Source organism: Numenius arquata, chromosome 4 (genome assembly GCF_964106895.1).
Source record: "Numenius arquata chromosome 4, bNumArq3.hap1.1, whole genome shotgun sequence".
NCBI classification, from domain to species: domain Eukaryota; kingdom Metazoa; phylum Chordata; class Aves; order Charadriiformes; family Scolopacidae; genus Numenius; species Numenius arquata.
The window spans coordinates 11,942,782-12,221,878 of NC_133579.1; the positions used below are offsets into that span (position 1 = coordinate 11,942,782).

The 279,097-nt window shown below is 37.8% G+C and overlaps 1 protein-coding gene across 8 annotated transcripts; it reads left to right on the top strand.

Moving 5' to 3' along the window:
• The first annotated feature begins 45,353 nt into the window (after positions 1–45,353).
• Positions 45,354–212,929, top strand: ST18 (ST18 C2H2C-type zinc finger transcription factor). 8 transcript variants are annotated; one of them, XM_074146153.1, is made up of 23 exons: positions 45,354–45,392; positions 45,697–45,832; positions 138,998–139,104; positions 145,734–145,788; positions 147,623–147,653; positions 163,551–163,741; positions 168,584–169,378; positions 172,114–172,248; positions 173,846–173,936; positions 175,439–175,543; positions 176,962–177,167; positions 180,318–180,529; positions 189,163–189,408; positions 195,267–195,382; positions 198,238–198,300; positions 199,110–199,178; positions 204,531–204,593; positions 204,689–204,769; positions 205,812–206,033; positions 208,121–208,209; positions 209,402–209,505; positions 211,823–211,966; positions 212,789–212,929. In XM_074146153.1, the coding sequence occupies exons 1-23, from the start codon at positions 45,354–45,356 to the stop codon at positions 212,927–212,929; spliced, it is 3,441 nt and encodes a 1,146-aa protein (XP_074002254.1). The 8 variants fall into 8 exon arrangements, with proteins under 8 accessions (XP_074002254.1, XP_074002255.1, XP_074002259.1 ...); XM_074146154.1 differs by lacking the exon at positions 45,354–45,392 and adding an exon at positions 45,501–45,539; XM_074146158.1 differs by lacking the exons at positions 45,354–45,392; positions 45,697–45,832; positions 138,998–139,104; positions 145,734–145,788; positions 147,623–147,653 and adding an exon at positions 167,793–167,811 and having other exon boundaries at positions 163,558–163,744; positions 168,591–168,946; positions 169,037–169,378.
• Positions 212,930–279,097: the final 66,168 nt, after the last annotated feature.

Genomic DNA, 279,097 nt, shown 5'->3' on the forward strand with positions numbered 1-279,097 from the left:
AGTGGAATGTTTTAGTTCATGACACTTGTTCTTTACAGTATCGTCCAAATAATGATAGTTACTGTTTTTGTTAGTTTTTAATAAATATAGCCTCTTTTCCTTATCCACATTCACACTTCACAATATCTTGCCATTTGGAACAGTGTATGGCATGTTCTTAACCTGAAGACCTAATGGGTGGCCTGAAACAGAGGGAATAGAGGCAATAAATTGGCCTCAGTTCCTGTAAAAAAAAAAAAAAAAAGACTATACAGATTTCATACAGTTTAACTTTTCTGCTGGCTCATAACTCAGTGCTGTCTTGTTTTTTGAAATAAAGCACCAGCTTTTCCTTGAATATGTCAGTCAGGGAAGATTTAAATGAAGAGTATGCAGGGATGTATTCAAATGTAGTCAGAAGCTTAATGATCATTTTCAGTTTTTTTCCATTGCTGTTAATCAGGAGGTAGTGATGCGGGCCAATGATACAACTAGGCAAGCTCACGTGTTTTGTAAGCAAGCTTTTTAGTCATGCTCTAAACCTTAAAATAATCCTGAATACTCTCCATTTTTAGCAATGAGGAGAAAAAATACCCTCAAGCTCTTCAATACTGTCTGTCCTTTCCCATTCTTCATTCCTCAGAGGTTTGGAAAGAGAAACCTACCACCTGCCTGCCAGGCAACATGTCAAGGAATCCTTATCCTTTTTTCCAACTGCTTGCCAGAAACTGGGTTAAAAAAAAAAGTAGCCTGAAGATGCAAATGAGCCATTCTTGGAAGCCTGCCCCTTGCCAGCAAGGTGCTGAGTGACCAAAGGCTCTTTCCTACCCTGAACCCTGAACATTGCCATTACAGGGCTCAGTGCCTGTACAGTAAATAAGTTTTGCCAATGTATCTCCTTTCTCACAAGCTTATACTCTGCAATACTTTTTATCCATAAATAGATGACAGTTGTGTATATGACCCAGTCAGCTTTAAAAGAAACAGACACTCTATGTACTAGTTTGCTTGATGTGAGTAACATTTAGGTTAAGAACAGTGAGTCCTTTCGTAGTACTACCAGCAGTCCACAAGATGTCATACTATGACAAAAATGGCAATTTCTGTGTACCTGGAAAGTACTGCAGTACTAACCTTCCAGAAACAACACAGTCTGTTCAGGCAGCTTCAGCTTAAGGTGTTCAGACAAGCAGAAGGCCACCCTTGAGCAAAAATGTTCTGAGATCTATTGTAATGTCTTGCCGAGCACTGAGTTGCCAACTTGATTTCACCTCTAAATTATTAAAAGAACATGTGAACAAATGCACCCTCAAGCTCTAACACACAAATTGCAGACACAGTGGAAGGGAAAGGAATTGCACCAGGTTGCCATGTCTGTTTTCTATTTTGAATATACTCTATGATCTCCAAGAGTGGATCACAAATGTACTAAAACCAAGAAAGTTGCTACAAGTCTTAAACCTCTCACTTTATGCAGTGTATTGACTATTAATGTTGGTTGACAGGATCTTTTGAAAAAGAAAATAAATGTAGAAATGTTAGAATGCATAATTCTTGACATTTTTAAAAATTATCCTTCTTATTTACTATTGTGGAATGTGATAGGGAGCAATATGGCTTTGGATGGGCAGTTTGTCCAGTGCAAAGCAAGGTATGTCTTTCTTCTTGTCCCGACTTCTCTTTCTTTCCCTCCTCACTCTGACCAAAATTAGCCTATATTTGAAATATGCTACTCAAAAGCTGTTGATAAGTTTATCTCACACCAGTGAAAATAGGAAGAGATAACAGTTTGTTATTTATGTATCTGTACAGTACAGTGCAGAATGAACCTCATTGGAAAAGGATAATGAATAAATAAACTGTTGAAATAATTTATATTATGCTTTTTATATATTTCTAACTAAATACTCATGAAAAGGAAGTAGAAAAGTAACTGATAGTTTGAGGGATAGTTATATCTTTCTAATGAAAATAATTAAGTTGAAAATTGAGGACCAAATAGTTCGGTTTATCTTTACTTTTTTTATGTCAAGGGGAGAATTTACTGTTTATTAAATAAATGTTGACAATTTTACATACACCAAATGACAGTAATGGAGGGATACAATAGATCTGCCAGTCTGAGTTGTAGTAAGGGATGTACTATTTGTAGGGAGAAGTGGAACATATGTAACGTTCAATTGGACAAACTGTTTATTTGGTGTATTTTGAGGCACACAAAGCCTGTTTTTTGAGTAATGGGAAGAGAAGCTAGTTTGGTCTCCTCCTGAGTGTTGCAATGCTCATGTTTCCCCTGATGTCTATGCTGAGATCAGTTGACTTAGTAAGAAACATTATCCTTCCCTAAAGCCTTGTCTTACTACTTTTTTAAGACACTATGGCCAAAACTTCAGTCTGTTATGAGGAAGGACATGTCTCTGTCCTTCAGAGAATATTAGATTCTTGATAGTAACGTGGTTTAGGAGCTAGCTAATGAGGAGGAGAAAGCTGGCAGTACTGAAAAATGAGTATTGATTGCAAGAAAAGGTATTATTAAATGGAAACCTTGGGGAGCTTAACTCTGCTATTTTCACTTACTGAGTATACCAGTGAAATTTGCTGAGGATGCAGAGCTAGGAGGTGTGATCAATATAAAGGACATCTGAGATCTCAAAGATAACTAATATCTAGATGATCTTGAAGACTCAAGGAATAGAACTGGAGTAAAAGTGATTAGTATAAAATTTAATATTTAAGCTGAAAAGTTACGAAGAACAGATGTAAAGTAGGAGCTTTTTGGCTTTCAACAGCTGGAGAGAAGGACATGAAGCTGTGATTCAGTTATCTTGTGAGCATGAGTCATGTCATAGTGCCATGAGACGGTAGATTCAATTTCTGTTTACTTCAGCAGAGGTAGGCATGTGTAGCGTCATTGTAAAAAGGACAGATACGAGTTTCTCTGAAATGCTCTGCAAGATTATGGCCACTGATACTCAAGAAAGTTGAACTTGGTTTGGAGTAGTTGTGGGGAAGGTTATTAGGATGAAGGAGGGAAGAGATCTGAATGTTCTTGTTTGACCAGATCCTTATCAAATTTCATTTTTTCTTAACACTGTCTAAAAATACATTAGTGAAATGAGAGGTATATGAGATAAAGTACAACAGGCACAGCAAGAAGTGTGTGCAAACTCATCAGAAATGTCTTTAGCCTGAAAACTAGATGATACTATACAGTTATCACAGCAGTGAGGTTCCAAAGCGATCTTCTAATAAGAATAATAAGGACAGAGATATACTGTTTTGTAAGAATAGGACTTAGAGAGCAATATGGTTATAGGCAGTAACTGGGAAGTCAATCTGACAATCTCAAAGGGACCTTGCTCACCAAGCCCAGTGGTTTTAACAAAGGTAGATGTATTGTTCAACATTCTTTTGGATTATGCAGACATGCTCAAGCTTCTCCAAATTAATGTTCTTAAGAAGTTAGTTTATGTTTTTCAGTATTTCAGGCTGCTTGAGAAGTGTCCTGTGCAGGACACTAAACAAAACATTAATTGCAACATGCTTTCCTTCTACCCAGATAGCTGAAGTAGATACAGGGAAGAGACTGACCTAAATGGATGAATGGCATTCTTCCAAGTCACAAGGAAATAGAGTATGTGACTAATAATTTGTAGTTTACTGTACAATGACCAGGATTACAAGAACAATGACTACAGTGCATTTAACTGGCATATGTAAATTCCTAAAGTTTTACTTTTCTGCCTTTCAGACTTCCAGGTTCCATATATATCCAAGCACTTGTCAGCCTGCAAGAAAGAAATTCTTTGGCAACCTATGCACTTCATCAGACAAAACACCTCTAAAATAGTAGAGAGATGATAGGGTGACCTGGTCACTTTAAAAATATTTTAAAACTTACTGGCAGAGGTCTGAAATTCAAGTTTTCTACCTGCTTGGCTGAAAGTAATTTTAGCTTGCTTGATGTTTTTTCTTATGACTAATAACATCCTTGTGTTGGGATAGAAGGTCAGGATTCAGATCCCTGTCCCAAATGATGAAATGGCTTAGTTTAAACTTGGGTTTCTTGTCTCTCAGGTGAGAATCCAAAAGCTGAAATATCATTTAAGATCCTCCATTAATTCCTTCTGTTAGGGCTATTCCACAGAGCAGTAGTAGGAGTATTATACAGACGTTTCAGTAAAAGTTTAATTATTAAAACATGGAAGAGTCAGTAGCAGCGCCCGAAAGCTGTCCTGTCTGATGAAGAGGGCTTTCCTGTGGATTAATTTGCCATCATCTAACAGAAGCTGAACTCTGAGCTCCTGTGTTCTGTGTGGGTCTTTATCAGAAAGCTACAGGCTGAGGTTGAAAGGCAGTCCTACTCCCTAGTATAAACCTTTGGGTTTTTGTCAAGAAAATATCAACATTTTGGATGGGGAAAAAAAAAAAAAATCCAAACAACAAAACAACAAAGACAATTCAGTGTTTTAAATTAAGGTGAAAGTCCTTATTTCATTAATTATTTTGACTCTGCTAATCTTGTCACTGCCTCTATCCCAAATATAATATGCTCATAATCTATTATAGAGACTTCTGAGGAAGCAGTAAATTTGTTTTAACTGAAACAGATTTCTCAGCCCTATGCATACTCCAAATGTAATAATTTAACGGGTTTTTTTTGCATTTGTATTCAACACCGTTTTATCACTCCTGTATAAGTGAAATCTCAAAGGGTGTTGATGTAATTAATTCAATATTTAAACATATAAAAGAAAGAGATCCTATTTCTTTTGTCTTGTGTAAAATCCTTTTTTGAATCATTGTTTTGTTACCATGTCTTATTTAGAATTAAAAAAAGTCCCAATAGACAACTTTTTTACTGAAAGAAAGGTACTGTACAGGGTAATGACTTAATGGTCTTTGATACTGAATCAATAAGATAATGTATTTTCCATTAGTTACCTTATTTTTTTCAGTTATATTTTTTGTTACTTATTTTTTCAGTATATTAAGTCTACCTTTTACAGTCTTTTTTAGCAATACAGAAACTTTCAAAACTGTTTATATACCATATCTCCTATCATTTTTACGATGGAAAATTTCAAGGCCAGGTTACTATTACATCATGAAAACAGAAAGAAGTCTTTAAATAATGTTTACTTTACTAAATTTTGTGTTAGTGCTTTAAACTCTTGCTTAGAACAATTGAGAATCAAGTAATAAATGATTCTTCATTAGTTAAAGCAATGTTGTTATCAAACTAGGTATTATTTTATCTTTTTAAAAGTTTAATGACTCAGTAACTGTGATGTCCTGACTGGTGGCAGGACTGCCCTGAGAGCTTTTCCCCTGATCTACTCAACAGTTATTTATTTTATTGCCAAAGTACAATGGAATTACTATTTTTGATGGATCAAGAAGCACATAGAAGTAATTACTGTAACCTACCTGCAGGTGAAAGAAGCTCTAAAGTATTTTATTCCATTCTGTCATTCCTTCTGTATAATCATTTTGATTGTTTTCTACCTGCCAGTCTCTGAATGATGGTGGATTGGAAGAATTAGCCTTTCCTGATTTTTTTTTTTTTTAAATTATTATTTATTTATTTTTTTAAAAGAAAGCAGAGGTACCTTAACTTCAGCATTTATAAGGAAGTTCCAATCCATAGGGCTATTGGAAGGAACTTTTCTGAGGAAGGAGCCTCCCATTTTAAAAAGAAAAGGGATTTCATATTTCTTGTAATTCCTATAAGTACCTGGTAATAATAGGGAAATGGGCTGAAAAGCTGCTGAATTTCTTATGAGGACTATAAATTTGAATAAAATTCAGGTAAAAGTTTTGGAGCAGAGAATCTTCTTCCAAACTGCTGCAAATGTCCCATTAAATAAATGCTATGTAAGTGAGTCTAATGGTGTATTTTGTATTATAAAAAGTGTTCTACTTATAAGAATTCCAAGAATAAATTCCCATTTTCTATAATATTTATTCTTTTATAATTCTGAATATTGTATCATAGAGACTTGGACTGAGAAGAGCAGTATAGCATGTATATTTAAATAAAGGTTGCAGTGACTTTCTTAGGGTCTAAAATCACACCATGTGGAACTAAACAACAGTAGTTGAACTTGACAACATTTTTAAGCAATTCTTTCTTTCAAGTATTTGAATCACAGTGGGATGAAATGGTATAGGCATCAACACACATTACCTTTGCTGTGAGGGGCCTCTTTTAAGAGGTGTAGCTATCAGCCACTTGCATTTTACGTACCTCCATGAATCTTTCACCTCTGGTGTGCTCACTTGTGTGACACTCTGCTGTAACGAATGACTGAAAACTTTTTGCTGAAACATGAGTGGGTCAGAAAAGTCTGTGCAGAAGTTGCTTTTGGCAGTAACTCTTGCCAGGCATGCGTCAGCTTTTCCTCTAATGTAATAACTTTTACATCACATCTATCAGGTAATGATAACCACCTGCTGAACAATTTTAAAGAGCCAGTTAGTTCCCTCTCCAGGTCTTTCTCCCACTCAATACTACTCTATAGACCCATTGACTTTTGTAATAATCTTCTAAACTGTTTAAAATGTTCTGCTGCTGTTTAGTCCATCTGTTCCTTGCTGACAGTTGTCTGACCCCCTCCGTTCACCATATTGGCAATGGTTAAACTAATGCCACAAATGGCAAAAACGTGTTACCTTGTTCTCCTGCATAGCTGTTTATCTTCCCCTTTTTTATCATTCTTTAAATTAGAGAGCAAAATCCTTCCTCCAGATGCAGCCAAATCCATCACTGATCCTTCTAATAATGGAAAAAAAAAGTAATAAGGGTGATATTTCAGTAAACATGGATTGTGGTAGTGCTTTCCAAACCTATTTTGGAGTCTGTTCAGCAAAAGGGTTTAATTTTCCCAAGGGCTGATATCACAGTAGCCCAGAAGTATAATACAAAAATAACATAAATAAAACATGAAATTTCAAAGGCATATAAATACTATCAATTCTTGCTTTTATGGAATAAGATTACAGAAAGCAGCATCAAAATCCCCTGAAACAATAGTAACATGAATATAGAATTGTTCTGACTGGTCTTGGGTTTTAATAGCAAAGAGATACAAATACAGCATTTTGCTTTGAATCAGCTTCAAGTTAACATTTCTGGCAGTTTAAGGCTAAATCAGACAAGATTCTGATTTGGCTTTCACTGAGCCAAAAATCTCCTGAGCTCTTTTCAGGAGATTTTTAGCCATCTTGAATAACCAAAATAAAAAAAGATTATTATTTACCTTCCAAAATTCTTAAATGTGAGTATTCTTGGGGAATCTGATTTAAAATAAACATTTTTCTGATTTTACAATGGATTTCAATCTATATAAAGAGAAAAATTCCACAATAAAGATTTTTGTAAATATAAAAATTAAAGAAAAAATATAGTTAAATAATAAATAATAATTCTTCTGCTAGGAAAGATTTTCAGAAGATTATGCTAAAATATGGTGCTTGATGTTAAAAGTGGCTTACAGAGAATGAATGATGAGCTGACATACTCTGTTATTCTTAACGTAGTTTTTAAAAGAGCAAATGTAGAAGCATGAAAAATTTGCAATTGAGGAAGACGGTTTACGTGTTTTTTCTCAGAAGAGGTTCTAGACGTCTCACAGGTTTATGCCACGCAGAACAGCAGAAATAAATGTTGGCTTTCTGGATTTCAGCAATTTTGGGCTTCAGCAGGACTTCGACATTGGCATGGCTTTTTTGTTTGATTTAGTTTGGCTTTTTTGTATGTGTCTTTCACCCATAATAATTGAATACAACTTTAATTGTGCAGGGTGAGATTGCTAGTTAGGAAGTGAGTTTAACTTTAATCTTAAGTATCAAAGAATCCACAACTTCTCATCACTCTTTCCTAATTAGTTGGACAGCTTCCTGGAAATCTTGGTGCCATTAAATTCTTAGTGACCTTAAATAGAGTTAGTGGCTGCTTAATCATTCTTTCTTCATTAGGAATAGTAATTTTATTTTTTTCCCTCTCCTGGTGAATTTCCACCAGTATCATTAAGAGGTTTTCCTTCACTCAGTTGTTCCAATTCCAAATTCTTGCTTCCCATGACACTCAAGTTTCAACTGTTCCCCAAGATCAACAACCAAATGCTGATTGAAATGGTTTTCACTGGCAGGGAGGGACTACTCCCCTTTTACCACCAGCTTTTGACCTGCAAAATAATAGCAAGAGTTATTTCTCAGGCATATACCAGAAGGAAAGGGAAAAGAGATTTGCCTGCCAAGGATCTTTTGCTCTAATCAGGGGGCCAACACATTGGCAGAAGCAGAGGTAAAAACACTAGTGGGTACAGGAAAATAATAAATTAGAGAATAATTATTTGGTCTAATAATCACTTGACCTGATGAGTTTCATTGCAGTTTCAAAAACCAATGCTGGAAATACAAAGAATGTTCAACTTAATGTAAATTCCCGGAAAAAACATGTTGGATAACATTGTTGTCAGGAACCTAGGAAATAAAACTATGGACTTGTCAGGAAATAGCTAGGTTAAACTAATCTATCTTTCCTCCAAAAAAAAAACCAAAAAACTTTTTGCATAGAGGAAAAGCAATTAATACAATCCTTTGACTATGAGAAGCATTTTGACAGTTACTGAATACATTGTCATAAGTAATGGATACCTGATAAAAATGGAACCTGATATTTCTTATGCAAGTGCATAAATTGAGAGGGGAGCACACACTTTTAAAGTTACCCATTCAATTTGATTCTGAAAGGGTCTCTTCTGCTTCTAGTATTGCTCAATACTTCCCACTTTTAACTTGGAGATGGAATTGGAAGCAATTACCAAATATGCAGTTATCATTGTGTTAGGAATTCAAACTCCCTTTAAAAGCAAAGTAACATTTGGATGACCTTTCCAGTGATGAATGGTATTTTATTAATTTTTTTTCCAGCAAAAAGTCTAATAAGTCAAATGTATGGAATCACACACAGGTAACAATGATCAGGTGTGTGTATAAAAGTTGCAGGCTGCATTTGGAGGTATGCAGTTTAAGAAAAGTGCAAATCACTGAGAGAACATTGAGTTGAGGAGCAGTGAGAACAATCAGGGGTCTGGAAATGGCTTTGTGTGAGGACCAGTTGCAGGAATTAGAATGGTTTACACTGAAGAAGACTGAGGGGAGATCTGATGATACCCTTAACAACTTTAAAAACACTCATCTACAAGAAGGGCTACAGGGAGGATTTGGGATATTACAGGCCTGTCAGTCTGGCCTTGGTGCCTGGGAAGGTTATGGAGCAGATCATCTTGAGTGCCATCTTGCAGAAAATACAGGACAAACAGGCAATCTGACCCAGGTGCCATGGGTTTATGAAATGCAGGTCCTGCTTGACTAACCTGATCTCCTGCTACGACAAGGTGACCCTCAGTGTATGAGGGAAAGGCTGCGGATGTTGTCTACCTAGACTTCAGTAAAGGTTTTGACATAATTTCCCACAGTATTGTCCTGGAGAAACTGGCTGCTCATGGCTTGGACAGGGATACGCTTTGCTGGGTGAAAAACTGGCTGGATGGCAGAGCCCAGAGAGTGGTGGTGAGTGGAGTACAATCCAGTTGGCAGCCGGTCACAAGTGGTGTTCCCCAGGGCTCAGTGTTGGGGTTGGTTCTCTTTAGTATCTTTATCAGTGATCTGGATGAGGGGATTGAGTGCACCCTCAATAATTTTGCAGACAGAGGGATCTGGACAGGCTGGATTGATGGGCTGAGGCCAATGGTATGGGGTTCAACAAGGCCAGGTGCCGGGTCTTGCACTTGGGTCACAACAATCCTGTGAAACGCTACAGGCTTGGGGAAGAGCGGCTATAAAGCGGCCAAGCAGAAAAGGACCCAGGGATGTTGGTTGACCACCGGCTGAATATGAGCTGACAGTGTGCCCAGGTGGCCAAGAATGCCAATAACATCCTGGCTTTTATCAGAAACAGTGTGGCCAGCAGGACTAGGGAAGCGATAGTCCAACTGTTCTCAGCACTGGTGAGGCCCCACCTCGAATACTGTGTCCAGTTTTGGGCCCCTTACTACAAGAAAGACATTGAGGTGCTGGAGTGAGTCCAGAGAAGGGCAACGAAGCTGGTGAAGGGTCTAGAGCACGAGTCTTATGAGGAGCGGCTGAGGGAACTGGGGTGGTTTAGCCAGGAGATAAGGAGGTTGAGGGGAGACCTTATTGCTCTCTACAACTACCTGAAAGGAGGTTGTAGAGAGATGGGGGTCTTTTCCCAAGTAACAGGCAATAAGGACAAGAGGAAATGGTGTCAAATTGTGCCAGGGGAGGTTTAGATTGGATATTAGGAATAATTTCTTCACCCAAAGGATTATGAAGCATTGGAACAGGCTGCCCAGGGATGTGGTTGTGTCCTACTCCCAGAGATATTTAAAAGACTCTAGATGTGGTGCTTAGGGACATAGTTTAGTGGTAACTTGGCAGTGTTAGGTTAACAGTTGGACTTGATGATCTTAAAGGTCTTTTTCAACCTAAACAATTCTGTAATTCTGTCATTTAGAAGTTGCCATCAAAGAAAGAGAGAAACATAAAATCTTCCCCACAGACACTGTGGAAAGGATGAAGAGGGGTCTTGAGCTGAAATTACTCTGAGGAATACATAGGTTAGCAGGAAGAAAACACCTTTCCAGCATAGAGTAACACTAAACAGTGAAATAGGCTCCTGTGATCTCCAAACAAGTGATGTTCTATCCAGAAACTGCAGGTGTCGTTGCTGGGCTTCTTAGGAACAGTTCAACAGATACTGTCCAGGAGTGCAATTAATGAATGGTATTACTAGCAGTGGGCAGAAAAGCTCCTTAAAGTCCCTCCACTTGTTTTCTCTGTCATTCTCCCAAATGTTTGACATAATCGAGACTACACATATGTTTGTAGCATTTTTATTTTTAATTAAGTCGTCTCTGTCTGAAGTTGAAGGGGTTTGGCTTTTTTGCGCCCACCTCCCTCATCCAGCCGGTGATACCACTGAGCCGCGTGTAGCTCGATAGTGTTAATAGATATGGTCGGCTCTCCCCCTAGTGGCATCACTCAGTTGGGATTTATTTAGTGGAAAGAGGTTTTGTCCTCTGGCCAGTGAAGCCTGATATCAACAGAACAGGGAATCCGCGGGCAGATGTGCTGTAACCTCATATGAGGTTTAGCATTTCCCATCAAAATTCCAGCTGTCCCTGATACTGCTGCTGTGATTACACTTAGAGGCTCATCTATGACTCCTGGTTGAAGCAGACAGTGTAAAGGGGGCTGCTTTCCTAGGTTCACGTTAGCCCTGATAGCAACAGACAATATCTCACATTTTCTGCCCCAGCCTTTTTAATTTGAAATAAGCAATGTATCTCAATCTTCAATAGATTTCTAAGGAGTAGGCACAGTTTTTTAAAGGTGAGGCAAACTTTTTTTAAAAGTCAAGCCTCAAAAAAGGCATTGTTGGTCAGAAACAGGGGGAATTGCAGATGGTCTCTAGACCCTGAAAATTAGTTTGCAAGTTGATATTAGGGATTAAAATGGTTTGACAAGTTACTCAGCTCAGCTTTCCAGCCACAGTTGCAGTAGCAACTCTAGGTGCTTTGCCAGCTGCTTGTTCCTCCTGGCACCCAACCCTGGAGGGAGGCAGTGGACCTTGTTACTCAGGGCAAGGGGACTCTGATGCCACATGTACTGATGGAGTTCGTCTCACCATACACGCCTTTCTACTTCTCAGTTTGTTCTTGCTGAGAGAGAGGAGGTATCTAGTCATCTCTTGGGAGGCTTTTATATCCTGTTTTTCACCTTTCTCACTACTGTGTTCCCTGGGTTGTAAGAGCAGGAAGTTTCACAGCTGGGCTCTTTATTTTCTCAGTAAAAGTATGGCATTGTACTTTTAAACTTGTACTGTATTGTACACTAAAGGAATTGTATCCAGTACAGGGGCTTTGATCTGGATTAATACGTTAGACAAGGCACTTGTCTATGATTCAGCATTTGTCTTGCTGTGGTTTACTTTGTACTTTTATTCAGAAAATTTCATACAGATTAAGAGCAGGGAAGAAACAAAACAAAACAGAAAAAGTCCAGGAACAAATTCATGTTTATACTTCTTTTTCTTTTTTTTTTTTTTTTTTTTTTTGTAAGAAATTGTAGTGAAATTAATCTATGGAAACATTGTACCTTCATGGAGAAATGGGCAGTTTAGAAACTGTTCTGCCTCTAAGTTAATTTTTTATGTGGAAATGTAGATTGCTCCTGAAAATTGATTTGGTAACAAACAATTTTTTATTTGTTTCTTCTCCTTTTTGTTTGGCAACAGCAAGTAAACTTAACCTTGCAGTGGAAAGAAGCTCAAGCTAGAAAAAGCAGGTTTTATAAATTGGAGGATTGTATAGGTCAGACACTACCAAATTTTTACTGAGCTTCTCAAGGAAGTTGAGGATTTGATATTTTTAACCTTTCTATTGTTCAAAGGTTTCAAGAATATGTTATTCTTCTTTAGTAAGGTTTTTTGCTTTTACTGTTCATTATTATACATATAATTTATAATATTATCAAAATATGATAGTTTCATGAATAAAGTCAAAACCTTGAAATACGTATATGTCTGAGTATTATGTTAAAAGCAAGGAAATCATAACATAATACAAGCCTTTTAGACAGGGAACAGCAATAAAAATTAATGTAAATGTTTGAAGTATTTTGTATTCTATTACTGAAGTTCAGCCTTTTGATTGAATTATTTTCTTCAATTTCACCCTAAGGAATTATTAATAATAGTCATTCTAGGACATAAAATTGACCATCCCTACACTTATAAGCCAGGGTTCCTTATGAACTTAGAGACTGAACTCTGCTAACTCTGTTTAGCAGCAGAAGTAGTGTTTTCTGGCTCCTGAACCCCGTAGGTTTTGCTTTGCATTTCTGCAAGTACAAATTTTCCTTTCAGAGTTCAGCTCCTGGGCTGAGCTTCACTTGCAGTAATATTATGTGTTAAATTTTTTTTCATTATATTTCCAAAGTGACATGAAATGAGACTGTTCCAGCCCACATGTTGTTTGACAGTCTATTTATATCATAAATAATGATTAAAAATCCTAACTTGGTAAATAATATTCAGAAGACGATACAAAAAGATCTGTTTTGTAGACTCAGAGACTTTCTTTTCTATCGGAAGGTTATTCCTCATTAAAGTAGTTGATAATTATAAATAATATTGCAAATGAATGCTGAATGAGAGAAGATATAAAATTTTACTTTCTTGTGAGCGATTATATTAGTCATGCAGACTATAAATTACTGATGATTAATACACGCCTGTTCTGAATAAAATAGAACGGCATTTTATCAACACTTGCTATAATCTTCTGTTAGAAATGTGGAAACATCCTTCTTCATTCTCCAAATCTACTTTTAACACAGTTTAAATATTTCAATTTTAAAGTATTCCTAACTAATCCATGATGATACTGCATCTTTCAGTAATTACAGTGAAATATGCTTAATAAATGAGGATGAAATAACAATGTCTGTGTTGTGTCAACGTGATAAATGTGTATCTCAGCAAATGGCAGTTTGATATGTGTTCCCTTGTATTTTTCTGCATTATAAATTGATCAGGGCATTGCACATGCAAGGCAAACCAGACATATTGCAAAAGGGCAAAATGTCAGGACTGTATGTCGGCTTTCAATTAATGAATTTAGCAATGGAAAACACCTTAATTCATAACTGGGGGAAGAAGATGTGGTGGAATGTCATGTTTTGTCTGTTTTGTTATTATCTATGATTTAACAATACCTTCCAATTTTGCATCTCTTGTTTAAAAATGCATTTTCAGCAATAGCAGGAAAGTCTCAGATATCAATTTCTAGACTTCATGACTGTGGGATTAAAATATCACCTAAAGATTCAAAAGAAGAACAATAGACATACTGAAGCTCTTTTTTTCCCTTAGTTCTTTAACTATGGCTTTTAGGAGATGGGAATTTTGCAAACCTCAGGTGTCTAAAAGTTTAGGCTATATACTATGTACTTATGGCCTGCAGTAGTACAGAAAGGGTTTATCTCCAGAGAGTTAAAATTTATATTATGATGGAATAAATCTAATTAAAATTTATATTGCAAGCAACTTCCAGTAACTGAATCTAGATATACTAGGACACAACTTGGAGTCCCTGGGACACTCTCCTTTGTGATCCTTGTGAAATTTTGATGAGTGTGAGGGAGCTTTCAGAGCCACTAAGAGCCACTGGAAGACACTTTTGCCTGCCTTGACCCTAGTGGTGCCTGTCCCTCACCTGGCCTTTGCCTGGCTCACACAGGGAGCACTGTTAGAAACAATGGAGAGCACGCTGGGTAAAACACTTATGCCACATGCCTGGTTGAAAGATTCCCCACACCACAGCCTTCGATGAAGGACGTGCTTTGTTTTTTAACTTGAAAAAGGGTACTTTTGTCCAAGTCAGGTTAAAGCCTAAATATATATACAAACACTTATTTGCAACAACTAAAAGAGACAACACAGTTACAAATGTCTGTAACTTTGCAAGGTGATGCAGGTGAATAAATAAAAGAAAGTCTGTGTTTAATTTGCTTGGACCAAGTAAAGTAATTTTGTTTTTTTTCCCCTCATCCATCTCTTTCCCTCTTGATCCAGTAATGCTCAGGGTGTCAGTCTCTGCACTCCTCCTTCCTCTTGGAGGATATCTTAGCTTTTATACCCAGTATCCTCTTAAAAGTCTTTTAGGCAGTGTTGCTGCTGCTTTCTGCAGCTTACACAGGAGGCTTATGTGTTCTGCTATAGTAAGAATCATTTTATGGCTTCCTGATTAGCAACCATGTTTTTGTTTCTCTTTTTTATTAGTTTACTATTTGGTATCCATCACTGAAGAAAGCATCTTTCACTGGACCTTATAAAATATATCAGTGTGTACATTAAAAATATACATGACAAATCCAGCCAGTTTATAGCTTGAAATTCCCTGCCCTTTTCTGGTTAGATATATTGTAACATAAAGTTAGGAAGAAATTGTTATTTCCAGTTTGATCAAACCATATTCCTTATCAGTGTGTTCTATGATGGTTCGCAGCCTTGCTTTTCTCTATTTTTAACATGCAAAATAGTAATCGCTAACAAAAGAGCTTTCACTAAGGATTTCTCATGTCTTTTTTGTGTACATTTGGTCCTGTATAAACATATAAGGAAGTTGTAGGAAAATATAGTATATCTGTACTATCCATCAAGAGAATGACTCTCAAGAAAAATGGACTGACATCAGTATACAACAAAATTAATGTTTTCCATTAATAAGAATAGAGGTCTCATGTTTAATATTAGAACTTCATCCTGATTTAGTTTACAGATACTATGAAAAACGTCCATGGTAGACAGTTGCAAGATGTTTGATGACTGTTGTTTGTGGCTCTTAAATGCAGCCGGGTATGCAAAACCAGTGGAATGGTGACCTCTCAGGCTTTGCATATAGGCAAAAGCCAAAACATTTTCATGAAAAGGAACCCTGTGCACTCAGAGTGAAATGACCTGTGGAACTAGACAATAAATCTCCCCCTTACACTTTCTGCAAGGTATGAATTCAACTGTAAAACATTGCTAATCCTTGATTTACTACTCTTAGGGCTAAGACTGTAACTATGAAGAGTGCATCTGAGACAGCTTTCAGATAAACTGAATTTAGAAGAAAATTGCAAGGAAAACCAAGAAATTAGACAAGTGCAAAAGAAATTTCCCGAGGAAAAAAAAAATGTCTTGAGCTGGTGTGAAAATTATAATATGTCCTTCCTGTGTGTCTCATGAGAATCCTGATGGGGAAATTTGTTGCTGAGGTATATTTGGAGTGACCTAAGCAGCAAATCATCTAGATAATGGAAACATTGTTTTCTGTTATATATTCACAGTGGAAGAAAACCTAAAGATGAATTTTTACAGTCAGCTGAAGTATTACGATAAACTCTAGTACTTCCTTCATAGTAAAATTTACCGGTCCACACCAGGTGTAATGTTGAAAATCAAAGATAAGAACACTAGCAAAGGAAAATTTTACAATTCTTGTTATGGCTTTGTTTCATTTTTGTTTAAAAAATAAGGAATTGAAACATTGCTTTCTCAAACATCCCATTGCTTTAGTATTAGTTAGAAATATTGCTTAAGCATGAAAAAATCCAAAAAACTTATGACAAAAATTATGCAATTGCTACAATCGAACAAAAAAAAATTCATCTATTTGTTTGCAGCTACAAATTAATATTTGATTTTCTCCTTAGAAATAATTAAGATTGAGTACAGTTCTTGTGACTTCACCCAAACTGTTTCTGACCTCAATGGAAATTCTTCTACATTGATTTGAAAGGGATGAGCACAAAAAGCAGTCTGCTTAGAACAGTTTTGATTTAGCAAGGCTATATGTACTCTTCTCATTTAGATACTTTGTATGAAGATATTCCATGTGTTGCACTGCATAGTCTCCAACAATAGCACATTGCACTAATTTCCTAACCAGGGAAATATGAATTAGCAGAATCTGTTGAAGGCCTGCTAACAGTTCATGGAAATGTTGATGACTGTTCTATTCAGACAAGGCTGCTTATGTTTAATGTCTTAGTTTCTCCTTTCCTATTATTACTAATAGTCTCTGTATGAAGAATGTGTTCATTGTGCTTTATGTGGTGCCTGTGTTTCCTGCAATATTTTGATTAATTACCATGAAAGCAGTTAGGTCATATGTATACAATTAAGATTTCAAAAAGGAATAATTGTCCTCACTAAGAAAATTAAAATCCAACCAACCAACCAACAAACAACAAAAAACTTTCCAGCTGGAATGTCTAAAACTGTGGCCTAATGCAAATACCCAAATTAATTAAATCTCTTCAGGCTACAGTGGCTAATATTTTGGTATATCACAAAAGTAAGAAATTATCAAAGTAAACTAGGTTGCAAAACATACCATTTTTAATCATTATCCTTATTTTAAATCTCATGCTGACTGATTAAACTTTTAACCCAGAGTTATTTATCACCATATTCAAGTTCATGTACTTGCTCTCTGGTTCTCTTATTTTTGATCATCTGGAAGGATGATCAACTTTTCCATAGACACCTATGTTGTGACCGGGAGAATTCCTGTGTTACGAAATATTCTAGGATGGTGTGCTGTCAATTCATGGGCTAAGCCTATTCATTTTAAGATGGTTTAACAAAATTAGTGTCGTTTATCCTGAGAAGTATTTAATTCTTAAGAATGAGCATGGTTCTTAAGTTTTGTGCTTAGGATGTTCCCATGGAGGAGACACACAGAGTTCACACCTTTTGCATACGTGTTACTATCTTGTCATTGAAACAGAGTCCAGTCATCACCGTATTCACTTGCAAGATGGCATTGTGAATATTCTCAGCCTGAAGAGGCAATTGAACCTTGGTTTTTACGAAAAGCTAAATGTGCTGTTAAGCCATTTTTAAGTGGTTCAGGACAAAAGAAGAGTAGGAAAGTGCTACTGCTTTATGTAGTTGCAGGATTATGTAGAGCAGGATTACGTTTTGACGTTCTATAATCCTTCCAGTGCTGCAAGAGAAACCATTGCCTTCTCACCTGTCTGCTTGCTTGAAGTACTTATTTCAAGAACTTCACCTTTTCATGAGGTCCATGAAAATGAACGATAGCAAATAACCCCCACCCAGAAACTATTACTTTAATTCTTTTCTACTTTCCATCTGAGATGTTTTCCATAGTTATACCAGGTGTTTTTCCCTTTGCAAAGTAATATTTATACTGCCTGTAAGGTCTGGTCTGTTCATATAGTCCTTATATTTAAACTGTGGATTTAATTTCTTTTTCTGTGAAAGCCATTAAGGAGTATCTTGCCTTCAGTAATCCTGTCTAAGTAAACAATAATAACGTTTTATGGAGATTAGCTTGTCTAAGACAACCTTCACTTTTGTATAACTCCAAAGTGATTTATATTCCAGTAAAAATAGTTTTAATTTCCCTTCAAAAAATCTTTCTGTTTTGGGCAGGAGAATTTCTCTCTTTAAAAAGAGGCCTTTTTTTTTTTTAGTTTGAGAATTTGTCTCTAAGAGGATCCTAGCCACAATATGGAAGGTTGTTCAGTCTCTCATCTCTGTGCCAGAAACTTAGTAGCATCTGTTTATGGAAGAGGTTGTAAGAGCTACTAATGGTAGTTCTGCAATTAACTTGCAATCGCAAACAATTGCCAGGCATCTGCAGAATGAAAATATCTAATGAACAATCTGATAATGCTGAAATAACTTGTATCTTGTGTATTACAGACAGTAGCATAAGAACACAGGTAGGTTAAAAAAAACAATATTTTTATTCAACCTTGCTTTTTCAAGCTGTATACATCAGTTCTTGAACACACATGATCCAAAACGTTATTCCAGAGCACAGTTACCTTTGCGACCACAACCTGCATGCCGATGCTACCAGTGTTGGACTCTAACTGGCAAGGCTGATGCTGGGATTGAGCTGCCTTGCTGTTTCTCATAGCTGCCCCCAAGGAGCTTACACCTGGCCACTAGCACTGCAGAATTCTGTCAGAGGCCCTTTAGCAATACGATTCAGAGAAAATGAACTTACAACACCCTGTACAATGGCACTTTCTGTTGACTAGTGACTTCAGTGTCTAAATATACTAAATATTACGAAGTATTCTTTGAAAATTCAGAGGAATGATCAAACATAAGTAAAAGTATCCCTCCCTTGCTAGAGGGGTAAAGAGTTTGACTCTTAATTTCAGAAGTGCCCAACTCAGTAGATACAGGTTATAAATATTCATTCAAATAATTAATTTGTCAAGCTTGTTGCATCTTTTCTCAATAGGCATTGATCCTCATAAAAAATAGAATCATAGAATCATAAAATGGTTTGGGTTGGAAGGGATGTTGAATTTCCTCAATATGACTTAGTTCCATTAAGTTTTACTCTTAAACTACCTACTGTTAAATGTACGCACCCTGCATCTTTGTGGTAATACCTGGATAACCTAATGTCACTCCTTCATGTGTGTATCTGAATGCTAGAGTGGCAGAAACAAATAGGAAGAAACATTACAGAAAATGAGTTTTCAATGGAGGAAGAAATGAGCTGGAACTGTGCCAAGTGCACTTTGTCAACAATAATAGTAATCTTGAAAATCTCAGAAACCCCAAATCCCACTCCACAAAGGAGAAAATGAGTAAAATAGAGTTAGTACTCTTTATAATGTAAAAAGTTCTGGGAACGAAAGGCAGATCTTCAGTAATGCTGTATTGAGGAAAGCAAATAGATGCTCCATGGAGTAGTCCATTTGACAACTAGAAAAAGTTTAAATTTACAACAGAAATGTTGGCAAATGACATGATCAGTCCCATATAAACTGTTGCTACAAGTTTTTGTTTGCTATTTAGAGAGCCTTGTGGTGTCCTCAAGAGGGAGATAAAAACTCAGTATTCAATATTTAAAGGTTTATGATCCTGATTTCCTTACTGACAGCAGGAAATGCATAATTTTTTTAATTCTAAAAGGAAACACATATTAGAGTAGTACAAGTTGTTATGCATATCTGTCAAGGAGCACAGTCAGAGGCATTGATGTTTGGTACCCCTCTGGCTGCAGAGCTGAGAAAATACCCTCTCTATTTTAAGCCAGAGATGGAACCACCGGCCTTTGAGGAGGGAGAGTGGTGGTCCTATTTGAGAAGATTAACTCAAAATGCACGCTTAGAAAAGAAGGAGGTGCACAAATACTTCTCCCACCTACATGTTCAAGTAAGTCTGGTGACAGAGTAAGTGCTGCAGTGCTGTTGCCAAATAGGTAAGCAAAAGGACGAGTCCCTCCTTCCTGCTTGTAAAACATGAATAATTAGAGATTGTGAAGAGGATTGTGCATTAATTTTAGCCACAAGAAATAGAATATTTTATCTCCTCTAGTAAATTTTATTTTTAATGTAATAGTTTTTAATGGACTAATTTGAATTTTTAATGTCTAATTAATTTATCTAATTAGTATTTTAGAGGGCTAGGTAAATGAAATTGAAGATTCAGAAAATCTTGTCATTTATTTGACCTTTCCATTACTCCATTTCCATGGAGTATTGCCAGTTGCTGAAAATAGGAAATAATGTGCCTGAAAAAAAGGGAAGACCTTATATATGGTTAATGCTACCAAGGTGTTCTGTGATGCTTCAGTTAGAAAATATAATAATCAAATTTTGATTTTAACTATGATTTTGGTTATGTAATTCTGGGCTGCCATTTTGAAATTGGGGAAGATAAAACCAGGACTCTATGCCCAAGTCCATTTAATTATCAGCAGTTCTATTTTCTGAGCTGTATGGTGTAATTTCCCGTTATCAAAAAAGGGGATCTATACCAATGTATTTCTGCTACTTTCTTCTCTCTTCAAGGTAACAATTTCCTGGTCCTGGCACCTAGATTCCTGGGCAAAATCTGAAAGACTTTTAACCATTGTGGAAGATATTGTACTACTTGTCCTATGATCCTAGAGTGCCTTTTGTAACTTAATGTAGCTTTTTACAACTTTTTTTTTTAACAAGACTGGAAAGAATAATCATATTTCATTCCTCACTTATGAAAAATTACTTCTTTGGGGATTTTTGAGAAGTGATTCTGGAGTAGCTGTAACAGGCTGGAGAATCTGATCCACAGTTTTGAGGTTTTGTTTTGCACAGCTTAGCACAGGTAGTGAGGGTAAGAATCAAATCTGCTGCTGACACAGAGCCACTTCCTCCCAGAATAGCATTTCACTTCCTTCTCTCTCCAACTCCCACAAAAGTGTAGACATTTCAGAAGCTGTCAGTTAGTTTCACAGAAAGGCTCTAGTTCACCGCAACAAAAAAATCTATGGGAACATTGGAGGAGAACAGAAAAAATAAAGCAGGCAGGCCTTTGTTTATCTCACAGTTTTAAAATACAGGCTTTTCCTAAGCAAATCTAAGAGTAATTTTAATGAAATTTGTATATGTGTGTTTTATGTTGATCAACGAATCCACTTTTGAATTCAAAGCTTAATCTTTGTTGCAGCTTGTATTCATCTTCACATGTGCATGCACCTGAGCTGTGCAATATTATTAGTAATCATTTATTGTGCCTTACCTTAAGAAAACATCAGTGTGAGTACCAGAGATGTGTACCATTTATAAACAAACACCTGGGGTTTAAATGTTAATCTCCATTATACCGGTAGTTCTTGCTTTCTCCCATGTCCTTTCTAAAAGCAAAATCCACAACTGATTTACATTTAATCTTGTTTCCTCATTTTTATCTTTCACTACTGCATGAGCATGTTTTTACTTCACTACAATACTTGCTCCTCTTGTTTCTCACTCTTCCATTTTACTCATTTATGATTGCTTGGTGTTTTCTGTTCATCTATTTCTGCAGCTGCTATCACTGTTACTTTTAAGAGTCCCTTAAGGAACTTCTATTTAATACAGATTTTCATTTAAAGTTCCAACCCTTCTTTTTCCGTGAATGCTAACACCCTAATTATGTGCTTATTACTGTTTTGTGCCCATTATGCACTGAGGCCTGTTGTTGTTCCTATTTATGACTTCAGGACAGTCACTATTGCATGTGACATAGAGTAACCACGCTGATATATGCCAGGACTAATACCCACAGTATAAATCTGCAGAGAGCTGGGAATTTTGGTTGAAGGCTGGAAGAAGTATTATCAGACTAGTTCCCTTCTGCCAATAACACGTATGTGTCTAATTCTGTCAGTCTTTCCCAGTAGCGTTACTCAGAAGGCTGAGTTTTCCCCCACATAATTATTTCCGGTGAGTCTTATGTCAATGACCACGTGGTCATAGCCAGCGCTACCCCAGGACTTTACTCATGCTACACAACAGCATTTTTGAACAAGCTTTGTGGGAGAAAATGCTGAGCACATAATCACCACCAATGCAAGACTCTTCAAGCAAATGTTCTAGAAAGCAGATGAACGTGTTGGCTGCTGTATGAGGGAGTATTTCCTAATTCCTGATTGCCATTGATTTTACTATATTTCAAGTCTGTTTTCCAAACTTCCCAAGTGCATGGCTCTCAGGGAATACACTGGCCCACTCTGGCCCTGGTGTCCGAACTTCCAAAATGTTCCTCTCATTACCTTGTAGGCTCATCTTCCATTTAAAGAGCCTCAATGCTGAAGTCTGGGACGTTTGTTTGACCAGTTTTCTCCTCCCAGTTGCCTTGGAGGGTGTGCATTTGACTGAACAGAAGTGTGCAGCATAACTATTCTCCGGACTAGTTTGGCCCCCACATTTTTAACTATCTCCTTGTTACTGTACACACTAAATGGCTTTTAATATTTCACTACCTGGGAGAAAATTAGGAGACTGTATATTAAAAGTCTTTGATAAAGCCTTTTAGTCTTTGATATTTCTGAGTAGCTGAAACATTTGTTACGTTTTTCTGTTAATTAATAGAGTGATTGTGGTTCGATGGCACATATTTCTGCGTAGTTGTGCTTGTGGGATAGTTTGGTTTTGCCAAGAGCACTGTGAAAAGCCTCTAACCTAATCCTTAATTTGTGACATCTTTTATTTGTTTGAGATAAGCAAACACATAGATGTTCGCCTGAGATAAGTACCAGGCTCCAAGCTGCTGGCAGCCTAGAGTTTTTACCAAAACAGGGGGAGTTATAAGATTATTTTTTTTTATATGTTATTGTGTACTTTACATTTCATTAAAACAATATGCTCAGAAGACTTGATGGGGGTATGTTTGGTCCTGCAGGCTCACCTAAATGTTTGTATTTAGAGATTAAAGATTACTTCCTGTATTTTATCTGTAAGGAAACACCATAAATGAAAGCCTTTGAGGGTAGGGAACAAGGAAGGGTGCAAAACCTTTTAAATTTACTGTCTTTGTTTGAGATTTGTTTCAACATTCTCTTCATTAAAAACTAATAACTTTACCCGTGTTGCTCTCTTTATGTGTAAAACATATTCAGAGTCTGTGCCAAATATGACTAATAAGACACTAAATATAATCAGAGTGCTGGAGTGAGGACCAAGTGGTACAGAATTTCAGACATTACTCTTCAAATTCTGGTTCTTCATATATGTCACTTTCAGGAAAACTAATACCATTTTAATTCTTCTGTGACACTTCGTATTATTTGTATAAGCAGGATACCTAAGATATAAAAAGTCAAAGTGCTATAACTTGTTCCTGTGCTCTTTGAACATAGAAGTGAAGTTTTTTGGAAAAGGAAGCTCGTCATGTGAAGCCTATTCCAGCATTTTCAATGGACAAATTCCTACTTATGTAGATTTTATACCAAACTATAGCAGATAAGTCACTTCTAAATAAATCTGAGCGTTTGTATATATTGTAGAAAAAAATTTTGAACTAAATTGTTAAATGCAATGCTGTGTTACTTTTAGCCATGGCTTTATAAGAAAATCTGATAGAGGCAATTCTAGTTAGTGATATATGAATAAGGATGTATGAATGTATATATTTTTTCTCCTCTATGTTACTGTATACTCATACGACGTGCTGTGCTGATGTTTAAATTCTGATGTAGACAAGTTTGGATATAAGAAGAGTTCCCCAAAACAGAATACATCATTACAGTGTATGTGTGAGGCAGGAATTTTGTGCAAATAGCTCTCGACAGATGTGGACTCTGAAACCAGCCAGGTGAAATCAGACCTTAGTTCTATGACTTAAAAAAATACACTCAATATATGCAGAATAACATTTGAAATTCACTGTTCCTTAACCTTTTTCAGACCCATATTTCTCTAGGGTATAAAATAATCAAGATGAGCTTGATAAAAAAAGAGGAGGAAAAAAAAAGTGGAAGTTCTGAAGAGCATAAAAATGAGAGGGTGTTCTGAGAGAAATGCATAAAACAACTATAAAATCAAGTATTAACTGAACTATTAAAATCATAATTTCTAAAACATATTCAATATTGAATTAAAGATAATATAAGGAGTCATTTACATTTGACTTTCAGTTTTCAAAGTCCTCTTTTAAGGCAGTTTACAAGGTGTCGTGGACAGTGATCAACTTCACTAGCTAGAGTGAAGTAGTGAAATATTTATTAAGATGAAACAGTGATTTAACAAAATCAGTAGTAAGTGCGATAAAACCAGTAGTAAATGAAACAGTGTTTTACGAGATTTGATGTCAAGGTACACTCTATTATTTACTGCAGAGAGGACAGGGTCAGACAAGCTGTCAGGGAGACCCTCCCGTTGAGTCACGAGGTTCAGAAGGGACTCCCTTGCTTTCTAAACTCCTCCTCAGAGAGGAGTCTAGGTGTGGCTGGATCCAATCCTGGTCCCAGACTTGGTCAACGGTTTATGTCTAAAGGATTATATATATGCAATCAACCCTTTATATTACTTAGCTAAGATTTCAAAGTTTAGCATGCTATTAGTCACTTACCTAGAATCTGTTGCAGCAAGGAATCTCTCAACCTCGAGGAGTAGAACCTTAAGCAAGCGTCCTCACAAAAGGGGAGATCTGGTGTGCAGCCCGCTGCCGTACAGGAGAGCTCAAAGGGCTCTTGGGCTGTCCACTGTTTATGGAGTAAGATAATTGACCTATATTCATATTCTCATGGGAACAAAATTTCTAGGTCCCCACTCCAGACAGTGTTTTGGCTGTGTTGCCAGCCATCCCCCAAAGTCCAGGTACAAGTTATCGCAACTGATGTTGTGATGGCCATGATGGCCAAGGCCTGAGCAGGAGCCGGGGAGGGGAACAGGGAGAGCACACCACCACACAAGGATATTATCCCCAAAAGATGTCATGGATTTTATCGTCTATTTTGCCTGGAATATTTTAATAAAATCATAGAATCATTTAGGTTGGAAAAGATGTTTAAGATCATTGAGTCCAATGGAAAAATCAATTTTTAATTAATAGTGGTGTTGCTTCTACTTTCCTAAGATGTAATCCCCAAAATGCTATTGTAATTTGGGAGAAAATTCTTAGGTAAATAGTGTACTGCATTCACATATATAAGTATTTTCAGGGCTGGAGGACTAGAAGTAAGCAATAAAGATGACAAGGAGGAAGTAAATGCAAAGTAACCTGCATGCAGTAAGTAAATCTGTGTACATTGGAGTGGAAGTTTTGAATATGAGTACATGAGAAAAGGAGAAGCTGCTGCTGAGGATAAAGTTGGTCACATGAGTTCAAAGTTTGTGGAAACTTCTGTGTTTGTGTTTCTGTGTAAGGATCAGGTTTTAATATCAGAGTTCTTCAAAAGTTTGCCACTATAAACTTCCCTTACTCATGGAGCTGTTTTCCTAACTTCTAACAAGTAAGCCTTTTTTTTTTTTTTTTTTCTTTTTAAAGGACAAGAAATTTAGTGTGAAATGGTATTATTATGGGTGTTTGAAAGAAGAAGGTGGGATATGAGAAAATGCTAAAGAAAAAAAAAAAGAAAATGCTAGGGGAAAAGTTAATGTGAAACATAGCAACCTGTTGATTTTATAATTATGTGGCAGAAACTTTAATGCTGTCTTTGGGTTTTGTAGGCAATTGTCACAAAAGGGTGTTACGTAGGTCCAGATAGGAAATTTTATGATTTCAGAATGAATGGGATCTGTTTTTTCTTAGATAATAAAACATGAACACATGACCTATGGTGCTGGAGTGGTAACTTCCCCCTTGGATGTCAATGAAGGAAATCTGTATTTATTTTAATTTTTAAGTTTGATGGGTAACAGAGAAACCTTTCCCTTGGAATTGAGGTAGTGGTTCAGAGAGTGTGAACTGAAATACAAAAGAAGGATTTTTAAAAGTGAAATGAATGACCCTTCTTTTGTGAGGTTGCTTTTGCCAATGTGCTGCTGTCCCACATGAAAATTTGTGACTACCTGAGGAGAACGAGTTGCCCTCCAGTCTCCATTCCTTTCAATTAGTTTGAGAAATTCAAAAGATTTTTCTCACACTCAAGGTACTAGTTTTATTTGTGGATATCTTCAGGAAAGTGTCCAGGACCTCTCTCAGAGAAAACTATACCATTGTGAAATCCTTCATGATAAAGAGTATTTGTAGGTTGTGCTTTCTTACAATTTTAATCAACCTTCAGTGGAATTATCAAAAATTACTTCATTAATATGATTTGAGCTGTTGAGGAGCTCATTCCTATTATCACATGAAGATGGTGAATTTTCTTAGGAATTACTTAGATGTTTGACTTAAAAATAATTTTCTTAAAATTTTTCTACTACAAGAATGTGTCCAAAACATTTGTAATTTCATGACTGGTTGGAGGTGTCACTCCTGGCAATCCTTGGACCAAGTGACTACTGAGGACCATAAAGAATCAGGCATGGTTTATATTCAGCTTTCTGCATTTTTGTGCAGAGGACAGTTTAGCTGCACAGGAGAGTCCAAAACTTCAAGTTCAAATAAAATGAGGTCAGAGATATCTGGTCTGGGTTTTGTATGGCAACAATGTTTTGCAAAACAAAATATCCCTCTTTTTTTATCTTTATTTTCCATCAATTCTGAATTATTGACTTTCCTCTCTGCACTATGACCTGAGATGAAACTATGTGCACTACTTTGGAAAAGGCAGCTTTATGGATTTAACATAATGATAAAAAATCCCAGCTGCAGCACTGTTAAATATGTGTTCAGTATGTTTCCTTCTCTGTTGTTCAGAGAGATGTTTCTGTTCTCTGCTTTTACAGAAATAGGTTGTTAATCTGTGCTATTAATGCCCAGAGAGGTAGCACTGGGGTATAATAACATAAGGGGCTAAGGAGAAACTGCCAGTCCTATGAAGATGGAAACTTTACCATGTTCTGCCATCTGCACTTATTAACTTTTTGCCTTGGAAAATCTTCCTTATCATATGGTGCAGAATCTCAAAAATGTTAATTTTACTTGCAGATTAATAATTCTTCAGGACTCTTAAAGCGCAATAGTGGGTACTGCTTTATGATTTTTTAAATAATGATAATCATGATTCTAATGTGAAGTACGTATTTCTGCCCCCTCCAGCCAGACCCATGAGATACCCTTCTTTTCACTTTACCTTTGGTAGAGAATAAAATGGAAAAGTGGCTGAAATAAAAGCACCTTCCTGATCCATTGTGATTGTGTTTTAGAAGTGTGGGAATTACCATATTTGTAATTATACCCTTAGACAAAATTTTCAACTCTGTTATGATTTCTCTTACGACATGACCCCCCTCACACACCAATCGTTTATGTACAGTCTTCTGTCTGCTTCACATTTTGTTATTGCTTGAGCTCTCTTAATGACCATGCCAATGAAATGTTAATGGGCAGAATTTATGCTAGGTACTAGTAGACTTACTAATATAAGAGTTCAAAATCAGGACCCTTAAAAAGTTTAGTTTTTCTAAATAATCCCATAAAAGATATAAAATAGCAGAAATAGCACACGTACGATTTCATCCTATTTGCAGAGCTATTAATAAGGACTTTCTTGTAGATACTGTCTTTCTGAACATCCACTCTGCTGAGAGTACTGTCCTCTCCTGTCCATTAGGGTGGAGTTGAGCCAGCTGGAATCAGTGTCATCAGTTTTGAGACAGTAGCTTACTACGTTATAAGTGGATCCACCTTTTCTGTCTAAGCCTGATTCCCAAAACAACTTCATCGAACTCACTCACCTTTTTGTCAGGGAGCAATCAGTATCTGTCCTTCGTCTGTTTGAAGTTGTAGGTATCAACAACTTCCATCTGCCAGTGTGGGCAGCTAAGTGGAGATGTTTAAGTGTCTTTTTTTCTTCGTGGGTGTTTGAAAGAAATTCAGTTTCCCCTGACATCAGACAGCAGCAGGATGAGGTATTACCATTTGCCAGCCAGGTCAGAAATGTGAATGATTCAAATTTGTATTTCAGGAAAGAAACAGCTGCCTCAGCTCAGTGTCATCACAGTGAATAACACTGTGGCATCATCTGCCTTCTAAGGCTGGGCTTTGTTTTTCTACTCACATATGTATTTGTATCCATAATGTCCACTACTGCAGTATTTAATTACTCAGAGTATCTCTTTCCTTTCTGATTTGCCACCTGTCTTCACTTTAAGAACAAGGATTTCAAACACCTCCAGTCCTAACATCAGCTTTTCTTAACTAAATTCTCCCTTCAGAGTTTAGTTCCTCTAAACTACCCTATTCCTGTAAAATTCAAAATTTTTTTTGATATCACTGTGATTGTTGCAAACTTATTTGGCTTCTGCGTTTTTTTATATCACCTGACTTCTACCTTGTGTTACTGTCTTTTAGTGTTTAAAAGGAAACACATAACTGCTTTTTAACCTTGCTTCATGGGGTTTATTATATAGTATTTGATCTTTTCATGCATTGGCAGTTGTTTTGGTAGGCCTTGGTCATAGAATCATAGAATCATAGAATGGTTAGAGTTGGAAGGCACCTTAAAGATCATTGAGTTCCAACCCCCCTGCCATGGGCAGGGACACCTCCCACTAGAGCAGGTTGCTTAAAGCCCCATCCAGCCTGGCCTTAAACACTTCCAGGGATGGGGCATCCACAGCTTCCCTGGGCAACCTGTTCCAGTGCTTCACCACCCTCACAGTAAAGAATTTCTTCCTAATATCTAATCTAAATCTCCCCTCTTCCAATTTAAAACCATTACCCCTGGTCCTGCTTAAAAAGTAAACCAAGAAACCCTCTTTCCTTCTTGAGAACCCAAATGAAGTTAATTGAGATTCCAGGCCTTGGCCCGAAAAATAATGGCTAAAATGTTGTCTTGTAGAAATGCACATAAGGTTTCTGCTGAAGGCCCGGTCTCTTTAGTCTTTAAGTAAGTGGCAAAAGTACTCCTGTTTGTGCAAGTACTCTGAAATTTTCACAGGAAAATTAAAGTTCACAGATGTGGGGAGAAATAATAAAACTATCCACTAGTACCTGACGACCTAGTGTTGTGTGGTCACTTGTGCTTGTATGTGTCTCTGTGCATAAACATGCCAAAGAAAATATCCTACATATTTATGAATACACGATTGTGTATTAAACCAACACATTCCAGTGTATTTTCTATATTTCCTTATGTATTCTCACTGGCAGAAGTGCCTTTATTACCTGCCCATATTAATGTAAAAGGTCTTTGTAGTGCCTTAACTTCAGAGAAGTCCATCATAAGAAAATAAATTAATAACTACTGTCATGAAGCTCAGAAACCATTGCTAGATCCTTTGAGGGTGAATTTTAAAGTGGCCACATTTAGCACCAGGTGTTGTATTAAAGGATGTCATTTGTCTTGAGTTGTAATTGGGGTCATGATTAAAAAGATGCTAATTCCCTGCCTCAGATATTATTCTTAGGTTCAGCCCTAGCCCATTTCATCAAAGTCTGGCTCTATTACTCTTGCTGCCAGTGGTTTGTTTACTGGGAGTTATTAGTAAGGCTCTAGTCACTGTCACAGCCTGTTAGCTCAAAATTACACTGACTCAGAGCTTCTGCATTAGCAGGGCTTGCAACAGATACACGTGGTGGGTCCACCAGTCAATTTTGAAATTGCACGAATAGATTTGTTAATATCTATTAATAGACTGGCTCACTGTGCTCAGTATTAAAGGGACAAGACCTCTCTTCCCCCTCTACCCCCAAAGGGCACTCGAATCCTTACTCCTATTTTGCTACCAGCAGTGTAAGTGTGAGGGCTTTCACTTCTCTGTTCTGGAATAGTGGGGGGGAATACCAATTCAGTTGATTCTTTGGAGTACTTCTTCAGGCTTAAAGGTACTGCTAGTCGTCACCCAGGAGGGAGGAGTATCCACAGTGGGTATGGGAGTCTGCTCCACCCTACAGCAGCCTTCTACTTCAAGTGGATTTTCTATATATGGAGTATGTATTCATTTTAGATTTTAAATTTGTATACAAATGCAATTACTGGCCCAGAATATTTGAGAGCCGATTTCTAAAGCATTTTTAGTATCTGATTGCTTTTATTAGTAGACAATAATTTTCTTTAGAAATGCCTTTTTCCCTCCCCCACCCACCTTATTATTCTGTTACTGGGTTTTCGTTTTGTTCTTGATACCTGTTTTCTTTTTTCAATCCTTTTTGGGCCTATGAGGGCAAAAGGTTGAGAGTTTTGCTGTGTGGCCTGAAGATGGCAAACTTCTTCTGAGTGAATGTTCAGAACTGACAATTTTCTGGTAAGAAGTTAAAACAGGGAGAGAGATCTGCAGTCAAGGTCAAGCTCAGGTTTTATGCTTGATCTTAGCAAGGAATGCAACTCTTGTTATCTTTGGCTCACAAGACAAGACTGTGCCTCAGAGAACCAAGACAGAAGGCAGCCAAGGAGCCTGAAATTTCTAGGCAAGGCTGATCAAGGTCTAACATTTTACCCTGACCACAGAAACAGAGAAAAATACTGCACTGTTTCCTTTTCTAGTATTTTGACTCAGCCTGGCATCATCCATTCCATAGTGCCAAGTTCCTTAACATTGTTATCTTTTAACTAAATCAGTTTAGATATGCACATGGAGCAGTTGAATCACATGTGAATCATTTAATATCTGGAGCTTGTCCAGCAATCCTTCTCAGGTTCTTCTCTTCATAGGGGAAGTTATCATAGGAAAGTTATCAACTTGTGGTTTAAATCAAATTAGGAATTAAACACTTTCTGAGTAATTAATGACATATAGTTAACTGTAAATCAATGAACTGATTCTGGATCAACAGGTTAGATATGCTCACTCAATACTTACAAAATGTTAATGAATGCTTAAAAGGTTCTAAATACCCCTTTTAAAAGTAATGTCAAAAATCTGTAATCTTGCACACATGATTCTTTCACCCCTACATACACACACCTTATATGAATGGTTACTCACATGCCCACGCTCACTGAAATTGTGGGTTTCCCTGTTTGCTTACCCTGCTGGAGGTGGGTTTGCTTCTGCTTCATGCAGCTCCCTGCAATTTGCTAATCTGTGCGCTGGTGAGATGACACCCCATGAGTTCCTGCATGCACCCTGAGCTGTGGGTCCCTCTGCCACTGTACCCCATACTGTCAGCCCGCCAGCTGGAGTGCAGCTTGCTCTCTGCATGGAATGGGGAGGATGCTGTGTCAGGCCTAGACAGGGTTACGATGGCCCCAAGGTGACTTCTGTCAGTGTCAGACACAGTTTGACTTCTGCTCTGAGTGCTTTCCCGCCCCCAGATCTCTCCTCTCAATCACAAATTTTCATGCCTCTTACACACCTTGTCAAGCTGACTCCTTCTCTTACAAGCCTCAAATGAATCCTGCTTACTGTTTTGTCCATCTGTTAGTTGTCCTATGAAGCTTGATCATTGTCCATTTCCTCTTTAAAGGTACCAGTTTTTGGGCAAACATCTTCTCAGGCATCTCTGTTTGGATATTCACTTTTGGGTATTTCTAAGCAATCATTCTCTAAGCATTCTCTAAACCATTCTCTAAGCAATCCTGCTTCAGCAGGGGAGTTGGACTAGATGATCTATATGGTCCCTTCCAACTCTAAAAAAATTCAGTGAAATTCAGTGAAATTCAGTATTCCATTCACATGTGCCTCAGGCACTCACATCCCTATATAGCTTTACGTAGCCTTACACAGGCTATATTACCAAGGAATGACTGTGAATTCCCCCCAAAGGAAGAAATAATATTTCAGTATAACGCTAATTAATGTAATAAATCCCATTTTTTTACTTTTTGTTATAAATATGATGGCTATGCTACAATGTATGGGTAGGTAAGAGCGCCTAAGAAGCTGTATGTGGTTTTGACATGTGAAGATATGCATTCCTCCAGTTATTAGATTTATCAGACTTTTGACCAAAGTTTTACTCAGATAATTTGTTATCTTTAGATAGTTACTAACTTAATACTATCTTTCAAAACAACATTTCAGAAACTCTTTATAAATAGGTTGGGCAAAAAGCTGTAAGGTCTGCCCTGCACAAAGTTTCATTGTGGATGCCAGCACAGCCTGGGAATCTACTATTAGTTGCCACACTGTATTTACTGGGGTACCACTGCATTGCTATGCATCTATATATTGAGAGAAAAGAAGACATATTCATGGACACGTGGAATCGTACTGCAGGTGTGCTATGATTTTGGCTGCTGTTTTTTTCTTAAGTAAGACAGTGACTGTAGTGAGTTGACCTTGGCTGGCTGGGAAGTGACCAAGGTGACTGGGTGTGGGGGGAAATAAGGTGAAAAACCTTTTGGGTTGAGACAAAGACGAGGAGATCCCTTACCAATTACTGTCATGGGCAAAACAGACACAACTTGGGAAAAAAAAAATTATTTAATTCATCTGTCTGGAATGAAAGCAAGCATTATAAGTGTTTCATTCTGTTTTGTGTTCTCACAGACCCAGATTTTGAAGAGATAGTTTTTGAAGAGGCTCTGGGAAACTTTCTTCAAGCTTGATGGAAGAGGAAGGAAGCAAATGGCAGCTACAGCAGAAGCCTGGAATCCTGGGTCTAAAACAGAGGTATAATTGGCAACACCTGGCTTTATAAAAGCTGTGATAATCCTGCTAGAACAACCTTCAAAACTGCACCTTTGTGGAGCTTTTTTTCAGCATTCAATATGCTTCTACTTTTCTAATCCCTTTCTTGTGTTCAGCTGAGTACATGCAGGGTAGCTTTTTGGCAATAACTTGATATTCAGTTCCACTTATGCTTGAATTGTAGCTTGAAGCTTGCCTACCTTTGTGCATATTCTCATGGTGGGGAAAGGCTCAGAGATTTTGCTAGGTGAGAAGTAAACCTGATGTAGATCGTAAGGAAGGTAGAAAGGAATATGAAGTGGCTCTTTCTGATGAAATGGACCACTGATCTATTTAAGGGTGATCTGTGGGTCTAGAAAAGCATCATGGATACCAAGAAAAACTCACTGTGGAAAACAGTCAAAAGAAAGAAGTTTGGGTTCTTCATAAGCAAATAAAGGAGATTCTTATGGTCAGTAGGGGTTTGATGTTGTACACAGGGGGTCCTCTCTCTTTTATGAGACTTCTCTTTCCAGAAAAATACTGCCTTTTTATCTACTTGCAGTTCCTCACTGCTTTCTGTCACGTCTTAAAGAGGTTGTGTTTAAGATTTGCAGTAAGTGTGAATGCTCTTTGGTAGTAAACCAGGAAAAAATTGAAATGAATGGAAGTCATTAGGGATTACAGTTATAGTTTGTCTGTAATATCAAGTTGCAGGCCTCAAAGCCACGTTTATACACCCTTGTAGTGTTTCTACTGTATTGTTTACACTGCTCTAAACACTACTAGTAGCTTCTACTGTATTGTTTAGAAAGTGAAACTTTCTTACAGAGCTTTCATAAACAACATTTTATTGTTTGCATGGCAGGGCACTACCTTATTTGTCAGGTTCTCTGTTTAATGGAACAACATAATAACTGTGTGCTTGCACAAGCATTGTAGAGCTTGTCAGAAATACTTTTTCTAAGCACATCAATATTTCAAGTTTATAAAAAAAAATTAGGATTACAAATGGAGATATTGGAAACTTTAATCAACCGAACCAATTTTCTCTGCACTATTTTACCATCACAGGCTTCAATTTAAAAATGAAGTGTTTCAGTGGTTTCAAAACCAACCATTCCCATTAAAAAAAAGTTGATCCTGATGGAACTGTAGTGCTGGTCTTTTTTTTTCTCCCCTCCCCCTTAACATGTTTCTGTCAAGACAAAACATCTCTTTTTATTTAGCCCTCTGGGCAACTTAGTTTCAGCTTTTAATAATTGCTCGCCTCTTTGAAATGCATTGCAATTACAAATCCTGATATGGAAATATCTCAAAAATCTGCAAGAATTTCTTTCAAGAGGCTATTTTATTTCACTGTTAACAAATGTGTTTGCAAGGCAGAGCAACTTATTATGTTAAGGACCTTTGAGAACAAGTTGAATAACTCCAGAGTTTATATCCCTTTTGAAAGAAACACAGGTCTATGACATTCGAACTATAAAATGAAGGGGGGGTTCTGTATTGAAATAATACACAAGACAAACTGCTTTGTTATGTTTTCAGACATAAAATTGTTGAATGTTGTACAGTGTTAGCTCTGTACTGATTTTTATAGAGAACATCATTCTCCTGAAGAACAGGGGAATATCAAATAATTTTAAGATTATTAAGCTCAATGTGATGACTGCAGGGAAGGGGCTGCCTTAGTTTCTGAATAATGCACATTAGCAGTGTTTGTTTTTCCTTTCTACCTTTTCCGCTTTATGCCTTGCATTCTTCTCTCTTTCTATCTTGTTCTTCAATCAGTTTACATTGTTAGAAATTACGCAGATATGAGCTTTATCAGCTGCCAGAACAAGTACATTCTCTAGTTCACCCTTGTCAAGTACCAGTGCTGAATTAACTGTTTGAATTCATGTGTTGCTGTCAACACAGCTATCCAATACCCCGGTGTTTCCTTACCTCAGTTTATATCACTGTCGATACTGGTTTGCAAATGCTTCAAGGTATATAGTGTATCTTTTAATCTGTTTTGTGAAGTAATTAACTGAGATACAATGTAGTGATGGAGAAAAAATAACTCTAAAATTCATTTGACTGTCAGCTCAGAGCAGCCCAGCTACAAAAGTAGTAGAGAAATGAATTTCAAGGCATTGCCCTGAGGTAAACCAGCTTTAGGGATATCCATGTGCTGAGTGGTTCTATATTCTTGAAGACAGTGAGTTGTTTCATTAACAGAAGTTTATATGCAAATGACTAATTAAGACATTTGATACTTACATTCACAGCATCACACATCTAGCTGAACTTTTTTTCTCCTACAGTTATAGAAGCACTCTTTCTTATCATGACAGTTTTAAATACTTTCCCTTATGGCTAAAATAAAATATTGGTCCCATAACTAATCTAGCTTATACAATAGCAAGATCAATTTCTTTGGAACATATCCATCTTTTCCACATCTCAATTCCTAGGATAAACTCTTCTCAGAGAAAAGCTTAGAAGTTTAGCTTTTGTATTGTTTTCTCGGAATGTTACTAAGAATTTTCTTGCATATTTCCTTCCCTGTACCTCAGTGGGAGTCTAATGTCCCTGAATTTTAATTCTGTTTTCTATAATTTGCTGTGGTGGAGTAGAGATTCTTCTATGCAAGCCTCTTCAGTTCCAGAGCTGGTACTGTAGTCATGAGACAGCAAATGGGCCAGACAACTTTCCCGATAAATGTCATTTACAGGATGTTAAGGCTTTTGCTTCATTTTTAATGAAGAAATTATGTGCCTGTGTCTCCCTCTTGTGGCATGAAAATATTTGACCAAAAATTTTTAATCATAACAGAACCAGTGGAAAATAGTACAGCCTTTCCTCGTTTCAGATTTGCCCATTGTTATTACTTTTTTAATGTTCAGTTTGTGTGATGTTTTAATTGAACTGTTAAGGATTCTCCTAGAGATGCAGTGAAAGCTTCAGGTTAACATTTTGGCCAGAATTAAACTCACTGGGTTTGTACTGTACTGTCCCTCAAAGATAAATTTAGCATTAACAAGGGTAACTTTGAGCTTTTTGTTTTCTTGCACTGTATTCAGTCCCAGATTTTAAGGTTCAATTAATATGAAGACCTCCGTTTTCTCAGAGAAAAAAAGAGTTTATGGGTTCTGTGTCATGCTTGACAAACCCTGCTGTCCTGTTTTTAGACCATGGTAGTTTGTATGTAGCTTACTCTAATGTCCCTGCAGTGTTCCTCCCAGGACCTCTGTTTCCAAGGTCGCTGTGTCAAATACTGTCAGGTGTCTCTGCTCTGCACCTGCATCAGAGATGTGTTAAATTAAAAAAAAAAACCAAAACAACCCATCTCAGATACTGCAGAAAACCCCTTCAAAATCCAGTTTTCTTCTGCTCTTCAACATTTTATTTTGTTTTAACTTTAGCTTCTGGTTTTGAAGTTCTGAGGACTCAGTGGTCTATTGACTCATCAAGACCCATGAGATTTGGCTTGATTCTCTGTCAGTTTTTAAACACTGAATAGTCCAAAGTGCTTGCCTATGTAAGTGGAGGAGTATATTTTTTCTCAGGAATGGCAGACAACATCTCAAAGATTAAGGAGCCTTGAGGAAAAATGAGGACCCTACCTCAGGGTGCAGTGGTATATAGTGGCAACTTTTAGTGAAAATCCAGTAGTGTAAAAAGCTATCTAAGGAAGTAATATATAGTAGTTCCTGGTATTAAAGCCCATGTTATACAGAATGTTGAATGTCTTCAATCCTGTACACATTCATTATCTTGCAAAAGGGACTGATACATCCTGGCAATAGTTTGATAGACCACATTCTTGATTGTAGTTACCTAAATGCCCTTGTTCCCAAGGCAAACAGGACTGACAGTTACCAGGTATGTATCACATCTCCTAAGAATCTGGAGATGAACACAAAGCCAGCAAAGACAAAAAGCAATTTAGATGTCTCTGTTCAAAGTGGGTTTCTTTAAGCATGCCCTGCCTTTGGAAAAACAAACCAGATCTTAAGAAATCACTGCCATGTAGCTGAGTATAAAGAGTGCCCAAAGGTAATGAAATGTTTGCAAGTGCCGAGACTGTTGTTGTGCAACCAGGAAGCATAGTTCAGAAGGAAGTGAAGGCACAGACCTGTCCTAATCAGCCTGCAGAATTCAGGAGCAGCAAACTCTTAGACTCCTAAATAACATCTGTCCTTGCAGGTCAATGATTAGGACAGGATAATCACCTATCCAGAATGGCCACTGCAGTCACAGAGTTTTAGTCTCCTATTTAAAAATAGCAAAGAAAGTCTTTAGGGTGCTATTTTGTTCCAGACTTTAGAAACAACACAGCAAACAAGGGAAAATGTCCTTTCATTTTGAGTTTTCTATCTCTGTTTCTCTGGCTTCAGTCCTAAGGATTCACCTGTTCTCTTACAGCCTGGGAAAACATGTGTCCTCATATTCTGTAATGTGACCCAAAAGGGATGCTCCTGGGAACCTTTTCTGGCTTTGTGCTGCTGGGTTTTTTTTCAACTGCATGAGATAAGAGGCATCCCCAGAAAGAATGGGTGATAGGCTTCAAACACTCTGTCTTTCACTGAATTTTACTGAATTTTTTAGAGTTGGAAGGGACCATAAAGATCATCTAGTCCAACTCCCCTGCCGAAGCAGGATTGCCCAGAGCATGTCAGAGCATGTTACTCAGGACTGCATCCAGGCGGGTCTTGAAAATCTCCAAAGAAGGGGACTCCACAACCTCCCTGGGCAGCCTGTTCCAGTGCTCTGTCACCCTCACCGTAAAGAAGTTTTATTACAATCTTTTTTTATTAAAGTCTTATTACAACTGAGGCAGGGGTCTGAAGTTTCTGCATCCAAAGTGAACGACTTAACAATATAGCTATAAAGTAGATTAATGTAATCTGGTCTGGTGAATAATTCTCATAAGTAAAACATCTTTTAACAGAAGAGGCTGCTAATAAGCAGGTACAGGATTCCTAGTCTGGTAGTTAAAGGCATTTCAGAAATCTAAGCATCACTTGATCTAAGTCAGATAATGTGCAGATCTGAAAATGAGTAATGCCAACAAGGAAAATGATCTTTTTTGCAGTCAGACGTAAAGGATTTGCACACCTATCAGACAAAGAGGGAAAAAAATTCCATGTTACCAGAAGCATTCTCTAAAATATGCTCTACCTGGTCTGAGAATTGGGATTTCCAGGATTGGGCACTGCAGGTAAGAGAGACAGGATAATATCTAAGTTAGCATGAGATCACGGACTAGGTGTGAGTTACGCTGTGAGCAGTTTAGGTGTTTTAGGGATAAGAACTCTCTTTTTCTGAGGATGTGATAGTTATCTCAGGGCTTTTGTAAGCCTGAATACTCAGAAGCTATTATAAACATTCTTATCGTAACTTATGTGAGAAAAAAAGATTTTGATTATAAGAAAACAAAATCTAAATTGAAGTAAGCAGTTTTAATATGTCTTCTGTGAAAAACTTCTTGATATTGTCAGTTCATTCCCATTCCGTATGGGATTTTCCACTTTCTGGTTCTTGTACACAAAAAAGATGCTTGAAATACCATTTGAAATGCAGGAAAAGATACCTAAAAAGAAAAATAATCAGGAAGTGGGCTTATCCTAGCTCCTGGAGCAGGGCATTATGCCAGGTGGGAGTTACTAGAGAGAGTAATAAAAAATGATGTAGCACCTATATAAGTTAGTCTAGATATTGAACTTTGCCTAATTTTTCTTTAATTGTCAATACATGAGGATTAACATCTCTTTCTCATCTGTTCTGGCAGTACTTCAACTCTGATCTAGATGTTTTATAGGAATGACCTCTGTTCTTATTTCCGTAAGGCAGTGCCTTTTTTGTTAGTGAAATTACATTGCAACTGATCCCATCTCTATAAAAGTCATATATTTGCTCGCAAATAGCAATAACAACGCCAAAGAAAATGGAGAAGAAAAATGGTGTAACAGGCTGAAACCATAATATAACAAGTATATTGACATTATTTGTTTAGGAAGTTTATTCAACAATCAGTCTAATTTTGTCCTACAAAAACTATTACAGAATATTCTGTAATATTCTCTATTTTGTCCTATTGAAACTATTACTGCAGATAAGCAAGACAAAATTTCACATCCTGACTAAGATTCTAGGTTAGCGTTTAGAAAAGCCACGTTTGAACTTCTAGATGGAAAAACTTGCGTGCAAGAAGCAAAAACGCCATTAAGGCATTGTTTTTTTTCTCTCTGGAGCTGGTTCTCTTACTGTGACTGAGTCTGAGCCCATACAAAATTTGTACCTGCCTCCACTGGGTGGCAGCCCAAGCTCTTCTCAGACCTGAAAGCCATGGCTTTCTCTTTAGCTGAAAAAAACAGCATCACCCTCCCATCTCAGCCGTTTGTAAAACTCCTGAGGCTTTTCTGTACATCCAGGGAGTCAGGTGTTGGCCTCTTCATCCTCAGGGACTCTCTGATTACCCATAACAAGATGGTCTCTCTTCTGCTAATGGCACTTCAAAATGCAGTTCCCATATTGTGTTTTAATTAGATTACGACTAGTTCAAGCAAACTGTGTTTTAAAATGGACACCTTCACCATGAACACTCTCTACCCACAGAATTCATTGGAGACATCTAATGGGTTTAAGTAGCCTATCTGGATATTAAAAGGAAAACCATGTACTATGTGCTGCACATAGCCTTATATTTTAAAGCATGTTGAAGCACCACTGAAAAAAGTGAATCTTTACAGCGTTGAGAGAAAGCGCTTTTGATCCTCTCTTCTAGGAAGCTCATGCCTGTGGCTACAGTCATTACTGTTGTCCGTTCAGCTGTAGTCTTTCTTTCTAAGTCTCATAGACTTCTTTCTAAGTCTCCCATGACACTGGTGAGGGATGCACTGCTAGGATTCCTTCCTTTCAGCCAGCAAGAAACAGAGGTCACAACTGCTTCAGGTATCAAGGTTCCCATGGCCTTTTCAGGATGGTAAAGAGATATTGCAGTGTCCTGGCCGTGCTGCATAAAAATGAAATTTCCTTTAGGTACCTGAATTCTTTCTGTACTTTCTGTTGGACACAGTTTATCTTTCTTCTCTTTCTGGTAATTTTAATGGGTTTTACAAAAAGTTGCTTGGCCTCACAGCATATATCACATTTTAGCCACTGTTTCACCACAAAACAGCATAATACAAGTAAAATTTTATGGGAACCTGGTGTACAAGGAATATTCCTTGTAATAGAAGCCTCTTAGATTAAACTAAGGCATGTAACCTTGGGTTATTTCAGCCTTTCCATAGATTCCTTTGGGAAAGATTGCACTGTTTGGCTACAGAGGATAAATAAGGGAACAGATCCTTTTTTTCTGTAGACAGGCTCAGTAAACTGTGTATCACTGAAATAAGACTCTAGCTTTGGAGTTTGCCCTGGTTTGATCTCAGAACTGTGAGTCAGTGTGCTAGCAGCTTCAGAGCTGTGTCATGCAGAAAGAGGCATAGTACACCACTTTTCAAAGTCTTTTCCATCTCATATACTAAAGCTTAACACCTGAGAGATTTACAGAATCTAACTCAGGCAACACTCATCTGGTAATTAAAAGGATAATCTCCAAAGAACCTATGTACACCTTAATCTAGAGCATTTGTACTAAAACTCCCAGTGGCCCAGTTTGAGAACCTAAGAGTCCTTGAAATGTTTTCAGTAGAGCTTATTTGGAGATTTCCACTGAAATTTCCACAGGTGTTTCATATCAGAAACATATAAATGAAAATGGAAGTTACCTTTAGAAATTTCAGTTCTGAAACAGAGGTGTTTCTTATACGACTCTCCTCAGGAGGGTTTTTTTTTTTGTTGCAGCCAAGCTACAATGAAAACATCCTCTTGCACTAGTTTCTTTCTTGTTTTTAACAGATGGGAAGTATCAGAGGCTCCTGCATCACTTTACTGATGTAGGCTGCCTCAGAACCCAATGGCTCTGATAGTGGAAGGTGATGTAGCTGACTGTAGCCTACCAGGAAAGGTAGACCTCTTCACACTCCCTTCTTAGCTGCACAGGAGTCTTCTTGTACCTGAAAGAGGGATACATCATTCTTAATGTCTAGGAGTGATACCATGAGCTCTAGAAAAACTCCAGCCAGTGCAACCTACAGACCATCTCTCTACCAACAGAGGTCACCATGGTCATACCACCAGTGGTGACTGCATTGGCTCCCTCCTGTGAATGCAGAACCCCATTTGGTGGCTTTTACTCAGCTTTGCACAAGTTATCTGGGGGCTTGCGATCACATCTGTGATGGTGAATCCTGATAGCATTTTGAAGGAAAAATGGAAAGATTGTGGAGGAGTTTTCCTAAGAACAAGACCTAGACTCTAATATTTGCTTCTAAGAGAAAGGAAAGTGTACATGAACCTCAGCCTTTTCTCCAGATATTTCAACTACTTATGACATTTCTTCCACCCAGACAAGTCACTTAATACCTGTAATGAAATAATGCAGCACACTGAGGGGAAGAATAACCTTCCTGTGCCCATTGCTTTGTTACGGGGTGTGCTGTCAAAGAGTCTTCTGGTCTCCTGTGGAAACCAGCTGTACAACCTGGGCTCTGCCTGTCTGTGAGCGGGTCTCTGTCCCCCACCTACCTTATGAAAGAGACCTGCCAGAGTTAATTCTTGTGAAGTACTTCACAATTACTACCTGACAGATGCCTAAATATGGAGCATGGTTAGTATAATGGTGTAACTAAAAGGACCTTAACAGAACCATTTTTGCTTTAAAAATCTCTTCTGTCTCTCAGCACTCTCTGTTTTAATGTTCCCATCTTTTTTCCATTTAATCATCATCTCATACCTTTTGTTTCTTTTCATTGGCCCTTCTGGACAACTGTTTTTGGGAAAGCCTTTTTACATATATCTCCTTTGCTCTCTAATAGATACCATCATCTTTTAAAGAGCAGCCACTCCCTCCCTCAGCTAAGTACTATCTTGGCAGGCAACTGGGGAGGAGGAGTCTTCTTTAAAAGGCTTTGAAATTGTGTTGTTAAAAAATATATAAATAAAGCAACAAACCTTTTAATAGGGCTTTGAATAATCATCCCTTTCATTCCCTTATGGCCTATTGTGCTTCTGGTTTTTTTATTATTTAGTGTGCATCAAAAAAAAAAATTCCAAATGTTTTATGTTAAGCCATTAGGAGTTTATTTGGGTTGAAAATAAATAAATAAATGTGGTGCTAGCAGTTGGGACTGTGAGCACATGCACAATTGCCTGGCAGAGGCAACCTATAGGAGGCACATCAGAAGGCCAGAATAAGCTTCAGTGGAAGACCAGAACAAAAGCAACAGCAGTGTTTATTTCTGGTTAAGTACTTTTTCATGAACTTGACTATGGGAGTGGTTTACCCAACTTTTATCTGTTTCAAATTCACCTCACTGGCCCCACCCCTCTCTGCAGCATCACCCCCAACTGTAACTCATGGTAATTACATAGAAAAGGAGGAAGCATGGGATTTTTTAAATCTTTTGTTTTATTTTTTTAAACCACCTGATGGGAGCATGTGATTGGTTGGTATCCATCATTGCTTCTGGAGTTATTAGACACCTAACTAAATGCTTTTTGAATGGCCTGCCTGGATTTTTTTATGCATTTAGGTTTGATTTTTAAATGCTGGATATATTTTGTGAATAGCCAGGAATAGCATTTTATTTATTTATTTCTTCCTATCCCCTTCCACTTTTGTTTGCCAACTCTGCCTGTCATCCACAGAGAATTCCGCAGCAGGCTGGCGATTGCAGCTAGGGCTCCTCTGTGTGCATAATTAGTATCAGTCTTGCTTGGTCTCATTTCCCTGGTGGGGCTGCTGGGGAGAGATAGAAGAGTCTTTGCCATTAAATGCATTATTAGGTTCACATCTTAGCTCCCACGTGACCTACATTTTGAAAATAAACATCAAAACTTAAACTTTCTAAACCTCTTTCTCCATGAGATTGAAGTATGTGGTAATTTTTGAAAAGCATGCATATAGACTGCTGTTGGTATTGTTAAAGATGTAATAGATTGCAAGAGGTAGATAGGAGGAATTTCTGAGAATCTGAGCTTGACTTTGCTGTCTCAGTTTTGAGACTCATAACTAAAACCATCTGATACTCATTGTTAAGTTGTATGTAGCCACTGACAGTCCAGACCTTAGAAAATCAAGGGAGAGGTGTCCATCTCCAATTTGGCTCCAAAGGACAGTACCTAATGGGTACCCTTCAATGAGTACCGTTTTATGTGTGGGACGTGGAATGCCAAGTTGCAAATGACAAAAAGAGTTTCCAGCACAGATAATCTCAGGTGTATCAAAGCCACCAGAGCAGAAATGTACCTACAGCACAAAAAACAGAGGACACGAAACTGTCTCCATAACACGGTCACATTTTCACTCTTTGCTCTTTTTGCAGTGGTGTTGCTGATTTAGGCTTGTATGGAAAAGGAGTATGACCTGAACACAATTTGAAATGCTAGACTCCTTTAACTCACGTAGTTTGGTAGATTTCCCCATAAAAACAAGGTATACCTTTCAAAATCTACTTACAGGATCAGTAATAGAGAAGAGAAAATCAGTCAGATACTCGGACTTAGGAGGCCTGATGTTTTGTGGACCTTGCTCTCACATACAGCCTTCTGCATGCTGGTACTGACCTATTCAAAAATAGGTGCTAGAACTCAGAAGAGGCTTAAGAGGAAGACCTAACTGAGGTCTTCTCAGTCTATAAAATGGGGATTATAAGCTTTCTAACCTCATGGTGATACTGTGAAAATAACTAACCTACTGTGTACTGCAGTATTTTAATAGGTAGGGTATGTGTTCCTGAGATACAGTTAATTAAGTGGAACAGTAAGGTTATTGGGAAAGAGGAAGAATATACATACAGTGTTCTATAATATATTACTAATTTCAATGAGATGAGAAAACCTTATAATGTAAACATGGAATAAAAATAAATATACAAAAAACAGTGGACAACTTCTTATTGGCTCCAGTGCTTTTTGAAGTCTCCTTTAAAAAGCAAGAGCAACTATTGTAGTATCTTCAGCTGGTATGGAGAAGTGAAGGTTCACGTGATCTCTGTAAGTGATTACTTTTGGAGAATGGTACTGCTTGACAAGGCACCACCACGGACCCTTACCAAAGACTGGGTGTTTGTTGTGTACTGAGAAACAATCACGTGCATTTTAAAAATCCTGAAGGATACTTTGACAATTCTACTTGCAAGATCATTCACCGTTCATATTTTAAAGGCATTATTTTCAAGTATTGGTAAAAGAAATATAGCTAGGTAGTTTAAGGTTTTGTGTATTTCTAGAAAACTTTTACCTTTCGAAAAGCTATACTTTTGTCATCCAATTATTGGTCATGAATGATTCTGTTCAAGTATATCAGCAGTTGAATGTCCTTTATGTCATACCTGGAATGATCCTTATTCCTGGAAAAAAGATTTGAAAGAACCTATGTCAAAAACCTGTAAAAGCTTATAAAGGTATTTCACTTGGGATGAGATCAGAATACACATTTACGCTGCAGAACCAGGTCCCACAAAAGGAAAAGCAGACTAGTGTTTATTTTGCACCATAATGTCACCATGTCTCACATTGTCCTCTCACAAACATACACAACAGGTGTTTATAACATCTGTCTTTTAGACCTCTGAAAGCATAAAGAAAAATATTTACTAAGAAGCAGTAAAAAAAAATGCAATCATGTCAAGGACTGCCATGTAGATAAGAAAGAAGGATGGTTTGGATTGGGTGGCAGAAAGAGGATTCCAATGTTGGTCTGACAGTCAAGCAATGAAATTACAAAGAGATCAATGAGGACAATTATTTCATCTTTCCATATCTGGAAATATCTGTTGTCTTTGATTTATTTTAAGTATAAAGAAAAGCACCAAAGCGGAGGCCAGTGACCAGTACAGGAAGCGTTGGGTCTATATGGAAATTCTCTTTCTATAGAGATCTGAAGAAATTTCGCTTCTTTGCCAAAGTCTGGCTTTGTGGCCAGTGGGGTAAGAATTTTCAAATAATAGATTAATAGTTTAAAATAATGAAAGTGGGTGGAGAGGGTTTATGATTTTAGGAATATTGAAGTTACTGAACTGAAATGCAAAATCTGAAATTCCTCTGATTTTTAGGGCAATCCTAAATTACTTTAAGAATTCAGCTGCATAATGAGGCAAAGTCATAAAGTTGGGTCAGAAACCTCACTTTGAGTTTTGGGAATACCAAACACTTGAAACTTGGGTATGGCTTTTATAACTGAGGCCTATTTCTATAATGAGCCAAAGCAAAAGACTTTCAACAGGTGTTTTGATTTTGCTGGTTGTGAAGTAGGATAAACCAATGAATTTCTTTATAGATTTCTGTGATCGGTCTGGAAACTCTGAATTAGCTTCTGCTGCTTAACCTGGATCCAGGGATCCAAATCTAGATCCTGCAAAGTTTGTAGTGAGGAAGATACTCTGCAAGTACTAGAGCAAATGCACCCAATAGTCTAAGCAAGACTGAAGTTCTGAGAGGATAAAGCAAATATAGTTTAATGTTAAGACAGAGAAAAAGTAACACCCGCCTCCTCCTCCTCCTCTGTGCACACACACAACTTGTTTACAAAAGTGCCTTGTAGTGACTGCTGGTGGTGTCACTCCGTCCCATGCCCCAGAGCTATCACCGGGCCTCATGGGAGATGTGACTACAGCATCGGACATGGGACTGTTTGTTCACTCACTTTCTGTGAAGAGAGTTTTGAACTGTGTTTTGAATAGACAGCATTTTCTTTGTGTGGTTGGTAAATAACACAGAGCAAAGTTAGTCAGCAAGTTGCATAGCTTCTGCATTCTGATTCTTTGGAGCCCTTTTGTACCAAGCTTGACAGGATGTTTTTAACAGAATGTGACTTCACTGGGACACCAGAGGTAAGGAAAAAAGTTATTTGGGCTGTTGTGGAATATTTTGCACAGAGCTGATCAAAAGTATTGCTTTAAAATGCCTCTTGGAAAGAAGATGGTTTCACGGTGATCCAGTCAACACCTTGTTCAGTGAAAATCAATGTCTTTCACTCTGTAAGTTATAGGAAGTCTTAATAAGATTTTCTATTTCCCACTTACGGAAAAAGATGCTGATTTGCAAATCTCAGAACGACTATGTACTTGCTGTAATGTGTTGAGCAAAGGCCCGGTTCTAGTGACAGAACGACAAAAAGTTTTCTTTCTAACACAGAACCAAATAAGCACGTCAGATCCAGTTGTTCATCCAAGTCCTAGAAGCAGCGGTGAGAGAATCGGAGTGGTGGCAAACCCAGCAAGACCAGGCAACAGTGACCTTCTGGACACCCATTCTCCGTCACTAGGTAAAGGTAAGAAGGAAAAAAACACCCAAACCTGTATCAATGTGTTTTCTGAGTGAGATCTTGTGTGGGTTTTCATTACAGTCATTAAAATGGGGCCAACGCTTGTAGTTTACTTGGAGGTAGAACAAAAGGGGCTGTGGTGCCCTGGGGGATGCGGGGCTGTGTGAGCACCCCCTCTCCTCCCTCTGCTGGTCACCACTGGGGAAACGCGGCCACAGGCAGCAATGGGGACCCGACACCTTTCTGCTGCTGTGGGGGAAAGCCCATCTTGCTATCTGTTCTTCAGGGTTTCTTTAGTGTGTCGCTTCTGGTTCTAAGCACGGACAGTATTAGGATGTAGTGATGCAACATTCGGGGGTGGTAAAAGAAGAGAGAGAACTCTGAGTGTTCAGCAAGTCGGGGGGGATGATTTTTTTACAAAAACCCACACAGATGTAGTTCAGATATTTATTTATACAGTATAAAAATGTTACAGATTCATGCTGAATGATCTGTTTATATTCATGATCCACAGAGCTTTTTATGAAAAAATGAAAGGAAAAGGCATTATTACACAAAATAGCTTCATGAATAATAGGCATCTTGCTATTCTGAAATTGAATTAAAAATATGTGTTCTGCTTTACTATGTATACCAACAGAACAACAAGTTTCATTGTTTTTGTGGTCAACAACTGTTGTTATTTTCTAGCTAGTACAGGTGACTTACCAAAAAAAAAAAAAAATCTGTTTGGAGTCACTGATAGAGGAGTGAGAGGAAATTAAGTTCTAATGATATATAAAACTGTTATTCATACTTAAAGACTTGCATAACAAAGAATTCTAAAAATAGGCCTTTAAAATTGGAACATTTTGAGTGCTGCTGATAATGAAAGTGTTCTTTGGTAAAAGAGGGTGGAAAAGTTTGCTCACTTGCTTATGAACTAACTAGAGTTGCTCCTTACTGTAAGGCACATAAAGAACTAGAGATTTGGTTTTTTTCTTGTGATCAGTTAGAAAGTGGATGGGTTGAACTTCATTTAGTAATACAAAAAATACGATGAGCAAGTCACTGCTCCCAGTAAGACAGGGTAGTGACTTTAGTTTGACAAAGCATTTACAGTGATACTTTTATAATGTCAAACTTGCTACTGTACTTTGATCCACTGGCATGAGGTAGATAAACTGCCAGCTCTGTTGTAATTAGACCAAATATTTCTTCTGAAGAAGCTCCTAGAGACAGGCATGTTCTCTGAAGTAGAAGTCTGTCAAATGGGGATGACAGAGGGTGATGAATTTATATTTACAACTTTGGTATTTGTGTTGCAGTAATACTTCTGGTCCTCATCATGGGTCAGATGATGGGTATTGTACAATACAAAACCAGATTTTATATGCCAAACAGCTAATGGTGCAAACATGAGGCAGCAGTTGAACAAAATAAATGTGATAAATTATTCAGTCATAAAAAATACACCCAATGTGTTAAGATGGAGTTTTCTACAGCTGTATATGTACTGTTAGGGTTTTTCTAAATGATGATTTTTCATAGTGTCTCACACACTACAGGTAAACTGCCCCCAATAGTTGGAAGCTTGATCGCTTTTTAATCTTCAGTCAGGGAGAAGTTGGCAGGATGGGATATAGTTTACTTTATCCCTGAATTTGAACAAGAGAGGGCAAAAGTTCAATAAGAGTAAGCAGTTTAATATTTATGAAAGCTGCCATGGATGAACCAGTAGAGGTCAGCACAGAGTGCTGAAATGAAAGTACAGTGCCAAAGCTTTGTGTATATATGCTCTGCTTTCGATCTTAAACTTTTCCTTTAAAATGTGGTAAAGGCTTACAGTGGCTTACAGTCAATATTCCTGTCCTCTTTGAAAGATAGATTAAAAATACTTGGGATAATACAAAGACAACAGACCGCTTAAACAAAGTAATTTAAGCAACAACAAGCATTTTGTAGCATGTAATATCTTGCAGAGAGATGCTGGAAACCTTATTTTGTGGAATCATTATTGAAACCAATGTGTAATACTTATTACATATATCGCAGTGACAAATGCCCCTAGCTGATGGTTACGTTGCAAAAAAATTAGGAGAAAGAGGATAACTTCTAGGAACCAAGTTTTCACATACTTGAAGATAAATTAACAAAATTTTTTTTTTCCTTTTAAGTATCAAATTTGGATAATTATCATTAAGTGTTGTTCTAAAGACTTTGTGTTTATACACATATATACAGAGAGAGAGAGAGAGGGAGAGGCAGACAGGCTCTGTATATAAAGTTGAATTATCTTTTGTTTCACTTTTTAAAGTCATTGTTTGCTCGTGGTTTCCTTTTGTGATTTAAAGCAAGGAACAGAATCACCGCGTATAGTCTGTGCATGAAAAGATCCTTCAACGTATATTAGCTGAAAAAGCTCATCTCTGAAAAGCTTCTGTTCAAGCTGCTTTCTGTGGATCTAGAAAGAGCAATCTGCTTGTCCCCATTCTCTTTCCTTGCACTTTGACTAAGTACTTTGAAAACTGCCTTGCTAATAAATTGTAATTGTTGAATATTAAAGAATTTCCAAAAAATTTATCACCAGATAAAGATGGTATGTTTTATTCTGATTTCAATACTGACTTACATCCGCTGTCTATGAGCTCAGGGAGAAATTTCCCTGTATATTCAGAGACAATAATACTATACAAATGGGAAAAATTTTTTAAAATCCTCTTCACTTGTTCTGCTTACCTTTCATGCTCTTCTTTAAATTGATTATTAGGAAACCATACGTTGGAAACCGTACTTTCCTTTTATGTGCTTTATCATGCACGTAAAAGTGACAAGTACTAGACAGAGACGCTGCAACTCTTTCTCACTTATGTTGTGTGCCATTAGAGTCAGATGGTGTAAGTGTGTGAGTGCCATTCAGAGGGCTGTAGGAGAAGATTAATGCAGGGGAGGGATTCTGAAACAGCTATGAAGGGTATAAACTGGGGTAGGAAGGAGACAGAGATGTCATAAACTGCTGTTGCGTGTCTGACCTGTGATGTGTTTTTTCCATGCTTTTGTCAGTGTAACATTGCATCACAGATCTTGCAAAAGATCTCCCTTTGCAGGTGTAGTGTAAAATCCTGGTTCGGGCAAAGTCAGTGAAAATTCTGATGTTTCAATCAGTGGAGAGTCAAGGATCTCTGCAGGCTTGTTTCAACATTTTTTTCCTGAGGCAAAGGAAACTTAGAAATAACCTTATTTCTTTCATAACACAGGGTCCAATCTAACAGTGTGACACACGAGTGATGACATGTTAAATGATAATTTCCATTTTGAGTCCACGTTTCTTACCAAAGGCTTGAATTCAATTCCATTCCATTCCATTCCATTCCATTCCATTCCATTCCATTCGGTTCCGTTCTTCATTTAAATGGAAGTGGAGAAACAACTTCTGGTACTAATTTCACTCATGGCTTTGATTGTGTTTTCAGAAAATAAACTTGAATCCAAAAGTCAAACCCACCTTCTTTCCCCAGCTAAACTTCTGATGTCCACATGATTTCGGCATACAGATTTTACTGTTGCCACCTTCACATCTCATTTTTTGTTGGGTAAAAAGGGTGTAAGAAGTGTTTTGCTGAGCCACAGTGGAAGTACTCATTTACAGTTACTGATATTCTTCATTAGTTGTTGTTGTTGTTCGGAAAGAGCCCTTCCCATCAAATGTTTGTCATGAAAAGTATTGCAAAAGTTGAAGTTAAGATGGTTCTTACAATACTCAATGCTCTTGTTTTAAGCATTCAATGTTGAAGTCCACAAGTCCAGTATTTCTATTGCTTCAATTAAGTTTGTTTACATGTTAAATTTCATTAACATCTGGTCTGCTTTTTTGCTATAACATATGGGATATAAACCCCCAAAATTTAGAGACCAAAATAATGTTGCTGGAAATGTGTAGTTCAGTCAACTATAACGTTATGCTCGAAGTTTGCTATTTTTGTCTCTATCCAGACCAAAGATAGAAGATTACAGCAGAGCTGTTCATGATTAAGGAACAGAAAGTCTATCTTATCACTGAAGTTCTCAGTCTCTTGGTAGATTAATGTTTGGTATTTTATTGATTGTGGTTATTACATTCATACATTCCTACAGGTATAGTAATATTATATTATCATTTTGTCCCTCTTTTCTGATGCCTTTTATTTATCTATTTGCTGGCTTTTAAAAATTCTTCCCTGCAAAGTAGCTATGCATAGTTAAATTATCCTATCTATATAGCTGGTGTTTATGGTTTTTTTCTTTATGTATGTTTGAGTCAGGGATAAATTTTTACATTCTTAGTGTATGTGTGTACAGGGGTGACTTCCAACATTTTTGCATTACCTGTTATGGAGATATCTGTCATTTAACTGTAAAGCTGTGTGTTATCTTCAAGCATGTATCAAAAAATTGTGGCCTTGTGTCCAGACGGAAATAATAATTCAGTCAGTGGTGATCAGTAATCTAGATAGCAGCACTAGAGAAAATATCTTCATATAAACAAGGAAGCCATGGCATTTGCACCAGAAATTGAGTTAATTAAGGTTCCATACCTGTAATTACATTATCAATCTACAGATTGAAAAATAACCTAAAATAAATTAGAGCAAATAAATTAAAAGATAAATGTAGCCAAATAAATTTTCACTTCAAACATTCCACAGGGAGAGAAAAGATAGATTTTTCACCCATTTCAGGAATAAAAGGATAGCCTAAGAAATTGGTATAATTCTGGGAAATGTACTCTATAGTACATGAAAACATCAGTACAATGGTTTTGGGTTTGGTGATTCTGCCATTTCATCAAATATATCTATGGAGGCAATTTGGCTTCTGAGGTGCTTAAGGGGTCAGAAATGGTACTTCTCCTGCACTGTTAGATCAGGTGTTATAGCTGGGTTTGTTTTTTTTCACTTTATCCTGGAATTCTATTAGGAATTTGTTACTTGTCCTTTTCATTGTGTAGCTCTAGTCAATACTAGGCTTTTTATTTCCTCACTTTCTTATATATTAAAAATAAACTCTAGACTGCAGTCTCTCCTTAATATTCCTTACCTCCCACTGAAATCAATAGGATGCTGAACTCAAATCTTGAGTGTCTTACATATCCTGGTAATAGAAAAGAAATGGTTGTATGGGGTGGCCTGAGGCCAAGGACCTGTAACCTTTATAATGTCAACATTAAACCTGAGGCATAGGTGGGGTTAAGGCTTTTCAGAAACTTTGAGAATCACTTCCTTTTTATAGAAAATTTCTCAATCATTTCTCTTACACCTATTTCTAAGAGGTCAATATTAACATCATCACTTTAACTGTAAACCCAATAAGTGTGAATTCAGTTTTTGTAGTGATTATGTTTACAAGCAAAGTCATTTCTGAAGACATTTATTTTTTTAACAAGCCTCTTCTGAAAATGAACCTTATGTTTGGCTCTACAGAATAACTCTTTTATGAACAAATTGTAATACATCAAAAAGATCTTCGATAGTATATGTTTTTGATTACTCAATGTACTGCAAGGGGATATTAAGAATAGGCTTCACAGAATAGAAAATATTTAACAAGGACATAGTCTTGCTTTTTCCTTTTGTACATTAAGGACAAATCTCAATTTTAATTGTATGCACTAGGTATTCCCAACACTGTAAAAGTACAATGAATAGCAATGTTATTTGACTACATTATTTGACTATTGATTGGGGATTTTATGTTGGTCCAGAAAAAAAATGAGCTTTTCTGAAAACTTTTTATCTATATTTATATATATTGTATTTTTAGCAATACAATTTATATCTATCTATATAATTATATTAAAATATACAGAAGGTTTTGACATTTTTGCAAGAAAATACTACTTGGGAGCTCATTAATATTTTTTATGATCTCAAAAAGTTCATATTCACATTAATTCTGTTCCAGGAATTAAGATGTTAAACTTAATTAAGAAAATGTTTAATTAAAATTGGATGGAATATGGCTAAAAGTCTTAAAAAATACTAGCTACAGCTTTAAACAGCACGAAGCAGAAACACATGTCATTTCCCATGAAACTGACTCACAGAAATATTTTATCTATTTTTCTCTGTAATAATTTTATTAGTAGTGCTCCTATAGAAGTGTTAATCATGTGATTTCATGTGTCAAAAATATTCCATTTTGCTAACAGGTTTATACTACTTCAGAGAAAATGTATGAGTAAAGATTTCCCGGTAGCTTAATGTTGGTGGTAAAGATGTCCACAGAGAATGTGAATGCTTATACCTGGTATGCTTACGCTGAGGTCTCTTGCAAAAAAAGTGATTTGGAGTAATATGGATTTTAATTCTTGACCAATCCAATTGCATTCTATTATGAGGTGACTGGATTGACTGGATTTGTGGTTAAGGGGAGCAGGGAATGTCATCTGCTTTGACTTTACCGAGGTTTTTAGCACAATTTCCCACAACATCCTTCTATTCAGGCAGGTTTGTTATGCAGTAGATGGATGAACTACTAGATGAGTAGAAAAATGGATGGATCACTGGAATCAAAACGTAGTAGCTAAGCTAATCGTTCATACTCTCTCAATGCCTGTGATAAGTAAAGTTCCTCAAGGGTCTGTCCTGGAACCCATCCTGTTTAATAACTTCTTAAGTGTCTTAGCGGACAGTGGCTTAAACACTATATGCCAACACTGATGAAGACTAACAAATCACTGGAATGTATCAACAGCAGAATAGCCAGTAGATCAAAGGAAGAGCGTTATTTCCCTTTACTGGGTACTAATTTGGCCACATCTAGAACATTGCATCCAGTTCTGGTTACTCTCATAACAGACAGATGTTGATCAACTGGAGCAAGTTCAGTGGAGAGCTGAAGGTGGCTGGAGGCAGGAGCACCTGAGAAAGAAAGCATCTGTGAAGAGACTCTGAGAAAGCAGAGCTTCTTTAATCTGGAGAAGAGATGCCTGCAGGGAGAAAAAAAAATTACGTTTAAGCAGAGCAATCCTGAGAAAATAATAGTGTTGCAACGTTTGAAATTAAATTTTCTTTATACGTTAATAGTGTCTCCTACCTCCTAAGGAGGCTCATCTATTCCATACATCAGGTGAGCTTGGTTTGTTTAGGAGCTTTGATGAATCTCTGTGTTGCAAGAGATACCCTTGCAGTTAGGCAGTAGCTGTAGCGCTGCACTACTTCGTAAGAGCAAAGTATTACTTTCACATGGTTAATAAGGGAAAATGTGAAAACTTGGCATTCTAGATGTAATCTGATGGTTTATCCAGGTCTCTGAACCTCCTGTGCCTACTGTAAGGATCCTTCCTGCTGAGCAGTCCTTGCCATCAGTCATGGGATGTTGGAAATTTACTGATTACAGGTGTTTGAAGAGGTTGATGAATACTGTTGATAGGGAACTGATGGCCTATGGATTCCAAACTGTGCCTTGTTTTGATTTGATAGTTTTGTTCTTTTCCACTGAAATTTGATGTGAAATTTTTGCTTAGGAAGAAAGAAGCGTGTCAGGGAAGTCATAAGAAATCTGACACCTTTTTGTTTGGAAGTGAAAATAGTAGAACAAAGGAAGTGACTAGCAGACATTTGTAAGCTGATCTTTTCCTATGCCAAATCAACATGACTAAGATTGAGAATAGAGGGCTAAAAGAACAAAGAAAAGGTTCATGAGCTCTGTTGAGTCATTGATTGAAAATAGTCTACTTGGGAATGTGGTATGCACATTCCCTCTGATGTGTTCAGTCGTTCCTGACTTTCCCTGCTTCAGAAGACAAGGCAGCATGATGCAGATCTGCAGGGGGAATGAGGACACAATGCAACAGCTTTGGAGGAGCTCATGGCAGTCAGGACCACGTGTACTGCCACTATCATGGTGAAGGGAATAGGAGATAAGGGTATGGGTGATGACCGCTAGTGATGGATGGCTGAAACCTCTTTAGGTTCCTTCCATACATCCTGGCACAGGAACCTGTCTGTCAGGGCTACTTGGGAGTTAAAGTGTACGAAAGGCAGCAGGTTTATTCGGTGATTTCTGGATGCCAGATTTCATGAATGAAGTGAATGAGGCACAATGGACAATAGTGGCTAAAGAGGAGAAGAGAATGCTTGTTCTTGTAGAAAAAAAAAAAAATTAGAGATTTTTGTATTAATAAAACTACTTCTGTTTTTGACACAACACTAGGCTTGCCAAGAATTTTGATGGATTTATACAGTTGGATTATGATGATATTCTTGGATGGCTTTTGTTTCTTTGTTAATCCAGGGATCTAACGCTATCCAACACTCCACCAAAGATGTATTGCATTTGGTTATACTTTTAAAACTCTTTTGTAAGTGCTGCTAAGGAATCAGCATCCCTCATTTAATCAGCTGATAACCTGAGAAGTGCTTATATAGGTCCAACAACTGCATCAAAGAATGACTGAATGAGGACAAACTTGAAATTCTGATTTCCACATGTTTGAGATACAGCTGATTTGGAAGGATAAAATCTTGGAGTATCAGTGTTTTATCTGGGGACTCATTTCACTTGGATGGACTGTTCTTAGAGCCCTCTTTTGGTGGTTTGCTCCCATTTAGCCCTGGATATTTGGTTTCTAGGCTGTAGTGATTCTGAAAGAAGAAAACTATGGCAGATTGAACCCCTCTTTAAGGTGTTTTCTGTGCTGTGTAGACATCGTTACATACATAATCAACAGAGATATAGTGAACATATTAAAGATACTTCAGTATGAGAAATCAGTGTCATGTACAAGTGTTATTTAAAATGACTAAAGAGTGGAATTTCTTTCCTTCTTTTTGGAACTTAACAAGATGCAACTTTCCTATCTGTTTACCTGGACTACTAGAGAGAAACACATTCTCCTCCTTTTTATTAAGATTTTTGGCATGGGAACATTCCTTAAACAAGATATACCTGGAGCCTAACAGATTCTATCTCCAAAGGGAAAACACATCCTATTCTCAACACACTAGAATGAAGGACTGAATCTTTAAACTATTTGCTTTTTGGCCCAAATATCAAGTAGATTTATTCAACTGAAAAAAAAAAATGGTCCTGAACGCTCAAAGTACATTTGTGAAGTAGCATATATGTTATGCATGTACAATGACAGAGGGAAAGGAAGAAGCAGAGATTGCCAAGGACATTCTGAGAACATTTATTGATTGGAAACAAATCATTGGATTTTTGTTTTGTTTTGTTTTGTTTTGCTGGGTTTTTTTCTTCTCCATATTACATGAAGTGGTCTCTGTCTGGGTGTAATTTTTACTTTTTAGTGCCATCTGCACCTGTGGCCTTTGGACTTAATGTTTATGACAGATGGACTGGACTGTGTTTGCACCATTTAGTGTATAATCCTTCTGTATGTATCTATGCCATGCTAGGCAGTGGCACTGGCCCAATGGGCATATTTATTAGTGCAGACTTCCTGTCTGCTTCCATTGTTCTATTGCAGTGTCCTTTGAGCCTAATGGACCTTGCTTTGTGCTGGGCCCACCTACAAAATATTGTTCTTGATTCATGCCAGATTATCTGTTGCAGACTCTAATCTTTTTTTTTTTTTTCTTTTTTTTTTTTCTCTAACACGTTTGCCAACTAGAACGCTTAAAATGGATCAATTCCATATTGTAAACGCTCTTCCTCTCCTCTCAGCCTGCAAGCTTCATTTTGGAACAAGCTTGCTAGCTTTGTTTGCTAGTATCAAGATACTTGATAAAAAGGAGAACTGTTTCCTCTGAAAAATGTTAGATGTCATGCTACCTGAGATCCTGCTCTACTGGGAGTGGAAGTTGCTCCCAGAAAAGCGATGCCTCCTGTTAAACAGGGTGTAATAACTGCAGCCCCCGCCGTAGGAGCCTGCTGGCCCATGGCTGGCAGCCTGGGGCTGCGTGGCATGTCCCTTTCCTGATGACTTCATCGACACTGTGCGGCAGGTGTGGGGAAAAGGACAGGCTACTATTGCGCAAGAAATGTTGCCTTCTGTATCAGTAGAACAGTAAAGAAAAAGCCAGGCAAATGGAAAAGTATGCAACACTTAGGCACTTGCAATTTTTAAGTTTTTTGAAGGTTTGTGAGCCTAACAATCGCAGATGTGATAACATGATAACAAAGGACAATTTAGTATTGTTCATTTATCTCATGAAATCATGAGGTTGCCTCTCTTAAATTTTTATGCCTATTACAGAAATGCATGAAATGAATCTCACTGTTTAGCTGTAGTCATATCAAATTAGTGGCAAATTTCAAACACATTTAAGAATCAAAAGCTCCCTTTTCTAACCATCAACATATATTATCCTAACAGTTAAAAAAGATTTGAAAACATTTCTATAGAAGTAATCATGCCCTTGTAAACATTCTATGGAAAGGTTGATCAGCTATATAACTTCACACGGTACATAGCAAGATTATGCATTCTGTGCTTATATTAACATGATCATGAGGAAAGGAATCATATTCAGATGGATTCTAACAGGGATAGTTTCTGGGGTGTGTTTACCTGCCAATCAAATTTCTACAGGATGAACATGAAGTCCTGGAAGGGAGTTTTGCCATTTCATAAATAAGAAAAGCAATTATCAACATTTTCATATCTAAAAGAGGCTTCTTTATAATATTGATATAAAGCTGTTGTCGTGGTTTAACCCCAGGTGGCACCTAGGACCACGCAGCCGCTTGCTCGTCCCCCCGGCCCAGTTTGGATGTGGGGGAGAAGGAGAATCAGAAGAGAAAAAGTGAGAAAAAACTCATGGGTTGAGATAAAGACAGTTTAATAGCTAGAGCACTACTTCCCATGGGTAGGCAGGTGTTCAGCCATCTCCAGGACAGCAGGGCTCCATCATGCGTAATGGTTACTTGGGAAAACAAACACCATAACTCTGAATGTCTCCCCTACCTTCTTCTTCCTGCAGCTTTATATATTGAGCATGACATCACATGGCATGGAATATCCCTTTAGTCAGTTGGGGTCAACTGTACTGGCTGTGTCCCCTCCCAACTTTTTTTTGCACTTGCAGACTACTCACTGGTGGGGCAGTGTGAGGAGCAGAAAAGGCCTTGAGAGCTTACAAACAACCAAAACCACCAGTGTGCTATCAACACTATTTTTATCCAAAATCCAAAACATAGCACCACACCAGCTGCTAGCAAGAAAGTTAACTCCATCCCAGCTGAAACACTGACAGCTGTATAGTAAAAAGAAAAGAGGTTATGATGACATATTCATGACTCAGAAGTAGAAAAGGGAAAAATTCTTTTTTTCCTTTCAGTTATTTTAAATTTGGCATTTCTGGTTTGCAGTAAAATCTTCAACTATAAAACATCTATCCAGATTGTGTAACTGAGTGAGCTTGGGCTTGAGAAGAAAGTATGTTGAAGTCCATACACAAATACTCATGTATAGTTTGAGTATCTTCCTTTTCCATTCACCTTTAATGCGTTTGACTATTTAGCACTTTTGAAGATCAGGTCCCCAGATTGCAATGGTGAAATTCCATATAGGCATTTTTATGAAAGAATGTGTGTATTTTCAACCCTGAATTAGTATTGAAACATATGATTGAAATTTGAAAATCTCAAGGCAGTATGTTTGGCAATCATCTTTCACACCCCATGCAAGGATTTTTTTCTCTCCTTTTGTGATATCTGAAAGAGTTTCATCAATTTAGCCTCATAGTTGCACATCTGGAAGGAATATTTTTAAGAATCCAGTGTTGAAAATGTGCAAGCAAGTTGTGGGCAAATCCTGTTTAATACCCTTCAATTTGAATTAGTTGTGTGACGGTTCTGAAAATTTTTTTCCTGCACTTGCTCTGGCAGGATCACATTTTGTTCCTGATCGATTATTGCTCACCTACTGCATGAAAAAACATTTTATAAGTTGCTTTTCCCTGCTGCCAGTCAGTGCAATGATGAAGTAGCTTCTCAAAATACCATAAAAGCTTCAGTATCTCTTTTTTGTAAAAGACATTTTATAAAATTTAAGGTGAGAGCAGAGGCTGGTACAAAGCTATATCACAGAGGAGACAGGATATTATTGAGTGATTAATTTTTATTTGCTTTTCTTTCCTTTACTTTACAGAATTTATAGCCACAGTTCAGTACAACAATAGAGATATTATCCAAGTTTGCCAGGACAGAGAAGTAATCTTCTGCCACAAAAGTCTGTTACATGATAAGATTAGCTTTAAAATTATTGTAATGTTTGAGTTTCTGATTGGAGCCCTCTGCAAATAATGATCTGAGGGGTTGTGTCATCATGTCGACAAGCTACATGACCATTCAGCTGTGATTATCATAACTTCAGTGCCAGTAACGTACAGTGCCCCAGAACTGCAGATCTAGGTATCATGTCCTGCAAATGGAATTATTCAGTTAATTGCGGAAGAGCCCGGGGACTGAGCTGGTGGATGCACATAATGGCAAGGTTATATCTATCAAGGATATGCAGCCTAAATCTCCCAACTGTGAGGCACAGCAGGGTCAAGTGTTATGTGACGGCCCTCCCTTGAGGATCATCATCGTATCCCTTCCCTAGACGTTACCTGACTACTAGCCAAGCCAATACATCATACTACCATCATCTACCCTTGCATCTGCAGGGTTGCATTTGAAATTCAGACAACCAAGGGGATTTCCCAATACCCTGAACTGGATGTTATCTGTGAACACTAGAGAGTCAGCCTTATGCGGTCTTGACTGAATTCACACTTCTATTAGAGGAACTGTAAGTCAAAAGAGCTTTGCAGAACATCCAAACTGGCCAATAACTAACTACATGTCCTTGGAGACATGAGGAGACTGAGTTCATCTGCAAACTACCTCAGGAATAATTGTTTTCTGTATATAAGCCTCCTGTCTCTGCATGCACTTACTGAAGATGTAGGATCCCTCTATTTAAATATTATTACATGTAGATGCATAGCCTAGCTAGAATCTTTAATCACTTTCTGTCACTGAAGCCATTCCCACCTGTTTGTCCTCTGGTAGAGCTCCTTATTTCAGGCCTTCCACTGACTACTTTTTCTTGTTACAATAATTTCTTCACAGCTGCAACTTTTTTCTTATTTGCCTGACCTACAGGAATGATCCACCAGTTTTCTGGTGGAAGAGAAATCCACATTTGTGGTCTCACTACCCATGACTTTCCAGGGTCCAACCAATGGACCTACTAACTTCCTAATGTCTCTAGGCATGTTTGACTTTGATCTTTGGAAAGACGAAATCACACCACCCCTAACCAGCTGGGGGATTCCACTGATGTCATTCATTTTAAGATCCATCAGGCAAAACAGCTGCTCTTTTTGTCTGCTGAAACACCACTTGTTGCTTCTAGATCACCTGTGACTTCTGAAGGCCCCACAGACAAAAGCAGCTGCAGGCCACTGTTGAGCCACACCTGGCATCTCCTGGAGTGGTTCTGAGCAGTGACTGGTGGAAGATCTGCAACTTTCTGCTTCTCCACCAATTTTCTTTCCTAATATGTCTGCATGTATTACTTAATGCCATTGCATTGTTCTGTCTTTGCAAGTTATTTTTATTGTTAATGCATTTCTGATCCTATATACTTAGATTTTAGGAGCAACTTGGTCTTGTCTGTGTTGCATTTGAATCAGTCTTCATATCTGCTCCTTTCAAAACCAAATAATTTCTTCAATGATGTTGAACAATAAATATAAGGATGCAGTGATAAATTCATCAAATGTAGTAGGCAGAATAGAGCTCAAAGTGTCACATTTGGTTGCTTTTATGATTTTTTTTACAAATATAAAATAGTGTTGCTGCTACCCTCCTCTAAAAGTTAATCTCAGTTTATGCATTCAGGAAGCATACTAAAATTCTGAATAATGGCTTCTAGTTGAAACTGCAAGAAAAAATTGCATTTCATTTATGAATAAACAGTATAAGACTATGTCATTTGTTCCCTTTTTTGATATTTTAGAAATAAAATATTTGTTTCCTGTATTTTTTTTCTTTATCTTGTACACTAATGTATCCAAATGACAATATATAAAAAACTATTCATTTTATAGCAAAATTAGTTAAAAAATAAGGAAAACAAATGCCAGAAAACTACAAATACTGGAGTAAAAAATGTTAAGAAAGTAAAATGAGTGTATTTGTAGAAAGCTTTTTTCAGAGTTTCCTACAATATCCATTTATCCAATATCCATTTATTTTAATTAAAGTTTTTTTTGCTCCAGTTTTCATTGGTGCTGTTTCTTATTTTGTTAGATATCATTGAGGTCTCCTACACCCAGACTCTACACACAAAACCCTCCCATGATCACTGCTTAGGTAAAATGGTAAAAGTGTGATTGAATTTACAGGAAAATTAGTTACATTATTAACTACTAGTTTTGACTTCTTTCAACAGGGATGAAGTCCTAAATTAAAATAAACCATGTGTTACTTAATTTTAATGACAGCATAGGATATTGCACTTGAAGAGGGTGCTGTACTACAGACATGTTCGCAAGAAAAGCTCTTAGAGGAAATTTGTGGTTACAGTATTGAATAATGCAGAAGGGGAGACTGAACTAGTTGGAATCAGTTGCTATTCTGTATTAAGAACTAATATAGACAGAGTTTGAGCAGTCTTTTTAGTCAAACCCAGCAAGCAGTCTGACAACTGATTTTAAAATGTGTTTTTCTGGTAGTCTGCAGTGGTAGGAAAAATAGCTTTTCATGTGGTTGACAGCTTCACATGTAAACTTCACAGCACAACTTCTGCATGTGATTGAGATAATTTTGGCCAGTAATGGTCTCTGTGTGGGATTATTTCATTTGTCCCCCTCACCGGTCTGAATCCTTTTCTTCTGTCTGTTAGTTGTATTTCTATTCCACCAGTTAATATTGCAATCAGTGAGGATGAGAGAGTAATTCATCCTTTGTACAGGTCTTATGTCTTTCTTCCATCTACCTACATGTTTTCCCTAAATCCTGTGATTGCTCAGTAACTGGCAACAGAGACAGATGGAGGATGTCACACCTACATACAAATGATGAAGAAATGATGGCTGGTGGCCATTGACTTGCACTGACAGAGGCATCTTTAACTTGTACATCAAAGGAACCCTTTTTAAGGACAGTGTCACTATCACTGGTTTCTGAAAATGGAAAAACAGATCCTCAGCTGTCATGTACTCTGTCATTGACTCACTGTGCTACAACAGCAAGCCAGTTACACGGCAAAACTATCGCATAAAACAAGCTAAGCCAAAAAAATGTGAGAGACGAGGGAGGTATGTAGAGTACATATTGAAAGTGTCTTGCAAAATGTAATATTAATATAGAAACCTGAAATGAAATATATCTTTCAGGTGAGATAAATTTTAAGGCAGCCATTGTTGTATATATGTATTATCAGAAATCTGACTTTGAGAATAAGTGACTACTTATTGTTTCCTCAGCTGAAGCTGATATCAAAGTTGAGTTCTTGGTAATATTACTGACAGATTTTCTGAGGATCTAGGTAATTCAGGGGAGGTGTCTCCATACAATCATAAGCTAAACTTGTAGATAAAGACTTAGCCATAGCAAAAGATAGCTGTTCAGGTTGCTGTGGGAAAGAACATCTTGAAGTATGACTTTAAATCTGCAGCATTGACTGCTCATAGATATGCTAAGTAGTATATTCCCAGACTAAATGTTTCTTCAATTTAAAATTGTAGCTGCACTATGATTTCCCTGCTCAATAATGGAAAAAAAAGAGGTGTATTTAGGGGGAATAGGAGGGAAGGGAAGGTCTAGGACTTAGAATTTCCTTTAATTAATCAACTTCATTATAGAAAAATAATGTGTGAAATAACATGAAAAATAAGATTTTTGTGTATATGTGAAATAAACGTAAATGTCTTAAAAGGCTGATTGATGCTAGGTTCCCAGTGGTTAAAACAACCTCCTCCTTTTTGTACTCTGATATTTGACTTTATAGAATATATATTCCCTTCCTTCTGACTACTCTGTATTAATTTCTGATAATTATCATCTGAAAGACTACACAGTCCACTTCTTACTGACATAAAAATGCAGTAACTCTCAGAAATTGTCCCACTGATGCCTATGAAGCTATTTGCAAGAGAAACTGCTGGCCAGAATAAGCAAGGTCTCCATTAAAGGGTTCGAATGGAAGATAAAGTTAAATTTATGTTTACTTGATATATTCCTGTTCTTTAACACTCCTCTTGTTTAAATCCTTATTTCTTCCTCTACTTATATTTCTAACTCCTTCTAACTCTTTCTCTGTTTCTTCCTCTTTTTTTATTTTTCTCTTTCCTCCTCCTAATGTTCCATTTTAACAAGATTTTGTGAGTCACACTGATTCCAGGCAAACAAGCTGCTGTACTGTAAAATAAATAGCCTTGAAATGCTACAAAGTAAATCACTTGCCTTCAAGATTAAGCTAAAATGTTTGCTTCAGCTTCATGTCTGAACATCCTTCCACTTAACCAGATGATAGCAGACTTTTTGCCAACAAAACATATCTTTACTAAACCAGGGCCATCTTTCAATAAGAACAGAGCAGTATGATGCCCTCTGCCATTCAAAACATGCCTCTAGCCCTATTTATTTATGAGGAGCTTTGTGCTGGATACAAACTGATCATGAATGTTATCCAGCTTTATATAAAACATCACATGGTATTGGTAATCTGATACAGGGTTTTAAATGGATAGCTACGCTGCCAGTTTTAAGTGCCAGCATTTATTTTTTTTCCCTTTTGCTATCGAGTGGTATAACATGTACCGCTAAGAAATACTCTAGCCTTCATTGAGTTTATGCTTCCTGTGGTAGATTTGCCATGTCTTTATTTTGCCTTTTATCTTTATTCTTCTGAACAAAGTAAACTATTTAGTATTCTCTGATGCAGCATCCTGGAAATAGATTGTTGTTGGAAGAATAATTTACATTTTATTCCTTGCTCCCACATAAATTTTTTTTTCACAAGCTTTTGTTTCAGCATCTTTTTGCTGTATGTTTATTAAAATAGATATGCTTTACCATTACAGGTCTGGAGAGCCTTAAGAAACAGATATCGTTTCAGACAAGAAATACTGAATTTTCTTTGTGTTTATTCTTATAGAATTCTATTTGATCATCTATACTTGAATTTTTAAACCTAGAGAATCAGCTTTATTTGTGGATTAGGTATATAATTGACATTCGCTCCATGCAGGCATGGAAAAATCTAACCTGGTGTGAGAAACCTGAAGTGTGACTAACATCTTGAATTTTTGCTTTGCAACATAATCTAGAGGATGGATAAGCATTAACATGGAAAATCTGGCCTCTTTTTCCCAGAGGGCACCTTTGCATTATTGGAACTGAAATGTATCACTTTGATCTGAAAGCGAAAATCTGATGAACACTTGTTTGAGTATTTTAAAGGTAAAGATAGTAGCTTTGATCAATACCTTGAATCCCTAGTTTCTTAAATCATTTTAGGACAAGTTAAACTAAGATTCTGGAGCTCGTCTGTGTATGGTTAAGGGAAGGAAAATTGGCTAATTTGTGCTTGTACTTACTAGAAAGTAGGTATGGGAAAAAATACAGCAAAGGGAACATTTAAAAAAGCGAAGAGAACTTATCTGAAAATTGTATAAGAAATTAGATGTTAGTACAGATAAACGCGTCTCAAACTGGCATTTCAGTATCCAATTATTTATCAAACATTCATTTACAATTGAAATAACTTAATTGGAGATGTGACTTGGAGGGGGGTTGGAACTGGTAAGGAAAATTGTATGCTGAATATTTCCTTATATATTTGTCCTACCACGAGAGAGAGCTGCAGTTTTGTATGCTTCCCTAACTTCATGCATTAGAGAAATTGAATAGCATGACTGAGTTTAAAAGGGGTGACATTAATGTGAAGTCTAAGGATTCTTTATGTGCATAAAACCATGATGGTTCATTCCATGAACAGCTGCTAGCCAATATGCGTTTTAAAAAGCCATTTGGAGATGACACTGAAAATCCAGAGCTCACACTCTCACTGTAGGATTTGTACACTCAATTTTCAAAAATACGGCACCTCCAAATACATGTTAAAGTGTAATCTAAATGCCTCTTAGGGACCCAATATTATATTAGTGGTATATCCAACATACTGTTGAACTTACTAGAGCTTTACTTAATACCTAATAGAGAAGTTGTACAATATTATGCCAATTAAATGTGTTTAAACATAATTGTCATGGTTCTGAAAATGGTTTCAATTGGTAACTTGATTGTCTAAATGTACATCTGAGTGAATCTGGCTATCGGATATTTTTACTCTAGATTTTGTGCAGGCTGCAAAACTATCACAGTTTGTGTGAGCACAGAAAGATGTATGTCATAACTGAAGCCCACTGGTGAAGCTATGTTGTGGAACAACCTTCCACTCAGCTGTTTATGTTGAGGTTGTGTTGTAGGTTTTTGGGGAAGCTCTTCATTTATACTCCACTGCAGAGCAATTCTGATTACTGATTAATGCTATGATACAACAAATAAATAATTAAATCAGTGGATTTGCTTATACTTTGGGCAATTCCTGAAGATTCCATAGTAGCACTTCTCATTTTCTGGCAGATGTAAAATGGTTACCTCTGCATTTAGAAGAATATGCATATCTTAACAATTAATAGATTCCTAACAGAATCTCAACAATTAAAAACATGGCCATGATAAGCCACAGGAAAACAGAAACAGGCTTTTTTGGAATGCATGTAACTGAAGAAATATATTCAGAATGAAAGTAAAATGTTAAAAAGCTTCCTTTTCTCTTTGTCTTATGCAAAATTTTCTAGGATCTTAAGGACAGGAGCACGAGTTCCAGGCCACCACAGGTGTTGAGCAGGGGTAGAACTGGCCATAGAAAGGAACACCACATTTGATGGTTTCTGTCTTTGTACATCCAGCACCAAGGTCTAAGGAATCACAGCTTAATCACGGAGAGATGAGTGTGAGTTGGTAAAGGTATTGCAGCCACCTGACCATCATACAAATATAAACACAGTCAGCATTTGCCTATATCTAAGCAAGACATTTTAAAAAGTGTTTCATTTTTAATTAAATTAAAGCTATTTAAATTGTAAGGATTTCTGGGACTGGTGTGCTACATGTCCTGACCAATGCATGGGAAGAAAAATTATATTCCACTTTAATGAAATTATAAAACATTTCCCTGAGATTTGATCCTGTTGCTTAATAGCATTGTCTCATCTTATGGACAACTTAGCTAATGCGGGTGTAATCAGAGATGGCTGTTGTAGCACTTGAGTTAGAAATACATCAGTTAAGAATGTAACAGCTGCACATTCTGCTTAAATTTTGTCATTATATCTTGAAATATAAACTTTCAAAATACAGTTTAAAACACAATAGAAACTTCAGCTAAGTGACTTTCAGCACTGAAATGGAATTAACAATAAAAATAATGATGGATATATAACTTCAATGGATATATAACTGACAGATTCCTTTATAATAACTTTATGCTGCTCATTAGAAATTTGTCCCATTGTGTCTGGTTACTACAGTTATCAGGGCAGGAGAGAAGAGCCTTAATCACAGTCTTAAAATATATGTTGTGGTTCCTTTTGCATACTTGATTTGCTTCTTGTATGCAAATATATTTACTCCATATTTGAAAAGTATCTCCTATTAATCTGTATTGATCTTGTTTTATTTTGCAGATTGACTAATTTGCTTTATGTAATTTACACTATAAGGACAGCTTTAATGGTTGAATTAGATGATCTGTTCACTTTTCACAGTACATCTTATTAATCTAAATGTATGGTAGACAGGCTTAAAACCAGTAACTACAGGTACCTTTTCAGCACAGTGCTCAGGAAATTAACCATGGAGCTCTCATTATCATTAATGGGTGCTTAGTGGGTAATTTACTGTGCACCACGCTTAAAACATACCCCCTAGGGTGCTCACCAGGCTGTGTGGGAGATTCCTCCATGCTGATGGTATTGTAATTGTATTTTATTAGATCAAGCTACAAATGAAAGATTTTGATTTCCATGACATCTATGCCTAACTCTGATTCAAAAGAGAAAACACACACACACCTGTGTTCAGTATCAATTAGCTGTGACAGCAAGATAATCCCATCGAGGAGTTCTGGCAGAAAGATACAGTAGAAAAAAGACGTACTATCAGTGCTTCTAATTTCTCATAAACCCAGAAGAGTACACAGAATATCTTATTTTTATGCTAAATATTAAACATTAAAAGCATAAACTTTCAAATTAACTATTTAGAACTTTGGAACTGCTGTTTCAATTTTTGCGTAGCCTCATTATGCATGTGTTTTCAACTACAAAGGGAAAACTTTAAGAAATTAAGATAAATAAACTGGAATCAAGAGCTAAAAGGTAAAGTTTTCCCAGTCAAAGGTGGAAAAATTCCCTGGAATTCACACTCCAATCAAAGAAGAAAAGTTGTTAGGAATGCTTCCAAATTCTGTTCTGATACTGAATTTAAAAATAACACTATCTTTAAGTAGAAAACCTATGAGGAAAGGGGGAAAGACAAACCAACAAAGAATCCAGTGCTTTGTTGAATAGAAAACACTGGGATAAAGTAAGACTTAAAATCAGTCTGAGATTTGCTTTAGAAAGGTTCTTCATTCCTTAACAGAGGACGAAGAAGGAAGAGGGTTACCATATGCTTAAACTTATTTTACCTAGAACAGTTTCAGTTTTTAATGGGACCAGTGCTGAGCACAGAAGCAAAGGCAGGCTTGCCAAAACAAAGCTCACTGAGCTTAATGGAAGTGTGTACAGGAGACAGGGAGAGAAGAAGACGAGATCATTCCCAAAATATTGGAATATAAAATCACAATTAGACAGAATGTGATAAATCTTAATGGCACCATAAAATGCAGAGTAATATAAATAATAACTACATTTAAGATAAGAAATAAAATAGGCAGCTTGGGCTAATGTGGGCTTACAAGGGCTCAATCAGGTAAAAACTTAGAAAATATTGGTGGTATAGAAGAGATGGAAGTAAACAGCATAAAACAAAGGGCTGATAGATCTTGTCAGATCAGTCCATTATCTATCTCAGGTAAAATAATGGGTTTTTTGGACAAGAGAAATGCAAGTCAGTTTAGTTTGTCTGGACTTCAGAGAAGGATGGACAATTATTGGTTATTGGACTAATAGGGAACTCTGGAGTAAATAAGGAACTGGCTAGGAGAGATATGGGTAAATTTTACATAACAGGGGATTATCATCACCAATGACCTTTGTTAGTAGTACACTGCTTGTGCATTGCTGCTTGTCTGATAGTGTAGATCCCAAAATATTACTTACCACAACTTCTTGACCACTGTTGTGGGTTTTTTTTAAACAGCATTTTCTCCACCATTGTCTGTGATGCCGTACTAAAGAACACCTGTTACAGAGTCTGTCAAACTCATGTCATGAGTGTCACAGATTCCCAGAATTCACAGTGGTGGTATTCTTGTACATTATGCTCTTTAGCATCACTAGTCTGTGATACCTGACTATTATTATTTGTTTTACACTAGCCCTCTTCCTCCTTACTGCACAGATATGTGTTGAAATGTTCAGTATTGTAAAGTGACCTGCTCATAGCATGGGTCAGCATACATCAGAAAGGTACATCAAAAATATTTAGGACAGTACTTTGCATCCTAATACCTTCTAGGAAAGGTATGAATAAAACTGAGCTTGGGTAGCCCTGTTTAAGACACAGAATGTGATTACCTCTAGAAAAAGCTCTTTTATTTGTTCCAGATATCTTTGTAGATACAGAATATCTTTGTAGAATCTGGCAGCATATTTACAATGGATATCTGCCCAAGGATAACTAACAGACATATTATAATCTCCAATCGTGGATGAACTGTAACAGATGTAATGAAGTGAGTGGTGCAGGAAAATCACAGGATAAAATATGACATATCACAGTTGGAAGGCTAGTGTCTTTCTTTGCACAGATATACAGATTGACTATATGCAGTAGTTCACAGCAAGAAAAGAAAGGTAGACATGGTTTCACTTGGAAAATGTGACTCCAAAATAAGCTTTGCTGGGCTGGGAATAAAGCAGCTCTAGTGATACAGACAGAGAAAAACTGTAGGTCCTGGAGAGCTGGTGGATCTCCAGAGGACTCTCCTAACCCCATATCATTCTTTGATTATGATCTGTTTGCTATGAAAATTCTGAGAAAGAAACTTCCACTATTCATTTTCAGAAATGTCTGCTATTTAAACACTCTCAATCTATCAATAAATATTCCTTTGCAAAACTGAACCAACGTTTTGCACTAGGAAAAATTATGATAAAAAATTATATTAACTCTTTTAGATGGTTTGTACTGGTGGTCCTCAGTCAAGAATGTAATTTCCATCCCTGTATTGTTCAATGTTAGGAGTTTCATTAACGTATTTCTTCTTAGCTTGAGGGAAGACTGAAAATGCTGGTTGAGTGGGTGAGACACTGAGAAAATAGCACTTGTAGGAAACAGTAGCAGTCAACAACCAGTTGTTAAACAGTACAAAAGAAAATAAAATGTGCTACTTACATCGCTATTATGAAGAAACCTGGAAAGAACAAAATATTAAGAGAGGCTGCTAAAATTGCAAAATAATTTCTTTACATCTGAGAAAATCTATGTTTGGCAAGATGACTAAAAGTGTTTTCCACAAGGATGGTGATTCTGGAGTAGGCTGTGTATGAAGGGACATCTATAGCTCCTGGAATATGTCTGCCCTCGTTCCAGCTAGATGAACATGTCCTGCCGTCTATCAGATGTAAAAATCAAGTTTTACCAATGCCCACAGGAAGCCTTCAATGCTTCTGCAAAAAGTAATAATTCCAAAAGTTCAAACGGAAAAGTCCTGACCACACTGAAGGAAACGGAAACCTAGCCAATGGCTGCTGTAGAGTCTGACTTTTCACTCTCATTAGCAAAAAGTGAACTGAAAATATAGGTAAGACCTGATGCATTTCTTAAAAAAGATCTGGTCCATCTTCAACTTTTAAAGAAAACGAGGACTGAATACGCTGTTTGCAATAAACTTTAACTGTGTAAGGCTATGGAAATGAGATGGTACAATTAATGATACACAGGAAGATGTAGCATGAGTCAGAGTAGTATGTACATTCACTTTGACACTGAAGTACTCTCAGGATCAAAAAACATTTAATGAACCTAGCATTGTTATACTTACTAATTGCAAATACAACTCTCTGTGATATAATTTTATATATTACCAATACAAAATAGTTTTGATGAGTTGATCTATTAGAGAAAAAAAAGTTCAAATGTTTTTCCATCAGAAGTTGCTCATCTAATGAAATTGAAGCAAATCAGGGGATGGACAGAAACATGCCAGCTAAATTTACCTGAATCAAGACATTGATCTGCATCTACACAGTATTTTTTTCCAAATTATGAGATACTAGTTCACAAAAATGAAGTCTAAATAATTTCACTGTAATGAAAAAGAAGCCTTTAATATCTTTAACATTTCCCAGATTGTTATTTGTTACGACTTTGCCTCTTCTTTCTCTTTTATTTTCTCATAAATGGATTTCTGTTACTCCTTGCAGTGTGGGTTTAAAAGGAAACTACAAGTTTTCTGAGAAATAAGATTCTGAGTCTTAAGAGCGGTCAGAGCCTCACTTAGAAGACTGTATTGAACCTGCTGTCTGTGGATGCAGGCATCCAACTTTGTTTTTCTTCATGGTCCTTCAGGTAGGAAATGAGATCAGGGAACCCAACTATGTTGTCGATGCAGTGTGTGCATCCAGTTCTACTGCAACTGTTTAACAATTGCCTAACAATTGCACTTTTTGTCTTCAGCAATCACATAAACATTTTTTTATCTGGCCTCATCAGTGTTGGATAAATCTAGAATACAGAGGTGGTTGTTTGGGAAAAATGCATGTTAGTAGGCTGACTTCTGTAGTAGAAACACTGATAAACGTTTAGTGGATCTCTTCATTCTTTTTTTAACTACATCTATATGACATGTCGCTATCCTGCATGGAGCTGCCAAAAATTTCTCGTACTGGATTCTGGACTGAATATGAGCTACCTTATATTAGTGTGATTGATGCCGGCTGATAGCACATTTGTGTTGTTTCATGTACCTGCTGGTCACATCCTCATTTACAATTTCCATACCTAACTGAAGCACATCAGCGCACTGTGTGACACGCATATGTCTTTAAATTGCTGCACACAGCTGGTTCCTGTACAAGCTGCCAACACACAGGTGTCTACATCTTAACTGCTGCACCTTGGAGCACCGTGACTGAGGTGATATGTTTTAGATGTTCCTAAACAGTCTTCGCAACTTAAAGACTGTTGTAGTCAGGAAACATAAACCTATATAAACTTTTCCTTTCTTTTCTTAGTGCTCCCCTTTAGCCCTCCGCCCACCACAAAATGAATAGTAAGTACTATCTCATAGTACTCAAAAAAAAAAAAGCCAGGCAATCCAATATTATTTCCATATAGTATATGTATAGTATATGGGCTAGAGTCTCTTAACAATTTTCTGCTCTCATACTGCATAAACCTGTGCATCTTCTACACATAACCACAGATTTGTAGTGTTCTTTCCAATTAGCAAGGGAATCGCGTATTTCTGCTTATATAAACTAAGTGATGCTGTAGCTGCATGGTATGACACAAACATATTTCTTGTATACTTACAGAGAGCAGAATATAGTCTAGTTTAATTATGCAAAAATATTTATCTCTCCCCTATTACCATATCTGAAAAGTATATTTCCCACTCCCACAGTTTAATGTATCCTCATATCAATTTCTCATATGTAGTGCTCAGCACAGTGCTTTACATTTTCAAAGTGCTTTAGAAACATTAACTAATTAACTAATGCATGTCATTAGGGGCCTGTGAATCTTGGATGTCAAAAGGCAAAAGACAAGGCAACCATAGTGAATTAAATAAAACACAGATTAAATTGCCAGCATAGCACACCCAACACAGCAAATTTCTCTACCCCAGGCAAAACTACTTTCTGACCTGCTCTACTGTTTCTTGCTTCTTTCTTCTGGTGTGAGATACTACCTTGCAGTGATAACCCTCTCCTTCAGTTTAGGTCCTGTAATTCATGGGGGCCAGTCCCAACCATGTCTGTTCAGGCTTTAATACATATGAGTCTAAGATTGTACTGTCGTTGAGATTTGGTTAAGATAGTGTTTATTCCAAGACATAATCACTGCCCTGTCTCAGAATAGGAATGAATATAAATGCAGCTATCTTGACTTCTGATTGATAAAAGATACTATTTGTCAATTTAGATCAGAATCATAGTCTCAAAGTCAAAAGCTAAATATGAGACTTAATAATAGTAGATATTTATGTCCTTTGATACAGTTCTGATTTCTACAAGATTATCTGTACAAACATGTCTGATCCATTTCCCGGGTGAACATCCCTCATATACTGGCTGCAGGCCACTAGAAAAAAACAGCAATTTGACTCACAGCTTATTCATCATCATTTTTTTTCCTTGGATCTCTTCAGACAGGGGCAGAGATTGAATTGTTGTCTAGATGAATTTTTGTGGCTGTTTACTCCTGGCTTCCTTTTTCCAAAGTTCTTCACACCTACCCCCTACACTTGAATATAAGGTATGTCTGTCATGTGATCCAGATACATGCTTTTTGTTCAAAGAAGAGTTCCTGGTATATAATGGTGCTGTTGTGTCCTCTTATGGCTGGAGCCATTAGAACAATCACAGCAGGCCATTCTGCCTTTTGTAAGAGTAGATGGGCAGGTTTGCTGAGCTGATGTGAGTTTGTAATACAAAAGGGTAGAAAATGACTTGCTGAAGTTATTCTTAAATTTTCTGAAAAATTAGAATTTGGTTCAGTGGTTTTATTATCTTCCGTGCTATATCCACAAGCCCAACTTTTCAGTATTCTTAGGGGGCAAATTAAAGTTGTAGGTAAAATGCGTCTTAATAACTGCTGGATAATAACAAAAGTTCTGATAATTTAAATTGATTTTGTACCTCAGTATTAATAACTGCACAGCTATTATACAGCTATTAATGATGATACAGCTATTATAATTACAGCTATTGTAATAAATGAGGAAATTATTTCACTGGCTTAAGCAGAAACATTATAGTATCATCTATATGAAATGGCAGTTTTCCCCCTCCTGCAGATACTTCATTAGCACAATCATACTTGTCTAGTAGTAGCACCTAAGAGTCCCTTATTGGTATGAAAGCATTCCTGACAGCAGTGCCAAGTTGCCTTGCAGTTAATGTGAAGAGGCCTGAACTATAAATATTTTCATGACCTTTATGAATGCAACCAGATTGCTAATTTTAAATTAGAAGTATTTAAACAGGTTGGAAAAGCTGGACTGTACCACTGAAAATTTGCTATCAACATTTTTTTTTTCCCAGAAATGTATGTTCAAATGATTAATTACTTTATGTTACACTTGTCATAAATCTCCCTGGTGCACAGTGCTCCCCCATCTGTCTGTCTCATCACCACATTATCTCTTGCTCTAAGTGTAAGTGTAGTTCCTTCCTCTCCAGATATGTGGCTAGCTGGGCACCCAGACGGACTTCTTTATAGAAAACGAGCGCAGAGCTCTATCAGAGTATAGTGTGCTGTCGATTGGGTTGCTACATAACAAGCTTTTAGAGATAAGGACTGTCTTTTAAGGGTATGCATATTGCCTCCTTAAATGGACTTCTCCCAGAATCCACCACCCACAGCTGAGGTCTCCACCCTCTACTAAAATACAAAAATAACTGTATTAAGTTCAGACGTGTTCCTGTTTTTAATCTATCTTTAACAAAAGACAATAGATCAAACCTGTCCTTTACATTTTGACTAATAAATAGTGCCCTAGTGCAGAGGTTCTAAATAAGTTATTTTGGCGGCTAAGATGGAGGCACTTTTTCCAGAGCTAATGAACCTTTTATAAAGCTGGATTGGTCCCTGTCTATCAGATCTTGGGGGAGAATTTTATAATCAAGACTTAACGATATAAATGTCTAGGGTTGGTACATTCAAGGACATCTTTCCCAGCTTTGTGAATAAAAGATATTATCACCTCATATAAAGTAGGAAGGAGAGATGAGGTGCACGAACTTGAACTGTGCATCTGGGGCTAGTTTAAGCCACAGTGCTTTGTAAAATCTGATAGTAAAACTAGACTTCCCTGAAGCTTTATTTGGTAGTTTTAAAAAAAGCCTGTTTTACTTCTTCATGTAATATATCCATTTCTAGTATGTATCCCTCGGCCAGTGCTAGACGGAGGAGTTTAATTCATTGAAAACAGATTGAGTTTCTTACAATAACTTTTATCTTAGAAGCACATGGGTAAATGTACAGTTAGACACATACCTACTTATTCAAAAACAACAACCATCTTTTACTTCTACTGTATATAATTTGTGCCTTCTCATTGCCTTAGATTTTTAAATTCATAATTAAGCAGTGGGGGTTTTTTTTGACTTTTTGGTCTTGTAAAGATCAGCAAAATTGTATCTTCCATTTAAATCAGTAAGTGCTTGTGTATACTGTATACATAGTATACACAAGAAGTGTATACAGACACTTCTTTAGCATACTGCTTGAGAATTGTGGATATTTCTTGTGGTTCATGTTTTGGGTATAATCCTTTGACGCCCACCATTTTGCTCTTTCTCTCTCCTAAAAAAATAAGAAAAAGAAAAAAAGAAAAAGAAAAAAGGAAAAAAAAATCTGTGGTACAGTCTGAAGAGGGAAGTCATTTTCAATCATGACAACACACCCACAAAGACCTGTTTCCCTCATCGTATTTTTACTTTATTCGGTTGAAGTGAGCACACAAACATATAATTTTTTCCATTTTCTCCATAGAAATGTTCATTCTTATTTAACTATACAGTATGTATTGAAATGGGGTACATGTAAATAAGTTTTAACAGCAGATCTGTTCATAAAAAAATTAAAATAGGATACCAAATGTTTAGTCAATTGTTAGGCTCTTTGATTAGATTCAACAGATCAATAGCTTGTTATTTTCATGAATTATTATAGTTCTGGCAGCTTCCTGTTTGCTTATAGCATATGTTGTTTGCATTTATATTGTAATTTGCCTTGCAATTTGCGATATAATCTTCAGGAAACATTGAATATTTCCTTGATATATAGGGTCCCCTACAGTTAGGTTTTCAACAGTCAAGCTCAAATAAACCATTTGGATTTAAGCAGAAGAAAGGGAATTAATAATAAGATATTAATTGGAACTTTTTCAAGGAGTTTCAGAACTTTGAGAAGAAACTGCTTGAAATGTGTCTGTGTTGAATACACCCACAGCTCAATACGACATCCCTAATAATTATGTTGTCAAAGGCTGACTATGTAGTATTTAAAACAGAAGGAATTCTGTCATTGACTACATTGGGACAATAATGACAACTGGGCCTTCATGTGAGCCACAGACTCTCACCATGAAGCTCATTGAGCTTGAGCAGGACCCTACTTAGAGACCATCAGGACTTCTCAAGAACACATTAATTGGAAAACAAGGATTTGTTATAACCAAAGTTCCTGCTGGGAGCAAAATTCAGGCAATACTTTTATCAGGAGTGAGAACTTTATGATGAAAGTGGAGATGCAGTGGACCTTCAGCCTCAAATACCTAACATCCACCAAATTTAGGAGTTTCTCATGGGTGTGTAGTACCAGGCTTAGGCATCCCTTCTGGTTAATTTTGACTGGGGACTGGAATCTGGTTAGTTCTGTGTTTCACGCATGTCTTTAACAGGCAATTACAGCATATCTAGGTGAAAAGGTATAAGCAGATGAGAGCTTCTCTGCTGTTTGCTCATATATGAGGGAAGTTATATTAATTCTAGATCTATAGAGTGCTATAATAACAATGAAACTCCCAAGGCAGAAATTTGTCTGCATATATCAATGTAGAAATACCCCGTCTGCCTTTTTCAGAAACATCTACTGTGCCCCCCTCCCTCCCACCACCACCAAACTAGAATTATAAACCTGGTATAAAGAGTTAAATATTCAGTCAGTTAAAGAGAAGCTGCCCAGGAAGTGTGTTTAGTGCCTGGCTTGTAAAAGACATAGTTTGTTGTAGTTGTTGGCTTGAACCAGATACCATCTTCAGGATTCCTGAGGTATTTTCCTCTTCTCTCCATCTCTCTCTTCTCAAAATATATATTTTATCTCAGGGCCAGCCAGCATGGGTTTATGAAAGGGAGGTCCTGCTTAACCAACTTGATCTCTTTCTATGACCATGTGACCCGCCTTCTCCATGCAGGGAAGGCTGTGGACGTTGTCTACCTGGACTTTGGTAAGGCCTTTGACACTGTCCCCTACAGCGTTCTCCTGGAGAAGCTGGCGAATTATGGTATAGACAAGTGTACTCTTCACTGGGTAAAAAACTGGCTGGATGGCCATGCCCAGAGAGTTGTAATTAATGGGGTGAAATCCAGTTGGTGGCCGGTCACCAGTGGTGTCCCTCAGGGCTCAGTTTTGGGGCCAGTCTTGTTTAATATCTTTATTGATTATCTGGGTGAGGGGATTGAGTGTACCCTCAGTAAGTTTGCAGATGACACCAAGCTAGGTGGGCGTGCTGATCTGCTTGAGGGTCAGCAGGCTCTACAGAGGGACCTGGACATGTTGGATCAATGGGCCAAGGCCAATGGGATGAGGTTTAATAAGGCCAAGTGCCGGGTCCTGCATTTCGGTCACAACAATCTCAGGCAACGCTACAGGCTTGGGGAAGAGTGGCTGGAAAGCTGCCCAGCAGAAAAGGATGTGGGGGTATTGGTGGACAGCCGGCTTAACATGAGCCAGCAGTGTGTCCAGGTGGCCAAGAAGGCCAACAGCATCCTGGCCTGTATCAGGAATAGCGTGACCAGCAGGAGTAGGGAAGTGATGGTGCCTCTGTACTCGGCACTGGTGAGGCCTCCCATCGAGTACTGTGTTCAGTTCTGGGCCCCTCACTACAGGAAGGACATTGAGCTGTTGGAGCGTGTCCAGAGGAGAGCCACCAAGCTGGTGAGGGGTCTAGAGAACAAGTCATATGAGGAGAGGCTGAGGGAACTGGGCATGTTTAGTTTGGAGAAGAGGAGGCTGAGGGGAGACCTCATTGCCCTCTACAACTACCTGAAAGGAGGGTGTAGAGAGGTGGGTGTTGGCCTCTTCTCCCAAGGGAATAATGACAGGACCAGAGGAAATGGTCTGAAGTTGCGGCAGGGGAGGTTTAGATTAGATATTAGGAAGAATGACTTTACTGAGAGAGTGCTCAGGCACTGGAACAGCCTGCCCAGGGAGGTGGTGGAGTCGCCATCCCTGGAGGTATTTAAGAAGCATGTAGACATGGCACTTCAGGGCCTGCTCTAGTGCCTGAGATTGTTGGTTTGTGTCTGTTTGTGGGTGGGTGTGGTGTGTGGTTGTGGGTGTTTGTTTTGTGTGGGTTTTGTTTTGGTTTTGGTGTTTTTTTGGTTTTTTTTTTTTGTTTGTTTTTTGTGGTTGGACTCGATGATCTCAAAGGTCCCTTCCAACCAAGTAGATTCTGTGATTCTGTGATCTTTTTCTTTCGTTCTTTGTCTGGTTGAAAATAATTCCAGAACATCATTTGATATCAAAGATTTCTGTGTAGGCGATACCAAAGGTAGTCTTCATATTATGTCATGCAAGGCATCTGAATTGCTCCAAGTCACATTGTGGAGACTGACTGCTCTCCAGGAGTTGCCTGGGGAAGGGTAACAACTCTTCTTTGAAGTTCAGAGCACTTAACTAATCTGCCTTAAATGCGAACACCTTCCTACCACAAAGCATAAAAGACAAACCATGAGATGCTGTAGGGTAATAGGATGGGCTGCAATATATACTGAGCTAACGGAGGAACACAACACAAGAAAGGAAGATAGAGCTATATTTTTAGCACAGCAATTTATAGAGGCTCCAAAAAAACCCAGATAGCATCCAGCAATTGCAAAAGGGAAAATCAGTAACCGGAACTCTTAGGATATTTTCAGGTACATTTACTGTTTGAGGAGGTTTTGCTTTTAAAATTTTAAAAATTGTTAAATGCATTAGCTTTACTTTATGATTTCCATTGTAGGAACATGTGTTGGATATCTGCCTACTTGTAGCTCTTTTCAGACAGTCAGTTCCCTCCTATTTACCGGCTTTTTATCATTTTAATTACATGATAAATAGTACAGATTACAGATTTTTGCTGATTAATGTTGCTACTGAGGCATTCACTCTTGGAATACAATTACAAGAAAATATGTATTTACTCCTTCTTTAGGACTGCTTAAATAATAAAAAAAAACTTGTCACTTTGTAAATCTCTTAGAAAAACATTTTTATTTTGCCAGATCTTATGTTTCATACAGACGGCATGCATCATGCTAACAGTCAAAATACAGTATCCCTGTAATATCAATATTTTATACACAACCATTTCGTAAGCTATAACCTTGCAACTTAAAACAATGATTCTCTGTCATAATAAAGATAATTAGGGATGAGCATCCCCATTCTGTTCATTTTTGATCTCCTAATCTCTGTAAGTAAGAATATTAAACTCCAGTAATCCACAGATAATATGTTGGGAGTGACTCACCACAGTTGTGCATTGTGATCAAATTAGTTACCCCAGAGGCATTTCTTTTCCTAGAAATGAGAAAAAACAATCCAGAAAAGCAAAAAAAAAGAACTGATTTACACCACGCCCTCTCCCCCCCACCCACCCCCCCCGCCCTTAGTCATCTGAAAACAGCTATCTGTAACAACAAATTTAAGTGTAGTTCTGAATGCTATTCGGGGATTTAATTAATTCTATCACAAAGAAGAAATTAATAGATTACAGAATTTTGACAAGTCAAAAGCAGAACTGAAACCTATTTGGGCACTTTTATTCTAATCTATTGACCATGTAAGTGGGATTTTTGGGCGGGGCTTCACACATATGAAATATATAAAGAAGGGTTTTGAAGATGTGTCATGTATCCTTGTAACTGTGAATATACACACGAATGACCTGTACTGAAGTTCTGAGGGTATTGTCTCATATAAAGCCTGTAAAACTTCACCAAATAACCTGCATTCTCTGAAATTTCTCACTTGTCCAGATTAAAAAATCTCAGTTTCTTCATTGTCTATTTCTAATCATGTTTTCTAAACCTAATTCACTGCTGTTGCTTTCCTCTGGACTCTTTCCAGTTGATCCACATCTCTCCGCCAAAAAGTCCATGTGATACAGCCAGAACCAAGTAGAGTGGAAGGATGGCTTCATGAATCTAACATGACACTCCGATTTGTACATTGACTCTCCATCATTGTATTTATATGTCACAGTATGATGTTTGCTTTTTTCTTCACACCGCTGAGGTGCTTTTAAAAAATGTTCATCTCTCATCCTCAAAACGCTTACTCACGTGCTTAAATTGACTTGAGTTTAAGAGGACAATTCACGTGTGTAAAGCAATGCACATACTTAAACGTTTCGAGGGTCAAGGCCAAATATTCCTGTCAAGGTGTTATAAAACAAACTGAAGAGCCAACTTGAGTCAAACACACAGTAAGCCAATAGCAGAGTTCTCTAATGTAATTAAATCTTTTCTGATCTGCACTTCAGATGTGGAATCTAAATGTACCATTGTATGCAGAACTTAAAACTGTAATATTAATATTGTTCATCGCTGATCTTCTGTTACCCCATGGAGAGAAAGGGGAAATTATTTTATTTTGAATCCAGTTTTGGTTTACTTTTTCAATAACTGGAATATATTTTGATTCACTGACTTGCAATGTTTTATTACGACACAGCAACATTTCCATAGTCAGAGTGAAAGCAGACTACCAATTAAAAATTTTACAGAAATGCTTCTCATATTCTGGTAATAGACTAGGCAACAATGCATTGCTCAAATGAAATGTGTTTTTTCAAATATGCTTCAGGAAAAAAAAATCAAAATAGTATCTAGTGTTCTGTTTCCTTTGATTTTTTCATAATGCAATTCAGCAGTTAATAGAAACTTTAATACTAATCATTCATTTCTTGCTTCATGCTATCTCAAGTGTCTTAATTTGGTAGGTTTTCTTTTTCTTGCTTCATGCTATCTCAGGTGTGTAAATTTGGTGGGTTTTCTTTTTCTTGTTTGTAAATATCTTGTTACCATTTTTATAGACACTGTCAAGAAGCTTTTCTTTTCATTACTGATTTTCGGAATAATTAATTCAAAATGTCTTTTAAAATGGTATTTCTTTTTTATTATTATTATTTAGATGTTTTTACCTATGTGATTATGTAAATAAACATTTAGTTAAAGGTACCATTATTGAACTGCTTTTAAGGATGTTCGGTACACAACAGCTGACCCATCATGATGTGATTACTCATGTTGCCTTCATTTTCATTTCAACCAGAATGCAGGGTTTTCTTGGTCCTATTGTAAGAGCAGAAAAACAATTATTTTATGCATGACTGATGATAGTGATGGAGACTCTATATGGGACACAGCAGGAAGCTGAGAACTGCTTGATGCTTCAAAATACCGTGTACTTACAGCATATTCAAATGTTGTAAACCCTAAGTATACAGCTTAATTTTATTTGTAACTTTAGAATTTCTTATCTGCTGTGTATATTTTTTTAATTCTAATGACACTCTGAAAAAATAATACTTTTCAAAAAATGTATGATGCATCAGTTTTAAAGCACAAATGAATTCTGACTAAGTGGATGCTTTACTAGGCAAACTGGTGTTAGAAGTTAATTGGGTTTGACTAGCAAGTCCAGTTATTGGCACAATTTATAAGCTTTTGCAGAATTGTGACCATTCTGCTATCATACAGTAATATGCACAATGTGAGGCCTGACAGTAAGTGCTTGCTATCTGACAGTAACTAATGAATCCTAGTAAAAAAATTCCTTATAAAATAGACCCCTTTTTGAAATGAAATGTAGTACAAGACTATTTTTCAGGATGCCTGAACATTTATTACATCAGCATATAATTAACTTTTCATTGTCTTTGCGTGCTGTGCCAAATCTGTTACAGGAATGGTCAGTTGTTGCTTCTTTGTGGAGAAAAGAGCTTCCTAGTGGAAAAAAGATTTGTTAGAAAATATTATTATAATTATAATAATTATTCTGCAATTCATTTTTTCTGAAACACAGTGCTATAACTTTAAATCCTAAAGTAGCATTTCATAGATCCTACTGGTACCTCTTGCAATATAATATTTTTTCTTCATGTGCTTGAAGTAATTTCTGCAAATGTTTAAACATGCAGCTGATTTAATCACTTCAGTAGTTCCTTTAGCATCTGGCATAAAGTTGAAATCACTGAAGAAAATTATGCATTTGCACAGTGCTGTGAGATGCATTTTGTTTTTATTTAGTATTAAGTGAGTTAATCTGAAGAAGCATTTAACTACTGTAGATGTAGCCATTACTGGAAAGTGCATGAAGTTTTGCAACTAAATACAGTTTCTTCTAGGAGAAAAATGATTTAATTTCTCACTACCTGTGTGACAACAATGTTTCTAATTCTATGTGGGCATTGTGAGCATTAGAGGTTGGTAATACATTTATCCCCCACTATTTTTTCTTTAATTATCTAAAGCCTGGAAAAACCTACCTCCCTCAAGAGCTTAACTATTGTTAAAATCCCTGTTTTCCTGCAGGATAACTAACTCCTGGCAATTGCCCTGGAGCCCAGAGTTTGCCTTTGCAGGCTCATGCGTGCACATCACACCACCCGTCTCTTCCCCTGACTGCCAATTCCATCCCAATGAGCTGGCAGGGGGCTCAAATTCACATCAATTCTGTTCCGTGATATTTTCATCAAATTGCCAAGCCTTAATTGCATAAGTGGGCTACATATTTTTTTGTGTGCTTGCACACCATTGTAAATAGGACTAGCTACATGATGCTGTCTGTAGGATGTTTTACATTTCAATTTTCTAATTTTTTTTTCTGGGAGATTGCTTTCTAAGCTTTTTTCAGCTTTTCATAAGTTGCTTTTCTAGGTTTCCCCCTCATATTTGCACCAGAGATTTTAGTTTGTCCTTGACTTTACATGTCAAAGAAAGCTGATTTTGTCACTTTATCAGGGAATTCAGATGATTCTCAGAAAATCTGCAGAAGGCCAAGTCCTTTATTGTCTGATTTCACTGGCACTTGGTGGATCACGTGAGTCGACCAAATGTTCTTATAGAGAGGGACTGATTTGCCATCCGCAGCTGTACCTGGAATCGTGGTCCGGCTTCTCCTTCGCTGTGTGTGCTCAAGCCTGAAATCATCTGCCAAGGTGATGCCAACAGCGGTTTTGGTACCACTTCAATGCAGAGGGTCTGGGAAGGGAAGGAGGGGTGTGGGGGTGGGGAGGCTAACTGCTGAATGGGAGAGACTTGAGAACTAGATATAGGAGAAATGCAGTAGGTCTCATGTTCTCTGCTTCTTTTTCTCGTTGACCACTTAGTTCCAACACTAATGTTGTAAAATGTGTTATCATGGTTTTTCTCTGGCACAACGTTTCTGAAGCCGTAAGGGGAGTAACCAGATTGCAGTTACAGTTTAGGTGAGGAAAAAAACTGACCTGCAGATTCTGACATTGATGTTGAAGATGAAATCAAAGACAGTGTTTGCAATTTGCTTTTAATGCACGTAGTAAGCATTTAATAGATCCTCAGTGTAAAGTTCTGAAATAGAATTATTTACAGCCATCTTTAGAAGTACAGTCACAGTTATCAGCCACCCTTTCCAAGCCACATTAAATGGGAGGTGGGGGATTTTTTTGAATGCTGATCTAATAGTAAAATTTCAGGAAACTAGCTTATATAAAGCTTAAACACAAGGCTAGTTTATCTAAAAGTTTTCTTATTCCATTACACTGAAAATACATCACTAAAATATAAAGGGTCTATATCCTGGTGAAAAATATAATTATTCCTAAGGAAACTTTTTATTTTGCACCAGAAACAGTCAGTCATATTTTGAATCTAGATTTCTGAATAGCCAAAGGTCTAGGTGTGCTCCACTGTCTACAGCTGGCTGTGGGTGAAGAAGCTACTGCTGCCCTGTTACCTCTGGTTGCCTATCACTAACTTTTCAAGTGAATATAGTTACACCACAAAATCTTTACTACTTACTTTCAACAGAGGGTTGAATGGAATGAAATGCTGAGCTGAAACATATGCTCTGATGCTAAGTATTGATTTTTAACTGCAAGAAATTGTTAATTAGTCCGTTTCCATGGCAATACGCAATAGCAACCCATAACTTTTCAGTGGTTAGTAACTGTTTTTCTTTGTCTTTCTACATTTCCTTGAAAATTTAGTAGTTCTGCTGACCATAGTTCAGAGTTTCCAAGTCAGTCATCACTAGGTAGTTTAGTAATCCAAAGAAAGACCCCATCAACTGGCTGGTTTAGACAATGGTATTAGACACCTCCTGAGAAGACCATCTCTCCCAAGATACTCCAGACCAAGAATCATAGAATCATAGAATCACAGAATGGTTAGAGTTGGAAGGGACCTTAAAGATCATCGAGTTCCAACCCCCCTGCCATGGGCAGGGACACCTCCCACTAGAGCAGGTTGCTCAAAGCCCCATCCAGCCTAGGCTTGAACACCTCTAGGGATGGGGCATTCACAGCTGCTCTGGGCAACCTGTTCCAGTGCTTCACCACCCTCACAGTAAAGAATTTCCTCCTAATATCTAATCTAAATCTCCCCTCTTCCAATTTAAAACCATTACCCCTTGTCCTGTCACTACATCTCCTGACAAAGAGTCCCTCTCCGGCTCTCCTGTAGGCTCCCTTCAGATATTGGAAGGCTGCTATGAGGTCTCCCTGGAGCCTTCTCTTCTCCAGGCTGAACAACCCCAGCTCTCTCAGCCTGTCTTCATAGGAGAGGTGCTCCATCCCTCTGACCATCTTCGTGGCCCTCCACCGGACCCATTCCAACAGGTCCGTGTCTTTCCTGTGTTGAGAACTGCAGAGCTGGACACAGTATTCCAGGTGGGGTCTCACGAGCGCAGAGTAAAGGGGTAGAATCACCTCCCGCGACCTTCTGGCCACACTTCTCTTGATGCAGCCCAGGATGGGGTTGGCTTTCTGGGCTGCCAGTGCGCACTGCCGGCTCATGTTGAGCTTCTCATCCACGAGCACTCCCAAGTCCTTCTCCTCAGGGCTGCTCTCCAGCCATTCTCCGCCCAACCTGTATTTGTGCCTGGGATTGCCACGTCCCAGATGCAGGACCCTGCACTTGGCCTGGTTGAACTTCATGCAATTTGCATGAGCCCACCTCTCAAGCCTGTCCAGGTCCTTCTGGATGGCATCCCTTCCCTCCAGCATGTGGACCATGCCACCAAGCTTGGTGCCGTCGTCAAACTCGCTGAGGGTGCACTCTATCCCACTGTCCATGTCTCCGACAAAGAAGCACTCAGTGACTTCAAGAAGCAATTCAGTCTTATAAAGTAACATTCATCTTATTTTCTGTTTTCATTCACTGCTTAAGGAATACTTTATGGACCATATTCCCAGGCAGTACTGTCCTAAAAGAAAAATAAATCCCAAACACTGATCCGTAACCGTATAGCAGGATAATTTTCTTATCATTCCCATCTGTGCTCTTGGACATGTATCTTGAAGTTTTGCTACATGGAAATTTTTATAATTTTATTCTGAGTCCTGCATGGAGAACTCAGTGCTTCTGGACATCTGAGAATGTTCAGAAAAGGAAGTATATTAAAAGAGCAAGACAAAGAAATTAGACTGAAGAACCCGACTAGACAGGGGGATTCTTTGTTCCTTTGCAGTCACTGAGCAAACAAGGTGTTACGCAAACCAGGAAGTGCTCTTTTCAGTCAGTCATGTTTTAAAGTAATTATTGACTTTTCTCCTTGCTGCTGTTTATGTGGAGACACATGGCACTGTATTTCTATGGCGCATAAATTGTTTTCGTGAAAAATCACTGTTAACCTCTTCAGTGCTGTGGGGATAGAAGGATGACCTAGCAGTGGCAACAGCTTTGCATAAATTGTTCATTCATTTGGATGGAATATCAAAATGTACAGTAACCTATACATCCACCTGCATCAGAGGAATACACTTCACATGCCCATTGAGTACATCACATAGCACTGAAGTGATCAGAGTGACAATCACTGACTACATCATTTGCCCTACTGTCATATAAACGTACTCAGATTATTCAATAATTTGGTTTGGGGGTTCAGGTAACATATAACAGTATATACGCATGTTATTGAAGGTGCATGCTAGAAGGTATTATTATGCCCCTTTGATGCAGTGTTGTTGTTAGTGTAATGAAGTATAGCTCTGAGCCAAGTGAAGACGTATGTCTTAATACCAGCTCACAATTTAAACCTTTAAGTAAACTCTATATCCTTTCTCTCAACGATTTATCATGACTATCATGGGTGCTAGCAGTACCCAAGGTTTGAATGGTTCCTGCATAACTAGTCAGAGTGGCATTTGGGGTTTTTTGCAAGAGTGAAGTCCTGGCTGGCTGCCCAGCCTTCCCTCTCTTTTCCTGGGGGTTGGAACTGTCAGGGGATTCCCCAATAACAATCAATGACCTGCTGGCTCTTCTGGCAGCGTGCCACCAAGTTGTGAAACTGCTGAGAATTACATGTCCTGATTCACCCTCACATATGCCAGGGAGCTTCCAGCCAGGAGAATATTCTAACCTGTTAAACAAAGATAATGCACATATTCTACTTCCAGTCAACCATTTTTTCCCCCCTTTTTAACACAGGGCAAAATACGTGCTTTGGCTGTTGGACTTTTACGCAAGCACATGCTGAGGTCTCTTTTCATGTTGTTTTACTGATTCACTAGGGATTTTGTGTAATATCTTTCACACCATTTCTTGTTTCATTTTCATGTGAATACCAACAAAATCTTAATTCAGGCTCCAGCTTTTTGGATTTGTTTTAATGCTAAACAGTTCTTGGCAGATTTTAATCAAAGGTGATGATAATGATAGCATTTATTTTACCTCACCCTTCATTTCTCATTTTAGCTATTACTTTCAACTGTCTTGAGGCTACAAACGTTAACTTGTCATACTCTGTATACAGGTCTTCTTTGCACTTAATTTTTTATGCTACTTACTATGCAGGATTAACATTTATGTAAATAAGAGTATAATGAAATATTTTGCTTGGACTAGGACTAAGATTCCTCTAAAATTTGGTTTGAAAACCTCATATGACATAACGTATGACATATGAAAGTGTTCTAGGAGAAGACTGAGCTATAGACGTTCATAGAGATTTAATAAGATTTTCTGCTGTGGAAGTTAACATACTGTCTTAGAGTTAATCATGCCTAAGGCCTAGTTAGGTAATTTAAAAAGGTTCCAAAAGATTTTCCTTGTTGAATTATTTTACAGTTTGCTAACAAAATCATAGAAATCTTTGAACCATTTTAGGTGTAGTAACTATAGGTCATAGATAAAGCAGGATTTAATATATAGGTGAATCAATCTGTAGCCTTGTACGGACACTCAGTCACACATATCTAGGATTATTTTTAACTTTTTTTAGAACAACTGCAAGTGCTGCAAACACTTGCATTTAATCCTTTCAAATAATTCCTTCTTATATCCCTTAGAATGAAAATTCTCCAAAGATTTCTAACACATTTTATTATGGGTTCATTTCTGGTACAATTTTGAATTTTAATGCACAGGTTAACATTTTTATGGTTTTTTAAACTGCAAAAAAACTTTTTGAGAGACTCTTCAGTAATTGTAATCCTAAAGATTCATGCATTATATAACACCTTTTAACAAGTCAAACAAATATTTCTGCACTTGTAAACAAAACATCATGGTAACTCTCCATTTTCAGTCTCATCATATATACAAGAAGAGACATAGTAACTGATTTAACAATATAAGTGAGTAGCAAGCCTTCATTATCTAGACACGATCTTTAAACTTATGTGATCATAACAGTATTTTTTTTATCAAATCGCCCTGATACCAACTGGAGTTCTGAGTATTGAATCAGTTGCCGAATATGATTCAGCGGATGGTGGTAAAGGATGAGATTCTTCACAATGTGTTCATTAAATGGCTGCTTCAGATCTCTCAGCTATTGCCAAATATTTGCTTCAAAAATCACATCTAAAACAGTTCCTGTTTGTTTAAAACTCATTTTACAACAAGTGTTTTAAAACTGATCTAACAACAAGCAGCAGGTGATCTTACACTTTTGGTGAATAAAAGATGGCTCACTGAAGTTGGTTTGTGCTTCTCTAAAGAAGTTACCTACAAGTGGATGAACAAGACATGTATGTGTAAACACATCTTTTCTCCTTCTGAACCAGCAGAATGACTAATTTCCAGTTTAAAATGGAATGATAACTTGGATGAAACCGTATTGAAAAGACTGGGTAGCATAAAACTAATCCATTAACTTTAGTTAAAACTGTGTTCTCAGATTAAAGGAAGTATTTGTCCAAAATTGTTCAAAAGCTTTGAAGTCATTTAGATGATTTCACTAACATTTCAAGATTTATTGCAGATATGTCTGTCTTTAATAATTGTGTATTTTGCCTTTTTTATAATTGAGTGAAGCAAACACTAATTTGTACTTTAAAAGAAAATAAGGTGGAGTTATTCAAAGTAACCATTCTCCCACTTTTATTATTCTACCATTTTCATGTATTCAGATTAAAAACCTATGAAACACACAAATTAAAATATAAAAACCCCACAAGCTGTGTTTCTAAGTGGTGATAAAAAATGTAAACGTGGACTCTGCAAGTAGTTTCCTTCAAATATTTCCAGACTCCTTGTGTCAGATTTTGGCTAGCCATCTAGTGAAAAGTCAGGTGTGTAAAATCCAAAGTTCTTCTAATGTCCTGATTCATGTTGCAGGTGTCAGACTGTGTCTTGAACACAGGAGGAAGAGCAAATAGTGTACTCTGCACCATATGTTTTCCCACCGACCTCATACTTTGTTCCACCCAGAGGCGTTTACCTGTGAGTGCATAGGTCCGTGACTTCATTCTTCTCCATATGGCAGAGTTGATCAGAAGTAGATGGCAACAGGCTTTTTCAAGTTGCCAGCCTTTTTTTCTCCTTTGAGTCAAACTTCCTTCCTGGTACTGTTCCTTGCATCCAGATTTGCCCCAGGTGATCTCACATTGGAAGATCCAACGGAGAAAAGTTCTTAAAGATACCTATTAGTTCATGCAGTAAAGCAAGTAGTATCTACCTTTTTTTTTCACTTATTATTCTGGCAAACACTCACACACACAATTGAAATTCACATTTGAATTGAGATTCCATGTATCTGCATTGAGACCAAAGCAAATGATTAAGATCACCTTGCAACATGCTGAAAAGAGAAACCTTAATGAAAATCCTGAACTACTCTAACGTACTGTGATACACACTACATTGTAATAATTGGGTGTATGAACAAACTGAATGCAACTGTATTGCTGTTTTGCTGTCACTAACAGAGATGGCATTAAATACCTCAGCAGCTTTACACATTGTATCTCTGTTACTAATACTAATATCTACACAGCAACCCAGAAGCATAATTACTTTGCCATCACCACTCCCATTATACCATATGAAAGAAAAATGAGACCCTAGCTTTTCTATATTCCAGGCATCACAATATCATGAACATGAAGCATAACTGTGGAACTGAGAAAACATATTGAATAGAATACAAATCAAGAGCTCAATGACATAAGCACAGCTCCTTCATGTGCCAGCAGTGTATGTCCTCTGTGACGACTTGCACATGATCTGAGCAAAATGCACTTTTATTTTCAATTGCGCTTTGCCCAGCAACACTGATATCAACGAGCCTGACTGGTGGTTATCTGAAGGTATGTGGCATTTATTGACATATCATGGATGTTGCCCATGTAGCTTGGACAGATTTTTAACACTTTTAGAACATCTACCCCAGTATCATATACTAACCACATGTCAGGTTATTCTGAAAATATGCTATTACCTATTCCAAAAGCACATGCATGCCTAGTAACTAACATCCCAAGTCACACAGCAAGGCTGCCTTGCAGTTATAATGCTAGGCCATGCACTTTTTTGTTTACGATCAGATCTGTAATTTCTCTTAACCTCACTGGGCATTCTGTATGCGTGACACGATGTAAATTTTCCTACAATGGTAAAAGATCCTATTTTCTGCTGAGTAATGATACCATTGCACTGTGTGTTTGTGCATGTGAGTGTGACACAAAATCTGCCTCAAAAATTCAACTGGGAGTTTCTTTGTCTGCACAGGTGACAGTACAGGTGCAATATAACATAATATAGCATATAGCATAGCATGCTATTCATAGAATAATTTACCATCAGCCATGTTAGAGGTCAATGCTAATTAAGCAAATTGTTCGTATCTGTAGTTAACTACTGGAAAGGCTCAGAAAAACCCACCAAGAAACCATTTTATTCCCTCTCCCCCCCTCTTTTTTTCTTTTTTGAAGGAAAGAATAAATGATAGTTATGGTACAGCTAATGCAGTGACAAGGACTGTCGAGCTGCATTTCTTCAGTTATCATGAGCCCAGGTGTTAAACATGGAACATGACACCGGTGCACACCATGCAGTGAGGCAGAGGCACTGTATGCTGACAGAGAATCAATAATGAAGTGGAAAAGACAATGACACTCTGTGGCATTGTCTCTCTTCCTGACAGATCTGTTCAGCCCCAGAAGTATTAATTCAGTTGCTTCAGTAGCACCAGACTCTTTGATTTCATTCAGAAGGCAGCACTCATGAGGAGATTGAGAGCGGCATCTATAATGCGTAAATATGTTTCACGGTATTTTCTTTGTAAATAGTTAGTTATCTAAATTGCTGTTACAACTGATGAAGTCATATTGGGTTCAAATCTTTTCTTCTCAAAGATAGCCATTTCTGCAGCAGAAATCCAATTTTAAGTCAGAGTTCTCCCTTGGCTTGACTTCATACTTGAGCATGTTATGGAGAATCTAGTGACAAATTCAGTTAAAAGTTAATTAATTCAGTTTAGACAAATGAGATAAAGGGTGGTGGACAACCAAAAAAAAAAAAATATGGAACTATGTTACTAGTTACTATATAGTGACAGAGAAAGTTGCATTTGCTCATTTTTCTCTCTTTTCTCTCTATACATTGTAAAGACCACTCTAAATGTACAATGCTCTCTACTCTTTGTTCACCACTGAAAATACAGCTCCTCTCAATATTAATTTACTTCCATGTCCAAGTTTCCCCCAAAATGTCAACACCCATGTATTGAGAAGTGTCAATCATCAAATCCAAACAAGGGAAGACCTGAGTAATATGCTGGTAAAACACATCTGAAGCATTTGGGCTGGAAGAGGTTAGGCATCTTCTGCCATCGGTGTTTACTTTTTCTACAGATAAATAGAGAACTTGAGTGTATTCTTTTTTAGTTTATACAACTTTCAGAAGCTAACGTTAACTACTTAAGTTTTAGATCAAAGTACCTAAACCACATTTAATTTTCATTCATTGAATTTTCATCAATGTAATGGGCATTGAATGTTCTCAGCATTTTTTTAAAATTAAGCTATTTACAAAGGTTATTTAATCTTTATTTATGTGTCTGGCATAAAGCCTTTGGCATGGTCCCCCAGAACATCCTTCTCTCTAAATTGGAGACATATGGATTGGATGGGTGGGCTGTTTGGTGGATGAGGAATTGGTCGAATGGTCATATCCAGAGGGTAGTGGTCAACAGCTTAATATCCAGATAGAGATTTGTGACAAGTGATGTGTCAGGGGCCCGTACTGGGACCAGTACTGCTTAATATCTTCATCAATGACATAGTGGGATCAAGTGCACCCTCAGCAAGTTTGTGGACAACACCAAGTTGAGTGGTGCGGTTGGCACACCTGAGGGATGGAATGCCATCCAGAGGCACCTGGACAGGCTTGAGAAGTGGGCCCGTGTGAACCTCATGAGGGTCCACAAGGCCAAGCGCAGGGTCCTGCACCTGGGTCAGGGTAACCACCAGAATCAAGAAAGGCTGGGGCATGAAGGGATTGGGAGCAGCCCTGCCAAGAAGGACTTGGAGGTACTGGTAGGTAAAAAGGTGTACATGAGCTGACATTGTGCACTTGCAGCTCAGAAAGCCAACCGTGTCCTGGGCTGCATCAAAAGAAGTGTGGCCAGCAGGTCAAGGGAGGGGATTCTGCCCCCCTACTGTGTCTTAGGAAGTGTACTTACAGGGAAACTTTTAGAAATAATCTGGGATGTAAATGTGATTTGTGATAGTGAATCATACAGGACGTTAATATTCTACTCTTGAAAGTATTGTTTTATATTGAACTAAATTCCAAAGGCCAAAGTTGATGAAAATGCGTACAAAAACTTCGTACGGCTATCAGTACAAAATAAATCTGAAAAATGTGTTTGAATGAACTTCTGCTGAAAAATCTAGGGAGGGAATGTGAGTTTCAGCCAGTCATAGAAACTTTATTTAAAGTTGAAGGACACACTTATGTTCTGCAGGCAAGTTAAGATCCTGTCTCGCTGCTGTTTTAATTTTAGTTGAGTATACTTATTTTCTATATTGAAAATACATTCTAATGTGGAAAGAGAATGTCCACAGAGGGACCTGGTTGGAAACAGTATTTCCATTAAAGCCATTCTTGGACTTCTCTGTGAGTGAAGCTGCCTTAATGAAGCCTTGTTCTATAAGAATTCAGAGCTCTTAAAACCTATAATTCTCTTTCTCATGCTAAATCAGGAACTATGCAAGACATGCCAAAATAAGATGCCATTTTGAAATGTGAGTGTGTACAAGAAATGGATGTTTGCACAATTTTGTGAATGTGACTCTATTTAATGGAGGAAAAAAACATCACTGTTCACATCAGTAACTCCTTTTTTAAAAAATCATTTTGCCTTTATTTACTTTTAAAGGAATCTCAAAAAATGCCTGCAGCAGGACCCAGTGATAGGAAGAATTAAGATCACATTGGAGACAGGGAAAGACAGAGAAGGGAAGCGGAGAGGAAGTGTGACGTGCTATCATTTTCCTCTTGAATAGATAGATTGTCTTTTCAATAAGCACTCATATGTTTAATGTATAAACTATTGAAAATTTGAAGCCACCTTATGAGCAAGCACGTACAATCTTAATTGTTGTAACAGATAAACAACTATTGCTTACAGACTCTGAAGGCTGGGTGTACTATGCATAGCCTCATGTTACTCTGACAAGGGTTTCATGTCAAACTGGGGAAATTACATTGTCCCAGATTTTCTCCAACAAGACATCACAGTAGATTATCTGGCTGCCACCACTCATCAGGCTGCAGCTGCTCCCCTGCTCTGTTTGTCTGAACCAGCTCCCTACATCTCTGCTGTAGTCAGACGGGATGCAGACCGTGCTGGGAAGCAGGTTGGATTAGCAATAATAAGGAGGCGGATTGAGCAGCCAGTAGAGTCAAACATGACCGGTGGTGCAAATCCAGGCTCACCCAGGCTTTTGTTTGCTGCTTCGGTACAAGGGCTGGTGGGGTTTATCCATCACAGCATTCAAAAAAGAGTACATTGATGGTTTTGACCTCAACATTATCCCTTTGGTTTAACTTTGACCTCCTAATTTTGCACCAAAGGGATGTGGTCCTGCTTGAGCATGCCAAGAATTGAGAATGTAGGGAGTCCTAACAAGAATTTTGTGGCAATGTGTAGAAGCAGTGTATTGCTGGAAAAATGCTATAGACTCTCTCTACTTTAAAAGGTTTCATAATTCTGCAGCTGTATACAAATGATCCATTTTGTTAATCTGAATTCCTAGGGTCATTAAAATTTTTTTCTCTCCTCTCTGAAGTAGTTTATTACTTTGAGAGAAAAAAAATCAGTTTAAAGCCAGGTAAGGGAGGAAAGCTGACAAAAACATAAATTAGAGGAAGAACTTAATTTAAAAAGTGTCAAAAAGGATAGATAGTCTTAGTTCAATAATAAAGCCTGGTTCAAGAGCCTTCTATCTTTAAATAAAGCATTCAAGCACTCTATTACCTGTATACAACCAATCTTTGATTTCCAATCTAAGCCTATTTTTGCTTCTTATGTGATTAGCATACAAATGCAACAAAAAAAATGTGGCTACCCTGGTGACACCTAGGACATGTTTTTGACTTTCATGTCAGCGTCAGTGAGAGATTCTGTATGATTTTGAAGGTGAGTCTTGCATAAAAACCTCCTGTTTTGCTTGAATCAAAATATCATCACCGCTGAGTCAGGTTATATCTACACTTCCCGGAATATTTCATGCTGTGCCTTGTGCTGCTTTACAGCGACACCAAAGAATTTTTAAGAACTTGACCTTTTCTGGGCTACCATACCGTGGGCTGTTGATGAATACTTACTTAAGTCACACGTGTGCAAACAAGGCAACTGTACTTGGCAAGTAGAAACTTTATTCACATTTGCATAAGCAACACTTATTTTCTGTAGGATTCAATGCTTCCTGGAGTTCTCCCTGACAGAATATCCCTCAGGGTAGTACCTATATGTTACAGTCCATTCTGGGACTCTCATTTCAAGATAATATGTTTCAGTATATTAAAAGCAGCATGCTACAAAGTTGAGGAGAGAGTTATATTGTGCATTATTTTTTGATAAACATTTTGCTGCTTCTGATATTAAACACTAAGCATAAATTTGCCTCCCAAGCCATAGATCAGCAGCAGCCTGTAGAACCAGTGATCACGACTACTATGCCAAGACAAATCTGGGTTAACTCTATTGGAGTCAGCTAATTTCCTTTGAATATACATTGATTTGCAGTGAGAGCAGTATGTTACTCAGTACATTCATCATAATCAAAATAAGAACAGTAATCCTTTTTGTAATTCCACAACTTGGTGTAGAGGAATAAGGGTAGCTTGAAAGCCAGATATGTTGTCCACCACTAACAGACAAACAAAGTAAGTCAGTACAGATAGTAAGAACTGTGAATTCCTTCGTCCTAATCCATGCCATCAGATTGCTTTTCACATAGTGGGACCAGTTGTAAGGAGGAGAGGTGCATAATTATATCTCTGTGGTTTCTGTTGGCTTTCTGCTGAAATTGAAAACAAAGTTGCCTGTTATGATGGTGAGATTTGTGGGGTCTGCCATACGTTGTTTTGAACTGGACTAAGACAGCAAATATATTTCACATAGATCATGCATTGAAATTGTTCCTTTTCAGTACTGAGAGCAGTGGGGTCTGAGAAGTTTGCAAATAACTCTAATCTTCAAATCTCACAAAAAAAACCCACCCCAAAATTAAAGTTGTTGGCTATTTGGTTATTTAATTATCTTTATAGCAACAGCTGCATCATTTGCAAACACTCAAATCTGATTAAAATTAAAGATACTGAATTTACTAGCCAAATATTTCAGACTAATGATCACTGAAATGGCGGTTAGCCAAAAAATTTAACAATTTAATTTCTGGTAGTGCATACTGTTTGAGTTCTCTAGGATCCAGTGCCTCATTAATATTTCATTTGTGATGAGTTTCTGAAGTTCTTTGTAGCTAAGTTTGAACATCATTAAGCTGGTTACTCCGCATTTTTTCTCATGAGAGAAATTGTCTCTTGGGGGTTGATAATTGACTACTTGTGTTCATCTCTGAGGATGTTCAAGGTCTTCCAGGTTCTTTATAAGCTGCCATTTGTGTCTCTCTGTCATTTTTGTTGTTCTAAGACAAGCTGAGTGTCCAAATGGACTTGTGCTCTTAAGAGGCTCAGCTGCACTGAGGTGACAGCTCTCTTGAGGGAATGCTGACACCCACACTTCAGAAATACATCACTTGGTGTGGGGCTACTTTCTCACTTTGTCTCTAGTCCATCTTGTTAAGAAATGTAACTGAGAAAGTCATTGTCTTATACAAATACCTAGGTCAAATAGCATGCGTCAGTTCTACCTAAGTTTTATTTAGATGGCCATATTATTGTTGCTCTCTGCTTTTGCATCACTTTCTTTACCAAATCACTTTCTTCGCTACATCACTTTCTTTGCCACAATTTTGTTCTTTCTTTTGCTTTGACTATCTCTTTGTTCCTCAGATGAGGAAATTTATATGTGTTTCTGTGTGTGTACGCAGACTTACTGACATTATAAGATGCTCTTAGAAAGAGGCAAAGAGGTATTATTAATACAAAATTCTGAATACTGAATAATGACTTACTTATCTAATTTTCATTGAAGTAGTTCAGAGTTTTTCCTAAACTCATGAGGCTCTTTCTCTCTTTCCCTCCTCTCCTTGGAGAGAGAGGTGAGGGAGAGCATCTGTCATTCGCTTCAGTGGTCAGTGCAGCCCAAACCACGACATCACTTCAATCCTTTTCTTTTTCTTTATTTCATACACCATTTCATTTCTCAAATAGTTTCATTTCCAGAGATTGTAATTTTTAACACTGTAACATTCTCTCATTGGTCCTGTAGTGCACCATGATAATTTTGGTTGAAGGAACTGATGCTGACAGAGGCACAAACATGAGAAAATGCTCAGTATTTGCAATGGCAGTCTAGCAAACATGTATGTGATTTTCAATAGACTGAGATGTGCTAGTACCTTGACAACACTTTATTGCATGCACTGAAAGTAAGATTTTACAAGATTATCATATTCTGACGTGATATTTATTGCCTGGCTGCAGAATGCTTACCTAGACTTTTATCTGTGTATGTCCAATTCTGGTTTTATTGTCCTTATATTTTAATAGTCTTTGCAACCCCTCTGTGTGAGGAGGAAGGAAGAGAAATGGAGAGAAGAGGAAGAAGAAAGAGCATGTGTAAAGCCAGCAGGAGAAAGAATTTCTTCAGTGTGGGTTTTTTTTCTCTCCATTGTTTCTTCTGGTTTTTTTGGGTTTTTTTTTGCCAAGATTTTGCTTATGGTGGTAGAGCAAAATGCTTTATGCATTTACAATACTTACAATACTTTTGCTCTGCTCTGTCCTTACCCAGTTTACAATGAGCTTTACGCTTACTCTTTGCCATTGCACTAGTCATTGTTTGGGGCTAGCAAGAAATGTTTCCCTCAGTGCTGAAGATGTAGATGAGCCTTCTCTTTTCTGCAGGGATTAGATGCGTGAATGATAAAGTTAGGTTCAGATGAATAGGTGACAATGTCTGGGAGAGATGTTTGTTTCTCTCTCTAGTGTGTCATAAAAAAAAAAAAAAAAAGCTTGGAAAAAACATTGAGGGCTTGTGATGCTCATACTGGCAAGAGACAATCAAAGCACACTGCTGCAGTGGGACTTAGATGACTTTATCTTGTTCTCTGTAGTGCCAGCTCGTTATCCAATATAGCAGTTACCTACCTGTGTAATTCATGCCTCCCACCTAATCATACCATCCTATATCTCACTTGTGAATTTCCCATTCACCAATATCGTATAAACCAAGTCTGTAAGTCAAACGGACTCTGAGAGGACTGGTTAAGGAAACAATGTCTTGGAGGGTACAGATGACATCTGGGTGGCCTTCCCAGATGCATTACTAAGTTTATGGCTTCAGTAAGCTGCAATCTTGGCATCTAAAGGTGCTGCATGGTGAGGTTCTCCAGTTGCTAGTATCTTGTAGCATCCTGCATTGTTTGTGGAGACACCACCACTTTTTACTGCACAATAGGAAGAGCATCATCTCTCTATTAATTAGAGAAATAAAAATAAATGTGCCCAGGTTCTTAGTAGTGGAATATTTTAAGCAGAATAAGAGCCTACTTTCAGTCTGAATAGCAAAGTTTTGTACTGAATGCATAGTTAATAATAGTAATTTTTACATTTACAGTAAATAAGGCAAGTTTGTAAATATAATAACCCGCTGCATGAATACAATACCACCATGAATAGAATGTAGAACAGAAAAGAGGGTTAATAAGGCAGACATTATAGTAAGTATAGTTTTATGTGTAAATCAAAAGATCTAAAATGTAAAAAATTACCATGCACGAGATTCAGCAGTAGAAACAACAGACCTTTAATCTAAAGTACACTAATGCAGCTCAAGTATAATCAGGGTTGAATAAATATTCATCACCTGTACTTTATTATACTGTATTCTGAAGAAGGTGGTACAGAAAAAAATACAGGGATATATTAAAATTCAGGTTTTAGTTTTGGGAGCTAGTTCAAGTCATTCATTTATATGCAGCTTTACAGCTAAGGGCTGACCAGTATTGCTGCTCAGAGAATGTGCAGTTCTGTCAAAGTCAAAATGCTTCAGTAAAGTGGTGAGTTTTGCATGAATTCTATTTGAAAGGGAGAGGTGTGGAGGGAAATTCCATTTCTGTCAGAACAAAAAAGGTTAAAACATTAACTTCAAGCTGATTTTTCTTGTTGACATTTGGTATTGTGCCCTAATACAAAATAACACAGTTGCAACTGAATTCTGAATAATCAGAAATTAGCATTTGAGGTTTTGGTTGTGTTAGCCTTTGCTTTGGTTTGGAAAAGAGCTATACTTAAAATCTTAAACTTATTTACATAGTTTTAGTGAGCTCTTCAGATGAAAATAAACAGCCATCTGACCTTACAATAATAAAATTGGACTCTTTCTCAAGGCCTGAGAAAACATTTCTTTTATTTTTATTATTTTACAACAATGTTGCCCTTTTCTTAATTCTAATTTCCTGCTGTAGTTCCAGTATCCTCTTTCTACTGAGTAACAGCAAATACCTTGCACATTTTAAGTCTGCTTTCTGCTCAGGTACAGAGAACATGGACAATAGAACTGAGGTTGCTGAAGAAAATCAGGCAGGAGTCCTTTATAAAGTTCACCTGGTACCATGCCATGGAAAGCCCTTCTTATTCACAAGTCGGCTAATAATAATTAGAGTGAAGCACAGAGAGAATAGTCGAGTGCTGATCCAGTCTAAAGTTGTTCACTGCTTTCTAAACCCCTACAGATAATGAAAGCATGATTCATCTTCTGAAGACTGGCATTTGCTTATAGGTAAGGCCATTGGGAATTTGGCGTTTTCATTAAACTGAAATTCCTGAAGGAAGGGATTTATTCCCTGTGGCTTCATCACCTCAGTTCCTGCACTGACTAAGTGAAGTCAAAGACTGCATAAAACACCAGCTGAGGATGATTTTCATGGCTTTACGTTTGTGCTTGCAGCCACTTTGGTTTCATGTGTTTCAGGCTGATTATTTCTGTAAAGTGTCAAGTAACATCAACAATTACTAAAGTTATTCACACTTAATCATTGATTTCACTCATTGGTGAAAGCTCCCCTCACAGGGACCCTTGAGGAGCTGAAGTGAGATACCTCATAAGAATATTGTTTCTTTCAAATATTCTATTCTTCTGAGCCTCAGTTAATTATACCTGTGTTACTACAGTTGCCTTAACTCAAAGGTAGTTGACTGTGAATAAAGCTCATAGCTTTTCCTAAGGTGAAAGTAATTAGCTCAGAAACAAGTAATTTCCAGGTAGGGAGGTGAAAACCCTATGAAAATAATTGATGATAGGACTACAGGTAGAAACCAGGTCATCTAGTTATTGGTTCTCCACTTAAAACATGAGATTATTCTTCCTTCTGTGCTTTGAAATGTCATCCCATTCATCAAGTTAAATATACAGTGGATTAATGATACAAATGTGTTCTAGCCTAATTATTTCCCTTTTGAGGTTCTGTCATTGTAAATGACAATATTATTTCAGTAAGCTTTCATATTCTTTGTAACAATAACAAAAATTTTGGACAATATTACAGATATTCATCAGACCCTTTTAATGTAGGTCTGATTTACAAATTGTTTGTTTCCTTTCTTCTATAGATAGATGAACGTATTATTGGTGAATAAATGTTTCCATTATTCAATTATTTGTATAGATAGTCAAATAATGTTTAATTATGTGACCTATTCACATTTTTCCATCAATTGATACTAAAATACTCATGAGTAATTATTTTCATTATTCAAGCAGCTCTTTAAATGATCAAACAATATTATTAAATATTATTAAATTCAGTAATAACCAGCAAATGAAGCAATGAGTATTAGAGTATTGTTTTTCATTATTTTCTTCCATGCATTTACCTACGCCATGAACCTGATTTGAGTTGTTTTCTGTAAAAGTAAAATCTTTTGTATGTTCACACCATAATTCATCTTCATTTTGACACTAAGATAAACTCAGACCAAGGAATAAACCTAATGGACTGGAGGAGAAGTCCTCACTTCTCCACTGTTGGTATGGAGGTTGACTATTTCCTCTGAACCATGATTCTGCCAGTGGTTTAGCATATGCTCTTTTTTCTCCAATATGAATAGACTCCAAATATTTGTATTTTAGTGATGTTAATGCTATTAGTTGGAATTTATTATTCAGCCTAAAGGCAGATTAATTTGCAAGTTATAATCTTTCTTTTTTTTCAAGACATTTTTCTGGATTTTTCCACCTCTACTTTTATTTGGTATATTTTGTTTTCAGACTGACATGGTATTCAAAACCACTGCTATAAATATGAAAGAATATTAGTATAGGCACAAGAACGCTGCAGTGCACTTGACAGATGGAAAAGGTTTATGGTGAATCTATCATTGCCCTATGGTGGAGAACAACACTGTTCATAGATTAATGTTCATTTTATTACAGCCATATCTTACCCTCAATCTGTGTGTGGAACTCTCTCTGAAGTCATTTTGATCTGTGTGCATCAATCAAGGGTACTATATGACACTTAGGGCCACATTTTCAAATGTTGGCACTTGGCATCTGGAAATCCTGTATCTTGCATGCCCAAAATATTTATTTATATGTGCAAATATGAGTGGTTACAGGATGTTTTAGTGAGTGAGATAGTTAAGCTGGTGGGTTTGAAAAATTCACTGATTAACTATCTGAGTTAAGTTCAGGCACAGGCTTAAACCAGGTGTGCCTGATTTAAAGCAGTTTTACAATCTTTCCATTCACAACTGCATTGATAGCCATTTCTACCAGGCTGTATCATTTTACAAGGATATTGCAGTCCTCTAGGTGTGTAGTTCAGGATAGTATCTATTGTACAGGAGTTATATATACATATGTGGTTATATATAAACCCAGTTAGCAATACCACAGTTCTGAACTAAATCTTTGGGCTCTGTGAAGGCTTATGTTAACAATTATTCTTAAGAGTTTGGTAAAATTTGAGAATCTGACAATTTATATTGTTTAGATGCAAGTAACTGCTGTTTATCACCATTGCTGATAACTCAGACCTAAGATAATATCGGTAGGAGTCCCTGAAACAAGTCTGTCGTAATCTCATACTTTTTAGCACAGTCAAATGAAAAAACATTTCTGTCCACACTTGCTCAGTATGACCTCTACGCTTTTTGAAATCAGCAATGACATAGGATTGCATTCTTCTAAATTGATATTATTAGAAAAGTCCTCTAACTATTGAGATTTGAGAAAAAAATAATTTACCGTCAATATAATTTCCTGTATCTCCCTTTGTGATGCTGTAATGAAGTTATTATAGTTTGGCCCTTCAGCCTATGACAGATTGAATTTTCCATGACTTGATGATGTGACAAAGTCATTGCTCAAAGGCAAATATACTTTGTAACTGATACACTAATGCAAATTAATTTATACTTCAAGTGAACTTTATAAAAAGGCATCTTAGTTTATTCTTTAACTCAAATTAAAAGCCAGGCAACATCATAATTTAGTGGTCTCAAGAAAGAAGTAAGTACAATCTGTGATGTGAAAAGAAGTATTACTGCAGGATTAGGGAAGTTTCAGAACTTTAATCTTTTATTTTCTATACTGTTGGACTATGACAATGACCAATGCCCTTTTAAGAAACTTGAGCTGTATCATAGGCCGATTTAGGACAGAAAGAAGAACTGGACGCAAAAGTAATTTTCTCTTGTCATGTTCATACAAAGAATATGTGAATTATTGCTCTCAACAACAAAAGCTTCACCCAGATCATCAATTCACTTATTTCATTGCCTTTAGGCCAGAACTCTGGACAAGGGTTTGGTGCTGTCACATATCCTTTTCCATCTCATTTAAGTGATCTGGCCTCTGTTTTGGGAATGCATTTTTATTGTGCTGTTAAGCCCTGTGTCCCCTACATGAATATTTCATATATCTACTAAGTGCTTCCACTGAATATATTAGCCCCTGGTTTTCTCTTCTTTTTTTTTTTTTTTTTTTGTCATGCCTGTTGCCACAAATAAAATGGTAATCGTGGCCTAAATATACATGAATAATCCTTTATGGGATGGGAATTTTCAGATGCCAATAATAGCTACTTTGTCAGGTTTTGGCTAGGCTATTGAAAATGTTTAAACAAAATCTGTCCATCATATTACGTAAGCATTTTTCTATTTATATCTGCCTTTACCAGTCCACAACAAACATAATGAGCAATAAATGAAGCAGTGGCCAAAAGACACGTTTATGACTCATGCAGATGCCAAGGGACCATCCTAATATGGGCACTGCTTGGCATTTCTGCTAGCAACAGACCAGAGTGTAACTCTTATTTGACAGTATTTTTTAAGTTTACAGTTAAAGCCCATAGAGTTTACTCATCTTAATGTAAAGCAATGTTCAAGTTTCAACTGACTTATTCCACTTAATATGACAGATATTAGGGAACAGTCAACCCTGGCAGTTCAAACTAATATTTTACATGCAAAGCACGGTATAAACAGAATTTGTCCTGCACCATGGTAAAAGGTAAACCTGTAAATATGTACACTTGCTATTATTCAGACTTCAACCTTTCCATTGGACCTGAAGTACATTAACATTAGACTTCAGCCACACCTATTTTCTAAGAAATAAGCTTGGATACGGTAACAGCAAAGATTGGTAACATCATTTCACCCGTTCTTGTGATGGTTAGAATATTTCTCAACAGTGAATCTGCTGATGGTTTATGCAGGTTGCATCTATTGAGCTGAAAATATGTGTACACCCCCCATAAGAAATTTTGAGATAAGGATGGAAATGGGGCAAAGATTGAGTTCCTAAAACAGCAATAAGGATGCCTTATATCATGTAAGAGAGGACATGGTTCATGTTTTTATGCCTATGTAGAAACCTCCTTCCCAGGTATGCTAACCAAAGGTTTACAAAGAATGCGCTAAGGGATTTTCAACGCTTCTTTTTCTCCCATACCCACATTGGAATGAGTCAAATGTTCAGGTGCTCCAGTGGATGTTCTTGGAGTATCTGGATGTGGAGCGCCTGACAGATGAGCATATTTACATAAGCTTTCCATCCTGTTAAATATTTCTTGTTTCCTAAGCATAGCTACATGTCCTTTTACTGTTGGAAACAGTGCCACTCTCCCTCTACAGGAGGTGCTGCAAGAACCACTTCAACATTATTTAAAATCATGGTAGTCTTCTCTGTAAAATGAAAGCTGCACGTGCCAGGCTTAGAAGTAACGCAATGAGCTTGCTAATGTGCACCTCTGAAATAACCTATTTCTTGACTAGACAGAAGAAAACTCTGCTAACCTTCTGAGTCCTCCTCCATGGGTACGGAACTACTTCAGATGAAGTCAGTTATACAATAATACTTCTGTCTGACAGATAAAGTGTTTTCTGCAAAGTCCACTTATGCTGATACAAACTGCTTAGTTGTTTCCCTGTACTTCCAATGAGATCATCCTCATTGATTCCACATGCAGAACCCCTAAGAAGTTTACATGAAGCTGTAAGGTCGGATGCAATCCTTTGTTAGACGTGGAGTCAGCTAAGGGGAGTTGTTTGCCAGCGAAGAAGAGCCCATGTATTTACCATCATGCATGTCTGGAATTTATTGACATCTCTACTTCAGACCGGAGTTTTGCAGCCAGTTTATACTAAAAGCTTGAAGCATGCTGGGTTCATTTGAAGCTTTTTTCATTAAAACCCGAATGCTGTGTTTCAAGCCCTAGGTGGATATTTGTTGACTTTTCACAAATAAACACAATAAAAACTGGTTTTAAGGACAAGTAGAGGCTCCAAATCACCAAATGACATTTTTATCTATATGTTTTATTTTGTATTTATTTTTCAATCATCTGCATATTAACATTTGATTAGCAACTGCTTGTTTAAGAGAGCATATCAGGTTATCTGGCTGGAGATAACAAAGCATATTTTCCATAGAGGCTTCCAGACTAGAGGCTACACAGATGTGCCCGAGTTAAAAGGATCTCACTGTCTACTTTGAGAAGTGTAGATGGCTTCTGTATTTAGAGAAAACTCATCTGAAGCATCATAAAATAAAATGTACGGAAAATATAATATTACATAATTAAGATTTCTAATGAATTGCCTTGTTAATCCATACAGTGTATGCATGTTGCAAAATTTTCCTGGCTTAATTAGAGCACTTGCTGATTATGTTTATTTCCTCATGTACACACTGATTAAGCATTGTCCATACACTGAGGCTTGAAGCGGGATCAGTCTACAAAATAGTACCTAGTCGTTTAACTGGAGACTCAGAATGCAAATAGATCAACTTATGTAAAATTAAATTAGTTCTAATAGAACCCATTTTGACTGAGCAGCTGGTGACACATTATAAACAGAATTCTCTTGTTATGTGAAATAAAGGGCTTATGCTAACAGATGCTTATATACTTTTAAGCTGCAAAAAATGTCATATTATGTTTGAGGTCCAAAGTTAATAAAAGAAAATAAATTCTGAGCTTGTTAGGTAACACTTCTGCACTGGGTCTCAGCATTGCTATTTGAATAGTGTGTAAGGTCAGCTAGCCCTTTGCAATGCTCCATGTGGGAACTTAAAATTGAATAACTCTTAAATCATTAGTCTCACAGCTAGCACTTTAAACCTGTTCTCTTTAACAAGCAGTGGCTATCAGCTGATTTTCAGAGAAACTATTGAGATGTTGGTACTGTCCTCTAAACCCTTAATTATTCTGTTCTTTTAATAGAAAGTGACCACTTTGTCTTTATTATTCTTTGTGAACATCACTTCAGACTGTTTATAACACTCAAACTAGCCATTAAGAGTTAGTGGTCCGCTGTTCCTGGTCAATACTTGACAATGAACTGCACTTTTTTCCTAGGAATGCTGTCAGCCACACTGAAATGTGTTAAAGTCCCAGTGACAGGCCTTTTCTTAGTGACAGAAGGTCTAGTGGATTGTATGAATGAGGTAGGTGTGTTCTGAACTCCTGGATGTACAGTTTATTTATGGAACATTTAAGCCTCTGAGACAAAGAACAGAATAATTTCGACAGAACTAAGTAATTAAGCAAGTAAGACATTAAAGGCCTAGATGTGCATTTTCTGGCTTTAAAGGACTTTTTGTGAAGAAGACGTTATACTGGAACTTATGGGCTTTTTGGTTCTTGTTCTGTGTTCGACAGTGCTTACCCCACCAGAATTTCTGTCCTTAATTGACTTTCTAAATAGAAATAAATTTGCACCAGGCAAATTAATGCATATGGGTGCTTTAAAACATTATAAAATTAGTCATATCTTTAGTAAGTTAATTAGGAAAACAATCAAATGCTCCATTTTTACTCCATTCCCAGTGCATTTGTGATTTTATTTTGTTTTTCAGCCAACAGCACCTACGAAGCAGAATGAAAAATATTGGTTGATCCATTCACAGTCTGGTAGTTTTTTCTGGACTTATTCAATTTAAATTTCATATCAGTGGACTCTATGGAGTTAGAGGTCTACAAAGCTTAAATCATAATATTTTAGGCAACTCTTGCAGAACCTAGATAAGCATAGACAGATGTAAATCATAGTGATTTAAATCTCTAATTCTTACTATCATTTGAATAAATGAGCAATAAATCTTGATTCAAAGAATTGCATTTATACTTGTTTTCTTAATGCAAGGCTGAACAATGAAGATGTGGATTTTCAACTAGTGTGAATCTTATACTACATTTGCTACTTCTTTTTGACAACCTGGAAGATATACTAGCTTCACATTTAAATATTATCATCTGAATGTGCATTTCTTCAATTACCTATATTGTGCATCCTGTTCGAAAAGGCAAAATTACATTTATTTTTTATTTAAGGGACTGAAGTTTTTACCCTTATAATTTGGGTCACACTGGTTTTGTATGGAAATGGGAATTCAATGTGGTACATATATAATCAGACATTTCTTTTACATTTGCTATATAAAATTATGTTTTAGATATATTATAAAAAGTGCTGAAACATTCTGTATATAGAGCTGATTTATCAAACAAAAAAAATGTATAATGTGGTCCATGTGTGGTTTAATGTTTTATGACGAGTAAATAGTCTTTCACACATTTATTCACAGATAGATTTGAAGAGAAAAACAAGCTTTACTGCTTCTTCAAGGCCTGATAGATTTTTTTTTTTTTACTTTGAATGCCTAAACCAAAAAGAAAATCTTCCTGGGTATGCAAGAAGGCATGATTGCAGTTTTCTTTGCTAGCAAAGTAAGAGTACCCTTTTCAAGTGTGAAATGCCACACTTTTGTTTTCTGAACAATACTTTTGGAGAACAATATGCCTGTCTTCAGTAATATTTGGAAAGGATAAGTTTGGTATGAAAGACAGTACTTATGGATACACAGTAACAAAATACATGTGTTATATGTTTAGACAGTAATGTTAGCAAACCCTACTGAATCAGGTGTCAAAATGCATCTTACAGACCTTTTAGATGCTCAAATCTTTTTAAAATAATTTTTATCTTCCGATACACTTCTTTATTCAGTCATTTCAATTAATATGTGTGTGTGAGAATTAAATTTTTAAACTAATTTCCTCCATAGTCACCTAAGATTTTAATACTGCAGAAATACTGCAGAAAATAATTAAAATGTCTCTTTAGTCTTTTAGCAATACTCATTGGTGTATTATAGTTCTGCTACAAAGAGTTTTCAATCTATGAGAAAAAAAAAATGCCCTCTTTTATATAAAGTGAAGGTTTTTTCTTACTGTCCCTAAAAAGGTGAAAGCTTTCACACTCAGTAGGTGTGCTTCTAAGTATGGTAGGCTTTTAAAGTTAATGCCTTCATGCAAGGCTCTTAAATTTGGAAGGATGCTCTGATCTATCACTATAATGAAAGCATTTAAAAGTAGTCATAGACATAACAGAAATGCTAGCTTGATGGGGTTTTACAAATATTAGTAGCAATGGAGCAATAGATAAGAATGGGGTTGAATCTACATCAAAGTTTTGGAGACAAGAGAATATATCTGGATTTATATGCACTTAAATCCTTGCTCCATGGACGTCCATTATATGGAATCTCATTTCTTTTGCACTTACTTGAAGGCATTGGAAAAAAACCCAATCTGACTTTTAAATTTTGAAAAACAATGTAAAATTATGCTTACATTATCTCATTCTGTTACTTGCTGTTGGTTGTTTTTCAGCAGCCTTTAATGGTAGCGAAGCATCCAGCCAACTGAAAAACATTTAATTCTACTTAAACCTTTGTGCAATAGAAACTCAGACTAATAAACTCATACCTGGGCACTGGTTATTATGATCACAGTTTACATTCCTGACATTGTCTCTGTGGTCTCCCCCATTTTATGCCCAGAAAAAGGAAAAACAGCCAGCACTCATTCCAGACTGAAATTTAAACAGCCAAAAATCATTCTACCGTTAAGCAAGAAGACAATACAAAGCAAGCAAACTAAATCCAAATATGCTTAAATTGCTGCTTTAGCCTGCTTGGCCTTTTCATACGTTTCATACAAAAAGAAAAAGAAAGAAAACAAACTAAATTAGGATCACAGCTCTGACAAAGTGCAAAGCTTCATATTTTTCCCCATTTCTAAAACGTATCAACTGCAAAATGTCTGTGTGCCGGATCAAAATTAAAACCACATGAAGTGAAATATCAAACTTCATGCTCAAAAGAACTAAGAAAGTTCCTGAGACACAACCTTAATTTAAAGAAGCAAAATTACAAGAAGTCACACAGAGCAGTATTCTCCTCCTCTCCTTGGAAATGCACAGTTCTTTATTATGGAAAGGCAGTAGCCCCTCTATAGTTAGGGTTGCAATCAACTTCCATTATAAAGCCCTATTTTAGCCCCCTGTAACTTTGGCTTGAAAAATTGGAATACAAATTGCCATATTTTCTCCAAAAGAAAAGAAGAATAGATGAGGATTTTTTTGTTTATTTGGTGAGGTGGGAGGATTAGGTTTTATTTTCACTTTTTTTTTGTGTGAAATTGAGGAAAAATTGCTTAACAGTTTACAAAGTTTAAGTCACTAAAAAAAATTAACCTGATCCAAAATTTTCACTTTTTCTGTTGCTACCACATCTGCCCTTATTAGTTGAAATTATTTGCAACAATTTAGTAAAACGTTACCTTTTCTCTATTAGGAAAGATAGGCCTAATTTTTCTACTGGTGATCACACTAAGACTATTTTGCTGGTGACTTGTAGGGACATAGGATTAGACAGTTTGATCAACATTTTCAAAAGCAATTCATGTCTGGTAGTAGTATATACCTCGAAGTATAAAGCACATCTACCTGGATTTTTTGAGCAAGTGTTTAGCCTCTGGAGCACTCCACATATTCTTTGTTGACATTTCCAGCACAGAGGGAATGACTGAGTGTTAAACTAAAAGACTGCTTTTAGAAAGGCCAGAAGAAAACATATACTTAGTTACTGAGGGCTACTGACTGCAATCTAGTGGTTGCCTAATGACACTGTGGTGAACACTAGCCACTCCCAGCATTCGGCCTTATTTATCATGCTTGGCTCATTTCCTAGGATTAGGTCCAGAATAGCCTCTGGCCATGTAGGCTGTTCAACAAACTGTGTAAGAAAAGAAAGCAAGTATAGTCCATGGAAACATACTTCCCTCTTTTTTTTCAGTTAGTTACTATCCTATTCTGGATCTAAGCATTTTAAATTCTTTATGATTAAAGAGCTGGCATTCTTGTAGATCTCTTTGATTACTGAGAAAAAAAAAATTATTTTATGGCTCTCCCTTGCTTTTGTGTAAACTGTTTAGAGCAGGTTTATAGTACTATTTCCATTCTATTCAAATGATCTCTTCAGTGCTAGAAAGAGTACGGTTTTTCTTCCCTGCTACCTATATGTGTTTGTGCATATATATAAAATACACATTTGTGTATAGATACATAAAAACTGAGATTATTTTGCATGTAGCTATTTATGGTGGTTTGGACAGCCCAAAGTTTGTTGTACGCTGTTATAATATTAAGTATTATAATTATCTAGGGTATTAGTATGGTATTTTAAATGTTGACAAGACGCATCAGAATGTAAATTTAGATCCAGTTGAGATTATATACACACTATATTGCATACACAGTTGAATCTGACTTGGGGTTCTCTCCACGTAATGCTTAAGATGTCCATGTGAGATCACTGTGTCTTATGGTATAACTTGACTCGTTGAACATATTATAGTAAAGTTTAACAAGACTATTTCACTGCTATTCAAAAAATATATTGTAGATTTAAGTATTTTAACAATGAAATCTGGCAAGGTTTTAAAATATAATAGAAAAATCTGTACTGGGAAGATGGTTCTGAACAAACCGGACTCTTTTCAGTAGGATATACATATAAAATAAATTTAGGAGTGGAAGGAAAAGTTTTAATCCTGTGCCAAAATACTTGAGAGTGAAAGAAGGAAATAGACGACAATATTTTCTCTCTTTATATCCACACAAGATATTTTAAATAATTCTTTTTTTAACTGGCTGTTTTCATAGTGGTAATTAGTGTTCAGAGCCATTTGAATTTTGCTTTGTGTTTCAGACTTCTTAAAACCCAGGAACACTAAGATCACTGTTTCTACAATGTCATTAGGCTTTTCTTTGGATAATAAGTATGTGCTGCACATAAGCAGAGAGGAGAACAGAAAATGATGAGCAGGATTACCCTGAAGGAAGCAGCTGTCAGGGATCAGGTAAGACTTTGCTGGCAATAGCTGCTGGAGTTCTGTGTCTGTTGCTGAGAGAGCAGCAGAAGAGGTTGCCTAGGCACTTTCCCGAGACATGGCTAAAAAACTTCTGAAGAACCACAGCTGGAAGCCTAGGGGGATCTGAGAAAAAGACCTTAGGCTGAAAGGCAGGTGTTCAGCAGGTGAATGTTTATCTGTTGACTTCTGTAATCTGGAAAATGATGGTATGTGAGCAACAGAAACAAAAGCAAAAGCCTGCAGACAAGTACAAATCAGAGAAGGGATGTTTCCCAAAGAGAACCTGGAATGCTCCATCTCAGAGGGTCTTAAGTAGGCTTCAGTGAAGAGGCTGTAAGGACCGACATGAAGAGAACTGAGGGAAAGACACTATTGTCACAGCTCAGGGTAGTTATACACTGTGTTGAGTTTTGTACTTCCCAGAACTTCATGGACAGTGAGATAAGTGAGCTTTTTGTTAAGACTTCCAGGAGCCATTTGCTCTGTTGGAAAGAATTATTTTCCCCAAAAAAAGATTTAATCTGATACTAGAAATACTTATGATTAAGTTCTCAGAGGCTAATACTGGAGTTGTCAGAGGTGTCACCCCTACTTATAACAACGTTTGTGATGGTGTGTGAAAGGTAGGAATGACACATACAGACACAAATGCATAAAATAGGCAGCAATCAAATCAATAATTTAAAAGTCAAAAGTTCTCTAAACTAAGCTGGACCTAAAGAGAGTAATTTTGCTTTTTCAGTCAAGATGTGTAGTAACTTGAAAACTACGTTATGACATGATCCAACATTGTGACTCAAAAATTTTCCCCACTGATCCGCTATCTAAATTGTAAATGAAAATCTGGTAGTATCCATGATAGAAAGTTTCTTACCACAACAGCAATATGATTATTGGTTTTTTATTTATGCATTTAATAATACAATGATTAGGAGAAAAATGTGTTTGAGGGTGGTTTTTTTTTAATTAGCTGCAAGAGCTAAGAAAATTTGTTACTCTTAATATTTAGCCTTATTATGGGATTTTTTTTTGAAAGGCTTAATCTGTATTTGACATCACCTACATCTAATTTTCAGTGTTTATTAAATAACTGCTTTCAGTTACTTATTAAGGCTATATATTAAAGTAAATAAGACGGCAAAGAGAAAAACATTTTCATTTCCCAGTTTTAGATCAGCCTGAATTTCATAAAACTGTAACTCAAAAAAGCAATATTCTAATCTCCCTTTCAGTGAGGTGCAATCCCAACAACAAAACCCACGAAGGATGACTTTTTTACATTCTTTAAATGGAGAGTTGTCCACAGTATCTTGAGTGTTTTTATGGAAAGCCTAAGAGAATTGAACCCATGCCTGCACTAAGAGGTTCTGAGAAAACTTACTTCTTTACAGCTTTTTGTAGTAGAAACTATAGGCAGAAAAGGAGTACTCCAAAATTTCCTGGCTTTCTTTAGGGTACTGTTAAATAAACGCTTAGGAAAGAAGATGGCTAGAGAGAAGACAAAATCTTTCTGTTATTTCAGTGAACAGACTATTTCATAGAGAACATGCTGAAAACCTTAACACTCCTATGAACCAATATATAATTTTATTTGGATAATAATTCCCTTGTTAATATTAAGTCAGGTATCTTTTCTTCTTCATCCTTTTTATTCCTGTAAATTGATACTTTTGAAGTAATATGTTGTACAAACATGGTTAGTACTTTTTTGAAATGTCATTTCAAAATTGAAAGCTTAATGACTTGCAGTTTTTCTGCTGTGCACATACCTGGCAGTTTTCCTCAGGACTCACTCTAGGCTGATTTATTAGTTTTATTCAACCAGGTGCTACACAGGTTTGGCAACTTTGGCAATGCTTTTTTCTATAATGACTCTGCACTTGGTGCTTGATGATGCCAATGTGTGCAATGAATTTACTGGCACCAGCAAAGAATATTTTACTCCCTTATCTCTTCATGAAGAATCAAGCTTCATGTCCTATATTGCTTGTTATCCAGTACATCTTATGTAATTTCTTCTATTTCTTTTGTACCTCTCAATTTCCAGAACATTCAGTTATGATTCTGCTCTGCTAATAGCTGTTCTTAGAAATAGAAATATATCTGTTATGCTGAACTTTTTTTTACAATATTATTGACACTGTTTATTTTTCCTCTCATGGAGTCTCTTAAGCATCATAAGTTTAGTCTTTTTAAAATAGATCTGGAATATCATTTAGCAAGATGTAGGACTATAGAGAATACATGTATTTCTGCAAGCGAGTGAAAAGTTTGTGGGTTTTTTTATTGTAGCAGTCTCTTTTTCCTAACTGTGGAGGTAAGCTAAATTCAGGTAAAAACATTGAGAATTTTAGTATTATTTAATACAATATTTATAGCACTATTTTAAGGTTCTGTGCTATTTTTGAAGTTTCCCCTGAACTTGAAGAGCAGCCAAATAACTGGTGTACAGTCTACAAGGAAGTCTGTCAATCTTTTCTGTGGTTTATCTGGCATATTACAATAATTAATTTCCAATTTTCTTTATGCTCTTTGAAGAGGATTTTATTTATCAATAGAAGACTATAAAAGACTATAAAAAGTCTTGTACTTCAGCATTCATTAGATCTGCACAATGTCTTACCAATAGAGGTCTGCATGGTAGCTACTACATATTGCAATGCACATTTATTTCATTTGTGTTTCTGCAACAAGTCATCATTCTCCTATTAGATTTCAATTTTTCCTAACTGAGTAGTTTGAGGGGTAGTTTAACCCTTTCATTATTTTCTTGTTATTGTAAACTTTGAACCTCCTCTTGCTTAGAGGCTCAAAATAGGATGACTGTTACAACTTAAATTTTGCTAGCTCTGAAGCACTTACATCCTAAGTACAGGTCTTGGTTTTTTTAACATAAACAATCCAGTCTTTGCCAGTTAGTCATTACTTAGTGGGTTGTAAACCATGCACAAAGCAAAGTTGTGTTAAATCTGAACTTACTTAGGATTGATTTAATGACAAAGATTTATTTTCTTCTTACCTATGCATCTCAGTGGAATGTAAGAAATACCTTCCAAACCCTTTTTATTTTCAGCAAGCAATTTTTTAATATGATGGCACCACAACCACATAGATAAGAATCAGACAGGAAAAGATAATCCATATCTACAAATTTTACTCATCCCTTCATCCCATGTTCATCCCGTGATGTGAGAGGATCTGAATAGCTTTGTTAAATGAGCTGTGCCTTTAAGATAAATGAGACAGTTCAGAACCTAGGACTATACTTAACACTGGAAAATATAAAGACACTGACCTAAATGCCAGTCTAACTCCATGATCAATTAGGGGCATGCACAGCAGATCACAACAGGAAAAAAAAAAAAAAAAAAAAGACTAGGAAAAAAGCTCCATCTGGTTCAGAAGACAGTGGCCAGTCCCATAAATAACACAAGCTGTCAGGAAAACATCATTCCTATAGTACTCTGTGTATTGGCTTTCTGTCCAACTACAGATCCAGTACAAGGAGATTCAGAGCTTAGCATAGGCTTGGACCACACTTATCTCTTCAGCTCACTGTAACAGCCACACTCATGAGTTATTCCCAAGTTAGCCCAGTGGAGAATGAACCGTGCAGAAGTAAAGAACATGAACATACACAATTCTAGAATCCTATTGCACATGAACTTACACACAGACACACACAACAACAACAACAGAAAAAAAAAAAAAAAAAAAGAGAAAGTCCAGGTTTTCATTTTGGCTGAGCTTTTCTGAGACAGGAAAATAAAACTCATCAGTAACATTATGTTTGGAAAATGTAATTGCAAACTCCATGCCACAGTGTGAGGTAAAGATGAAAAATAAGATTTACTTTACACTTCTTTGTATTTTAAATACTTCCGTTGGTAGCTAATTAGTAGTTCGCAATACTAAAGACAGAAAAGAAACACTTCTGGTTTTCACTTGGTTAAAACAGCCATACATTGTTTTCACATCCAGAAAATCTTTTTCATAGTGAAAAAGGAAAGATCATTTAGTACTGAACATTCGTATTCTGGTAGCATCTGTTACTAGGGCAGAAGGTGAGTGCTGGGTGCTGTACAAGCGTATGATAGATAAATACTAGTTCTGGAAGTTTAAAATATTGGTGTGCAGCAGAAATGTGCCTGCACTTTTTTTTGATGGAAGCTTTGATTTTGTGGAAAATGACCACTGGAAATGCTAATAGAGAACATGAGCAACGCCAAGGTGTTGAACCCTGCCAAAACAGGGGGAGGATCCACAAACCCGTTTCTTTCCCTGGAGTTTCCTTCAAGCGTTGTCTCACCAGCCCGATCTTCCTCTGTGGGGTGCAACGCCACTTGATGTCTCCTCTCTGGCTTCAAATTTACACGCCACTTGTGTTCAAGGTGTGTAGGCTCCAAGGAGAGGAGTGAAAATTATTTTCAACAGTCTCATCAATTTTGAGGAATTTTCTTGTGTGAAGATTAGCAAGCTTCCTTGGTCCAGTTCTGTGCTAAATCTCTAGCACGTGGTGGAGCCACCACTTTCTAGAGTGTTTTGTCAGTTTTACCTAAACATCCTCCCCTCTACTGCAGAGGGAGACAAAGGATTCTCCATTTTTCTAAGGTGTCCCCTGGGGAAAAGAACAAAGGACACATACAGTTTCTGTACATGCAGTTTCTTAGTTAAACACACAGTTCATAGCTGAACTTTATTTCTGAGGAATCAAATGGTTACTCACATGCTCAAAATATTAAAGGACATGAAAGTTGTAGCATGAACAGGGTGAAGAGAGGCTGTGGATATTTTGTTTGCTCAGAGCTAAAATGGTGATCCCCACTCCTTCCTCTTAATCTGTTGAAGATAAATAGCAAATCGCAGCATTTATTTCTTCTCCCTGGTTTGTATTTAGAAGATGACACACAGAAAATTCACTTTGAAATGTTTCCTTAAAGGCACATGATAAATCCCTGAGGAGAAATTCACATCCTGAAGAGAGCCTTGTGCTTAGGTTTGATAGTGACAGATAGCAATGGAAATACAGTACTTGGTGTTCCGAACTAAGAGACCATTATGTGTGCAACTCACAGTGAGACCGTGGCAGAATAAAGCTTCCCCCAGCCCCACCCAGAAGTGTGGCTGCCTTTGTAATTTTAATTGGTCTGTGTTTGTGGAGTGGGGCCTCTATTTACTTATGGCTTGGGGCTTGTGTTTACCAAGCCTGGTGGAGGCCAAGTGTCATATCACTGAAGCTTAGTTCCTGCAAGCTCTCCTGCTATATCTTGAGGCACTTTTCTTTTCAGTATCTGTGCCTGTCTAATTCGCGAGCTTCTGTGAAACAAGCACAGGAGGGTACAAGGCCTACAGGGAGGAATTACACCTAATTACTCAAATAATTGCTAGGCTGTTGCCTTCTTAGTCACTGAAAATAATTTCCAGGTCCCTGGCTTTTATAGATAGTCTTCTAGAGGCAGGAGGACACAGCCCCCTTTTTAACTCAGCCCATTCACTCACAAAATCAGAACACTCGAGCCTGCAAAATTAATAAGCACCACTTCCATTACATATATTTTAGGTTGTTGTTGCCGTGGCGATAAAGTCAGGGACATTGAATCTCCTCTGTTGAGCCATTGTTATCATCCCTGGCCATCTGCTGCAGAGGAGTGATATTCCATCTCATTTGCATGATGACTGATATATGGGAGGTTTGGAAGGACATATGCCACAGCAATCATGTGATGAAAATTAAAGTGAAAGTTTTGGGCCCAGAGCCGAAAAAAATCTGTGTATGCGCATGAGGCTGTTGATGTGCAAATGTGAATCATATTGAGAAGGTTTGAATAGGGAGGTGTGACGTAAAGAGGGGACACAAACGCAGGTGCTTATCTCTAGGCAGTCAAAGGCACTGGATGTCATATCATGGGAACTACCTTTCAAAGACACAGCTTTAGTGCACAGTTCAGCACACAAGGGAGGAGAAACATATAAGTTTTGGAAACAAAAATAAAGTAAGTTTAACAACTTTTTCACACTATTCTGAACCCATTGATGTTTAAGCAACTTGTACTATTAGTAACTTTCTGTCTTTTCTATTGTTTGTGCTCTTATTTTGAAAAAAAGCAAAAAATCCTGTCCATATATCAATGTTGAAAGCTTGAGAGATTTGTATTAAGAAGTTTGAGGGTTTTAATCCATGTTTAAAATGCTCTCTGCAAACTTTTCTTTCTGTTTAAATGACACTAATTCTGTTTCTTCCACAATGTATGCTTGGTCATTATCTTAAATGCTATTTTGGGCCTCAATTAAAAAATAGCTACTTGTAACTGCTTTGAGACAGCTTTCTGAATAAAATGTCATGGTGTAATTGCATTTATACTGCCTCAGTAAAGCCTTTGTTCATATACATTTTAGAATTGTGCAAATTTGCAGCTCTAGCTATTTGATTTGAGGAAATGATCACACGGACGCTTTTCCTCTCATTTTGAAAAGTTACTGAACTTAAATACTACCATTGAAAAAAAAAGGGGAAAAAACAGAGACGGGAGAGGGACAGAGTGAGACCAGTGTATTTGTAGGAACTGCTCAATAGATGCAGATTCACTTGCAATTATGTATTACACACCATAGAGCTTTCTCATGATGTTTTAGAATGCTTTAAAATAATGCGTAATGTTTTTAAAATGAAGATTGTTGATCAATATATTTAATAGCATTCTTCTAAATGAAAAAGGATCTTTTAAAGTGTGACATTTGAGTCCTTTAAATTATTTGGGATTCAGAGAGTGAATTGAGAGCTTCTGATTAAAATAGCGAATACTGTACTTTAGAATGAATGTCTGTGTCAGGAAAATCTTTAGAAAGTTAAATGACAGTAATATCAGGCAAGGCTGAAGAATGAAATGGACCTTCTGGGACAACATTTTGCAGCAGAATGATTTTTATGAAAAAGCATTTGATACTAGAGAAAGTCTGTTTAACACCCTGATCAGCAATAGCTCTCTCTCTCTCTGACTTTCTTTTGTCTTTAACAAAGCACTTAGTTCAGATGTTTGTCTTCCTTCATATGTAAATAGCAAGACAATCTTCTGCAAGGTGCTGTGAATTTTTCATTTAATAGATTATAAAAACACAAATCCCAGATTTTATCCTTAAACTATATGGGGTGAACTTTGTCAGTTAAGGATCTTTTTAGGATTCAAATTAACCATTTATTACCTCTTTTGTCAATTAAATTAGTTAAGTTAATTGCTTAGATGTGTCTTCTTTGGTTTGGCTGTGCGATTGTTTTGTAATTCTTGGGGAAAATTGCAGCATTTGTGAGGAAAGCTTTATCTGAGGCAATAATATATTTCTGCTATACGGTGGCTAACAGATAATCCAGATTCGGAATGAGGAGATTCTAAATATAGACTTTGCCTCCTAACTTGCCAGTTTGGAGCATTTTATTTCTACTTGTAAATATCATCTGTGTATTATAGTACTTTCATGCCTGCAGGCTAAGATTACCAGTCTTCCTTTTTTTCCTCCTCCTTCTAAATATTCAATTACTCAATGGTAATTATTATTATGTGGCCTTCTTGGCTTACTGCATTATTAGATTAATATAGATTTCTTGTGCCAAATTAGCGGAAATCACTGTTATACACAACAACGAATCACTTCTTTTTTTTAGTTTTATTTACTTTGTTGAATAACAGGAAGACTTTGACATCATGAGGTTTTATTCTTGAGACTTTTAATGTAATATGTCTTTGAACGCTGAGTGGGAGAGGGTGTATTTTTGTTTTTCCTTTTTACTTTCATAGGTTTCTAATAAGGAGAAACTTTGGTGAAATTATAGATTCGTTTGTTCAAAGATGTGTAAATCGGGGCCTTTGTGAATGAAGTGACAGTTAAAGCCCCCCCGGTCCCTGGTTATTGTTTCAGAGGTGTGGGGCAGAGGTAAGAAAACCGAAAATGAAAGAGAAGGAGCTGTCCAGGGTACTGCAGCTGATTAATATTTCCTCTTACTGTACAGAAAAAATTCTTTACTGAAGTGTTCACAAAACTGCCACCATTTGCTACTGGTTCCTCCCCCCCCCCCCCCCCCCCCCCCCAAACTAGACGAACCTTATATTGAAGTTAACTATAAAAAAAATAACGCGGATAAAACGCTTATTTCGGGAGCGTGTCGTGTTTATGTGAATAACAAATACACCCTCAGATCTCAATAACTTTCACATATTTCTTACTGAAACTAAATTTTTATACGAAGTTTTTTGTCGAAGTTACAGACAATAAAACTTTTCCAGTCTAAATTAATCTTTGAGTATAGCACAAAAGGTTTCTATGGCAGTGCTGCAATGTAAACAAAACAAACAAACAAAAAAACCCCCAGATCTCAATCTTGCATTACTTGATTGCTTTTGAAATGAATTCTTGTCCTTATGTGACCCGAAATGTGTGGTTACAAAGCTATAGAAATCCAAACGATCATATTTGTTTGATATGAAATGAAAAAAATAGTTAAATTGAAAGTTTAACATCATGAAATTCAAAATCCCAAGCGGTATATAAACATTAAAAGAAACTTTGGACTGCTAATCCTAGGAAATGAGTTTTATGGATTGAATTCAACAAGGCTTCAGAAATGGTTCCATCTGCTGCCTAGCAGCTGGTGAAAGGATAAATTTAATTCATTAATTCATTTGGAAAAAAGGATCCAAGTAGTAAAGACTTCATTGCTCATAATGCACATAGGTGGAAATCAAAACTGAAATTAGGTCCAGTTGATCATCTTTGATAATGAGGAACATTTTCTTTGTTATTATTATAATGATTTTGATCAGGTAGTTGACAGTATACTGACTATACGCTGTTAACTGATATTTTTATGTCGCAAAAAGTTGTGAACAGTTCTGAAAGAATTACTCCTCTTCCAGGAGGAACATCCCTACTTTGGGAGTTACAGATTATGTAGCTTAAAAAACTAGACTGTTTCACTGAAACAATATTTCTATGAATATTTGCAACTGACTTCTATTAAGTCAGTTTAAGAATACAAAATAAGGTAACATTAAAATTAGAAAATAAACCTATTCACAATTAAGTCACGGTAGAATCCAAACCCTGTCAAATGTAAAGAGTTTATTACTTTCCTTTACTTTTCTATTAGAGCCACAAGCTGTTGCTTACTCTCTTCACACATTTTCTTTTCATAACAAGTGCTAAGATCTTGTACAAGAGTAAAGTTAAGGACTGAGAAAGGGGAATATTGAAATAGCCAGAGTTTTAAAGGCAAAATTAATTGGACAAATGCTTCAATAATAACTTGACCTTTAAGTTCTAGATATAAAGTTATCCAAATTATCACAACCTCCAGATACATTTTTTTAAAAAAGTAGTTGCCCATACTCCTTTTCATCTAAATTACAAACAGTGAGTGCAAAGTTATCTAAGGCTTTTGAACTGTGGGATGGTCAAGTGGCAAGGGCTCTTATTCACCTTATACCAGGCACAGAGGTAAACGTGCGCCTCATTACTTGCTGAGGCATACACAGGAGTGATGAACCTGTTATCCTGAAAGCAGTTAAAAATCTGCCAATGCCTATTTTCAATGTTTCTGCTTGAGATGGTGATTTCATGAATGATATTTGGCTTTTCCTGCTTCCTCTGTAGCCCATAGCTCACTGTGGTGGGTTTGTTGGATTTACTATAAAGGTTCTGTTCGCACCCTGTGGGTTGGGTTAAGAATTAGGATTTATGCATTTACTTCTACTGTTGCATTGTTTATACAGCTTTGGTTTAGTTTTGATCCCTTTTTTTTTGCCTTTGAGGCTCTTCCACAGTGTCAGCTGCTGACTGATAGTAGGAGAACGGCCTCGTGGTGTGAATGAAAGGGACCTAGCGGTTGGTAAACAGAGATAAGGAATAAATAGAGCACAGGCAAAAGGAGATAGTTCTGTGGGAGCCCAGATTGCCGCCAGTCTGTTCAAGTGAGATGCAGTGCCTGTCCTTTTCCCAGATTAAATTAGTGTGCGAAATCTCCAGTGACCTCCTCCCCTTCTCCCCATACTCTTTAGCCAAGCTGAACAGCCTCTGCTGTAAAGTATTCATTTTATCCAGGGACAAGTTGGACAATAGAACTCTCCCTGTTACTTATGGACAGCTGTCGTGATTCATAGGGCTTTTCAGCATTTCATTTTTCATAAGAGTTAAAAGGGTTTTACCTTGTAACTGACGAGAGGTTAGAAATGCAAAGATGCCAGCCCTGAGGTTGCCTGTTGTAAGGAACTTAATAAATAAATATCACCCCCCCACACACACACGCATATCCCCTCCCCAACATGCAAAAGAGTGTGTATTTTGTTAGTGCTGCTCTTCTTATTTAAAGGGGTTTAATTGTGATAACATGATTACACTGAAGCATGAACTGCATGAAGAAATTAACAAGCAGAGACACAGCGATTTGCAGGGCCCCCAAGGTTCCCTAAATTAAAGGTGACCAGTGCAAACCCAGTGAGTGCCCTTTTCCTTTCTTTGCCCTTGTTTTTGCCTACCTCTCCTATCACTTTATTACCTGCAAATAACTCCCAGGAAAGAGTAAACCCTCATGAGATACCTCTGTGGTCCCATATTTTTTTTTAATGATTTACTGCAAATATATTCAGCATTTTGACTGATTAAATAGACCTTCGGCAACCTTGAGGGTCACTGTGTAGAGTATGTACATAGAAAATGCATCAGCCCATTGTACCCTGGCAGCTAATGAGATTGGTCGTTAAGTAAATGACACAAAGCCTACAAAAAAAGCTTAGCAGCTCACTAGAGTATCACAGAGTGTCCCTGCACACCACACAACGACACAAACAGTGGACTAACCTAGCCCACCCCTGCTTTATTCTACATCACTGCTTCCCTGATGTCAGCGTGAGAGGCAGAACAAAGGCTAAAAGGCACACGGTAAGTCAGTCTGACAATTATGCCCTAGGGAGAAAGTAGAGCAAATCTTAGCCTAACCATGGGGTTGAAAGTCCGTTTCTAGACAAGTAGGTCATAATGAAGGGATTTTTTTCCCCCCCTGTCACTTCACGAAGGGGAGAAAAATATCTCTGGAATCAAGGTTGGGTTTGATTCTTGGCTGTTTGTTTCCTTTTCTCTCTGTCTGATTCGTCAGCTTACAAAAGTTTCTGGAATTCCGAAAGTATCGTGAAACAGTATGTTTTGTGAACTGGATATTGCAATTATAGTGTAATGAAAGAAATATTCTTTGTAAAACTGCCACACAATAAGCACTGCTTCAGATGTACATTAACATCTGATGAACTTTACAGACAGAAAGTTTCTTTTTACTGCTCTGTAAAAATCTGTTGAAAATGTGTTATATGAATAAAAACACATTTTAGTCCACTAGCCAGCTACATACACCCCTAAATACCTGGTACAGTTATTACAACCAGACAGATATGAATGAAGTTGTTACTATAATTTTGGGGTGGTTTTTTTAAAACAGATTTTTACATGATGTCTCTCTCAGGGTTGTCTTTTACGTGAGCTGAAATTAAAGAGTTGAAGATTGCTGTTAAACAGTTACACAGTCTTTACATATTTTCTTTGCACAGCAGCAAAATATTCAGCTGGTATCTTAGAATAGCAGGTGCCTGCCTGTGTAACCAATGATAAAATCTTTTCTAGCAGTGTTTCAGTTTAGTATCTCAGGACCCTTTATTTTGCTGAAAAATGGCAACAGGAAGTTGCCAGAAAGTCTTGTTTGCATTGCTAAAATGTTTCTGTCTGCTTTGCACTTCGGAGGCTCAGGGGATCTTAGGTTCAAAACGACATGATATTATTGCAAGATGCCTGTGTGAGTTCAGTAATGCTTCACCCCCCCCCCCCTCCCCGCCCCCCAAACCCACTGAAAACCATATGTTTTAAGAATGTTTTCTCAAATACAGACAGTTAAAGAAGTAGGTTTTAGATATCAGCCTGCACTACATTTGTTTTTTTTGTTGGTTTTCTGTTTGTTTGTTTGGTTGGTTGGTTTGTTTTGGAAAAGTTATTTAATTTGGGAGAACACTTCTCAATATATGTGTATTTAGATATGTCAGGATAACCTGTTCACTGAATTAAAACTCTTCATAAGTCACAGAAGTCAGTTTACTACAATATGTCGCTTACCCAGGGACGTCCTTTTTACTGGATGGACAATATAAGTAGCTTACAGCTTATAGAAACCAAGATAAAACATGATATTTTAACACATGCATTTGATGATTCCTCACAAAGGGGTGTGTGTGTATATGCATATATATGAATCCACATGTGCTTATTTATATAAAAAGTGTATATATGCAAAAACTATGTTCACCTATATAGTACCTCAGTTCACTGAAACTCAGTATATTTTAAGAAACAGTTATGTCTGCTTTTGCATTTCCCAATAATTCCAACTTAGGAAATTTAATGAGGAAGTAAACAAACTGAGTAAAATTCTGTATTTAATTTTATTTTCCATATTTTTAAGGTGTGTGCGTCTCAGCATCATGTTCTTCTTATGTTACCTCAGAAAATATGAGATATACAGGCATTAGAAAACAAGCTTGTTTTCTCAGCTAAATCCTATAATTCACACCTAATTGCTAGATCAGCAGAGTTTTAGTAACGTTACAGTGCTACAACGCAGTTTTGCTTTGAACTTTGTTAATTGATAATAAGTTTTCATTTTATTTTAACAGGTAAGATTTGAGGATATTTTATGTTCAGGTGTATCACTACAACTTTTAAAAATGAGCACATCCCTATCACACAATCATGCTTTTTACATATGTATGTGAATGAGAGTAAAGGGTATTTAATAGTACAGCATTCGCTATATTAATGAGTAAGTTCAGCTGTCCTTTATCCTTTCAAAAGGAGAGAGTCATTTCGTAGGGGTAATGCACACGCAGTAGTGTTACAAAAATCATACTGCTACTGTAATCCGACAGGTTAAGCCACAGTAAGTTTCAGTAGTTTTTCATAGCTTCATTATTTTTTTCTCTTGTCTGTCATTTCTCTGGTTCACCTAAAAGAAAAGGCAAAGAAAGCTCGATTTCTGATAGTTAGTTGTTCATCTGATCTCCCTGATAAACTATGTAACACACTAGGTTTTTAGAAACCACTTTTCAACAGACTTTTTGAACCTTACAATCCAACATGAGGCCCTTGCACTTATCTTTGTGCACAGTTTCAGGTGATAACAGTGTGAGTTGTGCATGTGGAACTGAAAAACTTTATGGTGTTACACAGTTGATTTGAATAATTCCAATTCAGGTTTTTTTTGCATGCTTATAGATTTTCAAGCCAGTAATCCCAAAATATCTGATATTCCTGATAAGCAGGTATCTCCAAGGTCAGTCACAGACGATCCTCCAGAAGGCCTGGCTCTGTCGCTCCAAAATAAAATGTAGCAAATAACATGCAGAGTAAACTTTCTGTTCTACTACATTCATATCTATTTGGAGTGCCTAGACTAAAATCTCTCTTTTACTTAACTGATTAATTTTGGAAGTAGATATCTATAACTGGGACTGGGTCACTTCTTGTAGTTTATGCGTGCATAGGTGTGGATTACTAAAAACTGCATAAGAAGAATCAGTGTTTCTGAATTTTAATTATCTTGAATCACTTCAGACTAAAGATACCGTTTAATTAGTGATAAAAAAGATTGTCTCCCTCAACTTCTTTTAGTACTTACATAAAATCTCTTTGGAGGAGAATTGCTCTCATTTATGTTCATGGAAGACTTCTAATAATACTAGTAACTTTTGTCTTTCTGAACAACAGATTTCTGGTTCAAAAAAGGTGATAACCTAACCGTAAAAGTTACTTTATAATGAAAATGGGGCTTATCTTTTTGGATAGGTGAACACTTACAAAAGCATTTGTACACATGAGTGATTCCACTGAGGTGAGGTCGATGGCTCACTTCAATAGAGTAAAGCAGGTGTGTAAGTGTTTTGAAAATGAGGGGTTTATTGATTTGCTTAACAGATTCAGGTAATATTTGCTAGCTCATTTTTCAGATTTGGCTTCATATGTGAACTTTTCTCTCCGTTAAAGAACTTTGGTTAAAAGGAGCTTGCTTTTCATTTAAAGACAAGTATTTGAACTCTGCCCCACGAGGCATTAGATTAATAAAAAATAATACTTTAGCATTTTTATAAAATATCATTTCAAGTGAGCATTGGAGTCCTCAGTTTCTTCTTATCAGTGTTTCTTCAGGTGTTAGTAGAGTCGCTAGGTCAGTTCCCTAAATATCAGGAGACAATTTGACGCCTTCAGTGTCATCCCCCACTGATCCCCGCAACTTAGTGCACATGTGCAGCAGCTGGATTGGCACAACAAAGTAGTAATGGCTCCAAAGGCACCGTTATGGACTATCAGGTCAATAATCCTTATGCTAAGAAGGATTTACATGATACAGAGTAATGGCTCTGTCATTTCTGAAGTAAAAATCCACTTTTTAATGAGCATCAAAATACTGTTTTGCACTCTTCACATCAGAGATATTATGGTAGTTAAAAAACCCAATGCCTTTTTTAAATAAAAGTTCACATTTAAATGTTTGAATAAAATATTCTAGATAGGCAGCTACAGAATCCCAAACGGAGGCGTTTTTAAAATGTACTTATTACTGTTCTCAAATATTTTCTTCCTTACTATATCAGAAGAGTATAGGATATTTCCATCATGTCTTCAAATAGCATTTTTATGGTGCAGTCCAGAAATAGATTGGGCTTAGGGGGCCTTTTGTTTGTTTTGTTTAGTTTTTCTACTGTGTGATTTTATCCTACTTCAGGCACAAGTTTGACAGTCTAATGTACACAATCTAGATTGTGTTACAAAAGTAAGTTTTGAAAGTTACCCACAGTGGTCATGGAAATCCAAGGCTGTGGTTTTTGTATTAACTTTTTTTTACGTGCAATTCAATTTCTTCAATTTAATAGATTTCCCACATTTTGTGAAAAAATATTTTCTTCGCTAACAATGTGGTCCACTCAGCCTCCATACAAGATATGGAAAGTCACCAAATCCTAAACAGAAAGAACTGTAGCGATACAAATGAAGAGACTGAGTACTCATGACATTTTCATTGCATCTCTAACATTTTATAAAATTAAACACCATTTTGAAGTATGGGTCTGATGGGAATCATCCTATATATAAGCATTCGACATTTAGTGAACAAAGTGCATCTGAACACATAAATCACTCTAAATAACATTGACACTTGGTCAAAAGAAACATATATTTAAGGCTCAAGTGTATGGTCAAGCTACTTTATGGAAAGCGTTCCCATTATTTTTGTGAGAAACAGCGCTGTCTACAAAAAGGGTTAAAGAAAATGCATTCTGTTGCATCTGCTTACTAAATCCCTTACTTTAGTAGAAATTCAAATTTTGTAAAGATTATTCGTTTTATTGATGCATATAATTATAATCACAAGCCATCTGCTGATTTGGCAGGCATGGTTAAAATTCTCTAACTCTCATAACCTTTCAAGTACAGTGCCCTTGGGACTCTATTTCACTTTTATATTTTGGAAAACATGTAGGGACAAACAAGAGAGGTCATCTGCCGAAAGTCAGACCTGTAAAACATTAAAAGAATAAAGATCATGATGACTGCTCTTATTTTAATAGCAAAGAAAGTATTTTCTATTTTATTTCTGACTTCAGGAAGGATTATGCTGGTTTCCATCACGCACTTTGGGAATTTGAATTTTTTCTAGGGATTAAAGCTCTCTCCTAGCACTCCTGGGATCTGGGTTCCAAGTCTAAACTAAAAGAACAAATATTGTTCAGTTTGGTTGTCACAGGTGAATTAAACATATTTGACCTTGGCCTTAATTTTCCTTTTTACACAATTTCCATTATATTTCTGTTTGAAATGTTTTAGCTGACATTCTTCTCTCTTTTTTAGTTTTGTTCTTTTTTTGGAGCTTGGTCATACTGAATTTCACAGAGAGACACCTTTCACATGTTTAGCTTTTTCCCCTGAAGCTCAAAAGAGCATTTTAATTTTGAGGACTACATACAATAAGGCATAAAATGAGTGTCTAACATTCTGTGCCCTAATCCTTTAGAAGTGCATGCCTTTATTTATATTAGCCTACCATCGACCTGTGGTTAGTCACAGTTACAAATCTTTAGGTTTTTGCCTATGAGAAGTCTTGTTGGCCATCTTCTTGTGTCCTTCACTATGTTTGGCCAAGCTATTTTATACGTGACAATTCTCCCTTTATTGTTACTGTTTTTGTTGTTGTGTTACATGTGGTGTTACTCTGCTTCTTCTAGTAGAAAACATCCACAAGGGAAAAAAATACCTAGGAGATGCTTTCTCTGTCATAATATAAAAATGATCACATTTCACCAAATTGTAGGATATTGTCACTGCTTGAAGTTAAGAAAAAAGTGTGTTTTAGAGAGAAAATACATGAAGGTGGAAAAATTTGGTACAGAATGGGGTAGTCCAGTGACTTCCTGATACTAGCAGAAGGCAAGGACATTCACCCCTCAACAGATCTGTCTTGCTGAACGCTGTATTGATGTGTATCTCGCAGGAACAAAAGATGTAACTATCACTTCTGCTTAATTAGTGTATCTGAAGGCCTGTATACAGCATGCATGCTGCTTTACTCCTTTTGGAGGTTTGATTCTCACCCCACACCCTCATTATGACAAGCAGGAGGGAAATGCACATGTTTGAAAGTGTCTTCACAGCTGAAACTAGGGAAACAGGCCGAGAGTAGCTCTGGTTTATTTCACAACCAATTAAGTATGACATCTGTTGAAACTCAGGAAATAAGTCTCCCTTCCCCCTGTTCATATACTTACTTTAGCTGCCAGTCTTTTGTTTGGATATGGTGAATTTTACTCACAAGACTTTTTTTCTCTGGAGTAAGTACACAAAATAAAGAAAACAAGACATAAAATTTATTTTTTTTTAACTAGGTTTCACTAAGTGCATGTAAAAAAGCTCTTCTTGGCACTCGTAAATCAAGCAAATGATTGTGTCAATAATTCTTTGCCTAAACACTCACCTTACATGCTGAAAAGGGCATGTTTGTGGCAGGCAATGTAGGCACAATAACATTTTCATTTTTGAAAGTCTGGCTCTTGTTGTTGGCATCCAAAGGCCAGAAAAAGTTGCTAGAAGGAATTTGGATTTTAATTTCTTTAATTTTATTGTTTAAAACTTGGCACTGAACAGAAGACACCAAATAGAACATGGCATGTGGCATTATTTATGGTTAAAACATACCAAAAAAAGAATTACATGCAGAGCCACTGTCATTTGGTGATATCAGGTTTCTCAAGTATACAATGGTTCATAATAAACCATGGATGAAATACAGATAAGCTTAAATAGCAAACTTAGACTTAAGAAAACAACTGTATTCAGTATCAGATAATAATAGTTCAAGCTGAGAGACACTTCCCATTTATCAGACATCAATCGATGTGATGCATTTACTTATCAGGAAAACTTTTATTCCCTCATAAAATGTTGTCCAATCCAAATACTGAAAATATGGTATTTCAGTTCATACCAGCTGCTAAGAATTCAGCTTCCCCCTCTTGTGCTTAGAACTTGTCTTCATTCTTCTATATCTAGATAAAGAAATATTTTCCATATTATGCTGACTTTTTTGTTTCTCTGTCTCTTGACACTGGATTCTCCTCTCCCTCTGAAGCCACACTGCTCATATCAAACCTGTGGCTAACTCTCCTTTAATTTACACCATCAACTAGTGCTCTCCTTTATTTGTTTGGCAGCTTTGTTTGCCAGTTCTTTCCCACAAGGACTGGCACTGCCTTTGTTCCTGGAGGATGGTTCCCTACTTTATTTCTCTTGCTTTTTCATCCCTATTTTAAAATACAGCTCAGAGCCACATAGCGTATGTGTTATTTAGGCTGTAAGATGCTTCTCAGTGATTGCCATAGGTTCCTTGTTTAGGAATCCTCTGGTGAAGTGTATGTGTGCGCAGTGGAAGTGTCTAGACCTGAGCCAGTCATCCAGATTCCCTTTAGAGTCAGTGGTAAGAAAGAGACATTTCTTGGATGCAATTCATCTCACCCTGAAGTAGATGTATGAAATAAGTAAGATGTATCACACATCTACACAGCAGCAGAAATGTCTACAGGTTGCCTGCGGGCCACCCAGAGACTATGGGAAGCTAGTGGTTACTACCTCAGAAATATATATCTGCATTTCAAGCATATAAAGTTAGGGAGGTGAATCTTGGTTTTCCTGTCCAGCCTGCAAACTGGACTTGATTTTGTCTTATATCTTGTCTCCACACAAACTTACTATTTCTCACAATTTCATACAAGACAAGATATGAATAATATGGTATGTCTTAGACCAAAAGTTTCCTCTTGCATATACACAGGATTGGTGAAATTCAGTGTGTCCTCAGATATTAATGGAGAGCAGAAGAGCAAAACTGAATATTGCTGTGCAGCTCAGAGGATCGAATTTTGCCCCTGAAATGTGATATTTACAAAAGGGAAGGGGGCAATTCCTTCTGTAGTTCTTAGAAGTCATTATATTTCCTTTCAGAAAAGGGCTTCTTTCTCAAAACTAATTCTTAAAAAATAAGAAGAAATAAGCTGTAAAGATTTAACAATATCCATTCATTTCAAAATACAGTCAAGATATCTACATTAAACCAGTTGGATTTTTTAAACACTGGTAATAAAAGCATTTCCAGACTCAGCTCCACATTTTCTTTCTCCCATTGGTCACTACTCAGACTCTGCAGGCACTTTTAGGGGTGCCTCTGTGATTTCTCTCTCTCCTCAGGCTTTGCAGACTCTGTTTCTCAAGCTTTGAGGTAATAGAAGGATAGTTTGGATGATGTTTTTGTGCTATTTCTGTGGGTGGTTATAGTCATTCAATGTTTCTCATGCTATCAGAAACACTACAAGCAAGCTTTCAGTTCAAAATTTTAGTTACCGTGCATAATTTGCATAGATTTCAAGTATTCTTTTCCATGTTTGAAGACACTTGATGACAGAAATTTTGATTTTTAGAGGATTATTTATCATGCCCATAGCTTTAACACATAGGTGTGTTTTTTTAAAACAAATCATAATCTTTTAAAGCTCTAGGGACAGGTTCTTAAAGTTTCTTCAGATTGAGGCAAAGTGATTAAATTGTATTTCTAAGTGGGCAACTCAGGGTTCCTTTGGGAATCAGAGCTGTATCAGTGCATGGTACCTGTGGAACAGCACATGGCTGTAGCAATCCTACACTATCTTAATCTATATCATGGGAGGCACAGGTTGGCTTTGGAAGCAGGGAGCCATAGCTAGGTCTCTGACAATCCTTTGCTTTTTCATGCTTCTCTGAGGCTAGTCACAGTAGTAAGATCTGCTGTAAGATTACTCTCAGCTTGATCTAATTTTGCAACAATGAGTTTTACAAAGGGTTAGTAACTATGTGTCTCCAGTAGCACGTTCATGGTTGAGACTCAAAGTCAATGAAAATCACCCCCAAAATTGTGAATGTCCAAAGGTCATTATGGTATAAATTGACACCAGTTCAATAAACATAAGCCTTTAGACAGATTTAACATTTACCCTGAAAGGCTTAACCTGCTCACATATAATATTCTCAGAGTTTTCTTCCCTACAATGAACATTTTAGTAGCAGTCATTAAAAAGTGTCTTCTTAAATATCCCTAACACATTTTGAATAGCATGAAAGAATCAATAGCTTTAGCCCTGAATGTTTTGGGCCCAATGTTATTTATAGCAACAACATCAGTAATACCACTTATTTTTATTGTTATTAATGTGAATAATGTGCTACTACTTTGTGATCACAGGAAATAATGCCATATTATTGCAGAAGTGCAAGTTGCTTTCAATCAATGGGTGCCGGGCTTCAAAAAGCAAGTTCAGCATTGTGGATACTCTTCAGGTCATATAGCTTGTTTCCCTACTTATTTGTGGGAGTTTGGTATTTATTTGTAATTTTATGATGATCCCTATCTTTAAATTTAGAAGTTGCATGGCTGTTTTGATGGTATTTTAGAAGTAACGAAGTCAAGTTTTTAAGCAGGCATGGTATGGAAGATTTTTCAGAGACACCATTTGGTATGTCTCATCCTTCTTGAACCTCAAAGAGGGATCCCCACAGTAGGACTGTCGTCGACTCAACAGTCTATTTAGAGAAGGGGTCTTCAAGCATCCCAGCTGCTTCAGTGTACAGCATGAAGTCTGCTTCTCATAGAGAGCAAGTAAGCCCTGTTATTGACAGAGTTCGAGTTAAGCAGACTGCATCCCAGGAAAGAGGGTAACTCAATCCAAGGGCTAGGTTTTCTTGTTCACCAAATGGAGATGACATGTTACCAATTTTCCTGTCTGTGGATGAAGAAAACATCTTGAGAACTCAGGAAAAGACAAGCCAGTAATAGGTGAAGACCTTTGAGTGGAAGGAGGATGCTCATGCTATCCCTGAGGATTTCTTTTTTAACATTAGGAAGCAGCGAGATACAGTGTGTGGGAAGAAGGAATAATCTCATGAGCAGAGGGAGAATTTGAGAAAAAATTGGTATTACGTAATAACAGTTTTCCCTGGCCTGACCTGAGTGATCAGAGATTTCTGTGAATCATTAAGTCCAGTTAATGCACCTTCAGGAAATTCACTTCCACATAAAATTCCAAAACCAAGCAGGAGAATTGCTGCTAATAGAGCAATAAACAAATATCTGCCTTTTTAAATACCATAACTGCACAACTCACATTTTCTCATTGCTCAGGGTGTCTGAGGTTGTCAATACAGCTTGCACAACTTAAGGTGCCTGAGACAAAGAGGTGGTCCATTAAATTAATATTCAAAGGAAATATTCATTTCCCAGGTGACTATTCAAGTGATCCCTTGAAATCCCATGGTGCTTTTGGCTTGATATTTTCAAAAGCAAATTTACCATATTCTGAGCTGCCAGTCCTGCAAGGTTAACCTGGACAGCTTAAGTTTCTCTCTCCATCATCATATTCAGAAGACCATATTCATGCCTTAGTTTTGTCAAGTACTATTATCTCATGTGACAGCTAGCAAGGAATTTAGCCTCAAATAATATCTTCGTGAACAGCCCTGTTGTAGATACAACTGCAAATAGTTGAGCTTATTCTCACACAACATGTACGCTGTGGTGTCCCTTTGGTGTACGGTGAAAATTTATTTTCTCGGCTAACACCTACAGATCTTACCCCAAGGAAATCTACTCAGATCAGGGCAACCTCCGTATAGAAAATATTAGCATAGAATCATGTTTTGAAGACAGTGCTAGTTTAGAATCCTGCACTTGGTTATATGAAAAGAAAACATTTTCTGATTGTTGATGCAAACAGGACTTGAGCTTTGGAGGTTCTGTCACAATACCCATGTTTAGCCATAGTCTTCATAGACTCTCATGAGAAAGCTGAAATTATTACTAGTGACTAACTGTAGGTGCTCAGTGCTGTTGTGAAGGAGCCCGTGCCCTTACTTTCTTGACAATAAAAGGAAGCCAGGTGTAAGTCCCCTCCCTGTTATTAAAGTTAGCCTCTCACCCTCCAAGTTTTATACAGTCCTTAAAAAGGACATGTGAAAGTGATGTATGAGGATCTCTTATATCATTGTCTCCTTAGTTTGCCATAAAAATAATACAAACTCTTTCTTTAAGTGTATTAATTTCTGCACTAATATCTGTTCTACTGCTTAAAATAATATTTTATAATGAAGTTTTTTAGTTCATAGACCAGCATGCTATAAATAAACATTCTCACCCAACAAGCAAGTAAGACAAGCTAGATAGGTACACAGATCTAATCTTCCTTATATAAATTATTATGCAATATTACAGAAATGAATTTTTATTAGTTTTCATGTCCTTAGATTTCTAGTCTTATTGATTGATTCAGTAACCTTGAGAACACAGTGTTGGCCTGAAAAATACAATTGTTTCCATTAAAAGAGACACCGGAATGGAAGGAGTTCTATGTATTTATTTTTTTAAACTGCAAAATTCTTTGCACAACAAACCTCACCAATATGTAAACAGGGCTCTAGCTACTGTGTTTGTCCACAGCTAGAGCTACAGATGAACACAGTGTAGTTGTGTGATGACAGGAACAGCTGACTCATTAGTAGAGAGCAGTGAAAGGTAATTAACCCTGGGAAAAGTACAGCTGCCATGCGAGCTGTTCCTTTCTGTAGGATCTGATTAGAAATTAGTGTTAAACCACTGATTCTTTAAAAAAATGTCATTGATAATTCACTTTCTCTCTCAGGTGTGGCCCCTAAAAGGGGCCTAGGATAAAACTAGTGTACAAAAGGTCTTCTATTTAAAAAGGCCCTTTCTGAGAGAAGTACACACCTGTTTGCCTGCTTCTGGACATTTCTTAACCGTGAATATTGTCCCAGCTTTGAATGTTGTGAGGACACCCTCCAAGTCTATGAGCAGTGCAGAGAATGCATTGTCAAAATGATTTAAGGTAGAACATTATTGGTTGCCATAATGGCACCTTTAGTGAGGCTGACTATTTAAAAGTCACAGCTACTACTTCTCGTATCAGGACATAGTTCTGATGCAGGATGATGCAGCCCTCTTCAAAAGAAGACAAAAATCTCTCTCCTGGGGTAGGTGAGCACAGCAGATGCAAAAAAGGATTAAGCCCTGAGCACGAAAGCCACTCCCCAGCCCACTCCTTTTCCTGCACGCATCTTGGCGTTTGAGGTGCCAACAGAAAAGGCAGAACCCATGATTTAATGTGACATCCAAACAACAAGTCAGCCTATTACATAGCTATTCAGACATCTAATACAGGCCAACTTATCAAGAGCAACATAACTATCAACTAAAATAGCAAAACTTCATTAATGTACTATTGGAATTTCTAAACTGCTGTTTATTATTTGCAGCTGTCATATCCAAAATAGGTTTTGATGATCTTAATTTGTAAGATCTTCTGGCCAGGACTGTATCCTTGTATACCTGTGTGATTAATCCCAGTGTATGTAACTGCTTCCACATGCAAATAACATGTATTATTGAGGTCCACAAGAGTGGTCTGGTTGTTTTCAACTAGCCAAGTTTATGCTAGGGAGCCTGTAGGGAAACTGTTTTTAAAGTAATAAAGTTTGTAAGAATTCTCTCCATAGGAAGATTTTTTTCATATTTCTCAAGCCAAATTTACCACAACATGATGGATAATGGTTTAGTATTATTTACAAATATAAAATAATATTACAAAGATGTGTGTGTAATGTTATTTTTAACTCAGTACTCTTTAGTGGTACAATGGGCAATTTTCTTACCACACTCTAACATGCTCAAATTGAAAGAAACTTTTCTCTTTTCATTTCTTTTAAATTAAATACAGTGCTTGCTGGGTACAATATTTTAACTTAATGTTACCCCAAACATATATATATATACACATATATATATGCACATAAATTTATATATAAATATATATATATATATACACACAGAGCTTACTGGCATTTTCAACATTGAGAGCAAAAACATTCAAAGCAAAATGGTTAAGGATATTTCCTAGGAGAATGTTTCTCTTTATAGGAAAACAAGTGAAACAGATTTTTAAGATAAAGACCTGACATGCCAAGAGTGCAGTTACCTCTGGATTGCCTAATATGTTAAGAGAGATGAGGACAGAAATGTGTTTTAAATTATTTTGCCATTCATCGTATATTAGTTAGTACCCATTCTTCTCAGAATTGTCCATTTTTATTTGTTCATTTTTTCTTAGTATAAAAGGTTGAAGAGAAAGAGGAAACATTTTTTTCTTGGAAATCCCAAGTAATAGCACACTCTTGAAGTATCAGGTTGTTTCAAAGGAAGTGAAAGCATGAGCAGGCTATTAAATTGATGAACGCAGGAGGATGAAAATAATATTAACTGCCTTAAAGCATGGTTAGAAATGCACAAAAGCACTTCACAGCACTCTATATCGTTATCCTCATTTAGCTGAAAGGTGAAGAGACTTGCTGAAGGTCACAGAATAGATCAGTGGCAGAGGCAGGAAGAGAGTTCCAGAACCCCCTTTGTTTGTTTTCTCAATCACAGTGCCTTCTGTTTATATCTATGATGGAAGGCAGGTGGTATTTTAGGAAATCACCTTCACCCCACTCTAGAACCATAAAAGGCCCTGAAAAGAGAATTTAAACTGCCATCCCTGGTGCCACTGGCCTCTTAGCACAACTTTGAACAGACAGAAGACCCTTTTCCTTGCTCCACACACCTGATCTAAACATTTGCTAAGTGAAACCTTTTCAGATAGAAAGTCTGTCCCAGTGATCATCTTACATGCACATTTTTGTATCTGACAAATATTAGCTAATGTTTTCGTTACTTTGATTTTCAAGGTAGTATTTTTGTTCTTGGTTTCTTTTCCCCTGTGCCCTTCAGCATGTTCCCAGGATCTTCAGGGCAGTGCAGTCGTGCAAGAAAGCCCCATTATCTTTAGCAGTTAGGGTCATTACAAGTCTTTTAGATGGTGGCAGACTGTACTTCACATGGCACTCTTGAAGTTAATGAACATATGTGATTTGCATGTTGAGGGAAGGCACACTTCTTCCCTTTGTGTGACTTTCCCTTTCTTGGGACATGTCTGTCATGCTTAATGAAGAGAGCTTGCTGTTCAGAAAGGGGAGGATGAATGCATAGGGTATCAGAATGGTATTTATATTTCTTTCTATAAAAATAGTTTGCATTTTTAGTTCACTGTGCCTTTTGACTCCATGTCGGAGAATGTTCAATGAGCTAATTAGCCATGGGTTTTGTCCAGCGTAAGAATTGCGATGTCCTAATTCTGGCTATTAAATCAGTCCCAGAAAATTTGGCTGGAAGAGTCAGAAATCACAGAGAAGGAATATGGTAACCTAGATTAATCCTGTAAGTATTTGAGAAGTGACCACTTTTACTGAATCTAATCAGCTCCAACATTTCTGCAGAAGTCCAATGCAACCGTAACAGCACCCTGATAAAATTGTCCTTCAAACACAATGATTCCTAACCAGCTACAAGGACTGTAACAGCCAGACCAGAGTCTTCCTGTTGTTGAAGGAGGTTATATCAGAGTATTTTAAACACCACCATTCATTTTACTGCTCTTAGCTATACTGATCTGTGTGCTCAGGCATCTCCCGCTGGCCTCAATCCTGTGACTTCTAAGCACCCCTTCGATGAGCAGAGCATGGTCACCTTCTGCTGAAGTCAGTAGCGGTGTGTCCCCCCCCCCCCCAGTACCTCACAACAGAGATGACTCCATGCAGGAAAAGTCATCCAGGCTGAAAAAGAGTAAACATGTTTCAAAAGAAAACAAGCCCTGTGTTCCAGAGTCAATGACGCATGCTCTTTGAACTTTCTTTTAAAATTGCTCTGAAATCATAAGGTTGTTATGGTGTGGTTTTACTCTAAATAATGCATATCATTGTAGCACAAGCCTTGAAGTTAAGTGGCTACTTTAATGAAACATAGTTACCATAGTTACCACAGGAGAACAGAGAATAACTTTTAGTTCTTTTGAAGCTATGAATTAGTTTAAAAAGAGGAAAAGGAATAAACAAGCATGCAGAAGTTTATTATTCAGTGTTTCATGCCTGATCAACTCTAAAAAAGAAAAACTCCCTAGACTGGGGCATTAACATTTTCCAGCTGAAATCTATAATTGCCCATCAACAAACACAAATCACATTTCAACTCTTCAGCATGTCCGTTTCCATGTTTTTTTCCTGAGTCAGAGAAGAAACAGATTTTTTAAAAGTTCTGCTTTCAGCATTTAGTTAATAACTGACATTTTACAGCATCTTGGTTGCTAAAAAATTTATGTCCTAAAGGCAATAATACATTGCTAAACACAACTCATGAAATCTGTAGTCTAGCTCTGTTATTCATTATAAACACTATCTTAAGGGTGATGAGAGGGAAATGAGAATTTATCATAGTGAAGATGTCTTCTAGGACCAGCTTCATTGTTTTTCAGTTTAGCGTTGAGATGTGCTCTATCCCTGAAGTGTTAATGGAGGTCACTGCTGTTGCTCTCCTTTACTGTGTTGAAGCAAAGGAGTTCCTACATAGTTGACTACTGAGAAACAAAATGATGTTCTTTCCAGTATATCACCTTCAGCTTATGAGCCTCTAGAGCAGCAGTGATTAACAGGACTTTTACAAAGTTTCTGTGTAGTTACAAGGACAGCTTCAATCTTCTGTCATTTTTTTGCATTAGCTATGATTATGCTTTTACCACCAAAATGCATTTATTTTAAAGGTAACAATACAGACTCAGAGAATAGCTTATGTTTCATCTATATTTATCAGCACTCACTGTACATTTGTGTCTTCATTACCAGGAAATATTAAGGGACATTGTGCCATCTATTCCTGTTTACAGTTTATTATGCAGAGATAGGAAACACTTAGCATGTAAAATGAATGTAGAAATTATTCCTGGATAGAAACACGGACATTTCCCACTCGTTGGCTCTTTCTCCTCCATCACCGGATCAGAGTGTAATTGTCAGTAATCAGGCCTGCTTGCTGCTGATAAAACCACTCTGAATGCTAGCAGCCTTCTTTGTGTGATGACTCAATTATTCCAGAAGTGCCTCATCAAATCTGCCCCATCAGCTGGGCTAATAAATAAGGAGAAGAAACTGGCCCCCCAAAGCAAATTATAAATCCATTTGCATTAACCATTTCGCTGGTCCATGATCTAGGCAGAAATAAGCATGGCAGATTGTGTTAAGCTTATTTGAATATGTTTATAATGTTTACAGCATGCAACCTTTTTTTTTTTTTACAAGGTGTTGGAATTATCGGTCATGAATAGCATCTAAATGCAGTTATGTTAATTACAGCAAAGCCTCAGGCATCTTTGAGGGATAGTTTGTTGCTTAAATCAGGTGAAAGTTAAACCCTTCTGCTGGGCAAAATATGATCTTGCACATGGCATTCGAATTAATTCCATGTTCAAAAAGAGGATGAGTGCAAGAGATGTGTTTTTACAGGTACTGGAAGGACAACTGCCTGTATTACAAGGCTGTCTTGTACTGGTAAGGTGACCTGCTCACTTCAGTGCAGAACCAAGTAAGATAAAGTGTAGCCTTATGGGTGGGAAAGAAAATGCAATAGTTGAAGCAGTGATAATTCTGTTTCATGTGTACTCTGCACTTCATAAAACAAGTGCAGAGAGGAGTACTCTGCCCCAATGAAATTCCTTTCTGAAGCTCAAATTATATAAAAATTATGTTTCCAAGTAGAATTCCTTCAGATTTCCAAGACTGCCCAAGTGTACTGCAATGAGGGTGTTAAAGTGAAGCATAGGAAGGCCAAATGAAATTCATTTGTTTACACATGTGCTGAACATTACATGTGCACTTAAGGGTCTCATTGAGGTCACTGATAAATTTGTGCAGAACTTAACATGTAAAGTTACATGCTTCAGCCTGTGCAGGATAAAGATCGGAAGTCAAGAGGTCAATACATCTTCACTCATTTGAAATGGCATCTTTTGCTTTCACATATTTTTTCTCTCAAATACTAAGTATGTTGCATCATTTTATCTTGAGAAAGGGAAATCACTGTCACTGCAGAAACATTAAAGTTTGTGGGATCATAATGGTGAGCACACCAGATTTTGTTTCCTTAGATGGTACTTCCATTCTGAGTTAACAAATCACAAACTGTTGTGATCATTCATTTTCATATTTGCAATATATCAACTAGTGATGTGGTAAATGAGAGAAATCAAATTCATTTGTTGGAAATTATGTCCATTATGCTCAAAAAAATTCTTAGGGGTCTTTTGCAGATGTAGTACAGCCTTGTACACTGCAATTCTAACAGAGAAAACACCCTCAGACTTCTGGTGAGATAATTTTTACCTGTAGAATGTCTTTTCTCATTACTAAATCCTAAGGAGCTCTCTGGTAATCTAAGCTGAATGAGTGGACTTTTACCTATAGACAATGGGTCAATAAGAATGGTCCCTTGAAGGAATTTGCAACACATCTGATGTGGAGGATCAGGGCCCAAATAGTGATTCACGTCAGTATCCCAATATGACTCATGGATCTCAGTAGGATGGCACTTCAGAGTCAGTACAAAATCATGTTGCACTGGAAACGGCTATAAACCAAAGAATGATTTGCAAAGGTTCCAAGTGACTTCAGTAAACCATTACATTGACAAATCAAGCAACTCATTTATTCCATCTTCGTGGGTTTGTAACGTTTATTATTCTAGTTGAATTGAGGTGTTGGTTGAAAAGGGTGGAGGTTTTCTTTGTAGGCAGGCAAACTTCACCTTCAGGATTACAAAATTTTCTTCAGACTTACAGGGAGTTGAAGTGCAGGCATAATTTACCATCTTGAAATCCTTTTGAGTTCTTTACTAAAACAGACAAATGAGTTAATGAAAGTTATGAATAGATTGGGGCAAGTGAAGATATGTGTGGACTTAAGGGGAGTGATCCCACAAAAAAACCTTAGCTGACAAATAAGTTAGTTCTACCTGATTTCCATCAACAATGATCTTGTCATCAGTCACCAATAATCTGTATAGATGTTCTTTATGGAGTCTTGAGGTTGAGATCTTAATTTTTCTCTTTGACATTGCAGACTTATCTGCACTTCTTGCAATGCCTCAAAATTTGGCCCATGATTAATTTTATAATTTATAAAATATACTAAAATAAGGTCTTAGTAACTTATTGTATAAGATCTCAATGTTACTGTGAAATCAACACTAACTCTTGTTTGCTACCTGAAGTATCAGATCCCAACACTTATATTTGAAATTTGCTTCTTGGAGTGTGGACAGGGGTGACGCACAGCTTATATTCCATTAGGGGTATGTCACATCCCATGACACAGCATAATCCTACATACCCTGTTTATAACATGGCAGATGCATGACATTGTATTAGACTTTTTATGAAATACCGCATCTTCAAATGTGGGTACTCACCCACGAGTCAGCTGTATGGCAGCCAGCACTGTTCTGTGAAAGAAATAGAAAACAGCACATTTAAACTTACTAACCAGTAATTTCTGTTGTAATTAAACACAGAAGAGGGGTTCAGGTTTTGTGCTTTATATAAAGTCTTGCTTTTGTCCTGCTATAACGCTCTTGCTTTACAAAGATAGCCGATGGCGTCACACGCAAGGCAGATGGGAATAAACCAGCAAATGGCACTGCTGCATGTAGTTTTCCAGCACAACTTTAAAGCCTCCCTCCCAGCCCCGACCCAGCCCCGACTCCTTTTCTTAAAAGGAGGATTTTCAATGCATTAGCTTATTATGTAAAGTTAAATGTGAAAAGTTTTGTATATTTTCCTGTCCTTTGTGCACTTTTCCAAGTGGATCTCAGCTGTGCTGTCTTAACTCCCAGTCCCTTAGGATGAGAGAGACAGCAGATGGGGTTAGGGCAGAGGGCTGATGCTTCTGACAGCAAACGGCCTGGTTGTTGAGTGGAAGCTGTGAGCGTCAGGAAGCTCCTTTTCCCCAGAGAACCAACTAACCACTGAAGAAAGTTGAAAATGAGCCCTTTGAGAAACGCTATTAAAAGTAGTAAAAAATTGCAATTGTGCAGATGATGTGCTGCTGTGTGGTTATTCGGATGCTAATGAGTTTGACATTAGGGAACTCAAAGGGTTTACAGCTACTCCCTTATGTGATTTAGTTCTTTATTGGCAATCTTTGAGAAAATAAATGAAAAATATATTGCTAATAAATACATAACATGATAGGATGTTAGACAAAAAGCTGCTAAGTTTTAGGCTTTGGAAAGCGCTTTGTTCACCATTGTAGCTATTCTCGGAGATCTTTTGTTTTAGGTTACTGTGTTTTGAACAAAGAGGAAGAGGCAGGTAGAAAGCTTGAAGACTCCTTTTGTATTTTTTCATGGATGTTGAAATAGAATAACGGAGAAAGAGGCCTTTGAGGATAAACAACATCTTTTTCCAGCAACATATTGGCTAGAAAAATGCTTAAAAATCTTTTCGGTGTTGGGCTGTTTTGTTCTTGGTTTTCTCTCTTCTTTATCATCTTGCATCTGTTTTCTGTTTTGTTATTTGATAAAAGCTTCTTAATTTTAATTAAAAGTTATTGATGGGATGCAACTAATATTCTATCTATTGGGACTCAAGCAGAAATGAGTCACTCAGTAAACTCTAGCTTCTCTGAGAATCTGTTTAAAATGTGCCTTTCCAATTTCAGAAATGTAACATTACAAATTTTGCTGATGAACCTTCATCAGGTATCATTAAATTAATAGTTAAAGTTTCATCTTCAAGCTCTAAAAGTTTATCTGCAAACTTTGTCATAATTGGAATACATTGAATTAATAGATATATTTTGCTAAGTACACTGGATACTATTTGAAAAGAACTTCTGAAGTTGCAAGTGATAGTAAAAATTTTATGTTTTGGTCACTAGTGGCAGGAGTAATGCTAAAATAAAGCCTGCCTATAACAACTGTTCATGGCCAGCTTTTCCCAGCCTGCAAGTGCCTACAACTTTAAGTGTTCAAAGGGTTCAGGTATTTACTTTTTTCTGAGTACAAGGCCCTCAGTATTACTCAGATGTAAACTTCTGCAGCTCTTCTCTTGCTGTTACTGTGCTTTAGGAGAAGTTTCCTCACGGAAAGGAATAAAAATTGAGCATGGAGAAATGTCAAGGATTACCTTCAGTTTGCTTACGGTGGTAATACTATCAGTCTTGCAAACTTTAAACTCTGATATTCAAAATCAGAAAAAAATAAAACCAAGAGTTTTTCTGCTATTATTAAAATATTTTAGAATGCTTCTCCTTTATTTCACAGCATTTACTGAACTGCCCTACTCAGTCAAAAGGGGTTCTGATGTAGTAAAAACATTTCACTAAGGATTTCTACATTTAGAAACTGTGGATTTTTGTCTGTGCAAGAAGAAAAACTTTTCTTAGAGCAGGTCTATTTCATAAACTATTGGAAAGGACATTAACAATATAAAGAAAGTACAATAACAAAAGAAAAATTGGTATTCCTTCTGCCTTTTAGAAACATCGTTGATGCCTCTATACCACATCCTTGAAAAACCGCACAAGAAAACAATGCACCTGGATTATTTGCCCATATTATTTAAACAGTGTCCTGTTTCATCGATGTTTTATTTAGTATAGCTGATTTTTGGTTTTCTCTTGTTGCTTTTTTTTTTTTTTTCCAGAGAATGAAATTCAGGATTATCTGTTAAATCAGGCAAGGCATCTTGGGCTCAGTGAAGAATTTGGTCCTTTGGCATCTGCACCTAATTTCGCCTGGAAACACGCAAAGGTGGGATAATTTATTTATGAAAATTCATTCGAGTCAAAATATACCTCTATATTAGCACTAGAATACTATGTGGTTTCATGCATAGTATCTCATGCATTATGACTATTTTTCTTGTATAACATCTGCTGTTTTTAGAACAGCAGTCTTCAACAGTCAGGTATAACAATATTGAACTATTGAAAAAGATATAAATCTTTAGGAATACTTAGATATTCTAGGTTTTAAGTTTCAGAACTACACTCTGTTAGCATTACGTACAGACAGGAACACATCTTTGAATCTGTATGACTCCTGGAGTGAGAATATATTTCATAATGCACTACTAAAATTTAATCTGAGAGGGATGTTGTATTTGTGATTTTTTTTTATAATGCGTATTGAGGGTTTTTTGGTATTATATATCAGTTGGGCGGGCTAAAAACTTTGGTGTATTTTTAAAAGATCTCAAGGATCGAGGAATTTTTTTCTTTTTGAATATTGACACTTTCTTCTAAAAAATTCTATTTAGTACATATACTAATAGTGACAAAACATTGAACTATGTCAAAAACAAAAATCCAAGAAAAAAAGGCTCAAGAAAGCAGGATTGCACATCAACTTGTGTTGAGCTGCACTTCAGCATGGTAGACTATATAATTTTTCTCTAAATTTAAAAAGCTAGCAGTTGCCCCTTAATTTCATAAAGCTGTGACTCTGCCCTCTAAAGCCTTGGTAAAGCAGACTAATAGAAATACTTGGCACACGTTGATCACCTAAGGGAATAATAGAACTATTTGCTGTAGTCGTTTGGCAAAAGGACATAAACATATGGCTTTGGTTTATATTCAGCACTGCCAGTTGTGCAAAGTTGCATGGATGAAGTATACAACAGCAGTGACAACTCAGAAATCAGAAGTGAGAATCAAAATAAATCATCCTCATTACAAAGCTATTCAAGCTTGCCTCTGATCTAAGGTTTATTTTGTCGCTGCATATTTTCAAGTAGTGACTTCAATATGAAAAACATCTACTTCTCAAAAATATTTATACCACTCAACCACACTATAAAATACCAAATTGTTGATGATTTATATGTTATAAACATGTTTTAAAGTTTACATTCAGTCGATGTACATACTTATTTTAATTCCTGAGAAATGAATACATCTGAACCAATTATTTCCATGTTATTCCACTTTCTCCTAGAGAAATCAGGAATAGAATTGTGTAAACTAAAGCAAAAGTTTCAAAAATAAAGATGAGATGACTTCTTGGTTAAGAATAATCAAAATCACAAAACAAGGCATATTTTCAGTAAAAGTCTTTAAAAACATCTGCTTTGTAAATATTTTTTTTTCCTTCCTGGCCATGAACATGTCATGAAAAGAAGAAGAAGATGAGGAGGAGGAAGGAGAAGAAACTTTAACACAGTACAAGCAATGTTCCTAAAAATTTTGTCTTTAGAATTTGGATTTTTTTACTGTCAGTAATCAGAATACATAAGCTTTATCTAGGAGTTTCTCGATTTGTACTTTGCTCTTCCTTCTTTCCCTGTACTTCTCACCGCCAGTCTGTCATTAATGTTTCACACTAAAAAAAATTGTCGTAGAATGTCAGAAAAATGCAGTAAACACAGATAACAGACAGCCAAAGAGTGTTCTGTACTTCTGGACAGGCTGTAGGAAATCTTCTTGCTTTCAGATTTATTTAAAAAAATCTTTTTTTTGCATTCTGATAATATTCCATTTTAATGTCTTAGATTCTTAAACAAGCTATTGAAAAAACTATTGAAAAAGAAAGCCCTTTAAAATATGAGTGTCAAAAGCACCGAAAAGCTTGCTCTGAGGGTATTATTTATTGAAGGGAGAGGCTCACACAGTGTCAAGTCGCTTTGGGGTGCAGTACAGCACAGACATGTTTGGAGTGCTTACCAGTATTGGACTTACAACTTCGATGTTTGTGGCTTGTGTTTGAGACTTGAGTGTGGATTTGTGTGCCTTAAAAATCATGGAGATTTCTTTTATTCTTTGTTAAGTTCATGAGTTTAGTGCCAGATGTAGCTGTTGCCTCTGTACAAACTCAAGTAGTTTACAAATTAAAAATAGTAGAAAAAAGCCGTGCTTTTTCCAGACCTTTCAAAATAGCTTAATGTTTGTCCTAGACAAGATGTTTGCCAAATTTTGAAAATCAGATGTAACTTTTAGTTGGAAAATCACAACAAAATGTCAACTTTTATACTCCTTACCTGGTGATTTCTTTTCCTCTAGCTGTTAGGTAAAAGCAAACTGCTGCTCCAGCACTGTGAAATCCACTCCAGGAAAGTCATGCTTGTACAAAGAGTACAATTGAAGTTAGAAAGTGCACAGCTCTTCCCTTAGCTCTCTCCAGGAGGTGCATTTCACTTTTACCTATGTCAGCAGCACTGGCTTCCCCAAGTCATAGTTTATTTCACAATAGTGTGCTGTAAAACTACCTTACCAAGATATTAGTATCAATTTAGTTTTTGAAATTCAGAATTTAAAATGTGCAAGTAAACTGAAATAGTTATTATTATTATTATTACTGTTATTATTATAATTTATTGCACATGCCTTATTTTCAGCTGTTAGTCATATTCTTGGATCCCATTATAATATCAGTACATGCACATGTGCACAGATAGACTCCAGGCACACAGAAAACCAAACTCAGAGCCAAATCATGATTCTCTCACTCAGGGAAGTATTTCCAGGTGCTGCTCTCGAGTCCGATGACTGCAGTGGGATGGTACAAACAGAAGAAGTAACATTTGGTTTCTGCAGCCAGGAACTCTAAAATAGTTTGCTCAGAAAGTATGATTGCTGCTGTTGCACCAGTAAATTCATCTGGAGAAACACAAATATCCTGTAGCAGTCACAGAGCAAGTTACTTATGTTTCAGCCAAGCAGAATTTGTGGTATCGTCGGTGACTCCAGTCAGTTTTCTGGGATCTAGTTACTGACTTACCCTTACATCTTGACCAATATTGAAGGAAAGGGGGAGGAGGGGAGGATCAAATTGAAATTCACAAAGTGGAACAGAAAACATTCATAAACTTAGGGAGATTTTTTGGAACATGCTCTCAGAAAATAATTCAACATCAACACTCTCAGTAATTTTTCATATCACAGAAATAGGGCATAACTGAAGTAATTTGAAGGCAAGCATTTATTTCTTAGCCTGCTTGCCTAATGATTTGGGACTGCATAGCTGCTACCCCTCTGTCGCTGAGTTTCTGACCACATATCTCCCACTAATTCCTTGAGTCCACTAGCTAGATTCAATAAATTTTGAAAAGAAAATATTTAGATGGGTTTAAAACCATTGAATCAGAGAAGTTAGGTGTAAGATAGAAAGATAAACTGGAATTAATTCCACTATTCACTTGTCATTATTTTTGTGAAGCGTGCCCTTAAAAAATATGGATTGCAACTCTGAATAAAATTTTCCTGGCAAGCACTTAGATATTAACCTGATGGTCCTGATGACTAAAAAAATTAGTAGTAAAACATCATGTGAGGATTTTGTGCAGACATGACCATTCCATTTATCCCTTACAGCTTCTTGTCTCGAAACAACATATGGACTGGAGGGAGGGATGACCATCCCCAGCTTTGAGAGCATGAAGCACCTTCCAGAATCCATCCAATCTTTACAGTACATTGCAGTAATATGTCTCTCAAATTAACACCTTGATAACAATTACCTCTAAAAGCTTTGGATGGAATTTCCCACTTAGAGTTTAATTCTTTTGTTGTTCCATAGGTGATTTAAAAGTTTGAATACTTCTTGCTGGCCATCTGTGGCTGTAATTTCATGTATATATGAATCTCTATGCAGATAAAAATCAGAAGTGAGGAACTTGTTTCACTTTTTTCAGTATCAGGCAGTCTCTGAAAGAACTATCAAAACCCAACGATATTACATTTAAATTTTTAGCAAGAGACATCTTTTTTCTGATGCACTTAAAAGATTTCACAGCTTTATTTAGTTACTTTTGTATGACTTTCAAGTTAATGCATGGGACAATGTAAGTTAAGGTGGTTTTTATGCAACACAGACATGATGATTATTTTAATATGTGCCATACACCACACTTTATAGTCCTATAAATTTTAGGTTTAAGTTGATTAAACATCTCTCATAGTTTCAAATTATTACAAGGAAAGAAAATCAATAGAAAAATCACCTGCATTGATTTTATTGTTGGTTTTCCCTCATTGTGCAGTTTTTAAATATTCATCACAATGCAACGTGCTATTTAGACCAAAGTAACTGCTGTTCAGTAGAAGCAGTGGACACTTTTTGTTTCATAATTAAAAGAGCAGCACTGTGATTGGTGTGGTATTTATTATGAAATGATGACAAAGGAGTACCAGTGGTTTTAATAGTTTTAGCTTACAGGAGCTGTTGTTAATTTTGTCTGTAGAGTTGCAGGTGAAATAATGCACAGTGGATAAATAGTCTATATTGGTTTAACTGAACATAATATATAGTGTGTTCTGGAGTTGTTTGTCTCAATAGACTATAGTAATCAAAAGTAATGAACCTATTATGTGCAGGACCTTGGAGAGCATAGAATGGCAGTAAAAGTGTGGCACATAAAAGGTTTATTAAAGGAAATTAAAGTCCATCATTGCCACACCTGCTCCCCTATTATAAGTCTATGGCAGGTCAGTGCCTTCAATCACAACTCAGCATCAGAGAACAGAGCCATGTTTCCCATTACCATTGCAGTCACATTGCAAAAACTCGTTCTCCAGGTTTTAAGGATAGTAACAAGTAAAGGTTGCCATCAGCCCCACTACGTAAACACAAGCCACTTATGTTCCTTCCCTGATAATAATCAACATCAGATGTAAATTTAAACAGAGAAAAGATATCATTGTCTGTCTTTGAGATGCATTTCTATCAATTTATACTTTCATTTCAGATATCATTAACCCATATTCTAGAATTAGACTTCTTCAAGTACACGAATACCCTTTTCAAACACTTGTGTTCTCTCCTGCAAGTAGATATTTTGATTCCGGTAGCTGTATACAATATGTAACCATATATAACAACAAACAGAAGAAAAACCCCAGGAAATTAGAGAAGTGCTTTTTCTCCCCTAGAAAGGCTGACTTTACTCTTTTTCTTTCTCAGGTCAATTTTGTCATATTCTGCAATGTTCTTTCAGATAAGACCTTCAAAACATCTCAGTTATCTGAGTCATATAAAGCTAAAAATAAAGCATCTTCACATATTTGAACTCTATAAATGGAAGAAGGCAGAACAGAGCTTCTTGCATCTTTTCTCAGTGGGGCAAATAAGTTCTGCTGATCCTCAGAAAGGAAGAGTGAAATAATAGACAGGATCTTCTGTTGACATTGCTTTTAATCTTGTGACCTTTTGCAGGGAAAGAAGCCAGGTATAGGCAACTTCTGGTATCAACAGAAAGCATCTACCTATTGACAAACACAGTTATACAAATCAGATGCTGGTGTCTGCATTTATTCTTGCATATTGATGTGCAGAAGCACATGGGAGTTGCTTCATCTACAGTATCTTTCATCGTCACCATTTTACAAATGGAAACTGAGATTCAAAGCAAAGATAAATAGTAATATGCTACTATAGACTGAAGAATTATTCCAGACAAAAATTCCTCATGAAAGAGTCTTCCTTACATAAAAATTAAGAGTTACTTTTAGAAAGAATAGGAGTTTGTCTCCCTGAACATGGACAAAATTACACTGTTGTACAATATGCTGTACGTCACTGCAGCTCTTCACAACAGAACATAACATCTTAATCCATTTGAATTTCATGGGTTTGTAATAGAATCGATGGGTTGAAAACCTGCCCCTACAATTATGGGTCCAGGCCAGATCCAAGACCAGAAGGTGCATATTTCCAGTGCTGGTTTAGATGTAGCCAAAAGTATCATGAGAATAGCTGATCTTGAAAGGCCTCTCTTATTTCAGTTAGAAATCTTACAGCAACAGCTGACTTCTTGGGCGTTTGGATTTTTTGGTTGGGTGGATTTTTTTAATGTGAAAGACAAACCTGGATACTACATTCTCCCAAAAACTCATACAAATCTATAACTTTCTCTTTTACCACTTGATTAAATGCTGAAGTATTTCAAAGCTGTACATGTGCAATTATGCCCATTCAGGCAAGAGGGTTTAATTTTTTAAGAATGAAGTTGTCAGAAATTCAGGTTCCAACACAGCTATAAAGATACGCTTCGGTTACAACAATAATACAGAGTGCCAGTAGGCACTGAGGCTTTCTGGGACCTTTTCTTCCAGGAAGTAGATGCTGAAAGCAGCAGTCATAGAGCACTGCGGTTCCTAACCTTATGCCTTCAGCTAACACCTGTGGACTTTGTCATTAAACCTTACAGAGTCACTCATAACCATCACTTTATTAAACAAATCTGTATCATTAAAGGTATCTCCTAGGTATTTACCAGATATTCACAGATGGCTTTTTATCTCTTTGACAAGATTAATAAGGCATGATTATTCTTCTTTCTATTACTGTCTAGCCTTTGGAAATGTGGAAAAAAAAAAAAAGCATTCGAGACTTTTTTTTCTCAATGGCAAAAGGAGTGAATTAAAGACTTTGTGTTAATATTACAGATGGATGCAGATGGGGAAAATAAAAAGCTGCGCACACGCTCAAAAGGAATCAAGGGTGAGTTAGCAAGCACGTTCCACGACCCTATGCCCAGCACACCATGAAATATGATAGTTCCTGTGCACAGTCCCTAATGTGCAGTAAGAGAGTCTGTAGATTCCTTACGGCTGCTTTTTTAATCAAGGCAGGACACAGACTGCTGGCATTAAAAGGCACGATATTATTAGCTATGGTTTAAAGAAAAGCAGAAAAAATCTACTGTATGTTATTTCCTTTGAGCTATTTCTCAAAGAGAATAAAGGTTATGCTTTTTATTATGCAAACAAAGTTTTTCCGTAGGGAGAAGAGGTAGACAATGTTCAATGGATGCTTTCAAAATAGTGTACAAAACTTTGTCTTAGCCAACTGAATGTTTTTCTGTCTATTGCCATTAATTATCTATAAATTAGCTGCGTAAATGGTCCAGAAGTAAATTTACTTTAATCAAAAGGTGCAGGTGTATGGGGCAGGGGAGAACCCTGTGCTTTTTTTAAGTTCTGGTGCTCATGTTTCATTTTGCAAAGTTATGACATAGTTGTATTTCCCAGCTATTCCTCTCTTTTTGTAAGGAACAGATGGAAATGCAGTACTGAGAGATAAACAGGCCCTTAATGATCTCAACATCTGGAAAACATGATTGACTAGCAATACAGCTCTTCAAGGAAAATAACGTTTTATTTTAATTCTTAACACTTTTTGTGACTCTTGATAATGAGTGAAAAAAAGAGGTGCAAAGCATCCATCATTCACTCTGATTTTACTGTGAATCATGCACTCTCAGGATTGTGTAAAGCAGACTAATTTACTTCATTGTCACAATTCCATAGTTCTGGATTGTTAATATCGTGCCTTTAGCTTCAAGTTGAGGTCAGAATGAAAAATTAAAGTGTGGTTTGGCTAAGTTCTCTAGTTTCAGTTGACCAAAGGGGTGAAAAGTGTTAGACTTCACTTAGGAAAGGACAGGAGGAGGGTGAGAGTGCCACAAACTGCCCGCAGACAAGGGGATAAATACAGACAAGCCTTTCTAAAAAAAACATGAATGTTGTCATATCAAAACTTTGATGCATTCCTGAACATTCAGAGAGTAATGTTCTCTGAAATTAACATAAAATTCATGTATATTTCAAAAGCACCAGAATGGAGGACTTGAACAAAGTTATTGAATAGGAAAGGTATGCACCCCTCAGCCTTAGAGCATGTCTTGTCTGTGGTCAGGACTGTGAGTGAAAAACAGTCTGGCTGGTTTAGCAGACTTTATTTGTATTTAATAGGAGATTCATATCCTTTTCACTCAAAAAGCTAATAACATATTTTTAAAACTTATGGATTTTCTTTCTCTGTATTTTTTATACACTTGTACACACATCTATAGGAATTAATATAGCAGGAACATTTTCCCAGAAGAGGGAACAACAAAAGTTGCCTGTGCAATATGAGCAATCCTTAGAATCACCTGTTGGCTTTCTCAATATGCTTTATGTCCTTGTATGGGTAGATATTTGTAAACACCAGCCTTTGTCATTCCCAAATTGAATTAAAATTCAGAAAAAGCAGAGATTGGTCATTTTATTTTCAGTAAAAACAAGTGCCTTCTCTTTTATTTTTTCTTATTATTTTTCTTATTGTTCCACTGAACATCATACTCAAGGTTTTATACATCCTAAAATAACTGTGAGAATTATGGGCTCAGTTAATGCTTGCCACTAGTAGCTACAATCCTGTGGTTAGCATGAAATAATCACCTGTGTTTTGATAGCAGCTCCTCTGTCATCACAGATAGGCAGGTGCAAGGTTGCAGAAAGCACAAGTCTGGAAGTGTAAATAATTCATTCTTTCCTGCTTTTATTAACAGTTCAAGTGGACTCTATAGCTCAAGAGCTCAGGTAAGAACTCATGTTCATTTTTTCACTTTTATTTTCTGATTATATTGATAAATTCATACCAAGGGTATTGCTGTAAAATAGAGAATCCAGCAATTGCATTATGTAGAGATTTAGCATAGATCTGAAAAAAAGGTACTTGATGTAGATTCACTTTTTAAATATACAAAAATGAAAGCAAAATGTTAGCATTAATTATGCAAGCATGATCAAAAGTAATGCAAAGTGGGCAGGATTCTGGTATGCTGTCTTTTTCTTAAGCCTGTGTCAGGGCACACAACAAAAGAGTATTTTTTCTGATCAGTCTTCAGTCTTCTTTTTTCTGTAATAAATATTATAGTACTTTAACAGTCGACATTCTAATAGATATTTACCTTTATGAGGTTTTGTTAGATGGCTTCTATAAAACTGATAGTCTCTGTATACTACTGTCAATTCTAAATGCACTAATGGCTCATTCTTCCTCAAGTACTTGCTGAGGTTCCATATTTTGTTGAAGTAGCAGAGAGTACTTTTCAAATTTGCATAAAGCATGGCAATCCATTCAAAACCATAAATTCTGCAAGGCTATTTCAGATCACCAATAATCTAGTAAAATTTTAACATTACTACTTTAATCTTATTAACATATGCATCAACTCCTAATAATTGGTCCAAGAGCTTAGAACAATCCCTGGAAAGACTGATATATTATTCAGTACCAAATCTTTATACCATCAAATTCAGTTTTTCTCTGGGACAGTTCACTCTTCAAGCCCCCAGAGAAAATATTTACAGGGAGCTGCAAATTCCAAGTATTATTAATGAAAATTACAATGGACCACAGCTGCAATATAAACACTGACAACATTTTTGCAAAAACCCTCAGGAGTTTTTCTTAAATTCATTTATTTTGCCTACACCCACTTTTCATCACATGCTACTGAGCTGCTTTCTTAACCACAGCAGGCATCTGAAGTATGTGCTTGTTGGTTCATCCATCTAGGAAACAGATACATCATCATGTGATTTATTTGATCAATCAAAATGCCACTGTCTTTTAAGATAGGACATGAAATATTTGTGGGAAGTTATTTGCAGTGAAGACATAAAATATTTTAAAGTTTTGTTTTATAATACAACTGAGGAAATTATAAGATGCTTATAGATATTCCATGAACAGAAGAGGAGGCTAACTTATTGGATAAATTATTTGTAGTGAGTCACTCATTCAGCTCTACTGTGAACCTCATTTTTCTGCATGGCTTCAGTTTCCTGAGATTTAGCGCTTCTCCTTTTTCCTCTGTGCATCCCTAATTTATGCACCAGAAGGATGCATTAATCCGAAGAGGCAGCCATCCAAAAATGAGGATGGTCCATGTGTTCCTAAGAGAAAAATGTTTGAAAAATAGAGGATGTGCAAGTTTCTGCAACATCAGGGAAGCTGTAATTTATGCATTATCAATTACTATAGCTTTTCCCAAATAATTTTCTTTTTCCCTGTGAAATGCATGGTATCGTAGGAACTACTGTGTAAGAGATCACTCTCTCTGTCAGAGATGTGGACTAGCTCCATAAAGAAATATACATTGGTTTAAAATGGTGAGCTAAATGTCCAACAAAGCTGTTGCCCAGTCTTGCTATTTGTAATTTCTACAGTACCTAATTCTGTATTGGGTATCTCCAGAATCAAGTGGTTTTACTGGCATACAAGTCAGGTGATCAACTTTTATGAATCTATTTCTTTATGAAAAACTAGAGGAAGAGAGGGAGGGGCTGCCTTTTGGAAATGTAGCCTACAAACTGCATTCCTATTACTCATACCCACATTATTGTGGAAAAACTATTGAACATTTATCAAGAATTAAAGACTGAAATAGTCTGTTGTGTTCCCTGGATACAGATATTGGAGCCACTGTCTTTTCTGACCAAGGTTCTAAATGCTGTGTTGGCTGAGAAATTTAAATCCATGCTTAATTAATTTCCCCTTTTCCCCTGGCTTATCCTATCTGACAAAGCACTTTTGCACTCCTTATTGAGTTTCTGTTACAAAGTGCCTTGGGATACTTCTACATGAAAGAGACTACATAAGCTTACATGCTCATATTGTATTATTATTAGTTTCGTAACATTGATTGGTTCTAGAGCATTTGTTAGCCTTTTCTTATTCTGCAAGTTGTGCTTCACAAAAGTAGAGAATTAAATAAATGAAAAGCAAAACAAAGAGTTGTGATTACTAATTAGGTGCAATAATGCATTAAAATTTCTCTCATCTAAATTTCAGGGGTTGTATTCTTGCTTAATGGAATTCAATGCTAAAAAAATTCATTGATTTCAAGAAAGCCAAGGTTTCACTGAGAAATATGGTTCATGGTGTTGTTATTAGCTATCTTTTCCTGAGAAATAGGACCACCTTTCTGCATAAAAAGTATATTTTCAGAAGAGTACCACCTTAAAGGCCAAGTTGGGTTTTAATTTTTTTTCTGTTTAGTAAACCAGCTAAAAATTCTCTTGCAGTGTAATGAGTTTTTAGAGGATAGTACTTTTCTTCCAGGTACACAATGCCTATATATGTTAAACTTGCACCGATTTCATGTAATTATATGCTTTAAGGAATCACAAATTTCAATACCATATAAATAATTTTCTTTATGCATGAATATTATTAATGCTGCTGTGGTATTAGTTCACATTTATAAGAATAATTTTTTACTATACCTACCGTATATGCTGCAGTGTTGAAGCCTAACGTGCTAAACTTAATAAGTCCTTCAAAACAGAACTGTTTCTCATCCTGGTCTTAATTATTTACTTATGAACAACTTGGTATGATTTTTCATTTAGGAATTTAGTGCTGTGGTGATTTCCCTGGTACCTAAACTATCCACAGGAAGAGGTGAATCTTTTGTCACAACATAAAAAAAGGAAAGCACAATATGTGGTAGAAGTGAGTGCTGAAGGCAGATCTCTGTCCCATACATTCAGGCTTGAATCTGATGCTTTTGGACATAACATCTCTGTAGTATCCATCTTCTGCAAGAAGTAGAAAGAGGTCTTCTCTTGGATGATTTAGTCATGGACCACTGAAAGGACCAGGACCTTCAGCTGTGTTCAGGATTAGAATGAAAAGCAAAGGGAAGTGAGGAATATTGGTGTGATGTATTCTCATTACTGTGTTCTATTTAACAGATGGGCTACAGGACGATGAACCATCTGTAGGTTATGGAGTGGCATCTGGGTCAGACCAAGGAAGAGCAAATTGGATTGATCCAAGCATGGGATTACAGAAGCATAGATCAGTTTGGTTAGGTCCATATCTGAATAGAAAGGGTGTCTTTTGAGGGTTAGATACAGGTGAAATCAAGTCTTTCTGACTTCTTTGACTAATGATTAATGATGACTCCAGAAGGCACTAGTGTTTCAAGTCATGGAGAACAGTCTTGACCTTTCATGGGAATAGTTACACTTCTTCTTACTCTCTGTAGTGTTAGATCATTTCTTCAAAAGGGACATTTCTTCAAAAGTAAGGAAAGTTACTTTTTATCTGGAAGTCTTGTTCCCGATGTTGTGAGACATTTTAGATATTCAGATAATTTGAACGGTTCAGTGTGAGTGTCTAGAGATATGAGTATCTTGAAAGTTTTAGCAGAGAAGTAATAGAGCAGAGCTGTCTGGGTACCTTTTTGGTAGAAAGAGTAACTGGACACTTCACCTTTTGCTGCTGTCCCTTGATTAGTAGAGTGAGAAACCAGCAAAATAACACTGCAATCAATGTTTCTGAAGTATTTCAAAAGGCTTACATTATTAAAAAGTATTCCTTAACTTTATCCAAAATGCTTAAGAGCTGTGTAAACATAAATAACAGTATTGACAGCATACTAAAAAGCATTTTGCTAACTGAAGTAGTTATTACTAATTCTACAATCATGAATATTTTGCTGGTTTCCTCTAATTACTGGTAGATGGTTTGTATTGAATTATATCCGAACTCTAGTTTCAGACAGTAATGGAATGATGGTAGACAGTGTGATAGACAGAAGATGATTTGTCCACTCAGGAAAAGTTCATAGCATGAAAGAAAAGGACTGTGCATGCCTAGCTGCATTTAAAAAGGAATGATTCATTGGTAATTCCTTCTTGAGTTTCATAAAATAAGCAGTGTTGTAAGAAGTATTTGTATGAAAAGAAAGCAGTAGTCCGGCAGATCACCTGAGGAAGAGGTGAAAGCAGTACTTAGATGATGGAAGAAGTTGGCACATGAAAAAAAACATCAAAAAGGCATAAAGATGTTCCTCACTAAGAACTGAGATTATGATTGGTTTGTGTAGCTATCACCTTCACAGTATTCTTATCCCATAGCACTGCTTAAAAGTGAGACAGAGACTGAGAAAACTGTTCCTAGCCTGCATCTGGAAAAACTGTCAGGTTTGTCCTTTGGGGTTGGCTTCTGTTTCCACAGGAGTTGGCCGTAGACTCAAGATTTTCTGGAAGCTTCTGGGAAAGAGCACATTTGTCATAATCCTGAATAAGCACATTTGGAATAGAACTGAGGTGGACTTTTACGTTTCCTGCGGACTCATCTATCTCCCACTGGCAGAGAGTGATACCCTCACAGTCCTTGATGTCCTTTGCTGAAACAAAGTGTGTCCCCGAGTCCAAATAGACTTAGTAGCAAATGCTAAATGAACATGGTCAATAGTTACATCTACTGCCTGATTTTTGTGGAGACATGTCTGAGCTTGACAAAAACTCTTTTTTTACAGTTGAAGAATGGGTGTTGACAGCATACATTCCCAGCTCTCCTCCCCAGTGTTCCCTATGATGGTAACTGACTGGGACAGAGTTTTGCCAACTTGTCAGTCAAATATTTCTCCATGACACATCTAGATTAGGCATTTCACCTGAGACAAAGATCTGTGTCACGCTGTTTCTATTGATAACTGATCTTCAATTAAACAATGGGCATTAATCTTAAGAGTACCTATTCCCAAGGTCTGGTAACAGAATGATGAGTTAAGAGTATCTACTGCTTGCTCTCTAGCTTGGAAAAGGAACTTCCTCCCTGCTCTAGCCATTGTAGAAATTGAAATGGTTATGGGGCTTTGAAAATGTTAACCTCTGCCTCTTACTCCATGATTTCTGGTATAATTTAGTCTGTGTCGCGGTTTTGGCTGAATTTACCAAAACCGGACCGGCAGATGGCCCTTCCCCCCCGGCCTTCCCCCCCCCCCCCAAAAGAGGAGAGAGGAGGAGAAAGAGATAAGGAGATTCAGAAGTTTAGAATGAACTAAACTACTTTAATGAAAAATTAATATTAAAATAAAAATAAAGAAGAAAAATAATGAAATAGATACAATATATACAAAACCGTATCAAGTTCCCAGGATGAGAGTCACATCACCGGCAGGCACTGGGGAAGTCCCAGACTGGACTCAGTGACGAATGGGAACTGGACTCCAGCTCCGGAGCCAGGAACACACGGATCGGGATCAAAGGCAGACGAACAGACAGAGTCCTCCCCGGACGTCGGCCATTGCAGGAAGGGGCTGACCCTTTGATCCCTCAGCCTTTATACTGAGCATAGGGCAGATGGGATGGAATACCCCAGTTGGTCAGGTTTGGGTCACCTGTCCTGTCCACTCCTCCCCACTGATGTGACCCCTCTACGTTTCTTCCATTTCCGACCCTCTAAGGGGGCAAATAACGAAATTGGCTGACCTTGGTTGTTATAGCAATAAGTATAAGCAAAGGCCTCCCTGCATACCATTCCTTGGCATGGAGCACAAACATTGGTCTTATCACTCTGAGAACGAGCAGTTTTCTCCACAATATGCCGTTAATTTCAGAGAGTTAGAAGAGGCCTAGCTAGGATGTAAAGTTACAGAACAGAAAATTGGTTCGGTTTTACTTCAAACCGGGACAGTCTGTCATGGTGTCATCAATCATACTTTCTTAAATTCCCAGTAAATCTTGTTCATTTCTTATTCTTTTCTGACAACACTGTTAGGCTCTTAAGAAATTCAGGCCAGAGTTCTAGTCAGTACTCTTCTCAAAGAATATGTGGAAATCTGTGTTTTGTGCTAAGGAAAAGTGTATTTGCAATTGATGTTTGATAGAAAACATTGAATAGTCAGGCACAAACAAACATTGAACAATCAGTACCTTGTGCAGTTTACTGTGAGGCAAAGAGGCAAAGGTAAGTATATGCTGGTCACAGAACTAATAAAATAATAGTGCTGGAATTCACCTTGTTACTATATCCTGTATGTCAACCATTCTCATCATAACTAATAAAACAAGAATTAACATAAATTGTAATGGCAAGCAAATTTATAGGTCTGTCATGTCAAAGTTCCTCCCTTGTTTCCTCCTTCATCTTCCAGTTCCCCTCTAATTAGCCATCAAATTGTGAAATCTGCAGTGCTTTCATTCCTCACCTCCCTTTGCTCTGCCTCTCCCCCTCCTTTCCTCTTCTCCTCTCCTATTCCTAGATCTCTGATGAGTTGATGGACCTCATGCTTTTTGCCTTTTTTATTCCCATGTGATTTCATACTTCAGAAACAGGTTGTTCTTTCAGCACTGTTAAGCTAATCGACAAGAAACAGTAAACAAGAAATAAACACAGAAATAAATTCAAAATTCAAACATTTTCCACCTCAAGTTTACTACTTTCAATCATTCATGTGACTGGGTTAAGGCTTGTATAAAATGTTTGGAACTGGTGTATACAGAACATCAAATAAAAGATTTTTTCTATTAAAATGTTATTCTTGAATGACATTATAAAAGGTAGTTAAGAGCTTCCACTCTTAAAAACATTGTCATTATTTCTGTGAAGACATATAGTACCATATAGTTCTGGGTGACCACAAGTAATGTCTTTAACATTTTGCAGGTAACCCTGAGGTTGACAGGTATTTGACTTAACTGTTTAGCGAACTGTTCTGAGTAACCATTAAGATGATTGAAATAGGAACTATATCTCATACTACTCCTTTTGAGACACCTGTGGTTGAAGTTGTTAATTATGATGAATTATTTGCCTAATTCCTGTAGATATTAAAACCTTTTGATCTATGCACTGTGACCTCCACCTTTTACTCCTGGATTTATTTAGAACATTGAAAACTTGCATTTAATGTTCAGATTTCTTAGTTTACTTTAGTTGATAAGTTATGTACATAGCTTTCTTCATTAACAAATGCTTTAGTTGAGTTTCTAGCATATTAGATGCCTCTTTTAATGTCTCCTATGTTCATTTCTAGCCAGCACCTGCAGCCTCCATGTCTCTTTTCTCTTTGATATTCTATTTGATTGTGGTGTTACAATTTTCCTGCTTAAAACCTCCATTTAATATTAAAAAAAAAAAAAAAGCAATAATTAATTAGTTTCAACATATGCTTCTCAGTAATAGTTTTATAATGTATGTCAAATCCACATCACTTTAATTGTGGCTGCTAGACTGGCAGATAGGTATTTGCAGGTTTTTTCTACCTCAGAGTTGGTTGCATCTTAAGAGTGTTCCTTGTCATGAACTAAAACTTGTACTTATTTAGTATATTACAGGAGTTGTCTTCCCCATCACAACTTCTGTGTTCATCAGCACACAGTAAATGTTATCCTCCCAACCCTACACAGGAATTTAGAGTTGCATATGCCTGAACGCCTTCTGCTGGGTGACAGAATGTATCAAAACTTTATAGCCCCAAATGGTTGTTTCCTCTTATAACAGATCTTTTCACTGTAGATGACCGCAAGCCATATAGAGATTGAAATGCCAACCAATGACTTCTGCCTCATATATATCAATCATGAGTTAAATATTATGGCTGGCTGAATTGCTCTGTCTGACTGATGTCAAGGGTGGATTCAGCCAAGCAAAAGCAAGCCAAAACAGACTGTGGACAGCCTGGAGATTGCAAGGAAAGGAAAAGAATCTAGCCATGGGACCTCCTGCTATATTAAGGCAAGGTACTGGCTCCTGACAATGAATTGCTTACAGTCCCATTGTCTGTTGTCAGAAAAAAAAAAAAAAAAAAAGCTTATCTTGCTCATCTTATTTTTTTTACGTCTTCTCTAATCAGACTGTAGTTACCAGTATGCTTTTTATTTAAGCATTTACTGGTGTTAGGAGGCTGACCACTCACGTGCAAAGCTTTCTGGATGCAAAGGTTGTGTGGATGATCTGTAGATTTGCCTAGAAACTTAATCCATTCTAAGCCAAATTCTTGGCTTGGGTCCCACTGGAATTTATTGACCTACTGAACCTGGACAGATTGAGTGAGTAAATGAAAAAGAGGCTAGGGAGGCTGGATTTGGCCCAGATCTTGGGCATTCATTCATATTAGTGAATTTAAGAACTTCTTGAGCTCCAGACAATAAAAATTAAGTTTCCTCCGAACTGGCTTTCACTAAAAATAGCTTACCTGTTAGAAAAGGATCCAAATATGCAACTCTAGTTCTTGATCTGTGAGCATGAATGACAACATGAAGAAATCCTCCATTCCATTAACATAGTATTTCAATTAGAGGGTTTATGTGCATAATTTTTTATGTGAACTGAATATCCTTATGATCCTACAAGCTGGGAAACTGAAAACAAACAAACCAGGGAAGAGAATTTAAATCTGTGCTGTCCTTCTCTGAGTTGTCTTTCCTGTGGGGAGAATCCTGCTAAAATAGTAAATTAGAATTAAAAAAAAAAAAAAGGAAAAAGAGGTTTATTTTTTTTTTTAAAAGCCATTTCATGAGCCTATTGCAGCCTGAAATTGTCCTTTAGCCTCAGGTATCACAGTGAGCTTGAGGCATGGGTAGATTTCACCGTAACTGCATGCCTTTTCCTATGTTATTGCTGACTTACTATTGCTCCATTCTTTTTACATGCTTCTTTTTATTTGCTCAATCATTTCACAGTCCAGTTATTCTTTTTGGTCAGGTGGCCTATAACATTTAGTTTACTGTCTGAAACATCTCCAAGCGCACTACATAATGACTCAACACCATTACCCATTTCTCCCCAGCCTCTTCTTATGGGGGCTAATAAATCCTCTTTCACCAACAAGGCTATGGCAGCTCCTTTGCTTTTCTTATATGTCTTTTTAAAATAAAATATATGTTTTAATATCATGCTCTAGCCAGCTTTTGGTTATGATACCATATTTTCTCCACATTATTATCTGTCCAGTTCTCTTCCTTTTTTCCTAGCTCAACCTTTCATTTGTGTATACAGACAGACACTTTAATACCCCCAAGTTACTGAGCTTATTTTGCTCTGTATTAGTGTTCATAAATATGAATTTCCCTTTTATCTTTCTTCCCATCCATACCCCTTGTGCATTCCTTTCATCTTGGTTCAGCTCTAGACTGAACTTCTCACAATTCTGGCATTTTAGAAAAAGAGCATTGCCCATGTATGGCAGTAAACTTTTCTAATTGTAGAAAATGCTTTAACCCTAGAATGATTGCTACAGTGCACAGGAAAAGTTCCTGTCCCTTTCACAGATGAACTTGTAAGACAAGTGTACGGGTTTGTTAGAAAGGGGTGAAATGTATTTTTTGTCTTGTGTGTGATATTAAAAAATGAGAAACAGTCAGATTTTCTTTAATTATCATTGGAGTAAGTTGTGCTAGTTCTGGACTTACATTAGAGCCAATTCACTGGGTCTAAATGAGGAGAAATGTTTTTCAACACATTTTATTGGTTGAAGTTCTTCCAATTTTAATGTTTAAAAATATTGATGGAAGGAAATTACTTTTACCTGACGAGTTGTCTTGAAATAGTTTGTCGGGAACTCCCAGCTGGAGCTATTTTCCAGATTATTTTTCATAACCTGGTCTGAATCTGTGAAATACAACACACTCCATCATGAAGTCTAAATGTAGATTGTCTAAAAGTTACTATCGCTCCGTTTACTTTACAAAATACAAGAAAACATTAATGTTAATAAATCTGACTCCAGATTAGCGACCAAGGCAAATACATGTTTAGCTTCTTGTCAGTGACAAGAATTATGTGGTCCTTTCCAGGACCAGCCTGCAAAATTTCACCTGTAAAAACGCACAGCAGAGTTCTGTTAACAAATGGTCTTTTTTAATACTTTCACATAAAGCCATAAGTTTTTGCTGGCACAGTGCTTGAATATATTTTAATACTTACAAAAATTATGTTAAAAAGTTACAAAGAAAACTTTTTTTTTCTCTGGTTTAACTCAATCTTAGACTCTCAATGAACTTTAGCTCACACTTACAGGTTTTATATTCCGGTATCCATGGTCAGAAGTGATGCAGGTTACTTTCTTCATTTAGATAACATTCTTCTCTTTCTGCGTTTAAAATCTATGGCTAATCCATGTCTCTTAAAAGTAGTTTCTATCTTGTTTTCTGAATCTAGGATTTGTCTTTGTATATAGTCAGAATATGTTAATTCTTTCCTATTCAGTAAGTAGTTTCATGGCATTGGAAACACCACCCTAGTCTTTGGATGCTGAATAGTTCTTGCAGACCTGACTGATGCTGTGGATTTTCAGTCTTTCTGTGGAGACTCCAGCTTCTGGCTATGATGAGACAGTATGTTAATACTATCTTTCTGTCTGTTCTCACTTTTAGAATAACCTAAGCTGAGAACACTATCAGTCTCGAATCCACCAAGTTATAAAATTCACATGCACTCTTTGCAAACAAGGAGGGTTAGTAAAGGAAATGGAACATAAATCTGACCGTCTTGACCTGAAGACAAAGCAAAAAATTGAGTCACAGCCACTATCCATCTTCGTCCCCAACCGCTGTTGTTCATCTAAAGTTGCTGTAATTAACAGCACTAATTCAGGTTTTCAATTGCAGTGATCAGACAGCCAATGCTCTCTTTCTTTGGATTCTGACATTCCAGCTCCTTTCATGAACCTCTGGCATTCATGGTCAATGTAAAAAATAACATCAATGTCATTTCAACCGACATGCAATCCATCCTAGAAGCAGATCATCCCCTTTCTGTATCCAGCTCTAGGAATTTCTCCTGTTCGTCATCAGCTTATGAGGAGCTCAGGATTTTTGTGTCATTTTCGGGGATCAAATACTTTCAGTTATAGCCTAAAACTTTGGAAACCATTGTGTTAGACAGTCAGACAGAATCCAGCTCACCTTCGTCTTAAAGAACAAGCAGACTTAGAAGAGGACTAAGGTGGGGAGACATTCAGAATTTTTGTTCCTTTTACGTACCTCTGGTTCAGTAGAGTCTAAAAATTCTTAGAAGAAAGGCTGAGCATGACAGACATTTGTAAGCTACTGGTTCATCTGTGGGTGGCAAGTCTCCCATAATCTCCAAATACCAACTTTCCTCCCATAAGTAAAATGTAGTATTTAACTTAAGCGGCGTTCTATGGCATCTTCAAGTTTGTGAAAAAAACCCAATCAGGCTTAGAGCAGCAGGCAGCATCTTTACTCACAATATGATTAAGGAGCAGTTAGGCTAGCCTTCTTTTTTTAACTACTAGTGTGATGTTAAATCGTTCTGCAGATCAGAAGATGATGTCTCCTTTAACTGTAATTCAATAATCTCAATCTTACTTTTGTAATATAGATAAGCAAACAGTCAAAAGGCAGTCTAAGAATTTAAAATTATTTTCTCCACAAATTAAAATGTTCCACTAATTATTCTTGCACAAAATCACATGAGGATTGGGGTCCTTAAATAGTGTAAGACAACAAATGTGTCTTGATATTCAAAAACATTTATTTTCTCTCTTGAAGCTAAGGACTGTACGCGGGATGCAGTGTGTTCTGTTCTTATTATTTTACGTGGCATCCATTACAGGCATTAGTAAACACCGGTTGTTAGGCTGAACATACCCCTAGTTTTACACACTATGGCAATTCTTAGCTCTGTTATCATGCTTTACCAACCTGCAGGCTGCTGTGAATAAGAAAAAAAAATCCCCAGAGATCTGGAAGTCTTGCCAACAGATTAACAAAAAATCCTTGCTGGCTACAAAGTGGTTAAAGGTCAGGTTAAAGGCTTGACAAACACATCACTTAGATGAACCAATTACCAAAAAAAAAGACTAGCATGACAATTTTCAGCAGTAGGAAAAGCTGTATGTGGTTAGGACTGTTTAAAACCTCTCTCTTTGCTTTAAGGCATTGTTTTGTAGTGGGGCTCAAAGCACTGTTCTGCTTGCATACTACCAGTGTCTGCCTACACCATCTGAGATATACTCTGAGCAGAAATAAAGAGAAGGATCTACTAAATTAAAAAGAAAAAAGAAAGTATTTAGGTGTGAAATACATATGAAATATTTATCATGGGGTATTTTTTCCAACACATGCAACAAGGTCTTATATATCTTAGTTTTTAACCTCTTTGATGACACTATGGTAACTGACAGAAGACTGGTTTTGGTAACTGAATCATTGATAATGACAATGATATAATAATAATAATAAATAATCTGCTCATTATAGATAGTACTAAAATGATTTAATATTCATAAAATTTAAATACAGTTAAATTTGGAAAAAAAACCCATGTATTGGCTTTGGGATCATAACAAAAAGAGCTTCTCCTGTTTTATGAGCCTCAGATTACCAAATAACCTTGACAGCTGAATCAGTGTTCCATGACAACAAGCAGGCCATTGATAAATAGCAACAAAACTATTAGATGTTGAATTTATGAGATGAGTAATAGAGAACCTAAATTATAGGTTTACCATTTGACAAACTACAGCTTGACAAATCTGTGCTAACGTACGCATGTGTATGTGTGAGTGTACCTAAGGAAAAGAGAGAAACAGAAACTTTAAGACAAAGGTGAAATCGATATGCCATGAATGTTACAACGGCATACATATATTCTTTTCATAGTAGTTAAATTCCCAGCATCCAATATCAAATACTTAACAAATCACATGTAAGTACTTGAAAAAGCAACCACTTGTGAAGTTGTTTTTCTGTGTTTATTTTCATTTTTACTTTTAATCACTGTATGGTAGAAAAGAAGGGTAATGGCTGGTACATGGCAGATCTTTAAACTGACTCTTGCAAACTAATAGATTCCAGTTAAAACTCAAAACCAGCAGTTTAAAAAGTTGCCAGCAAAAGCAAGAGTATATTCTGCTGGAGACGAAAAATCTCTTCCTGGCCTATGGAGAGCAATTCACACTTCCTAGGAAGAATGCAACAACCGCGTTTTGACATCTTCGTGTAATCAGAGTGGAAGGCATTAGGAATGATTTTACATAAAGTTGAATCTCATGTGTTCACTTATTTTAAAATGATGGGAGCTATTAAGGAAATCTGGGTGAGTGGCCACTTGTGTACAGAAAAAGATATGATAAGGACAAGCTAATGCATCAACCTTTCATAGAGGAGAAACTTTCTAACATGAGCAATGTACTTCCAGGCAGATCTGTGGGCCTCCTGTCCTGGCACTGATGAAGAACCTGTTGGTTTACTGCTGTAAACTCTGGTAGTTGCAGTCAAGTGGAATTCTTGTGCTCTCATTTCCCAGAGCAGATCTGCAGGTGGCGGGTGGCAGCAGTATGCCTGCACTGGTCTTAAGCGTGGTCTGGTAACATCTGAGTTGGGCTATCTTTCACAGTTGTGGTGAAACACCGTGTTTAATAGCCAGCCCACTGTGGTGGGCTTATAACACGAGGTTACTGGAAAAAGATTGTACTTTAGTGAGCAAGACTATCTTCTTACCATCCTATCCTGTTTTCCCTTAACTTGACTGGAAGATACACAATAGTGAGACAAATCACAGGATTAAAGCTGAAGAGCTAGATGAAGTTCTGTGACCTGTATTGCACAGGAGGGCATACTGGATGATCTAATTGGGTCTTCTATTCTAAAAATCTATTAATTATGCTTGTGTAAGAAACAGCTGTAACTTCGTCAAAGGGGAATTAAACACTGGAGATTCATCTTGTCCTAAACACTCTCACAGTAGCTACTGGAGGTAAACTTGAAGCTTGGTAAATAAATGAGGAACATCAAAAGCAAACCTAGCGAAGGTTTTTGTTAATAAAAACAATTGTGTGTGAAGGGTTTTCAAACATTTGTCATTTACTCAATTTTCCTGAAACAGCATGAATGCTATGAATTGTCGTTCACAAATACGAATTAAGAAATTCTTTATTTTATTTTCTTAAAAATATATTATGCATATTTGTCTGCAGTACATCCATCTCTGATGTCTGTTATATGGGAAGATTTTCCAAGGGGACATATACCATTGTGATTCTGAACTTTAATGTGATATTCATGTTATCCTCTATTCATAAACAGAGAAATAACAGAGAAGCCATAATATATTCAACTGCAGCAGGTGCTTAGCATTCACTATTCCTGATGTCCATAGCATTTTAGCTTTCAGAAGATCAAGAATATCCCCTGTGTTTAAGATGCATATGGCAGAATTTTAATGTTCCCCCTAAAATGCAGATCTTTGTATTTCCATGTCCTTCGTGTTTGCAATGATGGATTGCCAAAAAGGTGCTTAGCCAAAAATGGGTATTTTTTTTTAACAAAAAGCTCAAGTTAGTCATATGCTTTCATCCAAAACAATCAGAACCTGAGCCAATTTAGTGCACATAAGATACCTTGGAAGGATTAATTTATGCTGTTGAGCTCGTAATATGTGTAACCAATAGGAGTTCTCTGCATACATGGATTTTTTGCAAATCTTGAAGCTAAGTCAGTGAGCCAAATGCAAAATCCAGCACCTAAGGGCATTGTGTAGATTTGTAATGCACCCTGGGGGTGCCTAAGGTCGAGAAACCATTGAGTGGATTACATAGATTCATATATGTAGTTTTTCCATCTCTGACAGATATAATATGAGGACTATTATTTGTACTACATAAATTTCTTAGAATACTTTGTGTGAGAGAACAATAAAATCATACCAGATCACTTACACAGAAAGCTATTAATAAAAGAGGTTTGAAGGTTCAGGGGTCCTTAGTGAGGTGTTGTATGATGTAACAATATGATGATAGATCATCTGCATGGCGGCAAAGGCTTTGCTAGATATCTGTAGAAGAAAATTAATATGCAGATCAATATGTGGATTTTATAGGAGCTGAAAGAAGTATATCAAATCTGCTAAAATTCTTCCTCTCTAAAATAATGCCCTTTCTTCTCATGTTGGTCATCTGAAAGTCAAGCATCTAGACTGGGTTAGGCCTTTCCCAAGGGACGGCTCACCCTGTTTGTTGTACAGACCTAGTTTTAAGTGGGATGAATTGCTCTCTGGGGGAGTCTTTTTCCAGAGTCTGTATAGAGACCTGAGAAGAGCTTAAACTAGGCATTTATGGCTGGAGTTAATGGAATGAAACCAAAGCTTGGGACTGATATTGAAAGAAGGACCTGTATTGCAAAATTTTCTGAAGATGCAGTGTATTTCACACATGTTTTTTGCTGTTGAACTCAAGGTGCATGATTGGATATCCATATTGATACAAAGGTAATGGAACCAAAGGCTCAGGATGTTGTAGTATAACTGGTGATATATTTTTCCCTTTAGCTGTTTCTCCGGATTATCAGACTACAGTTTTGTTCATCCTTTCCTGGGTGTATTTATTTTACTGCAGAGCAGGTCTTAGATTAGCATATACTTATTTAGGATTAAGGACACTGGGTTGTGGGTTTTTTCCTTTTGTCTTCCTCCTCATTTCCCTTCCTCTAAACAAATTTTAGCAGCAGTGAAACAAAAAAGGGACTTGCCTATGCCCTGAACTTCGAGTACATGAGCTAAAACTAAATATCCACTAAGCACAACTTGCTCAAACTGCAAGTGAATTAATATTTTGTCAGTCTTCACTTTTATACTTAGAATTAAAATAGAGGATGGTGCTATTTTTTAAACAATTTACCCTTCTTTTCTCCCACTTTTTCTCTATCATTGCCAATTAATCATTGCAGTGCCTACAAATGCTCCATGGCTAAGAAGAGAAAAGCTGAAGAACAGATATCAGGCGTTCCTGTCAACAAAAGGAAGTCCCTGTTAATGAAACCCCGCCACTACAGCCCCAGCTTGGAATGTAGAGAAGAAAATGAAGACAGGACGGATTTACAGGAAGAGATCAGTGTCCTTGAAAGAATCTCAACTCCAGGTAGTCATGCATTGTGGTTCCACTTGAACCTGAATTCCACAGGAAGGGAGATATGAAACATTATTTTCAAACAGGATGCAGAATGTGTTTGACTTCTAACAGAGTTGGAATGGTGTATTTCTGTCTGGGTTTAACCATCATACATCCAATTATTTTGTACAATAACTCCTCCTGGGTTCTAGTAAATGCTTTGTAGGTCACATAGGGAAACAACTACCGGAGCAGGTCAGATATGGAGCAGCATCTGCTTCTCCACTAGCTCTGTCAAAGAACAAGGTTAAGCAAACCACTGAGAAAAACACATTTATGAAGAGCAGATTTTCACTGAAATATATAGAGCTCTTAGGAAGAAAAAAAAAAAAAAAAAAACACCTTAGCAAAACATTGTTGACTTTAACGTTTAGCAAAGCAATTTCATGCATGTGACTGCTACGTGTGTTCTGTTTAACACGATTATTAGACTCAGCACTTTTACACTTATTATTCCAACTCTGCTAAGCCAAACATGTCCAACAATTTCTAGAAACTTCTACAATGTGTATCGTGCAAAATATGGAAGAGGATGGGGAGACAGAAAAATATAGCTACAGTATGTCTTTATTGCTTGCTCTTTCTAATATATGTTTATATATATTCAAGATGAACAAAAATTATCAAACCAAACTGTCTGTCACATATTTGTTTCCTGCGCAAGTTGTTAATCAGGCAAGTGAGAAGAAATCAGTGGAATACATTTCACATTTGTTTTGAAGGGAAGAGTCATCATAAATAGCAAAGGTCAAGATAAAAGCAACGTGATCTGGCCCTGGAAAATTAGTAATTATAGATACTATGAAAACAGAATTAATTTATATTCCACTCAGTTGCTGGTTGCTACAGGATTTTAAAGGTAATTCATTTTCCGGTCAATCTCTTGTGGAAACCAACTTCTCAAATATTTTGGAAGGACAGCATGCCAGATAATGTCATCTAGGCTCCCTCTCCCACAAAAGTTTGGACCACATGATCTTTCAAGGTCCCTTCCAGCCTGGGTTATTTTATAATTCTATAATGAACTGAGATTAGGAATTTATATCTTTATCCACTCCAGATAGAATTTCCTTAAAACAAAACCAAACCCCAAAATTTTATGCATGTGAAAACTATAAAGCAAATAGAAGAAGGTTGCCTTTCACATTAAAGAGCCAAATCATGGTTCTATCAAAATCAGTGAAGGTCTTTGGGTCTTTGTATCATCTCTATAGGGCAAAGATTTCAGCCAGTTGTCACTCGTAAGTCTTCTAGGAGGAGTCTCTTCCAGGGGTCTGCATCCTGCCAGGTGAAAGCCTAGGAGAGAGCTCCCTCTTTGAATACAACATTAATTAACAAGGTGACAGCCAGTGTCTCTGTCTTTTGGGGGAGGTTACAGAATCACAGAATCTCAGAATCACAGAATCTCAGAATCACAGAATCACAGAATCTTCTTGGTTGGAAGGGACCTTTGAGATCATCGAATCCAACCACAAAAAAATAAGAACAAAAAAAAAAACAAAACAAAACAAAACAAACCCACCCAAACATCTAAAACAAAACAAAAACAAAAACCACACAAAACAAACACTCACAACCACACACCACACCCACCCATAAACAGACACAAACCAACAATCTCAGGCACTAGAGCATGCCCTGAAGTGCCATGTCTACATGCTTCTTAAATACCTCCAGGGATGGCGACTCCACCACCTCCCTGGGCAGGCTGTTCCAGTGCCTGAGCACTCTCTCAGTAAAGTCATTCTTCCTAATATCTAATCTAAACCTCCCCTGCCGCAACTTCAGACCATTTCCTCTGGTCCTGTCATTATTCCCTTGGGAGAAGAGGCCAACACCCACCTCTCTACAGTTTCCTTTCAGGTAGTTGTAGAGGGCAATGAGGTCTCGCCTCAGCCTCCTCTTCTCCAAACTAAACATGCCCGTGTTACTAAGCTAAATTCATCAAGAAAAAAGCTCCATGGCTCTCGGTGCCTGTCCAGCTTGTAAGGAGTGTTTCCACCTGCTAACACCAGAAATCTGAAGTGAAGCTGTTTGAGTAAGAGTTCTTGTATGGTGCTTTTTTTGTTTGGGTTTGGTGTTTTTTTTGAAGTATGTAGATTTTAGCTATTTTTTCTTGTATTGATTCAGTCTGATTCCTGGCCATCCAGACCTGCCTCAGTAATGTGCTTTTCCTTCCCTTGTGTCTGTCCTCTGCACAGCTTAAGGAACTTGCTGAAGGGAAAGCACTGTGACGGGTGCAAAGGTAGAACTTGTGCCATGTACAGATGAACCTAAGTTATTTATGTGGTTCTTTCTCTAAAAAAGGGCAGGTCTTGGGCCAGGTCCATTGATATAAAGGTAGGTGCTATTTGCACCCAGCTCTTCAGTCAAAAGAAAAAAGTCATCTTATTTCAAAAATGTTTATTTGGTACCACTGAGTTTCTCGCAAACTAAATTTGTCAGGGCTAATACAACGTACCCCTTTTGCAGTAATTTTGCCAGCTACAAAACAAATTTCAACTAAAACATACAACTGTTCTGGTTACTTAGGTTTATTTGTAATTTCTTAGTGTAATATTGCTCATTTTATTATGAACTCATGATTCTTGTCAGCTGATCAGTTAATGCTTCAGTTCATGGACTGATGCAACTGTAAACTAAGCTGAGTTTTGATTATTTTTAAAGTAAATTTACAGCCTGTAGAGGTGAAAAGCAAAGCTGGGACAGCTGAACCATTAATATTGGTTCAACAACAAATTTGTAAACACTGCATTTAAAAATTGCTTATTATTTAAGGAAACAAATATCTGTTATCATGCATTTATATTATTTTTCATCTTTCACACAGAAAAATAACTGAAAAGTTCTGTTAGTATTTTTAAGGGGTTTGTTTTGTTTTGTTTTGTTTTGAAGAGTGGGAGACTTCTTTTAAAACTATAACTCCTTACTTTTTGAAATGACCCACTGATGGGATTCTGGTTTTTTTCCAAATGGCAGAAGAGCAAATAATAAAAACCCATTTGACTAAAGTTGGTTATAGAGCCAAATCATCATTCTTACTTGCTGAGATATGAAAAGACAGCAGACTTCTTTATTCAGAATACTGCAATGTGTGTGGTACTAGACCAGCTGCTAAAAAGTTACACTAAGGTTTACAGACATTTTTTTTAAACACAACTTTATGCACACAGTGCACAAGGCCACCTCTCCCTGCATGAGTCCAATTTTCTGAAGAAGAATAAGAATTAATCAATATTTTCTTTTAACATATAACAAACAGTTGAACCAAACAATTATGTAAACTGGAAATGACCCAAAATGCTAACAGTTTGGCAGCAGTAAAGTGAAATGCATTGTGGTGCACATGTGCATTTTTGTCCCCCTTTTCCCCTCCACAATAATCTGCACTTAATAGGAATATTTTAAACTATGTAGCTAAGCAACAGAGGTAATTGTTGCTTTCTAGAGCTTTTGTTAGGCACTCTAACACAGCCCAAATATGCATAATTAGGTATAATGTCTATAAATCATTATTGTACACATGTGGGTAGTTAAGTGGATTGAGAGAATAGTTCAATGAATTGGACATATTCAGTGAAAATGCTTTTTATTTGTTTTCTGTAGTTCATAATACTTTAAAATTATCATAACCCTTTACACTTTCTCTTAATAGCTCGCTGTGTTATTGAGAGAAACTTCATTTGCATTTTAGACTATGCTTAATTTATTATTTAAACCTGGAGTTCTTCTGATTCAGGAGAGGACAGATACATCTTATGAAATTGTCTGTGCTTGTTTATTCGTCCTCCTTTCTAGGAAGTAAAATGTTAAATTTTTCAGTTTATGTTGAATAGATCCCAACAAAAGAATGTACCCTATAATCAGCATTATTGAAGGGGCTAGTGTTGTGACTAAATTCTTCCCTTCATCCAAAAATGCTTTTAGTTACTATGGCAATATTTACTTGATCCTGGCAAACCAGTGTTGATTTTAGAGAGATAATTACCAGAAAGGAAGATGATGGAGATGTATTTTTGAGTGTCCTTGTCAGAGGAAATGTTTATAAAAAATTAAATGAGATACAAAAGGCATATTGTCTTCCACACCGACAACCTCTCCTACATGTAGCCTCTATTACCTGCTGGCTGCTGCATTTCTTCTGAAGAAAGATGTTTATAAAGGCAGGATGCACTTCAGTGGTGTCTTTAACAAGTCCTTTATGAGTCTGTACATAACAACCATTTCTGTTTGCCTGTGCATGACCTGATCTATCACTTAATGTGGCAATTGCAATAGTGACCAGGAGCTTGTCCTTTGTGAAGTATTGAGGCTTTTTCCATCAAGGTCTTTCACGGGATCTGGGGTGACCCAAAAAGTCATTAGGGTCTATTTTGAGGAAATATTTGGGAATCTTAGATGAAAGAAAAGTGAAAATACATCAGAGGAGTTTTAAAATGTGTGTGCTTGTATATATATATGCATATATCATATAGATTGTGTGTATATATAGAGTATTTACCTAAATACGGCACATTATATGAATGTATAAGAATGTGTGTTCTAAGATGACTTCACCATCAGTGAAAAATGACAGCATATTTATTTCTCCTATAGCTTTGGAGCTATAGTATAGACATAATCTTAGAAGGGTTTTTCCTGATGTTACAAGCAGTCATTTCAAACACAGCCTTGGTGGATTCAATCATTTCAGAGTACCTTTGAGTAAAGAAATGGAGATTGCTAAGTAAATATCTTCATATCACTTCTTCAATATACAAAAAAACAGTTCTTCTTATGTATTTTTCTCCTTTTTTTTTTTTTTTTATGCAGAGGGAAGTACTCCGAAATCATCTGAGGAAACCTCTCATTCAGGTGTGCAAGAAAATTCCAGTCAAAGAAAAGATAACTACTCCAGCTATCAAGATGCCGTGGCCAAATCTTTGATGAACATGGGAAAATTATCGAAAGATGCACCCAGTCAAACAGGGGCAGAAAATCTAAATGATAGCGGCATTCAATCCTTAAAAACAGAAAGTGATGACACTGATGAATGTTACATGATTAACTCAGTTGAAGGAAAAGAAAAGACTGTTATTTCTGACCCAAAATACTGTTCATCTGAGGAAAATGAAAGTAACTCTGAAATTATGGACAACGAGTGGGACAGCTCCTCAAATTTCTCAGAAGAAACAAGCGTAAAGCCCCATGTGAATCAGAAGTATATTGTAGAGTGTAATCAACCTAGCATCCTGGAAGTCCCAGAAATTAAGAAGGAAGAGGTAGAATTTGGCCCTTGTGAAACGCTTTGTGACTCTGAAACAGAGCTAAGAACACCCCAGGAGTCTCACCCAGATCCTTTTGAGAAGAGAATTCAGAATCCCTTCCCTGAAAGTGAAGATGACAACGAGTGCCTGTCAGAAACCACGGAAGTGTCGGTTGAGTTGGACAAAACAAAAGGGAACTTGAGTTTGCTGGAACAAGCAATCGCTCTGCAGGCAGAGCAAGGGCATGTGTTTCACAGCACCTACAAGGAACTGGACAGGTTTCTCCTGGAGCATCTAGCAGGGGAAAGGAGACAAACCAAAGTTACTGACATTGGTGGAAGACAGATATTTAGCAACAAACGTAAGGAAGTATTTTTGGCTGTTCTTACTGGCTTAAGCATTTATCCTGTGACTGATAGAGGATTCTGAGCTGGGTTTTATAGCAACAGTAAAGAATCTGGAATTTAGCTGGTAATTTTGTTAATTATGTACCTTCACACTAGTGCCTTACATCTAACCAGGTTAAACGCTAGGTACTTGGCTTCCTGCCAAACCGCTATGTGAAATGATCAGTAATGGCTACTAAAAGGGCTGTGTAGCTGGCACTGACACTCCTTCTCCTCCTTTTCCTCCTCCTCTGCCTCCACCTCCACCTCCATAGGGTGCTAATACATACCTCCTAAATTTCAGCAGCCGAAAGAGAAGGTGTTAAAATGGTGCTTAAGGAGAGGTTACAGTGAAAAATTGGCCTCTTCCAAACATGCCACCTAATTCCTAAGCCATGTGTTTTCTGAGTTCAGCCTACTTCACGTATCAACATTAGATTTTGCTACAGCCAGCACTTCTGAGCCAGGAAAGCACAAGCCGTGCTCTTCTGCCTCATTCACCATAAGCAGAATTCCCAGTAAGTTCCAAAATCTTTATTATTTCTGATGGTTTGTGGCATCCTACAAAGCTGTAGGAACATTGCTCCATTTTTGGTACTTAATTAGGCTTCCAAAAGTGGAGATTTAAAAGATTTGGGTTTGATTTGTAAGCTGGCTGTCTTGTATGAAACTCCTCAATTGAGGATAATTCCAGAACATCAAGAGAGGTCATTTTATAAGCATAGTCCCTGCTGTAGCAAGTAACAATACATTCATCTGTCCTTTGACTTTTCCCTTTAGGCTTCCAAATATACTGAAGCCACCCCAGTGTCGCTGCAATTTCTGCTTTTGATAAACTATTTACTTTGGTATTTCTAGTGTTACTTTAGAGTAGTCCCTGCAGACATTGCAAATATTATAGTACTTTAATTATCTAAAGTGTTTAGTGTATAAGGTAACTGACAAGGGTTTTTAGGAGTTGGAACTATAAAATATTTCCTGTAGTATTTGGGAAGAATATGCATGCATCTCATTTTTCTGTCTCAAGCAGTTTTTCCATTACCATGTCTTAAGCTGTGCATGCAAGGTGTTAGCTAAAAGACATGAATCTTTATTTGCCCAAATGACTATGGTATATGCAGGAATTTTACAGATCCATTTTCTTACTCTGATACCAGCTGTGTTCACCAGGTTCACATTGGAGTCAATGTGACTTTCTCACAGCACACATAGGAAGGAGCAGTGAATTTGGCCCTTCCTGATTTGCCTCATATTATTTTTAGGTGTAGTTTGCCGGTGAGTTCAGAGGTAGCACTCATGGAAGAACAAAGTAGGATTTGTTCAGGTTGTATAAACACCATATGATTTTAGCACATGTAGTATCAGGCACATAACTTTTTTCACTTTATATAATTAACTGGGTTTTATTCCTGAAAAATCCACCATCAAATCCACCAGCTCTTAATTTTCTTTCTTGGATGCTACATCAGAAAAACATGGCTTAAATTTGTATTTTTCCATATTTTTTAATGATAAACCTTTCCAATTAGGGGGGGAAAAATAATCATATATTAGAGTCCTTCTTTATCTTCTGTCCACTATTGCAGCACTTTCCATTTGCAGAGATTCTCAAAAGCAGGTCTCCTGTTGATGCTCAGTCTATTTTCTTTCCTACTTTTTTTTTTTTTTTTTTTTCAACCTAAAGCCCTGCCAGGAAGCTTAACCCTCAGCTGTCTCTGGTGCTCCTGTCCCTAAGCACATCGTCCTACCTCGCGGTCCAACAAAATGAGCTTGAAGGAGGCTGCTCCCTGTGCTGGCTGCAGCTGTTTTCTCCCCCAGCGCCGAATGCTGTTGGCAGCCAATCACAGATGGAGCTAAAACCATCCTCAGCAATTTATGCGGCCACTTCCTCCAGATTTCTCACAAGAGAATTTCTGGACCAGAATTCATTCCTTTCTTGCCCAGACTTTTTGATCCTGCATTGGAAATCAAATAAAAGCTTTCTGACCAGTGCTTCTTGCACGATTCTAGGTGCTCGAAACAAAAACTGGGAATGCACTGCGGCTATTACAGAGTGGTAGCTGTGGGGCTGGGCTGAGACCTCGCCTTTGAAAGGGTATCGGCTGCTCCATGTTTTCACTGTCATTGTGGGCTGCTCCACAAAGCCGCATTGCCATGTGTACCAGAGGGAGCTGCTTGCCTTGCCTCTCAAATGTAAAGTGGCATGTATTCAGTTTCCTAACAAAGAACCTACAGCCTAGAGATCTGCGATATTTAAGGAATGGCTTCTGGTTGAAATGCTTTTTGTTTGTTTGTTTGTTTCACACCTCAGCTTTTATTTGGTCGTCCCAGCTTCCTGGAGTCTGACATTAACAGAGTAAAAGATTGTTTTTCGGGTTTTTTTATTTATTCCTTTATAGATCTTGCTGTTGGCTGATGCTGCCAGTTTGTGGCTTCTGTCCTATTTGAGGCTCTGAATGGAATAAATGACACTGCAATCCTAAAGCTATATAGTTTAGCACATAAATGGCATATTGGGAGGTGGGAGCCGTTGTTTAAAGGACACAGTGTAAAATCCTAGACATGCTTAAACTGCATACATCTCTGTTAAAACTTTGTGTAGGAGTTAAATCTGAAATACAAAACAGAGAGTATCATGCTGCTAGGCTGGTTCAGCTGAGGGCAGACAGAGGCTAAAACCAAACAAAACCCTTATCTGATTTCTCTGCAGATTCACCCAGGCCTGAAAAGAGAGAAACCAAATGTCCCATCCCAGGATGTGATGGCACAGGGCACGTGACTGGGCTGTACCCTCACCACCGCAGTCTCTCAGGCTGTCCACATAAAGTTAGAGTGCCACTAGAAAGTGAGTATCGTCACCCTGCAGTCCAGAATAACAACTGGATCTGGCCTGGTATTGTGGGTAGTGTGTGCTCATGCTGGAGAAGCAGACCATTTTTTCTGGGTGAGGCTGCAGAACGAAGCCGAGAGAGAAGCCATCACATGTCCTTTCCCCTCCAGCTCTTTGTCACAGTCCTAATTCCCACACACGTGAAGCTCACATACTCTTTAACAGTAGCGTTACAAACATCAGTCAGCTCCTCTGGTGGCTCGGGAAGAATAAGAGCCAAACTATCCCCATGCTGCTGGCAGACCTGCGTGCCATAGTCTGATGAATCAAGATCTTGCTTGCCCGTGTCTTCTCTAAGGCATGAAGCACAGAAACCACCTGCTTGTTCCAGCGCTGCAACCTGATTTGCCGTACTCCTGCACCAAGGTTGTTGGTTTTCATTGCCAGTAACAGAGAGGCCTGGGCATGCTTATTCAGAGATGTTTCCAGTGTCCCCCTTACCACTGAGCTCAAAAAGGCTACTTCCATCAGTACCTCCCAGCATTGGGTCCACAGCACGTCCTGCTTGTATGACTGTGTCGTGCTAACCCTTTTATGCCCAGTCTAGCTTGAATTTCCCTGCTTATTTCTAACTGTACCGATCTGATTACATTGGTTTGTGTGTGTGTATAATCCTGCAATGTGATGCAATGAAATGCTGCATAATAAGCCAAAACCTAATGTGAAACTATGCATTTAAGCAAGCTTGTTAGTTAGATTATTATTATTTTTTGTGGTGGCGTGCATAATAACAAATCAAAAGGACACTCGCACTTTATCAACGTCCTATTCCTAACTGTAGCTCTCCCTTTTTTAAAAAAAATCTGGTACTAGCCTGTATTTATGGAAACGTTTGCTGAGTTAAGCAGGTTGCTGCATTTGGAACGCCTTAGCAACATTAACTTTCTAAAAAGTTAAAATTAACACGTCCTTGTTAATTATCACACTTCCAATCAGCTGTGTTCTGTCCTGCTGGGGGAAAAAAGCAAAAAACAAAAAACAAAAACAAAAGCAAAACAAAGTTATCTGTAATCTCAATGTGGTTCCTGACAGAACAAACCAGTTGACTGAACAATCAACTTTTTTGAAGCACTGCCCACCCAAAGGGGTAATGCAGTACAGAAGTCATGAGAGCAGATGTACAAAGATATATTCTGTTTTATATAGACATACATCTCACTCTTAGTAAAAACGATCCACATCAAAGGGCATAAGAAATGTACATGGTTTTTCTGGTCATCTGTGTTAGTGGCGTATGAACCAGAGGGCAAAGGGCTTCATGATTCAACGTTCTTGCTAGCTTCTGCCTTTGTTCTTTTGGAGTCCATAGAAACAACGTGGGAGAGATGTGAATGTGGGAAGCCATATTAGAGCAATGTAGGAATAAAGTTATATATGCCGGGGGCACCAGCCTTGCTGTGTTGTAGATCCTTTGCTTCTCCTTTTCTTTCGTGGTCAAAACGTGACAGAATTGAGAATCCAAATCTGAAGAAGAAATGTTCATATTTTTAATATAGTTATTTTTAATTGATGTATGTTATTATCACTTTCTTTTTTTCTTATTCCTGTTTAGTTCTTGCCATGCATGAAAATGTTTTAAAGTGCCCCACCCCAGGATGCACTGGAAGAGGACATGTCAACAGCAATCGCAACACACACAGAAGGTAGATCAGAAAAGTTCCTGTCCACTTAAAATCTAACATACTCAGAAGTAAATTGATGGGCACATCTTGGAATTAGATGTTATGTAGTACACAGCAGAATGCTTATGAACTGGGATAGTCTGTACTGTTTATAACCAAATACTTGTGTTTGATTTCATTATATTAAAAAAATGGCTGCAGCACTGAGGATGGCAAATTCTACTGGTCTTTTTCAGAGAAGAGATTTCAAACTACAGTTTCATTACAGTCTTCCCAGTGAAACGCTATGGTGTAAAATGGGTAGGAACGAACAAGTAAATTATTATTGCTACAGTTGGAAAAGCCAGTGGAAATCAAAGACTCTTCGTTTTGCACCACATACATGGTAGTCCTTGAGGCATCGAGGCATATTCTCTTTTAGCAAAACAGGAAATTTTAAGTGGAGTATTTTGGAATTCCTGTAAAAACTAACTCCTTTTATTACCCTCAGGAATGTCATCTTCCCCCTTGGAACTCTCTTGTCTGTTTAACTTGCTGCCTGCAGGGAGAAAGTAAAATTGAGAAAAGCCTTCCAGCCAGGCAGCTGGGGATTCGCGTCTGGGCTGCAGGTGAGGCAGAGGGCTGATGCGCTCTGTCTCCAACAAACCACTGCTGGCAGCATGGCTTTCTGCTGGAAGCCAGCAAGCCAAAATATTCCACCATAGTGCCTCTAGAAAAATAAAATGTCAATCTTACAACCAAACTTGGGACAGAAATATTTCAAAACCAACTTTCTTTGCTGAACTGAATTTTTGTGGGATTTTCTTTTTTTTGCTGCCGATTGATTGATTGGTTGTTGTATGAGCACACCAAAAATCAAGGATTATCATACTACGTTACTGTCTTTAAAAAAAATAGTCTTTACCAGAGATATTACAAGCTCAGCTACAAGAATATATAAGGAAACAGTAAATGTTTTTTTCATTGTGTTTCCTGTTTTAAATCCCCAGTCATCTTTGCAGCACATCAGCTGTGCCATAAGCAAGCCATGAATAGGATAAGAAAACATGTTCTAATCTAACAAAGCAAATAGGGAAAAAAACAAAGCACATCTTGAAATGACAAAATATGGTCTTTGGTAACAGTTGCTCAGATACCTCTGTTTTTTTCCCAAATTCACTTTCCTTTTAATCAGCAGGAGGCTTATATGCATGGTTTAGCTGATAAAGTAAATGTCATTTGTCAAAAAATTTACTAGTGACTTGCCAGCCACAAAACATCAAAGCTGAACTGTAGAAAACTCCTACGTGATTCAGTTTCCAGATATATCACCTCAAATACACAAATTTCACAGTTTTGCATTAAGGGTTGAAAAACAGATGAATCTGGGCTATAACAGCAACAGCTCACATAGAGGCAGGGGGCACCAGAGAAGTTTGAAATCATTGGGTTCGACAGCACACATTTCCTTTACTTAAGATTTTGTTTTAATGCTGTTTTTTTTTTTTCTTGTTGTTTCTTTTCTTCACCTTGCTTTTAAACAGCCTTTCTGGCTGTCCAATTGCTGCAGCTGAAAAGTTGGCAATGTCCCAGGAGAAGAACCAGCTCGAGTCTCCAAAAGCTGGGCAGTGCCATGATCAGACTCACAGGTAGGAGCCCTCATGAACTAGTCTCTCCGAAGTATTTCCACACAAACTCTGCTGAGCTCTCCTCAGGGCTTTCAACCATTTCAGATTTAGCTACAAAAGCAAGTCAGTATTCCAAGATGAACCTCTGCAAAGCTAAATGACTTGACCGTGTCTCAAAATCAACAGGCAGCGTTCTTCTGGTTCTTGTCTGTGTGGCTCAACACAACAGACACATCTTTTGAAAAGCAATCAAATATATTCTACTAGACCTTACTTCAACACAAATAGCCTAATCAATGGTTCTGAAATGTCTTTCTCCTGTAAGCCACATCTCCTATCTTGCTGAAATGCTTTAAACATTTCTCAAGAACTGCTCCTTTGTTACAATATTTTGGCCACTGAAACTTGATTAAAGATCTCTTTGACCTTATTGCACTTTTAGCATCACAGTCCTCATTTATTTCATGATTCTTTTCAGAGGAATCTTCCAGTGATCCCAAGTAGACTGTTGTATTGGCAATGTAGTTATCTGAAAGCACTGAGAATGCTGTTTATTCGGTTTCCCCACCATTGAATAACTCATATTTTGAGTTTCTTTACTTTAAGTTTATTGGTTTAGTTAGTTTAATTTATTTTTTTATAAAATGGCATCAAAAAGGGGAAACATTTTTTTATTGCAATTGTATTTTGTTTGAGGGTTATATGGACCCTACAGACATGCATAATTTGCACATCATTGGCACCACAAACATTACAACCTATTATATTCAGGTCTATTTGGGGACACTTTAATTTGTGGATTATTGACATGATCAGCTCTAATGGTTCCTTCAGAGCCATTACAGAATATTATGTCCATGTGTCTGCCAACTGCACATGCCTTAACTCCATATATGAAAAGTCCTTAGGAAATTACTAAAGACAAGTAGTTACTGAACAGTAACTAAATGGAATAACACATCATAAATCATTCTTTCTTCCCAAATAACAGAAGCAATTATTCTGGATCATCTTACATTATATTTATACCATACTCATGCACGGTAAAGTGAGAACAATAGTGATGCATAAAACTAAAAAAATAGTGATGCATTTTTTTCTTTGACTAGAAAAAAATCCAGACAATTTTTAGAAAGAAAGGAAGTATCACACTATAGTGGTAATCTAGAAGAAAATCAGTATCTTTTTTTTTAAGTAGCCCACATTGTTACTACAGAATATTAGATTTTTTTTTACATATGAAGTCAAAGTTTTCTTTGACTAGTAGGTCAGGCACCATATTTACATTATTTATTTCTTGTATACACCTACCAGTAAGATTCACATGTGGTAACTGCACACTTTCTGATACTGAGGTGCAACTGTATCTTATTCTGCAAGAAAAGGTTATTTAAAGATATTCTTGTGTTTCTCATTCATTCTTTTCCTACTCTCTGCAGGACAAATTTAGCGAAGCAGCCTGAATTAACTCAGTATAATTACAGAACTTCACAGCCAGTCACCTCCTCCAGAGCCACTCTGACGAAAGAACAGGAGAAGTTTGGGAAAGTACCATTTGATTATGCCAGCTTTGATGCACAAGTCTTTGGCAAACGCACAATAGCACCTGTGGCACAAGGACGAAAAACACCCCAGTTCCTTGAATGTAAGCTTGAAATTCCATTATCTCTTGGAAAATGGACAAAATGTCAATTACTTTTTTTTTTTTTTTTTCCTGTTTTACTTGTTCTGCTTTCAAACTTATAGAGTTCAAAAAATCTCTGTCCACATGTGGCCAGAATGCTAAATATAATCACTAGTTTGTTAAATATAGAACTCTAGAATGCTAAATGTCATCACTGTAAGGTTTACTTTTCTGATATTTCTTTTAAAAACAAATATCAGGGGAAAGGAGGAGTAAAAAGGAATGATTTATGTCTTATCTGTTACCTTCTTTCTTTGCTAAATTGTGATATCTTTATGTGATAGGATGCTGCCATGCAAAGTGCCATGGAATGTGGTTTCACAAGATGTAATGAATTGTACAGAGAAATACAAGTTAAGTTTTAAAAAGCTTTTCAGGTACCTTTTAGATGAATCCGTACAGGTACTATTCCTCCTAGATGTCCATGTGCCTTGTCTGCATTACTTCCAGATCTAGATTGAGTTCATTTTGATATCTCATATATCTATGCTACACAAGGTTTGTAGTGCAGACATATTCAATGTATCAAATTGTTGTTAAGATTACTCTGCTTGCATCACTTACAGATTTGCTGAGGTACTACTCTGTACAAATGAGATGCTACAGTGCAAACACTGATTATTTATTGCAGATGCTCTTCACAATCTGCATGGAAAACTTCAGCTAAGTTCTGCTATTGCATTGACCATTATAAAATACCTCTTTAATTCAAAGAAACAAATGATTCTGTTGCCATGAGGGAAATGGAAAAAAAGGGTTTCATTGCACCATATTTGGGTTCGGAAGAAAATAGATCCAAAACAATGTAACAAAAGACTCTTTAGTTGGTTTTTATTTTGGTCATGACAAAAAATTTAGTGAAGGAAAACAAAAAAGGAAAACAAATTGCATCCCACATCTCAACAAAGGACAACATTCACAGTAAGGTGAACAGAAAAGCAGAAAAATTTTTATATATATATACATATAGAATACAATAAAATATAACATAATAATCTTCTAATGCTGTATAATATTACATATGTTTTATATATTTATAAAATCTGTATATTCATATATTTATTTGTGTATGTGTTTGGGTACACATACACATATATATAGTTTGTAGGTATCTATGTATTTGTGTATATATAAACACCCTCTTTAAAATTGCAAATGAAAAGTAGATATTTATCTGGCCTGGAAAATAGACCTGTTCAAATGAAAGCAAATATGTGCATCACCAGCTTCTTGGGTGGCAGATTTTCCAATTTTGTTTGTAAAATTGAATATTCCCTATTAGCTGTCTCTTTGCACAGATGTATGTCTATTTCACAGGTTCATTTCAAGGAAAAAATGATTGAAATGTTTTTATACAAATGCAAATCCATACATATGCAATTTATGTATAATGTATATCAGGGCTGAAGTTTACAGCCTGTAGTTCTTACAAAGATTGCAGTATGCAGCTATTATTTTAATGGAAAGGTGAAAGTAAAAGAGCAGGTGAGTGCTTTGACTATGCAGATATACAAAAGTTGGCAATAAGAAGCTGATGATGTAGTGATTGGTTCAGCATCCTATGTAAATATGTAACTAGCCAAAAGCCCACCATTAGCCCGCTGTGGATTCCACACTTTTAAACTTGATTTGTTAACAAAACATGCAACCCTCATAGCCTGCTTTATTTTTTGTCTTTTAGGGCAGATAATGGAAAATGCGCTTTTTTGCTCTTTAGATATAGTTTGAAGTTAGCTGTAGTAACTGCTAAAATTGCAGACCCTCTTGCTTGTCCTACAGTGTTACAGCAGGCTGGATAAATCCTTTTTCATTTGCAGTGGAGAAAGGGAGAACTGAATCATGAAGCTTTTATGTATTGCTCTATTGAGATGCCTCCAGTATCTAGAAAAACTGAATACAGCATTCCGCTACAGTCAGTGCACACAAACAAACATTACTCTGAGACCATCCCAAGTTTGAGGAAAGATGACATCTTCAGTCTCTTGTGTAGGTCTTGGCGTTAAAATGCACTCAGCCAAAGCTCTACTTCCAAAGGGATCCAGAGCCTTGAGGCTCAGATCTTTCTAGAGCGAGCAGATGGACATCTGCAGAAATGTTCTTGGTGTATCTGGGTGTAGGTTGAGAAATTGGATTTTGCTTAGTTTATCTTTGTAGGGCACTGTGAGAGCTCCAGACAAAGGAAGTGATTATTTCTTCCTAAGAGCTGAAATCATGGTGTTGTGTTTTGCCTGCAACAATTAATGACATTTCAAGCTCCAAAATGCAGAACAGAGAGCAGAGTTCTTTCTACCTGTTTTAGAGTAAGTGCTGCTGATGGAGCAGAAAACAAAGAACCACTTGTGTCTGTGAAAGTGCTTTTCTGTTCACCTGTTAGTTTTTCATTCTCAACTGACCTCTTTGTGCTGAATAAATCTGTGTATTATTCCAAATGACAGCCAACATAAGACAGTGAGCCAAGATCAGTGTTATTCTGAGTCTTCATTATCATTATTTTTTAACTGGTTAAAGAGTAGACTTAAATTTCTAAAAAATTCCACAAAATCAGGACTGAATATTGCTAACAGGTAATGTTCTTAACTGATTGGTCTGGTTCATTCAAGAGCCTGGTCTTGTTCTTCTTACTCACATAAGCAAAGCTTTTTAAATAAGAGACTTATTCGTTTAGGTAGGGTAAGCAGTGTTGTTTTAGTTAAGACTGGACAAGTCACTGTTGGTTTTTTACACAACAGAGCTCCAAGTAGAAGCCTTTTTAAGGCTACATTTATGATTGCATTTGCCCACAAGTGTTGTCAGGTCATGATGGATAACACACTAACGCTTGTTCAGTCTTTCCTTGGACACCATTGCTCTTAATGCATGAGTAAAGAATTAATAAAATCTGAGTAGAAGTCTCAGATGTTTTGTTGAAAGATGTGTATTTGTCAGGTAAAAATTAAATTATCATGTTTCTGAAGCCATTTTTACAGCAAATCCTCACTGCCAATAGGAAATGGATTGTTTTAAATGTATTCTTTGAATGTTTTAGTGTATGAAATTGTAGTCTGAGAAACAAAACTATTTAATGGGAAAAATCTCATACATGCAATTGCTAATCAAATCTCTCTTCAACAGCAAAGCATTTTTCAAATCCAGTGAAATTTTCTAATCGACTGCCTAGTGCTAGCGCCCACACACAGAGCCCTTGCCATGCCAACTCTTATAGCTACGGTCAATGTAGTGAAGACACCCACATAGCAGCAGCTGCTGCTATCCTGAACCTTTCCACCCGCTGCAGGGAAGCAGCAGAGATCCTCTCCAACAAACCACAGAGTCTGTCTGCCAAGGTAGGGTAGTCCAAGAACCTGGAGGGTGTGCTAGCTACTGAACTGTGCGAATAAACTGTCTTTCATGTTAGTGACTGCATTAAATCCCCAAAAAAGGAGGCTTCTGTTTGCATGCTCTTTTGAAGAGAGACAGAAAAAAAAAAAAAATCAGTAATGTAGTGACCAGTTCTGATAAAAATAAATAAATAGCAGGAATTATGTTGTTACTCTTTTCATAATTGAGCCCTAAATACGAGGGGGGAGTTTTGTGGGAGGAAAAACGGAGGATGTTTGAAATCCAGCAACATTTGTGGTGGATAATGAGTTATATCTGTTTAAAGAGGGAATTTTCCTCCCTCTGAAACCTGCCATAAGCGATCATTTTGGAGGTTGATTAAAAACAAAACAAAACAAAACAAAAACGAACAAAAAACAAAAGCCCCACATATGATTAATCAAGGTGGTATTTTGCTAGCAATGGAACAGAACTACATCTATTGAGTCTGTTGTGTTTGGAGCTCATGAGAGTTTGACAAGGGGTAGGGAGGGAAATAACAACTGACTTTGGTAAAATTCTCCTTTCTGCTGGCAAGAGAGGAGAATCAGGCCCACAGCGTTTGGAGATAGATAATTTGGGCAAGTCTGTCATAATGGAAAGCTGCCTAATACCGTAGATGCTTGTGTGGCTTTCATGTTTTGGTTTCTGCTCTGCGTTTCCTCACAGATCTTTATGATTTACAAATGGTACTGTGTGAGCTATGAGCCTTATTTTCTATGCCATTACATAGTATTATACTGCTGATGAAAATAGACAAGATTTTCTTCTGATGACTGTGGTTGTGGGAGCACTGTTGTTTATTATTCTTATTAAAGTCACACATGCTCCACTGCAATGAAACTTTTGAAAGCTCTGTGAAGATGAGAAGATGCCATTACAAGAATTTAAGAAGACCTCACTGTGGAGTGAAAAGAAGTGTATTTATCAAAACACAAAGTGTGTTTCTGCTCTGGGACTCTGAGTCACAATGTGTGCTCTGAAGACAGATGACCTATTTCTCTGCAAGTCAGTGTTGCTCCACCTTGTCTATTGTAGCACTAGGCTTGGTCTGGCCAGAGATGACTTCCACAGCTCTTGGTATACAATTTGGTTGGGCATTCATTCACCATCTCTAAGATGTTAGCTGTTATTCTCTGAGGGGAACCACTTCTTTTACCACCAGCATAACACCTTGTTAGGTATTCCAAGCCTTGCTCCTTTGCAGGGTGGTACCCTCTACTTTGCTGCCTTTGATTTCCACTTGTGAAGCCTTGGACCTTGAAACCAATGTTGTGAGATGCACTGGAGTAGACTTTTTAGAGTGTGCCTACATGTATCTTCCATAACACAAACTTTATCTGTCCCCAAAATTGCTCACGGAACCTTTCCCAGATCACAGATCCATCTGTGGTATCTGCTGCAGAGAACTCCTTCCTCTGGTCTTCAGTAGAGGCTTCTCCTAGCAGGAAAATGGAAACTGATGCCAATGGCTGGATTAAATTGCTGCTGCAGCCTTTGGCTGACCTCAGCAATAGACCTTCTTGCCAGAGAAGAGCAGTAAAGGGACCAGGCATAACCCAAAGATTTTCTCTTCCATACCTGCTTCACAGTTGCCAAATCGTGAGGAAGGTTAGAATGGAAGTGAACATAACAGTAACGATATAGAAGGACACTTGGGGCACATAGCTTACTCCTTTTTCACAGCCAGGAATCCAGCCTAAAAGAAAATCACCTGCATACCTTGCTATCTGCCTGCCTCCACTTTTGCCAGACTTTCTGGAGGGCATGCTGCTACAAAACATCTGACAGAAGAATCAGAATTAGCTTCTGGCCAGAACACAGGCAAGTAAGCCCCAAACAGGTTTGGTGGCCAAAACCCTACAAAACTCATTTTTATTTGGTTTTGGCTATTTATTACTTTTATCATACAGGATTCAAACAAAATGTTGTGGAAATAAGTCTCCAGACTCTCTTCAGTGAAGATACTTTTCTATTTTAAAATATGAAGCAAAAAATAAGGTTATTTTTAAAGAGACTACTATCTATTTATCAGTGTTTCTGAATTGTTTTGTGGCTGGTATTGGCTGCAAAGTTAAATGTTTAACTGCTAGAATATCTTACGAATTTTTAGAAGATAAAAAGCATCTCTTGAGACTTTATCAGTATTTGGACTCAAATAATGCAGCATCAGCAGATGACTACAGAGTTAATGATTTCCTATTTCTAGTCTTGATAGCACACACGTTCACCAGCTCTAAAAACACCTGTGTGGGGTGATTGTGTTCAGAGCCCCATAGGGCTTAGACCTCTACGCCCTGCCCCTTGCCACGTTTCTTTGTTCCTTTGCCTAACAAAACCTGATTAACATTGCCCATACTTTAGCAGATCAAATCTCCTGACTTGTACAGGTGTTTGCTTTTACATGAGCGTTAGGCAGCCTCCCAGCAATCCAAGCCATGACCCTTTGCAGGTGGGAGGCAGCGTGGTGGTAGAGCAAGGACATGTGAGACTGCAGAGGATTTCCTGGACTTGCAGGAAATCCTTTGCAAGTTACACAGTTGTCAGAGCTGTAAAAATACTCTGCTGCTAAGTTTTAAAAGCAGAACCTGAACTTCAAACATTTCAAGCAAGTGTTACTTGCTTGTGTTCATTCAAGGCACGCATATGTCATGTTGCTTAAACAGGTGAGGAAAACAGCAAAATGTGTTTTAGCCCAAGTGTACTCCTGAAGTATTTGTTTTCTCTTTCCATCTCTCAAATTTTATTTCTTGACCTCCAGAGTGTTGTCCACTTCTTAGTAAGAGTTGGATGTTTTACCTTGAATGTTCACCACTTTTCTGTAAATATAGATGATACTTAAGTGAAAATGTTTTTTACAGCACAGTTTCAAACTTCATTAATTTAATGGATTTTCAGACATTTATCTCACATTGTCTACATATCAGTTCAAAAGCGAAAGTCTAAGCCAAAAAAAAGAAAGAGAAGGGTAGCAAGGCTAGACAAATCAGATTACGTTAGCAGTGCCATTGATAAGCACAACTTCTGAAAATATCTAATGTACAAAGGTGATCCGCCAAATACCTCAAGATTAAAATTATGAATTTATAAATTATGCAATTTAAAGAATAAATTTATTCTGAAAAGAGCAGTAAAACGGATCCTAAGCTTTCTCAGTGAATTATCTATCAGTTGCATAAAAAATACTAAGATCATCAGATATCTTGATGATACTGTTTTCAAAAACAGCTATTACCACATTAATGCTGCATTCACTGAGCCATTCAACCTCCACCTGGGACTGTAGTAAACTGTTCCCCTGAATATTATCCTGATCAGCCAATTTTCATGCGGTCAGTACCCCAAACCAGTCTCCTGGTTGCATTTGATTTACAGTTTATGTAGCTTCATTCAACTCCCATTGAAGTCAACAGAAGGAGTGCCCTAGAAAGCTTAGCCATCAGTTTCTTGCACAGTGCAGAGTCTACATCATCATAACATCCAGGGATCTTCCCTGTTTACAGCCTTCACCACATTCACGTCTCACGGAGGTAGCTGCAAGCGATACAGTTTATCTGTATCCTCGTCACTACTGCTTGCCAAACATTTTGTTGACTGTTTTGGTGTTTTTCCCACCTGTTTAGACAAAATGGCATATGCACACTATGCCTTGAAAGAAAACAAAAAATGACACTTGCTAAAAATGCTTAAAGTTCAAATTCTGTTTTTGAACAAAATTATGTCATCTCACCATTCTTGGATATTGATGATGGTGATAATTACATCAATTATTTCAACGATGTAGTTAGTACTCAGCACGTTTTTCAGGCAGTCCTTTACTCCAAATACCTTAAAGCCTAAATACAGGATGAGAAATCAGCCAAGAATATCACTAGGTACCATCCTGTTATACTGCTGTGCATATTGCTCCTTGAGTACATTCTTGGCTTGCTTTTTTTAATTTGTGAATTGCTCTGGGCTGAAATTGTGACTTCATTTTTGTCTCAGATGTATCTGGGCAGTTACAAGTTTTCTTATTTTGACCCAAATCAACATTTTAGTTTGATGCAGAACTCAATTGCCTAAATTTAAGTCTGAAGAATTGAAGACCATGTGTGTGTATTTTCATTTGCTGGGAATAGAAAAGATTGTACTCGTTTGCATGGAGTTGGATTAAGAATAGTATTCATACACACAGCAAGATATTAGTTCCAGAGTTACTCCCAATACCAGAGCTAAAGAGCCCTTTAGAGCTTTCCAAACCAGACTGAACTGCTAATGGGAATGCAAAATCTTTGATAATGTTGCTTAATGTTAGAAACAACTAACGTTGTTTCTTTGGACTTACTTAGTATTAAGTTGTATGGCTGACGCCAACCAAAGAATACATAAACCCCCATTATATGAAATGGTCCAATCTCCCTAAGGTCACAGGTTTGAAACAAGATTCGTGCAGGCACAATAATTCACTCCTCCTGATCCAGCTATGAGATAAAGCTTAACTTGTAATCGTTACTGGAGACACACTGCAGAGTATTAAATGCTGTGAGTGATCAGATAGACCAAAAGCATATGAAAAAATGCAGGAGCAATTTATCACAAAAAATCAACATCCTTTATTGTCCTGGCTGATGTAGTTCAGTTCTAAGGACAAGACTTAATAATGTACTAGAAAATATTCTGTAATATATATGTCATAAAATAAAGGAGGCTGAAAAAGCTTGACTTTAAAGTACAAAGCACTTGAAGAGGATAGAGACCATTTTTTTTTTTTGTTTACATATTTATATTAGTCTTCATTTTAGATAGATATTCATAGTAGAGTACTACTTGCACCTTATCTTTTCACTGAATAGATCTGGGAATAAAGAAAATATGCTTCAGTCATTTTTCTCTCATTTTTTAATCTGGAACCCTTCTTCCAGCTGCTTGTAAAACCTGTGAGGGTGATTACACTCTCACTGATGTGGGAGTAGATAAGGAGTAACCTAAATTCAATTATAGTGTGTAAGCTCCCAACCTCATTGATTTTTCTTCATTGCTTCAGTGGATTTTTTCCTGGTTTACACCAGTGTAAATGTAAATGTGAATGTGAATGTAGAAGTAAATAAGACCAAAATCAGACTCCAAAGACTTACACAGCTGTAAACTAATGTGTTAGGAAATAATAAACTGCATTTGCATCTTTATTTTGCTTACAGTTTTAAAGAATAATTAGAACAGTTTATATTGTTTTGGTAGCCATATTTTAAATGTCATGATAAATGGATAAATATAGGCCTGTTCACACATGCACTAAAGTCAACAGTATATAAGATCTTGCCTTCACCGAAAACAGCCTTTGCAAATCTGAGCTAAGCATAGTAAGTGCCATTTTCTGTCAGCATGTCATAGCACTGCTCTAGCATTTTTTGCCATTTGCCATTTTTGCCTTTTTAGTTCCATTTTAAAATTAATGTAAAAATAAACATGGTAAAACAAGCAAAGGAGACATATTGAGAGGAGGGTGGGATGAGAATAGGAATGAAAACTGGAGCAGTATCTGACTATCCTCTCTTTTTGCTCTGCCATTTGGAGTTTGCTATGAAGGCAGCAAAGTGATAGCTCTTTTATACCATTCTGAATAAAAAGCCACGCTGCAAACGTGTGATCCATCCTGCGATGGGCAAAAGGGGATATTTTTTCCATGTCTATATTTAATTGTTGTGTGCATCTGTGAGCTCACTTAAGCCCCATCTGTACGCTACTTCCCAAATGCACAGCCCAGCCTTCCCTGAGCAGAATTAGGTGCATGTTGGACAACCCAACTTCTACATGAATTTCAGGGAAGTGCTGAGGAAGCTTTAAATATCTATGATAGTAAACACTCTGCTTTTCAGCCAGAGCTCCTTGTTGTGGCTAATGGTATCTGTTTCCCAGAGACAATACACTTCCTGATATTTTTCTATGTACAGTTTCATCAAGGAGGGGACCTTGATTGATTTTGGTACTTTTTGTTGTCACTGTTGCCTTCTGAGTAGTTGATATTTTGTCAGTGACAGAGAATCTGCACTATTTATGGGTTTTGCACTATAAAACTACTGCAGCCCAGTCACATGGCTTCCTTTCCTAAGCCATCTGTCACAGAGGTCTGGAATTTTATGTGAATGTTGGTTGTGCAGACTTAACCCAAGTTTTTTTATTATGAAAAATGTCAGCAACTACAATATTTAGCATTTTACTTTACATTGGTCATTAAACTTGATTACTGTAGCTCTGTTTCATTGCTATAGTTACATATCAACTCTGAAGCCAAAAAACACTGGGGCGATCATGGCAGAGCTATATTGTCAGATCCTGGAGTGTGCGCTTGGCACTGATATAGTTAATATCTTGGATTTTTGTAACTAAGGGTTATTAATGCTGGTATAAAAATGTATTTGATATTATACAGATGGCATAAGATGTTGTGGTTACTAAGTTATTATCCAGGATAAGCTGCACTGTCAAATTCAGGGCTTAAAACTATCACAGGAGATTAAACTATTTACTAAAAAGGGGCAGAAAGATATAACCAAAGCGTCTTAGTATGAACATATTAGAAGTGTATTTACTTCCCATAAATATAATAAAACATCTCTCTCTTTAAGCTGTATGATTGAAAATGTGAACTTTGCTATGCAGGAGAAGCAAACATAAGAGGTGCCTGAGTTTCTGAACTGGGGGCAAGCAGGTGGCTTGGTAGTGTTTCCATTTAGGTGGGCATCTGTCTTATGCCTATGGATACAAAATGGAGTCAGGCTGTCTGAGTGAGGAGAGATCACTGGGCCCTAAATTTTCATCCTCTACCAACATTTTCCTTCTGATTAAAAAGATTTCATCAGACACATTTTGCCTTTAAATTAGTCACCACTGACTGGCAGGAGTAGAAGACAAGGCTGCATGAAGGAAGTTTGTGCCTTCAGTCCAACCGTGGTGGCCATGTCGCACTTTCAGCACAAGGTGTGTTTCACCACAACAGTTTTTAAGGTTCTCAGGCATAGATAAGTTTCACTGCCATATCTTTAACCATTAAATGGTTAACTAATCATTAAAATCCAGCAATAATTAATAAGAAGAAAGAGAAAGGGACTCTTTCTGCCAGTGTCTCATCTCTTCCTAAGGAAGAGGTCTAAGAAAGATTGAAAAACTCCCCCCTGGACATACCTGTCTCTTTTCCATTTACAACAGGGAGTCTAGATGACTCACTTATGCTCTGGGTTTACTTTTATGTTACTGAAGGTAGGAAGTCTCAATCTGTGTTTATATGACTGTGTCCTACAGTTATACAGCACCTAACGTATCTAGCCCCAAATTCCCACATAGTGTCTGAGCTTTGTGGTGATGCAAATACAAAATAGTAGTGATGAAAATAACAAGAAGACACAGAGCAGTGTTAATTACAGCTGTCTACATGTATAGATCTGTGACATCATTGTTATTTATCTCTATAGTCTTTGAACGTTTTCCACCTTATTAAGGGCAACACACACAGAACTAGACTACCAAGTGCTCCTCAAGAAACCTCCTCTTTCACCTCTTCCCCTACTTAACTTTAGTAACTGATGGCAATAGCAAGGACTAGTCTTATACTCATCCCTATGTATACAATATGTCAATATGCAGTGTTGCATATTGAGCACAAGGGGAAATTTTTTGTTGTTTCCATTAGCAAATTGCACTTCCAGGAGCTTTTCATCATTCAAAAAGGAGGAGTTTGTACTCTTTTTCTGTGATCAGTGTAAGGCAGAACACTGAGCTTTCCTTTCCTTGCTCTTCTTATACACCTGAGCAGCACTTTTCCCTTGTGAGCAGGAGCTGCTCTGAGAGCTTCTCCCATCCTGGAAAGAGAGCTTGGGTACGTCCCCAAACTGCACACACCCCCGCAATCAGAGGCTGCTCTTTGCTGTACTTCCCAGGTAGCAAAGGCTTTGTTAACTCATGCTGAAGGTTTTCATCAGGGACAACCTCCTTAAGATCCCCCTGTGGCTCTCAGTCTAGTGATCTCAGTGCAGACCTGTGCCTTAGTGGCCTTGTGAAACTGTGATTAAGGCACTATGTTATTTTGAGTGATGTACAAAACCCTAGTGAAAATTTCTCCTACTATGCTCCTTTTCAGCACATTTCTTCCCCCCTCCTTCTCTCCCCCATGATACAGATGTTGTAATGTTTCTGGCGTGTGGGGGGAAGGGAAGATATGTAATAGTAATGCTGTTGATGACCTAAACAATGCATTAATGTTTTTAACTGTGAATTGGGGTCATAGTTCTCTGTAAGAGTGAAAAGATCAAGAAGATTTAAAGCTAAACTTTTTTTAAATAAAACTAGATTTAGGGTGTATAGGTTATGGTTTAAAGGCATCTTATTTAAATTCTACTTACTATGTTTAAGCTGAGATGCAGGGATACCACTATTGAAGCTACTCTTAAGTCCGCCTAAGAGTTGGACATTAACTGGTATAAATCGAAAAGCTGGTTTTAGATTCAGATAAATTTAAATAAAAGCGTGCATTTATATTTATCCTTTAAAAGCACCACATGGTTATGTTGCAGTCTCACCATGTCCATATCTAAACATGTCTCCATTTCCTGTTGCATGTCAGGGAGCTGAGATAGAAGTGGATGAAAATGGCACCCTGGACTTGAGCATGAAAAAGAACCGAAGCCAAGACAAAGTTATGCCTCTCACTTCTTCCAGCACAGCACTTCCCACTCCTTCCTCTTCTCCTTTCAAAACAAGCAGCATCTTGGTAAATGCAGCCTTCTACCAGGCTCTTTGTGAACAGGAAGGCTGGGATACACCAATCAACTACAGCAAGACCCATGGCAGGAAAGAAGAAGAAAAAGAGGTATTTTTTGAGTTTCTGAGTGACTTTTTCCCTTGGATGAGTGGCCATATGATGGTCTTTGGGATGATCAATCTAGTGCAGTTTAAAGGGAATCAATTTTCAGAGGCAGACGTCTGGGAACATTGAGCTGGCTTAAATGCCCTCTCGGATGTGGCCTAAAAAATCATTATTTCCTTTGAAAAATCTTGCTCTCAGTGCCTACTTGTGAGTAAGTGTCTAAGATCAGGAAGTCAAAGGTATCCACTATTAGAGACTGTTTTTTAAATTTTGTTCCTAATGGCTCAGTCCTGCAGCACATACAACCAAATAGCCTAGGGATCGTTTGGGGGGAAAAATCCCAAACAAAACCAAACCAAGGATGTTTTTTTCATACTGAAACAAAAAAAGTAATTTTTCCACACCAACTCTTTATAATTCTAGATAACTCATTATCTAAGCATTTAAACACGTTTAGAACCTTGCCTGCAATATTCTTTCAGTGGAAAACTTTTTAATTTACATTTAACATACTTCAAGAAATCTTTGCCAGTGAGTCTTAGATCTCACTAGTGAGTCCAGGGGTCCAGAAGACGGTCTGAGAGCACCAAGTCAGAAATTGTTAGGAATTTTTGAAGATTTTGATGACAACAAGTAGCACAAGAGGATATGTACATAATTTCCACCAACTCTGATATTTTTTATTTGATAGGGAAACAGCATAGAAAAACTAGATGAATATATAGAGGTGTCTCCTCTTTTCAAGCTGTCCTAGAAAATGTAAAAACCTAAACCTGAAAATGCAGTTGCAGGAACAAAGATGAGCAACTAAAATGTCAACAAATAATTTTATTTAATAACTTTCCAACTTTTATGGTTAATCTTCTCAACTGCCACTTTGAACTTGATAATTGTCTTGATTTTGTTTCTGGTTCTGTTTTGCTCTTTCATGTTTGTTTATCCGATCTTGGCAACAAGGCAGCATAGTCTCCTACGGTATTTCTTTCTTATTCTTCTATTTTGCTGCTGAGTTTGATTTTATTTTTTTCTCTTAAGCCTTGCTGTCAGAATATGGATTGCTTGCATTTTTCTTAAATCAGGAAGGGACTGCCAACACCCTTAAGGGCTAATTAGATAAAATCTTGGTAATAAACATAGACAAGCCTAAGTGGTAGCTTTCTGAAGCAGACTAAAAGATGCTGCAATTTGGAGTTTCTATGCAGCTTCAAATACTTTTCCTCCCTATTTGGTTTTATATATCAAATCATAGCATTTGAGTACTCTATTTATTACAAAATTATCTTTTGTTCAAATATCAAAACTGTCACTTCAAGAAGACATAGACAGGGATAAATTTCTTTAGGGCTGAGGTTAGGGAATTCAGGCCTCCAACTCCAAAAATACCTGGAAATAAAAGATAGCTCTGTTGTGTGAAGAAAAAAAAAAGCTGTCAGCACTGGGTGGTCTGTTCTTATGTGATCGCTGAAACAGCTTACACCACGAAGAATCATTTCTTGGAGGCTGGGTTGTCTTGAAGGACCCTTTGCAGTCACCTCTGTGGGGCTGTTGATGCTCCTTACTTCAGCAATGAGAGCATGATCCCAGTATCAGGGTTTTGGAGAGGGTTTGAGGCAGTAGGCTGAGGGCTCAGGCTCTTCCCCATTCATGCCGCATAATGAACAAGCACCATCCAGCTTTGAGAGAACCGCCTTGCTGCAGGGGATCAATCAGTGTCGCAGACTTGGCAGGGGGCCTGCCCTGCTGCTCCTCCTCCCTGCTGCCACCACAGCTCAGCAAAAGAGTCACGGCAGGAACACCTCTGCGTCCCCTCCAATGCCTGCTTGACTTTCTGAAGGCCTCAGTGGGTGGCTGGCTGCTTCCCTCTCCCTTACAGTGAGCTGGAGGCATCAGCAGACTACTCAACAGGACATAAAGATCCACGTTCAGGCACTTTCGTCCCTTGCACTAGGTGCCCTGACGCTGTGCGGTTTGTCCCTAATCAAGGATCTGGCCCCAGACCTCTGTTGTGAGCTTTTGCCATCCCAGGGACCATTGACATGTCCAGTGATCTCAGGGCCAGAGGCTCTATTTTGCAAATCGAAGACTGGCAGTTTTCCTCATGCAAAGAAAATGACTGATTCTATCTATTTCTAATTCATTGTTATCTGGTTCATATGCACAACAGTTGCTTAATTTTGGTGGTAATTTCCAGAAAATATTGTCTCTCTCTCTCACAGTGAAATAGCCTGTCCAGATGCCCCCTTAAAAAAAAAATATCTGAATTTGGAAAAAGCTCAAAATCTCTCCAAAAGGAAAGCGCTGAGAAATAACTAGAGCTGTCAGTTAGTTCAACTGTCAGTTCTCCAAAGATTTCAGGGCTTAAAAATGTTAAAAGTGCCAGATGCTATTATCTGTTATTCATGTTACCATTATGTTCTGGTCTTTGCTGAAATCAATATAAACTTCCATCTGTACATTAATGGAGTTTCATTGCTTGCTTGCTTTCTGTAGAGTGCATGCGTGAATACACACATGCTCTTTGCAGAAAATAGTAGTGTTTGGACTGATTGGGCTGGTTCTGGTTTTCCTTTTAGTCTGGAATTCTTCAAAATTTTAATAGCATTTAGTTATAAATCCATTCAAATGGGAAAGGAAAGATTATTCATACAGTTGGACTTGACAAGCTGTGATGATTATCACCTAACAGACCAAAAAGTAGGAAGTGCTGAAAGCGTTTCCCCAAAGGATTATCTCTCCCTCTAAAGCTCACTGGAGAAGCACACAAGCCAAGGCCTGATGCTTTGCACTCAGTCCTAAGTGCAGAGGGCCAAAAAATATTTGGTCTTTAGGTCTGACCTACTTGTTTCAGGCAGATGCAGCCCCTTTTAGGTCACATGTACTGATGTAGGGTCCTAGAAAAGCAGAGTTTGGGTATTCTGCCTGCATTCCCTTTGCACTGTCTTCCTTTTGCAGCTTCTACACATCTGAAGATTTCATGCTGCTTGAATAATACCAAGTGTTCCACAAGGTGCTAAGACAATGCTGGAGAAATCACCTGTTTAAATGTCTATATGTCTCCTCCATTCCTGGGAAATATACTGATGGATGTTAACTAGGAAACAAGCTGTATTCTCACTTTGGTCATTATTAGATTTTTTTTCTTTTTCAAAAGAGCAGTTACTATGAAATTATAGGTCTTTGTGCATGTATGTGTGTGCATAGTTACTGGTTTTAAAAAAAATAATTAAAAATCTTAATAAACCAATTCAGGAAATTCACAAATAAAATTTCCAAAAAATTAAATATTTCAAAGATAGAAAATGAAAACACTGCAATTCTAAACCACTAGTATCAGTTCTGCTGGTAGCTGTAGATGTACTCATGTCAGCCTTCATCTTGCAATCTTATTTTTGCTAAATGATTCAGTGAAGCATCATTAAATGAAGCTGTGAACTGCAATACTGTATTTCATCAAGCCTTGATATACATAATTCTCATTCAGTCCTCTCTGGGCAGCAGGTATCAGACTGTGACATGATGAATAACTCGCACACACAAGTTTCTGGTCCATCACCAGCAAAAGATCAAGAGATATCTTTCATCTGAGATAAAGAACACAAGCTATATAAATAAAAATATTAATAAACCCTGCAACACACACAGCTACAGCTACTCGTGTTTGCTGCAAGTGCAGCCTGAGGTACATCACAAAGCTTAGGATCCCAGTGGAGTGCCAGAGTGATCTCTCCACCACCCTCTACTCCAGGGTCCTGTCAGCTGGACCTTTGACAAGAAGTGGAAGAGGCTGATGTGTGCCTGGAAAACACCTTACTTGTGTTTTTTGAAGTTATTTTGACATCTGACCCCTTGCAGCTGGCAACAGAGGATCCACCGTTTTGTTGCTTCTTTTGGGAGCTTTTGATTTTACAGTGACTTACACTGGTGATGATCCCTGTAGGAACTTGCATTTACATGTATATAAGAAACGCAGGTGAGAACGTGGGGACAGAGAGAGTCAGGAACTAGAATCCCCATTCTGCAGATTGCAGTGGCAAAACCACCCCCATATGCCACCAGACCGGGATTTAGCTTAATGTTGGAAAACAGTCTTTGAGGTTTCTTGAAGCTTGAACAAAGCTGGCATTCATTTTTCCACTTTTGGTTTTTAGCATTTTTGTTTCCATGTTTGGAGGACTTTCAACTATTTATTATTTCTGTATTAACATTTTAACAATACCTACCATTGGTTTTAATTTTCTCTATTACACTTTATATGAAGTTTTCCTTTAGAAATAAAATTCTAAAAGCCTGAAATATATCAGGTCTTTTTTCTTATTTAAAATAATTACTCGATAATTACTATGAAAGAGTGCTTAGAAAAGCTGAATATATGTATTTTTGCTTTCTATACTTGTAACAGATGAGATTATTCTGAGACAAACTAACCCTACAAATGTGGTTGCAAAATTCAGTAGTAATTGATACAGCAATAATATGGCACAGTTTCTATATGTATGCATAGTGTGAGTTTCAGTAGGCAGTAGGTAGCCAGTACCAGAAAGCAGAAGGAAGTCATATTGAGGATCCAGTCTCCAAACAGGCAAAGATGAGCTGCCAGAATTGAGGACCATATGGAAGCTTTATCAGAAGAAACACCCCCGCAGAGCTTACAAGTCCCGTTAGGCAGAATCTCCATTTTCAGTCCAGATTCTCCTCAGCTCTCCGCTCTGTGTTAACAGCTCTGCAGACATCCCTGCCCCTCTGTCCTGGCATGTTCGTCAGCTGCACAAGCCCAGAGCATCTATGGCACCAGCCCTGTGAGTTTAGCAGGAGCTGGGAGTTTCTCCCCTCAGCCACAGGCAGCAGTTTCTGCTCCTACAGACGGTAACCTCTGGACGATACCTACCTGAGTATTGGAACAGAGTCACAAAACCAACATGAAGTCCCAGCAGGGATTAATAGAGATTCGATAATTGATGCTGCGGGCTTTGGAGAATTATTGAATGATGCAATATCCACAGAGCATCCCTCCGGAAAGGAAACACTTCTCCTTCATAAAAATAATAATAATTGAAGTCATTAATTCTCAAAACAGTATAAACCAAGCTATTTTGAAGTGATCAAAGAAGATTTTTCAGAAAACAAAAATGTAATTTCCTTTCAGGACTACAGATTTCCAAAATGCCTTCCCATGGAAGTGAATACTCATGGTCTATATCACCCATCAAACAGCACTGTAGCAGTGAAAATGTTAATCTACAAATAGTAGAAATCAAGAACTACCTGTAGCAGCCTACTACTAAGAAAATTTCAAAGTGGTTTTGTTCTTATGATTTTCATTTTAACAAGAAACTGCTCTTTGAATGAGATAACAAGTCATTCAATTCTAAAAAGCTTTGCATTTACGCGTTTATGTACAATAGGGTTGTTTTTTTTAATTTGTGATTGCAGTTTGTAATTCACAGTGCAATTGTACTCACTTCAACTATATAAAAACTCAGTGATATACTTGCACAGAAAAAAAACCATAACGTTTTCCAAAGTCTTGCTTGGCTCTATATATTCAAGAACTACGTTTATTTTCTTTGTGTATTTTTCTTTGCCCTTTATCACCATTTCATAAATCGAAACCAAATTTTCCCTATGTGTTGTTTAAACCAGCATCCGCCTTCAGAAATTCTTTCACAACATTTTTAAAAGTCTACCTATGAGGATCTGAAACTATGATGTACTAAACTTTCTTCATCTATCTCCATCTTTCTTAAGACTTTTTTCTAGCGTTTTCCAAGAGGTTCTCTTCTTGCCACAGCAAGTTATATGTTGAATATATGGGAGGCCTTGAAGAGAGAAACCTTTTGTCATATTCTCATCTAATATTTCAGAAAGATCCAGTGAGCTCTCCAGAAAACATGGAGGAAAAGAAGTATCCAGGAGATGTCTCCATACCAAGTCCTAAACCCAAGCTCCATTCAAGAGATCTCAAAAAGGAACTCATCACGTGAGTCACAAAAAAAAATGCCACATTTGCCTCTGCCCTGGTAAAGGCTGACTATGTGATTGGTCTGAGTGCTGCTTTGGAGTATATTTGCAGGAGATGAGTGGGGAGACTGCATGACAGTTCACTGCAGGTGGTTAGTTCCCTGTTGTGGGTACGCAGTGAGGTAGACATGAGGCCTGGAGATGAGACAAGCCAAGGTAGACCTGGGGGCCTGGACAGATTCATGACTAATGTTATATGGGGTATCACTTATTCCTTATTCCTCAGATAGATAGATAACAAATGAGCAACAGCTCCTTCTACAAAACACACAGTTTCGTAGTGTGCTACAGTTTGGCTGTGCTAATGCTTACATAATTAAACAAACTTTACTATAGATCCACTGTTGAGAGCTTGCATAGAAGTGCTCAGGATCTCTCAGATAAGAAACGTGCAAACTTCATAAAAAGATAAAACACCAGACAGGAACTGCCCCAGGGTCTTCTAACCTGTAGGAAATCTATGTTTAAGTCCTTTGTCTGTTTCCTTCAAATCAGACTTAGTTATTCTGTCCTGCTGAAAATCCAGTGGATGCACAAATTCACACTCTGGGAGAATAGGCTAATACTCTCTTTTCCCAAATACAGAGATTCACTTGCTGTGTCTTTAGTTCCAAAACTTTACTATACAAAACTGCAAAGAAATTCTGTTAAATCTTTCTGCATTCAACAGCTTGTTTCAGTTTAGAATCATTCAGTAAAATTGTCCTGACTAGCTCATAACACTAGTCAGTTTTTAAAATCTCATCTAGGCTCTTCACAAAACCCCTTTGGATTCATGTCAACAGCATTTTGATATCAATACAGTGTTTTCACTGTAATAGTTAACTAGGACTTAACAGCCATTTATAGCGCTTTTCTTTTTGTCCCAAACCAGAGTAGGTCGCTCTAGACAAGTGCACTCCGTATCGCTTAGTGATAATAGTCCGTAACGCATCACTGCAGGCTCACCCATAAATAAATGAGTCGCATCCCATCACCCTGTGTCCTGCTCCCCAGACTCAGTGGCACTGAATCAGTTAGATTCGCCTCTGTCTCTAGAAATTACATTTCCCTGGGGCAAGCTGCTGTGAAGAGTGATTCTTTGCCCTCATACCGTGCAGTCTGCATGTTGTCTGCTCTCCATGTTATATCTGCAGCTGTAGTTCATGACCTAAATTGCTACAGGTCAGGTTTGTTTTGCCTCTTCTAGAACAAATGCATACAAAAATCACTGAGAGTTTATTTGCTGAAGACTAATGGCTTTTCTTTTGTAATATTTATTCCTTTGTGATATTGACCTGTTTTCAGATGTCTGTAACATACTTTTCTACTCTCCTAAATAATAATTTCCAGAGTATTTACAAGAGCAATGATCAGTTTACAGTGGTTTTACTGTATTATTTTCAAACAGTGAGGAGAAACAGGTATCTAAAATATAACTGTCCAGAAAATGAAATAAGAAACAGTTTTAATTTATCAGAAGACTCTATAGGTAATATTAGGAACAGATTGCATTTTTATGATCCCATTGAGCTCAGAACTTGTACAGAACAATTCAGTACAGGTGGCTCCATCATGAGGAAGTTTTTAAAATGACATAAGCACTTGCGGAAAAAAAAAATTCTGACACAGTTACTTCAGTTACAGTGAACTAACTTGTAAATACTACCCCCTAGCATATGCATTCAATTTTTCCATGGCAATTCTCTTGCCTATAACTGCATCGCTCAGGTTGAACTGGGCTGTAAAAATGAGGCTGGTGTCTTCCTAAGGCTGCTTTACAGATTTGAAAAAGTTCCTAGCACTCTGCCAGCTCGGAGGAAATAGCCAAGTGAGGATCTAACTTATTATTATGGAGCATCAGCTAAAAGTTTTTGCATAGTTTCTGCTTGCCCCTCTCACCCATGAGAGTATGAGGGACAAGCGAGAGAAGGCACAGCCCTTTATAAAGTGACTCTGAAGGAGTGGTGCTAGTGTTGCAAACTACTGTAGAAAGGTATACTTAATTCATCTCCCCCTCCACGCACAAATTGCATTTCTTGATATCTTTGCCCTCTTGCAGAGGACTGTATCCCAATTTGATAAACGAGCTCAGTGCTGTGTTTGAAGAAGAGCAGAGGAAAAACAGAAGCTATAACATTTTCTCCAGGTCAAACATCCCTCCATCTCTTGGCATAAAGGGACATATATTTTGTGCTAAACGTACACCACCTTTGTGTCACTTCTCAGTTCAGCTGAGAAACATCTTGGGAAACCTTTGTGCTCATTCTGAGCTTCAGCTGTGTGAGCTTGCCCTGCTTTCTTTTGTGCAAGCAACTGTGACAATTTTTCTTTTATGTCAGCAAATTAAGATTGGATGTGTTTCTAAAGAAGGTGCCTTATTTTAGTCAGAGGTCAAGCGAATTATTTAGAGTGTTACTGTTTTCTGGCCTGTGTTATACAGGAGGTCAGATCAGAAAATTCATCCCTAACATCTATGAATTGCTGTCAATGTACAAGTATACCAGTAATGAAACTGTCCTTTTAATAACCCAAGTCGTAACCAAAAAATCTTCTCAAAGCATTATATAGATAAAAAAAAAAAAAAAAAAAAGGTTTTGACTCATTTTGACAGTGGAAATATGAAAATTTTTTCCATCTATATTTCAAGTAATAATTGAGAAATAGAAGTGTTGTGTAAATTTTGCTGGTTTTCTGGAGTGTCATGGTAGTCTTGGGATGTGCAACGATGAATGTGATTGCCCCAAGGATCATTATGTAATGCACTGCAGGGTGGGGTGAGCTATGGGGTGTGTTATACATACTCTAATTTCTCATTGCATCTTTTTTGCACAGCTGTCCAACTCCAGGATGTGATGGTAGCGGTCATGTAACAGGAAACTATGCTTCACACCGCAGGTAAGAAACAACAGGAAGCCTAAAACAGGAAATAGAGCTACTTTTAGCTATTGTCATCTTTCAACATTTTTGTACTAACGATGGATAAGTATTCAAAACTAATTTGCAGAAAATAATGCATACAGAAATGTGGCAGGTTTTCCTGGTTTTGTTATATTTTGTGAAGTCTGTTTGGGCTCAATAGACTGCTGTGGTTAAGCAACATATGCTTATTACTGTAGCTGGATGTCTTGGCTGAGACCTGTAGATAAGTCATTTTGTAAAGTTTTCATTTCTCTAAGTGTACCGGCACTCTCTGTACAGATGCTGATGCACGAGATTTTAATGTGGTTTCTGTAAATATTTCTGTGAATGTCTTTGAAGTTCATAGATCTGCTAACATAATCTGAGGATGCTAAATACTTTCCTCAGAATAGCCTACTAGGGGTTGAAACAAGAATTTCCTACTCCTCCTTTTGGGAGCAGGACGGAAGCAGTTTCTTCCTTTTCTCAACCAGATGCTCCACCTGCCCCTCATGTGGGCAACATAAGGAAGGACTGTGTACCACCGCCTCCCCATGCAAAGCTTTACAGAGGCTTAGAAACCTTTGTCTCTAACCCTATACCTTTCCAATAATTTAAGAACTACAGCCTGATATTGGCTGCTCCTTCATTGCCAAGAACAAGTATTTGAGGATCTCTTTTTTCCCATGCTAAGTCATAGATTGTCTGGAGGTTGCTGTTTTAAGAAAAAAATAACAATAAAAACAACAAACACAAAACCAACATGTTCTGTTTTAGTAAAACATACCACATTATTCTTTCTTCAGTGTTTCTGGGTGTCCATTAGCTGACAAGACATTAAAATCCCTTATGGCTGCTAACTCTCAGGAGCTTAAGTAAGTATTGATAATAGCACAAATGTTATTTTTACTTATCTTCGATCAATGCTCCCTACATTAATGCAGTTGTTCATTTGAATTTCTGAGTAATGTCAAACCTTTGTCCAAAATTTGAAGTGAATTGGTTTGAAAGCTTTTGAGTGAAATAGAATTTGTTTTTCTCCATTTGTCTTTCTTCATTTTCATACCCCTTCATTTTCAAGAATTAACCAGGACCTCGGGGAAAAAATTGTAAACACTAGGAGAGATGCTGCTCTCATAGCATTTCTGAATGAGAGAGAAATAGAAAATATCTAACATGTAAGACAAATCTGGCAAATAACTCTGTCTGATCCAGTTAGAATAAATTAGCGTTATTTAGTTAGAAATAAATCTAGTTAGAATAAATCTAAAAATGAGACCAAAATTCCTGCAAATAATTTTTTATCGTTCGCTACCATATACTATGAGTTTAATGTCACTGAAGCAGACATCAAGTCGTATGATTTTGTGCTGGCATAATTCTCACCATGAAATGTCACTTACAAAAGGACTGTGCAAGCTCTGCTATATAGACAGATGTATAGGGACATATGAATATTTCAAAAATCTGTAGTCAAGAGAGGCACTGGCAACCAGTCATCTAGTTATTGAATTGGCTTTGTCAATAAGGATGTGGAGAAGAGGAAAGGATAATTAGAGTTCTTTCATAGCTTTCCCTCTGCAACTTGTAAATTGGATCCCATAATAGATGGCTTGGAAAAACTCATGAATGCGTGTAAAAAGGGGAGAATCCCGTGACTGTCCTTTCTGTCCTTTAGGTTCATCCCTAGACCAGATAGAAGAAAATAAAGTCTGATATGGCACTTTTAAGCTGTTTTGATGCTATTAATAGTAGGAGTGACTACATTTAGGCCTAGCTCATGTTTACATTCCCCAGATCAAATGGTAGTGGTCTTATCCCCTAGTCTGACAACTTGAATTATAAACAAAATGCTGAACTGATGGTAGCTATGGAGTTGAACCTACTGCAGATGCAGCAGAATGGAAAAGAAATGCTATTTATACAGGCAACCGTTCAAAGCAGTTCCCAAAGCCAGTAGGTAAACTGACACACTGGCACAATGCTGCAATTTTTCCATCACCAAGTCTCAAAGGTATCAAATTTAGGTTTAGTTAGTTTTAAAAAGAGCAGCACAAGAAGCAAGGAACTGACTTCCGAAAATGCTGACAAATTTGAAATCATTTGCTGAGTCATATGTATTTGTCCCTGCTTCTGTTGGCTTTCTGCCATACATAGACACTCACACAAATATTTTGAATAGTTGCTCCTCATGCAGCACCCCCCCTCCCCATATTCATGTGTGAATAAGGAAATTTGCATACCAATATGGTTATTTTTCCACTAAAGCTTCTAGAGTTTTGGTCATGCCATAAGGAAAGAGGAGCAACAGCATATGACTTAAATGACAAACTGCACACTGTACGCCATGTATAATAAGTGAGTTGTGAAAGACAAAGTCAAAGTTCATGGACATTTCACAGACAGAAATATGTTGCATAACGTACTTAGCATTTAATTTCAATTAACTAGAAAAAGAGCAAAAATCAAAATCTGTTCACAGACAATTTGCAAAAGGAAAAAGGATTAAGTAAAATTATTTTCCACAAATGTACCACCTTATTTTAGCTCCCTGCAAAACATAGTTCAGGTGAAATTTTAAACAAAACCCTGCTTTTGACAAGTGTTGGGTAAATGAAATCTTATGTCAAAACCTGCAGTCATGCTTGCACTGGTATAGTATAGTGATATCAATAGTTAATATTACTATTCCTATGTGAGCAGAGGGCATAGATGCTCATAGAATCAGGCCACAAAAGTCCCCTCATGTAGTTAGGCATGAATATGAAAAAGCTGTGTATTTTTTCCAAATGTTATTCACATTTAATTTGCCAGAATCAAGATATGATTTTGGCTTTAATTACGAAACTCTAAGCCAGCAAAGATACAAGGCTTCCATGTGATCTACAGTTTGGAAATAAGGAAGATCTGTTCAGAAAGTGAGCCTTTGAGTCAGATTCAAGAATTTTTTTATCTATCTGAGGATTCTTGTTGCACACAGCAATATGAGGTGGTCAAATTAAAACATACTAATGTTGTTGATGAATCAAATTTTAAAGCTATAAGGGATAATTATGACTGATTATCCTATTTCACCAAAGAGCTTGCTTAGCAAGCCTTAAAGAATTTTAAAAGTGTACTTTAGAAAGATACTTGCTTACAGTTCGGAAACCTTAAGGAATAGGTAGTCAGTCCTATCCTCAGACAAGTTGTTGCCGTGGTTAGATATCAATTTTAGGAGACGTTCTAGCAGTTCTTGTAGATAAGTTTCACTCAACATGTTGATACTGATCCATATTCCATAGGCAGCATGACATATTTCAGTCAATGTTTTTGTCAGCTGACCTCTATGGGTTTGCCTTAACTACAGTTCATATCCAACTATCCCAGTGAGCTTTCTTGGGAGTACCAGAAATGCTCCCAGATCTGCAGCTCAGTGTATCAATTTTACGTCCAGTTGTAGTTCATCTACCTAAGATAAGGCAACCCTCTTGGAGAAGGGAACAAAATAGCAGGTATTAGATGCACAGTTACAAGAATTTCTATGTGAAATCACCGAGATTTCTTCTTGGAAAACAAACTTGATGAACTGTAAAACAATCTGTAACCTACACCCACCTGAGAGTCGACATCTTTTAGCTTGAGCTCCTGAGGCCTCTGGCCCTCCAATGTAAATCTGATTCTTATGGCTCTGCACAGGAACCCAGAACAGAGGATGAATCCCTAAAATGGGACACCAGTCCAAACTCATCAGCCAGTTAAAAGCTGATGAAGATGCACAGTATTACTGACTGCAAGGCAATACATTGTTGGTGTATCTTGTATTAAGGATTTTCACAATCTATACAAAGATATAACCAGTATTTGGAAAACCCAACCCAGCGGTCAAGCTTAGGAGTCTTGCTAGTGAAGCTTCTTACTAATTTGTCAGTAACCCACCTGAAATACCATCTTATAATTTTATCAGTATTGATAATATCACAGCCTCAAATCTTTAATGACCTCAAGGATACCTTGGACCCTAATCTGGTTGTGAAATCTATCTGCTGCCAGAAGTGGTAAATACAGATGGGGAGATTAAAATTTAGTTCAGTGTCTTTTTTAAGTCCCTAACTCTCAGCCTCTCAGATCTGAATGTCTTCCACAAAGAGCCCTTACCGAATTAAAATCCACATCCAGTCTATGAGGACAGCTCTTCCATCTGTGATCATCTGATAAAACAAGTAGCCAAAATTAATACCCATAGTATTTGGCAGGTGTTCTAGATTTACTTGTGAGCATTCACACTCTCCAGACATCTGCCCTTGCTGCCTGCTCCACATGACATTGTGCCCAGTCCTTGTCCCACACTCAGACAGGTTAACATTTAACTCTACACAGTCAAGCATATCTGGCACTCTGCAACCCACACCTCTACCTTGACTGTCAGTGTGAGTCATGTCATTCTGCCAAAATATTTTGTTCAGAAAATGTCATCATGAAATGTTTTGACATTATTTAAAAAAAAAAAAACAACTCTCCCCTTTCTTCAGTTGAAATTATTTGATGAATTCTACTTGAATCAGTGAATAAATTTGGTCATGTCCAAAAGAAATTACATTTTTGACAAATTAATTGTTCGCAGAAAAATAGTTTTAAATATTCTGTGAAGAGACACACCTGCACACTCAGATGTGCTATTACAATTATATTTGTAGGTGTTTTCCATGGCAGCCTACCAATGACTAGATTAAATCACCCATGTCCTCACCTCAGGAAAGATTCAGTAACAACTGAGATCCTTAAGAGAGTATTGAACGATGCGAGTTTCCTTAATGGTTCAGTACAAGATTATTTGGTACAACTCTTTTTGTAATTCTCATACTCTGTACAATTCATAGCATTCAAAAGGCCCTTAGGGATGCTTAGCATAAGAACTTAGTGCTGTATAATACAGAAACATAGAAATGGCTGGCACAACTTCCAGAGGTAAATATTTTTTTTCGTGCTGCTTTGTGTGCTTCTCTTCTTTTAGAATAAAACCCAAACCAAATGAAAAATGCACACAAGCCTTAAATGAAAAAAAAAAATCTGAACTTCTGGGATAGAAGGTACTACTAGTAAGGTCTTGCTCCAAATCCCACAGAAGTCAGTGGAAAGACCTACTGACTCCAGTAGGCTTTTGGAGCACGTTCTCTGCGTAGGACGAGCAAGAAAGTAGCCAGCCCTCCCCTTTCCCACTGGCAAAAACACAGTAACAGACAGGTTTGTTTCCTTTCATTGGATGAATGTTTTAGTATTAAACATTCATACTTGAAAAGGTTTGTTTGTTGCACACACACAGAGAAACCCCTTAACTATGGGACATAATCCAGTTGCCAAACTGAATACTCAATTGAATCTAGAGCTAGGAAGATATGGTCCTGTTGTATGCTTACAGCACTAGAATATACAAATTATTAAATTCAAATTCTGTCTATCATCTACTGATGCCCAAAAGTAAAACTGCTTCTCTGCTTCTATTTCCCTCCTGTAAACACTGGCAAAGTGCTTATTTATATATCTACCTGAAAACATCAGAAGAATAACAAACAAACACGTAACAGTAAATTTACAAATAGATTTATATCAAGCTGCTTTTTTTTTTTTTTAATGTTGTTCCCATACAAGGAAAAATGTTTGGTGCAAAGAGTGTTACAAACTAATTAAAACTACACATCACATGCAATATATTTCACATTCCTTGCTAAAACTGTTATAAAAGAAAAAAAAAAAAAACATATGAAAGGAGTCTGTTCATTAAAAAAAAATATCAGCAAGAACTAGTTTTAATTATTCAACAAAAGCTCTGCTGTTCTTTCTTCCGCCCTAGACAAAATGTAGAATGTACACGTTATACACGTTAGTCGGAGAGGGACTCTTTGTCAGGAAATGTAGTGACAGGACAAGGGGTAATGGTTTTAAATTGGAAGAGGGGAGATTTAGATTAGATATTAGGAAGAAATTCTTTACTGTGAGGGTGGTGAGACACTGGAACAGGTTGCCCAGAGAAGTTGTGAATGCTCCGTGGCATCCTGTGAATGACCAGGCTGGATGGGGCTTTGAGCAACCTGCTCTAGTGGAGGTGTCCCTGCTCATGGCAGGGCGGTTGGAACCCAATGATCTTTAAGGTCCCTTCCAACTCTAACCATTCTATGAATTCTATGATTCTATGATTTACTGTGTACCTTTGAAACCGTATTTTGTAAGCTCCCTGTATTACTCCGTAGGTGCCCGACACCTGGCTGTGATGGCTCTGGCCACGTGACAGGGAACTATGCATCGCACAGAAGGTAAAAACCATCCCGTTGCACAGGGCAGCAGCGCTGGGGGTTCTCGGCAAGCAGCAGCAGAAAGAGGTGGCTTTTATTCTGTGTGCTTCTTTCAGCTTATCTGGTTGTCCTCGTGCCAGGAAAGGAGGTATCAAAGTGACTCCTACCAAGGAAGAAAAGGAAGACCCTGAACTTAAGTAAGTACAAAAGCATGGGTCAACCACCAGTGAAGTGGGGGGAAAAAGCCCTTAAGAGCACAGGACCTGAGGCATCATAGGAGATGCCCCAGTTAATGTGAGCCACCTGAGGATATGGCCCAGAGCTGGAGCCGAACCAAGTGTTTCTGCTCCTAGTGAAGCTGGTGGATTCCATCACCTTGGAGCCTGAGCAGTGAGGAAGGATTGTTATATCTTCTTGCATTGTTCCAATTATTTTAAACAGTGCTATGAAAGTGTCACTTACTTGGAAAATTTGGCAAAATGGAGGAAAACAAATTATTTCTGCCTGTAGTGAAATCTTCACATCAGCTAATTAAATCAGTGACACCTTCAAAATATGTCCCAGAGAACTTAAAGAACTTAAATATATCTCATAGCTTTCCTCTATAAATAAACTAAATTTTCACTTAAAGTGAAAACTGGAGACTCAGTAGAGACTCAGTACATTCCTGACTTGAATGCACATTTCATTCAAAAAGGAAAATGATAACTGCTGGAATATAGATATGAAGATTTAGATGCAAAAAATGTTGTTCTCAACACTTGCTAATTAATTATGAGGGGCTGTATAACACTGACAGAGAAGTGCAAATAAACCACCCCAAATCTTTCTTTGCAAGTAATTGCACAAGATGATACAAGTTTCCAGGTACAGGAGCCCACCCTCTGCTTCATGCCAGAAACCTAGATAGAGAGGAGGGAATGATAACTTTCCATACAACTGCAGAAGTGAGATTTACTGCTGGTGATAGAATTTCAATTTTCTTTTCTGGGAAAATACTATCTAAATGAATGTTTTAGTTTCTTAGGCCGCATGACTGTATTTTAAATTGCCTGAACTCCCATAACTCAGCTCGACATGAACTGGATGCTCAGGTACAGTGTGCCTCCGGGGACCGAGTCTTAATCCATTAATGCAAAGCGGCACAGGCAGCTGGAATTATTTTCTCAGACTTTCTTGAGACTGTCTTCGCCTGCTCTCTCCAGTGAAAACGGGGGTTCTTTTGCTGTGTTTCTGTAGATGCCCAGTGATAGGCTGTGATGGCCAAGGTCACATATCAGGTAAATACACTTCTCATCGCACTGCTTCTGGTTGTCCTTTGGCTGCCAAGAGACAGAAGGAGAGTCCCGTCAATGGGTCTTCACTATCCTGGAAACTGAACAAACAAGAGCTGCCACACTGTCCTTTGCCAGGCTGCAACGGGCTGGGTCATGTTAATAATGTTTTTGTCACCCACAGAAGGTATAACTTTGTGTTTTCTCTTTTTATTTTTTCCTTAACATTCCACTGTTGAATTGGCAACATGTGAGGTTACCCTCTGAATAAATTGTGCTGAAGTCTTTTAAGTAACAACATAGTTTACATTGCAGCTGAAGTAACATGGATCAGAATAACTTTCAGAGAGTTGGGATCAACTTTTTACTCTTTCTCTATGTTCCCATTGCAATGCGACTTTCCAAGGTCTTTTCTTCAGATTAGCACAGTTTCTATATGGTTTTAAATTGAATAGAGTTCTTTCCTAGGCAAATATGGAGCTGTATCTGTATACCTTTTACAGAAAATGTAAATATCATTGAAATGTCACCAGAAAATATTTAGCAAGAGCAATGGCTGCATTCATTTCATCTTTCTACCAGTAGAAAAACTGTTTTCATGAACTTTGTATTTAAATAGCTAGAACTACACAAAAAAGTAAACATGTAGAACTTATATGGATAACACAAGTTTGAAGTTATAGCAATATTACAAAGATGACTGTCCTTACAAAGCAGGTATTACACATATAACCAGTAACAATAAACACTACGATTTTATATATCACTGAAAACACCAGTATAATTTGACCATAATTTGACCACGTTCAATCAATATTGCAAAGAATCTGGCTATAGAGTCTGAATTAATACCTGGCAAAGTTTGGTCTTCTATCTGTATTAAGAATTAAATCTATATTTTGTACCTTCTTTGCTTTCTTTCTAACACTGAACCAACTTCTCCAATACAAGAATGTTCAAGGTGACACGAACAAATTCAGTCAGACTCCAGTGTTATCCTCACTTTATGATCCACATCCCATATTAAAGTCTTTACATTAGGACACCACTATAAATCAGCGCTAATTAAGCAAATAACATAATTAGCATGTTAGCTGGTTGCAACTCATACTACAGTTGATTTCTGCCCTACATAAGGCTGGATCACACATCTAATGTGTGCTAGTTAAAATGAGGTAGTAAATACAGTTTTATGATATGATAACTTTCCCTAGGACATTTGCAATCTAACAAGTGACCCATGGCTTTGAGACATTCTTCCAGTTAGTTATCTGCTCTGAGCAGAGATACCAAGCAGCACTTCAGAATTCGAGAACTAGCATCTTTCCCTGCGTAGCGTCTACCTAAGCCAATGTGAAGCTAACATTAACCTTCAAAAGCTTTTTTTTTTTTTTTTTCATGTAGAAACACCATGTCTATTAGGATTTTTGTTTTTAATTTTTACACATACACGAAAATCAACCATTTTCCTGTGGACCAAAATTTTCCTTCACTCCTTACTTGGCTAAATCTGAATACAAATCCTTCTGCCAGTTCTTCAGCATATGGGTATTTCTTCTTTGTCATTTATAAAGATAGTATTAAGACAGTGCAATTCATCTTAGCCCTTTAGTGGGCTATAAAAATTGCCTCAGATAATTACCAGCTGATGAAATTGTAAGCTTTGAAATAGCAAAATGTAATTTAATGTGAACAGTAGTTAAAAAGCAAACTGACTATATAATAGAACCATTCAAAATAGCTATTACAGTCTATAGGGTATATCCAGAGTTATTATTGTATTGATCATTATTATGTATCAACAAAATGATATAATAGTTGTGCACCATGGAAATCATCCTATAAACTAATTTTTTTTTAGGATAATAAACTTGCTATCATACTTCCCCTCTTCTGGAGCCCAAGCCCTCAATAAAAAAAAAATAAATAAATAAATAAAAAAGAGATATTTTTATTTATAAGTGTTAAACTTCAAGAATTCTGTAAATGCATCTTCACATAACTTAACAGTAGCTGCCACTGCTATTGTGATAATTCTGAAACATGCTTAAGAGTTGTTTACTTATAGGTTGAGATTTCTGTGCCAATTTTCAAGCTGGAATATACAGTTAAATGGCTCTTTATGAGTTACGTCATTCCCCGAAGCTATGCTATAATGGAGATACTGATGTGACCTTAGGTACAGAGGTCTGTCCAAGTGCATGATAATATTGCCTGAAAGGATTGTTGCCATTTTCAAGTGGGTGCTAATGTTTTTTTTCCTATCTGTTTCAGCCTGTCTGGTTGTCCTCTGAATGCACAAGCCATAAAAAAGGGCAAAATTTCGGAAGAATTAATGACTATCAAGCTTAAAGCAAGTGGTGGTAAGGAGATTTGTAAAAGATGATGACATTTATTTAGATAGAAGGGCTCTGACTCCCATTTATACTTATGCCCCTTTGTGCCATTCTGGCATTCATTCTCACTCCTTTCAGTTATCTCTGGCAATAACAAATCTTGAATAACAAAAATCTTTGCATGAGAGATTATAAAATTATTCTCATTTACATCATGATAACTCAACATTGAGGGTATGCTCTCGTCTTGGAGTATTATTTTTTTTGATTTGGAGATGCTTTCAATATTGTTATTACTAATAAATTATTAGTTACGGATCAGGAGGACTTAGCTATGTGATGATTAAGGTAAGAAAGGATAAATATTGTGTGCGGTATTTGACTCCTCTCCCGAACTTGAATACTACATGGTTTAGTATCTGTGTTGTACTTGGACAATAACCCAAGGGTAAAGGAACAATTAGCAAATAGTTATAAGGGGGAAATATGTAGGAGTCTTCTTTCTTACACAGCATACTTGAGAAAGTTGGGCACTGAGCCAGGATTTTGTGAATTTAGTCTTTATGCCTCCAGCTGCTGAGCAAAATGTTTGTTTTACGTTCGGCAAACGAGCTTGCTTCCCTGTGTCCCTGTTATTACTGGGGCAGGGACTTTCCCAGGCTGGCTCCCCAGTAGACCCAGTTCAGGGCTTTAGGTGTTAAAGCTGTAATAACAGTGGCACAAATCTCCAGGCAGAGTAGGTCTCAGAGCGATACTAGGCAGAAAGAGGGACAAGAGAGAAAGAGTCAGCAATTATACTAGTGGAGATGTTACCCTGGGGTATTCCCTGCAGAAGAAGGGTTGCTGTTATGTTTCTTTTAAAATGAAAAAATCCATTTAAATACTCTCTCATGTTTTATGATAAACTTTCCTCTTTCTGGGCAATTTTTCCTTTCCCTACCCTCCAGCTTGTTGTTGGATGTTGCACTGGAAAAAAAAGAACTGTGAAACACAAAGACTCAGCCCCTTCTGTGTTTCAGCTCATATAGATGTTTTACAGCTAAGAAACAATTTTTGATGTACCTTTAGACAGTAAAGGCAAAGTAAAAAACAATTTAAGGATTATTCATTTGATCAAAAACTTATCTTCCTCTTGTTCAGTAACAGCAGCTTGTTACTTTTGCATCCATTTACATGTGAACACTTTAAATCTGATATTGGTATTTTCAACTCTTTGCAGGTATTGAGAGTGATGAAGAAATCAGACACTTGGATGAGGAAATAAAAGAACTGAATGAATCCAATCTTAAAATTGAAGCCGACATGATGAAACTTCAAACCCAGGTATGACATCGACGTGAAAGTTTTACCTTTTCTTATGCTATGTTTAAGCACAATGAGTAAATTCAATGCTATGTAAATGTTCCTTTTAAACACAGTTAGTCTCCTGCGCACGTGTTTTCCCATCGCTCTGTGGCACTTAAAAGTACCAATATCCTACATGCTTTTTTTGTTAAGTATTTGTTACTTTGTTTTCTGTAAATGAGCAGCACATTTCTGGGTGTTGTCTTAAAGATCTGGTGAATGACAAATTCACAGTAGTTTGCAGCTAATCTTGGCAAGCAAAAAAACCATATTTACCAACAAAACATTCATTTTCCTTTGTTGACCAAACTGTTGAACAAACAGTGCAGAATCCCATGACTGCGGTTTTAAGAGAGGATATTACCTCTTGCCAGCACACTCTAACTCTTAATGCAAGTGGACTTTGTTCTTATGTGTACCTAGGAAAATCTCCCTAGTTCAGTTCACTCACTGTCAGTTACAAAAAACAGTTTGAATTTTGCCTCCAGGCAACACCTGGTAAAGAATGGACGCCTTTTGCTAATTTGTGTAGCAGAGGAGTTTGACAGGAGCTGTGGAAAAGAGTCATTCTCTTTCATTCTTTTGTATACTGGAGAGATTAAATCGGCTCTAAAACGCTGATAGTGGTTCTATAGAGTGAGCTGAATACCCCCATCCCTACAGAGACTCCTATACACACCTGGGCAGACTGAGTAAAAGTAAGAGCAGGAGCTTGCTCGATATTTCAGGAATAAAAGTTTATGAAAATAAATCCTAAATGAGATCTGGGAACTGCATATAAGTCGAAACTGATCTAAAGCAAACTGACTGTAACCGCATCCCTCTGTATTTGTACCACACTGGAATCTATAGTGTTGATTCGTATTTTGTCATAACCACCGCGTGTGTGGTCTAAATAAGGGTGAAGTTTATGCCACCTACGCTGGATCTAAATGATCTGGCTTTTCACTGCAAAGGCTGTGGGAATACTCATCCCAAATGGCACTGCAGTGAGGGAGGGGGTGGGGGTGGTGTTCAGTGTCTCAGAACACTGATTTCAGTTCTCCCTGGTGATCACTGTGCTTTTTGGGCAGAAATCACCAAGTTTATGCAGTCAGATTTCTTCTCCTCGGACTTGCTCCCTGGTGAAGGCAGTCTGACCAGCAAAGCCTGAACTGAACCACAGCTGAAGTAACACATCCCCTACATGGTTTGCTCTTATCTCCTTTTAATCTAGCCCAGCCAGGTGTCGGGCTGCTGCCAGCAGCCTCCAGAGGAGAGGCTGTAGTGGATCCCAGGCAGGCAAAAAGGGGCTCATCCCACTGCGGGCTGTTGTCAGGTGTGATGGTGCGTGAGGAAGGGAAGTAAAGTGGCCACAGCAAGAGACGTTAAAGTAGAGCAGAGATGCGCATCCTAATGAGGAGAGGGTGAGCGTAACAGCCGTGGATGTGACTGCATCGCTCTGCTCTGCGTCTTGCAGAGCCATGGCCAGGCGCAGGGGTGGCAGCCCTGGGTTCTGTCCACTGCCGGGTGAGGACCAGGGCAGTGAAGTGAGGAACCAGGCCCTGACATTGCTGCCTTTGGGTTTTCAGCACTGCTTTTGACATATAAGCCTTCAGATCTGCATATATTTCCAGTGCTCTCACACTAGAAAGATTTTTGCTACCGCGCATGCTTTTTCCTGCTCTTTCAAAAACCCTCATTTCTATTCTGTTGGTCAGAAATCATCTTTGTAAAGATCGTTGTGCGCTCAACCTCTTAGTTTCCTTTCCATTCTGTTTTTCTCTTATTGTTTCCAGTGCCAGCCCTGTTGCTAATCCCAGCCAACCCACAGCTCTACCCTCCACCCAGGAGCAGGGCAGGAAAGTAGCACAGCAGCTAATTCCCGTGCCCTTGCTATTGTGGTCGATCAGCAGGGATGCTGTAAGAGCAGGACAGCAATGTAAACATCAACCTCCTTTCTCCTTCCCTCCACCAGCCCCGCGGCCACACTCTCCATCCCAGCTCCACACTGACCTTCCCCCTGAGCTCAATTCCCTCCTCCCGCTGCCGGGCACCCTCCGGTGCCTCGCTGCCACAAGGTTTCCCCATGAACCAGCAGCAAAGTCCATCCGTTCAGAGCGAATACAACCTCTTCCTTGCTCTGAATATTCTTTGGAGAGGTTATGTCTATCCTAAAAAAACCCATGCCTGAGTTTCAGATCCACCATGGCTCCTCTCTCGTAATGACGTGACTGCCATTTTGGGTTCAAACTGCAGTTAAAATGCTGCCAAGGGTCTCTCAGTTTGTGTGTTTGTGCCTGCTTATGTCTTTTAGATCACATCTATGGAGAGCAATTTGAAAACAATAGAAGAAGAGAACAAACTCATAGAGCAGAACAACGAGAGCCTGTTGAAGGAGTTAGCTGGCTTAAGCCAAGCCCTCATCTCCAGCCTCGCTGACATTCAGCTTCCACAGATGGTAAGACCACAGCCAGCAGCTTCACACCTTCTTTGAGACTGTTTTGCCAGCACTTGAAGCAGATGAGCAAGCTCAGGGACCAGCAGGAGCACTGGGGCTGCATTAGCAGAGAGCTCTTTTAGCTTAATTTTCTTTGCAGCGATGCTGGATCATGAAATCTGTGTGATAGCAGGCGCAGTTGCTTCCAGGACTGAGCCAGCCCTGGTGTCTCTGCCCTGTACCGCACTGTGCAGGACAGGTTTTTCCCTCATCCCTCCCTATCTGAATGTCCACCCTGCATGAAGAGTGGAAACTTCACACCGAGAATCCTTATTTACTCTGCTCCTAGATCAAAACTTTAACCTGTTTCATATAGGTGATTTTTCTGGAGCCAACAAAGCTCTGCCTTCTCAAAATCTCCACGTCCTTAATGTCCTACTTGCAAACACAGGCCAAAGCCACAAAGGTAGTTGTGTCTCCAAGGTTACAGTCCCCTTTCCCAATCTCAGGAGTGCCACTAGGAGACTAGGTGAGGACAGTTACAGGGATGTCAGCCACCGTCCCAGAGCCAAACAGGCCACAGTACAAAAGCAAATTACGCTAACATTGATATCTCCAACCCCTTTTCTTGCTTGGAGAGTGTGTGGTTCCCCCAGCACGTGCAACTCCCTTCCTTTCTACAACCCCTCCATTAATTTGGATGGCTGCCCTGTTTACGACTTCTCCCCAGTTGCCATATCGCTGCTTTTCCATGCTTTGGGGTTGGGTGTTTGGGTTTGGGTTTTTTTTTTTTTGGCCTTAATTTTATCTCCTACAATTATAATCTGTTTTGTCTTCATTTAGGGGCCAATCAGTGAGCAGAATTTCGAAGCATATGTAAATACACTCACAGACATGTACAGCAATCTGGAACGGGACTATTCCCCCGAATGCAAAGCTCTGCTGGAAAGTATCAAACAGGCAGTGAAGGGCATCCATGTGTAGGATGTGAAAGCTGCTGGGCAACAGAAATTACTTAACAGCAGTAAACTCCAGATGGATCTGTTAGGAGTTCATGTACTGCTAAGGGGTGTAGGTTGCCATGCTGCATTTACAATTGCAACATTGCACTAATTTTTTCCCAGCTGACATAAAAAAAAAAAAAAAAGAATAAAAACACAACAGACTATTTGTATTAACAGCAATGCACTCTGTTAGTATATTGTATTTATTTCAGTACAATTCCTTTTTTTTTTCTTCTTTTGCACTCAGTTTTTGTAAAGTGAATGTAAAAAGTGTGTGTGACTATTTTTTATATTTTTTATTTATTTCTAATCAAAGAGTTGTTTTTTTTATCTTTTAACAGCATTTTTGCGGCCTGCCATATTTTTACAAATGTGTTTATTAATTTATTTTCCAATGGGATTTTAAATAGACTGAAAAGTTATACTGTAAATTAAATAACTTGCTGGGTTTGTACAGGAAGAAAAAAAAAAAAAAACTATGAAAGTAACAAATGACTGAACCGTGGTTCTAGTTTTATTTTCCTCACATCCTGCTTTTTTATAATGGCTTTGTATCAGAAATGGGTTTGCGGTAACATGAGATGTGAAGATGCATGGAATGAGAAGATAAATGGTGCCCACTAGTGGGGAACTCGGGCTCTTAAAAGCACAGTATGCTGGAAAACAGTGTGTTAAAGAATACGTTAGCAATAATGAAATATAGCAATCAGCAAAGCACTTGACTTGGCTGTGTGATTTAGCCTATGCGGATGATTATTTAAAATGTTTCAAGAGAACTTCAGATTTATTTTACCACTGCAGTTTTTTTCAGAGTTAGCTCATGGAGGGAAATGACAATTATCTCTAAACAAGAAGGGTAATTTGATAGGACTGGTACTTTTTTAGTACCAGACGTTGAGGTTTTAACCAAGTGACCGGTATTGCTATGGATTTGGATTTGGAAAACACAAATACATCCCAAGCTGAAGGCTTTGTACATAACGAATCGAACACATCTCCCCTGAAATGGCATTTAATACTGGTTTGAACTTAACGGCAGTTGAGAAGGCAGCGGTCTGGAGAGGAATAATACCACTCCAGCGCAACGGTGGTTGCTTTTCTCTGTGAACGAACGGCAGCAACACCGTGACTGGTTTCTCCCATCCTTATTCACTAAGACTAGGCTGATACTGAATTTGTTACCAGTCTCTCGGTAGGGTACCAAGTGCTACAGAGCGTTCAGACAGACGGAGGCGCGGACAGACGAGCGCTAGAGCGGAGGTGTTGGCGTGCCCCTCGGTATCTGGTTAGCCTGGGTGTGGAACTTCTGAATCCGCCAGAAAGTAGCGGTTGCTATAACAGAGGCAATGTCTATTTCAGGGATTGTAAGTAATTAAGCATTGTTTCAAAAGTTTTTTTTATATTTATTTTTTTTAAGAAAAAGGTATAAACAACCAGCTAAACTGCCTTTTTTGTATGCACACACACCTCATGTGCATATGTGCCTCAGTGTAAATGTATACATGGATCTAGCGTGTGTTTAATTTTTCCGTGCTATAATGAAAGTGTTTATTTTTATTAGCCTCATTTATATTTAGATTGAATATGATGGCATTCACAGGCTTGACATATACAATTATATTATTACTGTTCCTGCACAAAAGTACTATTCAAAAGTGATTCAACTCTCATGCACTGTGGTCACTGTTCTGCATTAGGTGGGGCTTGCTTTTTGTTTGAGGGTTGATTCAACCCTCTGACCTTAGTTTAGACAGGGGGAAATGTATGTTCTTAGGAGCTGTGTTTATTTTTAAATCGATTTTTCAAAAGCTACCATATGTGCTGTCTAATATAAATAGGAGGACACCAAACAAAAATTTGCTATTAAAGTTATTGTTCTTGCTAAAAAAACAAAAAGCAAACATTTGTTATACTTGTTAAATGCATACAAAATGAGTTCACTCATTACAAAGACTAAAATTTAATTTACTAAATATTTTAACAAATTTGTTATATATTTTATTTAAGTAAAAAAAAATCTCTTACTGACCTATGTATTTATTATTATCATTTACTATGGCTTCAGGTTAATTTATCTGTGTTTGGTTGTTTGCTCAGGATGTTCCGTGAAGTATGTTTGTATTTATTTGCCTCCCTTGTACTTGATGTGTTTTGTAATGTGCACTGATTTTTTTTCTTTTTGTTTTTCTTTTTTTTGTGTTTAAATGCATTGATGAGCTATACTGTAAATTAGACCTTTTGTAAAGAGCAATGATGTATGCATTTTTTAATTTGGAGTAGTTTGTATACTGTTTCTTCATACAATTAATATTTCTTACATCAAAACAACAAAATTGTGTTCTGTGCTGTACATTTGGTGTATGGTAGGAAATAAAATTGATAATGAAACTGCAGCAAGTTGATGCTGACTTGTATTACACTTTCTTAACTGCACCTGGCACTATACAACGTGTCAGATGCTTTACTTGCTTTGTGTACAAAATGTGTCATCCCTGTAAAGTAAATTTCTGGTATAAATAATTTAATTAGTATTTTACTGTGTCAATTTGAAATAACAAGGAGAAAAATGGAACTGCTTAAGAGGCCCTTTTCACTTCTGAAGGGAAAAAAAAATCAAGATAATAATCGCTGCATTATTTGATGCATTCTTTTCTTGGCAGTTGTAGACTTCATTTATACTGATAAAGTACAGGATTTGTGCTGACCTTTAACAGCTGCTAAATGATGTTTAAACATAAAAGCCATTGTAAAGTTTCCAGCAATTCGGAACCGCCCACTGTTCCAGTGCAATTTTCTGCTGAGATTTGCAGTGCTTAGATGTTACACAAATAGAAATCTGCTGGTTTTAGAAAGACAATATTTCCAGTATCTAATGGACATTCTTTTTTCACTGCTCATTGTGAAAACAGGCCAGTTTTATTTAGGATGCATACTAATGGATTCAGGAGCATTTCTTGTCTCGGATTCCAATTTCCCATGGATAGACTGAAAATAATTTTCATTTAGAAAATAAGGTAAATTTAAAGCCCAAAAAGTAGCTGGTAATTATTTATTTGAATAGACAAACTTAGATAAACCAAAGCGGACTCTGATACTGGAAAAACTGACATGTCCTGTATTTAAATGGAACAAAGGTTCAAAGTTTGGATCATTACATGAATCCTGGATACTCACAAATCCTGCCGGGTTTCGAGCTGTAGAGTCAGCAAAGGGCTGAGATGGAGACAGCCCTGTCCTGGGAAGCTCTGCTCCACTGGGGTTCAGAGCTTTCTTTGCTCTAGGACACTTATCCAAGGACCACATGAACTAGTTCTTTAGTAATTAATAGTTACTTAAGTAATATTTCTAAATATTTCTTAATGAATATGAAATAATTTTTTTCAGGGTCCTTTAAAATTACTGTTTAACTTTACCTGTGGACTTTCAGGTCAGCAGACACTAATGGGATAGTCTCTTCTCACACATCACGGATGAAATAGAAACAGGTCTCCCTTAGCAATGTGCCTTAATGCTAAACAGATAAAGAATGAGGCCACCATTTTCATTTTGTCTGACTGCCTAAATTACAAATTTAGAAGGCCTTATTTTCAGACTCCCCACACCTCATTTTTTTAAAGATCTATACTAATTCTGATTATCTGCTGTTTATAAGACTGGAAGAGGGCAGCGGTATGAGGATGTTGGGCCCTACATACACCTAAGAAAACAATGTTGTATTCTCAAATGTTTCCAGCAATCTGAGACAGGGACCGGGAGCAAAGAAACATTTTTTCCTAGTACTTTTGGATAGGAAATATGATATCCGTAGTTAATTGATTAAATATTATTACCTAAAGACTGTTCCTGCATTCATGTTTAAACAACTTGCTCTCATGATGTTTATTTCAGTGTTGAAATGATGATCTTTCTCCATGAAAAAAGAATAATGTGAACAGTTAAGCCATATTCATTACTAAACTAACATAAGCCATGGGGGTGGGGGGCCGGGAGGGGGGGAACACAGAACAACAAAAAAATGTTGTGCTTGAAATACCTTTTTAAACCATTTCCGTCTTCTGAAGTTTTCGGTTTTAATATTTTTTCTGTATCTGTGCCTATAGAAGGGGGAAAAGTGCTTAATCCAGTAAAAATATATAAATTCTGATTGAATTAACTTGAACGGAACTGAAGCTTTAAATATCAAAGACAAGGGGAGCATGAACAGTCAACATTTGCTGTCCTACCAGCTCAGGAAGACTGTCTCTTAACTAATCATGACGAAGGTTTTTGAGTCTACAGTGTAGAAAACAGATTCTGTTTCCCACTGCAGTCTTATTTCTATTTACTAATTAAGCACCTCTTCTCTCCTGCTGGCTTAGTGTATCTATCTAATTATGTCATGGCTTTTCCAATCAGTGCCCCTTCATCCTATTCATATTGTACTTTTTTTTTTTTTTAATGAGTCACAGGATTTTTTGATGGGAATTTGTTACCGTGCAATGGTGCAGAGTTATGACAGCAGCCATCCCCTTCATTTCCTCCCGTGTTCCTTCAGTGCTATACATTCTACCTGTCTTGGCATTTTTGCTATGCTTAGAGTTTCTTTATGATATATGCAGATGTATAACTTGGAGGCTTCTAGGAGATTTGCACCAGAGTCCTTTGTTCATCTCGCTCAGGATACTGAGGGATGATAGAGCTCCATTGAGCTTCTGTGTAATGTAGGACAGTGACCTAGTTTCAGTACCTTTCAATATCTCATTCTGGCTTGGTTTTCTTCTGCCTCTTTTGCTCTAGCAAGTCTTAGACAGCCAAGCTTACACAGAATTTCATCAAGGATTAGTCTGATTTCCTCTCTGACTTCATGGTACAAATTGCTTCAACTGCATTTCATTCTTAACGAATGTTCCCAGGGACATTGTCCAAGTAAATCTCAGGACTTTTCAGCTATGTGATAACAATTACTATTTAGGTTGCTGCTATCTGCTCCTAAAACTGTTACTGCACAAGATTTTTCCAAAGCAGCTTCTGGTGCCCAGAACCAGCTTTTGGTGCCCAGCTTCACATCCCTTGAAGTGCCCTCATTTTTAGAAGCTAAATGCACAGCTCTTTTTTTGCCAAGCAGGCCCTTTTCAAAATTCCCTTCTCTGGCCAATCAAAATGACTAGCTACTAAATTTTCTTATTATTATTTCATACAATTGTTATATATATATGTACAGTTAACACTTATTTGCACGTACCACCATAAAATTCCAGGTGGGTACTTGCACCCATCCCAGCTACTGAAGAATAAAACATCATTGATGTTACCCCAAGCCTAATTCTGACCCTTACCAAACTCCTCTTTTACTGTGTGTGCACATCTTTTTTAAGGTTCTGATGGAAAATAAAACAAGATGAAAAAACAAAGGACTGAACCTCATTCTTTATTTAACTGAAGGTATCATCTGTCCAAACAGTTCCCTGTCACTGCTGCTGAAGCTGGAGCTGGGGCTTAAAGTATCTGGCCTGCAATCTTCTTTAATTACAGTCATATGTAGCATCTCATGTGCACTCCCTGCTTACTTCTGACACAATAAGCAAAATCTGGATTAGGAGCCAGGTTCTACGCTGATTTCAAATTTATTGGGATGAAATTCATTCGATCCTTTAGAAGCAGGATGAGCTTAGTTCCCTTAGGAGGGAATTGCCTAGAACTGGGAGACAGTTTCTTTAATCCTGATGTCTGGTCAAAAAGATTTTAGGGAAGGAATGAAGGTTTTAAAAAGTTCATTAAAATCTACCAGGAAAACATGTGTAAATCAAATTCCTTCAGAGAAAAATGCAGTGCCATCTCCAAAGACTGAAGAGCCGAGCTCTTTGTACCACACGCAGAGCATCGGTGCTGAAGGCTGTGAGGGGACGTCTTGTGTTTCCCAGCTGGCAGGAGCCAAAATGACGCCTCAGGAAACCCAGCTCCAGATCCTACTCAGCCTTTTGGGTGGCTCTGGGCAAAACCACTTCATTCTAGCTCTGCTTTCACGTCTGTGAAACAAGAAGACTCTGAAGTATATGGCGAACGCCAGTCTTACCAAGGAGCATGCAGTACACCCGTGCACATATACAGTGTGGGAGAAAGAGCCAGAGCACACTTGTAAGAGCATATAGCAGTTATTATACGACTTCACAGCAGCAATTACTGTGTTGGATGAGAGATATCTGCAGTTCCACGCTCCTCTACATTAAATGCCTTGATGGCAGTGATTATAACTCTGATGCAGTCACTTCGTCCCCTGTGTTTTAGAAGTGTTGCACTGTACCAGCTAAGGCATTTGGATCCACTGTCTCCGGTTTAGTTCCTCTGCCTGTCAGAGCTGGCTCTGCTCTGGATGTCACAGGCTCACCAGAAATCCCCACGTTTCCTATTTCAAACACTATCAGGTCCTATGCACAGCCCATCATGTAGGCTTAGCTCTTCCCCCCATCCCCCCCAAGGCATTATTATAGTCCTCATTTTATTCCGATGCTTCTTGCATTGATTCTTACATTGATCTTCCACTTAGTGCTGCTGGTCAGTCTGAAACTAAATTTTCAAAATGCAGAAGCTAAATTTCAAAACAACAGAAGCAAAGGCTATAGAAGCAGAAGGATTTTTATTGAGAGAATGGAGCTCCTACAGATTTTGTGAAAAATCAGCTGATTGCTCTGAGAGCAGAATTATGATTCACCGTCAGAGGGAAGAGGAGGGAGGCTCAGCTGTCACCGATTCTGTTTGGCAAGGGCCAGCTCCTGAGCAGCACGATGTACAACCCAGACTAGGAGCAGGAGTCAGTGCAGGGCTGGCCAGGGAACCGCGCTCTCGTTCCTGGTGTGGCATCAGAGGACGTAAAGCAGTGCAAATCTTACCAGCCAGTATAAATATTTGAGCAAGAAAGCAGGTAGGCAAGCAGTGACTATAGCTCCTGGGTTACAGTGGCAGCGATGGGGTCAGGGGCACAGGGCAGAAGTCCACAGGAGTCCATCGGGTGCCAGGCTACATCAGCTCCACCTGGTGCAGAACTGGTCTGTTTTCTAAATTTGAGTCTTTTCCCGTTTTGCAAAACTGAATACCCTTTCCAGCTTGCTATGATATCATCATCAGCAGTGTTACTCACCCTGCTTCTCGGGGAAACGCACGCTGCCTCTCTGAGCTCTGACTCACCCTGAGGTGGGTTTATCTCTGGAGGAATGAGGGTGGATGTTTCACAGCACCCGCTGGGTGGGCAAAGCCTTGCTGTGGCATCTCCCCAGCAGGGCGAAACTGTGGCCACCAGTGCGTCTGCTTTCACAGTCTGAGATTTCGTGGGAGCAGCTGGCGACAGGGAGGAATCAAGGTGCTTGCTGGCTGCCTTTTCTCCCCCACCTGGTAACACCTCCCCGGGCGCTGCAGTCCCAGCCAGGTAGCGGCTGCCCAGCTGCCCTTCCCCGCTTTTCCCCCATTCCTACCGATGCCAGGCTGGAGGCAACCCCTTTTTTCGTTGTGTTTTTTTGGGTTTGTTTGGTTGGTTTTTTTTCCTGCAAGAGGCTTAAATCTCCTCTCACCATCTTGGGAGCATAGCGTGACTGCAGCCATCGCTGGCTGGGCCTGGCTGCCACCGTTCATGATGCCCTTTTTATTACCAGATTAGAGGACATTGTCGCGATGTGTATGAGGCCTTTCAGATAAGGCGCTGTACAAGTTCCAGCAGGTTCCAAATACAACAGCGCGGCTTTCGCAACCAGCCTACGGGATCAGAGTTTATTTCCCCAATGCAGACAGCTTTGCACTGCCTTCCTGTTAATTAAAGTATTGATTACAATACCGCACTGTTTACATGCAAGATTTTGCATGGTCTTGGCCATTCACATGCAAATGAACTTGTAAGCCTTTCTGTGCCCTAAAATCTGCTGATGTCAGTCTTCCAATTCTAACTCCACGTTGTAGGACATGTGGCTTTCTATAGCTTAGCTTTGATGCCCCCAAGTCATATTATCTCAATTCTGAGGTTCATTATGATAAGTCTTTCACTGGTTTTAAATCAAAAACTTTAATTGTACTGTACTTATTCAGCTTAGGTTTTGGCTCCTGAAGGCAGCAGTTTTAATTGCATCATTTGTATAGTGGCCCAATATGTTTTGGTGTGAAAAGTGCATTATCACGTTTAATTTTGCATTATTTTTCCCATATGTTTTAGTTACACTAAAACTTCAGATGGGAAGTGAGGAGGCTTTCCCACTGCTCACTCATTCTCTCTTCAGTGTCTTTTAATGAGCAAAGACCACACTATTTTCTTTTGTTCTCATCAGTTGAGGTTTTAGGGAGCTGTTTATTTGTAGGGTAATTCTTGTATTTATGTAGAGCAAGGCATTAGACATTTTTATCCTCTACTTATTAACAAGCCAGATGGTACCGGCTGCTACCCACACAATTCCAATTATCAGATGGCAAACTGAAATATACGTGGGGCAAATGAGAAGATGTATATTAAAGAAGCATTACGGAGAATTGGCTTCTCTGCTTCTCTGATGTTGATTCACAAAGGGGTACTAGCAATTAGGGTGTGACAGCCTGCTGCTGAACGTACAGCATTGGCCTGGGGGCATAAGCATCCAGCCTCCAAAATTTTAATACTATCTCTCTCTTTCCCCTATGAAATGAATACTTATCTTTGAAACCTGATTCAGGTCTTTCAACCTTTAGATTTCTTGTCCACTTCAGAGTGAGATATAGTATCAAAGCCAGTCAGTAAGTTAAGGCATCCCAGAAAGATACAGAAGAGCTGAAGATTAGCATGAAGTTTGGTTTGTGCATCACCTCTCCTAATACACCCTCATGCGCTTCTGTGCACGTACCCCAGTAATACAGGTACAGCTCTAACACTGGAATGTAGGAACCAGCAAATTATTGCTATTCCAGGTCTCAAACTGACCTAGAAATTACAATTTACACATGGATTTTTGCTTAAGGGCAAATTTCAACTTCAGGTTTAAATATGAGGAGGCCTGGTCATGCTTATTATAGTTGGCTTCATGGTCTTTTAAAAACAAGTTTTTTAAATTCAGAACCTAGACCCAGTCCTTACTTAGAGTGAATCCCTACATCAATGACATGTCAATAATAAAGAATGAGTGTTTTAATAGAAACTTTTATAATGCTTCTATTTTTTTCTGCCCAGAAGACACAACCTCTATAGGAAATGTTTCTGGGTGAAAACTGTGCTCTCATGCTTTCTTCTTTCTGACATAGAAAGTATATACACGAGTTGGCTAGGAGGAAGGTGAATTATGAGAGGAAATTTTTGTGTGACATTTATATTCCTTTTCCCTTCTGGTTCAAGCTGAAAGCACTAACCCAAATCATACTGTGGATAAATTCATGTCCCCAGGTCACTTCAGCTAAAGTAAAAAGTTATTTAAGCTAAAGTAATAGCAGCTTTCTAAAGTCCTTCAGTTGTTCGTATAGGCTACTACAAAGTTAATCATCTATGTCAGTGGATTTTGCAGAAGTCGGAATGTGAAGCATTTCAGATTGTCTCTAGTTTCTGTTTATAGTATCCAATCAAGACAACACCTCTTTGAACAGCTGCTCTTACGATGCCAGGGAAAAGGTACTCTCCTTGCAGCTGTTCTTGGCTCTAACACTTATAACCTACAGATCCTGGGGAAGTGTCTTAACGGGACGAGTCTGAAAAACAAATCTGCATGGTTTAAACACCATTTACACTTCAAACAGTTTACTATGTGCAAATGGGGCATGTGCAAATTCTCACTTCTACCTATGGAGAAGTGAAAGATTTGTGCAGGCATTTGTCTGCCATTTGTTTACACAAGTGCATGAATCTGCAGCTGTGAAGAAGTTGGTGCTGCTTCTGTCTCACCTCCATCTGTGGAACTGGGGGATTAATAACGTTCTTTTCATCTTCCTGTTAGCAGTAGACTTGAGCAAGATCTGCAGTGGTCTCTAGGATGCTCTCAATGAGACCCTAAGTGTAAATCAGTGATACGGCCATTCACAAAGTCTTGGACGGTTCAGACAGAGCTTTTGTACCTGGTTTACCAGTTACTGAAAAAACCCAAACCCAACATTGTCTGATGCTTGTTCAATAAATGCTCATTCCAGTGAAAGAGGCCCATTATCTACTTTGTATTACTGATGTCCCTCAAAAAGGTTAGGCAAAGTAGAAAGATTCAAAATAAGCATCTCCTTGAAGCTCCAAGGTGCAACTGCCAGCCTCTCCCAGCCTACACAATTGTCACGGAGGTTCACTGTTTTGCTTCAGTTCTTTAAAATCCGTGAGGCCAAAGTCTGAATTGATTTCTCAAAATAAGAAAGCCAACACTAGATCAGATGCTCGAAGATCACTGACATTCAAATTATCATCAGGCCTGGATTGCAAAGAAGTGATTCAATAGCTGAACATCTGTGTACTCACTCACGTAGAGTTGCTGTTTCACCCACAAGCAGCTGTGGAGTAGACAGGCAAAATTCTCTACATGGTGATAATTACTGTGTGCATTACAAAGGAGGCATAGTCATAAGAGCAGGCAATCAGTTTGAGTTTTTTTAACTTTGGAACAGGGCAACCATTAGATCCAAGGCTAATATACATAAAATAGGTTTCTCAGCCAAAATGGAGGAACATTTTTCAGATCTGGATGAGACTACTGAGCAGGAAACTTTTTCTAAGGTCAATTTTTCCAATCTCAGTTTTGCTTCTATAGAAGCAATAGCTAAGAACTACTCCAGGCACCCAAATTCTTCAAAAGACTGAAATATGATTACAGACTCACAGAGTGATATGGGGTTGGAAGGGACCTCTGGAGATCATCTAGTCCAACCCCGCTGCCAAAGCAGGTCCACCTAGAGCAGGTTGCACAGGAACTTGTCCAGGCAGGTTTTGAATGTCTCCAGAGACGGAGACTCCACCACCTCCCTGGGCAGCCTATTCCAGTGCTCTGCCACCCTCAAAGTAAAGAAGTTCCTCCTCATGTTTAGGTTGAACTTCTTATATTCAAGTTTGTGCCCATTTCCTCTTTTCCTATCCCTGAGCATCACTGAAAAAAGACTGGCCCCCTCCTCTTGACACCCTCCCTTTAAGTATTTAGAAGCATTGATCAGAACCCCCCTCAGTCTTCTCTTCTCTAGACTAAAAAGACCCAAGTCCCTCAGACTCTCCTCATAACAGAGACGCTCCAGACCCCTAATCATCTTTGTAGCCCTCTGCTGTAGCCTCTCCAGCAGTTCCCTGTCTTTCTTGAACTGGGGAGCCCAGAACTGGACACAGTACTCCAGATGGGGCCTCACCAGGGCAGAGTAGAGGGGGAGGATAACCTCCCTCGACCTGCTGGTCGCACTCTTCTTGATGCACCCCAGGATGCCATTGGCCTTCTTGGCCACAAGGGCACATTGCCAGCTCATGGTCATCCTATTGTCCACCAGGACTCCCAGGTCTTTCTCCTCAGAGGTGCTCTCCAGCAAGTCAGCCCCCAACCTGTACTGGTGCATGTGGTTATTTCTCCCCATTATAGATTATCTCTCCCTATTATAGATTGATTCTATATGGATTTGCAATTTGCTTTAATATGCTTTTATTGCTCACTACACATGCCTGCCTGCTCTATCTTAGGCAGTGGCATTAGCCATTGTATTATCACTACTTACCGCTAGGTCAGTGGTGACAACTGAACATCCTTATCACGGCCTTTTCATCTCTTATCTTGTGCACTTTCAGACTCTTGGTCACATCTTTACATGAACACTATTGCAGCCAGGAAGAAAGAAAAAAAAAAAAAAAAAAAGATGACAATGAAATCTTTCTCTCACCCAAGACAAGCAGTTATGCTCTGCAGAAAGCCTATGAAGTAGGGCTTAAATGAGATAAAATGGGATTTAATTAATGCATAAGCCTCATATTCTTGTACAGGACTGCCTTTTCCCTATGTTCTGGATCTATGAACTCAACTTTTTTTCATTGCTAGGAGCTGACAGGCATTGAAGTATGAAACAGTGCCTTCCTTGGGTTAATTCTGACACTTTGAATTTTCTCTTTCAAGGTTAACGTGTGAGTATGCATGTGCCAGTGTGACATTTTTGGGATCACTGTCCATGCAGCTGGAGACCATAGTCTCACCCCAGGTAAATAGAGCAGCCTGGATTACGGCAGGAGTTAACATGTCATAAAATATAAGAATTATGCCAAAGTACAAGAATATTAAACTATGGCAGGAGTTCAAATCCTGCATCTTTTTGTAAAAAGGCTGTATTTTATTTATCACAGGAGTTTCTGGTACAGTAATGACTACACAGCAAATTCCTTTTATAAGCAGTAGTTTGGTCCATGTGTTTACATGATATTTGTGGTAAAGAGAATAGAAATCAAGTTACTAGTGGGTTTTTTTGACCAACAGCAAGTCTCATTTTTTCACCTGTAATATTCACTAATTGTATTTTATTCATTCTCTAAAAGGGTTCCAAAATTTCACATTTTTTTCTCTGAGGGAAGATACTAGGCACAGCAAGATTTGTGAGGAAAAAAACTGATAGGTCACTCTATAAAAGCAAACCAGCTGTCAAGGTTTAGCTTGTTCCCTTAATAGGTAGCTGTGGAAAAGCATTGTTTGGATAGAATGATTGCAAATCTGGGATTGTGGCATCACACGATGTGCATAGGAGGAAAATAAGGAAATGGAAGGTTTAATTTAAAGGAAAAAGATTTAATTTAAAGGAAAACACATTGGAGAGGGAGAGGGAGTGAGTTTAAGAGTGGTAATGGGAGCCCCGCTCCTGCCTGCAGTCAGGGCCAGGTGGAAAACACAGGCTGGGCATGAACTAAGGAGAACTGGTCCTTGCTGAGCCTAAATATACTTTTCTGACATACCTGGCACAAAGGTGTGTGGGCAGCAGGCACCTATGGGTGATGCTGGGTGCTTAAAGCAGAGGATATCCAGAATCCACAGCATTGCAGGCTCCCCACAGGGAAAACCCTGTGGGGTGGGTACTGTCAGTCTTTGGTTCCTGGGAGAGGGAGGATGGGTTTGCTGGCACAGGGACAGATCTGCAGTGCTCAGGTTGCTCCTGCATGGCAACCCCTTTGTCTTATAGCCCACAAAAAAGCTTTGGTCCATCATCGTCCATGCACATGGATGTGTCCCTGAGCGGCACTCGAGATTCTTACCCCAGGGCTCCAGGGGGCTTGTAACAATTTATACTCGTTGGGATTCAGCCCCGTGTGTTTTAAACCCTACAAAAGAGAACAAAAAACTGGCAAGATGCTTAAACGTGTTAGTGTGAGTTGAACACAGTTGTTCTGCTGACCTTAATGGCGCTATTCACACGCTTACAGCAAGGCGTGTGCTGAAGTACGTTGCTGAATCAGCTCTTATGCCTGTACTAAAATATAACAGTGATTTCTGCAATCAAGGCCAGTGCCAAGCTCTGGTACATCCCTGCCTAGAGTCAAGATATTAGACCATTGCTGCTGCATGTAGTAGCTGGCATTGCAGCTCCTCTTCCCAGGCCTGCTGAAGATGAGCAGGAAGCATCCACACAAATTGGCTCATGTTGCTTCTTTAATAATTCATGTATTTTTGCTCTCTTCTATAGTTAATGAACCTCCCCCACTCTCACCCTCATTCTCTCTCCCTCTCCCATTCAGTCAGTTTGTTGTGGTTTCATGTATCTAATCCATCTGTCGCTCGATTATAGCTATCGAGCACCTGTTATGGATTTCTAGAGTTTCATTCAAGCTGTTGACAAGTTATTCACAAATTGGCCCTTGTCACACTGTCATCGTGTGGAGTGCACTTTAGTGAATTCTTTTGGGTACACAAAATAATGAACAGAAGACAGCAAGGCTTGTGAATTAAGCAGTTTCATGTCCCCAATATTTAAAGACCCGCTAACAGATTGGAAGTTTCTTGTTGGTGAGATATTTTTCAAGTCCTTTTCTTAAAATATTTTGTCTTCTCCATCCAGACCCTTTTGCATGAATAATCACAACACAACTTCCTTGAGTTGTCAGGACAAGCTATGTTGACAATGACACCTTATTTTATACAGCCTATGTTGCAGCTGTGACAAGTTGGTTGTTGCTACCTCTGCACAATCCTCCGTGCCCGAGCTGCCTTGGTACCAGCAGGGAAAGCAGAGTGCTGGTTGGCTGGCTACCTGTCCCTCATTAGATGCAAAACTCTTCTCCTCAGGTTGTTATTTGTTTAATTCTGCCCCGGAGGACACCAAGCAGAAATCAGGTATCGGAGGCAACAAAGGTTAACTGTGCAAGAGTGAAGAATCTCCTGAAAAAAGCTTTAGGAAGAGTTAAGGTTAAAACAGGGTCAGCAATGCATTGAAAAATTGTCATTTTCCTAAGAACATTTCCAAAATCTAAGTACCAGAAGGTCTAGAAATAAACAGTTTTAACTTCTGCTTCCATACAGTTGTTTCTTACTCCTTACTCCTTAGGCTTTCATCCTGCACTGCTCATGCACCTCTTAGTTTCTGTCTGTGCTCTGCTGTCATTTCCCAAATGCCCTTGACGTTATAAACAGTTTCTGAGTCTGTAGTTAAGGACCTCGTAAGTAACGTGGTACCAGGATAACGTAAGCTAACAGAATTCTAAAATATTCTTACAGTGCAGTGTGTTGGTAGTGTAGAATAATGCATTTGCAAATAAAGGCAGAATGATTGATCTGTTTGCAGCTATGAAATGAGTTATTTATGTGCAACTTGGCTCGAAACAAGTAAATGTAGTGTGTGCATATCTGTATACTTAAATCTATTTTGCATCAATAAACATATGTACAATTTTCTAGGGAAGTCTGTGAATCCTTTAAATAAGATTCCAGGGCTTAAGTGTTTCAATCTTTGAAGAGGGTTGGGTTTTGTTGTTTTTCCAAATTCAAAAGGACAGAAACTAAAGTTTAGCAATTGTCTTGTCCAGATGGGGTGCTAATACAGCACTAGAAAACTATCTGGCAATTGCAAAGGGACTAAATTACTTCTGATCTCTTATTAGATTTTGTACTTCTTAGGGGCTTGATGTTGCAAGATACTTTTTCCTTTGTGGTTTCACAGGGAGAAATCAGCCGATCTGATCATTGCTCTGATAAACCAATAGGTGGCAGGACTTCAAAGCAAACTGTGAAATAATAAAGCCATGTTTCATTATAACAAAGCTTAAAATAGAAAGTGCAGCTGTCTCAATAGTTAATAGCTTAATAGTTAACTCAGAAGAAGTCCTTTTTAGAGTTTTTTGAATATATTTATAATTATTCAATGTTCAATCTGTGAACTGCAGTTCAGATGCTCACAAAAACTTCCTTCCAATTAAACAAAACAAAGTTTTGGGGGAGTTACAGGTTAAGTTTGTATGGGCATTTAGGTATTAGAGGATGCTGCTAGGCACCCATGATTTTTAAAACATATAAGGTTCAGATTCACAGAAATACTTAGATACCTAAATATTTAGTTACCTATGCTGGCATGATACTGATCACATTTAGGGATCCCAGCATAAATATATTATGATAATAAAACCCATTCTCAAAAACAATTCATTTCCTTCAAGCCAGATCATAAGATCAAGTTATGCACCTGAGGAAGCTTCACTGACAGTTTTAAAACCACATCACAGCGAAACCATCAGTGCAAATCAGTAATAATACCTTCCCACCTGCTGCTATTCAGCGCATTCAAGTCAGCCTAATCACACCCTCAGCATCACAGTAATGAGCTGCTCTGAGCTCTGCCTCAAACAGAGGTCCTGCAAGCCCTGACACCAGGGTTTTAGCCTGGATAACAAAACAGTCCTTTCATTAGTGGCTTACCCATCCAGCAGTATCCTCAGCATGCCTGGGGCATGCTGTCTCCCAGGACCACGGCAGAAAAATAGATACAGGCCACCTCTAGATGGAAGGAAAAGTCCAACTCCAGCCTACGTGACAGCTGAGGGATAATGAGAATAATAGAATAAGCTCAGCAGAGACGGCCTTCAAGACAGGCAAAGGTTTTGACAACTAGGGCACAGGCTGCTTAAGTAGTTGACTTGGCTGCGCTGCCCACGTCCGGCAGAGAGCTCACAGCCAAGGATCCTGAGCGAGGGGAGCCACCTCTAAACTGGCATCACATCAGTTGCTTAGACACATAAGCCCCATTCTTCCGCCTTGCACTATTGGCTAATTTAGGCAGCTCCCTGCTCAGCTGTTTGCCTTAAAAAGCTGAAAATCCCTTTCTTACAAGCTTAACAATTCCCGTATAGGGATCCCAAGCTGCGAACAGGCACTCAAGTTGGTGCTGAAATTCCAAGCTGCGAGCGGCCGAGGAGTTGTGTTGTGCTCCTCTGCCAAACAACGCTGAAAACCATCAAAATAAATCCCTTCAAATCCTAAATCTTTCTGGCTGTGAGGAAACTAGGCTTGGGGGGCTTAAATCACTTTTGAAAATTATGTAGGATCCTAAGTCACTTATGTGCCTTTGAAAAATTTACCCTTAAAAGGAGGATGCTGGAAAGTGGTTTCCTTCCCAAGTACCACTGTTAACTTTGTGAAATTATTCCTGAAGTGTGCATGAACAGAAATTATTGATAGAAATAAGGGTATCATCATCACCAGTGCTATTCAACATCTTTGTCGGAGACATGGACAGTGGGATAGAGCGCACCCTCAGCAAATTTGCCAACGACACCAAGCTCGGTGGCGCTGTCGACACGCTGGAGGGAAGGGATGCCATCCAGAGGGACCTGGACAGGCTTGAGAGATGGGCTCATGCAAACCGCATGAAATTCAACCAGGCCAAGTGCAGGGTCCTGCACCTGGGATGTGGCAATCCCAGGCACAAATACAGGTTGGGCAGAGAATGGCTGGAGAGCAGCCCTGAGGAGAAGGACTTGGGAGTGCTCGTGGATGAGAAGCTCAACATGACCGGGCAGTGCGCACTGGCAGCCCAGAAAGCCAACCCCATCCTGGGCTGCATCAAGAGAAGTGTGGCCAGCAGGTAGCAGGAGGTGATTCTACCCCTTTACTCTGCGCTCGTGAGACCCCACCTGAAATACTGTGTCCAGCTTTGGAGTCCTCAACACAGGAAGGACATGGACCTGTTGGAACGGGTCCAGCGGAGGGCCAAGAAGGTGATCAGAGGGATGGAGCACCTCCCCTATGAAGACAGGCTGAGAGAGCTGGGGTTGTTCAGCCTGGAGAAGAGAAGGCTCCGGGGAGACCCCACAGCAGCCTTCCAATATCTGAAGGGAGCCTACAGGAGAGCCGGAGAGGGACTCTTTGTCAGGAAATGTAGTGACAGGACAAGGGGTAATGGTTTTAAATTGGAAGAGGGGAGATTTAGATTAGATATTAAGAAGAAATTCTTTACTGTGAGGGTGGTGAGACACTGGAACAGGTTGCCCAGGGAAGTTGTGGATGCCCCATCCCTGGAAGTGTTTAAGGCCAGGCTGGATGGGGCTTTGAGCAACCTGCTCTAGTGGGAGGTGTCCCTGCCCATGGCAGGGGGGTTGGAACTCTATGGTCTTTAAGGTTCCTTCCAACTCTAACCATTCTATGATTCTATGATCTGTCTAATCAAAAAGGAAGCATAAAACAGGCCCAAAACCATATTGGTGTTTGTGTTTTTCCAATGAATTGCATTAAAATGAATAGGTTTTCATTGGCTTTATAAAAAAACTTAATGTGTTCTTTCTAAATTTTTTTTTAATATATAAAGACAACATATTTTCTAAGTATCTCTGATGGGTGGTCTGGGCATTTAATTAAAAGATCCTGGTAATGAGGATATCTTGGCCCTTTGAATTGTTTTCTTTAGTGATTCCAAAAAAGAAGTCTCAGGTGCTTTATAACTTCTGTATTTTACTGCAAGAACACTCCCAGCACCCCAAGTCTTACTTCTGTATGAAAAAATTTTAAAGGTTTATAAATTTGGTATGTTTTACCTCCATACCTCCATTTTGGATGTTGTTAGTCCTTTGTCTTCAATGATGTGATTTGGGGGTGCTCCTTCCTACTCTGAGATGGTTCAAGGAGTGAATAGTTTTGAGGAAAAGAAGTGAGTATCATTTGTAGAAGTAGCTGTTGAAGATCACTGACAGAACTGGACAAACTTGGGCCAAGTTCAAGTGTTGGTTACACCACTGAAAAATCAGCACAACTCTCATTTTTATATATGCTTCTGATGTTGCTGCTTTTCCATAAGATGCACCTATGGTGGGATAGGAGGCTGAGCTGAACAACTTGTCTTAGTATTGCTTAGTTGCCTACTCCCTTGAGCGAAAACTTCCTTTGCATATCTACTCATTTCCTTCAAATGCTTTTCTTCTCAGCAGCCCTCAAACATTTTAAAACTGGGCTTTTTTCTTTAATGATTTGGACCCCCCTTATGGTCGTGTGAATACCCTACATATATTGTCATCTCTAGCATGACCCAAACTCTATGTCACAACCTCCACCTCACTTTCGTGGTGTCTATTCCCCTTAAAAAGATCATTTTTGAGTCTTTAGGAAAGCCATCACTACCAAAGCAATGTGTTCTGTTCTCTCCTGCAGCCCATGTGGCTCTCAGCAACCCAACCTGGAGCTGCTCTGAGAAGCAGAATCTGTGAGAAGGTTGGTAGTACAGAGCAGGGGGGCAGAGTGAGCCAAGACAAAAAAAAAAACGAAGAAACTTTTTCTTAGATCTTCTCCTGCTCAGATTTATTGAGTCTTTTCTGTACATCACCGCCTTAAGCACTATTGGTCTAAGTTGTTGACTCTTCCAGCCATACAGGCAGTCGTGGGGCTGAGGTGGCTTTGTGGCAGGCACTTGAACTATTTCTTCCACTTGACAAGTATAAACTCCTGCCATGTCTTGTTCCATTTGCTTCTCTTGTTACTGAAGAGATGCTTGGTTTCATAAAAGCTGACGTGCCCTGAGAAATTCTGTGTACTCTTTCTTTTGCAGAGCCTGTGCATGTAGATCGCTGAAGGCATACAGCAGACATTTGACTTTGCGTAGAACAAAGGCTCCCAAGTTCATTGTCAGGTAATACCTGTGGGGGAAAAAAAAAAACCACAACAAAACCCATCCTACTTGCCTTTGGATATGTACTATAAAAAGACTGAGTTAGTGAGAAATAGCTTATGCACACAAAATAAAAATGTGCTGAATCAGCTTTTATCTTTGGGGACTAGCAAAGAGAAAATTGATTATTTTTGGTGGCATTTCCTCCCCCGAGCCCAGAGAAAACCCAAACTCCAGATTATGCCCAGGTAAGTGTTTTAAAAAATGTGTAAATGTGTAAATATTTTTTTTTCTAGTTAATACTGCTAAATTCAAAGCTTGCATTAGCTAATTGCTAAGTCTTACATGTGGACTACTTGCTCATAAATGTCTACAAAAATATTAAAAATCTTAATAGCATTTAAATAAGCATCTAAATAAATTTTTGCTATGGTGTTTATTTTACCCTCTTTCATTCAGCTATCAACCACAGCCTTAGATGGAGAAATTCATAGTAATGCAAAAATGTAGCAGGTGAGGACTAGAACTATTTCTATGCAGATGTCAGGGTGGGCTCCTGCTTACAAATATATGTATATATGTATATATTAGTTGAGCAACTATCATATCTATATATTAGTTATGGTATTTCCATAGCTTTAAATATAAATTAATAGATTTTTGTTTGATGAAAATGATTCTGAATACCGCTGTACCTTAGACAGTTGTCACCAGTTGCACAAGTTGGACCAGATCAGAATGGTAAATTCATGCCCGTTCTACACAAGGCTGTATAAACAACATCAAAACCCACACAAGAATGATGAATCAGGCTTGTCAGAGGAATTTTGACTCATTAGTGGGCCAAGTATACAGGAGGACGTGCATTTTTCTAATAAAAAATGGGTGTCATTTAAAGCCACTGTATAATGTATTTATTCTAACTCAGTTGCATAATAGCACAACATTCAAATCAGTCAGGTAACAGTAAGTTTCCCTTTCAATGACTTTTCATATCAAAAAGCTGCATTTCTGAATAAATCCCCTTGCAAAAGGCTTTCAGTCTATCTACACATTGACCTTTCAGCAAACACAGGTTGAGTTGCTATTAAAGGTTTTTTAGGACATTATTGGTGAGTGCAATTTTTTTACTTCAATTTTCATGCTACTTTGCTTTTGACTATGCACCAGGGATATTTTTAGATTATTGATGACTGCACCATCTGGCTGTATTCTATTAATACCAATATAACTGAGTTTTGCAAACTCTTTCTCCTTCAGTTCAAACCCTTAGGCTACAGCAGGTACTCTGGAGTGAATGACCTTGGTTGCATGAAGCACAAAATGTATTTGCCCATGTTTTCAGCAGTACTTCTACCTGTACTTTCTGACAGTTGGGGATATGGGACTTCAAAGTAAGAGGGTGGAAACAGATTTCAAGGTTAATTATTTCATATCCGCTACTCATGAATCCATCTGGATTTTGCTGAATGCAGAAACTTGATGACTGGGAGTTTAGTGGTGGTGTCATGGTCCAAAGACACGTTGAAGGACCTTGCCCAGTGTGAGAAGCTGCAACAGGGCCCTCACAAGGGAGTGGAAGTTCAGTGTCAGGTTTCTCAGTCCAGTGGTGGAGCTGGACATGGAGAAATTCACAGTTTTTCTGAGTGCAGAAGAATTTCTGCTTGGCCTTTAATAGGTTGATCAGAAAGCAGTGCAGAGAGTCTGGTTTGGGTTTTTTTTTAACTCTTTTCCTCATGGTTTCCAACCACCACCTTAAGAGAAGGATTCAAATATTACTGTGCTTACTGCTTTTCTTTTATCACCAGCTTTGACTGACCCACGTATTTAATTTTTAAGCTATGGCTATGTTACATGCTCTTTTCAGTGCCACTATTCCTTTTTAAAAAAGCCATAGTAATTCACAGAATTCATAAGAAATATGGATGAAACTCTTGACAACCTAGTTACACTGAATGCTGTATTTTTTTCACTGTTAATGATGTAAATGTCTAATCATAATTTTATAATCCTTAGAACTGTGATGTTTTCCTAAGTTTTTTCTGAGAATTAATCCTGAAAGCAAAAATTTGTTGGCACAAGGTGTTTTGATACTACAGTGCTCAGTATCCATGAACCTAAACCCAAAAACTACTTACAGAGGTAGAGAAAGTAAACTGCCAATAGTGAATATCCTGCTTCTGCTGCAACCCGTATGCTAAGGTGCGCTGGTTTTGGCTGGGGCAGAGTTAATTTACTTCATAGTAGTGAGTATGGGGCTATGTTTTGGATTTGTGATGAAAACAGTGTTGATAATGCAGAGTTTTTCTTATTGCTGAGCAGCGCTTACAGAGAGTTAAGGCCTTTTCTTCTCCTCACACCACCCCACCAGCAAGAAGGCTGGGGGTGCACAAGAAGTTGGGAGGAGACACAGCCTGACCCCAGCTGACCAAAGGGATATTCCATGCCATATGACATCATGCTTAGTGTATAAAGCTGGGGGAAGGAGAAGGAAGAGGGGGGATATTCGGAGTTATGGCACTTGTCTTCCCAAGTAACCATTATGGGTGATGGAGCCCTCCTTTCCTGGGGATGGCTGAACACCTGCCTGCCCATGGGAAGCAGTGAATAAATTCCTTGCTTTGCTTTGCTTGCGTGCATGGCTTTTGCTTTACCTATTAAACTGTCTTTATCTCAACCCACAAGTTTTTCTCACTTCTACTCTTCTGATTCTCTCCCCCATCCCACCTGGGGAGAGCGAGCAAGCAGCTGTGTGGTGCTTAGTTGCTGGCCGGGGTTAAACCATGACTAAGGAATATTTTTTAAAGCAATTAATATACAAAAAAACCCACAAAATTGTTTGTGGGAAATTTATTAAGAGAGAAAAGGATGAATTAAAACTTTTTAAAAGTGCTATGAAATTTGTCAAGCTCAACTCAGAACAAAACCCAACCTTGTAGTGGTATTGTTGTCATGGATGGAGTGACACACTCCACTCATAAGAGAGAAGCAACAATATACTTTATTGATACAAAGCAGCAAGTTAACAAAGGTCAATGGTATCTGCAGCAGTGGTTTAACAAGATTCGATGGCAAGATACACTTGGTTATTTACCGCACAGACGACAGGGTCAGACAAAAATGTCAGTGAGACCCTCCCGCTGAGTCACGAGGTTCAGAGAGAATGCTCTTGCTTTATAAACTCCTTCTCAGAGAGGAGTCTAGGGGTGGCTGGATCTAGTTCTACTCCCAGACTCGGTCAACAGTTTATGTCTAAAGGTTTATATGTGCACAACCAATTCTAAGATCTAATCTTAGTGAAGCTTCAAAGTTTAGCATGCTATTAGTCACTTACTGAGGATCTGTTGTGGCAAGGAATCTCTCAGCCTTGAGGAGTAAACTTGAGAGATGTCCCTACCCAAGGGGAGATCCTGGCATGCAGCCCACTGTCATGCAGGAGAGTTCAAAGGGCTCTTGAGGTGTTCAATATTTATAGGGGTAAGAAGATTGACTTATAGTCATATTTGCATATCAACCACAGAGGTTTGTTTCTTCCAAATTTGGCTTAAGTACCAGTACTGTTAGGTGGGCACATCGATCAACTTAGCCCTGGGCCATTGTGTTGTTATCTGTCTCCCCTGAACCCACTTTAAGCCAGATGTGGCCATCATGACCAGATACATCCATTATGACCATCACTGGTTATTGCTTGAGCAAGGTTACAAGAGATAAAGGTCAGGTTATGGGGTGGGGGGGAGGACACTATCACAATTACGTCACCTGGATGTGTGTCATTATCTCTAGATAGGAAGATAGCAACCCTTTTCAGGGAGATGACAATAGGACTTTGAAACAAAGATATTTCCACTGTGTGAGCTGCAGAACAAAGTCCATTATCTGAGAGAAGGAGCAGGGCTTTACCAACTTTTACTCAGCCACTGTGGAGAAACAGTTGGCTAAAAACATAGTATACTATCTTTGTGTTGGTTATAAGCTCCTGACTATAATTCTTATGAAAATTATTTTTATCTTCTCCAAAGGGAAAATGTTTTGGAAACTCCCTGTGGGTTTCTCAGACTGTTGGTTCATTACATGGATTACTCCTGCAGTGTTTTGGGCTCCCACACTCTGGACTGAGTTGTGATTCTATATCTATCTGCATTTCTTTCTTTCACTGCCTTTTTCTGTCTCCAACCCATTTTTCCCCACTGGGAAGTAAATTGTTTTATATTTTTCATTTGAAGCTAAGGCTCCTTAAATGACTTCCATTGAGTTTCCAAATCATGTTCCATTAGCAGAACAAAAATGAAAACAATTCCTGCTGTGGTGAGCCTTAAGAAATGGGTTGTGTAATGAACCAAGACAACGGGTGATTGACAGTCAACAATTTAGTTGGCTTTAGCCCATTTAACGAAGCCAGGATACATATGAAAAAAACTCACTAACAAATAGACTCCCATGTCTTTCCTAATGCCAGCAGTCAACCTTATACACCAAGGTAAATAAATAGTCAGGCTTAAGGACTTTGACAGTACGTGTCCCTGGCAATGAAAAAACATGGTCAATATTGTTTCTTGGGGTTAAAGAAACCAAAATTAACTTCAGAGCTACTATTGCCAGCACTGTGATTTTGGACTAGGGCATAAACAATAATGGGATGGAGGAAGAGTTAATATGGATATTGTAAAAAGCCCAAGGTATCACAGACTACTAGAACAGTATTATAATAGTAGAACAGCAGAATACCAGGAAGAGTAGAGATGCCCAAGAATTTCTGGGGAAAAAAAGTGGCATGGTTGGCAACTGGGCTCTTAAGTGCTGGCTCACTGCCAACACCTTGGGACCCCAGTGGGATCTTGAAGAGCCACTTTTGAACGTGGATCCCGCAGCAGCCAACACTTTATCTTCAGGAGTAGGCTGACAGATGCTGTTGAAGCATGGCACCCGCACAAGGAGAAAGTTCAAATCACACACTGCCCTGAAGCGAATAATCCTCCCAGAACACGGAATGTGACGGACTGTAGTGCTAAGGCAAACCAAAGGCTCTTCGGGAACTGGGCTGGACCCAGTGGAAACTAGGTAGTTTGATGCACCTTATCCTACTATGCCTAGCACATCACCAGTTATGGCAGACACAGGACAGCTCTAGAGAGCTGCTCTGACGTGTCTGCACAGGGCTCCCCACAACACTACCAAGGGACCCACCTTGTTCTGCGTGTCTTCCTTGGATGTTCAAGCTCCCAGACCTGCAATGCTGTAAAGCACAAGAAGAAACAATAATTCTGTGTTATTGGCATGGGTCTACTGCAGCCGCTGAGTAAACCTAGCTGAACCATGTGCCTAAATGATGCCATGTGAAATGGGGAGTACACCTTGTCACTGTGCTGTTTATTGTAGGAATGTTTCAGGAACCTCACTTCAAATGTTCTGGGGCAACTAAAGTAGTTCATTTTAAACAGATGTGACTTCTTAGATAAAAGGTTGCTATTTTCTGAAAGTCTGTCTTTGACATGCTTCAAATAGTCACTTAAAACCTGGGGTTGCAATAACTCCTAGGTGACTCTGAAAAGTGTGGTGTGGGTGTTATGAAATGCCACAGTCCTTTTAACTAACAAATAATCTATTAAAATGATGATCATCCAGAATATGGTGTATGGGATTTTTCACAGCCATTTAAAAATATTTGATTTTTTTTTTTTTTTAATCAAATGAGAGTATCATATTGCAAGTGAAGATTCACACTTGTATAGGAAAGGAATATTTGGAAGGTGTATGTAGACTTTTTGGTCCACGTGGTTCACACTCAGTACCAAATCAACTATACTACATGTTTCCATGGGATCTCAGAGTATGATACCATAGGCCACTTAGCTTTTCTAGGCAGTGAATACTGGAAACTGCCATAGATTTAGGAGGCGCAGAAAACCTGCAGCATTTCATGTAACAGGTCCTCTCCTTTGCATTTTTTCCACTCTAAAGTGTAAGCCATTATCTGCTGTGTTTTGGGTGCTGGCTAGCGGATTCCTCAAGGTTCCACCTCAAACTCTGGAGAGACTCTGATCTTAGCATTCAATGTCAGCCCTTAATTACCTCACAGGTGAAAATTACCTGTTTTCTGCTGAAACAGATTACCCGTACTGAAAATTACCCATTTTCTGCTTTTCAGTCACCTTTTATTCTTTTCTGCTTTTCAGTCACCTTTTATTTTAGAGTAAGAAGTGACATTTCCAAGCCTCATCCTGCATGTTTTTTGACAAAGGCAAGATGAAAACATTCCGACCTGGGGAAAGACCAATGAAGCTGCTATGCTGTGAACTCGTTTTGAGGGAAATTGTGTTTTCTTGTTAATTCTGTGACAAGTTTTGTGTTGATAGCACTTTTGGATAGGTCTAGTCTGGACAGTTAGCCCACAACATCTCTATCTTGAAAAAACAAAGTGTTCTCCTCCCTCCCCATTCTCCTTCAAAGTACTGCTAGGATGGGTTGACAAAAAATTAGATAATCTTTAATAAAATAGAAGTATTGCCACAGAAGCTTGTGCTATAGATAGCAGCATGTGTTGTACTCAATCTTAAAGAAAGGCTGCAGCACTTACTTCTCAGACACCTGTGCTAGTTTGATAGAAACCAGAACCAGCAACCAAAAGTAGGATTGCAAAAGGAACACATTTGGGGACCACGAACCTGGGTTACTGAAGCATTTCTTTTTTCTCTAATAAATTTTTTTTAACATAAATTTTATCTAATCATAAAATCAGCCTCTGATTTGGTAGCTGCCTACTCTAAGAGAGAAGATTAATGAGTAGTTCATATTTATAAAGATTTTGGATTAATGCTTTGTGGGGAGCCATAAACCAAGCATGTTTCCAATTCCCACTTGTTGTGTGTCTTGGGGCATTAGTTTTTTTCAAGTCCTAAAAATTCACACCCACCTCATTGCCATGGTTAACTAATGCTGCAAGATGTGCTCATGCAGCCCTTGTTCACCACAACTGTATTTTATACAGATTACTGGACCACTACAGCTTTTCGCAGGGAGCTACTTCACAATCCAGTAGCACCATTGGAAAAGGTTTGATAAACAGCCCTTTACTTCCCTTGCTCCATTTCATTTCACCAGGCATTATATGTAATTCTTTTTTCTCTAATTACCCTTTAAAAGTTTACAACTGTATTGATTTTGGAAGAAGTCAGGCAACTGTAACAGGTAGAGAGACTCCAGCATAAATTATGGAACAACTAGGTTGTAGTTGAAATGAAAGACTAACCAGCAGGGAGGAAATTCTTGTTCTTATTCACCCAATATATCTTAACCACCTAAACAACATTGATCTACACCTGTCACCTGTAGCAGGAGCAGAGGAAAAAGCATTTATCCTTGTAACACCAGGAGAGGGGATGGTTCCCTGTGAAGCACTTGTGTGGCTGTAACCTACAGAGATGCTCTGACCTCTAAGTTTTGGCATGGTTTCTACCACTTCCTCCCTTTCACTACCTAAAGTGATCACAGCTGGTTTTTTGGGGACATCCCACATGCAAGACTTTCTGAAAAACCCAGTCAGGTGGGCAGAATCAGGGTGGAGTAAAACTTAATTTTTGGATCCTAATAACAGCCTGCGCAGAAGACATGGTGCATTGCACAATTACAAGCATTTCTGGGGACTAGAAGTAGAGCTCTAGTTGCCTTGAAAACTTCCAAGTCAAACACGGTTGCAGCTATCAAACATAAATATCTCCAGGATCAAGGAGAACTATTTTAGGTCTCAATCTGGGATTTGGGAATCCTTCATTCTAGCCAAGTCTTTCTGGAGGATTTCCTAAACTCCATAGCAGGTATTTATTTCAACTAATTACAGGCAATCTGTTCTGGAGAAAATGAGTATTAGTACAGGACTGAAATGTAACAGAAGATATATCTGAGTGGCTGTCAAACATCCTCACTTCCAAAAAACATCAGATTTTTTTTCTCATTATTTTAAAAAGAACCCAAAGTCATCAGATGATATAAGTAGCCCTTCCCCAAACCTTCAAAATCCACAAACAGCTGGTTTCTGGGGCTCAGCATCTTGTCCTTTTTGGGAATTTTATGTAATTCTTTTTCTACTGATAAATACCAGCTCACCAAATGAAAACAAGGCAATCATGAGAGCACCCCTGTTTCAAGTGGCTAGAGCAATCATCTGCATCCTGCAAATTTCAGGTCGCAGTGTAGGATCTATAAAAAGCCCATCCAACGGATATGAAGGAGTTAGCCTAATCTGGGATTATTACCCACATCATGACTGGTGCTTCTGTGCAGGTGTGCCTGGATCCAAACTGCTAACATCTTTAAAGTCTCCACTCTATGAAGTTAGAAAAAATGGTTGTGATAAAAATAGAAAGCCTAAAATACCACTTGTTCTTGAGCAAAATATATTGGAAATTAATTTTATATCGCTAAAACAATTTATACTAAGGTAAACACAAACTAAGGAAAAAGATCTAAAACCAAATTACAGACTAGTGTTTTATTAGTGTTATTGTACTGTGCATTTTATATGAAATGCCAAAAAAATTATTAAAAATAACAGTTGACTACAGAACTTCAGAAATTTTAAGGTATCTTTACAAATCTCATCAGATTGCATATTGCAATACATTATAAAAAATCCTGTTCATCTTAGATAATTTACAAGCACAAATAACTACTTCAAAAGAAGTGAAACAATGAAGTTTAAAGCACCAGATCTAGAAACACTATTAATTGTTTCCTCAGGCAGGCCGGTACTAAAGGCTTCTCATCCTTAGGACAACAGTGTACCGTAGACTGCAAGAGGTAATGATAAAATATGCAATCTTGTGTTGATGAGCTTGGGAAAATAAGTTAATACACCAATGTGGCATGAGAAATATGATAGACATTGATTTATTACTCACAAATGTAAATTAATAAAATTAAATCTATAAATGATGCCTATTAGTTGCCTTCTGGGTTCTTTGTAATGCTTTCCACAGCTAGAATGAACTTTTTAAGTGCCATATAAGGATGACCTATCTGACATAAACCACTGAAATGTAAAGAATGATCTTCATTTTGCTGTCCAACTTTCATCCTGAATTTCCTCTCTTTAGTAAACTAAATAGACACAGAGTTATTCCACTGTAAAGGGATAAAAAAATTGGTTTATAAAAAGAAATTGTGAAACACCTATATGCTATAACACTAGCTATGGTGTATTTAGTTTACTCTGTTCAATGGAAGGTGTATCCATGTCAGAAGTACAATGATAAAAGCTAAGAACATTCATATTAGACCAGCCAAGGATGGATAAAAACACACTACCACCAGACAGGACAATTTCCTCCATGTTCCTTGACTGATCTGCGAAGTCCTTCATCCAAAGTTGCATAAAAGTTGTCATCTTACCTTAAATACAGAGCCTCAGTCATTCAGTCAATTTTCTCCTTTCTCTCTCTCTCTCTTTTAAAAATATCCTGAAAATAACCTTCAGCTTCTTTAAAACATAAAGCTTTGGCATTTTGGAGAAACTGTAATGAGCCAATAAACCCAATTTGGAGGATGGTTAGTATCACATAAATTAATTTCCCTGCTAAATGATCAGAGTCACATCCACCTTTTTCCCTACCATCTGCCTCACAACAAAGTTGGCACTGTACTCCTTTGAGAGGTGGACTGTAAAAGTGTCATTTAGAAAAGGCTTATTAAAAAAATCCTTTCTAAGTTCCAATTTTCCTGTTCCAGGGTAATGATCACAGGCAGCACATATATACCGTTAGCAGGAAGCACTCAAATGTCCATATGGCATGCACCTAAAAAAAAAGAAAAAGTAAAGTAAATGGGATGTGTGTATGGATCTATACAAATATTCACTTCCATTTTTAGGGATTCTCCTAGGTATTTTATCATGACAATTCTGCTTCTTGTTAGTTCTGCCTATGAAGGAACAGTCCCTGCCATCTGGGGTATTTCCCCTTCTTGCCTCTGGAATGTATAACCAAGGACCTATAAAATGGCACTGGAACAAAGCATTTTTCCTGAGCTTGTTCTTAATTCTAACCCCCTGCCCCTTCTGATGTGTGACAGACATTTGAGGGCATTCACTTGGCCATCTCATTTCATTCCTCAACAGAGTCAGGTATTTGGCAAAAACTTTGAAGTAGTCTGATGGTGGGGGATATGCAGGGAAACAAATGGTGTGCTTCACTTCCATACAGAAAATCTTCCTTGATTCTGAAATTCTCATTTCTAAGTTCTCATATTCATAATTCCTATTATGAATTATTACCATTTCTAATCATAAACATGCAAAGGTCCAAACAGGCCTTCCCTGGTTGACTGGTGTTGCCCAGACTTCACCAAGAGGAGATGTGGCATATTCATCCTCCAGCCCAGAAGAGGATGTGATGTACCTGTGCAGGTGAGGACAGCAGTTCCTCAGCAGCTTCTGGAGGACAAAGTCAGGAGACAAGACACAACACTGCTGCTCCGCAGCATGGGAGCACTGCTGCTGGGCGCTGTTTGCCTGGAGCTGCTCCTCACCTCCTGGGACTCTGAAGCACCACCCGCAGGTAGCAGGGACAGGGCAGGCTGTGCCAGCTCTCTGAAGAAAAAACAATTTAGGTCATGCATGCAGGAAAAAGGGCTCCCTGAAACCTATGTGGTTTTCTAGTGCCCCTACTTCTCTTGTTTGGGTTTCTCTGCTATTTCCTGCCTATTTTCTTCCCCTCGCCACTTAAATGGCTTTGCTTCTTCTGTGTGTAATGTGCAGAAGCGAGCTGTCTTTGTAGTTTGCAAAAGCCACATAAGTTCTTCAAGCTTAGCTTTTATGTTTAACAACTGCTGCAAAGCAGGAAAACCTCTGAACGTGGTTCCCAAACTCAAATTAAAAACATCTTTCTGGAACTTTTTACTTGTTGTGCGTAAATGTACACAGAGGATAAGATTTCCTCTGTGGAATCATAGAATCATACAATGGTTCGAGTTGGAAGGGACCTTAAAGATCATAGAGTTCCAACCCCCCTGCCATGGGCAGGGACACCTCCGCTAGAGCAGGTTGCTCAAAGCCCCATCCAGCCTGGCCTTGAACACCTCCAGGGATGGGCATCCACAGCTTCCCTGGGCAACCTGTTCCAGTGCCTCGCCACCCTCACAGTAAAGAATTTCCTCCTAATATCTAATCTAAATCTCCCCTCTTCCAATTTAAAACCATTACCCCTTGTCCTGTCACTACATTTCCTGACAAAGAGTCCCTCTCCAGCCCTCCTGTAGGCAAGCATACATTCCTGGCATACTGGGAAGCCTCCAGTGAAGGCAAGGAAGTTTTAAATTTAGACAGGGACTTTGATGTCCTTTTTCCAGCAATGAAAAAAATGTAGTGACAAAACCGATTCATGGGGTAGCAGGGTAATATGTTTTACCATGTGAAGAAAGTGAGGAAAAAGTTGAATACTCACGTTAAAAGGTATATATAGTGTTTCCCTTTTGTGTAGCAGAGTCAGAATTTAACAGTCACATCAAATTGAATTTTACCAGTGTCATTTATGTTGCAATGAATGGCACTGTCCCTTCCTGGGCTGAGGTACCGCTGGGCCATGAGCCTTCAGACAAGGGAGCAGTATCTACATGATGTATAAGCATCATATTACGTTGTTCTCTTTCACTAAATGTTCCACAGCATTAGTTTATTTTTCCAGAATATGCCATATTTTTTTTCTCCAAATTCTTAAACTCTCCATTTTTTCCCCCTTAACACTAGCCATAAATCCTGATGTAGTAATGGGACCTTTTTCTTGGGTTACGATGATCTCTCCTTTCTAAATAACCGGAAAAGACACCATTAAGATGGCTTCCATAATTTTCTATCTTATTAAGTATAATCAGATTCTTTAGTTTTATTTCCCCCTCTTAATATTTATTTCCTTTCCTCTGGTTTGTTTTTGTATGTCTTCTAGGGAGGATTGGGTTTTACGAAATTATTTTCAATAAACTACTTAGGAAACTCTTCAGACAGTTCAAGCAATGAAACTGATGGCAATAACTGCATGAGTCAAATTTTACTTCAAAGCAGTTTTTGAAACCACACTGTGTATTTCTGATCTGTTTTTTTTTCCTAAAAAATGGAAAACAAATGACTTGAATGTAAATTAAAAATAGCAAACTGTATGACAGTAATGGTCAAAATCTAGACCACAGAATTACTGTTTCTTTCAGATCTATTGTCTTCCCAGATTTAGAAAGAAAAGTTCCTTCTTCTCCATCGAAATTGGAACTGCCAGTAGAACATCTAGAAAACTTAATATATTAAATTTTTCATTCACCTGTCTCAAGGTGTTTATCATCTGAAAACGGATTTCTGTTCAGAAAAAAGAACCATACTGTAAAAAGCGTTAAGTTCTCTGATTTTCTATTTTTGCATGCAACAGAAAGAGGTTTAATATTGACCAGGCTGCTGGGTTTCCTTCCTTATAAAAATATGCATCAAATAGCAGCCTATTTTGGGAGTCTGGATGCTGAATGTCTTCTTAAAATACTGGAAACCCCAAAGTACAAAAATGTTGCAGTATGGCCATACCAATATTTGGACATCACAAAACCAACCTATGTCCATGTCTCAGATACAGTAAACTGAAGAGGCAGAAGTTTCTGTTTGGTGCTGCCAGAAGCTCAGGAGGTTCTTCTCTAATTCATCATCCTGGAGGCCAGCGCAGATTTTCCTGTTCATTGCAGGGAAACAGTCCTGTTCTTAGCCAGTCATGGCTGCAACCTGTCTCTCAGATCCTGAAAACATGGAGGCGCCTGCTTTGAGCTAGGAGAGGTTGCTCAAAAACCATCACCGGCACTGCTAGCTAAACCCCACATTCTAGGACTGGGGTGAGCTCCTTGAGATCTCTTCAGTTTGGTCAGGTCTGAAGACTGGCAAATGACCTGTTTCACATTTCCCAGGAATTTCATCAGCATTTCCAGGTGTGTGAGGTTTAACTGAAACCTCTGAACTCCTCACAGCTAGTTTCTCTTTCTCCAGCTGAATTATGGAGACTTTCAAGTTCACAAAAATGGAAAATTTCTCCTGGAGAAGAAAAATTCTGGGTGGATTTCTGGCTGAACATATGAAAATCGTGAAAAGTGCTTTCAAGCCACAAAAGGCAGCTTCCTTACTGCAGGAAGTCTATACCTGCATTGCAGCCTCGTTGTTAGCTGCTGGGTGGCTGAGAGAGCTGCCTGTTAGCTGGCAGCAGCCTAACTGCTATAGCACAAAGCTGCTGAGCCAGAATTCTTCCCTTAAGAAACAAAGCGCGCTGCAATACTTAAGAAAGTTTAAAAATACATTTTCCTGGGTTTTGTGGTTGACTTTGGGTACAGGAAACATTCTAGCAATGCTTTGTAAGTACTCCTTCCCTTTCCCTTATTCCTATCCTCAACATCCTCAACAAAACCAGCCTGTTTTACGGGTTCAAAGCCATTTCACTGCCAGCTGAAAACACAGGCATTGCTTACACTGATCATCAAAATACCTATTATTGTACCTGAGATCTCAGCTTGTCAAGTGAACATTAATCTGGTTAATTTTCCACCATGTATATGCTCACAAAAAGCAGAACTCTGCTAGTCCTTCATGCAAATAAGATTATGTACATAGGACACATTGTTAGTATTATCACCGGGAGCATACAGTGCATTCACATATGGCTGTTTTAATGTGTTTCTGGTGTATCATATCTTTTTATAGACATGGTTGCTGAATTTAAAAGACAGCTATTTTTCTTAGCTTGCTTAAAACCAAACCTAAAGCTTGGAAATATAGTTACCATTTCTGGGTACATGTTTATGGAACAAATACAAATTCTTTTAGGGCGCGTTACTTGACATTCTGCAGATGAAAATGAGCCTGGTCACTTCATGTTTTCAGCTGACTGGACACAAATCTTTGAAGATGCAGAAGCTACATAACAATATTTAAGATGACATTGTGCTTGAGGTGGCAAGCTCTGCTCAAGCACACCACCACAGTATTTGGAAAGCTTGCAAGGTTTATTAACCTGAGCACTGCACCATGTAAAATGTGGCTCCGCCATTTGTGATTTCGCTCTAAGCACATCCAGACATGAGACACCCTGGGTAGCTACATTTTGAAATACAGTTGTGAACACAAAATACTCAGCTGGGAGGAAGGCATAAACAAGTAAACTACAATTCAAGTTGTCTCCTCAGTTTGTACAGTCAACTGACTTCAGTGAACGAGGAGTAGAATGAAGCTGCAGAGCCTGAACCTGCGCCCTCCTTCTGGAGCACAGTCAAATGCTGCAGCGACCACCACCAAACAGGGCTGAAGATATATTTTGGAACTTTTTAGATGCTCACCCTAAATAAGACACAACATTGAGGCAGATCTGCATAAACCTCTTCCTTGGAAGTAATCAATCCCAGAAGATTAAAAGAGCTTTTCAAGATTTATAAGTCATTTTTTTTTTTTTTCCAGAACACAAACTAGAACATACTTTGAAATCCAAGAAAACTCAAAGTGGAAGCCGAGGACAGAAGAGAACTTGAGGATCTTCCAACTCCTGAGTGTCGTAACAGAGCCGGCCTCCACATCCAATCTTGGTTTCAAACTAACAATTTGGTGACTTTCTGAGTCACCACATCTCCCTCTCTCAAACCTTATGAAAAGGTGGGGTTTTTCTCACCTCCCATTTGGCTGTGGTTTTGATGCTGCTCTCCTTAGGAGTCACCCATCCATGTTTGCTGTGCTGTTTCCTTGCTGGCTCTGGCTCTTCAATTTTTCCTTCTGTCGGCCCTGTCCTTCACCTGGGAATCCTCCTTCCTCTGGACATGTCCAAGTGTTTCTGGAGAAGATGGCATCTTCAGGAGTAAGAGGAGGACTCAGCGTGCTGCAGCCAGGATGAGGCAAGAAGACTTCCCTTCTTCTGATCTGCCATGCACTTTTGAAAGAAGCTAAAACAGATGAACTTCACACTCCCCGTATCCCCTAAAAATCCCCCAAATCTTATCATAATGTGCCTTTAAATTAAAAATAAAAAAAAAAAAATTAAAAAGGCTGCCATCTGAGATATAGAAATACACCAAAGCTTAATGTAGCTGAGCAAATGTGCCATTACAGTACAGACTGGTACATCTAAGAGCTTCCTTCTCAGCTGGAGCACAGAACAAATGGAGTGAATAGGCAGACTGTAAAAGCAAAAGATAACACCCTTCCAAGCATCATTACATTCCTCCTTTCCCCCCATACATACGCACTCTAAAGCAGTGTTTCCTGGGCTATTCTCATGTCAGCCCCTGGTGCAGAGGGCATTGCGATTTGTGCCACATTCAGCATTTTGGTGGTGTCTTCTCAGCATTTTGACACATCAGTACCCCACTGAGTGCTCTGCTCATGCAACCTGTGAGCAAGTCCTGGGTCATAGCACTGGGACAAGTCACCTACATCGAGTGCTACAGCTCTGAGCCTCAGCCCAAGGCAAACAAAAAAATAAAACCTTCAAATCTATCAGAAACCATAACAGCTTTACCAAATTTAAGGACATGGTCTTAAGCAGTATTCCGCAAACAGAAGAGAGCTCAACTGTTTAACAGCTGTATTTGGGAAAACCTTTTTGGTAAACTGTGGGAGACTGTGGAGACTGTGTCCAAGAAGAGATTGAGGTCCTGTTTCACACATCCAGGTGCTTTTGTCCATCTTTATTCTGACCAAAGCAAAGCCATCCAGGAGACTGAAAATCATATACCTGCATCAGTGCAGAAGTGGACCTGGACTGTTCCTTGCCGGTGTAAGCAGACCCTGAGGGGCAGGATTAAATACCACAAGTGCAGCACTGAGCAGGTATCCACACACAGAGATCTTCCTGGCCTCAGGTCCAGGTCTGCCGCTGGCCCCAGATACCAACCAAGTAAAACCACCATTGCCTGCTCCTTGTCGGTCACACCCGAGGAGAATTTGGCTTGTTTAATCTAGAATAACAAAGGCCAAGAGAACATTTGTCTTCTAAATATACCAACTATGTAAACATTGGGGACAAACATCTGTTTAGGTTTAAAATTAACTTTTGATTGGAGACATAGGTTGAGTTCAGATAAACTTGGGTATGGACATGTGAACTGTGAGGGTCTGAACCAACCTTTTGGTGGGAATTGCAGGTGGCTGTGGAGGGCAAGGCGAGAGAGGACAAGAGGAGGAGAAGGCTATAGTAAAGTTATTTTTTTACAGACTGAAGTTAGGGGTGAATCAAGAGCTGTGAAGGAAACCAAAACAACCCAAACCAACCAAAAAACCAAGAAGAAAGCAAAAAAATGGTAATGGTTAAGGCAACAGATCAACCTGTTAACTGTTTACAGTCTGCCTGTGGTAATCAATAGATACATTTTGCTGGGATTAGACGGCTAAAGTCAGAGAGACACAAACAGTGAATGTATAAAGAAAGTCAGCCTGCAGGAGAGTGTGAAGTGCCAATGGCTGTTCAGGAAACAAGTTACTCAGATGCTGTTGCCACTTGGAAAAAAATAAAACTTGTTCGGCTAAGAGGTGAAGGTGGTGTTTTCCGTATGTACATGCTGGTACCAACTATTTCACTAGTCTAAAATCCTGGCTTCCTCAGGGCATTTAGGGCTTCACTGCCTTGAAAATTTTCAGTGGTTAGTTTGTAAATACCTGATCTGTGTGGGGGTTTGTGTTTTGGCTTTGGTTTTTGTTTGTTTGTTTTTGGTTTGGTTTTTTTTTTTTTTTTTTTTGAGGGGAAAGCTTGAATTTCATTGAGTAAAGGAAAGAAATCAGAGAGCAACAGCGCAGCTATCCTATTAGCTCTGACAACCTGGTTCTTCTGTACAGTTTTGTAAAGCGCTTAGGAAAATTACTGTCTCTCCCCCAGGACACATGATGTTCACAGGGAAAGAAATTCAGTGGGGATAAAAGCGGCGAAGGGATTGCTGTTGCTGTTGCATTAGGGCTTTACTTGTTTCGGACTTATTATTGCTAGTGGTGATGAGTTCTGGGGTTTACTGCTCGGGTTTTCTTCTTTTGATTGGGTTCCTAATGTAGCTCCAGCTAAGGAGCAGCAGCCTTTCCCATTGCTCACTGGAAGCCAGTTGCTCTTTCCAGAGGTGTGTCTAAAAGTGAAATCAAAAGTGCAGATTGAGAAAAACTGATTTATGCTGCAATCTATCATTGTGCTGCTTGATTTCAGAGGAAATCTGCCTTTACTGACAAGACAGCTAGACCATCCTCATGCAGAGGCTGTGGATGTTTGGAAGTGGGTGGATGCACTTAGTATGGGCATGTGGATCATTTTATGCCAGATACTGTACTTTTTGAAGTAGCCTCAAGATGATTATTGACATCACTGGACCAACACAGCAACAAACCTGTCAAGAATCTGGGGAAAATCATGGGAGATGCTTTGCACTGTAGACTGAGAAAAGTGACCCATGAGAGTGCTGGTGGGATCTGTCTGAAAGAATAGAGAAGGAAAGATGGGGCTAGTACGCCAACAAACTTGGAGGCATTTTTTTGGTTTTGGCCAGATGGTTTGACGGTTTGTAGTATGTCTGTGAAAGATGAAGTGCTTGGCAAGGTGCTGCTGACCTCTTACAAGTCCCTCCAAAAAGGAACAAGAGAGTTATCTTCACAGGTGCTAAAGGCCACCAGTGCACCCCAATAATCCACCTTCAGCAGGGACAGAGATCCTCAGTGAAAATTAGCTGTATTTGGCTTTTCTGTGCTGGGAAGAGGAACACTCTGTCAGTCCTGCTGACTTCTGCAGTTAACCCAGTGCTTACTAAATGATAGTGGGTTTTTTCCTGAAATATATTGCCATTATGTCTGTCTGTGATAAGAAATATTACTGTTGACAGGTTAGATGCTCCTCTCTGATCCTCTATATAGATCTGATATTGAACCACCAGGTTCTGAAGGTGAGTTGCTTAGATATTACAGTGGTAAGGAACTTAAATATCTAGAAAGATCCCTGATAAATGATATGCTCTGCAGATAAACCTCTGCCAAATTCTATTCAAATGGCAAAGAGATAATGTGAATATGACTCTAATGAAGGAAGGCTAGAGTTGCCATAATGCATGCAGGTGCAATTGCTCCAAATCTCTCTTAAAATCCATTTTCCTGCCAGTGCTCATTCTTCCTTTAAACAGAAGTTAATACTCTGCTGACATTACTGAACTCCATCATGCTCATTATCTCAGCCTAGCATTTAGATCAGGTTTTTGGAGGTGAAAGACCAATTCATTAACTCTATTGTGTCACTCAATGACTTCCTGTGGAGAGATCATAAGTCAGATGGTGGGTGTCACTGCTGGAAGATAAAAGACAGCTATAAAGTAGGAAGACAACTGGTATAATTCGCAAAAATGAGAAAAAAAAATACTCTATAGCCTTTAATTTCTATTCATAGTTCAGGTTTTAAGTACGTTATTTAGATAACAGTGCATTTGAGGTATTTTTTTAATGAGTTCAGATATGGAATGGAAGAGGTTATTGGTTGGTTATTTCTTTTTTGACTTAAAGAGAAGAAATAATACAGGTACAAATAGCACAGCAATTCCTGTAAAAATGAATTAAAAATGGGGTGATTTAAAGCCAGATGTGTCGAAATGGCCATATATAATAACTTGTCTTGACTTAAAGGAAGAAAAAGAGTGCTTGGAAAATTATCACTTTGTCAAAACAATAATGTTATGAAACTGTTTGAATTTTTGTTAAAGAAAAAAACAGCTGCAAGGAATCAAAATCCACTTATTTGATAAAAACAAAACCAAAATCCCCACAGTGTTTCCTCAGAGTAAAGAAAATGTTTATTTTTAGAACACTTTCTGGGATGAAAGAATTTTTTAAGACTTTTTTTATGGAAAGTAGGTTCCTACTGCTACTGGTTATCGACTGAACATAAAGCTTCTCAGTTTGCACCCGGGAAATAAACAAGCAAAAATACTTTTCATGTTTGTAATTGAGTTTTTCTAAGAACATTTTCAAATATGAGCCTTTTCAAGTGTAATTAACAACTACTTAATGTGAAGGAGCAGTGTCAAATATGGAAAGCCTTTGCCAAAGAGCTTTGCAGCTTCTGCTCAGCTTCCCTCTTCCTGTTGTTCAACAAAACCATGGGAGATGATAGATGTGCAACTTCTTCCTCCCCAAGCATTGTGGGGGGGTGAGGGACTCAATGACAATGATGATGACTTTTAATAATATCAAATATTTGCAGGGCTTCTCTATGCTTCAAAACACAAGGACCAAGAGTCCACTCTTTAAAAGCGTGGGGCAGCAGCTCTACCCGAGAGCCCTTGGCTCCCTCAGGGACTGATGGGGGCATGGGCACCGGCAGCAGCTGCCACGGTGGCTGCTCCGACTGGTTGTTACTGGGTGGTACTGGTTGAGCCTCTTTGTTACTGAAGAGTAAGGCAAGAATCCTTGTAGAACAATGCCAATATTAAAACAATTAAATATGATGTGGTATCTTTTAGTACTTCCAGTAAACACACATCTCCAGTTGATGGGCTGGGATTTCCAGCAGGTAACAGTGCCCAAGAGCTGTGAGCAGGCATGAAAGCAGCATGACTTATCAGTCATGGCATGAAAAGCAAATGTACAACTCTTCTTACTTTCAAGGTCTTGAGCCATCCAAAAGAAAAGCAGCTTGGGAAGCTTAGATCTTCTTCAGTTTCAGATCTACTCACACCCTCTTATCCCCATACACCTTGTTTTTTCCTGTTGACTCCTTCATTAACCAAAAAAAGGAGTGCAGTTCCAAAGCTATCGATGAAAGAAGAAATAAGTTTTCCTTTCTCCTAGCTGGTTTGGAAACAGCTACCTTCCCTTCCTCAGCCTGCCCCCACATCAGCTAACTCTCTCTAATGCTAAGCTATTATTATCTTCAGTGAGAATCCCCTTCTCAGCAACTTTAAAGATGAAAGGGAATGCAGAAAAAAGAAATTCTAAGGTGGTATCAATCTCTCTATTATTCATATAGTTATTTATTGACAAATTTGGTTCCTCATACTGTCTTATCTGGCAGCACCCTTTGCCCTATGTTTCAGCTGGATTGAGGAACTCTTCACAAAACCCTTCATCACTTTTCATCCATTTTATTTCTTCTGTCCCCCCTCCCTGCACTCTGCAATTGTGGGCTGTGCTCACTTGCAATATTTTCTGCTGTTAACAGAGTGGTTGACTTTTTTTGCATCAAGTAGCAACTCCATAATTGGAGACCTAAGAGTCACTTAATATAAAGATCACTGAGAATCATAAACCATTTTCTTCTTGACCTTTTCCACCAAAACGTTAGCTTCTGAGTCATCCTGCTTTGAAGCTACAAAAGCACTACATATTGTCTTGTTGATTTCTGACTTCAAGCAATCCTTTTCTTCTATTTCCTCTATTTTTAGCATCTGAAGGTTGAAATTTTACAATATGCTATTGCTCTTTTATTATTTTTTTTCAGGAACAAATGTCAGCACATCAAAAGCTCACTGCTTTTAGTGTGTGTCACTTGAGATCATTGGAAAAAAAATACTCTGTAAGTCTCCTTATTGAATCATAAACCGTGGGTGCTACTAAGAATACTTCTCAAAAAAGTTCTAGGATCAGTCATTTGAGCATCACTTTGCTGACATGCAAAATCCATAAAAACCCTCAACACTGAAGAGGTGGACTAAAAATGAACATTATCCCAAAGGTGGAGGTATATGCAATCAAAACATTGCTCTTGTATGTAGATTTTGTGTTTTGTTATATAGATTATGCTTTTTTCTATCAATTATACAGTATTTTTAATGAAAACAACTGTACACATTGCTATACACATACACTTGAGTTGCTCACCTCCTCTCTCTCTCTGTTTAGATGCCAGTCTTAAAACTTCTAGACCTGAAATGCTTTCTGAAGCAGTCCAGTCCTCTCAGACAACCATACAACAGTTGTTTGTGAGGAAAACAGCTTTTAATTTCCAGGAAAACGGTTCGTACCATCTTTGTGATCTTTGGTTAGCAGGGAGAGGGGGACATGGAGTCACTGCAGACACATTTGGCAAACACAGGCAAAGGCCACGGTGTCTGCCTTTGGTGTGCTGCCACGTAAATTCACCTTCAGCACATGCAGACAGCTAACTCATGGTCATATAGCTATGGCTGTGGATAAGGTCAGTCTCCTCATAGATATACAGCTGCAACTCATATATAGCCCGCAACAGCAAGTATACATTAAAGAATTAGAAGGACCCTTATTTTTCCATGATGAATCAATAATTCCCTGTCCTGACACCTGGCCAAAGGTGTTCACTGAGGTGTGTTCAGAGGCACTCCCTGAATTTAATGAACATCAGGGAGGGGTGCGGTAAGCAGAAAGACTTTGACATATTTAGCAGGAACAGCCAGTACAGATCTTGCAGAACTTTGTTCAGTTTGCCATTCATCAAGTGTGTGTCTAATGCAATGAAGAAACTGAATATATTAAACATTTAGAACCGGGCTGCTAAATTGCCACCTAGTGGTCTTGTTACAAAGTGAATCTCTCCAGCATGCTGTTTTGGGTCAAAAAATACCAGTGTGCTTTTTGTATTTTTGTCAGGGCCTTAGTATCGGTGCTCACTGGCCCTTGCTGGGGGGTGAGAGTGGATGAACAGTGGTCAGAGTGGAGGGATGGGGGTCAGAGTGGAGGGGCAGCAGAGCACAGTTTCCGAGCCAATGCAAGACGGGACTGTTGGGACTGCTGGGGTGCCCGGAGTAGCTTGTGCAAGACACCAAAAAAAGGGAATTCCTAGGCCAATCAGCCAGCCTGTGCACAGGGTGAAAATATGCTGCCAGGTAGGAGCCTTAGCCCACTATCTCTACTACTTGTTTACTTTTGCTTTTTAACAAACAAAAAAAAAGGTAAATATTTTTATATAAAGGGAAAGAAAAGGTTTTCTGACTGCTGGTAAATGAGTAAAAAGTTAGGATTTTTGTCCTTCCAAGGCTCAACCAGCTCCAGTACAGGAAGCATTTTGCTCTGCTGGGGTATTCTCCCACCTTATAGTCTCACCCTGCCTGAACCATACGTTCATCAGGATGTGCTGTTTACACAGAGCCAAGCAGATGGGCAACAACCAAGGAGCACAAGTGGAACAATAAGTTTTGCAGTTCTGCTTTGGTGATCGGTCACATAGGTCTGCCCTGAAGCTACTACGAGAGACTAAAAATAATTTTCAATATGATGAGCTGCATAAGCAAAGTCTTTAGGGATTAATAGCATCCTCAATCATCTTACCAATAATCAGGTTGGGGTGCACTGGACTGCGTGCTGACAAAGGTGATGCTCACAGGAGGTGGAGGCAGAAGAGGCCTCGTGTTGGGAAGCAGTCCTGGAGCGGGGGCTGCAGGCTACATCTCTGGGAGGATGCATCAGTTGTTTCAGAGATAAGTCAGAGATAAGTCAGTCCATGGCAGCAGAATCCAAATGATTCATCTTCCTCCTCCATCCTGTCATCTGCTGGGACCTAGTGCAGTTGGTGGAGGAAGAAGAAACATCAGCCCTGGGAGACAGAACCCATCTTGCACCTTCAGTGGGGTTCCGGGTAGTTTAAGGTGTCACATGAGTATGGCATTGGTCCAAGGATGCTGCATAACCCAAAACCTTAAGCCTGGCCAAAACACATCCCCTTGCAGATACTGGATATTTGTATTTCTCATGTTTCCTGTCCTCTCATGATGAACTGAAAGCCCTGTCAGCGAGGGTCATTACTTCCCACAGAATATGCAGTGGGGCAGGTCAAGAAAACTAGCCGTGGAAGAGAAAACAAACAGGGCTGGGGCAAGGGACAGGACTTGGGTAGCAACAAAAATGTTAAATTGGTGTCAGGAATTTAATCTTCCTACACTCTAGGTTTTGTGACTAAAGTACAGCTCACCATATTTAGTACCATATATGGCTCTGTTTTTTCCTTTCATATAACTTTCTGCCTAGTTGACCTAAATCTGTTTTAAGATAATGTCTGATTTTTATTTGTGGATGTTTCCTCGCCTCTTTTTGTTTTGCACATCACCTATAATTCTCTTAATTTGTTTCACGTTGTACTTTATTCTTGTTCAGGATTGATTCAGTTAAATTTGCACCTTGTTGCTCTTTGTTTTACATATTTGATTTCCACACAGTTTTGTTTTAAACAAGTATTCACTGTTTCACTACTGTCTGACCTCACTCCATTAACTTAATCAGATTTTATGTCAATGAAGTCCTCTGTAGAGTGAACAGCTATCTTTAAACCGATTTACTTTTTTTTTTTTTTTTTTTTGGAAGACAACAGCTTCCCTTTTTTTAGATATCATGGAAGTACAGTAATAGAGGAAGCTGTAAACACATTCTGCAAACTGATGTGCCACTAATCCAAAGTACTGAGCATAATAAAAAGGCATGCAATTGAAAGTCAGTTTACTCCTTAATGTACTCTAGGTGATTTGAAGGAGTATACAATAACAGGTGAAAGGTAATCAATACAAGACTGTCTGAGAAACTGCAGGTTTAACCGCATACCTGTTGTCAATAAAATTACTCAGGGACAGAATGCTCTATAAATGCAACCAGCTTTTTCAAAAAATAAATGACTCGCTCCAAACTCCAGAAGTTGATAAGCCACAAAATCCCATCTACATGGCAATCACTCATTTGAACTGTAGTGTGTGGCGTAAGTTTCCATTTTCCTTAGCATTTCTTAAGCTGGTCTCTTCTTTAGGGTTGATTAGGGTTGGCTTTGACTATGGCATTTACCATAGAGTCAGTCTGTCAGTGTTCTGCTACCCCAGTAGCTTCCTGATTTTTCAGATCCTGTTCAGATTGCTATGCCAAATGGCATCCACATAACACCGGAAGACATGCTTTCCACTTCTGGGGCCTCATGCCTGCAGTAGATAATATTGAATGCCTTCAAATACATCTCTGGATACCTTCTGCTGCCATTTCCAGGTAGGAAGTCCTAGATACTCCTGTCTTCATCCTCATAAGTAGCCAAAGATAATGGTTTGAGATCACATTAGATGGGTCACTCATTGCACCTGATGTTTACAACATACTTACGTTTACAAAACCACCACACGCTTCCAGTAGGAAGAAAGCACAGTCCAGTGTTACTGTGCTGGCCTCGAATAACAGAACTTAGCTGCCACGTGTAAAGAGCATGTGGGAGCTTGAGGGTGGTAAGAACTTATTTGCATTGGCTCTGAAATGGTATAATGGTATACTGTATCGGTCTTGTCTTCATCTTATATGGCTATGCAGTTTTTACTCAGTTCAGAGCAGTCAGAATGAACTTGTGCTCCCCAAAATACAAAACTGGCTGTTGTACATGAGGATGTGTTGTGCGGGACAAGATATCTACACTAACTACTCTGGCAGAGAGCTGCCTTAAGACTTGCAAATATTGAAGTATAGTCAGGCACTTAAAATTGAGCCATAGCTTTCTTGGCCAATTAGGACATCTCAGGTTAATTGCCAAAACAGGGCTTTCACAGGAATTTATTTCAGAGATCTTAAAGACACGAATATGGTACTCACAGTAACAGGACAGTCGAGATTGAAAATAAGATTGTTTTTTGAATGTATAAAGTGTTTTCAGTCAAAGGGACATAAAAGTTGAAGTAACTGGAAATTGGGGGATTCTTGATCATTTTCAATAAAAATTGTGTGTGGATGAAATAAGTTTGACCCTCTATAAGCAAGAGTTACTTTTATTTATTCATTTTTTATTTTCACTTTGTGTGTGTGTGTGTCACCTCCAGGAATAAAAACAGCTGGGGATACTGAAATCACTTCCCTTCTGCCTTTCTTTATATGGAGCTGGTATTTATAATGAGCCTCCAGTCAGCTCTGTCATGTTAAAATGAACTTTCTGAATTATTGTTGTTCGCCTGATTTCACAATCAGCCCTTTGCAACCCACAACACTGTCACTAACAATCTAACCAAAGGCAAAAATTTCTTTAATGTCTAGATCAGTTTATGTTGGATAATCCCAATACCTTTCAGCAGCAGTAGCATTTAAATACAACTGGAGTGGAACAAACCAGAATGTCTGAATTTTCAAAAAGCCTTATCTATCAGTTCTTCTTTCTCTCCTGCTGGAATCCTGTAAGTAATAAGTGCTATAGGCTTTTTTTTTTCCCCTTTTCTTTCTATGTCTTGCTAAAACTGTGTGTCTTGTCTTGGGTGTAAAGTTTAGCAAGTTTTAAGACTTTGTCTTGAGTCTTTGACACAGGAAAGTGACTTGTTAGAAAGCGAGTAGATTTATAAAGCTATACATAAATTATATGTTCAAAAATTTGGGTCAAAAAATTTATCAATGTATCTGTTGTCCTTTCAATATGGATAGAGCGTACAAACTCTTGTCTTTTGGAACATCACAGGAATAAAACGGCTAGAAAGAGTATCTTTACTTGTAGCTTGAAGTAGCATTTCCAGTTACCACTTCATATACATCTTTCTTTACTTTTCCATGAGCATCTCTACTTACTGATTTTCAAAGAAAGACAGTATCAGGTAGATGGGATTGGAGCAGGGGAGCAGAGGTTGCCTATGGCATTCTCCATTCATCATCTTTTTAATCGTCTTTTCATCTCCTCTCCTACAAAAATGAAAACCTTCACAAGATACTAGCTACGGAACTCTTTTTCCCATATGTATATCTGTTGGGGTAAAATAAAATATTTCCACTGTCTTGTTCCAATAACTATGCTAAAAAAAAGATGGATACAGATTCACAGCAGTTCTTTTTAAGAAAATGTATATGGATATACAAAGCATTAATAAGGTTTAAAAAATAAAAAAATAAAAATAATTCTTATCACTGGCAGCAACAGTTCAGCTGCTAGGGTCCAGGTTGAGATGAGCTTTGAAAAAATGCTAGAGATAGGCCACCAATGCATATTACCTGGATAAATCCTTTGTAATCTAGTCCCCTTTATGCAATAATGATACACAGGCCTAAATTCTGAATAAGACGTGATTTCTTTCTAGTTCTGTGATGGTGCAATTCAGGCTACAACCTGACTTTAATTCTGCCGCAGCACTGGCAGGAGTTTACCTGTTCCAAGGGCAGTACGGCTCACCCGTGGCAGGGCTACCGGAGCTTTGTACCTCTTTGAAGCAGCTCTGAATAAAACCTTAACCGCTTGCCAAAAGAACTATCAAAACTGTACATAGCTAGAATAGCTCAATCACTGAGCTATAAATCTATAAAAGCGAAGACAGGATGCACTCCCAAGTGTTAATTCCCACTTTTTCCAGTACTTTAATTTGACATAAAACACGTGTACCAGCAGAGGGCATTACATGCCTCAATAAAATACAGATTGATAAACAATTTGAAAGGAAGAGGAAATTCTTCTTCTAGCATTCCTAGGATATTGGACATTTTATATAACTAATCAAAAGCTTAATACAAACTGGAATATCCCAAGGACAGGGTCTATCACATATTTCTCAATCGCTTACTCATTCCAGTAGCTCTTTTACTGGGAAAAACAGTAAATTAGTTCTCACTTATAAACAAAGGATGAAATTAAATTATTGGAACTGAAAACATATTTTTCCTTCTAAACAGATGAATCTGAGGAAAAAGTAAGAAAAGCATGTTTATTTTTAACCTATTTATTGCATAGTTTTTGTTTTCATTTCTCTTACTGCTTAGCTAACACACTGCAGCCTTTTTCTAGTTAGTAAGCCACGTGTTTATGTGGATTTTGCTTTACTAGCATCAAGTAATACTGAATTCCATCAGCTGAGAACCCATCCTTTTGGATATCATCAGTTACAGAAATATGGCACAGCTGGGAGTACATTTGTCATTTAAAATTTATGTTAGAAAAAAAATAAAATCTTGCTTCCATTTTACAAGTCTGCAATTTTGTATAAGGATCCTGAACATTTTTTTTCCATCTCAAAGAGCTTAACATGTAGACAGCCTCTACACTTATATTGATAGCCTCTAAATTTATATTGATAAATTGTAATTTTCTATAAAACAATGAAAATGAACCCAGTCACTAGAACTGAAAGATGACTGAGGAAAACACAAAGCTAAAAGCATTTGTCATAGTTCTGTGCAGCTTTTCATTGCAATTACCTTAATGTTTGCACTTAATTTTTTTTCAAAGTCTGAGGGTTTTACCAGCACTTGTAAAGATCCATTGATTTCACACATGAAAACAACTTTACTGTCTTGAGATCTGAAAACAAGTTATCTCACAAACATTCTTCTACCAAGTAATACCTTGCTTCTTTGTAATACTGTTGTATTTCTGCTCTTCAGGTAGAAGTAGGGTCTTTAGGGAAAGCAATGCAACACCAGAACTCACATACTAATGTATCAATGCATAATTAGGTGTTACCAGATAATTTAACATACACTTCTTCACTGTAAAATACGAATAATTTTCTAGAATGCCCTTTTAAAAAAAAAAAAAAAAAGCAATGAGAGTAAAGAATCTTTTTTAATTCAACCTAGTAGGCAAAATTTGGAAACATCTGTATTTCTGAAACACATTAAAACCAAAGCTTACTGAATAAACTACATAAAAGAATACATTTCTTTTAAGAAAAATACTTAATTATCATTGCAGTTGTTGATTAAATTTTGTTACGTAAGAAAAGAAAAATCTACAATGTAGGTAAGTCATCAATGAATGAAAAGTAATTTCTTCGGTGGAACACTTCTTTTTACACAAGGAAGCAAAGGATATAGCAGCCAATTATCTTTTTATTATACAAAGCATTCCAGCTCTTCAAGTTTGTAGATGAGTGTGTAACTTTAGATCTTAGAATGCAAACATAACATAATAATTATTTGTTTGTTTACATGGCAAGGATGTGCAGTGACTTAGGTCTATTGCTTGGATATCACAACTCCATTGGGTAATTTTCCAGGTGATTTACAGAACATCATTACTAAGTAGGACGCGCTCACTTGCCTGCTCATCCAGTGCTGTTTTGCTTCCTTACTTGAACACTGGCACAGCAAATAAATAGCTTATAATAATGTGCATATCAGAAATCCAACATTTGGAAGTACAATCTTTGCATTTAAGTCCAGACCTAAAATTAAAATACTATTTCCTTCTGCTTCAGTAAACCAAAGGAAAAATGTCTTTCCAATGACAGGATAAACGCCCAGAGACATCTACACAAATGACACACTAACACTTTGCATATGTTTTCCTTCTGTTTGTTTCAGAACTCAACAAAACACTTCATTGGTTGAAGCTGGTCTTTGTCCAGCTAAGCCTAAAATGGTCTTAACTTTCAGCATCATCTAGGCTGCTCTACAGACAAGGACTGTGCTAGGAAGCAAAGGCTAATTGGCCTTGAAAGCAGCTGTCTTGACAAGTAAAATATATATTCATGAAAAACTATGGGACAGTATTAATTTAAACTCAAAGACTATTAACTTAGACTCGAATATGGCCAGTATTTGAGATGTAAAACTCTCTAACACAAACAAAAAAGTGCTTCAAGTTTCAGCAGACTGAAGTTTAGTGACTTCTATCCACAAAGCCTGTAAGTCAGTGAAGTAGAACTCAGCCCAAAGCCTGTTTCTGGATACGGGCCCTGCAGTCCCATGCTTATGCTACGGTAAAAGCTTATGAAGGTGCTCTGAAATTTGAGCTATCGAAGTCAAGAAGACCGCTCTCTGGGTTAAAAAAAAAACAATCCACATTTGTGCTTCATGATGGAAGGAAGAGGTGGCAGGAAGCCTTACAAATACCTTACATTTCCTACTGCTTTTTTTGACTCTTTTATTTTTTGAAGACAACTACATATCACAAACACAGTGCAATATGCAAATAATAATGCAGTTGGCATGCAAAGAGGTTAATTTGCCTTATGTCAGCTTCTTAACTAAAAACTTCTGCAGAAATTACACAGAAAGGCTAAGTATGTATGTGGGAAATTTTCATCCATATCTTAAGCAGTAATAAACTTACTGAAAAGTTATGCTCTCTAGAAAGAGGTTGGCTTTCAACAAATATTTTGAATAGTTATTGTTACCACATCACTATTAGATCTATGATTTATGGGGGAAGGGAGGGAGAAGGCTGCCTTTTTTTTTTTTGCTTTTAACAACATTTTTTTCTTTTTGATAGACAATTCATAGAAGGGAGTTGCTAGGAGTCATCCCAGGTTATAGAAAAGTCTGGGCAAAAGAGAAATTTAGCCTAACCCACATGGAGAAAAATATGCTGCCATTACTACTGGTGCCAAGATTAGGAACTGCAGGTCAATGGCAGCAGCTGGAGGGAGTCTGAAAAGGAGGTGAGAGGATAGGAGTCACTAGCATGATCAAGGGAGAGATGCCTCTGCATCAACTTGTAAACAAGCACTTTAATCATGTTTGCTACTTTGTGAGCATTTGAACAACTCAGACAGAGATATGAAAGATGCTTTTACCTCCCTTCTCTTTTATGCAGGTCCTGGATGGCTTCAAGCAAACACTTCCCATCTGAATAATGAGGATAAGAATAATAACATTTCTCTATATCCAAGGGCTGATTGCAAGAATAAATTAGATGCTCAGATGTTATAGTAATGCATCCCAGTAAGTTAAAAAGAATCTTCAAAATAAAATAATTGCATTTACATTATTTTTTAGATAACTACAATTCAAAAATCTCTTTTTGGCAATCATAAGCTGTTAGTATGTAAGCAAGGAATTTCTGGATGGTTAACCCCAGAAATGTGAAGCACAGTTATTGGGAAATACTTCAGCTAGCTGACAGCAGAATAGACAAAAAAAGAGACTATTAAATTATTAAATGACCTACACTACAGCTTCTTGTATGCAGTTTTGCAGCTGGAGATGAAGTGACTGCTAGGATGCTTAGTTTGGTCTCCTCAAAATGTCTACAGTGAGACTCTGGTTTGAAAAGTGATTATGTAAAAATAGCACTTCCTACTCAGCAGATCTGTTCTGGTGTACTTTAGCGGGGAGAGGGGAAAAAAATAATCACTGCATGTCTTTGTTGCTGAGCCACCATATCTCTGGGGGAAGAAACTGCATTATACTCCAGTTTATGCAACTTCATCAAAATCACCAATTTAAAGCTATAGTGTACCTAAGCAAAACCCATCATTTCAAAATTGTGCCCTTTGAAATCAGACCTGCACAACCTCATTACCCTCAGCTGAATGGAAATGAATGAAATGAAAGGAAATAAACCCTTCAGACTGAAAAATCATGACTGGATTTCCTCCAGCTTCCTATCATCACCCAAACTAATCAAGCTATTTCTCCCCCAGGTGGATACTGAAAAGAAAGAGAGAGGTGATGATGATTCTTTTTTTAAATATTTGGCAGGTAATCTCAGAGCATGAAGCCCATATAAGTTTCAAGAGGTTACATGAGGACTACAGAAGGCTAATAGTATGATAACAGCTGCTAGCACAGGGATGTAAGCAATGCAAAATCCAGATTCATGCAGTTTGGACAGCCTGTTGCCAGGACTGTCAGACTCCTGAGTGATGGAGTGGGCTTTGCCACTATCAGCTGCTTCCAAAGGATCAATGTATCACAACAAATGTTCCTCTTTCAGCCTTTCAAAAGAAGTCGTCTTTACCAGTGTGATTTTTTTCCCCAAGAAGAGCAGATGAGGAGGCTCTTGTAAAAAGGGAAAAAAAAAAAGTACAATTCTTAACACTGGAAAATGCATACTTAGGATCTGTCTAGAGATTTGAAAGGATACTTTGATCATTCTTGCCAATTACATACCTGTTAGAGGCAAGTATATTTACATATTTAGTATTCAGCTAATCTCCAAAACCTTCTTTGATCAAACAGACATGCCATTTATCCTCAAACGCTGTGCCAAAATCTCATCTCTAGATAGCCTAATGTGTGAAGTGATGAATTTGTTTTCAAGTCTTTTACAGAATGCCTTCCATTTTTCACTTCAGATTAAAACACCTACCCTTTTAACAAGTGTATTGCCTCTTCTGAACACTATCTTTAAATATAAAAGAAATCATAACAGAATGGTTCCCTTCGGGTTTTGCCTTTTGACATTTCTTTACTTAGGAAACTTCTGAGAAGGAAAACTAACGGCATTATGCTTGCAGACACAATCCTTTTCTAAACGAACAGAAATGTCTACATATTTCTCCTTACCATCTGTGACTCATTCTAGTGTCCCTTACAGACACAGATCTTGAATGACCTTCACTAAGGCCCTGGAGCAGTGGACTTAGAAGCCTGACTAGCCCTTGAGCTGCAAGTTCTGTGTTAGGGCGTCTGTGCTCATTCCAAATGGAAATATTACTTCCTAAGTTCGCAGGAAAGAAACATACAAGTTCTGACAGAAGTCAGTCCAGCCATGGAGGTTTTGCAACAGAATCTGGACTCAGGTCTGTTATGTTAGAGTTAGACATGACAAATCCCAATCAAAAAGCGTCATATTTTTGTGATCAGACTGTGCTCTTACGAAATACCAAGCAATGTCTAAGCTTGCAATTCTTTTCTTCTTCTGTACCAAGCTTTCTCTGAAGTCTCTTAAAAAAAAGTCTTTCCCAAAGCCCACCCAAGAGTGTTTTATTCAACAAAGCGAGAGATGCAAACAAAGCATCACAATTCCTTTACGTATTAAAAATGTGGTATTTGCTTTGAACCTCAGGGTGGGTCTCAGGAGACCTTTCAAGCACGGTCTACATTTTTACCGAGGAAGTACTGGGTACCCCTCTCCTTACAGAACCGGACATTCTAACAACAGAAGGTTAAGAGCTCTGGCAAGTAAGGCATACAGTCAAACAGTCTGATAACTAAACTGTAATATATCTGGAGTCACTGTCAGTAAAGCACTCCTTGAAGTACCATGAAAGAGTTCCTCAGAATAAACCCCACTATTAGAGGTGCAGTAAGATTTTATTTTCAAGTCCTACCAGAATTACTCTCATATTTTTTCAGAATACTCCTTAGCATTGCCACTTTGGGGAGCCAGTGTGCGAGGCTCTGATTGCAGGCAGCTCCAGTCTATCACACCACGGTAGGCTGGGGTCCACCCATAAGTGCTATGCCTCATTAGTGGCATTCAGGAAGGAATACATGAATTTGTACAACTGTTTTCAAGGTGTGAGATGCAACTGTACTGACTTATTTAAGCACAGACCGCAGAGCTTCCTAATCTATGAGATGCAAAATAAACAATGAAAATATTAGAGAGAAACATTTAATACCAAAAAAACGCTCTTTCATAGAGTGTAGCAACCTTTTCATCCTCACCTATCACAAAAGCATTTTTTCTTACTAATGATTAGATCACTACACAGCAGAACTTACTGCAAGAATACAAATAATATTCTTAAGAATTTATACAGACAAAATTAAATAGCCTGCGGCGAGAAGTTTTTTTAGGGTTCTCTTTTGAAATCACTAGATTATTATTATCTTTTTCCCTTTAGTCAGAAGACTCATTTTCTTTGCAAAAATGTTTTTTCTACCTGGGACAAATTTGTAGAAACAGATTTACTGAGAAGACTTCTGACACTTTTCTGGCAACTGGCAGTGATGCCTGGTGAAAGAAGCTAAATTTTGCTGCAGAAGAAATTTGCAAAAACTCATGAAAACAGCTTTTGAACTCATCCAAATGTCATTCCCCTAAAGACAAATCTAACTAGAAATGTCAGGATTGTAATTTTTTACTCACTTCAGGAACCTCGTTTGGTATACTGCCTATACAATTTAATATTAAAAGGGTTTTTTTCACAGAAAAAAAACGCTGACTTTGTGTTGATTCTGATTTTTCTTTTTAAGCTGCCTAAACCGGGTATCTACCATGTAATTTTGTAAGGAGACTGTTTTGCTTCCAGCGATTTCACCTTGAAGTCTCCAAATCTGGTAAGATCTATCAAAGAATGAAAAAAAAAAAAAATGGCAGGTATCCGTGTTTTGCCCAACTCCCCATAATCAGACACAAACAAGTAAAAGAGGGTCCAAAGAAAAGCTAAGAGCTCTGCCCCTGCGTGACATGAATTACAGATCATGCTTCTTCACCTTTTACATGTAAGGCTTGGTACAAAAGCTACCAGAGGACATCACCAGTAATTTGGGCTCTCTACAGTAGCAGGAAACTTGTACCAGAAGCTGGCTATTTCTCCTATATAATGACATTTTTGGTTTTGTTTTGAAAGTCCATGAGAAATTTGCATCCAACAAATCAGCATGACAGAAACTTTAAACCGTGTGTACCTGACAAACCTCATCTGCAGTGTAATGCTTTTTATATCACGCCTTTATAGTTCATCTCCTAAATGAACTTTAGAAGTCTCTCATTTAAATTCTTCATGGTTATAACCTGTTAAAAGGTGCTTCAGATGACAACTTAATAAAGGCTGATCTTGTGAAAACAGAACAGAACAAGATGACAAGAAATTAGAGCACTATTCTTGGTTTTCCTTATTTTTTCTAGTTCTGAGAAATTAATTTAACCTTGCTGTTCTTCATTGTACTCTCTAGAAAATAAGGATAATGATACATGCCTATTCTACAGAGATCTGGGAAGATAATTATCTTTACATTAAAAAGCTATGGGAATGAAAAGTATCATTACTTCACTGTTATTTAATTGTATTAAAAATTATCCTTCAACTTCCATTAAAGTCTTTGGCATTAAATATAACAAGACTGGGCAGAAGTAATGAATGCCATAGTCCTTTACTTTCTCGATGAATAAAGGTGTTTACTTTTATGAATTGATTGACAGATCCAAGTTCTTTTAGAGAAACAGTTTGTTTGAAGGAGGAAGAATCCCTATCAAATTCCTATCACCGGTTTAGTTTAGGTTCTTCCCAGTCATTTCATAGTGTTTTAGGTCTGGGAGCTTTTGAGTTTTGCTAGCATTACAATACTGCTCTAATAATTACACTGTGAAGAAAAATACACTAAAGAAATCAAGCTCTCTGGTGTCGATGTCCCAGATGGGAGGAGAACAACAGTAGGATGCTGACTAAACACAAATCCCTCTGCAGCTTTTTTATAGACTTTCCTCAATACAGTGCTGACATAAATAAGGTGTTTCAAAGATCTTTTATGTTAAATATGAATCTTATTTTAAGACAGATCCAAGGTCCCACTGAAAATTAGTAACAATCAGTGGTGCAACATTATCCCCCTCCTTCCTCTGCGCTAAACAAGGACTGTGTTTCTGAAAGCAACTCTTACAAAATCAGAAGCGTTGTCAGCAGAAAAATTACTACATCAATATCAGAAGGTCAGAAGCTATCCGATCTACTAAAAGGGAGCATTGTGCTACACAAGTGAGATGCAGTAAAAAAACCGTATCACAACAAGATTTTGGATATTACTGACCTTTACAATAACACCACCTTTGGGTGTTATTAACCCCCTGTGACCCTTTCAAAAAAAAAAAAAAAAAAGCGTGCAAGAATAACCCTAAGAATATTTAGAGGGTGCTTAAATAATAACCATCAAGGAAGAAGTTTACCAGAGTTAATTTAATTTTTTTAATTTATATTTACTAAGTTTTTATGGCTTCAGATAAAATGTAGGTATTGAGTAAGCTGGTTTGAAATTTTGTAAATTGGTTATAGCAGCTCAGATTTCCATCCTAGCATGCTGGAAGGTTTACATCATGTCTCACTAAGGCAACAGCTGGCCAGCTGGCATTATTCAAACACTGGGTCTTTACCTTCCCGTGTTTCCATGTCTTTTCTGTGAAATAAAGAGCATATTTAATCCTCTAACTATAAATGTCTTCAGACACTACAGTCCCTTGCAGCTCTGAGTCACATATCAAGTACTTATGACAGTCTGGACTCTCAGTATCTGATCGTGTTTTGATTCCCAAGTTCTGATTGCAATGAATGGTGTCGCTCTTCTGCAACAGGTAAATTAGTTTTAAAAAGCAACACAAACACTACAACCACATACTTACTTTGCTTCTGTTGCAGAAAAATTATTAGCTTGTGATAAAATAAATTAATTCTAACGTTTGAGGGGGGCCAGTAAATGAATTAAATGAAGGCTCAGTAAGACTTCTCTTACATTTAATCACCAGAATAAGGAAGAGCTACTGTAATCTTCTGAACCAATCCTTCCTGGCTGCAGGGTAGAAAGTCAGAATAAAGAAAGGTAATACATTGACTTTATTAATGTCAGTGACAGTAAAGATAGTACCAAATGAAAGGCCACGAAAAAAAGCCTCAGGGTCACTTGGCTAGATGAAATTGCAACAGCAGCATACTCACGTCACACAAGGAATTGAGGCTCCCCTGACAGTCAAGGTCTAAAGGGCCCAGAAGTTCTAAGCAAGAAATTTCACAGAAATTTTTAAGGATCTGGGATAAAGTTGGATTGAACAACGTCTAAAACTGCTTCTGTGTCATAACAGAAAAGAAAAAATCCTAAGCTAGAATCCAAGAAAGTGCGCCATTTGAAAATTATTCAAAACAGCTCTTAGATGTCTATGATGCATCTTTCATTGTGGCTTTCTCAAATCTGTTTCTTGTGAATTATTCCAGAAAATAAGACGATTCTACCCTCTCTTCTTCACAGCCGAGGTTCACGAAATTACTGCAATTCCTTTTTTTTTTATATTCCTAAATATTCCTCTAAAGATTCTGGCAACTTTTGGAAGGTAGAAGACTGTCATAAAATACATGGAAAGCTGTGCAGTAGCCTTCATCGAATTTTTTTTTTAATGTTAAAAGACGTGTACGAACAAAGTGCAGTGTGATTAAATTGCATTAATTCTGTGGGGTTTTTTGGGTTTGAATATCTATTTTTAATGTCTGCGTAATTTCACCCTTAATATAGACATATATGAAGAAGCCCCATGAACCCAGTTTGATACCAAATAATTTAATTTGTCATATCAGTTTTAGTTACATGTTATTTACATGCTGGGTAGTTTCTAGTGGCCTCTACTGCCCTAGATACTTGAAACCATTTGGATGCTATTCTGTTCATAGGTCTTAACCACTAACTTTGTGTTCCTTACGGGTTCAGTTTGCTATTATATGACAAAAGTCATATAAAGATAAGTGTCTTTATTCAGGTGAATTAAAACCCATTGAGAAAAAAAGCATGTTACTTTCTTATAGAAAGGAAAGTTCTTGAGCTTCATTTCCCATTTTGCAGCATAAGCCTTCTTTCTAGAGAACGAGAGTGTTAAATCAGCAGGGCTCTGCAATTACCAACTACTTAGAAGCCAAAGTGAGATTTAAGTGTAAACTTTATTCATTGATCTAAGTAGATGCTGACAGAATCTAAATATGCATGTTTGTCTGCCAGAGACAGATTTACCTGTAATCTAGAGTATGCTCCGAGTTCTTTTCTTTCAGTAGGAAATGGCTATGTGAAGCCCTCAAACACCTAAAAATTAGCTAGATACACACTTTAAAAAAAGGATAGCCACTAGAAATATAAGTGGACATTCTCTAATATTAACACATTGTTGCCCCTCCTCTGTAAAATATTTTCACAAGTGCAGATTCTGATTGATTATATCCCAGACAATGCAAAAAACCCACAGCAATTCAGTTAAATACAATTCATTCCTTGGGGGAGGAAAAAGAGGTTGGTATTATCCTTGCATTTTTGCCTGCTTCAGCAGCAGGGTGGCAAGTCGTACAGAGGCAAAGTTAGCATATAAAATAAATAATGGTATTCTTTTTCTGTAGTATACAGATATTTTAATTGTTCCCGGATCAGATTCTGTCATTGCTATATGTATAGCATAACATTGACAGAAAATATTTACACTTTTCTACCCTAGAGTCCACTGAAGACTTTCTTGCCACTGAAAGGCTCAACACACACACAAGAAGAAATGCTGTGTGGGTACACACTCACACGTCCATGTAGTCCCATTGATTTCAGGCTGTTATTTTACATGGGAAGTTGCACACTTTAGCAGAGTCATTTTCACACTATAACAACCCAATCAAACCTTCCTCTCCCATACCTGGGTTTTCTTCAATGGATTTTTTTCTTTTCGTGTAATTGTATGAAAAATTAGAAATAGACTGAGTAAAACAGTTAAAGGCATTCAATCCCTATGAAGATTTATAGTTGGTTTATTGCCAAATATTTGATTATTTAGAGTTTGTATTTCTTTGGATTAGCAGAAAATTGACAACTGCCAGGAATCGGGATGAAAACATCTTTCACATGATTTAAAGAGCAGAGACTTAGGCACTTATTCAGACCTTCTGGACTACAAAATACTCAGTCCTGTAGTTGCACACAATGAGTTGGCTTTAACAAGACCTTCCACTATTACCAACATGTGGTACAGGCAAAATATTGGTCTTCGGCATTTACTCAAGGTTTAACACAAGCACTTGTCTGCTTACTTGCCCTTGTCTTGCACATTACAATATATGCATTAGGCCAAATAAAACAAACGAGAAAAATCACAAACCTATTTCTTATCACAATAGTTAGCCACAGAATTTCCACAAGAGACCTAATGCCTACCTAAGCTCATCTGAAACAGTAAGAAGTTTTTTAGCTTGTCATACCTTAAACATGACTAATCAGTACAATCTTAATTTGGTTATTATACCCTGCACTCATGTATTCGCTGCAGTTTGGCCTGACAAGTTATGTCATGAAAGAGCTCCATTTGGGCTTGAAAAGCTCAATGTCAGGGCTGAGTGCACCAAGAGGCTGTAATGGCCCTGATGAGCCCCACCTGGGACCTTCACTCACAAACCCTGCCCCAGAAGATCTATTTAGCCTCAGATTGCCCTATGGTGTAGGTAGACCTACCATCCCCATCCTTGCGTTGTTGATCAGATTTCCTGGATTCACCTTAGATCTGGCTTGTGGACTTGCTTTTCCTTTATGATCCCTGCACTGTTCAGAGGATCTGTTGCTGTAACCTTATCCAGCTCAGGTGCTACAGGAGCGTGCCCTGGCAATGAGGGCACTGCTCATCCTGTGCTGTAGCTGCTCTCAGCTCCTGGTTTCCCTTTAACCTTTGAGTCCTGCTCTTGCTGCTCCCTGGTACTCAGTGGCCACCATTCCTGTCAAAAGTGAATCTCTCTTAGAAGTGAGGCACCTGAAAGCACCCAGTATTTCATGCAAATAGGTATGCATAGAGGAGCCCAAGTCTATCCCTCTCACTATCAGCATTCCTCACTTAAAGGATTTGCCTTCAGTATCTCTTCTCTTTCCTTTTCCTGTTCCTTTCCTCTCGCTTCCTTTTCTTTTTTCTTCTCTTTTGCCACTCTTGCTTTCCAGAACCTTTCCAAAATGTGCTAGTGACGCTTCCTCCGTGACGCAGACACTAGGGTCTAGCTGTGCTTCAATCTACAGGGCTTTGTAGGAGAACAGCTGAAGGCAGAAAATATCTTGCAGTTAGTGCTAGCAGAAACAGCTGCAGAAATAAATGGTCAGAGAGATTTGTGTAGTCAAAAAGGAAAAAAAAAATAAAAAAGCTAAAATCAATCTGGTTAGCACTGTTCTCATTAGCTGTTTTCTGCAGCCTTCTGTAACTTCTCATATCCCAGTTTCATGTCATAACCTTTTTCTCCTCTCATCCTTTGTTTCCCGCCACATCCTTTTATCCATCTTCTTTCCTTCACTCTTCACTTAATCTTCTCCTAACAACCTTTACCTGCCATAGAGTTGTGAAACTAACCCAACGCTTGCTACTACCATATAGTTCACTTATATGCGTATTGTTCCTCATAACTATATTCAATTAATTAATTTCAATGGCAGTATCTTACCTAGCTAACCTCTCAATTTTTACCTTTCTCACCACTGGTCCAAGAGCCAGAGGAATAAACCAAGGAATAATACTCAGGACATTTAATTTCTTCTACTATATATCTAATGGTGTGGTGTACAACCACGGATGAGGAAATCCAGGGAAGCACTCCAATTAATTGGTTGGGAACAGATCTGTTTCAGAGATCCTTTATATCTCTCCTAACAATCTAGTTTCATGTAACTTCCTAAATAATGTGTTCTTCAGACACAGTTATGAAGTTTCACTTTTACTGCCCCAGCCATCTGCGCATATTCCAAAGACATAACAATAGTCAACTGCATCATCCATAAAGCAAAAACAAGCAAAAAAAAAAAAATAGGCGTTAAACCTCTGTCAAATCTGGAGAAAAATATCAACTGTTTTTTTGGAAAGCATCAAGAGTTTGGAGGAGGCTAAAAGAAAAGATTATGTTCTGCTAGAAGACCTTTAAAAAGCAATCTGCGTGCTGAATATTAAGCACAAATCTTTTGGTAAGTCTGTTGGATATAATGTATTCTTTCTCCATTTCTCATAAAAAATACTTGAAATGTAGAATATTATATCCTATGAATATATATATATAAAAAGCACTTTAGTTTTGATGATCTCTATACAAGAAATGATTGTTTCCTTGTCTTTTTGGTAGCCTATTGGCAAAGGATGTTTTTATACAGTCCAAAAGAAGACTAAATTGATGGCTATAACAATCCAATTGATTAAGAGATTTAAATTCTCTTAGGGAAAAAAAAAAAAAAAAAAAATCACAAGAAGTTAACCTTCTCACTTTGCCAAAATAACAAATATGTTTAGAAATGAAACTAGAGAGATTTAGATTTTTGACATATTTACAACATGCAAATAGTTTTCCTCATCTTTCCTACTAAAAGATAAACGCAGCGTGTAAGAAAGATACCTAATAGATAGTCACTCTAAGTAGATGGTTGGTCTTACAAGCCTCTATAATTATTGCACAAAGGCCAGATGACTACCAGTAACAGGACTAACGATAGTGTATAATCAGCCCATATACACAAGAGAGGCTCTACAAGTTAAATGTTAATTAATATAAATTAAATTACATATTGTTCCACGTTTGATTAAGAAAATCAGACAAAACTACAGGCAAATTCCCAACATTCATTAATTTAAAAATAAAAATTTTGCTATTATTTAAGATACAAAATACAGTAACTTCCTTTTAACGTGACTCATTCCAGGGGAACTCATAGACTGTTTGGCTTCAAACTATTAATCATGGTGGCATATAATTTTTCTCAGTTCGAAGGACTGTGTTGCTTCTAAAAAAACAGAATTATAAATTTAGCAAAACACCCTATTGATTTAAGCAAAGGATGACATAAGGAGTCTGTTGTTGACTCACTGTCAGTTACAGCCAGAGACAGATCAACATATTTCCATGGAGAATGTCTCGTGCTTGCAGTTTACAATCAATGAGTAGGACAGAGGTGATAATATATGACACTTTCTGCTGACACATTTATTTTGTATCCTAATATACCTCTGAGGCAAGTTACAAATGGTTCAAAACAGAAACACTGAAGGAAGACATTTCTTTTGCCATCATGGGTCACGGAAAAAAAAAAGCAAGGAAAGTAGGTATCCACAACCTTTTGAAAGAATGTCTTAATATACCCTATTATTTGTAAAATATTATTATAGATGACTAGGTTACTTCCATACATGCAATCTAAAAGATAAACACTTGTCTTGGTACCAAATTCTAAAAGTTTTTTTTAACATTCAATTGTGTGACTAGATTTTATAGTATGTCAACCATTATCTAGAAGTGATAGTGGTTTTCAGGTGAATCACTGAGGTGATCAGTTTATTTTGTTTATGAACAACATCTGGTTATATACTTATTAGAGACTATAGGCCACTAGAACCTACGAACTCAGGCTTGTTCTTAACAGACGAAAAAATCACGAAGGCACAAGCAGTAAACTGAAAAAGTAATCTGAAGGCCAGACATCCGATCACGAGACATATCCTTGAGACCAATGCCTATGGCCACAGATCCCATTTAATGTCATTTTTCAGTTCAGTTATTTTCATCTTTAAATTAATATACGTAACATTTTTTTTCCTAGCATGTGCTCTCAATGCTTTAAATTATGAACTAAGCATAACTTACATTCTGGCAGCTAAAATAATACTTTGGCTCTGCACCATCCTTTGCCTGCAACCAGGGGTACTCCCAACATCACGGCTCCATGGGGCCTGGGAGCATCGCCCTAGAGATGCCCTAGGGAGATGCTAGGGAGATGGGCCCTAGCATCGCCCCAGCAGAGGATTTCACGGCAAGGGGAAAAAAGCCTTCTAACAACATGTATCCAGGTGTATCACTTTAGGAATCATCACTGCTATTCCTGGCTACTCAGGGCAACAAAAGACAACGTTTCTTCTACTATTGTATCACATTTCCTCTGATAACAGATAAAGAGTTGTCATCACTCAAATGGGGCATGAAAGCTGGGATGCATGGATAGATTACAGGCATCCCAAATAAATTTATGTGACTCAAACCCCAACACATTTTACTTGGAATTGATTCTGTGCACTTCAGAGGAGCACGATCGCGATCCACAGCATGTATAACATGGTTCAATTGCTTAATGCAATTCATCTCCGAGTGTATTTCAAAATCTACAGTAATGAAAACCTCTATTCCAAAAATTACAAAGGCCTTAGCACGGTTACAGTACCAACTGCCTCTCTGAAGGGGGTGGGAGAAGGACAGTGTCCAGTTCTAAAAGAAAACTGAAGTGGCAAGTAAGCCTTAAAGACCAGTGGAAATACTGTATGAAGTAACCTGGCACATAGACATGGCCTGCAGTAAATGATGATTCACTCCTTTTAAAAATGCCTTTTTCAATCAACTAGCTCTGGAGCTTTTGGAAGACATTATTCTGACCTAGAGCTTCATCAGCATACAACCACTTTTATCTAAGACAGTTGTGCTGGGTTTGTTTACCCAAATTGCTGATTAACAAGGCCAAAGATGCAGAGACACTAGAGCGTACAAATGTAGATCTTACCAGCCTCACAGGCGAACTCTTTCACGTCTCACGTGTCAAAGCAACACCACACAAATGTGACTCCGGAGCCAGGCCACACCTGAAAGCAGTGCAGCTGCATTCCGGTTTCAGAGGTCCACATCAACAGCCTACTGAGCCAGCTTGATGCTTCACTACTCATCAGAACAAGGGATCACAATGTAATATGTGCAGTCCCACTAGTCCATTACAGCTTAACTATATATATGTACATGCAACTGAACAGACTCAGCTCAAGGCTGGCACTCTGTGGGGACCGATCCAGTTCCCCTCCTGGGAATTTGAACACCACTTACTATTTCCTTTCCTGGGAACTTGAACATCACTCACAATAAATCTTTGGAACTGGCATGATGGCTGCTGGGGTACTGATGAGAGCCACAGAAGGTACACTCCATACCTGGGAGCAAAGAATGCAAAAATAAACCATTTTAAAAGTATGATAGAAAGGCCAAACATTAAGGGTAAGAGAAACTACTTTCCAGCAGTTATTTCATTACTTTTCCTTTTGTGTTGCCTACAATTTTCTCAATAGTATAGCATTTCTTGCTCTGAGACAAGATGCTAATATGGGAAGACCAGGCCTGCAAAAGAGGAGAAAGCCACTGCAGCACTTCTCTGTTTCAGAGCCCTCTTCCTGAAACAGGCTGTGCCAATGACAACAGATGATACAGGGTGAAGTACGAGCTCTCTGTATCCAAGGGCCAGACGTGGTATCTACTGTAGGGAGCAGAGAACATCTGAAAACTGTAACTGCTACTTACGTAGCATGTATTTTGTGGAACAGAAGGAACGCAGCAGCAACTTCTAATCTCTCTATCAGTCTAAATATTGGACTAAGTTCAGAAAACAATGGATTCTTCTCATCCTACTTATGGCTGCTCTCAGTGAAACTCTTTGTCCAGTTCTTTACCTCACGTTTTTCAGCTCCAGCAGTTTCAGTTTCTAATGACTGTGCTACACTAAGGGTGCGTTGTCCCTCTGATGAGAGTAATAAAAGAAACAGAAATTTGCATTAACTCTGAAAACTCTGGTCCTACTACCTTTTTGAGGACAACACTTTGTTCCTGCTTCATTGGTATAGTGGAAGATGTCAGATATTTTCAATAAGGAAAAATATGTCAGAAAAAAACATTAAATATGCAAGAATTATCAATATTGCATCTTTCACAATTACTTTATTCAGTTTCTCTAACAGCTGGAATTATTTGCTGTATTTGAAATTTATAATCTTAATATTTCTCAGAGTTAGTTTAAAAATTACTTTCAATTTTTGTCTTAGTTTTTTGTCCACCTATGATGTAATATCTAGTGCTGCTTACCCAGATCACTGTATTATCCCTCTCAAGCCCATTCATCTGAATATATAGAGAGGGTCTACGCTTTAAACAGAAATTTAACCTTAGCTTTATGGATCAAGTTATCTATTTACATTTCCATAGTATTTTGATTGTAATATATTCTACATTGGTTCATGTCTATTTTACTACTCTATTGGGTTATTTTCTTACACGGGCTTTCTGGACTACATGCAGACCCAACACTACATTACTGTTTTATTTTTTTATTTATTTTTATGGCCTTCAAAAAGCAGCAGTTGAAAAACTCAGGCAGAATTAACTTCCAATAAATAAGTTATTCTGATTGTTTAGATCTCAGGGCAACCATCAATCACTTCTTAATAATTTTTTTCTCAAGCTGACTGAACCCCTATATAGCTAGATACTAGTTATAACAAATGTGGTTGACTGATGAAGTTAAGTGCTGACATTCAGAACCCTTCTTCAGACGTTTGTCAGTAGGGAAAACAAATTGCAAGTAACCCACAGAACAGTAAATAACCGTAATTAAGACAGCTACATTAGCATTTGTTTCTATGTCTTTTTCACTCCTCTAACATGAAAGCCAAGTAAAAAAGGAAAGACGGAATGAAAAATTACCAGGAAAAAAAAATAAAAATCATTAAGTATAGAAAAGAACAGAGTCAGAAAATGATCACTGTTTCAAAATGATAGTAAGTTAGGAACATTTTCTAAAAAGTTGTGTCAACATTCAAATGAACACAACACAACGGAAAATAACTAATTTGAAATAGAGCTAAGGTGTAGGTGTCTCACATCCTTCTCCTTGCATTAGCTTTGCATAGCTAAACAAGCGAGTAAAGAAATTCTTACTTGGTATGGATAATACTTCAGAAATCCAAACCTTAAGAAATCCAACAAAACATTATACTGTTATAACTTTATTAAAAATAGATTGTATTGTAGAACATTAAAATTATTTTAAACACTGTCAGCTAAAGCTCCGTTAAAAATTTCACAATTTTAAACTTTATTCAACTACCAAAACGTCATCTAACACTAAAAATAAATTTTCAAGAAAAAGACTTGTTTTATATGTTTCCTGTAGCATTTGAAAATATTTAAAACTGGTTACTCAATAACACAGAACACAAAGTTGAAGTGGACTCAAATCAAGTAAACTTAAATACAGTGATATGTAAATGGTTTTCATTAACTAAACTGAGATGTGCAAAAATATAAGCAGTGTAAATTAGTCATTATTTGTTAATTCTATGTTAATAGAATTACATTCAAGGAATGCAGTTTGTACCACTCTAGTTTTAAGCTAATACCATTTTTTGGAAGGTCAAAATGCTGTTTTAGTCTAAAGAGCAACTTTTTTCTACATAAATAAAAAATTAAATATACCTACCTACTCAATATACATGACATCATCATGTAAACTGCTGTGCATATCTAATTTTCTTTTCAGTATGTTAACAGTCAAGCCTCAATACTTAACCTTAATTATCCCTTGTAGCAAATCTCACATTTAGCTAAAAAGACAGCAGTCTTGAATACATATTTTTCTATTGGGCATCTGAATACTATAACCTTCACCAGCAGCACAGCATGAAAACAAACTGAGTCTTCCACCTAGTTCAGACTTTCTTTTATTTGCGTGATCGTGAAAAAACTAGAGTGTTAGAACAAAGTACTGAAAGAATAAGTAATGCTTAAATCTACAGAGACAGTAAAAAAAACCCCAAAACTTTTACAGAATAATGAAGTTCTAGGGGCACATTAGCCAACAGACCTGACTGTTTTATGAGGGTGAAAGGATGTTCACTGTGCTTCAATTAAGAAGTGCTCTACATGGGTTTTGAACTCAGATAATTTATAGGTAACTTTGACAGGTCTGTCATGGAATACTTAAGCTGAGGTATGTTTTTTTGAGAATATTAACTTCGACTCAAACAAAAAGGTTGCCCAAATCATGCACATCTCAAATTTAAAAGAATGTGACAATAAGTATCTTCCATGTCAAGATGCAAAAGTTAGATGCTGCAATAGAAAATAAGTACCTTACTTCTGGTTGGATGATGGATGACAGGAGTTACGATGAAGAATCGTACATGTTTGAGTAGAATTTTCTGCTAGACCTGAATGCTGAGGCTTCTTTTGAGCTCTGACAGAAGATGGCTGAATCACCTTCCTAACTGGAAGTCCATGTCCACTATAAATGGAAAAAAATGGTATCAGTTCAAGTGTAACATGGCAATTTACAGGAAAAAAAAAAAAAAAGCTATAACAAAATTCCCTTAAAATTAAATGAGCAAAATATGGCTACAACTTCTGTCCTGAGTGAATACTGATTAAGTGCACCTTGTCTGACAGGGAATAAGTATGTGTTGGTCATACATGGGAAGACCTAGGATGTGATGGAAAGAGAGGGAAACCCTCATATGTACAATAGTCAGGGAATTATATACACTTATTCCATCTATCTAAAAATTCTAAAACATTCAATACTCAAAACCAGCAAAAATTATTTAAATTTACTGTATGAGAGCAACGCATATTTCAATACAAAAATGGAATTTGTTTCTCTTCCCTCCGTTTCCTTCATGCAGGCAGACATGAGTTACAGCAGTAACAGCATAGCAATTTGTAGGACTATTTGAATCTCTCAGACCAACTAACTAAAGACAGAATTACTTCTTAGTCATAAAACTCTCTCCCTTATGTTTACAATTATCTGCACCTCAGTTGTTGCCATCTACAATCATTGTGTGCTGCAGGTATTAACTAATTCTGCCCCACAACAGAGTAATACTCACTCCTGGCCTTTTACCAGCTACATTTTTGTGTACTTCCATTTCTCAGGGCTTTTACTTATAAATCCTGTTCCACCAGCACTCAAACTTTGGCTAAAGCTCAAAATGCCTCTCAGCTGCATTTCGCAAAACTCTCAATGCTTAAACCACTCCATCTTAAATTATCATTCATTGTAGATGTCACCAAGTTACCTAAATTGCTGGTTCTATTTTAACACCCGCTCTAGATCTTCAGATTTTCACATCCAGTAGCCTGAAATCCATAAACATTACATCTTTTGCCTGATCATTGGGTGAATGTGAACCTACTGTTCCGCAAGCGTGTTTATCATCCATTTTCTGATACTGATCTCTGGTGTTTCTCATTTCTTCCCTCAATGGAAACCTGATTAGCCAAACTTCTGCAAGTCCTGACACCTGTGTGCTTTTAATTCTTCAGAACACCAGAAGCAGCCTCCTTTCCCCACTCTCAACTCCCCAAACCTCATATCATCCCTCCAGCCCCCTTTGAAACCACACATGGAATCACAGAATCATGGAATTGTTGGAGTTGGAAGGGACCTTCTAGAGATCACCTAGTCCAACTCCCCTGCCAAAGCAGGATTGCCTAGAGCACATTACTCAGGACTGTATCCAGGCAGATCTTAAAAATCTCCAGAGGAGGGGACTCCACAACCTCCCTGGGAAGCCTGTTCCAGTGCTCTGTCACTCTCACCGTAAAGCAGTTCTTCCTCATATTTGAGTGGAACTTCCTATGTTCCAGCTTGTGCCCGTTGCCCCTCGTCCTCTCACTGGGAACCACTGAAAAGAGTCCAGCTCCATCCTCCCTCAAACCACCCTTTACTTCTAAGGGTATACTTATATTAATAAGTATATATATTAATATATATATTATTAATATATTAATATTATCAAATATATATATTAATATATATTAGTACTTATAAGCATTGATAAGGTCTCCCCTCAGCCTTCTCTTCTCCAGGCTAAAGAGTCCCAGCTCTCTCAGCCTTTCCTCGTAAGGGAGTTGCTCCAATCCCTTAACCATCTCTGTTGCCCTACACTGGACTCTTTCAAGTAGTTCCCTGTCTCTCTTGAACTGGGGAGCCCAGAACTGGACGCTGTATTCCAGTTGTGGCCTCACGAGTTCGAGACCCCACTCGAGACCAGGGCTCAGAATGACCCGATACTGCTGATCACCCCAAATTTCACTGGCCTGGATCAGGGCCCCCAGTCTGCCTTGA

What these genes read in the sequence shown, in the direction of transcription:
- ST18 (XM_074146153.1), top strand. Translation starts at nt 45,354, where the DNA reads ATGTTTTTAACAGAATGTGACTTCACTGGGACACCAGAG. An exon ending in GGAAAGAAGAAGAAAAAGAG is followed by an intron (nt 189,409 to 195,266) that starts GTATTTTTTGAG and finishes CTAATATTTCAG; the next exon opens with AAAGATCCAGTGAGCTCTCC. An exon ending in ACATTCAGCTTCCACAGATG is followed by an intron (nt 211,967 to 212,788) that starts GTAAGACCACAG and finishes GTCTTCATTTAG; the next exon opens with GGGCCAATCAGTGAGCAGAA.